General features: G+C 45.4%; 3 protein-coding genes across 6 annotated transcripts; 2 read left to right on the top strand and 1 right to left on the bottom strand.

Moving 5' to 3' along the window:
* The first annotated feature begins 646 nt into the window (after positions 1-646).
* On the top strand, positions 647-51,736 carry E2F5 (E2F transcription factor 5). 2 transcript variants are annotated; one of them, XM_069731551.1, is made up of 9 exons: positions 647-881; positions 3,921-4,030; positions 6,298-6,457; positions 20,350-20,395; positions 21,151-21,215; positions 42,176-42,419; positions 44,463-44,642; positions 45,081-45,125; positions 47,614-51,736. In XM_069731551.1, exons 1-9 carry the CDS (start codon positions 768-770, stop codon positions 47,721-47,723), a joined length of 1,074 nt encoding a protein of 357 aa, XP_069587652.1. In that variant the 5' UTR covers positions 647-767; the 3' UTR covers positions 47,724-51,736. The 2 variants fall into 2 exon arrangements, with proteins under 2 accessions (XP_069587652.1, XP_069587653.1); XM_069731552.1 differs by having other exon boundaries at positions 42,176-42,392.
* Positions 51,501-62,043, bottom strand: RBIS (ribosomal biogenesis factor). Its single transcript, XM_069731553.1, has 4 exons — positions 61,885-62,043; positions 54,688-54,827; positions 54,484-54,597; positions 51,501-51,857 (listed from the first exon to the last, which is right to left on the bottom strand). The coding sequence occupies exons 2-4, from the start codon at positions 54,799-54,801 to the stop codon at positions 51,789-51,791; spliced, it is 297 nt and encodes a 98-aa protein (XP_069587654.1). The 5' UTR covers positions 54,802-54,827; positions 61,885-62,043; the 3' UTR covers positions 51,501-51,788.
* A 9,845-nt stretch (positions 62,044-71,888) lies between these two features.
* LOC138642931 (carbonic anhydrase 13-like) lies at positions 71,889-230,151 on the top strand. Of its 3 annotated transcripts, none has more exons than XM_069731555.1 (7): positions 71,889-71,931; positions 204,086-204,291; positions 206,843-206,961; positions 208,474-208,569; positions 222,579-222,641; positions 224,773-224,928; positions 226,620-230,137. In XM_069731555.1, the coding sequence occupies exons 1-7, from the start codon at positions 71,894-71,896 to the stop codon at positions 226,758-226,760; spliced, it is 819 nt and encodes a 272-aa protein (XP_069587656.1). In that variant the 5' UTR covers positions 71,889-71,893; the 3' UTR covers positions 226,761-230,137. The 3 variants fall into 3 exon arrangements, with proteins under 3 accessions (XP_069587656.1, XP_069587658.1, XP_069587657.1); XM_069731557.1 differs by lacking the exon at positions 71,889-71,931 and adding an exon at positions 74,346-74,534; XM_069731556.1 differs by lacking the exon at positions 71,889-71,931 and adding an exon at positions 133,312-133,441 and having other exon boundaries at positions 226,620-230,151.
* Positions 230,152-235,911: the final 5,760 nt, after the last annotated feature.

Below are 235,911 nucleotides of genomic sequence, written 5' to 3' on the forward strand. Positions count from 1 at the left end.
TTCCCCATTATTTTAGGATATTACATGATAAAACGAATGGCGTCACTGAAACCTTCAGCTCGCCCGACATAACCCAGGCCTCACAGGGCTCCGTCTACGGAGGAAGCGAGAGCACAATCAATCTAATGCCATTCCTCGTGCTCCGCCCCGGGACTCGCGTAGTTCACGGTGTCCGTCCGTTCTCCTGCCGCCTCCGTGAATACCCCGCACACATAACCCCGGCACGGCGGCGGCGGCTCCTCGTCCTGCACAGCACGTGCTTCTGTGTTGTTCTCTTCTTCAGCCAATAGATGACCATTTCCTCACTGGACCTCACACCCTGATTGGTGGCTGCTGCCTGACGTCATCACCATAGAGCACAAGCTTCTGAGAACTTCGGACGCCATATTGGAATTGGGAAACTGCCCAGTTACTAATACGAATCATCCAGGACGTGTTCTGTTTTTCTATAGAAGCCGCCGGTGCCCGGGAGACTATTGTTCCTCCAGAATATGGAGGGTGTAAATATCCCTACAGGCTTGTATAGCACGACGTTACCGCGCTCCTGCCCTCATCCAATATGGCCGCACGTGAGCCTCTGCGCCTCCTTAAACTATGTCACTGTGCAGGTTTCTGTCTCCAGGGCAACACTGCGCTCAGACGTCACTTCCCGTGTAATCGCGACTCTCGTGGTGCTCCGCGTGTTGCGTGTCGAGTCCCCGGTGTTACCCCGGTAGAGGGGGGCGGGCGGGCTGAACAGGCCTGCCCCCGGTATCACGGCGGGAGACATGGCGGAGCCGGCGGGGGTGTCCAGCAGACATGAGAAGAGTCTGGGGCTCCTCACCAGTAAATTCGTGTCCCTCCTGCAGGAAGCGAAGGACGGAGTGCTGGACCTGAAGGTGGTGAGTGAGCGGTGCCTTGTCCCCGTGCGCCCGGAGTCTGAGGGCGCCCCCTGTGGGCAAGGGGGATGGGAGCCTGAGGGGGAGGTGGGAGCTCGAGGGCGCCCCCTGTGGGCGAGGGGGGGATGGGAGCCCGAGGGCGCCCCCCTGTGGGCGAGGGGGGGATGGGAGCCCGAGGGCGCCCCCCTGTGGGCGAGGGGGGATGGGAGCCTGAGAGAGAGGATGGGAACCCGAGGGTGCCCCCTGTGGGTGAGGGGGGGATGGGAGTCCGAGGGTGCCCCCTGTGGGCAAGGGGGGGATGGGAGCCCGAGGGCGCCCCCTGTGGGTGAGGGGGGATGGGAACCCGAGGGCGCCCCCTGTGGGCGAGGGGGGGGATGGGAGCCTGAGAGAGGATGGGAACCCGAGGGCGCCCCCTGTGGGCGAGGGGGGGATGGGAGCCCGAGAGCGCCCCCTGTGGGCGAGGGGGGGATGGGAGCCCGAGAGCGCCCCCTGTGGGCGAGGGGGGGATGGGAGCCCGAGGGCGCCCCCTGTGGGCGAGGGGGGGATGGGAGCCCGAGGGCGCCCCCCTGTGGGCGAGGGGGGATGGGAGCCTGAGAGAGAGGATGGGAACCCGAGGGTGCCCCCTGTGGGTGAGGGGGGGATGGGAGTCCGAGGGTGCCCCCTGTGGGCGAGGGGGGGATGGGAGCCGAGGGGACCCCCTGTGGGTGAGGGGGGATGGGAGCCCGATGGCGCCCCCCTGTGGGCGAGGGTAGATGGGAGCCCGAGGGCGCCCCCCTGTGGGCGAGGGGGGGATGGGAGCCCGAGGGCGCCCCCCTGTGGGCGAGGGGGGATGGGAGCCTGAGAGAGAGGATGGGAACCCGAGGGCGCCCCCTGTGGGCGAGGGGGGGATGGGAGCCCGAGGGCGCCCCCTGTGGGCGAGGGGGGGATGGGAGCCCGAGGGCGCCCCCTGTGGGCGAGGGGGGGATGGGAGCCCGAGGGCGCCCCCTGTGGGCGAGGGGGGGGATGGGAGCCCGAGGGCGCCCCCTGTGGGCGAGGGGGGATGGGAGCCTGAGAGAGAGGATGGGAACCCGAGGGTGCCCCCTGTGGGTGAGGGGGGATGGGAGTCCGAGGGTGCCCCCCTGTGGGCGAGGGGGGGGATGGGAGCCGAGGGGACCCCCCTGTGGGTGAGGGGGGATGGGAGTCCGATGGCGCCCCCCTGTGGGCGAGGGTGGATGGGAGCCCGAGGGCGCCCCCCTGTGGGCGAGGGTGGATGGGAACCCGAGGGCGCCCCCTGTGGGCGAGGGGGGGATGGGAGCCCGAGGGCGCCCCCCTGTGGGCGAGGGGGGATGGGAGCCTGAGAGAGAGGATGGGAGCCCGAGGGCGCCCCCTGTGGGCGAGGGGGGGATGAGAGCCCGAGGGCGCCCCCTGTGGGCGAGGGGGGGATGGGAGCCCGAGGACGCCCCCCTGTGGGCGAGGGGGGATGGGAGCCTGAGAGAGAGGATGGGAACCCGAGGGTGCCCCCTGTGGGCGAGGGGGGATGGGAGCCCGAGGGTGCCCCCTGTGGGCGAGGGGGGATGGGAGCCCGAGGGGGCCCCCCTGTGGGTGAGGGGGATTGGGAGTCCGATGGCGCCCCCCTGTGGGCGAGGGGGGATGGGAGCCTGAGAGAGAGGATGGGAACCCGAGGGTGCCCCCTGTGGGCGAGGGGGGGATGGGAGTCCGAGGGTGCCCCCCTGTGGGCGAGGGGGGGATGGGAGTCCGATGGTGCCCCCCTGTGGGTGAGGGGGGGATGGGAGCCCGAGGGCGCCCCCTGTGGGTGAGGGGGGATGGGAGCCTGAGAGAGAGGATGGGAACCCGAGGGTGCCCCCTGTGGGTGAGGGGGGGGGATGGGAGTCCGAGGGTGCCCCCCTGTGGGCGAGGGGGGGATGGGAGACCCGAGGGGGCCCCTCTGTGGGCGAGGGGGGATGGGAGCCCGAGAGGGGGGTGGGAGCCCGAGGGCACCCCCCCGTGGGCGAGAGGAAGATGGGAGCCTGTGAGGGGGGATGGGAGCCTGAGAAGGAGGTGGGAGCTCGAGGGCGCCACTCTGTGGGGGGGGGGGGGGAGATGGAAGCCTGAGAGGGGGGATGGGAGCCCGAGGGCGCCCCCTGTGGGTGAGGGGGGGGGAGGGTGGGAGCCCGAGAGGGGGGGAGCCCGAGGGCACCCCCTGTGGGTGAGTGCTGCCATCTGTGATACATGGGGGGGGTCTGCACTGGAAATAATGTCCGCAGAGCCGCACACTTTTAGAGCATGTTCACACTTTTGTAGCTTTTTTGTATGAAAGTGATCCCTACAGAGGCGCTGCTTACATTACTGTGGCTTTTGATTTTTTTTTTATGCATTAAATTGGAAGCAAATTGTTTTTTTTATTTCAGACGAACTGGACAGTAGCAGTTTTTTTTTTTTTTTTTTTGTATGAAATCTGTACATCCGTCCTCGGGCTATTGTATGCGACTATTTGTTAACTTTAGACATTGATTTTACATGTTGATTGCCTCTAAGGGGAACAAGAATTAAGATGGGAATGGGTGCACTATTCATTCATGCAGTGATAATGACCCAGGGGTGCAATACCTAGTCTATACATCTATGCCTCTAAGGGGAAGGCATAACCCCCTGCACCTAGACCCCCCCAACTGAGCCCAGCGCTGCTCCATCACCTGAATGCCCGCGCACGCTTACTGCAGCCATCTATACAGTGCGGCCGTTCTCGCTCTTCCCAGACTAGAGTGGACATTTCACCAGTACAAAGATGTGATTGGCCACTGGCTAACAATAAGATTTGACAGTATTTTCATCCAAACTGTGGCCGGCCCCCGTATAGATCAATCAGGTCCAGTGGGATCAGTATTGACACAATAGACAAGATATAGAAATTGTATTCATCGGAGAGAATCTGAGCACACTGCCCACACGCTAGTCAGTTTGATCAGTGTCATTTGCAAATCCCTCGGATGAGAGAATCTACGGTCGTCTGTATGAGCCCTTAGTGAGAATTGCAGAAATGCACTGACTACTTCTGTCTTTCAGGCTGCTGATACTCTGGCTGTGAGACAAAAGCGCAGAATATACGATATAACAAATGTCTTGGAAGGAATTGGTTTGATCGAGAAGAAGTCAAAGAACAGCATCCAGTGGAAGTAAGTAATATCTGATGGGGAAATCCCTCATCTGGCGGCTCACAGCTGATTGCCACAAAAGGGAGTTTAATAAAGGACCTGTGCCTTTCCCAGTTTTAGACCACAGTCACACGTTCAGTATTTGGTCAATATTTGTGAATCAAAACCAGGTGAAGAAAAGTACAATAGAAACACGTCCCCACTTCTGTATTTATCACCCACTCCTGGTTTTTTTTTGCCTTACAGATACTGATGTAAAATATCTAAATGATCTAGATAAGTGAACCGAAGGTAAACTAATCACATTTGCATATGATACAAAGCTAGGAGGGATGGCTAAAGGTACCGTCACACTGAACGATATCGCTAGCGATCTGTGACGTTGCAGCGTCCTGGCTACCGATATCGTTCAGTTTGACAGGCAGCAGCGATCAGGATCCTGCTGTGATGTCGTTGGTCGCTGCAGAAAGTCCTTCACTTAATTTGGTCGCTGGACTCCCTGCAGACATCGCTGAATCGGCGTGCGTGACGCCGATTCAGCGATGTCTTCACTGGTAACCAGGGTAAACATCGGGTTACTAAGCGCAGGGCCGCGCTTAGTAACCCGATGTTTACCCTGGTTACCATCGTAAAAGTAAAAAAAACAAACACTACATACTTACCTTCCGCTGTTTGTCCCCAGCGCTGTGCTTCTCTGCACTGGCTGTGAGCGCCGGCCAGCCAGAAAGCACAGCGGTGACGTCACCGCTCTGCTTTCCGGCCGCTGTGCTCAGTCAGTGCAGGAAAGCACAGCGCCGGGGACAGACACCGGAATGTAAGTATGTAGTGTTTTTTTTTTTTTTTTTACTTTTACGATGGTAACCATGGTAAACATCGGGTTACTAAGCGCGGCCCTGCGCTTAGTAACCCGATGTTTACCCTGGTTACCGACATCGTTGGTCGCTGGAGAGCTGTCTGTGTGACAGCTCTCCAGCGACCAAACAGCGACGCTGCAGCGATCGACATCGTTGTCGGTATCGCTGCAGCGTCGCTGAGTGTGAAGGTACCTTAACACTACAGAAGACAGAGAAAGGGTTCCGAAGGATATAGATAAGGTACAACAATGGGCAGCGACTAATATGATATGTAATAAGCAGAAATGCAAGATTCTACATCTGGGCAAGAAAAATGAAAATTATATCTACAGAATGGGAGAAATAGAACTAAGCAACAGCACGTGTGAAAAATGCTAATAGATCACAGACTGCACATGAGTTAACAGTGCGATGCAGCAGCAAAAAAAGGCAACACAGGTCTAGGATGTATTAAGAGAAGCATGGAGTCTAAATCATGTGAAGTCATTATTCCCCTCTACTCCTTGCTCAGGCCTCATCTGGAATACTGTGTCCAGCTTTGGGCACCACATATAAAAAAAAAAAAAAAAAGACATGATAAACTGGAGCAAGTTCAGAGAAGAGCAACCAGAATGGTGACCGGACTGCAAACTAGGTCCTATGAGGAACGGTTACAGGATTTGGGAATGTTTAGCTTTCAAAAAAGAAGACTGAGAGGAGACTTAATAGCTGTCTACAAATATCTGAAGGGCTGTCACAGTGTAGAAGGATCATCATTCTCATTTGCACAAGGAAAGACTAGAAGCAATGGAATGAAACTGAAAGGGAGGAGACACAGATTAGATATTAGGAAAAACATTTTGACAGTGAGGGTGATCAATCAGTGGAACAGGCTGCCACGAGAGGTGGTGAGTTCTCCTTCAATGGAAGTTTTCAAACAGAGGCTGGACAGACATCTGTCTGATATGGTTTGGTGAATCCTACACTGAGCAGGGGGTTGGTTTCGATAACCCTGGAGGTCCCTTCCAACTCTATCATTCTATGATTCTACTGACCAAATACTGATAGTGTGAATGTAGCCTCAAAGTGACACTAAACCAAGAAATAAACAATGTGCGGGAGATCATTTTGTTTCTGTTAATTTTCTGGGTTACGGGATTTTTTTGTACCTTTTCTAAAACGAATCTAGAAGAAAATGCATGGGTTTATCTAAGGGTCCGTTTCATTTTTTGGTGGATAATGACTGATGGGGGAGACCTAAGAAATTAGAGGGAAGAAAGGTAAGAATTAAAGGGTGTAACAGATGTGATTTTTTTTTTTTTTTTTTAAATTTTTTATGTTTTGTCGATTTTTTTTTTTTTTTTTTTTTTTTTTTTTTTTTTTTACAGCGGTTGCAGTAACAACATTGATATTTTACAGCTAGTGTGATCTGAGTTTGTTTCCTTTCTTTGTAAGGGGTGTTGGTGCCGGGTGCAACACAAAAGAAATCCTGGATCGACTGAAGAATCTTAAAACAGAAATCGGAGATCTGGAGCTGAAGGAGAAGGAGCTGGACCAGCAGAAAGTGTGGCTGCAGCAGAGCATCAAAAATGTGATCGACGACTCCGGGAACCAAACATATCCTTTTTGGCTGCAGTCCTAAGAAAACGTATAGTCACAGACTAGGAGGGTGGGGACCACCACAGTTTCTGCACATCCAGTTCCCCACTGTGTAGAGAGGGGAACGTATTAGATCAATTTCTATCAGAGGGAAAACTTCAAGATAACTTTACATTGTTATATTACAAGTGCTGGGGGCTATAAAAAAGTGTTCAGATTTGTATCTATAGCGGAAGGAAACGCATTAAATACACATATATAAGTGTACAAAATTACAACCAAGGTCACCGCGCAATCCTATAGAGAATAGAATAAGTGAGAAATTGGAAAGGACCGTTTCTATATGAACCTAAAGACTTTGGTGCCAAAAAGATACAGCAGTGCAATACCTCCGTAAGTGCAGTCCAGAGTTGGAGGTTCAAGCGGCGATGCAGGGTTCGTAGAAGTCCGGGGAGCGTCCTCCCTTGCTGGACTGATACCGCTGCATAAGCTAGGAAGACTGGACGGCGTGCCTCGGCCGAAGGCGCCGCTAGACTGTAGCGGTGTGTGAAGGGGGCTTGGTCTGGGTGACGTCACCTAGAGCTGAAAGCATGGAGCAGGGGACGGATGCTGAACAGGGCCAATTGCCAACACGTGAAGAAGGTCACCCCGGACCTTCTTCATCAGGGCTGTTGGTCCTGAATGTCATCTGCTCTTTATATAGAGAGCCCACCCACCGCTATTAGTCAAAAAAATGATGATAAATGAACCTGGACAAACCCTCAATTACAAGGAATAAAAGCCTAGTTGTGAATTAGATATGGCTGGATTTGCATTGAAAATAAGTTGTGTTGTCTGGTGTAAAACCCCCTTTGAATTGGAGTTTAACCTCTATTATATCCCATTATGCATCTTTTGTTAAAACATATATAAAATATAAAACATACAGATATGAGACCTTTATTAAGTTAAAAAAATTTATTTAAAAAGATTTTAAAATTTACGTGTAATTAAACTAAACTAGACTAAAGATTGGATTTCTTTACCTACAAAGAATGTGCGCCCATACTCTATGGTAGAAGTTGGGTGACCCAGTAGGCAGTGAAATCCAACCAAAAACAAAAGGGAGAAAGGAAAAACAAAAATAAAATTTTGCTCCTATGAGCAGTAGAGTGAATACAAAATGTATAATTTATTCAATAAAATATACCTCAGTTATTATTTAAAAGCATATAATTCTAGCTCATAGTAACATAGTAACATAGTTAGTAAGGCCGAAAAAAGACATTTGTCCATCCAGTTCAGCCTATATTCCATCATAATAAATCCCCAGATCTACGTCCTTCTACAGAACCTAATAATTGTATGATACAATATTGTTCTGCTCCAGGAAGACATCCAGGCCTCTCTTGAACTCCTCGACTGAGTTCGCCATCACCACCTCCTCAGGCAAGCAATTCCAGATTCTCACTGCCCTAACAGTAAAGAATCCTCTTCTATGTTGGTGGAAAAACCTTCTCTCCTCCAGACGCAAAGAATGCCCCCTTGTGCCCGTCACCTTCCTTGGTATAAACAGATCCTCAGCGAGATATTTGTATTGTCCCCTTATATACTTATACATGGTTATTAGATCGCCCCTCAGTCGTCTTTTTTCTAGACTAAATAATCCTAATTTCGCTAATCTATCTGGGTATTGTAGTTCTCCCATCCCCTTTATTAATTTTGTTGCCCTCCTTTGTACTCTCTTTGTACCCTCATGATTGAGGCCCCTAAGGGCTAAACTGTCCAGCGTAAAAATCCATTTGGATTCCGTGCGGGACATTAATTTTATGTAGTCCCCTCCTCTCTCATTCTTGTGCACCACCTGAATACCACAAAATGTCAACCCTTCCTGTGGTGCTCCCTGAAATGCCTGGAGAGGGGATGACCAACAAAGCCTTTTTCTATATTGTTAAAATGTTCCTTCAGTCGGTCAATAAGCCTGCGTTTTGTGCAGCCTACGTAAATTTTATTGCAAGGACATTTAATTGGGTAGATTAGTCCTGATGACCAACATGATATGTAGTCTTTAAGTTCACATTCCTGAGTGCCATTAAAATTAAAAAATTTCAGTTGTCTTATTTTTTTTAAATCTCTGCGGACACAACAGGAACAGGTACCACATGGCGAAAAGCCTGGGATTTTTGAGGATGTTCCTTTAATAGAACCCTTGCTGATTGTCGGGGCTAAAATATTCCCTATTGTCCGCGATTTTCTAAACACAAATTTTGGATGCTTTGGTAACAGTTCGCCTATCACTTTATCTGACTGGAGAGTTGGCCAGTACTTATGGATAATTTTAGTAAATTGTTTATATCCATAATGGGATTGCGTGATAATAGGTAACTGATAGATTTGTTCTGGAATGCTAGTTGGAACAGATGCATCTTTTTTTTATTTTATATATCAGAGCATCTCTAGATGTTTCACCCACCTCCTTCTTAGCTGCTTCAAGCAGGTCCTTAGGATAACCTTTATCTAGAAACTGGCCCGTTAGATACTCTGCTTCAGTTGCATAATCCTGTATTTTTGTACAGTTACGCCTTACTCGAGTAAATTACAGCTATTTATATCAATAAAACCATTGGAATCCACTGTCTTACAATGGCATTTTGCTAACACCTGGTTACCTTCGATGAAAATCCTAAGGTCTAAAAAGTTAATATCTGTTTTGCTAGTAGTAGCCCGTAAATTCCAGCCCAAAATCGTTGAAGATAAGATTAACAATAAATGCATCTAGTTCAGATTGGGGGCCATTCCAAACAAATAACACGTCATCAATGAACCGTCTCCACATAACAAGACCAGTATTGGGGCTTTCTCTAAGGGTAATATGTGACTCCTCCCATTTAACTACGTAAAGGTTCGCATAGCTGGGAGCGAAGCGGGTACCCATGGCCGTTCCCCATGTCTGGAGATAGAACTGGCCGTCATAAATAAAATGATTATGTTCTAAAATAAATAGAATACTCTCTACAATAAACCGAATCTGAGTTTCCTTGTAGATATCTAGTTTATTCAGATAATACTCCGCTGATTCACAACCTTTAGTGTGACTGATCACCGTATATAGTGACTTAATGTCTAATGTCCCCAAAATGAAGTCACTCTCCCACTGTATTTTTTCCAGTATTTGGAGCACCTGACTAGTATCTTTGAGGTAAGCTGGGATGATAGACATACATTTCTGAAGGTGTGTATCGACATAGCGTGATAGATTTGATGTCAAAGCAGTTGATGCCCGAGATGATTGGTCTACCTGGTGGGAGCGTTTCGTCTTAATGAATCTTAGGGAGGTAATAGAATACTGCCACACTGGGGGTTTTGTTCAAAATAAATTGAAATTCTTTCTTATTTAGGATGCCCAAAGACTTACCTCGTGATGCTAAGATGTTAAGATTTTTCACATATCGTTCAGTAGGGTCACTATTTAATTTTCTGTAAGTAATTTCATCGTTCAGAAGTCTACCAGATTCCTTTTGGTATGCAGTCCGATTAAGGACCACAATACCCCCCCTTTATCTGCTGGGCGTATGACAATACCATTGTTTTCTTGGAGGTCCATCAGGGCCTTTCTTTCCAAGTTATTTAAATTTTAAGGAGTATATTTTGGATTTTCTCCTTCGCCTCATTGGGGGACACAGGACCATGGGTTATGCTGCTGTCACTAGGAGGCTGACACTAAGCTGAGACAAAAAAGGGTTAGCTCCTCCCCTGCAGTATACACCCTCATGCTGGCATGCAGAGACCCAGTTTAAGCTTAGTGTCCGTAGGAGGCACACTGATTTTTTCTCTCTTTTTTCATCTATTCCGGACGAAGGGGGCGACGGATTCTTCTAAGGTCCGATCTCCCCCGAACCAACAACAGGCGAGCACGGGAGTTTCACCTCACCGTATCCTCTCCTGCGACGTGGGAGCCACTGCCTGAGCTGTCCCTTTTTTTGGGCGACGGTTTCTCCCCTAATGGGCCCCGATCTCCCCTTATACAGACGAGCACTGGTGTTCCTACCTCCAGTATCCTCCTCTGCAGCCAGGCCTTTTTATTGCCGGACATATGCCCTGTCCACCAGGTTCTACCCTCGGCTGTACAGTGGCTTTATCCCAGTGGCGTCCGTGCAGACCACACTGCATCACCAATGTGACTTGTGACTCAGGTGGTGGATGGTTCCTCTCCACCCCCCATGTGGGGTAGGTGGATAGAAGGCTTCCCAACCCCTGCACCGTTCCTATATATGGCACCATGGTTCCCTCTCCCCTCCATTTCAGGGTAAGTGCCCGGTGGGGGGACTGGGGGGGGTGTGTCGCCGGCGGTCAGGAGGGCTCCTCATCCCTGGGCTCCATCTGCAGGCTTTTTGGGCGGTCCCTGTCCCTTTCCGGCGCTCGCGACCGCGCGCCGGGCCGAGGCCGCAAATTTAGTCCCCGGCTTCGGCCTAGCCGCTGGTCGCCGCCGCTAAGCTCCGCCCACTCCAGCCAGTGTCTGTGGCGCCGCCCCCCGCTCCTGGCGCTTCTCACAGCCGCCGAGATTTCTCTTCCTGATCTCGGCGGCCATCTTGGTCCCTCTCCTTAGCGCCGCAGCTCCTGCCTGTCGCATCTCTGGTGCGTCAGTGGTCCACGTGCAGCCGGCTTCCTCCTCTCAGAGTGAACACCCCAGCAGTTCGTCTCTCCTGGATAGCGGGACACAGGACCGGGGTAAGGAGACATCGTTAGCTCCCCTCTGCAGCGCCCTCTCAGTCACTGGTCACCTCTATATAGACCCTGTAATTTTGTCTGCATTAGCATCATGTCGCATTCAAGGTCTAAAAAATCTTCTAAGGTGCATACAACCTTCTTTTCTGCGTGTACCACCTGCCAGGCCCCTCTTCCCAGGCCTCAAAGCTCTCCCCTCTGCTCTGCCTGCGATGCCCCATGTGCCCAGGAGCCCTCCACCGCCGCCGACCCTGGAGTACCTAGCCCCCCCCCCCGTGGGTCGCCTCGCTTTCTCAGTCCGTGGATTTTTTAGCTAACGCCATCAAGTCCATTCAAAATCCTCCCGGGGAACGGGGCAATCCGCTACAGGTGCTAAGGGATCCCTCCATAGCAGGGGAATCGTCGGCCAGCAGGGGCCGCTCGCCTCTTAAAGAGGCACGGTCGTCCAGAAAACGGACCCGTACTACCTCTCCGGAGCGTTCTCCTCGTCACTCAGACTCTGGCAGCTCCACCTCTCGCTCACCCTCTTTGGCTCGAAGCGTTCAGGACTCTGAACATGAGTCTGAAATTTCTTTGGATCCGGAGGCTCCGGAGTTCAGAGCCACGGTTGACTCCCTCATCGTAGCAGTCAATCACGCACTAAAGGTGGATGACGATTCTAATTCCGCTCCGGAACATGCGGTCTCCTTTTCCAGAACCAAGCGTTCTCACAAGGCTTTTGCCTCTCATCCAGCCTTCCTGGACATAGTCAGGCGTCACAGGGAACACCCAGACAAGCGCTTCACGGGTAAGAAGGTCTTGGTTTCCAAGTATCCCTTCTCAGCTGATCTCGTGAAAGACTGGACGGATCCCCCCACGGTAGATCCGCCGGTCTCGCGCCTGGCTTCTAAGACTCTTCTCTCAGTCCCGGAGGGCGCTTCAATTAAGAGTCCCACCGAACGCCAGATAGACTCTCTAGCTCGCTCGGTGTACGAAGCCTCTGGCTCGTCCCTGTCTCCCTCCTTCGCCGCGGCCTGGGTATCCAAGGCTATGGTTTCCTGGGCGGATGCCCTAGCGAAATCCATTAATGAGCAGGACCTCCCCTCGGAGATGGCGGACCTGGCTAAGCAGCTAGCCATGGCCAGCGATTATGTTATGTTCGCATCCCTCGACGCGGCAAATTGCGCTGCTTCGGCGGCTTCCAACGCCATCGCTATTAGAAGGGCCCTTTGGCTCAGAGATTGGCGCGCAGACTCTTCCTCTAAAAAATCCCTGATTTCTCTCCCTTTTCAAAGCGGGCGTCTTTTCGGCGAAAAGCTTGACCAGCTTATTTCCGACGCCACAGGGGGGAAAGAGCAAGTTTCTTCCCCAACAGAGGCCCAAGGTGGCTTTCCAGCGCCAGCCTTACTTTCGTTTTCGGCCTTTTCGTACCAACTCTGCCTGGTCCAATCCCTCTGGCCTTCCCAGATCGGACCGCTCTGCCCGCGCAGACAGAGACGTTCGTCCATCCTTCAGACCTAATCCCTCCTGGCGCGGGAAACCGAGGCAGCCCCGAACCAGAGGTTCCAGACCTCCCAGATTCCCTTCTCAATGACTCGGGAACAGCGCCAGTCGATCCCAGAAGAGTAGGCGGTCGTCTACTCCTTTTTCAACAAGCCTGGCTCTCCGTCGTTCACGACGAATGGGTCAGAGATCTGGTATCGTCTGGCTACAAGATAGAGTTCTCCTCTCCCCCTCCCACTCGGTTCTTCCCCTCTCGTCTTCCCAGTTCGGGAGCTCAGTCGCGCGCCCTTCTTTGCGCCATCCACTCCCTCCGCCAGAGCGGGGTCATCGTGCCGGTCCCGGAACACGAGAGGTTCAGAGGCTTCTACTCAAACCTCTTCGTCGTGCCAAAGAAGGACGGGACCGTTCGTCCCATCTTGGATCTGAAGCTTCTGAACAGGTGCGTGAGAGTCCGGCACTTCAGGATGGAATCGCTCAGATCGGTCATCTCCTCCATGGAAAGAGGGGAATTTCTGGCCTCGATAGACATCAAGGATGCCTATCTTCACATCCCGATCTTCCCGCCTCATCAGAGGTTCCTTCGCTTTGCCATTCGAGAGGACCATTTTCAGTTCACAGCCTTGCCCTTCGGTCTCGCCACGGCGCCCAGGGTGTTCACCAAGGTCATGGCGGCTGTCATGGCCATTCTTCACTCTCGAGGAGTCGTCGTATTACCTTACCTAGACGATCTCCTCATAAAGGGCCCGTCGTTTCAGGCCTGCGAGTCAAGCGTCCACATTACCCTGGATTCGCTTTCTCGCCTGGGCTGGCTGATCAACTTAGACAAGTCATCTCCCGTTCCTTCCCGTCGGATCTCCTTTCTGGGAATGATCCTGGACACTTCAAGGGGGCTGGTTTTGCTTCCTCGGTCCAAGGTCCAAGCGCTCCAGCAGGGAGTCCGTACACTCTGCCATCCTCGCCCGCGAACCATTCGGTTCGCCATGAAGATCCTGGGAAAGATGGTTGCGGCAATCGAAGCTGTTCCCTTCGCTCAACTCCATCTCCGCCCCTTACAACAGGCTCTGCTGGACAACTGGGACAGGAGTCTCTTTTCTCTCGACCTCCCTTGTCCCCTGTCTCCTCGGGTCAGACATTCTCTCATTTGGTGGACCCTGGGACCATCTCTTCTCCAGGGGAAGTCCTTCCTCCCGTTCCGCTGGTTAGTGGTAACTACCGACGCCAGTCTTCTTGGCTGGGGGGCGGTGTTTCTTCACCACTCGGCCCAGGGTCGTTGGACTGCTCGGGAATCCAGCCTCCCCATCAACATTCTGGAGATTCGTGCTATCAGACTTGCTCTGATTCACTTCCACGCTCTGCTTGCGGGTCACCCAATAAGAGTCCAATCGGACAACGTCACGGCGGTGGCTTACATCAACCACCAGGGGGGTACCCGCAGCAGGGCGGCGATGAGGGAAGTCTCTCTCATCCTTCGTTGGGCCGAGACCAACCACTCCATCTCGGCGGTGCACATTCCGGGAGTCGAGAACTGGGCAGCGGACTTCCTGAGCCGCCAGGGCCTTGCCTCGGGGGAATGGGAACTTCACCCAGAAGTTTTTCACCAGATCTGTCTTCGCTGGGGGACCCCGGACGTGGATCTGATGGCATCCAGATGGAACGCCAAGGTCCACAACTTCATCGCTCGATCTCGGGATCCCCAGGCCATAGGAGTGGACGCGCTAATTTCTCCGTGGCATCATTTTCAACTCCCATACGTGTTTCCTCCTCTTCCCTTACTGCCGAAGGTCATCCGAAAGATCAGGACGGAGGGAGGCCCGGTCATTCTGGTCGCCCCAGACTGGCCTCGTCGCGCTTGGTACGCGGAGCTCGTTCAGCTCGTAGCCGACGTCCCCTTGCGGTTGCCAGACCGCCCAGACCTACTTTGCCAAGGACCGATCTACCATCAGAGCTCAGGGGCCCTACGTTTGACGGCGTGGCTGTTGAAACCTGGATTCTAGCTCGTGCTGGTTTCTCTCAGCAGGTCATTCCTACCATGCTAAGTGCTCGCAAGGCGTCCTCTGCCTCTATCTACCACCGCGTCTGGAAGACCTTCTTTTCTTGGTGCAGGCTCCGAGGGCTCCCTCCGCTCAGCTTCTCCATCCCTTGTATCCTGAATTTCCTTCAGTCCGGTCTGGATTCCGGTTTGGCCCTGAGCTCTCTTAAAGGTCAGATCTCAGCCTTATCCGTGCTGTTCCAGCGTAGGATCGCCACCAACCTTCAGGTCAAGACTTTCATTCAGGGAGTCTCCCACGTTGTTCCTCCTTACAGGATGCCTTTGGAGACCTGGGATCTCAATTTGGTCCTGGGGGCTCTCCAGGAACCGCCGTTCGAACCCCTTCAAGACGTTCCGCTCTCTGTTCTCTCTTGGAAGGTTGCCTTCCTGGTAGCGGTGACGTCCATCAGAAGGGTTTCAGAGCTCGCCGCTCTATCCTGTCGGGCACCTTTCCTTGCCTTTCATCAGGACAAGGTAGTCCTACGTCCTTCTCCCGCGTTTCTTCCAAAGGTGGTCTCATCTTTCCACCTTAACGAGGACATCATCCTTCCCTCCTTTTGTCCGCAGCCTAAACATAGGGTCGAGAAGGCTCTCCATACTCTGGACGTGGTACGGGCTCTCAGGAGGTACATTTCCAGAACGGCACACTTCAGAAAATCGGACGCCCTTTTCGTGCTCCCGGAGGGTCACAGAAAGGGTTTGGCGGCGTCTAAATCCACGATAGCTAGATGGATCCGATCTGCTATCCAGGAATCCTATCGGGTCAGGGGCAGTCCTATCCCGGCGGGGATTAGAGCTCACTCCACTCGGTCGATGGGTGCTTCCTGGGCCATCCGGCACCAGGCATCAGCGGAGCAGGTTTGCAAGGCCGCAACGTGGTCCAGCCTGCATACCTTCACAAAGCATTACAATGTGCATATCCAATCCTCTGCGGACGCGGCCCTTGGCAGGCGTATCCTGCAGGCGGCCGTTGCGCATTGGTAGTCAGATGGTACATGAAGTTACGTGGTTGTATTGTTTCCCTCCCAGGGACTGCTTTGGGACGTCCCATGGTCCTGTGTCCCCCAATGAGGCGAAGGAGAAATAGGGATTTTTGTGTGTACTCACCGTAAAATCCTTTTCTCCGAGCCACTCATTGGGGGACACAGCACCCACCCTGGTAGCCTTACGGCTAGTTATCTTTTTTAGTCTTTGACTGTTGTTTGACATGTTATGTTCCAATGTTTTTTGATATATTGTTCTCATTATCCTACTGCTTTTGCACTTAACTGGGTCTCTGCATGCCAGCATGAGGGTGTATACTGCAGGGGAGGAGCTAACCCTTTTTTGTCTCAGCTTAGTGTCAGCCTCCTAGTGACAGCAGCATAACCCATGGTCCTGTGTCCCCCAATGAGTGGCTCGGAGAAAAGGATTTTACGGTGAGTACACACAAAAATCCCTATTTTTATCTTTATTTTCCTGATATCTCGCGTGACCATAGATTCAAATCCCCGAAACGCACTCGAATATTCTTGTACAAGGTGAAATGTGGAGGGATTGGACAGCGAGGTGTGTATGTACTCGTGAGTGCCGGAGCTAGTGACCTGCGGTCCTTTTTTGAAAAAATATTTCTTGATGGCCAGATTAGATTGTTTCATACTGATACATAAATTAGAAGGTTTAGCCGTTACAGTTGGTGCAAATTTTAATCCTTTCAGTAGAAGGGACATTTCGCTTTTTGAGAGTGTATAAGAGCTCGGGTTGAATATCTTTTGGGTGGAGGTTTTTTTTTGTTACTTTCTTTTTGGAGAGTAACTCCCCCCCCCCCCCCCCCCCCCCCCCACCTCTTTTGGTTTTGGAATGTTTGCCCGAAAAAAATATTTTTGTCTGTATGTTCATTGTTAGTAACTCCATTGTGTTTGGTGCTTTTACCTCGGCTTAGGAGTGTCATTAGTGTCCTCAACTGGAGACAATTGGGCGTATCGATTACCTGTAATAATAGGAGAATCTTGTAACTCTGGCAGTTGCCCCGAGTACTCATTAGCGCTAAAGTTAAATGACAGATTATCGATCTCCGTATTGTCAATACCAGTAGTTTTTAGGAGGTCTGGTACTTTGTTGGTTTCTGTTGGTAATAGATACGGGCGTGTACTTGGTAGAGTTAGTGTTGGTATATGTTGAAAAAACTAATGATTGATCGTGTTTTGAGGTGGGGTCACGTTATAGTCATCTAGGACCAAGAGATCCTTTGATGTCTGGTGTATGCTTATAGGGGGTGATTGGGTCCCCTGAAGTAAGGGCGTATTAGTTACATTTACATTGAGCACCTTGTCCCTATAAAATTTCCTTATTTTTTTGGCTATGATTAAAAGAAAAAGAAATCTAGTTGATATACTATCAGTAAGAGTTTGGAGCTCAGCCGTGTTTTCATATTCATTGAGCTGTTCAAAGAGCATAGTTATTTGATGACTGGTTTGGTCCAATCTGGACCTGCGTTTATCTATAATAAATTGGAGAGTTCTTTTCGAAAAACTGGTGAACATATCGTTCTATTCTTGCTGGAACTGGGGATCCCCAAAATCACCCGCAAAGGATTTGTGAATCACTAGTCCCTTAGGTGCAATATTGGCTTGTACATATTTCTCCACGAGGCCACTTCCCACAAATCTCTCATTTCAACAACTAGGAGTTTCTCTAGTGATTTTAATAAATGCCTTGCTTGCTCATCAATAGGAGAAAGGGGGATACTGAAAGTGAATTGTTCTTTGATAAGGGTCTATCGATGATCCCTATCATACTTAAGTGCCCTAATGGCCATTGGAGCTGCCTAGGTGTGTGAGCACAGATGAAAAGATAAAAAAGTGATCAATGTTAGGCGCAAAAAAATCGTTGAATATAGGTTACAGCGGCAGGTGCCTAGACATCTGCTGTGCTCAGTCTGTCAGTACCAAGGAAAGGCAAACAAAATTACAACCAAGGTCACCGCGCTATCCTATACAGAATAGAATAAGTGAGAAATTGGAAAGGACCGTATCTATATGAACCTAAAGACTATGTCCAGGTTCATTTATCATCATTTTTTTGACTAATAGCGGTGGGTGGGCTCTCTATATAAGGAGCAGATGATATTCAGGACCAGCAGCCCTGATGAAGAAGGTCCGGTGACCTTCGAAACGTGTTGGCAATTGGCCTTGTTCAGCATCTGTCCCCTGCTCATGCTTTCAGCTCTAGGTGACGTCATCAAGACCAAGCCCCCTTCACACACCGCTACAGTCTAGCGGCGCCTTCGGCCGAGGCACGCCGTCCAGTCTTCCTGGCGTACGCAGCGGTATCAGTCCAGAAGGGACCCTGCATCGCCGCTTGAACCTCCAACTCAGGACTGCACTTACGGAGGTATTGCACGTTAGCGAGCTTCACGCAGCAGCGTCCACACTTGCTTGATTCAAGCCACAATTGTCCCCACTCACTAGGAATTCTTCGCCGGCATATTATGATATATAAAAAAGACAAAGTAGCGGCACTGCAACCACGTCACACCAGTAAGTGTTCTCTTTTTTTACATATGTATTTTCTTGTGATTGGGACATATTGTGCTTCTTTTTCCTGGGGCATGATTGACATTATCAGTGTCTGTCAGTGACTGGTAATCAGAAAATCTATTGCAGATTGGATATGCATTAACTGCTGTATCTTTTTGGCTCCAATGTCTTTAGGTTTATATAGAAACGGTCCTTTCTCACTTATTCTATTCTCTATAGGATAGCGCGGTGACCTTGGTTGTAATTTTGTTTGCCTTTCCTTGGTGCTGACAGACTGAGCACAGCAGCAGTTTAGGCACCTGCGCCTGTAACCTATATGGGAGCGCCGGTGTGCCTAACATTGTTCACATATACCGTATATGTGTATTTTACCTGTTCAGTTTTTGCATCTGTGCAATTCTATGGGGAAAATCCACATAACAGTCGGGGTACCCGCAAGACAAATTGGCATTTTGCAGATTTCAAGCGCACACCACAGGTCCGTTTTGGCAGTATGTGTTTAAACAAAAAAAACAATTTGAACAAGCCCTACATTTAGCCTATGTTCACAAGTTGCGTTTTTGCTGCATTTTTTTCCTGCACATTAAAAGCTGTTTTTTACAGTACCAGCAAAAGCTATGAGATTTCGTAAATCTAATCCGCATACATTTTTTTTTTTTTTTTTTTGTGACTGAATTGGAAAACTGCTGATTTTTTTGAAAACTGCAGCACGTCACTTCTTTGCTTGTTTTTGCATTTTTTTCACCCATAGAAAGCAAAGAGTAAGTGCAAAAAAAAGCAGCAATAGCGAATAAGAATGGTGTCTTCACACCAATGTGAGAGAATGAAAAATACTGGACCAACTCAAGGACTGACCAATGTGAGAATGAACAATACTGGACCAACTCAGGCTGACCAATGTGAGAATGAACAATACTGCACCAACTCAAGGACTGACCATTGTGTGTGAATGAACAATACTGGACCAACTCGGGCTGACCAATGTGAAAGTAAACAATGCCTGACCTATAAAGTGCTCAGCTAATGTCTTAGGTAAGCTATTCCTGACAAACTCAACTCCCACTGCTGTTTTTACATTTGCAATTGTGTATTTTTTCATGAACTTTTTTGTTTAGAATACTCTTTTTTTTTTTTTTTTTTTTTTTTTTTTTCAGCCATAAAAATAATTTCCACTAAATAATTTGATCTGGTTGCTTTTTTTTTTTTTTTTTTTTCAAAAAATATTTTATGGTTTCGCATACATGCTGCATTGGTAACCTTGAGGCATGCTTGCATGGTGGAAGCAAAGCTGAACTTTGGGATCCTAAAAATGGAGAAAGAAAAAAAGCCATCAAAGCCTGATTTTTGTCTGCAGAGTTTTTACTGCCAGTAGATCAGGTTTTGGCTGTAGGAAAAGAAAAGCAGCAAAAAAAAAAAAAAAAACAATGCATGAACATAGCCTTGAAGCTGTCAGTCATTGGTTGTCGTTTCTGAAAATCTGATGCGCACACAGTTCATATACTCATATATGTTGGCTATAGTCTCCTGTTAGGAAAATATGCATTGGTTCTTTATAAGATGAACCAGTATGGCTACAATGCCATTTATTGGTTCCTACTGTCCCAATATATGCCAAAAGGATGCTGTTTGGGTGAGGCTAGCTTGTTAATTTTGGTGTAACTTTGAATAAAAGAAGCCTACTGGTCGAGGTCATGGCTTACAAGCCATCATAATCGTCTCTGGGAGTATAAAGGGAATCTATCAGCAGGTTTTTGCTATGTAATATGAGAACAACCTGATTTACGGGCGGAAAGTTGATTTTTGTATAACCTCGTCCACACCACTCATTTACAGATTCCTCCATACACTGACAGTAAGATGCCAATCTGGTGGAGGCGGGGTTACACAGATTTGCTGGCCTGGCCTGCACAAGCCACCTAGTCCTGTAGTGATAATTACCTGCTGATAAAACACTGATTGTAGTTAAACTACAGCACACAGCTCAGTAAATGACACATCACTGGAACAAGTGTCTTTGTTCATACATTATACTGCTCTCAGATTAAATGGTAAATGTCTGCTGACAGATTCCCTCTTCTACTGTAACAGAAAAGATGATGGAGAGAAGGTCTGACAATTGGTGAAGGGTTAATGCATTCTTTGTGTAGATTTGTTTATCCTCCTTAATAAAACCATACATTTTCTTTTGTAACACACGATGACCTCTGTAATAGCTTTAATGGTAAGTTTGCATTTAGTAGTAACCAAATAATGTAAAGCCGTATTGTCTGTGCGCCTCCATAATACACCAGCGTTCATGTACAGTAGTCAGTATTTCTCCCCGTCTGTATAGTGTGGGGTTGTGAGCTGGAGGGGCTTTGTTTTGGGTGTTTAAATATTATGTAATATGGCCGTCATGTATACAGGGATCGCTTAGTTCTATGCCTTGGGCAGAAAGCTATAATCGGCCATTAAACAAATTTGCATTCTCCTTGGAGAGAAACGGCCTCACAAATCCTATGGTTTTCTGTTACTTTATTTGGTAAAGGTACTGAATGGGTTACATTGTGCAAGGGTTATGGCCATATGGTGTCACCGCACATTGTAGTGTTTTTTTTATTTTGTTTTTTGCTTTTTTTTTCAGGCAAAATTTCAACAGGTAAAAAAAGGGTGAGGGTGCCCAGAACTTATTTTTAAAAGTTTATGTAACACCAGCTAAAAGGAAACCTGATCCGTCAGTATGTTGTGCAGGCAATATTGGGTAAAGGTGACCCCCGGTCATAATCCTGACAGTCCTGGAGCTCCAGTATTTAGTCATAACTGCAATTTTATTTTAAATGGCCTCGTGCATAATATTTCTATCCTGTGAAGAGGATGGAAAGTAAATGTAAGCCCCTAGGGGCAGTATCTGAGACCCCAGGAATCTCACATTTGTCACCCATAGCTATTATTTGGGTAGAGTCCTTTAGGGGCTAATATTGCCTTCCATATTTGCAGGTGACACACTTCTGGCCATCCAGGCTCCTGCTGGGACACAGCTGGAAGTTCCAATTCCAGAAACGGTGAGTGCAACCTCCTCTTAAAATGAAAACCTACAAAACAACTAAGTATTACTCCAAGATGTCGAATTGAATAATATTTTTTTAAGGAACCAATTGATTTAAAAGAAAAAGAAAAACATAGACATTAAAAAGTGAAGATTATGTACAAAGAGCCACTGTACTTGGTGTATATATCCGTCATATGTCTTGAAGAGGTTTAATAATTTATTGAATTTTCCTTCTGTGCTCTGGGCATTATTAGCTCCTTGTGGATCACTGGGTCATACTCTACATTCCATCCTAAACATATGGCCCATCAGGAAATTCTTTTTTGCTTACAAATGGTTCTCTGACTATTCTGCCTTCTGGTACTACCCATACTACATACCGTGTACACTGTATTTTCATGGCATACCGTTTATACTCGAGTCAAGGTGGGTGGCAGGGTCGGCGGGTGAGGGCGCTGAGGCATACTTACCTAGGCCCAGCGATCCTGGCGCTCCCCCTGCCGTCCCACGGTCTTCGTTGCTGCAGTTCTTCCCCTCTTCAGCGGTCACGTGGGACCGCTCATAACAGAAATAAATAGGCGGCTCCACCTCCCATAGGGGTGGAGCCGCGTATTCATTTCTCTAATCAGCGGTGCCGGTGACCGCTGATTAGAGAAAGAAGCTGTGACAGGCAGAGGGAGCCAGACGTCGGGACCAGGTAAGTATGTAATATTCACCTGTCCGCGTTCCAGCCGCCGGGCGCCGCTCCATCTTCCCGGCGCCTCCGTCTTCCCGGCGTCTGCGCTCTGACTGTTCAGGTCAGAGGGCGCGATGACGCATATAGTGTGCACGGCGCCCTCTGCCTGATCAGTCAGCGCAGAGACGCCGGAACGAGACGCCGGGAGCTGCAATCAAGAGAGGTGAGTATGGCTTTTTTTTTTCTCTATCCCCATGATGGCACCACGGAGAGAGGGGTCCGCCCCCAGGGACAGGAAACCTACAGATGAAAAAGGGCGTACCTCTCTCCCACATCAGTTGGTTTCCTGTCCCTGACGGGGAACCTACAGCACGTACCTGAAGGATTCTTCGTGGGATTCCAGGGAGCTGGCCGTTCGGTTCCTGACAGGGGGCGCCCTGTCACGGCTGGTTGCAGCGGGTTTTCTCCCCCCTTTTATTCCGACCCTGAAGCACCACCGCTGGGGTCGGCGGGCCCTGTGGGTGAGTGTGCCAGGGGAAGGCAGTGAAGAGAGCCTGCCTTCCCCGTGAAAAAAAAAAAAAAAGGGGGAGGAAGGAGGCAGGTGACGGCGGTCACCGATTCAGCCTCTGTACCGCTAGTCGGTACATGGAGGTAGCGGTGGCTATCTTTCCATGGCGGGCACAGGAACGCTAGAGCCGGAAGCGCCCCACAGCACCGCCGATCACCGCCGCCCAAACCGGAAGTGCGGGGGCAGGCGGAACGAGAAATCGCGCGCACAGGCGTCCCCAATAATACCTTCCCTATAGGACGCCTGTGCCGCGAAACCGGAAGTGACGCGCGCGCCTGCGCAGATGGTCGCTTCTGCCGGCGGCAGATTCAAAAACAGCGTTCCCTAAGGCGTAAGCGTGGAAATCCCCTCTTTGTTGAAAAACTGCAGAGTGGAGCCACTATGAGTGGTAGAGAGGAGCAAGAGGCACAGGAATGTGCACAACTGTCACCTGAGCAATTACAGGTGCAGCGGCACCCGCGTTCACAACACCAGCGGAAGGGAAATGCTTCGTCCCAGCAGCGCAGCAGCAGTGGTCGCTCAGGGTCACAACGCAGCCAAGTCTCTGGGAAATCTACACGACCGGCGACGAATCCAGTGGATGTAGTCCCGAGGCCAGAGACGGTATCTCTCATTCACAAGTGGTGAGTGATCTACGTGAAAGTAATAATGTAATACGAGATTACTTTTTCTTCTAGGGAAGAAAGTGTACAACTAAATCAAAGCACAAAGTTTGTGCGATATGTTCGGAAGAGCTACCTTCCTCCTGGGAAAAAAAGCTATGCGGGTCTTGCATAGAAAAAACCATTCAGGAGGAGTCCCCGACGTTCGCATCAGACCTGAAAACATTAATAAAAAATCAGGTGGAGAGTGCCCTCAAAGGCATTAAAATTCCGAAGGAAAGACGTAGATCAGGTCATAAATCTCCTGAACCCAGCATAAACGAATCGGAAAGTGAAACATCTGACTCTAATGATTCATCAACATCCGAGACCTCTTCACTATCGTCAGAAGGGGGACGCAGTTGCTTTCCCATCGAAGAGACAGACGCACTGGTAAAGGCTATTAGAACAACCATGGGTCTGGTAGATGAACGTCCCAAAAGAACAGCACAGGACATAATGTTCAGCGGATTAGAACAGAAGAAAAGAAGGGTATTCCCGATAAATGAGAAGATTCATTCTTTAATCAAGAAAGAATGGAAAAAAACGGATAAAAAAGTTCTCTTGACTCCCAAGAGAAAATACCCGTTCGACGACCCAGCCTGCTCATCCTGGAGCAAGGCACCCAAACTGGATGTGGCCATAGCAAAGGCCTCCAAAAAATTTGCCCTGCCCTTCGAGGACATGGGCACTCTAAAAGAGCCGATGGATAAAAAAGCAGACACTTTCTTAAAACACTCATGGGAAGCAGCAGGAGGTGGTCTAAAACCAGCCATCGCAGCCACTTGCACGGCCCGTGCTCTAATGGTATGGCTTGAACATTTGGATTCCCAGCTAAAGGGAAAAGTCTCAAGAGACACAATACAAAAGTCAGTGTCCATGATAAAAGGGGCAGCAGCTTTTCTGGCGGACGCTTCGGTGGACTCAGTGAGATTAGCAGCCAGGTCGGCCTCTTTTTCCAACGCAGCAAGATGTGCCCTGTGGCTAAAGTGCTGGCCGGGGGACTTGCAAACGAAGACCAAGTTATGCTCAATACCTTGCGAAGGGGAATTCCTGTTTGGATCAACATTAGATTACATCCTCGACAAAGCGGGGGATAAAAAGAAATCTTTCCCCGGGTTCCCTAACCAGTCATATAGACGTTCCTTTCGGAACAGAAAGTTTATGCGGAGAAGACCCCCAAAAGGAAATAAGGATGGATGGGAAGACAGAAGAAATAAAAATAGGGGCTTCTTGTTCAACAAACCCCCCCCCCTCCTGATAATAAAAAATCCCAATGAAGGTATTCCCCAGGTCGGAGAGAGACTAGCCGAGTTTCTTCCAGCTTGGGAAAGAATTTCAAACAGCCCCTGGATCTTAGGCATTATACGAGAAGGCCTCAAATTCAAATTTCGTGTCCCTCCCGGCAACTTCTTCAGGATAACGCCTCAAAAACAGTCACACGAACAGTCAGCTCTCCAGAAGGAAATTCTGAACCTAGTCCAGAAAGGGGTATTGCAAGAAGTCCCATACCAGGAAAGAGGCACAGGTTTCTATTCTCCCCTCTTCCTCCGCAAGAAGCTGGACGGATCATACAGAACGATCATCAATCTAAAAAAATTAAACAGTTTCCTAGAGTTACAACATTTCAAAATGGAGACAATAAAATCTTGCGTAAGAATACTCTTTCCCTTGTGTTTCATGACTGTTCTAGATTTACGAGACGCATATTACCATGTGCCCATCCACAGAGATTATCAAAAATATCTCAGACTGGCAGTGAATATCCAGGGGGAGGTAAAACCCTTCCAATTCCGGGCTCTCCCCTTCGGGATAGCTATTGCTCCTCGGGTATTCACGAAAATAATGGCAGAAGTAATGGCCCACATACGGGAGCAGAACATCCTAATAGTTCCCTATCTGGACGACCTCCTTGTAGTAGGGAACTCATTCCAACATTGCGAACAACAGTTGAATCAGGTCATGACTTCACTGTCGAGTCTAGGGTAGCTGCTAAACATAGCCAAGTCCAAGATGGTGCCATCCCAGGTACAGATGTACTTAGGGATAGTCCTAGACTCGATCACGCAAACATGCTATCTTCCTCAGGAGAAGATTCAGAAAATGACACAGGCAGTGTTGCAGCTGACGGTATCCCCAGTCACTACCCTGAGGAAAGCACTGTCCCTGTTGGGCTCCATGACTGCCTGTATCCCGGCCGTACAGTGGGCACAATGTCATTCCCGGGATCTACAATGGGAGACTTTAGATTCAGGCATATCTCTGCACGAGAATTTAGACGAGCAGTTAAGTATATCACCAAACACAATACACTCCCTAGCATGGTGGGCGGACCCAGGGAATCTAACCAAAGGGGTTCCTTGGGCTCTACCGACAGAAAAAATTCTAACGACAGATGCAAGCCCCTGGGGTTGGGGAGCACACATAGACGATCAAGTGGCACAGGGGAATTGGAACAGAAGTCAAAAGCTAGACTCTTCCAACATGAAAGAACTGTTAGCGGTAAAGCTGGCCCTAACACATTTTCTATATCTCCTTCACGGGCATCATGTAAAAGTCTTCTCGGACAACCAAGTAGTGGTCGCATATCTAAACCACCAAGGGGGCACCAGGTGTCGGGCTCTGATGGAGGTAACCCAATCCATCTTCCACATAGCGGAACACAGTCTAAAGTCCTTGACAGCTCTCCACTTAAAGGGCTCAGAAAACCAGACTGCAGACTTCCTGAGCAGGACATGCTTAAAGCAGGGAGAGTGGGAGCTAAATCAGTTGGTCTTCGATCAAATCGTGACTCTCTGGGGTCTACCAGAAATAGACCTATTCGCGAACAGCCAAAACCACAAAGTGAAAACATTCTGCTCAATAGATCCCCGGGGGAACCCTGTAGCTCTAGACGCACTAACAATTCCTTGGAACTATCATCTCGCCTATGCGTTCCCTCCAATGTCTCTCATCCCCTTAGTGTTGAGGAAAATTCGGGAGGAGAGAGCTACAGTGATAGTAATAGCGCCATTTTGGCCCCGCAGAATATGGTTTTCTTGGCTAAGAAACATGTCCATATCGAGTCCTTGGGTTCTACCAGACTCTCCAAAACTTCTGTCCCAGGGTCCAGTATTTCACCCCAATGTAAAAAATTTACACATGACAGCGTGGCTTTTGAAAGGAGGTTGCTGAGGGATAAAGGGTTCTCTCCCAACTTGGTGTCCACTCTATTACAGAGTAGAAAACCCGTAAGCACTAGAATATATGGGAAAGTGTGGAAAAAGTTTGTCGGTATCAGGGGCAGACCCGTCCGGGGAAATCCCAATAGGGAAAATACTTGAGTTCGTACAGAAAGGTCTGGAAAGAGGTTTAGCTACAAGCACTCTAAAGGTCCAGGTGGCAGCCTTAGGAGCACTGTATAATTACGACTTGGCCAAAAATCGATGGGTCATGCGTTTCATTAAAGCCTCATCTAGATCCAGACCCATTCCCCTCCACAACTCGCCTCCATGGGATCTAAACCTTGTATTAAACGCTCTAACCAAACCTCCCTTTGAGCCCCTGACAGAAGTTCCTTTAAAGATCTTATCCCTAAAAACCACACTCCTAGTGGCCCTAACCTCGGCTCGTCGTGTCAGCGATATACAAGCGTTATCCTCATGTCCACCCTTTATTCAGATACTTGATGACAGTCATTCTTAAAACTGACCCGGCTTACCTCCCTAAAATATCGTCACAGTTTCATAGAACGCAAGAAATTTCTTTGCCCTCCTTTTGTCCCAACCCTAAAAATGAGGGGGAAAGAACACTGCATACCCTAGACGTAAAAAGATGTCTGATCCAATATCTATCAGCCACTAGGGAGTGCAGGAAGGATAGGGCTCTGTTTGTCTGCTTCCAGGGTCCACGGAAGGGACAAAAAGCATCGAAAGCCACGTTAGCAAGGTGGATAAGAGACGCCATCGCCCTATCCTACTCATCCTGCGGGACAGCCATCCCGGAGAATATAAAGGCTCATTCGACCAGAGCAGTGGCATCATCCTGGGCGGAGAGAGCTGGCGCTTCGATACAACAAATATGTAGAGCGGCCACTTGGTCTTCCCAGTCTACATTTTTCAAGCATTACCTCTTAAACTTGACCTCCTCTGATACTACCTTTGGGCGAAGGGTTCTAGAGGCAGTGGTCCCTCCCTAAGAGCTATCTATTCAAATCTCTCCGTGGTGCCATCATGGGGATAGAGAAAATGGTAGTTACCTGCCGATAACGGTATTTCTCTGATCCCATGATGGCACCCGTATATTCCCTCCCTTTTCACACACAGGTGTGCACTTGGTAATGTACCAGTAATTAGTTTTAGTCACGGTTCCTCTGTTAACTCCTTCCCGACCCATGACGCCACGTAGGCGTCATGAAAGTCGGTGCCATTCCGACCCATGACGCCTATGTGGCGTCATGGCGGGAATGCTTCCCTGCGGGTCCGGTGACCGGGGTCATTCAAATGTCACCGTACCCGCAGGTGCAGGGGGACCTGTACTTCACCCCAGGGGGGGTGGCTTTGCCCCCCCCCGGGTCTACGATCACCGCTGCTGACCTTTTTTTAACCCCCTCCAGCTCTGATTGGAGCTAGCGTCCATGTGACGTTAGCACTCCAATCAGAGCTGGAGGGGCGGAGAAAAACCGCGTCTGCCTCGCTCCTCAGCTTCATCCCATCCGTGGAAGCTGAGGAGCGAGGTGCCCGACTGCTCACCTGCCCCCCCCAGACTCCGCGATCGCCGCCGCAGCCGCCGCACACATCTTCAGAGCGCCGCCGTATCCCCCACTGCCACCGCCGCCTCCCCCACTGCTACCGCCAGTACCACCGCTGCTGCTGAGGACAGGTACCTCCCCTCTCCTGTCCTCCACTCCCCCCAACCTCCGCTCCCTCCCCCCTGCCCCAACCCCCCCCCCCCGGATCATCACCCAGCCCCCCTTTATCACCAGCTCCTGCTCTATTTTCTTTTCTCCTATCGCCCCCTGCATCTGTTAGCCCCTTCTCCCCTGGTGATCATCCTCCTCAGTGATCACCACTAATCACCCCCTGCCCCCCCCCCCCCCCTGTCCACCTGATCACCCCCTGCCCCCCTTTATCACCTGCTGCTGCTGCTGTGTTTTCTCTCCTACTGCCCCCTGCGTCTGTCAGCCCCTCCTCCCCTGGTGATCACCCTCTTCAGTGATCTTCAGCTAATCACCCCCTGCCCCCCCCCCACTGTCCACCTGATCACCCCTCTGCCCCCCTTCATCACCCGCTGCTGCTGCTGTGTTTTCTTCTCTCCTACCGCGTTTGCGTCTGTCAGCCCCTCCCCTGGTGATCACCCTCTTCAGTGATCACCGCTAATCACCCCCTGCCCCCCCTGATCACCCCCTGCCCCCCCCGTCCACCTGATCACCCCTCTGCCCCCCTTTATCACCTGCTGCTGCTGCGTTTTCTTCTCTGCTACCGCCCCTGTGTCTGTCAGCCCCGCCTGCCCTGGTGATCACCCTCTTCAGTGATCACCGCTAATCACCCGCTGGCCCCCCTGATCACCCCCTGCCCCCCTGATCACCTGCTGCTGCCAGCTTCATCTCCATCTGACGCTGCATCTCCTCAGCCCCCTCCTGTCCCCCCGCGCCTGACAGCCCCCACGCGCCTGACAGCCCCCACACGCGTCTGACAGCTCCCCGCACCGGATAGCCTCCTCCTGCAGAAGAGTTGCACCAAACACTCGCACATACACACGCACACGCAACACTATAATAAAGTTTAGATTTTTTTTTACACACGCACCACACACACAATGTCCCGCTCATCCCAGTCATCCCAGTCACAAAGGCTGTACTCAGTTGAGGAGGCATATTCCTTTCTTGCCTCCGAAGCTGATAGTGAGGGAGAGGACCCCACTTTTCTGTACTCCTCCCACTCTTCCTCCCCTAGTGACACCGACTCGCCACCCCCAAGATGTCGCAGGCCGAGAAATCGTCCGGAGCCCAGGGGAGGAGAGTCGGAGCCAAGTGTAAGTGACCCCCAACCTAGTGCTAGTGACGCCCAACCTAGCACTAGTGCCCCCGTCTGGACCCCCGTCCCTGAAAACTTTGCTCCACGGATTCCTGATTTCATTCCCCAATCAGGAATCCAATTTGAGACTGCCAACCTCCGGGAGATAGACTTTTTCAAAGTCTTTTTCTCGGAGTCAATCGTCAGTCTCATGGTGGAGCAAACAAATTTGTACGCCCTGCAATTTTTTGCCCAAAACCCAAGTTCATCATTTACTACTTGGAAGCCCGTTGACTCCGTAGAAATGATGAAATATTGGGGACTGGTCCTTCACATGGGAATTGTGAAGAAACCAGAACTTCGCCAATACTGGAGTATTGATATTTTATATCAAACTCCAGTATTTGGGATGGTTATGAATCGCAAACGTTTTGAGGCGATTCATAAATTTCTCCACTTTAGGGACAATACGGACATCCTTCCTCGCGATGACCCGAATTTTGATAGATTGTTCAAAATTCGGCCGGTCATCGAACACTTCAGCAACAAGTTTGCTGAAGTGTACATTCCCCAAAGGGAAATTTGTGTGGATGAATCCCTCATCCACTTCAAAGGGAGGCTTCAGTTCCGTCAGTACCTGCCAAGCAAAAGGGCGAGGTACGGGATAAAACTCTACAAGATCTGTGAGAGTACCTCAGGGTACACTCTCAGCTTTAGAGTTTATCAAGGAAAGGACAGCAGTATCCAGCCCCCAGATTGTCCACCTGCTCTGGGGGTGAGTGGGAAAATAGTGTGGGATTTGGTTCACCCACTGCTTGATAAAGGTTACCATCTGTACGTTGATAACTTTTATACAAGCATCCCACTCTTTCAGTCCCTCTCTGCCAGAGCTACCGTTGCTTGCGGTACTGTGCGCAGAAACAAGAGGGGTCTCCCTTTGTCACTAATTGAGCAGGTTCTCCCAAAGGGTGAGAGCCGGGCCCAATGTAGTGGCAACATGCTTGCGGTCAAGTTCAAAGACAAAAGGGACGTCTTTTTCTTGACAACAATCCATGGTCCCGGCACCACGGCCTACACTGTTCGAGGTACCCCAGCACAGGTCCACAAACCGGACTGTGCCCTGGGGTACAACAAACACATGGGGGGAGTTGATCTTTCTGATCAAGTCCTCCAGCCCTATAGTGCCATGCGGAAAACGAAGGTGTGGTATAAAAAACTGGCTGTGCACATCGTACAAATGGCACTGTATAACGCATACGTGCTATCACGATGTGCAGGCCAGACCAACAACACCTTCCTTCAGTTCCAGGAGGCGGTGATAAAGGCCCTGATGTTTGGAGACGAGGAAGGAGCGGGCCCCAGCACTGCTGGAACTCAAGGTTCCCGTATGGTACCGGTGCAACATTTTCCCTGTGAGGGGAGAGCAAAAAAAAGGTGCCGGGTGTGCTATAAAAGGGGGATAAGAAGGGAAACTCGTTTCCAATGTGAAACGTGTCCCGACAAACCTGGACTGTGTTTGAATGAATGCTTCAGAATTCATCACACGTCCGTGGACTAGCCACATCCTGATATTCCACTACAGAACTCACCCACACCAGGCTGATATACACAACAGCACACACACACACTAACCTGACGTACACTACACCACACCCCAACCTGACATACACTACACCACACACACCAACCTGACGTAGTGTGTCAGATTGGTGTGTGTGGCGTAGTGTACATCAGGTTGGTGTGTGGTGTGGTATAGTGTACGTCAGGTTGGTGTGTGTGTGTGTGGTGTACAGTACACCACACACACCTACCTGACGTACACTACACCACACCCCAACCTGACATACAATACACCACACACACCAACCTGACATAGTGTGTCAGATTGGTGTGTGTGGCGTAGTGTACATCAGGTTGGTGTGTGGTGTGGTATAGTGTACGTCAGGTTGGTGTGTGTGTGTGTGGTGTACAGTACACCACACACACCTACCTGACGTACACTACACCACACCCCAACCTAACATACACTACACCACACACACCAACCTGACGTAGTGTGTCAGATTGGTGTGTGTGGCGTTGTGTACATCAGGTTGGTGTGTGGTATAGTGTACGTCAGGTTGGTGTGTGTGTGTGGTGTACACTACACCACACACACCTACCTGACGTACACTACACCACACCCCAACCTAACAAACACTACACAACCCAACCTGACGTAGTGTCAGGGTGTGTATGGCGTAGTGTACGTCAGTTTGGTGTGGTGTGGTATAGTGTACGTCAGGTGTGTGTGTGTGGTGAATACTACACCACACACACACCAACCTGACATACACTACATACCTTCCATACACAACATAGTGTCCGCTAACGATTGGAGCTAATTTTTCATTCAAAAAGTGAAATGGCGCTCCTTCCCTTCCGAGCCTTGCCGTGCGCCTAAACAGTGGTTTACGCCTACATGTGAGGTATCGGTGTACTCAGGAGATATTGCCCAACAAATTTTAGCATCCATTTTATCCTGATGCCCATGTGAAAATGAAAAAAATTGAGGCTAAAATAAAATTTTTGTGAAAAAAAAGTACTTTTTCATTTTTATGGATCAATTTGTGAAGCACCTGGGGGTTCAAAGTGCTCACTATGCATCTAGATAAGTTCCTTGGGTGGTCTAGTTTCCAAAATGGGGTCACTTGTGGGGGAGCTCAAATTTTTAGGCACACGGGGGCTCTCCAAATGTGACATGGTGTCCGCTAAAGAGTGCAGCCAATTTTTCATTCAAAAAGTCAAATGGCGCTCCTTCCCTTTCAAGCCCTGCCGTGCGCCCAAACAGTGGTTTACCCCCACATATGAGGTATCAGCGTACTCAGGACAAATTGGACAACAACTTTCGTGGTTCAGTTTCTCCTTTTACCATTGGGAAAATAAAAAAATTGTTGCTAAAAGATAATTTTTGTGACTAAAAAGTTAAATGTTCATTTTTTCCTTCCATGTTGCTTCTGCTGCTGTGAAGCACCTGAAGGGTTAATAAACTTCTTGAATGTGGTTTTGAGTACCTTGAGGGGTGCAGTTTTTAGAATGGTGTCACTTTTGGGTATTTTCAGCCATATAGACCCCTCAAACTGACTTCAAATGTGAGGTGGTCCCTAAAAAAAATGGTTTTGTAAATTTCTTTGTAAAAATGAGAAATCGCTGGTCAAATTTTAACCCTTATAACTTCCTAGCCAAAAAAAAAAATTGTTTCCAAAATTGTGCTGATGTAAAGTAGACATGTGGGAAATGTTATTTATTAACTATTTTGTGTCACATATCTCTCTGGTTTAACAGAATAAAAATTCAAAATTTGAAAATTGCGAAATTTTCAAAATTTTCACCAAATTTCCAATTTTTTCACACATAAAAGCAAAAATTATCGACCTAAATTTACCACTAACATGAAGCCCAATATGTCACGAGAAAACAATCTCAGAATCGCTAGGATCCGTTGAAGCGTTCCCGAGTTATTACCTCATAAAGGGACACTGATCAGAATTGCAAAAAATGGCAAGGTCTTTAAGGTCAAAATAGGCTGGGTCATGAAGGGGTTAAGTTAAATTGGTTAAGTTTAATTTGTGTAAATATTGAGTTGCAGCTGAAGTTCTGTATAAGGCTCTGTAATCCAACTGATGTGGGAGAGAGGTACGCCCTTTTTCATCTGTAGGTTTCCTGTCCCTGGGGGCGGACCCATCTCTCCGTTGTGCCATCATGGGATCAGAGAAATACCGTTATCGGCAGGTAACTACCATTTTTTTTTTTTACTGCAGCAGCAGCGGCAATGGCACAGCTTTATATAGGGAACTATGAACGGTGCAGAGCACTATATGGGGCACAGCTATAGGGAAATAATGAATGGGGCACAGCTATGGGACAATCATGAACGGTGCAGAGCACTGTATGGGGCACAGCTATAGGGCAATAATGAACGGTGCAGAGCACTATATGGGGCACAGCTATAGGGAAATAATGAACGGTGCAGAGCACTATATGGGGCACAGCTATAGGGCAATAATGAACAGTGCAGAGCACTGTATGGGGCACAGCTATAGGGCACAATGAACGGTGCAGAGCACTGTATGGGGCACAGCTATAGGGCAATAATGAACGGTGCAGAGCACTGTATGGGGCACAGCTATAGGGCAATAATGAACGGTGCAGAGCACTATATGGGGCACAGCTATAGGGAAATAATGAACGGTGCAGAGCACTATATGGGGCACAGCTATAGGGCACAATGAACGGTGCAGAGCACTGTATGGGGCACAGCTATAGGGAACAATGAACGGTGCAGAGCACTATATGGGGCACAGCTATAGGGAAATAATGAACGGTGCAGAGCACTATATGGGGCACAGCTATAGGGCAATAATGAACAGTGCAGAGCACTGTATGGGGCACAGCTATAGGGCACAATGAACGGTGCAGAGCACTGTATGGGGCACAGCTATAGGGAACAATGAACGGTGCAGAGCACTATATGGGGCACAGCTATAGGGAACAATGAACGGTGCAGAGCACTATATGGGGCACAGCTATAGGGAACAATGAACGGTGCAGAGCACTATATGGGGCACAGCTATAGGGAACAATGAACGGTGCAGAGCACTATATGGGGCACAGCTATAGGGAAATAATGAACGGTGCAGAGCACTATATGGGGCACAGCTATAGGGCAATAATGAACGGTGCAGAGCACTGTATGGGGCACAGCTATAGGGCAATAATGAACGGTGCAGAGCACTGTATGGGGCACAGCTATAGGGAAATAATGAACGGTGCAGAGCACTATATGGGGCACAGCTATAGGGCAATAATGAACAGTGCAGAGCACTGTATGGGGCACAGCTATAGGGCACAATGAACGGTGCAGAGCACTGTATGGGGCACAGCTATAGGGAACAATGAACGGTGCAGAGCACTATATGGGGCACAGCTATAGGGCACAATGAACGGTGCAGAGCACTGTATGGGGCACAGCTATAGGGAACAATGAACGGTGCAGAGCACTATATGGGGCACAGCTATAGGGAACAATGAACGGTGCAGAGCACTATATGGGGCACAGCTATAGGGAACAATGAACGGTGCAGAGCACTGTATGGGGCACAGCTATAGGGCACAATGAACGGTGCAGAGCACTGTATGGGGCACAGCTATAGGGAACAATGAACGGTGCAGAGCACTATATGGGGCACAGCTATAGGGAACAATGAACGGTGCAGAGCACTATATGGGGCACAGCTATAGGGAACAATGAACGGTGCAGAGCACTATATGGGGCACAGCTATAGGGAACAATGAACGGTGCAGAGCACTGTATGGGGCACAGCTATAGGGAACAATGAACGGTGCAGAGCACTGTATGGAGCACAGCTATAGGGAACAATGAACGGTGCAGAGCACTATATAGGGCACAGCTATAGGGAAATAATGAACGGTGCAGAGCACTATATGGGGCACAGCTATAGGGAACAATGAACGGTGCAGAGCACTATATAGGGCACAGCTATAGGGAAATAATGAACGGTGCAGAGCACTGTATGGGGCACAGCTATAGGGACAATCATGAATGGTGCAGAGCACTATGTGGGGCACAGCTATGGGGCAATAATGAACATGCAGAGCACTATATGGCACAGCTATGGGGCAAGAATGATCTATTTTTATTTTTTGAAATTCACCGGTAAATGCTGCATTTCCACCCTAGGCTTATACTCAAGTCAATAAGATTTCCCAGTACAATGTTAGTGAATGGAAAAAAAAAAAGATGTGCAGGCAGTGCGGAAAAATCAGTGCGGAATTGCTGCGGATTTCAAAGAAGTGCATGTCACTTCTTTTGTGCGGATCTGCAGCGTTTCTGCACCCCTCCATGTTAAAAATCCGCAGTGGCAAAATCCACAGCAATTCCGCATAAAAAACGCACAAAATCCACAAAAAAACCGCAGCAAATCCGTGGCTGCGGATTCTGCCAGGAGATGCGGATTTTGTGCAGAAAATTCTGCACCTCTTTTTCCTACGTGTGCACATAGCCTTAAGTAATAATACCTTTATATAGGACTTTGTCCTTTTTATTTCTATTAACCTTCGTCCGGCTGACTAGGTACAATTGTAACTATTCCGTTTTTTAATCCCTTTCTGTCATTGGACGCACTATTCCGTCCATGTGTGTGGGGTGGGCCTTAACTCCCATGGACGGAATAGTACATCCAGCGCGATCGCAGCGAGCCTATCGCAGCTGACATCCGGCACTATGTGCCAGGAGCGGTCACGGACCGCCCCCGGCACATTAACCCCCGGCACACCGCGATCAAACATGATCGCGGTGTGCCAGCGGTACAGGGAAGCATCGCGCAGGGAGGGGGCTCCCTGCGGGCTTCCCTGAGACCCCCGCAGCAACGCGATGTGATCGCGTTGCTCCGAGGGTCTCCTACCTCCCTCCCTGCCGCAGGCCCGGATCCAATATGGCCGCAGCATCCGAGTCCTGCGGGGAGGGAGGTGGCTTACCAAGTGCCTGCTGAAAGCAGGCGCTTGGTAAGCCTGCAGTGTTGTAAGGCCATGTTCACACAGTGCGTTTTTTACCGCGGAACCGCGGCGGTTTTGCCGCTGCGGTTCCGCAGCTGTTTTCCATGCAGGGTACAGTACACTGTACCCTATGGAAAACAGGACACACTGTGCACATGGTCCGGAAATTGTAAAAAAAAAGACGCGCTGAATAGCTCCCGGAAAAAAGAAGGAGCATGTCAATTCTTTTTCCGGAGCCGCAGCGGTTCTGCACCCATAGACCTCCATTGTGAGGTCCAAACCGCAGTAAAACCCGCAGATCAAAAATATATCTGCGGGTTTTACTGCGGTTTGATGTGCAGAACCGCTGCAGCAGGAAGTGCGGGGAGCGGGCGGAAGTGCGTGGGCGGAGTGTGGCTGCCCCCCCCGTGTTCCGATCCCGCCCCCCAGTGCTCCGATGCCCCCCCCCCAGTGCTCCGATGCCCCCCCCCCAGTGCTCTGATGCCCCCCCCGTGCCCTAATCTCCCCCCCTTATACTCACCCGGCGTCCCGGTGTCCGTCCGGCCGTCTTCTCCCTGGGCGCCGCCATCTTGCAAAATGGCGGGCGCATGCGCAGTGCGCCCGCCGAATCTGCCGGCCGGCAGATTCGTTCCAAAGTGCATTTTGATCACTGAGATATAACCTATCTCAGTGATCAAAATAAAAAAATAGTAAATGACACCCCCCCCCCTTTGTCACCCCCATAGGTAGGGACAATAAAAAAAATAAAGAATTTTTTTTTTTTTTTTTTTCACTAAGGTTAGAATAGGGTTAGGGGTAGGGTTAGGGGTAGGGTTAGGGTTAGGGGTAGGGTTAGGGGTAGGGTTAGGGGTAGGGTTAGGGTTAGGGGTAGGGTTAGGGTATTTTCAGCCATTTTAACCCTAAAAAAATTCCTAGAAAACACACAGACTCTGGCTAGAAAACTGCATCAAAAAAACGCATCAAAAAACGCATCAAAAAACGCATCAAAAACGGACCAAAAAAGGACCAAAAAAAGGACCTGCGTTTTCTGCCAAGAGCTGCAGTTTTTTAAAAAACAGTCAGGAAAAAAAAAGGATGGAAATCCTGAACGTGTGAACATACCCTAAGTAAGATCGGTGATCTGACAGAGTGCTGTGCAAACTGTCAGATCACCGATCTGTGATGTCCCCCCCCTGGGACAAAGTGAAAAAAGGTTAAAAATTTTTTTCCAAATGTGTAAAAAAAAAAAAAAAAAAAAAAAAAAAATTCCTAAATAATGAAAAAAAAATATTATTCCCATAAATACATTTCTTTATCTAAAAAAAAAAAAAAGTACACATTTAGTATCGCCGCGTCCGTAACGACCCGACCTATAAAACTGACCGACTAGTTTACCCCTTCAGTAAAAACCGTAAGAAAAAAGAGGCAAAAAACAACCCTTTATTATCATACCGCCGAACAAAAAGTGGAATAACACGCGAACAAAAAGTGGAATAACACGCAATCAAAAAGACAGATATAAATAACCATTATACCGCTGAAAGCGTCATCTTGTCCCGCAAAAAACGAGCTGCCATACAGCAACATCAGCAAAAAAATAAAAATGTTATAGTCCTCAGAATAAAGCGATGCAAAAATAATTATTTTTTCTATAAAATAGTTTGTATCGTGTAAAAGCGCCAAAACATAAAAAAAGATATAAATGAGGTATCGCTGTAATCGTACTGACCCGAAGAATAAAACTTATCTATTTTACCACACGTGGAACGGTATAAATGCCTCCCCCAAAAGAAATTCATGAATAGCTGGTTTTTGGTCATTCTGCCTCACAAAAATCGGAATAAAAAGCGATCAAAAAATGTCACGTGCCCGAAAATGTTACTAATAAAAACGTCAACTCGTCCCGCAAAAAACAAGACCTCACATGACTCTGTGGACCAAAATATGGAAAAATTATAGCTCTCAAAATGTGGTAACCCCAAAAATATTTTTTGCAATAAAAAGCGTCTTTCAGTGTGCTAAAAAACTCGCTATAAAAGTAAATCAAACCCCCCTTCATCACCCCCTTAGTTAAGGAAAAATTAAAAAATTTAAAAAATGTATTTATTTCCATTTTCCCATTAGGGTTAGGGCTAGGGTTGGGGCTAAGGCTACAGTTAGGGTTGGGGCTAAAGTTAGGGTTTAGATTACATTTACGGTTGGGATTAGGGTTAGGGGTGTGTCAGGGTTAGAGGTGTGGTTAGGGTTACTCTTGGAATTAGGGTTAGGGGTGTGTTTGGATTAGGGTTTCAGTTATAATTGGGGGGGTTTCCACTGTTTAGACACATCAGGGGCTCTCCAAACACGACATGGCGTCCCATCTCAATTCCAGCCAATTCTGTGTTGAAAAAGTAAAACCGTGCTCCTTCCCTTCCGAGCTCTCCCGTGTGCCCAAACAGCGGTTTACCCCAACATATGGGGTATCAGCGTACTCAGGACAAATAGGACAACAACTTTTGGGGTCCAATAATTTTTGTGGGGAAAAAAGATTTTTTGTTTTCACTGCTCTGCGTTATAAACTGTAGTGAAACACTTGGGGGTTCAAAGCTCTCACCACACATCTAGAGAAGTTCCTTAGGGGGTCTACTTTCCAAAATGGTGTCACTTGTGGGGGGTTTCTACTGTTTAGGTACATTAGGGGCTCTGCAAACGCAATGTGACGCCTGCAGACCATTCCATCTAAGTCTGCATTCTAAATGGCGCTCCTTCCCTTCCGAGCCCTCCCATGCGTCCAAACGATGGTCCCCCCCCCACATATGGGGTATCAGCGCACTCAGGACAAATTGTACCACAACTTTTGGGGTCCAATTTCTCCTGTTACCCTCGGGGAAAATACAAAACTTGGGGCTAAAAAATAATTTATGTGGGAAAATTTTTTATTTTTTTACGACTCTGCATTATAAACTTCTGTGAAGCACTTGGTGGGTCAAAGTGCTCACCACACCTCTAGATAAGTTCCTTAGGGGGTCTTCTTTCCAAAATGGTGTCACTTGTGGGGGATTTCAATGTTTAGGCACATCAGTGGCTCTTCAAACGCAACGTGGCGTCCCATCTCAATTCCTGTCAATTTTGCATTGAAAAGTCAAACGGCGCTCCTTCCCTTCCGAGCTCTCCCATGCGCCCTAACAGTGGTTTACCCCCACATATTGGGTATCAGCGTACTCAGGACAAATTGTACAACAACTTTTGGGGTCCATTTTCTCCTGTAACCCTTGGTAAAATAAAACAAATTGGAGCTGAAGTAAATTTTTTGTGAAAAAAAAGTTAAATGTTCATTTTTATTTAAACATTCCAAAAATTCCTGTGAAGCACCAGAAGGGTTAATAAACTTCTTGAATGTGGTTTTGAGCACCTTGAGGGGTGCAGTTTTTAGAATGGTGTCACACTTGGGTATTTTCTATCATATAGACCCCTCAAAATGACTTCAAATGAGATGTGGTCCCTAAAAAAAAAATGGTGTTGTAAAAATGAGAAATTGCTGGTCAACTTTTAACCCTTATAACTCCCTAACAAAAAAAAATGTTGGTTCCAAAATTGTGCTGATTTAAAGTAGACATGTGGGAAATGTTACTTATTAAGTATTTTGTGTGACATATCTCTGTGATTTAATTGCATAAAAATTCAAAGTTGGAAAATTGCGAAATTTTCAAAATTTTCGCCAAATTTCCATTTTTTTCACAAATAAACGCAGGTACTATCAAAGAAATGTTACCACTATCATGAAGTACAATATGTCACGAGAAAACGTTTTCAGAATCACCGGGATCCGTTGAAGCGTTCCAGAGTTATAACCTCATAAAGGGACAGTGGTCAGAATTGTAAAAATTGGCCCGGTCCATAACGTATAACAGAAGAAAAAAAAAAAAAACCCCATAAAAAGTTAGATACTTTATTAGATAACAATAATTAAGGACATACAGGTAAAAACCTCAAAAAACCCCTATCTACTCCATCCGTCAGTCCTACAGGGGAGAGGATATAATCCCCTACAATACACCCTAATACATACTGGTAGAATGCCCCTCATAAACCATATATAGACATATGTGATTTGTGATACCAAATAGCAGCTGTAAGGGTGTATTGATGTAAGTGAAAATTACCCTAACAGCTACAAAAAATAAACCTAAAAGCTGATGCTACCTAGATGCGGAGGTTGGCACCCTAAGAGAAATAACGAGAATGGCGCCCCCGCTCGTGCGATGACTATCCCTGGTCTCCTACCTTCCCCCTATAAGAGATGGGTACAGAAACAGAAGGCCAGATGGCTGAGAATAACTTGTACAAATATGTGATACCAATAATATAGCACCTCTGGCCCTCCCCCACAGTGTGATGTAAGACCAAAGGATAGATATATTTACCAACTATAGCATCACTATATATATAATAAATAGCAGATAGCAACTAATAGGACAAACAGAATAAACCAGTACTCTTGTTGGCTCATGGATAATACAAAGCCAACATTACTAAGGACTAACTAATAATATACAAAACATATACACCACATAGATATATAACACAGCGCCACCACATATATCTGGATACAAAATAAATCGATACATACAGCAGTGTGGATAATGCAGTGAATACACCATAAAATCAAAATAGTAATGATATACTTATCCACTGCATTCAACCGTCCACAGCTGATAATAAATCCAGATGTCGCGGCTCAAACCATGATGACTGGGCAAATAACACCTCCAGACAACCTCTCGACGCATTTCCCCCACAAAGTTGGGTTCATCAGGAGAGACTAGATGACAGCATGGCAGTAACAAATTGCAAAGATAGGGCCATAACGTGCAAACCACCCTTGGGGGTAAAGGGGTTAAAATTGCAATAACTTTTTTTTCGAAAAGCCGTAGAGGGCTGAAATTTCGTGACATCTCTGCAGTTTTGGTCCAGAATATATTGGCCAAATATCACAGTGGAGGTACTGTATATATGAAGGTACAATTGTACCTCTGCAGCCTGTTAACGTAAAATTATGCAGCCTGACGAAGGTTAATCTGTTGGTCAAATGTGACTTATATGAATACTTTGCTTAGGAATTTGTAAGAACTAGAATGATGATTTTTGGGGGTGTACCTGAGTATAATCGTTCTCTGTACATAATCTCCATTTTCTAATATCTGTTATTTTTTTGTTTTTGTTTCTTTTATCATTGATTACTGAATAAATATTAATTATTTTTATGTCTGGGTGTAATTTTTTTTTTCTGTAGTTTTAGAAGTGCCCTTTACTTTTGGGCAATATATAGGATCGTGCTCCTTTCACGATGGTCAGTTTATAAATGTGTTCTTGGCAGATTTCTGATGGGAAAAAAAAAGGATAGTTCTTGAACCGAACACCATCCTTACTGAGCCCTGGCCTCACTTCTACAAGATTATGGAGGAAAGTCGTTCTGAGTGATGTTCACTCATATGTTTGACTTTTCTCACCTCCTAGTGGCAGAAAGAGGCCAAGTCTAACCTTGTGGCATGTGTATGTTTTTATTTTTTCCTTTTCACACCTTCCTCAAAACAAGCTATCTTTTTTCCCCCCATAATGGATCCCAAAGATTATGGGGGAGATGCAGGGCATTGAGAGTGCATCTAGCTTTTCCTGAAATTTGGGGCTTGTTCGGACGAACGTGTTATAAGGGATGTGTACTGTCCATGGCACACACGGACCACCAATTATAACACTTGGCCTTCTTTGTTCTTCACACTTTGACCAACAGTCTACGTGGGAAAATATCACGGCGTGTACCACTTTGGTCCAACTTTGACCAGACTCCTACACGTGTCTGATATGCAGACAAGAAATGATACAATCACATTCGCAATTTACGGACGTGACTGGCCCAAGTTCTCATACAGCCATCTGAACCTGGCCTTAGAGGGTTATAACAGGATATGCCATAAGCCCTCGTCTGGGACGTGTACCTATCTTCAGACCGTCCCATAGAAGTGACTTGGTAGAGCTCCACATGAGTGACTACATCAACAGGCAAGGAAGAAGGCCCTTGGACTCCTCTTTTGGATATGGGTGGGATCCGCGTCTGTAAGGCATTGATGAGATGTCTTCAGGTTATGCCACCAAGGTTTAAGCTGGGAATCACCCTGTAACCTATACCCATGTGATTTACCAGTGCCCGTCCTGTGAGAGCGATGGATGGTCTTGTTTCTCTGCTGTGATGTAAAGCTGCCTCGGTTTATTCCAAGGACCAATGCTCAGATGTGGCGGCTCGGTGACATCTAGAGTCAATCATCTTCTCGTTCTGTACTTGGAGTGAAGTACAAAGCTCATTCTGCCTCTTATGTGGCCATCAGAACTTACACTTGCCGCACAACATTGCAGGGACTGGTCTCCCACTGGACTGACAGCTGGGCGCCATTACACAGTGCTGTAATCCAGGGTTATTCCTGCATGATGGTCCACACCTGCACTGCCACGGTGTGGCGCAGCTAGAGGTCTGCAGTGTCTTGTCCATTATCTTTATGTTCCTAATGCAAATGTTTTTTTCTTTAGGGTCAAAATGGACAGAAAAAATACCAGATCAGCTTAAAGAGCAGTTCTGGGCCCATCAGCGTGCTGCTGATCAATAAAGATTCCAGTGCCTCAAAGCCCGTGGCTTTCCCTGTCCCCCCTCCCGATGACATTACACAGCCGCAGGTCCAGGCGGACGCATCCAGTGCGCTGAAACCGTCCACACAGGATAAACCTCAGCAGACGGCGGAGGACCCAAGTAAGGACTCACAGGAAGCTCGGACGAGTGAGTCACTTTATGTATAGTTCTTGTAAATGGCTAGGATGGGAATAATCTGTTCCCAACTTGTCTATTTAGTAGCAGTACCTGTATGTCGTGCTCCCATCACCCCCATATTCTCATTTTTATTTCCTGGCGTGTAAGTGACTGAGCACGATAGTAGTACAATGCCACTGCTGCCGACCTGCGCTCACCTCCGCTGTCAGCACAGCACTATAATCATCACGCTGCTGTGTTCTGGGCACCGACTCGGCTCTGCTCTGGATATAATGCCTCATTCAGAGGTCTGTAAGGCAGGAACTGAGGAGACTTAAAGCCGCAATGCTCCTGTGGGTAGTATGCTAATTATGTAAATTGTCTCTTCAGAGAGGAAGAGAACTAGAACTCTAGTGCCACCTATTGGAAGGCTTTAAGTCTCCTCATCTCTGCATGTATAACATGTCATTCTCCGCAAGGAGAAACGATACTTCTTGGATCCCGGTCAGATGCCTCTCACTCAGCCAAACCAGATCTCACACTTTGCGCTGATGAGCGGCAGTACCTCGAAACACCATGTCTGCAAATTGAGATTCTGGTTTGGCTATTATCCTAAGTCATGTGACAAGGCTCGGTAAAGGGTCAACATTGACTTGTAGGATTGCTACCTTCCAATAGGTGGCACTAGAGTTCTAGCTCTTCCTCTCTGAAGAGACAATTTGCATAATTAGCATATAAATCTCTGAAATATGTGAATCAGTCGGAACCTCTGGCGGAAGATTCCCTATAATGAGGCAGATGGAGTCACTGTGGACGCCGTCTGGCCTATGATCCGACAGTGTTCGTCTTTTTACGATTGCATAAAAGTGCCGTTGGTCACAGTTTTGTGCACTTCTGAAAGAAAGGACACCACTGAACAGAGGCCAGACGGAGTCCAGAGTAATTCTGCTGCTTGACTGTAGTGAATGGATCCCTCCGGGGTTTCATCTGGATCACGTCACCCAGAGGTTTAGATGGAAACCCCTATGTAAGTGCTCAGTGTAGATCTAAATGTGTTCCCAATAAAAGCTTCAACTCAATCCACAAAAAAAAGCAAGTCCCCACTCAGGTCTGTCATCTGTTAACAGAAATAGAGGGGGCTTCCACGTTACTGGTAGCACAAAGGCTCTGGAAAAGCGGCTAAGCAGTACTGTACAGGCACATATGGGGTATTTCCACATTCAGCAGAAATTGTGGGACAAATTTTTGGTGCTAAAACAAAATTTTGGTGGTAAAAATGTATTTTTTCTTCACTGCCCAATGGTATAAAATTTTCTGACCCGCCCGTGGCGTCTACATGCTCTCTGCACCTAGATGCATTCATTGAGAGGTATAGTTTGTAAAATGGGTCTTTTATGGGGGTAGTCTACTGTTTAGGCAAATCAGGGGCTCTGCCAATGTGACATAGCAACTGCAAACCATAACAGACCAGACCGCTGTACATAAGCCCCTGACGCCGGTGGCAGCAGCTTATAGGCGAACAATGGGGTGACAGATTCCCTTTAAGGGCATAAAAATTAAGTTTGAAATTTTTTTTCCAAATTCACGATTTTGCTCCACAAGTCATATCGAACAAATTTTATCACTATCACAAAGTCCCATATGTCACGAAAAAACAACCTCTGAATGAGTGGGATCCGTGGAAGCGTTCCAGAGTTATTACCCCATAAAGTGACAGTGGTCAGAATTGTAAAATGTGGTCTGGTCAGGAAGGTAAAATACAGGCTTTGGGGTTATAGGAATCTCACCAGTTTTTCTGCTATAACCTACGGCCGCCACATTTCAGCCCTGACATATAGCATTCTATAATGCTGCACATATGACACAAATCGCCATGTAAGACAAAATAAAGAGATCTTTTATTCTACTCACCTACAGGGCCAAAAGTTTATTTTTAAAAAGGTGCATACAATACAATAACCTGATTTCCGGAATAATCTAGTGATGAGCCCTTCCCGTAGCGGTGGTACTGGAGACATTATATTTGTGCGGTGTCTCTGCTCCTCCTGATTTGTTTTTTCTCCTGCTCCTCAGATGATGGGCACAAGAACACGACTACGGGCACCTTCTGTGAACCGCCGGACTCCTTCCTGTACCCTCCCCTCTCAGACTTGGCCACAACCACTGCCAGCTCCAGTGACTTCCTTCCATTGGATGTGAATAATTTCCTTAAGACCAATACATTTGACATGACAAAGCTGGACGATACAGAAGGTAAGGGGCCAGGGGTGTGTTACCATTCAGCTTGTACAGGATGAAAGATTTGTCTCGCATTTTCCAAAAAGATCAATGTTTAAAAAGACTGAAAGTTGCGATAATACTCTCCTCACTGATGCCCTGCTGTCCACGCTCCTTCCTTGGTCCTCACTGTGCCAGGCTTTCCTGGGCCATCTTCATATGTAGGAAATACTGCTCAGGCAGTGACAGGCTGCAGCGGTGACCCATCTTATACAGTGATTGGAAATGCCTGTTAAATTGATCATTGGCTGAGGCGAGTCCCCGCTACTGATTGCCGGGAATCCCAGTAAGTGATGGAGCGGTAGTGGTGAGGGATTGGTCAAAATGGGTATCTGTCACCCCCTCTGCTTGCTTTTTTTTTATTTTACAGTTTAGATGTATGTGTACTAAAATGTCCAAATTTTTTTTTTTTAGGTCAGATAAATGGAGACTTAATTGATGAGTTAATGTCTTCTGATGGTATGTATTACCTTCCGCAATTCGTAATGAATCTGCATTGTATGAAGTGTAAGCACATACCAGTGTAACTATTAACCCCTTCTCAACTGATGTACTTTCACGTCATCAGCCGTGTCCCTGCCTTTGATGTGGACTCGCATGCGTATTTTTCCCCACACTTGATATCCAATTTAATGAGTCATCAAGTGCCTCTAACAGCTGTGGGTGGATCTCCAATCCACCCATGGTTAACTAGTTAAATGCCGCTGTTGATCACTGACTGTGGCAATTGGCACGAGCAGTCCAGAAACTCGCCCGGAACTCTGCTGAAGACCGCCCCTCTGTATATGTCTGCACGGTCCTCCTGTGAATGCTGCAGCTCTGCTATGTATAGCACAGGGGATAAGACAATCGCAGCATCAAGTCTCCTAAGGCGGATATTAAAGGGAATCTGTCTCCACATTTGGGCTATAGACTGCTGAGGAGAGTGATACCTGTGTGTCACGTATCAGGTGCCTGGTTGTTGAGAAATCTTTTATCGCTTTATATAAATGACCTCTTCCAGGCTCGGGGGAGGACGCTGCCTGGAGAACTCTGCCCCCAGAGATTATTTTACATGAAGGGGAGTTACCAGTGTGATGTGTGATGGCCGCTCTCTGCTCTCCTGATCTCACTGCAGAGCTGTGTGTGATTATACCTGACAGCTGCTGGGTTGTAACATTACAGCAGAGCTGAGAGAGAAGCAAAAAATGTATTTGTAAGAAGACAAAGTTACTTTCTCCTGTTTTGTGTTGGTTACTTGTCTCACACTGGTAACTCCCCTTCATGTAATAAATAATCTCTGGGGGCAGAGTTATCTCCAGGCAGCGTCCTCCCCAGAGCCTGGAAGAGGTCATTTATATCGAGTGATAAAAAATGATTTATCAACAACAAGGCATTGGATATGAGAGACACAGGCATCATTTAGATAGGTCAAATATTGAGACAGATTCCCTTTTAAATTATTTAAAAATATTCAAAAAAAACTCCCGCCATTAAAAATAAAACAATTTAAAAAATACAGAAATGTCAGATCAGAATACAAAATAAATTACTCTGATCGTAAACAGCGTAACGATAAGGCTATGTGCACACGTCAGGATTTTCTGCAGAATTTTCCTGAACAAAACTGGACTTTTTCTGCAGGAAATTCGCATGCTTTTTTTTTTCCCGGGGCTTTCCCAATGCAATTTAATAGCTGTAAAAACGCGAAAAATCCACCAAATTTATGAACATTCTGCGGTTTTTTTTTTTTTTGTGCGATGTGTTTTTTTCGCGGAAAAAAAAACCGCAACATATGCACAAAAATTGCAGAATGCATCATAAATGATGGGATGCCGATGCATGCGTTTTTTTAAGCGTTTTTATAGCAAAAAAACCCGCAAAAAATCCTGAACGTGTGCACATAGCCGAAAAGTCAAAACTCCAGAATTTCTGCGGTTCTTTTTTGGCCAGCCCAGCAATGCAATAAAAGGCAATCAAAACATTGTATTTGCCCTAATCTTTCATTAAAATGTCTTTCTCCCAATGTGTTTAGAGACCTGTCAGACAAAGGGATCAGGGTGGGCAGAAGATGGCCCTGATCAGCCTGCCGAGGAACAGCAGGCCCGATTCATTATTAAATTTGCTCCTGTGCTCTGAGTTTTTAGGTTCTTGCTCCTTTTCTTTTTTAGGATTGCACCATACTCCTCTTTCCATTTCTTTGTTATAGTTTTTTTTTCCCCACATTTTCCAAACGTTTCTGATTAATAATTTGCGACTTTGTGTCTATAGACTTGTCACAAATATACTCCAGCCCCCCTTCCCTCAGTGCTTTTATATACACCAGAATTTTTAAACCATTTGCAAAATGTATATATATTTTTTTTTCACCAGAGCTGTAAAAGAGAGTGCGCAAAATTTATAAGCCACATGTTTTTAAGAATTTTGGCAAAAAAAAAAGTCAACAAAAACCACAAGAAAAATGATTTAAAGAGAACCTATCACAAAAAAAACCAAATGCTTCTACTCTGCAGATATGGGGTTAATCTGCAGGTTAATAGCGTTATTAACCTTCACTGCACTGGCAGTTGGCCAAAAGCTGCAGGGAGAAAATTAACTTTATTCTCCCCAGCAGTGTTCCGGTTTCAGTCATGGGGGCAGCATCGGCGCAGGCTCAGTCACTGCTCGGAGAATACAGGGTAACGTCTGAAACTGTCCTGGCCCCAATGCTAAGCTGCTGTCAGTCAGAAAGGGGGGCGGAAACCGGAACGCTGCCGGGAGGGGTGAAAGTTAATTTTCTCCCTGCAGCGTTCAGCTAAGTGCAGGCGCCTTCAAGTTAATTACCCCATATCTGCAGGCTGTGTTTTTTCTGGTGACAGGTTCCCTTTTACAAGGGGTATTCAGCCTCTGTATGTTGTCCTGTCACATTGATTAATATTTCCTAGTACAGTATTCCTTGTGACTATCATCTTTTTTTTTTTCTCACCAGTTTTTCCACTTCTGCGACTTTCTCCAACCCCCGGGGATGACTACAATTTTAACCTAGATGACAGTGAAGGAGTCTGTGATCTGTTCGACGTGCAGATACTAAATTATTAGGTTTATTCCCTACTTTCTGGACTTCTGTCTACCTCCATCTGCCTTAAAATTAGCGCCAATTTATTTTTTCTCACCTGGTTTTATATTTTTAATTTTTTTTTTTTTTATGGTTTGTACAGTGAAGTAGATGTTATAAATGTGTCACCTGTTCTTATTGTTGGACTTGTTTGTACAAGAAAAGTCTGTTTTTTTTTTTTGTTTTTTTTCTGAACGAAACCGCTCATCATATTGCTTCTAAAGCCGTGAAATCTGCTGAATTGAGGCTTTAAGAAAATGGGAGTTACATCTAACTTGTGAGTAGAGATGCTCACCATTAGGTCACGCTCAGTATGTGGTCAGTATTTTACTTCAGTATTTGTAAGCCAAAACCAGGAGTGGGTGATAAATACAGAAGTGGGGCATATGTTTCCATTATACTTTTCCTGATTGCTCCACTCCTGGTATTGGCTTACAAATACTGAAGTAAAATACTGACCCCATACTGAACGTGTGAATGTGGCCTTAGCAGGGTCTCGGAAAGAAATGAACATTTGATTTGACTTCTATATGTATGTATCCAGAATAGTTTTTCCAGTCCTGGAGCAGGTCAGTGCTGTTCGGCCGTGGACAGGAGCAGCGTGAGTTCCTTACCCTCAGGTATCCCAGACTCTCAGGCATCCCAGACTCTCCAGGCCAGCGAATCAAACACCGCAGCAGAACCCTGAAGTTTGGGAAATTCGCATTGCTCCTGTTCATGGCCATCAAGTATTTTCTGTACCGAGCGGCTGCATTTTTAGGCCAGAACATTGTTCATGCAATGCAAAAGTGTATGACCTTTTTTTTTTATTTTTTTTCCAGTCATTCCTATATCAATACTCCAAATAATGGCGTATATGCTGCCCCATCCCCATGCGTCCGCTGCCCCGTCTCCCTGACCCATCCCCATGCGTCCGCTGCCCGTCTCTAACCCATCCCCATGCGTCCGCTGCCCGTCTCTAACCCATCCCCATGTGCCCGTCTCCCTGACCCATCCCCATGCGTCCGATGCCGTCTCCCTGACCCATCCCCATGCGTCCGCTGCCCCGTCTGACCCATCCCCATGCGCCTGCTGACCCATCCCCATGCGTCCGCTGCCCGTCTCTGACCCATCCCCATGTGCCCGTCTCCCTGACCCATCCCCATGCGCCCACTGCCCCGTCTCCCTGACCCATCCCCATGCGCCCGCTGCCCCGTCTCGCTGACCCAACCCGTGTGCTTGCTGCCTGGTCTTCATGCTGGTCTCCTCTTGATTTACGGCACGGTAACATAAATGGAGTGTATATATATTCTTTTTTGCCAATAGACTTAAGGTATTTTCTAAAATGCTGACTTACCTGTGCTCTTCCAAGTAAAAATTTTGTTTCCAAAATTCTGCTCCTACCTTCAGGACCTAGAAATCATATTCTACTAATGCTGCATCTGCTTTCATAGTAGTCAGCAGGTGTTGAGTGACAAGAGCGTGACTTGTTAGTCTACTAAATAATTGATCTAGCCATAGGATAGGTGATCACTATGAGAACAGCGCCCCCATCTGATCAACAGCATTCTGCCCCAGTGGTTGTCAGATATAAGCAGTGCCCTGAGCACTGCTTCCATGGCCGGTGCTGACCCGGCAGGGGCCACATACAGTGTACATTGCTTATCTGGCAGCAGAGCAGATTTTCGCTGATCAGTGTTGGACCAGTTTCATATGGATGACCTGTGCGATGGAGAGGTGGTCAAGGCCAATATTGGCAAGATATCACTGATGACCATGTCAGGGTGGTCCAGAAGTGAACCCTTGTGAGCAGGATTCTGGTCTGCAGCCATGTGTGATCCGAGTACAGGAGGAGGCTTACTAGACTCCAGACACGTGACCAGAATACAGACAATAAAATGCAACTGATATTTTATTTTTCTACTTTGAAATTCCTTACATTTTTTTTGTATACAATTTTTTTGAAAAAGCTGTGAGAATCTGTATTTTTTTTGTTTTCTCCATGAGAAATAATAACAAGGACAGGTCATCGACAAGGTGGCTGGGGATCATTTCACTATAGGATGGGGTTGTTTTTTTTATTATTAAAACGGCCACAAATAAAAATAAAGGTTCTAATCCCCTGAGGGTGATGGAGCGCTGACACCAAGGTGGTAGCCGCAGTCAGGTTGTGCTCGGGGGGCATGGCACCGTTGCTGCGCAGTTATGCTACTTATACACTGTGGCCACTGATGCCGGAGAGAAGTGACAATTACAACCTCAGCGGAGAACAGCTAGTAATGGTCAGGGACGGGCTTTGTGCCAGATGTCTCACTATCTTTTTTTCTTTCCTATTAATAAACACCCAAGGAACACAAACCGTTCTACCCGATGGGGTCTATATGTTCCATTTACTGTATGACTGATCTGTTTAATGCATGAATACAGTTTTTCCTAATGTGAACTGAGCCTAGCCATCTTATCTAACGATTTTATTGTGAAAAAAAAGTGATATCGTGCTGAATATATGCTGCGCCTGGTCTAGACACGCAGACAATCCCTGCTCAGCCAGTCCTGACCGTACCCAGTGATTGGACCATGAAGAGACTGGCGGGGACCCGTGAACATGTCCTATTTGTGTGAATCCACTCCTCCCTCTTTGCCAAAATATTAACAATTGTGCACAAAGTCTTCTGCAGGTTCCTGTATTGAAAAGTGAGATCCTTCCCATAGTGACTGAGCAGCCGGTCGCTGACCTGAGGACCCCCGCAATACTGCTAATGTTCTGGTTTACTAAGGTGTAGGGGGGGCAAGCTCTAACTTCTGAAGTTTGGGGAAAATGTGAATCAGACATGTTGGATGTCAGTGACTGCCAAAGCAATTCATGTTTGTTGGCTATAATATCCCAATCGGATCGCTGGCATATTCTGTCATTGGAAGCCATGTGTGAACACCATCCGCTAAGCCCTACTGTAGGCATAACTGTACTGCCCAAAACCTATATTCCATTTCTCAATCATCCCACCTAAGTCCATATTTACTGAACAAAAAAAATACAGAAGACATGTATTCTCAGTGCACAGAAAGGGTTTTTTTTATAGTCTCCCATTCACCTCTGTATACCACTTGTGATGAGCAGACATGTGCGGATAAGGTGTTATGCGAGGATGCTTGTGTCCGAATTGAGTATTTTTTGCATGCTAAAAAAAGTTCCAGTCAACGTGGCTGTTAGACAGCTGCAACACATGCAGGGATTGACTAACAAACAGGCGATCTCTGTATATGATGTGACTGTCAACACAGCCGCGAGACATGGAGCCGTGGAGATTCATGCTTTTTTTTTTTCGAAAACGCTCAGATTAGGACACCAGCATGCTCGCTTTTCACTATATACAACATATCGAGGCCAAAAGGACACTTGCAGCCTCAGTTTATCAAACTGTATAGGAAAGTACAGCAAATTACAACTTCTTATACAGAGGGTTACTGCAAAGAAGAGTCTATAGTGTGGCCTCCATGGCGTCCAACCAGATTGGCCGCTGTCACATATATACTTTGTAGACATATACGCCCAACCGTAACTAAGCGTTTCATCCATGTCCTAAATGCACGGCAGCATACATCGTCCATCAGAAGGAAAATGCATTTAGAGCACAAAGCCGTTCTGGACTGTATTCACACCTGCCCGATGGTCGTCTCCGATCACGCAGCCTGTGCCATTACAAGGGCGGCATGTTTATTGCACGTGGTCTTGTATCACACAGCCCGAATTGATTTCTTAGATGTAACCATTACACACAGTGCACTTTGTGCCAAGCCTTTTTATTTTGCTGACATGATGAATAATCACTGCCACGTCTCCCGCCTGAGTACATCAAGTGCCTTGTAGTTACTAGCACTTTCTCCAGGTCAGTCCTTTGATCGGTTGTGTAAAGTACATGGATCTATCTGTAGTAACGTCCCATCGTCCTTGTTGTGTAACCACTTTTTGTTTTGTGTTTTTGTACGTTATGTTTTTAATAAAATGTACATACATCCACTTAGTCCCTGTGTGCATTTTACTGCATGCTGCATAGAAAAACGGACGTCCATCACAGATTGGAAAACAGGTCTGTGGCGGTCTCTAGGTCAACGGGGGCTGCTGGAGCGGGTCGGGAAATCTAGAAAAGAAAACAGGATAAATTAGATCTGCAGTCCCTCTTCTAAGTCACATGGTTTCTGTACCAGACTTCTCAAGACGGGCACATCGGCTCTAGATGAAGTTGGCGTAAATCAATTCACAGGATCTGGTCCAGTGGTCACATCGCTAGTCTGTGGGTTGTAGACAAGAGTCCTGCAAACTAGCTCTTGGCTGGTACTGCAGTGCGCAGGCGCTGGAAAGGTCAGAGAGGCCCGGCGCCTGCACACTGCAGTACTTTGCTCTGCCCTCAACAGGGCAGACAAAGTACGCCTGTGCCGGAGCCGCGGCGTGAAGACCAGAAGAGGAACTCAATGTAAGTATGAAAGTCAGAACGAGGTTCTCAGACTTACACTGAGAGCTTGTGACCGTTACCTTTGAGTCTGGCCCGATGGCGGCACAGGCCCGGAGCGAAGCCGGGAAGAGCTTAAGACGGCGGCTGGTGAGTATAATATTAGGGTCAGGAAGCTTAAATAGCACTACTCCAGTACTGAAATTAAAAAAAAAAAAATGCTGAAGTGGTGCTTTAATTACAAAGCAAAATGTATTATTTATGGTCAGAGTAGGATGCATTCATATATTAGTCCTGTTCCCCCACTACCGCCAATAAGACCTTTTATCACCCTAAGGCTAGGTTCACGTTGCGTTAGTGGGTATCCGCTAACGGAATCCGTTACATAGCGCCACTAACACAATGTAACGGATCCGTTAGCGCACCCATTGACCGCAATGTATGTAACGCATCCCTAACGCATGCCATTTTTGGCATGCGTTAGCGATGTTCCGTTATTTTGTGACGGACCTCCAGCGCTGTATGCAGCGTTTTTGGGTCCGTTCTCTGCGCTAGCGCGATCGCTAAACGCATTCCCTTTTTGGACATTGCGTTAACACAGTCCGTTAGCGTATGCGCTGAACGGATTGCACTAACGTAATGTGAACCCAGCCTAAGTTATGCAATGACAGTGAAGAAAAAAAAAAAAATCTATCCCTAAAAGGCATAACATGAAAAAATCTGATCTGGAAATAATCTATAATAAAGACTCCCAACAAAACTAGTCATAATCGCATCAATAATGTCTGCTGGTAACAGACACTGTCGGAAGAATCATACAAGAGAAAAAGCACAGGGCTACAAAATCTGAGATTATATCCACAAGAAGCAGAAAATGACAAGATGAAGTAAACTGAAAGGAGACACGGCGCCCTCTAAGGAGTCAGTGCCCGCACACTAGACCCCGGCAGAATGGCCATACAGTTTAATGGCCTCACATAGTGCTCGATACAATATAATGGCCCACATAGTGCTTTCCATACAGTATAATGGCCCCACATAGTGCTCCATACAGTATAATGGCCTTTCAGAGTGCTCCATACAGTAGAATGGCAGCAAAAGTGCTTCATACAGTATAATGGCCCTACATAGTGCTTTCCATACAGTATGATGTCACCACATAGTGCTCCATACAGTATAATGGCCCCACATAGTGCTTTCCATACAGTATAATGGCCTCACAGAGTGCTCCATACAGTATAATGGCCCCACAGAGTGCTCCATACAGTATAATGGCCCCACATAATGCTCTATACAGTATAATGGCCTGAGTGCTCCATACAGTATAATGGCCCCACATAGTGCTTTCCATACAGTATAATGGCCTCAGAGTGCTCCATACAGTATAATGGCCCCACATAGTGCTTTCCATACAGTATAATGGCCCCACATAGTGCTTTCCATACAGTATAATGGCCTCACAGAGTGCTCCATACAGTATAATGGCCTCAGAGTGCTCCATACAGTATAATGGCCCCACATAATGCTTTATACAGTATAATGGCCTCACAGAGTGCTCCATACAGTATAATGGCCCCACATAGTGCCCTATACAGTATAATGGCCTCACAGAGTGCTCTATACAGTATAATGGCCCCACATAGTGCTTTTCATATAGTATAATGGCCTCACATGGTCACTTTGATGGGCATTAGATATACGTGTTTGCTATGTCAGTTTACAGTGACATAGAGCTGAGTCAGTGTGCTCAGAGCACAACAACGTGATTATTTCTCTGCTATGCTCTGAGCACAGAGGTGAGCAGCCTTGTATTGTACTACTGTCAGACTGCAATCACTGCTCCCTGCAGCCAATACGAACCACATCCCGAACCTCTGCTCCCTGCATCTCCTGTCACCGCTAAGCTCATGCTAAGCACTGACCGGTGACAGGGGGAAAGTGCTGCGGGCTTCACAAAAATGGCACAGATCTCCTCCCGCAACTATGACTTGGACAGGCCAAGGGGCGAGCCCAGGTCACAGCAGTAGGCAGCCACAGTGTAGGAGATTCTGTTGGACAGTCACGCAGACTCCTATGTACAGATGTTGCAATTTTTGAGGTGTATAGGTGTCATTACACACCTGCAAATGCAAATGGCAGCCCCCAGTGACTGCAGAAAATGTAAAAAAAAAAAAAAAAAGTTAAGACAGTGAATTTAATTTTGCATTAACAATAATTGATTATATAATCAATTATTAATACAAAAATAAAAGTTGCGGCACTTTCCCTTTAATGAATCGGGCCATGGTCTGTACCCTAATGTCTTGTACTCACTGACCTGACATTTCTTTGATTCTGCTGCAGCCATCTTCTTTATCTGGGCCACATTTTTGTGCAGCTTGGTAAAAGCCTGGTTTACTTTGCTGATTTTGTCACTTGTTGCAGCATTGATCTTTAAATGTAAAAAAGAAAAAAGTGTGAAGAATACAGACTCGGAGGAGCATATAACATCAGGGTAACCTGGTCCACGCTCACAACTCACCTTCTTCAGGTTGGACATTACAGGCTTTGCTTTATTTTTGGCTTTCACACTCTTCGTGTTGGCAATGTGAAATACATTCTTTTGCTTCTGCCCTTTTCCTTTGCTTTTGGCCATTGCTGGATGCGTTCTGATCTGTTATACTGAAAAAAAAAATAAAATTAAATCTCTTGTTGTGTCCTAAGATTTTGTGCAACTCAGTCAAGATATATGAAGACACAAAAGAGCATAGTAGAACCAAAAACACTCAGTTTAAAAAAAAAAAAATCACAGTAATCCGCAAGTGCTAGTAAAAAGATGTAAAAAACAGGGTATTTGGTTGATACGTTTTTTGCAAAAAATCTATACTAAGCTGCTCCACCAAACGTCAAGGTATACCCATATCAGAGCAGTCCTAACTGATGTATGCTGTTGTGAATTCTGTTGTCAAGCTCCCTCCTGTGGTCATGAATGGTACTTCGGCTGGTTCTGTCCATGGGCTTCCTCTGTTGGTTGTGAGTGGGGCTGCGGCTTCTGAGTTTCCTTCCACAGGTGACGAGGTTAATTCGTTAGCTGGCTGCTCTATTTAACTCCACCTAGATCATTGCTCCATGCCACCTGTCAATGTTCCAGTATTGGTCTAGTTCACTCCTGGATCGTTCTTGTGACCTGTCTTCCCAGCAGAAGCTAAGTTCCTGCTTGTTTTTCTTTAGTTTGCTATTTTTCTGTCCAGCTTGCTATTTTGATTTTTGTCTTGCTTGCTGGAAGCTCTGGGACGCAGAGGGAGCGCCTCCGCACCGTGAGTCGGTGCGGAGGGTCTTTTGCGCCCTCTGCGTGGTCTTTTTGTAGTTTTTTGTGCTGACCGCAAAGTTACCTTTCCTATCCTCAGTCTGTTCAGTAAGTCGGGCCTCACTTTGCTAAATCTATTTCATCTCTGTGTTTGTATTTTCATCTTTACTCACAGTCATTATATGTGGGGGGGGGCTGCCTTTTCCTTTGGGGAATTTCTCTGAGGCAAGGTAGGCTTATTTTTCTATCTTCAGGGCTAGCTAGTTCCTTAGGCTGTGTCGAGTTGCATAGGGAGCGTTAGGAGCAATCCACGGCTATTTCTAGTGTGTGTGATAGGATTAGGGATTGCGGTCATCAGAGTTCCCACGTCTCAGAGCTCGTCCTATATTATTTGTAACTATCAGGTCATTCCGTGTGCTCTTAATCACCAGGTCCATTATTGTCCTTACCACCAGGTCATAACAGTATGCAATCCCTATCTGATGTATTTAAAAACCTGATCATCTGTATATTACCTGTGTGAACAGGGTTCAGAAAGGAAATGTCTATGTGGACATGCTGAGTGGAACAGCTTTTGTGCAGATAGCCCAAGAGGAGAGGTGGGTAACTCCCAAGTCTTGTTTTTTTACATCTTTTTACTAGCACTTGCAGATTACTGTGATTTTTTAAAACTGTTTTTGGTTATACTGTGCTCTTTTGCGTCTTCAAGTTTCTTGGTGGTGTGTGAGCATGTTCCTACAGACTTGTTCACTGTGCGGAGTAGCCCATGTGTTCCTGTTTCCAGTCAAGATATAGTGAGGGTACGTCCCTGTTATGATGATCAGAAAACATTAAGAAATAAATGCATGTGTCCATAGAAAAACGCTTAAGCTAAATAACCATCAGAGTTTTGTGCTACAGAGAAGTGTTCTCCTTCATCCATATCATTCACTGGGCAGATCTAAGTGATTTTCTCACTGTGATTAACCCCTTACGTCACATGCTGGATTATTGACTTTTATGTGGGTTCAGGAACTGAGCCCACATCTTTACTTCTGGATGATGGCTGTGATATTCAGCCATCATCTGCCCCTAACAGGCTGTTAAACTGTTAAATGCCGCTGTCAATCTCTAAATGCAGCATGGGGAGCGTAACATTCTATGTGCCCATCTGCACTCATGGGGTGCCAATGGGTTACCGTGATGGCCAGAGGTTTGAGGAAGACTCCTGTGCCTGATGCTGGTGCTCCCGTGTACGTCAACTTCTGTCTGGTGTTTATAGGAGTTTGTGATATTTGCTATATACAGCAGTATCCTGGTATTGCTGAATGTAATCCAAGGGATCAAATGATCATAGATACAGAATACAGTGAAAAGTATAAAAAAATATATATAAAAGTTGAAATCATCTGACTTTTCCACCATTAAAAATAAAGAAATACAAAAAACTGTTACATTTGTAATAAGTTAGATCTAGTAAAATATGGACATGGAGATAGAGGGAAAGTAAGCAAGTGGGAAGGTAGATGTAAAGGATTGCACTTGGTTTGAACAGTCATACTTTGCTCACAGAGTTGGATTTCTTAAAGGGAACCTGTCACCCCCAAAATGGAAGATGAGCTGCGGCGACAGGCATCAGGGGCTTATCTACAGCATTCTGAAATGCTGTAGATAAGCCCCCGATGTTTCCTGAAAGATGAGAAAAAGAACTAGCATCCGGTGCTGAGCGCCAATCATGGACTTCTGCTGGAATCCGTTTTACAGTAAGGAGGATCCAAGAAGTATCGTTTCTCCTTGCGGAGACTGACATGTTAAGCATGCTGAGATGAGGAGACTTAAAGCTGCAATGCTCCTCTGGGAAATATGCAAATTGTCTCTTCAGAGAGGAAGAGGACTAGAACTCTAGTGAAAGATTTCCAGCTCCAAAGTTCGGGTTCCCATTGACTTCTATGGGATTCAGGTTCTAGTGCCCGAACCAAACTTTGAGCGATAGTTTGGTGGAACCTGAGGAACCCAAACTTCCAGAGATGGCGTCATCTACTATATAATTGTCTAAGGGTCACTTCCGTCTGTCTGTCACGGTTATTCATTCGCTGATTGGTCTCGGCAGCTGCCTGTCATAGCTGCCGCGACCAATCAGCGACGGCCACAGTCTGGAAAAAAATGGCCGCTCTTTCCTCCCCACAGTCAGTGCCCGGCGTCCGCATACTCCCCTCCGGTCAGCGCTCACACAGGGTTAATGGCAGCGTTGACCGCGGTGTAACGCACTCGCTGCTGCTATTAACCCTGTGTGACCACCTTTTTACTATTCATGCTGCCTATTCAGCATGAATAGTAAAAATATCTAATGTTAAAAATAATTTAAAAAAATAAAAAACGGTTACATACTCACCCTCCGGTGGCCCCCAGGATCAGGAACCGGCCTTTTCCACTCCGCACGACGTCCCGGTGACCGCTGCATGCATTGCGGTCTCACGAGACCGCTACGTCATCATCGCGCGAGACCGCAATGCACTCTTGGGACCGGACGGCGCGCCAAGCATCGGGAACCGGCCGCTTCGATAAAGAGGCTCCAGGAGGTGAGTATGTAACAAATTTTTATTTTAATTCTTTTTTTTTAACAGGGATATGGTGCATACTACGTGACTGTGCTGTATACTACGTGACTGGGCAATATACTACGTGGCTCTGTGCTGTATACTGCGTGGCTCTGCGTGGCTGGGCAATATACTACGTGGCTCTGTGCTGTATACTGCGTGGCTCTGCGTGGCTGGGCAATATACTACGTGGCTCTGTGCTGTATACTGCGTGGCTCTGCGTGGCTGGGCAATATACTGCGTGGCTGGGCAATATACTGTTTGGCTGGGCAATATACTACGTGGCTGGGCAATATACTACGTGGCTCTGTGCTGTATACTATGTGGCTCTGTGCGTGGCTGGGCAATATACTGCGTGGCTGGGCAATATACTGCGTGGCTCTGCTGTATACTACGAGGCTCTGCTGTATACTACGAGGCTCTGCTGTATACTACGAGGCTCTGTGCGTGGCTGGGCAATATACTGCGTGGCTGGGCAATATACTACGTGGCTGGGCAATACACTGTATACTACGTGGCTCTGTGCGTGGCTGGGCAATATACTGCGTGGCTGGGCAATATACTGCGTGGCTGGGCAATATACTGCGTGGCTCTGCTGTATACTACGAGGCTCTGCTGTATACTACGAGGCTCTGTGCGTGGCTGGGCAATATACTGCATGGCTGGGCAATATACTGCGTGGCTGGGCAATATACTACGTGGCTCTGTGCTGTATACTATGTGTCTCTGTGCGCGGCAGGGCAATATACTGCGTGGCTGGGCAATATACTGCGTGGCTGGGCTATATACTATGTCACTGGGCAATATACTACGTGGCTGGGCAATATACTGCGTGGCTGGGCAATATACTACGTGGCTGGGCAATATACTGCGTGGCTGGGCAATATACTGCGTGGCTCTGTGCTGTATACTACGTGGCTCTGTGCGTGACTGGGCAATATACTGCGTGGCTGGGCAATATACTGCGTGGCTCTGCTGTATACTACGTGGCTCTGTGCGTGGCTGGGCAATACACTGCGTGGCTGGGCAATATACTGCGTGGCTGGGCAATATACTGCGTGGCTGGGCAATATACTGCGTGGCTGGGCAATATACTGCGTGGCTCTGTGCGTGGCTGGGCAATATACTACGTGGCTGGGCTATATACTATGTCACTGGGCAATATACTACGTGGCTCTGTGCGTGGCTGGGCAATATACTATGTCACTGGGCAATATACTATGTCACTGGGCAATATACTGCGTGGCTGGGCAATATACTACGTGGCTGGGCAATACACTGTATACTACGTGGCTCTGTGCGTGGCTGGGCAATATACTACGTGGCTCTGTGCTGTATACTGCGTGGCTCTGCGTGGCTGGGCAATATACTACGTGGCTCTGTGCTGTATACTGCGTGGCTCTGCGTGGCTGGGCAATATACTGCGTGGCTGGGCAATATACTGTTTGGCTGGGCAATATACTACGTGGCTGGGCAATATACTACGTGGCTCTGTGCTGTATACTATGTGGCTCTGTGCGTGGCTGGGCAATATACTGCGTGGCTGGGCAATATACTGCGTGGCTCTGCTGTATACTACGAGGCTCTGCTGTATACTACGAGGCTCTGCTGTATACTACGAGGCTCTGTGCGTGGCTGGGCAATATACTGCGTGGCTGGGCAATATACTACGTAGCTGGGCAATACACTGTATACTGCGTGGCTGGGCAATATACTGCGTGGCTGGGCAATATACTGCGTGGCTGGGCAATATACTGCGTGGCTCTGCTGTATACTACGAGGCTCTGCTGTATACTACGAGGCTCTGTGCGTGGCTGGGCAATATACTGCGTGGCTGGGCAATATACTGCGTGGCTGGGCAATATACTACGTGGCTCTGTGCTGTATACTATGTGTCTCTGTGCGCGGCTGGGCAATATACTGCGTGGCTGGGCTATATACTATGTCACTGGGCAATATACTACGTGGCTGGGCAATATACTGCGTGGCTGGGCAATATACTACGTGGCTGGGCAATATACTGCGTGGCTGGGCAATATACTGCGTGGCTCTGTGCTGTATACTACGTGGCTCTGTGCGTGACTGGGCAATATACTGCGTGGCTGGGCAATATACTGCGTGGCTCTGCTGTATACTACGTGGCTCTGTGCGTGGCTGGGCAATACACTGCGTGGCTGGGCAATATACTGCGTGGCTGGGCAATATACTGCGTGGCTGGGCAATATACTGCGTGGCTGGGCAATATACTGCGTGGCTCTGTGCGTGGCTGGGCAATATACTACGTGGCTGGGCTATATACTATGTCACTGGGCAATATACTACGTGGCTCTGTGCGTGGCTGGGCAATATACTATGTCACTGGGCAATATACTATGTCACTGGGCAATATACTGCGTGGCTGGGCAATATACTACGTGGCTGGGCAATACACTGTATACTACGTGGCTCTGTGCGTGGCTGGGCAATATACTGCGTGGCTGGGCAATATACTGCGTGGCTCTGCTGTATACTACGAGGCTCTGCTGTATACTACGAGGCTCTGTGCGTGGCTGGGCAATATACTGCGTGGCTGGGCAATATACTGCGTGGCTGGGCAATATACTGCGTGGCTCTGTGCTGTATACTATGTGGCTCTGTGCGCGGCAGGGCAATATACTGCGTGGCTGGGCAATATACTGCGTGGCTGGGCTATATACTATGTCACTGGGCAATATACTACGTGGCTGGGCAATATACTGCGTGGCTGGGCAATATACTGCGTGGCTGGGCAATATACTGCGTGGCTGGGCAATATACTGCGTGGCTGGGCAATATACTGCGTGGCTCTGTGCTGTATACTACGTGGCTCTGTGCGTGGCTGGGCAATACACTGCGTGGCTGGGCAATATACTGCGTGGCTGGGCAATATACTGCGTGGTTGGGCAATATACTGCGTGGCTGGGCAATATACTGCGTGGCTCTGTGCGTGGCTGGGCAATATACTATGTCACTGGCTGGGCAATATACTACGTGGCTGGGCAATATACTACGTGGCTCTGTGCGTGGCTGGGCAATATACTGCGTGGCTGGGCAATATACTATGTCACTGGGCAATATACTATGTCACTGGGCAATATACTGCGTGGCTGGGCAATATACTATGTCACTGGGCAATATACTGCGTGGCTGGGCAATATACTGCGTGGCTGGGCAATATACTGCGTGGCTCTGTGCTGTATAATACGTGGCTCTGTGCGTGGCTGGGCAATATACTGCGTGGCTGGGCAATATACTGCGTGGCTCTGTGCTGTATACTACGTGGCTCTGTGCGTGGCTGGGCAATATACTGCGTGGCTGGGCAATATACTGCGTGGCTCTGTGCTGTATACTACGTGGCTCTGTGCGTGGCTGGGCAATATACTGCGTGGCTGGGCAATATACTGCGTGGCTGGGCAAGATACTACGTGGACATGCATATTCTAGAATACCCGATGCGTTAGAATCGGGCCACCATCTAGTCCCTAATAAGGGTATAACGGCTGCTAACTGGGGGATTTCTCAATACTGGTGAAGGGAACAGAATGAGACTGTGGTGCTAGTGCCGGACCCCAGGGCACTGAGGGCAGATGGGGGCATCGTTGTGTCACCACCAGTCTCCCAGTCATCAGGACAGACTGGCCGACAGTGATGAAACCAAGTAATTCCTGCCATATAGAAACCCCCAGAAACCTCAGGTCTTCTCTATGGCCCCCACACCTGTCACCTCCTACAGGGGCCGGGGACGAGTCCTGCATTATGTCCCTAATATAGAGGTGACCGGCTCCGGTATAGGACACATATTACAGAGCCAAAGACCCCACTGTGCAGAGCACCGTACCTTCCACAGCAGCAGCCCCACGTGTGCGATGTGACGTCATCAAGCCGCGACCAGGAAGCAGCACACACTGCGCACAGAAGACGCTCTGTATGCCGGCCGCGTCTCGCTCATTCCCGGAGGACTGCACCGCCCAGCTCCAGCAGCGCAGTCACACTGCAGGGGGCAGGATTATAGCAGCACTGAGCAGTCAGGGGTCCATGTCCTTCCGCTGTAACCATGGTGACAGTAAGAGCCCACGCCACAGTAATGGGGGGACCAAGATGTTCATTTTGTTTTGCTCTCTGCATTGCAGAGGACGTCACTGTAGACTCATGGGAAAACCGCACGCGTTTTACAGCAGTTTTGGCTGCATTTTATCAAAAAAGTAAAAATACCTTTCACCTGCAAAAAATAAAAGCATGCGGCTTCTGTGTGCCGTAATCCAGTTTAAGATGTTACTATTGAATTTACTGGAAAATGGGGGGAAAAACCCAACCTGGGTGATAATAAGAAAAGGACACAATTCCGCCGTTGTTTTTTTGAGTTTCAGTATTACACTGGCCATTATGTGGTTAAAAATGACCTGACGGCGTGACCTGTCGTGACCTGTCGCACCCATACTATTATGCCCATACTTATAAAAAATGTATATATGCCAAAGATCCAGTTTAGTCATTCTGCCTTTTTTGTTGTTACTGTAGGAATGCATTTTGTAGTCTAATTGACCAATATGGATGTTAAAGGGAAGCTGTCTCCAGAAAAAAATGCTGTAAACCTGCAGTTTCATAGCTTTGTATTCCTGGCCCTGACTGCGGAGCCCCAGTGCAGAAGGAGTCAGTCAGGGAGCGGTTACTGACGTATTCTCAGCAATGACCGGCGCTGCCTTCATGACTGAAACCGCGACCCCTGTCCATGACTGACAGCCGGCCTCAGAGCCAGCGTTAGGCCACCGTCACACTATCAGTATTTGGTCAGTATTTTACATCAGTATTTCTCAGCCAAAACCAGGAGTGGGTGATAAATACAGAAGTGGTGCATATGTTTCTATTATACTTTTCCTCTATTTGTTCCACTCCTGGTTTTGGCTTACAAATACTGATGTAAAATACTGACCAAATACTGCTAGTGTGACGGCAGTTTAGGCTAAGTTCACACTTGCATTGTGCAGTCCATTCAACACATCCGTTAAATGGACTGCACTAGTGCAAGTGCCGACGTTTGCACAGCGCTAGCGCAGATGGAGCATCTTCTAGCTCCATCTGTGCTAGCAGTGACGGACCCGGAAACGCTGCAGCCCGCGTCTCTGGTCCGTCACTCAATGATGGCACATCGCTAGCGCATGCCCATTGTGGGCGTGCACTAGCAATGCGTCCGCCATTGAAAGTAATGGCGGCATTAACGGACTACGTTACACCGCGTTATGCTGCGGTGTAATGTAGTCCGTTAAACGGGTCACACTAACGCAGTGTGAACCCAGCCTTAGTCAGGGCCGGGGGCACAGTTTCAGTCACAGGGGTGGTGCAGTCACTGCTCTCAGTATACAGAGCGGCGGCTGTAATCGAGCCTCCGGCACTTACTGACACTGGCTCTGCATTGGGACTGGCTGTCAGTCAGTCACAGTGGTGACAGAGCAGCGGCTTTAACGGCGCCTTCGGCCCTTACTGACACTGGCTCTGCATTGGGACTGTCAGTCAGTCACAGGGGTGGTGCAGTCATTGCTCTGAGTGTATACTGAGTGTATACTGAGTGTATACTGCTCTGAGGCTGTAACCAAGCCTCCGGCCCTTACTGACACTGGCTCTGCATTGGGACTGTCAGTCAGTCACAGGGGTGGTGCAGTCATTGCTCTGAGTATACAGAGTGGCAGCTGTAACCAAGCCTCCGGCCCTTACTGACACTTGCTCTGCATTGGGACTGGCTGTCAGTCAGTCACAGTGGTGGTGCAGTCACTGCTCTGAGTATACAGAGTGGCAGCTGTAACCGAGCCTCCGGCCCTTACTGACACTGGCTCGGCGTTGGGACTGGCTGTCAGTCATGGACAGGGGTTGCGGTTTCAGTCACAGCGGTGGTGCAATCACTGCTCTGAGTATACAGAGCAGCGGCTGTAACGGCGCCTCCGGCCCTTACTGACACTGGCTCTGCATTGGGACTGGCTGTCAGTCAGTCATAGTGGTGGTGCAGTCACTGCTGAGTATACAGAGCAGCGGCTTTAACGGCGCCTCCGGCCCTTACTGACACTGGCTCTGCATTGGGACTGTCAGTCAGTCACAGGGGTGGTGCAGTCATTGCTCTGAGTATACAGAGTGGCAGCTGTAACCAAGCCTCCGGCCCTTACTGACACTGGCTCTGTGTTGGGACTGGCTGTCAGTCAGTCACAGTGGTGGTGCAGTCACTGCTCTGAGTATACAGAGCGGCGGCTGTATCCGCGCCTCCGGCCCTTACTGACACTGGCTCTGCATTGGGACTGGTTGTCAGTCGGGGACGCAGTTACAGCCACCGATGTCTATACTCAGGGTGGTGACTGGAGCCGGAATGCTGCTGGGGAGAATAAAGTTAATTTCCCCTCCGCAGCATTCGGCTAAGTGCAGACCAGCATTATGACACTATTATTCCGCAGATTAACCCCATATCTGCAGGTTCATAGCATTTTTTTCTGCTGACAAATTTAGCACTCCTATTTATCTTGTGTATCACTATAGTTAAGCAGCTGCTCCAGTCAATGTCAGGAAGTGCAGCCATTACATGGAGAAATTTGCCATTTTAAAGTTACTTAAAGGGAAACTGTCATTAGAACCACTAAACCACTGCAGCGTGAAGCAGAGCCTATGGCAGGTGTGTTTTACAATGAAATGCTTCAGCATGTCAGAGAAAATGTAGTTTGAAATATAAGGGAATACAGGTAGAGACCTGACGAGTCCAGGTCGGCCCTCAGCTGCGTTCCTCTGCCATGTGTACATGGGGACCTTTCAGTCAATTGCAGTGTGGCAGGGCGAAACCGTCTGGGGGCCGCACCTGACATATAAATAGTGTCTAGTAAGCCGGCTATCAGTAATTTGTCAATCTACACACTTCCTGGAGTTTGCACTGTCTATTAGACGTCATTAGTAAATGTGAGGGGTTTTTCAGTGTTTGTAAATAATAGCAAATAATGGTAAATAAAAAAAGAACTCATTCATATCATATATAGAAATCCCACATTGTTTTTATGATGGGTAAATATGCAGCTTCTTTTCCTCACGCACGGAGATGAGAAATCGACAGAAAAATTCTGCAAAATAGTAAACCGAAACCCACTGGACATTAAAACTCATTAAATTTACATTAAAAAAAGACAACGCGATCTTCTGACCCTGAACGAATGGCGAGCGCGCTCTGTCGCGGTACCCCGTGACTGCTACAGGAGAGTTTATCCATATAAAAGAACACCTGACCTGCAAACAGCTATGTCTGTTACTTAGTAGAACGTTGTTTTCTGGGCTACAACACGTAAGCAGAACTGTACAAACGCTGCATAATCAGATTCTTTAAGCAAAGTGTATCTGGACACTTCACTATAACTCCTTCCTATAAATTAGGTATGATGGAAGTCTCTGCTTTTGATCGGGTCATAGATAAGAATTGATACTTTGTCATGAGAATTGTTATGGATGTGCAAATCACAAATATATCCACAGTGCTACACAAGTTCTAAATACATAATAATAATAATAATAATAATAATAATAATAATGTTGTTTATTATTATTATTATTATTATTATTATTTAGCAGAAAACGGTCCTGGAGTGACACCTAGTGGCTAAAAGTATCCACAACTAATGCCCATCTGTAGTCATTGAAATAATATCTTTCTAAGCCCCTACTGTTTGGAATAATTAAAGCAACATACCAATAGAAAAGCATAGAAATATAATTTTATCACATCCCTCATATTCATCTATGCAGTGTTTTCTCTCTATGATTTAACCATGTGCATCATTTGTCCTGATTCTTTTTGATGTTACAATCGAAGCCGGTCATACTTATCTTCTATTGTCATCGGATTAGAATTACTGATTTCTGATCATGGAAAACTGTATCTGGGCTTATATTTAAAGGGGTTGTGTAGTCTACAATGACTATTCTGCAGTCCCTGTGATCGCATACTTTACCGCCATTTCCAGGGCAAACTATGACGAATCCTCACATAGACTGCAGACTTTTCAATTTTAAACCAGACAACCCTTTTATTGCTTGGTTCATAGTTTCATAATTAATAAAAGAAGCTTGAAAGAAGAAAATCTGGAAGCCCCCCCGCAGTCTGACGTCGCCACCTGTACCTGGGATCTCCGTTCTTACATGGACTCGTGGCTTTTTTTTGTTTCCTATGTTTCATATAGCTAAGCCATTTTATCTGTGTTGAGATTGATTTAGTGTAGCTTTTCGCATATATATTTATTATGAGTTATGTATAAACTTACCTGCGATTGTTGGCCTTTTACCCTATAATATCTGTTAGCACCATTTTTCAATTTAAATATTCTTGAGAAACTATTACCCTCATCCATTAAACCTGATGAAGTTTCCTGTCCAGGATCAAAACAACATTTGCTGTTTAACATTATCAATCTTTGTTTAATAATATAAATAATCTGAATTTAACATCCGAGTTTATAATTCTGTAAAGCGTACGTACATATGTGATTAAGGGGTTAAATAGAAGTGGATACCGTAGGTATGGCATTGAGTGTGCTCTTCTATTACTGATTCTAGGGAAGCTGGATGGGAGCCATATCCATATGGCAGCCCCACTCTCATTACCCAAATTTTCCAAAAACAAACTGCTAAATAGAAGTTTTAAATGCCAACTTTTCAGTAGAAGCTTGTGTGTACATGAGGAGTAACACTATTTCTTTCCATTATATGATTGTATCCAGCTTTTTCACCATTTTATCCCTTCTGCAGACTCTCTCTAAATTTGCAGTTGACTCTGAGCTGGTGAGAGAAGACTGCTACCATATCTCTTGCACAGAGCACTGAACACAGACAGATTCAAACGCTTAATTCCTTAGCACACAGAAGCAATAGCATGTAGAAAATTATACAACAGTATTGAGCAGTGTAGATGCGAATCCAGCTCTGGGGTGAGGTAAAAGACTTGTTAGAAAGCTCACCAGGATCTTCATGTGTCGCCCTCTGTTTTTTTTCTCGCTATGCTTCTCATTCATTCTCCCACAACCCCTTTATATAGAGTATAATAGCAGGTGCAAGTCGGTATCTCTTATTTGTAACAACATGGAGTTGAACAGTTTTTTTCCAGAGTGGAGGTGAGTTCAGGAAACAAGGGAGAGGGAAAGAAGTATCTCAGAAGTGGAGACAGAAGCAGAATTCTCTGATAAGATATACAATAAAGTTTCTTATATTCTCCTGTAGTATTGATTTATGCAAAGTTGATTTAAATAAACCTATACAAAAAACACAAAGTACCCAAGATTAATAAAATGTAAAGCTTTATTAAACATATTAATAAAAATGATTAAAATGCACATGAGCTGGAGGTAATGTTCACTTTATTCAGATTTTTCTCTGTTTATTAATATCAGCGGCATTGGACTTTATCTGGCGTTCATGCATTGTCATTACAGATCAGCACCATGTCAGTGTCATAGTGATTTAGCACATGCGTTTACTTTGACCTACTTTTTCTCTTTTATACATTGTTATTCTAGATTAACATTGTTGATCTTGCACTGATATTTATTTTGGTCTCTATTTATTAGCTTATTACTTTATTTTATCTATTATGTGATCTTTGCACTTACCTCCTACCATATTTTTGTGCTGTGGTACCACCTGCTCGTCTCCCACTTTATATTAATTTTTTATTAAAGGGAACCTCACAGGTGATGCGTGTTGCCCAAATCGTGGGGATCACGTATCAGGCACTGACTGTACGATGACAGCCAAGTATGTTTGACTTTGAAATGCTGCAACTTTTAATAACTGCCTTGACCAAACCGCGCTGTAGACTAGGCGGCTTCTCGTTGCCCATTGACAGTGACTAACAAGCCAGGTCCCTGTCCCTAGTCTGTTAAACTTGTTCCTGTATCCTGTGTCCCGCTAATTCAGTATAGTTAGTCCTTGTTCCAGTGATTGCTTCCGCGAAACCTCAGGGGTACCTGAACTGTTTCCTGAGACCAGTGTGTCTAACCTGTCCATGTGGCTGTCTCATCTGGTAGCCGGAGACTGCACAGTCGGAACCTGTCCCTGTGGCCATCCCATCTGCTATCCAGGGACTGCACAGTCTGGACCTGTCCTTGTAGCCATCCTGCCTGCTAGCCGGAGACCGCACAATCTGAACCCGTCCAAAGTGGTCATCCTGTCTACACAGTCTGATCCTGCCCTAGAGGCTGTCCTGTCCTGTCTAGGAGTCTGAAAAAAACGACTTAGACCCTTGGCGTCAGCTGCTACTGCTGGACGTAGCCCTGGAGAGCTACCTGGCAACTACCTGCCGCCATGTCTGACCTCACCACTAGAGGCTCTGGTGAACACCAAGGTAGATACTTAGTTACGCCCCTCCAGGGCAGGTCCTTTTCGTGGTGCAGTGGGTCCACAAGGGGGTACGCTGGACGTGACCACATACAGGGTATCTCTACAGGCTCTGAGTATTTACACCGTTTATTGCCATCTATGCACATGGCTACCTCGAGTTATGGTGTGCACATTATCATTGTTTGTTTCCCTCTGAAGGCTATATACTCTAATGACTTTACTATATCATGTTTTCCGATATGTCCCACCTTCAGATGAAAACCGACATAATTAGTATAGCATTATGCTAATAGATTGATTTACTCCTTATTGTGCATGACCATTGGCTTTCATATACCCTACATCATTATATTTAATTCAAGCTTTTTGCACTATGCACTTTATCTCTGCATTGATCTTGTTTATATCTTTTTTCAGATGGTTGTATGATTACCTTAGGATGTGTTATACTCTGTACTGCCCTAGTTAAGACATCAATTTAAAAATTGTTTTTCATGTCCAGTGTTTGCTTTTTGCCATCACTTGTGTGGTTTGCTTGCATTTCCAATTTTTAAATTGTTCTAAAGATCATTTATATCAATAAAATCATTATATATTGAGAGTATTGGTGTTGGAGGATTTTGTTAGTTCTTACATTTTTTCGAGTTACGTGCTGCACAAGTCTGACCTCACCACTAGAGGCTCTGGTGAACACCAAGGTAGCTGCTTAGTTACACCCCTCCAGGGCAGGTCCTTTTCGTGGTGCAGTGGGTCCACAAACCACGTGCGCTACCTGCATGCATAATACATTGTATGATTTTTAAATAATTAAATTGCATTTTATTGCATGAAATAAGTATTTGATCACCTACCAACCAGCAAGAATTCTGGTTCTCACAAACTTGCTAGTTTTTCTTTAAGAAGTCCTAGTCTGCAATCATTGCCTGTATTATTTGCACCTGTTTGAACTTGTTAACTGTATAAAAGACACCTGATCGCACGCTCAATCAATCAGACTCAAACCTCTCCACCATGGCCAAGAGCAAAGAGCTGTCTAAGGACACCAGGGACAAAATTGTAGACCTGCACAAGACTGGGATAGGTTACAGGACAATAGGCAAACAGCTTGGAGAGAAGGCAAGAACTGTTGGTGCAATTAATAAAAAATGGAAGAAACACAAGAGGACTGTTAAACGTTCTCGGTCTAGGGTTCCATGTGAGATCTCACCTCATGTGGTAAGGATGATTCTGAGAAAGGTTAGGAATGAGACCAGAACTACATGGGAGGACCTGGTCAATGACTTGAAGAGAGCTGGGACCACGGACTCAAACATTTTACCGTTAGTAACAAACTATGCCATCCTGGATTAAAATCCTGCAGGGCATGCAAGGCCCCCCTGCTCACGCCAGCACATGTCCAGGCCCATTTGAAGTTCACCAGTGATGATCTGGATGATCCAGAGGAGGCATGAGAGAAGGTCATGTGACCATATGAGACCAAAATAGAACTTTTTGGTATCTACTCTCACTGTGTTTGGAGGAAGAAGGATGAGTACAACCCCAAAAACACTGTCCCAACTGTGAAGCTTAGTGGGGAAACATTATGCTTTGGTGGTGCTTTTCTGCAAAGGGGACAGGATCACTGCACCGTATTGAAGTACTGATACATGATGGATGGGGTCATGTATCATAAGATTTTGGCCAACAACCTCCTTCCCTCACTAAAGGCCCCTTCACATTAAGCGACGCTGCAGCGATACCAACAACGATCCGGATCGCTGCAGCGTCGCTGGAGAGCTGTCACACAGACCGCTCTCCAGCGACCAACGATCCCGAAGTCCCCGGGTAACCAGGGTAAACATCGGGTTACTAAGCGCAGGGCCGCGCTTAGTAACCCGATGTTTACCCTGGTTACCAGCGTAAAAGTAAATAAAAACAACCACTACATACTTACCTACCGCTGTCTGTCCCCGGCGCTCTGCTTCTCTGCACTCCTCCTGTACTGGCTGTGAGCACAGCGGCCGGAAAGCAGAGCGGTGACGTCACCACTGTGCTTTCCGGCTGACCGACGCTCACAGCCAGTGCAGGAGGAGTGCAGAGCACAGCGCCGGGGACAGACAGCGGTAGGTATGTAATGTTTGTTTTTTTTTACTTTTACGCTGGTAACCAGGGTAAACATCGGGTTACTAAGCGCGGCCCTGCGCTTAGTTACCCGATGTTTACCCTGGTTACCAGTGAAGACATCGCTGGATCGGTGTCACACACGCCGATCCAGCGATGTCCACGGGAGATCCAGCGACGAAATAAAGTTCTGGACTTTGTTCAGCGACCAACGATCTCCCAGCAGGGGCCTGATCGTTGGTCGCTGTCACACATAACGATTTCCTTAACGATATCGTTGCTACGTCACAAAAAGCAACGATATCGTTATGTGTGAAGGTACCTTAAGAACATTGAAGTGGGTTGTGGCTGAATCATCCAGCATGACAATGACCCGAAACTCACAGCCAGGGCAGCTAAGGAGTGGCTCCACTAAGCATTTCAGAGTCATAGAGTGGCCTAGCTCCAGACCTGAACCCAATAGAAAATCTTTGTAGGGAGCTGAAACTCAATGTTGCTCAACAACAGCTCCGAAACCTGAACGATCTGGAGAAGGTCTGTATGGAGGAGTGGGCCAAAATCCCTGCTGCAGTGTGTGCAAACTTGGTCAAGAACTACAGGAAACGTCAGACCTTTCTAATTGCAAACACAAAGGTTTCTGTACCAAATATTCTCTTTTGCTATTGGATCAAATAATTATTTAGTGCAATAAAATGCAGATTATGTCAAAATCATTCAATGTGATATTCTCTCTTTTTTTTTTTAATAGATTCTGTTTCTCACAGGTGAAGTGTACCTACAATGAAAATTACAGACCTCTCCACTCTTGCAGGTTCGAAAACTTGCAAAATCACCAGTGTATCAAATACTTATTTTCCCCACTGTATAAACCCCAGTGCTGATTATAGTCACTCTTGAGTTAATAATTTTTTATATGTCTAGCATATGTGCCGTGACTTGTTGCTTCATTTTTCTCTGAAGTTGGTTGAAAGTATAGTTCCCATTTAATAACTACTTTTTAATGCAAAATGCATATTACATAGTTATTAGGGAAGCAGTTGTATCATTGACTTCACTGTGGATGGTATATTCATACAAAGATCTAATCCGAAACGTGATATCTTATAACTAAATAGAAGAAAAGTTATGCTAACAATAAACAGATCTGACGTCTCAACAATTCATCTGAGAAAAGTAACAGATGGAATTTACTGACCCAAAGACTAGGTAACGCTTCTCTATGGCGCTGATGGCCCCAGTGGGAGGAAACATGGAGGCTCTAATATATCGTGTACTGCCTATTACTCCTGGGAGACATACTCACTCAGGGTTCAGTTGCTAGGACCATAGTACAAGTCTACAAACAGACTAGAAAGGAATGTACAGAACAGACAGAAGTCAATACTCCACAGAACAGCTGGATGTGTGAGACTAATGACCTAAGAGATCCTTCCTCCTGGTAGAGTATTGCTTCTTACCCAGCACCGTAGATTCCCTCTGTGACTATATGTATATGCTTTTATATGTCCGCACTGCACATACACCTTTGTCCTTTAGCTGTTTTTTTTATTTAACTTTTTCTCTTATGCTGTTAAAATGCTGCAGGATGCATTATTCACGACTCTGTTGACCATTTATGTGTCAAATACATTAGTTTATTAATCTATTCTTAGTCCAGTCTTTGATATGCCCTGGCAGCATGAGTGATCAAAGGCTATTATGGGTCCTACATCTAGCCTGCGCCAATCTGACCAGGGCACAGAGGATCCATAATCCAGGATCTGAGTATATACAGCACATCCAGGAGTGGTATGGTGGATCATATATATATATATATATATATATATATATATATATATTGTGATGCAGTGACCCCTGTAACAGGTAGGGGGCGCTGCATAGTCTCCCCAGTATGCGCACAGAGGTGTATTGAGGCCGTGAGAGTGCATGGGAATCACAGCCATGGATGTGATGATGTGACAAAGTCCGGCATTGTGGTGAATGGCCGATATACAGGTCCTTCTCAAAAAATTAGCATATAGTGTTAAATTTCATTATTTACCATAATGTAATGATTACAATTAAACTTTCATATATTATAGATTCATTATCCACCAACTGAAATTTGTCAGGTCTTTTATTGTTTTAATACTGATGATTTTGGCATACAACTCCTGATAACCCAAAAAACCTGTCTCAATAAATTAGCATATCAAGAAAAGGTTCTCTAAACGACCTATTACCCTAATCTTCTGAATCAACTAATTAACTCTAAACACATGCAAAAGATACCTGAGGCTTTTATAAACTCCCTGCCTGGTTCATTACTCAAAACCCCCATCATGCGTAAGACTAGCGACCTGACAGATGTCAAGAAGGCCATCATTGACACCCTCAAGCAAGAGGGTAAGACCCAGAAAGAAATTTCTCAACAAATAGGCTGTTCCCAGAGTGCTGTATCAAGGCACCTCAATGGTAAGTCTGTTGGAAGGAAACAATGTGGCAGAAAACGCTGTACAACGAGAAGAGGAGACCGGACCCTGAGGAAGATTGTGGAGAAGGACCGATTCCAGACCTTGGGGAACCTGAGGAAGCAGTGGACTGAGTCTGGTGTGGAAACATCCAGAGCCACCGTGCACAGGCGTGTGCAGGAAATGGGCTACAGGTGCCGCATTCCCCAGGTAAAGCCACTTTTGAACCATAAACAGCGGCAGAGGCGCCTGACCTGGGCTACAGAGAAGCAGCACTGGACTGTTGCTAAGTGGTCCCAAGTACTTTTTTCTGATGAAAGCAAATTTTGCGTGTCATTCGGAAATCAAGGTGCCAGAGTCTGGAGGAAGACTGGGGAGAAGGAAATGCCAAAATGCCTGAAGTCCAGTGTCAAGTACCCACAGTCAGTGATGGTGTGGGGTGCCATGTCAGCTGCTGGTATTGGTCCACTGTGTTTCATCAAGGGCAGGGTCAATGCAGCTAGCTATCAGGAGATTTTGGAGCACTTCATGCTTCCATCGGCTGAAATGCTTTATGGAGATGAAGATTTCATTTTTCAGCACGACCTGGCACCTGCTCACAGTGCCAAAACCACTGGTAAATGGTTTACTGACCATGGTATTACTGTGCTCAATTGGCCTGCCAACTCTCCTGACCTGAACCCCATAGAGAATCTGTGGGATATTGTGAAGAGAAAGTTGAGAGACGCAAGACCCAACACTCTGGATGAGCTTAAGGCCGCTATTGAAGCATCCTGGGCCTCCATAACATCTCAGCAGTGTCACAGGCTGATTGCCTCCATGCCACGCCGCATTGAAGCAGTCATTTCTGCCAAAGGATTCCCGACCAAGTATTGAGTGCATAACTGAACATTATAATTTGATGGTTTTTTTGTTTGTTATTAAAAAACACTTTTATTTGATTGGATGGGTGAAATATGCTAATTTATTGAGACAGGTTTTTTGGGTTATCAGGAGTTGTATGCCAAAATCATCAGTATTAAAACAATAAAAGACCTGACAAATTTCAGTTGGTGGATAATGAATCTATAATATATGAAAGTTTAATTGTAATCATTACATTATGGTAAATAATGAAATTTAACACTATATGCTAATTTTTTGAGAAGGACCTGTATGTGTTGCAGAGGAGGGGACTCTGCGCTGCCAGCCTGAAGCGATATGGTGTTCTGGGACCTGTAGTCCTATAAGTATAAGTGTTGTATAATAGTCATGGGAGGTTTGGCAGGGCTAGTTATGTGAGATGGGCGGGACAAACTAGCCACCCACACTCCCATCCAGGGGAGTGATTCAATGTATATAATGTGACCAGGGTGTGGGTCACATGGAGTGCCTGTGTATGGTCGCTGTGAGTGACCTGTGTTGGAAGACCTGGGAGGAGGCTTCCTGAATAGCACATGGTGGGGCTTCAGACCTGGTGGCCTGGGTATTGGACGGTCCCAGCTGGGGATGGACATCCTGAATAGTACCCGGACTGGCCGCCTGTGTGATCCTGTGTAACCTGGGTGTTGGGAGGTCCTGGGAGTAGGACCGGATCCCTGAATAGCACGAGGTGAGGACCGGGATCTGCAGAGCCAGTGTCAGCTTCTGTGTGGGGAAGCTACAGTCCTTCGGTGGGTCTGGACTGACTAATGTGTGCCGACAAGGCAAGTTGGTGATCCCCATTTGGCAGCTTTCCCAGAGGACTGACAAGGAGTCAGCAGGTGGGGCAGGAGCCCCCAGAAGGTACCATAGTCTGTTGGTGCTAATTGTTACTATGAACTGTGTGGTAACCCACGGCAACTGGTCAGAGGAGGACCAGCGTGTTTAGTTGCTGCAACCTGTGTGAAGTGAACTGTGTGGTAACCCACGGCAACTGGTCAGGAGGACCAGCGTGTTTAGTTACTGCAAAGAGATAATGCAAGCCAATGATACAGTGTGTAATGGACTATATGTAAGCCGGTGATTGGTAACCTGGTTTACGGTGTGGTTTATGACTTGAAAATAAACCGTATGGACTGTTTTGTTTGAAATAATCGTGCCCGTGTACGTCAATCCCGTGCCAAGCGAGTAATCCCCTACCCGTTAGTAAGATCAATCTTACTATATATATATATATATATATATATATATATATATATATATATATATATATTTATTTATTTATTTATATAGCACCATTAATTCCATGGTGCTGTACATGAGAAAGGAGTTACATACAGGGTTATAGAATATATATATATGTGTGTATATATATATATATATATATATATACATATATACTGTGGGTGGGTGCCATCTCTGTATCAGCATGGATGATGGAGAAGATGTGCTCTTTTTCTATTACCTGTTGTGCCTCTTGGGATACGTCGGCACTGGCCTTATGGCCATGACTGCTTGTTGTTACATTGTTTTCCATGGCTAAAGATATGTAAGAAATGTAGAGATCTCTCTTTTTCTCTGTGTTCATGCTCACGCATTGACTAGAAGTTTAGTAATGAACAGCAATTTCTAGGGTGAGTTGGTGTCTATGCGTTATTTATGCTGCTTATAGTGATCATGTGCTGAACATAAAAAAATAATTGGATGCCAATTGAAAGAAAGGCTTTGGTGCCGAAAATATCAATGAAAATCTTGACTTGGATATATTAAATATCCACAAACTTAATCTGTAAAAATACACAAAAGTACATTAACCGATGCGTTTCGGAACACGGATGATCCTTAGTCATAGCATGACAAATCTACTTTACTGGGCGAATATATATGTGTGTGTGTGTGTGTGTGTGTATATATATATATATATATATATATATTTAGGTCCCATCAAAGAAAGGTGACCTAGCCGTGGTTAATGGTCTCTAGGGTTGAGCAACTTTTACTTTTTTAGGGTCAAGTCGTGTTTCGTGAAACCCGACTATCTCAAAAGTCGAGTCGAGTGAAATTGGCCGATTATCGCGAAAAGTCGGGGATCGACCGAAACACGAAACCCAATACAAGTCAATGGGGAAGCATAGTCGGCAGTGAATGGAGGCCAGGAAAACACCTACAGAGCCCATTTTAATGGCAAAAACATCCATTCTTGGTACTGAAGCTTGTCAATCTTAATTTACCTTATAATAATAGTTAGGCATTGGAAATTGGGGGTCATTTGGCTAAAGTTGTGGGGGGTAGGACTGGGTCAAGTATTTAGTGGGCCCAGGAAACGTGGACCACGTCACGGCAGTGGAGCAGGGAGAGGTAAGTATTTCAACTTTGCAAGTTCTGTGATCCTGAGCAAGCAGGGGGGCCCACTCGTTCGCATTGGCACTGGCACAGGGCCCCTCAAAGTACGGCGGTGTGTTTGCATGGCGGGGGCGCCTCCCACCGGCAGTGACACTTTTGCGTACTATGAGGGGCCCTGTGCCAGTGACGTCGCCAACGAGTATCCACCCCACCTGATGAAGGAACCTGCACTTTCATCTGCACCTTCCTCTTTGTCCCCGTGTAAGGTGGTATGGTATGCGGGAAGGGGAACCTCACTTCCAGCAGGGTCAGAATCTGGCTGTGTAGCGTGCAAGGGGAATGTAGTGGTCTGGGTCAATGTACCAGCAGAGTCATCTAGCACTGGCTGGGCAATGGGCAGGATGAGGAGGAAACATATATATAGTCCCAAATACAAAAGTAGGCTAAAAGCAGTTCAAAATTGTTAACAGGACTAAACAGGCGGCATTGCTTTGTTCAGTGGAGGACAACTGTAATGAGAGGCTGACACAGTGAGTAGGCCCAAATCAGTAAGTAGTCTAAATGCAGTTCAAAATTGGTAACCGTAGTAAACAGGCGGCACTGCTTTGTTCAGTGGAGGAGAACAGCAAGGAGCGGCAGACACCGTTAGTAGGCCCCAACCCAACTAGTAGGCCAAATGCAGTGTAATATTAACAAGTACTTAACGAGAGCCTGAAGATAGAAGTTCAGGACAGGAAACCAGGAGAACAGCAAGGAGCGGCAGACACCGTTAGTAGGCCCCAACCCAACTAGTAGGCCAAATGCAGTGTTATATTAGCAACTACTGAATGAGAGCCTGAAAATGGAAGCTCAGGAAAGGCAACCAGGAGAACACCTTGGAGCGGCAGACACTGTTAGTAGGCCCCAACCAAACTAGTAGCCCCACTGCAGTTGTTCCATTTAACAACTATTTAACAAGAACCTGAAGATAGAAGCTCAGGAAAGGCAACCAGGAGAACACTTTGGAGCGGCAGACACTGTTAGTAGGCCCCAACCAAACTAGTAGCCCCACTGCAGTTTTAAAATTCCGATAGGCTGAAAACCTGACAATTGCAGGTCATTTTTTTAAAGAGGACAGCTGTATTGAGTGGCACAGACAGACACTGCTAGTAGGCCTTACACCACAAAGTTGGCTCGAAGCAGGTTTAAAAAAGGTTACATGGGTACACAGGCAGCATTGGTGTGGTCAGCAGAGGACTATTGGAAGGAGGGACCGCAGACAGACTTAGTAGGCCTAACATAAAAAAAGTAGCTCTATGCACTTTTAAATAGGTTCCAGGGGTACACAGGCAGCATTGGTGTGGTCAGTGGAGGACAATTGGATGGAGGGACCGCAGACAGACTTAGTAGGCCTAAAATAAAAAAAGTTGGCTCTATGCACTTTTAAATAGGTTCCAGGGGTACATAGGCAGCATTGGTGTGGTCAGCAGAGGACTATTGGAAGGAGGGACCGCAGACAGACTTAGTAGGCCTAACATAAAAAAAGGTAGCTCTATGCACTTTTAAATAGGTTCCAGGGGTACACAGGCAGCATTGGTGTGGTCAGTGGAGGACAATTGGATGGAGGGACCGCAGACAGACTTAGTAGGCCTAAAATAAAAAAAGTTGGCTCTATGCACTTTTAAATAGGTTCCAGGGGTACACAGGCAGCATTGGTGTGGTCAGTGGAGGACTATTGTAAGGAGGGACCGCAGACAGACTTAGTAGGCTGTTATGATCTGGTGGTTTAGGAACAACATGAGACAAGCTCTGAAGGAGGTGGTATCTGTACTGACCGCAAACCCTGAACCTAGCAGCGCAACTAAAAATAGCCGTGGGGGGTACCTGACGCTCCCTAGACCCCTCGGCACAGCCTAAGATCTAACTTCCCCTAAAGATGGAAACGGGAAACCTATCTTGCCTCAGAGAAAATCCCCAAAGGAAAGATAGTCCCCCACAAATATTGACGGTGAGATGAGGGGAAAGTAACATATGCAGAAATGAAATCAGATTTTAGCATAGGAGGCCAGTCTAGCTTGATAGATAGGACAGGAAAGGATACTGTGCGGTCAGTATAAAAACTACAAAACAATCCACACAGAGTTTACAAAATCTCCACACTTGACTAAAGGTGTGGAGGGTAAATCTGCTTTCCAGAGCTTCCAGCTAACAGAAATAATCCATACTGACAAGCTGGACAAATATAGAATGCACAGAACAATAAGTCCACAACATTTGGACTGAAATGAGCAAAGCCAGAACTTATCTTTGCAGAACTGGTCAGGAAACCAGGAGAATCCAAGCAGAGAAGTGAATCCAGCCAGGAAACATTGACAAGTGGCACAGGCTGAAGAAAGAGCCAGACTTAAATAGCGGAGCAGAAGAGACGATAAGTGGAGGCAGCTGATGACAGCTAACTCCAAGGAGCAGCCATACCACTAGAAACCACAAGAGGGAGCCCAAGAGCAGAACTCACAAAATTGCCACTTACAACCACCGAAGGGAGCCCAAGAGCGGAATTCACAACAGTACCCCCCCTTGAGGAGGGGTCACCGAACCCTCACCAGAGCCCCCAGGCCGATAAGGACGAGCCAAGTGAAAAGCAAGAACCAAATCGGTAGCATGGACATCGGAGGCAACAACCCAAGAATTATCCTCCTGGCCATAACCCTTCCACTTGACAAGATCCTGAAGCCTCCGCCTTGAAAAACGAGAATCCAAAATCTTCTCAACCTCATATTCCAACTCTCCCTCAACCAACACCGGGGCAGGAGGGTCAACGGAGGTGACAACGGGCACCACATATCTCCGCAACAAGGATCTATGGAAAACATCATGAATGGCAAAAGAGGCAGGAAGAGCCAAACGAAAAGACACCGGATTAATAATTTCAGAAATTTTATAAGGACCAATAAACCGAGGCTTAAACTTAGGAGAAAAAACCTTCATAGGAACATGACGAGAAGACAACCAAACCAAATCCCCCACACGAAGCCGGGGACCAACACGCCGACGGCGGTTAGCAAAACGTTGAGCCCTTTCCTGAGACCACGTCAAATTGTCCACCACATGAGTCCAAATCTGCTGCAGCCTGTCCACCACAGAATTAACACCAGGACAATCAGAAGGCTCAACCTGCCCAGAAGAAAAACGAGGATGAAAACCAAAATTACAAAAGAAAGGTGAAACCAAAGTAGCAGAACTAGCCCGATTATTAAGGGCAAACTCGGCCAACGGCAAGAAAGACACCCAATCATCCTGATCAGCAGACACAAAGCATCTCAAATAGGTCTCCAAGGTCTGATTAGTTCGCTCAGTTTGGCCATTAGTCTGAGGATGAAACGCCGAAGAAAAAGATAAATCAATGCCCATCCTAGCACAAAAGGCCCGCCAAAATCTAGAGACAAACTGAGAACCTCTGTCAGACACAATATTCTCCGGAATGCCATCCAAACGAACCACATGCTGAAAAAACAATTGAACCAGATCTGAGGAGGAAGGCAACTTAGGCAAAGGTACCAGATGGACCATTTTAGAGAACCGGTCACAAACAACCCAGATAACAGACATCTTCTGGGAAACAGGAAGATCCGAAATAAAATCCATGGAAATATGCGTCCAGGGCCTCTCAGGGACCGGCAAAGGCAAAAGCAACCCACTAGCGCGGGAACAGCAAGGCTTGGCCCGGGCGCTAGTCCCACAGGACTGCACAAAAGCACGCACATCGCTCGACAAGGAAGGCCACCAAAAGGACCTAGCAACCAAATCTCTGGTACCAAAAATCCCAGGATGACCAGCCAACACTGAACAATGAACCTCAGAAATTACCTTACTAGTCCATCTATCAGGAACAAACAGCTTCCCCACTAGACAGCGGTCAGGCCTATCAGCCTGAAATTCCTGAAGCACCCGCCGCAAATCAGGGGAGATAGCAGAAAGAATCACCCCCTCCTTAAGAATGCCAACCGACTCCAGGACTCCAGGAGAATCAGGCGAAAAACTCCTAGAGAGGGCATCAGCCTTAACATTCTTAGATCCCGGAAGATTCGAGACCACAAAATCAAAACGGGAGAAAAACAGGGACCATCGAGCCTGTCTAGGATTCAGCCGCTTGGCCGACTCGAGGTAAATCAGATTCTTATGATCGGTCAGGACCACAACACGGTGTTTAGCTCCCTCAAGCCAATGTCGCCACTCCTCAAACGCCCACTTCATAGCCAACAACTCCCGATTGCCAACATCATAATTGCGTTCTGCAGGCGAAAACTTTCTGGAAAAAAAAGCACACGGTTTCATCAAAGAACCATCAGACTCCCTCTGAGACAAAACGGCCCCTGCCCCAATCTCAGAAGCGTCGACCTCAACCTGAAAAGTGTTACGTACGCTGCGCACGCTGCGCATACTTACCCGGCTTCTCCCGTCCCTCGGCGCACTCGCGATCCTGTCCAGCGCCGCTCTGCTTCCTCCTTCGCCGGCTCACGGCGTCCGGTCCCTCTGCGCATGCGCGGTCGCGTCTCCTCCATCGCAGAGCCTTCTGGGAGGTCGCGACCCGGTGGCTCTGCCCCAACATGGCGGCGCCCATCGGGTATTTCTTCCCGGCGTCTCCCTAGGTAAGACGCCTTTGCTTTGTAGGTGCACTGTCTGCCGTCAGTGTCCCTATGCCCTAGGCTCCCCTGCACCAGTGTCTTCTCTCAGCCCAGTCTTTACTTTGTCTTAGTGTCCTGCCAGCCCGTGTTCCTGCTGTGTCTTGCCGGTCCGTGTTCCTGCTGTATCCTGCCAGTCCGTGTTCCTGCTGTGTCCTGCCTGTCCGTGTTCCTGCTGTATCCTGCCAGTCCGTGTTCCTGCTGTATCCTGCCAGTCCGTGTTCCTGTTGTATACTGCCAGTCCGTGTTCCTGCTGTATCCTGCCAGTCCGTGTTCCTGCAGTATTCTGCCAGTCCGTGTTCCTGCTGTATCCTGCTAGTCCGTGTTCCTGCTGTGTTCTGCCAGCCCGTGTTCCTGCTGAGTCCTTCCGGTCCGTGTTCCTGCTGAGTCCTGCCAGTCCGTGTTCCTGCTGTGTTCTGCCGTTCCGTGTTCCAGTCATTTTCAGTTAAGTCTTGTTTTCCTATTATTCCCTGCCATCCTTATAGCCTTTGGTTTCCTTCTTTATCTTGGGTCGTCCCTTTGGCTCTAGCTGTTGTGTCTCCATTCCCCCGAGGTCCTGCTCCTAACACTCCCTGTATAGGGGGTGATTCCATCTGGTCCGCTCGACCCCGGGGGCTCTAGAGTCACGACCCAGAGGGTCCACTCTCGGATTTCTGCCCGAGTACTTACAGTAAGCAAAGGCCATGGACCCCGCTGGGGCCTCTGCTGCGCAGAAAGAGCTACTCTTTTTGCGAGAGAATCAGTCCCGCATGATGTCTTTTATGAAAGCTATGGATTCTCGTTTGTCCACACTCCAGTCCTCCGATCCTGGCAACGCCGCTCTACTCGTTGGCTTACAGCAAGAGTTAGCTCAGCAGCGTGACACCCAGGCCCATATACTTAGTTATATGTCTTCTATTGACGATCGGCTGCTTTCCATCCAGACAGCCGCTTCTACGTCTGCTCCTGCGTCCCACCCTCCACCCCGCTTGGCTAAACCGCCTCGGTACAATGGGGATCCTAAGTCCTGCTGAGGATTTCTAAACCAACGCCGTCTTCACTTTGAGCTTCTGCCCCAGCATTACCCGACGGATCGGTCCAAAGTTGCGTTTTTTATTTCCCATCTGGAGGGTGACGCCTTGGCATGGGTTAATCCACTCTGGGAGCGAGACGATCCTCTAGTCTCCCGGTTGTCTGAATTTTTGGAGACTTTCCGTCTTGTCTTTGACGAACCTGGACGTCTGGCCTCTACAACTGAAGCTCTATTTTCTCTCCATCAGGGGTCGTTATCCGTAGGCCAGTACGCTATTCAGTTCCGCACACTCTCCTCTGACTTGGGCTGGAACAATGAGGCGTTGGTGGGTGCTTTTTGGCGGGGTCTCTCTGGGCGCATAAAAGATGAGTTAGCCGGTCGGGACACCCCTACTGTTTTGGAGGAATTAATTTCCTTAGCTACCCGTATTGACCTTCGGTTCCAAGAACGCGCCCGTGAGCGGAGGTCTCTTCGTCCTTCTTCTGCCACCCGTAAGCCACTCAGTCCTCAGCCTAGAACCTCCTCTCAGGCGTCCGCACCGGAACCTATGCAAGTGGACTGTCTTAAGATGTCCGAACAACGTCGTAAAGAGAGGCGCACTCAGGGGTTATGCTTTTACTGCGGGAGTGCTGCTCATTTATTACGCTCTTGCCCTGAACGTCTGGAAAACTCCTCCGCCTAGGTCAGGTAAGAGAGGCCTCCCTAGGTGTGTGTGATCCCTCTCAACCCCTTACTTTGTCCGTTCTTTTGCATATTGCGGGCAAAGGCATTTCTCTGGATGCGTATGTGGATTCGGGCGCAGCAGGGAATTTTATTAGGTTGGAGGAGGTTTTGAAATTCTCCGTTCCAGTCAAAACCTTAGAGGCTCCTGTGATTCTTGCATCTGTGGATGGTAAACCGTTACAGGAGACCATTACTCAAGTAACACTTGAGGTGGAACTTCAGGTTGGGGCTCTACACAAGGAGAGAATTGCATTTTATGTTTTAGCGGGTCTGTCTCATCCTATGCTCTTAGGTCTTCCTTGGTTACGGAACCACGAGCCCATTTTAGATTGGCGCAATGGTAATATCTTGCGCTGGGGTGAGCATTGTCGGGAACGTTGTCTGCTGCCGGTGCGTCCTGTGGGATCTTCCTCTAATTCTTCTCCTTCCTCTTCTTTTCCCGCCTTACCCTGTGTCTACAGCGCTTATTCTGATGTCTTCAACAAGAAGGAGGCTGAGGGTCTTCCGCCTCACCGGCTCTATGATTGTCCCATAGATCTCGTGCCTGGAACTAACCCGCCCAGGGGCAGGATCTATCCTCTCTCTCCTGCTGAGACTCAAGCTATGTCTGAGTACATTCAAGAAAATCTTGCTAAAGGATTCATTCGCAAGTCTTCTTCTCCGGCCGGAGCAGGGTTTTTTTTCGTGAAGAAGAAAGACGGTTCTCTCCGTCCCTGCATAGATTATCGAGGCCTAAACAACATCACGGTGAAGAACAAATATCCTCTGCCACTCATTCCGGAACTCTTCGACCGTCTTCGGGGTGCGCAAATTTTTACCAAATTAGATCTACGTGGTGCATATAATTTGGTTCGTATTCGTGCAGGCGATGAGTGGAAGACTGCCTTCAATACTCGTGACGGTCACTACGAGTACTTGGTTATGCCGTTTGGTCTCTGCAACGCCCCCGCGGTTTTCTAGGAATTTGTGAACAATGTATTTCGGGATCTTCTCTACTCCTCGGTCGTAGTTTACCTTGACGACATTCTCATCTTTTCTCCGGATCTCTCCACTCACAGGCGAGATGTCCGTCGTGTTCTGCAAAGGCTAAGAGAGAATCATCTGTTCGCTAAGATTGAGAAGTGCGTCTTTGAACAATCTTCTCTTCCCTTCCTGGGATATATTGTCTCAAGATCTGGCTTAGAGATGGATCCAGAGAAGGTTTCTGCTGTCCTGAATTGGCCTCGTCCTCTTGGAACAAAAGCAATCCAACGTTTTCTTGGCTTTGCCAACTACTATAGACAATTTATTCCTCATTTTTCTTCCATGACCAAGCCTATCTCTGCTCTAGTTCGCAAGGGAGTCAACTCCAGTCTTTGGACCCCTGAGGCTGAAGAGTCCTTTCTGTCTCTTAAACAAAGCTTCGCTACGGCCCCTGTGCTTCATCGTCCTGATGCTAATAGACCGTTTGTCCTTGAGGTCGACGCATCCTCTATTGGAGCTGGTGCTGTACTTTTGCAAAGATCCTCGTCCGGACGTTTGGTGACCTGTGGTTTTTTTTTCTAAAACCTTTTCCGCTCCTGAGCGTAACTACTCTATTGGAGATAAAGAACTTTTGGCTATCAAGCTAGCCTTGGAGGAATGGCGTTATCTCCTTGAGGGGGCTCTTCATCCATTCACCATTTACACAGACCACAAGAATCTGGCCTATATTCAGTCTGCCCAAAGACTAAATCCACGACAGGCCAGATGGTCTTTATTCTTCGGACGATTCGAATTTGAACTTCATTTCCGACCCGGAAATAAGAATGTCAAAGCAGATGCTCTTTCAAGATCCTTTCAGCCTCTGGACCTAGAGGATTCTCCGGCTCACATCATTGATCCTGCGAAGATCGTCACTCTTGCTCCTCTAAGAGTGATTTCAACTCCTCCTGGCAAGACTCTTGTGGCTAACCAAGACAAGGAGAGAGTTTTACGTTGGGGTCACTCCTCCAAAATTGCAGGTCACGTAGGAGTCAAGAAGATACTTTCTCTTATCTCTCGGTATTACTGGTGGCCATCTCTCCGACAAGACGTCACCAAATTCATCGCTTCTTGTCCTTCTTGTGCAAAAAATAAAGTCCCTAGGCAGCTTCCTTCCGGTCTCCTGCATCCTCTGCCTGTGCCTTCCGTTCCTTGGATTCATATACAGTGGGGCAAAAAAGTATTTAGTCAGTCAGCAATAGTGCAAGTTCCACCACTTAAAAAGATGAGAGGCGTCTGTAATTTACATCATAGGTAGACCTCAACTATGGGAGACAAACTGAGAAAAAAAAATCCAGAAAATCACATTGTCTGTTTTTTTAACAATTTATTTGCATATTATGGTGGAAAATAAGTATTTGGCCAGAAACAAAATTTCATCTCAATACTTTGTAATATATCCTTTGTTGGCAATGACAGAGGTCAAACGTTTTCTGTAAGTCTTCACAAGGTTGCCACACACTGTTGTTGGTATGTTGGCCCATTCCTCCATGCAGATCTCCTCTAGAGCAGTGATGTTTTTGGCTTTTCGCTTGGCAACACGGACTTTCAACTCCCTCCAAAGGTTTTCTATAGGGTTGAGATCTGGAGACTGGCTAGGCCACTCCAGGACCTTGAAATGCTTCTTACGAAGCCACTCCTTCGTTGCCCTGGCGGTGTGCTTTGGATCATTGTCATGTTGAAAGACCCAGCCACGTTTCATCTTCAGTGCCCTTGCTGATGGAAGGAGGTTTGCACTCAAAATCTCACGATACATGGCCCCATTCATTCTTTCATGTACCCGGATCAGTCGTCCTGGCCCCTTTGCAGAGAAACAGCCCCAAAGCATGATGTTTCCACCCCCATGCTTTACAGTAGGTATGGTGTTTGATGGATGCAACTCAGTATTCTTTATCCTCCAAACACGACAAGTTGTGTTTCTACCAAACAGTTCCAGTTTGGTTTCATCAGACCATAGGACATTCTCCCAAAACTCCTCTGGATCATCCAAATGCTCTCTAGCAAACTTCAGATGGGCCCGGACATGTACTGGTTTAAGCAGTGGGACACGTCTGGCACTGCAGGATCTGAGTCCATGGTGGCGTAGTGTGTTACTTATGGTAGGCCTTGTTACATTGGTCCCAGCTCTCTGCAGTTCATTCACTAGGTCCCCCCGCGTGGTTCTGGGATTTTTGCTCACCGTTCTTGTGATCATTCTGACCCCACGGGGTGGGATTTTGCGTGGAGCCCCAGATCGAGGGTGATTATCAGTGGTCTTGTATGTCTTCCATTTTCTAATTATTGCTCCCACTGTTGATTTCTTCACTCCAAGCTGGTTGGCTATTGCAGATTCAGTCTTCCCAGCCTGGTGCAGGGCTACAATTTTGTTTCTGGTGTCCTTTGACAGCTCTTTGGTCTTCACCATAGTGGAGTTAGGAGTCAGACTGTTTGAGGGTGTGCACAGGTGTCTTTTTATACTGATAACAAGTTTAAACAGGTGCCATTACTACAGGTAATGAGTGGAGGAAAGAGGAGACTCTTAAAGAAGAAGTTACAGGTCTGTGAGAGCCAGAAATCTTGCTTGTTTGTTTCTGACCAAATACTTATTTTCCACCATAATATGCAAATAAATTGTTAAAAAAACAGACAATGTGATTTTCTGGATTTTTTTTTCTCAGTTTGTCTCCCATAGTTGAGGTCTACCTATGATGTAAATTACAGACGTCTCTCATCTTTTTAAGTGGTGGAACTTGCACTATTGCTGACTGACTAAATACTTTTTTGCCCCACTGTAGCTATGGACTTCATCACTGATCTACCTTGTTCCTCGAATTGCTCTGTCATCTTGGTTGTTGTAGATCAGTTCTCCAAGATGGCTCACTTCATCGCATTACCTGGTCTGCCTTCCGCTCCTGAGTTGGCAAAGATCTGTTTACACCAAGTCTTCCGTCTTCATGGTTTTCCTCATCATATCGTCTCAGACCGTGGAGTACAATTTACCTCACGTTTTTGGAGAGCTCTCTGCAGTCTATTAAAGGTTAACTTGGACTTTTCTTCCGCCTATCACCCTCAGTCCAACGGACAAGTGGAGCGAGTTAATCAAGTCCTGACTACATATCTGCGACATTTCTCCAATGCACACCAAGATGACTGGGTCTCTCTTCTCCCCTGGGCCAAATTCTCATATAACAATCTTCCCAGCGAATCTTCCTCCAAAACCCCCTTTTTTGTAGTCTATGGTCAACATCCGAACATTCCTCTTCCTGTTTCTCTTTCCTCGGGGGTACCGGCAGCGGATTTCTTGTCCGGGAATTCTCTACGATTTGGAGTGAGACCAAAGTGGCTCTTGAGAGAGCTAGCCTTAATATGAAAAAGTTTGCTGACAAAAGGCGTTTGGATGCTCCGCCATATTCTCCGGGTGATAAAGTTTGGCTTTCCTCTCGCTATATCAAGCTTAAAATTCCCTCTTGCAAACTGGGTCCCCGCTATACTGGTCCTTTTCCTATCTTGAGTCGCATTAATGATGTTTCTTATAAGTTAAAGTTGCCTGCCTCTTTACGCATTCCCAATGCCTTCCATGTGTCTCTTCTCAAGCCTGCAGTCTTTAATCGTTTTCACTCCGCTACCTCTTCCTCTCCTCAGCTCTGTACTTCTGATGGAATTTTTAATGTTAAAGACATTCTTGCCAAAAAGGTAGTTAGGGGTAAAACTTATTTTTTGATTGATTGGGAGGGATTTGGCCCTGAGGAGAGGTCCTGGGAGCCCCGAGAGAACATCAATGCTCCTCTTATCATGAAAAGATTCCTTTCTAGCCTTAAAAAGAGGGGGACTAAGGAGGGGGGTACTGTTACGTACGCTGCGCACGCTGCGCATACTTACCCGGCTTCTCCCGTCCCTCGGCGCACTCGCGATCCTGTCCAGCGCCGCTCTGCTTCCTCCTTCGCCGGCTCACGGCGTCCGGTCCCTCTGCGCATGCGCGGTCGCGTCTCCTCCATCGCAGAGCCTTCTGGGAGGTCGCGACCCGGAGGCTCCGCCCCAACATGGCGGCGCCCATCGGGTATTTCTTCCCGGCATCTCCCTAGGTAAGACGCCTTTGCTTTGTAGGTGCACTGTCTGCCGTCAGTGTCCCTATGCCCTAGGCTCCCCTGCACCAGTGTCTTCTCTCAGCCCAGTCTTTACTTTGTCTTAGTGTCTTGCCAGCCCGTGTTCCTGCTGTGTCTTGCCTGTCCGTGTTCCTGCTGTATCCTGCCAGTCCGTGTTCCTGCTGTGTCCTGCCTGTCCGTGTTCCTGCTGTATCCTGCCAGTCCGTGTTCCTGCTGTATCCTGCCAGTCCGTGTTCCTGTTGTATACTGCCAGTCCGTGTTCCTGCTGTATCCTGCCAGTCCGTGTTCCTGCAGTATTCTGCCAGTCCGTGTTCCTGCTGTATCCTGCTAGTCCGTGTTCCTGCTGTGTTCTGCCAGCCCGTGTTCCTGCTGAGTCCTTCCGGTCCGTGTTCCTGCTGAGTCCTGCCAGTCCGTGTTCCTGCTGTGTTCTGCCCTTCCGTGTTCCAGTCATTTTCAGTTAAGTCTTGTTTTCCTATTATTCCCTGCCATCCTTATAGCCTTTGGTTTCCTTCTTTATCTTGGGTCGTCCCTTTGGCTCTAGCTGTTGTGTCTCCATTCCCCCGAGGTCCTGCTCCTAACACTCCCTGTATAGGGGGTGATTCCATCTGGTCCGCTCGACCCCGGGGGCTCTAGAGTCACGACCCAGAGGGTCCACTCTCGGATTTCTGCCCGAGTACTTACAAAAAGGAAGAGAAACATCCGGGTTGACGCAACACAGGGGCCGAAGTAAATCGGTGTTTAAGCTCCTGAAAGGCCTCAACAGCCTCACAGGACCAATTCGTCACATCAGTGCCTTTCTTCGTCAAATCAGTAAGGGGCTTAACCACACTGGAAAAGTTGGCAATGAAACGGTGATAGAAATTAGCAAAGCCCAAAAATTTTTGAAGACCCTTCACAGATGTGGGTTGGATCCAGTCATGAATAGCTTGGACCTTAACAGGATCCATTTCTATAGACGAGGGAGAAAAAATAAAACCCAAAAAAGAGACCTTCTGAACTCCGAATAGGCACTTAGACCCCTTCACAAATAAAGCATTATCACGAAGGATTTGGAACACCATCCTGACCTGCTTCACATGAGACTCCCAATCATTGGAAAAAATCAAAATATCATCCAAATATATGACCATGAATTTATCAAGATAATTGCGGAAAATATCATGCATGAAAGACTGGAACACAGATGGAGCATTAGAGAGCCCAAATGGCATCACAAGGTATTCAAAATGGCCTTCGGGCGTATTAAATGCAGTTTTCCATTTGTCACCCTGTTTAATACGAACAAGATTATATGCCCCTCGGAGGTCAATCTTAGTAAACCAACTAGCCCCCTTAATCTGAGCAAACAAATCAGTAAGCAAAGGCAAGGGGTATTGGAATTTGACCGTGATCTTATTAAGAAGACGATAATCAATACAGGGTCTCAAGGAGCCATCCTTCTTAGCAACAAAAAATAAACCCGCTCCCAATGGTGACGAAGAGGGCCGAATATGCCCTTTCTCCAAAGATTCCTTAACATAGCTCCGCATGGCGGCATGCTCTGGCACAGACAGATTGAAAAGTCGGCCCTTAGGGAACTTACAACCAGGAATCAAGTTAATAGCACAATCACAGTCCCTCTGTGGAGGAAGGGAACTGGACTTGGGCTCATCAAATACATCCTGGAAATCCGACAAAAACTCAAGGACCTCAGAAGAGGGGGAAGAGGAAATTGACATCAAAGGAACGTCACTATGTACTCCTCGACAACCCCAACTAGTCACCGACCTAGTTTTCCAATCCAGCATCGGATTATGTTCCTGTAACCAAGGAAATCCCAGCACAACAACATCATGCAGGTTATGCAACACCAGAAAACGGCAATCTTCCTGATGTGCAGGAGCCATGTACATAGTCATCTGTGTCCAGTACTGAGGTTTATCCTTGGCCAAGGGTGTAGCATCAATGCCCCTCAAAGGAATAGGGCTCTGCAAAGGCTGCAAGGAAAAACCACAGCGCCTGGCGAATTCTAAGTCATTAAGTTCAGGGCAGCGCCTGAATCCACAAATGCCATAACAGAAAAGGACGACAATGAGCAAATCAGGGTCACAGATAAGAGAAATTTTGGCTGTATAGTACTAATGGTAACAGACCTAGCGACTCTCTTAGTACCCTTAGGGCAATCAGAGATAACATGAGCCGAATCACCACAGTAAAAACACAGCCTATTCTGACGTCTGAATTCCTGTCGTTCTATTCTAGTCAAAATCCTATCACATTGCATAGGTTCAGGACTATGCTCAGAGGATACTGCCATATGGTGCACAGCTTTGCGTTCGCGCAGACGCCGGTCAATCTGAATGGCTAGAGACATAGATTCGCTCAAACCGGCAGGCGTAGGAAAGCCCACCATAACATCTTTAAGGGTTTCAGAAAGACCTTTTCTGAAAATAGCAGCCAGAGCCTCTTCATTCCATTTAGTGAGCACAGACCATTTTCTAAATTTCTGGCAGTATAACTCTGCCGCTTCCTGACCTTGACACAAGGCTAACAGGGTTTTTTCTGCATGATCCACAGAATTAGATTCGTCATACAATAATCCGAGCGCTTGAAAAAATGCATCTACATTCAATAATGCCGGATCCCCTGTTTCAAGAGAAAAAGCCCAGTCTTGAGGGTCACCACGCAGCAAGGATATGATGATTTTCACCTGCTGAATGGGATCACCAGAAGAACGGGGTTTCAAAGCAAAAAACAATTTGCAGTTATTTTTAAAGTTCAAAAACTTGGATCTGTCCCCAAAAAACAAATCAGGAGTAGGAATTCAAGGCTCTAAAGCCGGAATCTGGACAACATAGTCCTGGATACTCTGTACTCTTGCAGCAAGTTGATCCACACGAGAAAACAAACCCTGAACATCCATGCCAAAACATATATCCTGAACCAACCAGATATCATAGTAACATATAAACATAGTTAGTAAGGCCGAAAAAAGACATTTGTCCATCCAGTTCAGCCTATATTCCATCATAATAAATCCCCAGATCTACGTCCTTCTACAGAACCTAATAATTGTATGATACAATATTGTTCTGCTCCAGGAAGACATCCAGGCCTCTCTTGAACCCCTCGACTGAGTTCGCCATCACCACCTCCTCAGGCAAGCAATTCCAGATTCTCACTGCCCTAACAGTAAAGAATCCTCTTCTATGTTGGTGGAAAAACCTTCTCTCCTCCAGACGCAAAGAATGCCCCCTTGTGCCCGTCACCTTCCTTGGTATAAACAGATCCTCAGCGAGATATTTGTATTGTCCCCTTATATACTTATACATGGTTATTAGATCGCCCCTCAGTCGTCTTTTTTCTAGACTAAATAATCCTAATTTTGCTAATCTATCTGGGTATTGTAGATCTCCCATCCCCTTTATTAATTTTGTTGCCCTCCTTTGTACTCTCTCTAGTTCCATTATATCCTTCCTGAGCACCGGTGCCCAAAACTGGACACAGTACTCCATGTGCGGTCTATCTAGGGATTTGTACAGAGGCAGTATAATGCTCTCATCATGTGTATCCAGACCTCTTTTAATGCACCCCATGATCCTGTTTGCCTTGGCAGCTGCTGCCTGGCACTGGCTGCTCCAGGTAAGTTTATCATTAACTAGGATCCCCAAGTCCTTCTCCCTGTCAGATTTACTCAGTGGTTTCCCGTTCAGTGTGTAATGGTGATATTGATTCCTTCTTCCCATGTGTATAACCTTACATTTATCATTGTTAAACCTCATCTGCCACCTTTCAGCCCAAGTTTCCAACTTATCCAGATCCATCTGTAGCAGAATACTATCTTCTCTTTTATTAACTGCTTTACATAGTTTTGTATCATCTGCAAATATCGATATTTTACTGTGTAAACCTTCTATCAGATCATTAATGAATATGTTGAAGAGAACAGGTCCCAATACCGACCCCTGCGGTACCCCACTGGTCACAGCGACCCAGTTAGAGACTATACCATTTATAACCACCCTCTGCTTTCTATCACTAAGCCAGTTACTAACCCATTTACACACATTTTCCCCCAGACCAAGCATTCTCATTTTGTGTGCCAACCTCTTGTGTGGCACGGTATCAAACGCTTTGGAAAAATCGAGATATACCACGTCCAATGACTCACCGTGGTCCAGCCTATAGCTTACCTCTTCATAAAAACTGATTAGATTGGTTTGACAGGAGCGATTTCTCATAAACCCATGCTGATATGGAGTTAAACAGTTATTCTCATTGAGATAATCCAGAATAACATCCCTCAGAAACCCTTCAAATATTTTACCAACAATAGAGGTTAGACTTACTGGCCTATAATTTCCAGGTTCACTTTTAGAGCCCTTTTTGAATATTGGCACCACATTTGCAGACCCCGTCACTATAGAGTCCCTAAAAATAAGAAATAATGGTTTATCTATTACATTACTTAGTTCTCTTAGTACTCGTGGGTGTATGCCATCCGGACCCGGAGATTTATCTATTTTAATCTTATTTAGCCGGTTTCGCACCTCTTCTTGGGTTAGATTGGTGACCCTTAATATAGGGTTTTCATTGTTTCTTGGGATTTCACCTAGCATTTCATTTTCCACCGTGAATACCGTGGAGAAGAAGGAGTTTAATATATTAGCTTTTTCCTCGTCATCTACAATCATTCTTTCCTCACTATTTTTTAAGGGGCCTACATTTTCAGTTTTTATTCTTTTACTATTGATATAGTTGAAGAACAGTTTGGGATTAGTTTTACTCTCCTTAGCAATGTGCTTCTCTGTTTCCTTTTTGGCAGCTTTAATTAGTCTTTTAGATAAAGTATTTTTCTCCCTATAGTTTTTTAGAGCTTCAATGGTGCCATCCTGCTTTAGTAGTGCAAATGCTTTCTTTTTACTGTTAATTGCCTGTCTTACTTCTTTGTTTAGCCACATTAGGTTTTTCCTATTTCTAGTCCTTTTATTCCCACAAGGTATAAACCGCTTACAGTGCCTATTTAGGATGTCCTTAAACATTTTCCATTTATTATCTGTATTCTTATTTCTGAGGATATTGTCCCAGTCTACCAGATTAAGGGCATCTCTAAGCTGGTCAAACTTTGCCTTCCTAAAGTTCAGTGTTTTTGTGACTCCCTGACAAGTCCCCCTAGTGAAAGACAGGTGAAACTGTACAATATTGTGGTCGCTATTTCCTAGATGCCCGACCACCTGCAGATTTGTTATTCTGTCAGGTCTATTAGATAGTATTAGGTCTAAAAGTGCTGCTCCTCTGGTTGGATTCTGCACCAATTGTGAAAGATAATTTTTCTTGGTTATTAGCAGAAACCTGTTGCCTTTATGGGTTTCACAGGTTTCAGTTTCCCAGTTAATATCCGGGTAGTTAAAGTCTCCCATAACCAGGACCTCATTATGGGTTGCAGCTTCATCTATCTGCTTTAGAAGTAGACTTTCCATGATTTCTGTTATATTTGGGGGTTTGTAACAGACCCCAATGAGAATTTTGTTACCATTTTTCCCTCCATGAATTTCGACCCATATGGACTCGACATCCTCATTCCCTTCGCTAATATCCTCCCTTAATGTGGACTTTAGACAAGACTTTACATAGAGAAAACCCCTCCTCCTCTCCGATTTTTACGATCCTTTCTAAACAGACTGTAACCCTGTAAGTTAACTGCCCAGTCATAGCTTTCATCTAACCATGTCTCGGTTATTTCCACTATGTCAAAGTTACCTGTAGATATTTCTGCTTCTAGTTCTTCCATCTTGTTTGTCAGGCTTCTGGCGTTTGCGAGCATGCAGTTTAGAGGATTTTGTTTTTTTCCAATCTCCTCGCTGTGGATTGTTTTAGAAATGTTCTTACCCCCCTTCTGAGTATGTTTTCCTGGGTCTTCTTTGTTCGAGTCTAATGTTTTTCTTCCCGTCCCCTCTTCTTCTAGTTTAACGCCCTCCTGATGAGTGTAGCGAGACTTCTGGCGAATGTGTGTTTCCCAGGTTTGTTGAGGTGTAGTCCGTCTATGGCGAGGAGTCCATCGTACAAGTAATTCACACCGTGGTCCAGGAATCCGAATCCTTTGGATAATCCGGATTATCAAGAGGAAAAAAAAAAGACAAACCAAAGCACAGAAAAAAAAATGGTTCAGAACTTTCTTTTCCTTCTTTTGAGATGCATTTAATTCATTTTTGGCCACTTGTACTGTTATGATCTGGTGGTTTAGGAACAACATGAGACAAGCTCTGAAGGAGGTGGTATCTGTACTGACCGCAAACCCTGAACCTAGCAGCGCAACTAAAAATAGCCGTGGGGGGTACCTGACGCTCCCTAGACCCCTCGGCACAGCCTAAGATCTAACTTCCCCTAAAAATGGAAACAGGAAACCTATCTTGCTTCAGAGAAAATCCCCAAAGGAAAGATAGCCCCCCACAAATATTGACGGTGAGAGGAGGGGAAAGTAACATACGCAGAAATGAAATCAGATTTTAGCATAGGAGGCCAGTCTAGCTTGATAGATAGGACAGGAAAGGATACTGTGCGGTCAGTATAAAAACTACAAAACAATCCACACAGAGTTTACAAAATCTCCACACCTGACTAAAGGTGTGGAGGGTAAATCTGCTTCCCAGAGCTTCCAGCTAACAGAAATAATCCATACTGACAAGCTGGACAAATATAGAATGCACAGAACAATAAGTCCACAAAATGTGGACTGAAATGAGCAAAGCCAGAACTTATCTTTGCAGAACTGGTCAGGAAACCAGGAGAATCCAAGCAGAGATGTGAATCCAGCAAGGAAACATTGACAAGTGGCACAGGCTGAAGAAAGAGCCAGACTTAAATAGCGGAGCAGAAGAGACGATAAGTGGAGGCAGCTGATGACAGCTAACTCCAAGGAGCAGCCACTAGAAACCACAAGAGGGAGCCCAAGAGCAGAACTCACAAAAGTGCCACTTACAACCACCGGAGGGAGCCCAAGAGCGGAATTCACAACAGTAGGCCTAAAATAAAAAAAAGTAGGCTCTATGCACTTTTAAATAGGTTCCAGGAGTACATAGGCAGCATTGGTGTGGTCAGCGGAGGACAATCGGATGGAGGGACCGCAGACAGACTTAGTAGGCCTAAAATAAAAAAAAGTGGCTCTATGCACTTTTAAATAGGTTCCAGGGGTACACAGGCAGCATTGGTGTGGTCAGCGGAGCACTATTGGAAGGAGGGACCGCAGACAGACTTCGTAGGCTTCACATAAAAAAGTAGGCTCAATGCAGTTTCAATTATCTTGCAGGGGTACACAGGCAGCATTTGTGTGGTCAGCGGAGGACTATTGGAAGGAGGGACCGCAGACAGACTTAGTAGGCCTAACATAAAAAGGTGGCTCTATGCACTTTTAAATAGGTTCCAGGGGTACACAGGCAGCATTGGTGTAGTCAGCGGAGGACAATTGGAAGGAGTGTCTGACACAGTTAGTACTCCAGAATAATACATAGATGTCTCGCAAAAAAAACAAAACAAACAAAAAAAAGTGTGGCATACTTAGGTACAGGGGTGGGCTCCTCTGCTGACTTTCAGACATTGTTATTTGGCGCAAAGTATTTACTGGTGTAAATGTAGGACAGGGCCACTGAATATTTTAAGTAGCATCATACATGTCAAAAAATTGGCATTGTCAGTGCCAGGCATTGAAGGATTTCACCGCATAGACTAAACAGTGGTGGAGCAGTGGCAGATAATTTTGCAAGTGGTAGAGCTGGGGGGGGGACTCTCTTGTGGCCGACGGTACTGGCCCAAGGCCCCTCATGTTACAACGGTGTGTCTGACGTTGGGTGCGCGCCACCACCGCCAGAGACACTTCACTGTACTATGAGGGACCCGGTGCCAGTGTCGTCGACCAAAAGTGGGCACACCCACCTCTTCAGACAAATGGCACTCTCACGGGTGCTTTCGCCAAGTGGCGAGACCACGGCCACATGGGGGGAGTCAGCCCATTTGGGGAGGTGTAAACATGTCGTATGCTGGACATACAGCAGCTGCAAATGGGGAAATTGGAACACTCAGTAAGACCAGTCCAAAAGCAAGACCTTTTTACTGGAAAGCTAGGTGTCAGCCGGGAAAGGTGGGGCAAAATAATTAGAAATCCATGAGTGGTTCATTTTAATGAAGGTTAGATCATCAACATTTTGGGTAGCCAGACGAGTCCTTTTTTCGGTCAGTATTGAACCAGCAGCACTGAATACTCTTTCTGATAGCACACTAGCTGCTGGGCAAGCAAGCTCCTGCAATGCATATTCGGCCAATTCAGGCCAGGTGTCTATTTTGGATGCCCAGTAATCAAATGGGAATGACGGTTGAGGGAGAACATCGATAAGGGGGGAAAAATAGTTAGTAACCATACTGGACAAATGTTGTCTCTTGTCACTTTGAATTGATGCAGTAGTACCTGTCATGTCTGCGGTCATTGCGAAATCACTCCACAACCTGGTCAGAAAACCCCTCTGTCCAACGCCACTTCTGATTTGTGCACCTCTAACACCTCTGCCTTGTTGTCCCCTGCAGTTCGTGTGAGAACCATCACCGGCGCTGTGTGCTGGGAATGCCTGAATCAAACGGTCAATAAGAGTTGCTTGTTTGGTTGCCAATATTTGTTCAAGGTTCTCATGTGGCATGATGTTTTGCAGTTTCCCCTTATAGCGTGGATCCAGGAGGCAGGCCAACCAGTAATCGTCATCAGTCATCATTTTTATAATGCGGGGGTCCCTTTTTAGGATACGCAAGGCATAATCCGCCATGTGGGCCAATGTTCCAGGTGTCAATTCACTGCTTGTGCTGGGTTGAGGAGCACTTTCGGGCAAATCAACGTCACTTGCCTCCCTCAAAAACCCTGAACCTGGCCTTGCAACGCCACCAGTTTCTATTGCCCCCTGAGAAGCTTCATCATCCAAAAAATACTCATCCCCATCATCCTCCTCGTCCTCCTCCTCTTCGCCCGCCACCTCGTCCAGTAGACTTCCCTGACCAGACAATGGCTGACTGTCATCCTGGCTTCCCTCGTCCTTGGCTGCAGACGCCTGCTCCTTTATGTGCGTCAAACTTTGCATCAGCAGACGCATTAGGGGGATGCTTATGCTTATTATGGTGTTGTCTGCACTAACCAGTCGTGTGCATTCCTCAAAACACTGAAGGACTTGACAGAGGTCTTGTAGCTTCGACCACTGCACACCTGACAACTCCATGTCTGCCATCCAACTGCCTGCCCGTGTATGTGTATCCTCCCACAAATACATAACAGCACGCCTCTGTTCGCACAGTCTCTGAAGCATGTGCAGTGTGGAGTTCCACCTTGTTGCAACGTCGATGATTAGGCGATGCTGGGGAAGGTTCAAAGATCGCTGATGGTTCTGCATATGGCTGGAGTGTACAGGCGAACGGCGAATATGCGAGCAAAGTCTGCGCACCTTCAGGAGCAGGTCGGGTAACCCCGGATAACTTTTCAGGAAGCACTGCACCACCAGGTTTAAGGTGTGAGCCAGGCAAGGAATGTGTTTCAGTTGTGAAAGGGCTATGGCAGCCATAAAATTCCTTCCGTTATCACTCACTACCTTGCCTGCCTCAAGATGTACACTGCCCAGCCATGACTGAGTTTCTTGATGGAAGAACTCAGACAGAACTTCCGCGGTGTGCCTGTTGTCACCCAGACACTTCATTGCCAATACAGCCTGCTGACGCTTGCCACTAGCTGTTCCATAATGGGACACCTCGTGTGCCACAGTGGCAGCTGCGGATGCAGTGGTCGTGCGACTGCGGTCTGTGGACGAGCTCTCGCTTCTGCTGGAGGAGGAGGAGGGGGCGAACGCCCACAGCCAACTGTTTCCTGGACCGTGGGCTAGGCAGAACTGTCCCAATATTGCTGTCCCCTGTGGACCCTGCATCCACCACATTAACCCAGTGTGCCGTGATGGACACGTAACGCCCCTGGCCATGCCTACTGGTCCATGCATCTGTTGTCAGGTGCACCTTTCTGCTCACAGATTGCCTGAGTGCATGGACAGTGCGGTCTTTCACATGCTGGTGGAGGGCTGGGATGGATTTTCTCGAAAAGAAGTGTCGACTGGGTAGCTCGTAGCGTGGTACAGCGTAGTTCATCAGGGCTTTGAAAGCTTCGCTTTCAACTAACCGGTAGAGGATCATCTCTAACGAGATTAGTCTAGCAAGTTGGGCTTTCAAACCCTGTGTACGCGGATGAGAGGATGAGTACTTCCTTTTCCTAACGAGAGTCTCTTGTAGGGTGAGCTGGACTGGAGAGCTGCATATGGTGGAACTAGCGGGGGTGCCGGTAGACATGGCAGACTGAGAGAGGGTTGGTGATGGTATTCTTGCTGTTGGCCTACATACAGTGTTTCCTACCAAGAACCTGGTGATTCCCTGACTGCTTTGGCCTTGCGACGAAACCTCCACATTTGCTGCAGGTGGTGTGGTAAACAGTGGGCTTACAGTGAGGGAAGGGATGTAGCCTTGCTGACTAGCTTCATTGTGAGAGGGTGCAACAACATTAAGGGACGTTAGGTAGTTAGTCCAGGCTTGCAAGTGCATGGTGGTTAAATGTCTACGCATGCAACTTGTATTTAGATTTTTAACATTCTGACCTCTGCTGAAGGTCCGTGAGCATTTCTTACAGATGACTTTGCACTGATCATTTGGATCTTGGTTAAAAAAATGCCAGACTGCACTCTTCCTACTATCGGATACCTTTTCAGGCATTGCACACTGACCTACTTTAACTGGATGGCCACGCTGTCCTACAACTGGTTTTGGTTTTGCCACACGTTTTTGGCCAGATACGGGCCTGTCAGATGGAACCTGTTGCGATGTTGATGCCTGCTGCGGCTCCTCCTCAGCTTCAGAGCTACTGCCGGCTGCATCCTGTTCCCCCAATGGCTGCCAAATCGGGGTCAACAACTGGGTCATCTATGACCTCCTCTTATATGTCCTGTGCACCTTCCTCTGTGTCACCATGTAAGCCGGTGCTATAGTGTTCGTGACGGGGCTCCATAGTCTCATCTGGGTCAGATTCTGGATCAGTACACTGCGAGGGCAATGTTCTGATCTGAGTCAAAGGAACAGCATAATAATCTGGCTGTGGCTGTGCATCTGTACACTCCATGTCCGATTCATCTTGTAATGGGCATGGCCTGTTAACAATTTCCCTTTCTAACCCAGGAACGGTATGTGTAAAGAGCTCCATGGAGTAACCCGTTGTGTCGCCTGACGCATCCTTCTCTGTTGTTCTGGGTGAAGAACGCAAGAAAGCGACTTGTCCCTGACTGGGAACATCCACTGACGACGCGCTGCTTTTACATTTTGCACTTTCCGAAGAGGAGGCAAAAGAGCTAGAGGCAGAGTCAGCAAGGAAAGCCAAAACTTGTTCTTGCTGCTCCGACTTTAAAAGCAGTTTTCCTACTCCCAGAAAAGGGAGCGTTCGAGGCCTTGTGTAGCCAGACGATGACGGTGGCTGAACAACTCGAGACTTAGGTGCTATATTGCTTTTCCTACGACCACCTGATGCTCCACCACCACTACCATCATTACCAGCTGGCAATGACCGCCCACGGCCACGACCTCTCCACCAGACTTCCTCATTCTTGGAAATATGTAACCAAACTAACAAACGGTATTTGGTACTGTAAAACCAGTTACAAGGTGGACGCAAAATTGTTGTGAATTTAAATCTCCCTTTATAGGTGTGTGAGGCTGCAGGGAAAATCAGGCCCACTGTATTACAGTGCACAGTTTCAGTGGCAGACAGATATGCCACTAACAGGACTGACGCAGATGCACACACTGGAAATAAAAATCTCCCCTTCTTTTTTTTTTTGATGGTAGACTAGTGAATAAATCTGGCCCACTGTTTTATAGTATTCTTTCAGTGGCACAAAATGACAGACCCGATACCACAGACTGGACTGGCACAGATGCACAGATTTGCCAATATTAATCTCCCCTTCTTTTTTTTTGGTGATGGGAGACTAGTGAATAAATCTGGCCCACTGTTTTACAGTATTATTTCTGTGGCAGAAAATGACTGACAGATACAACAGACTGGACTGGCACAGATGCACTGATTGGCAATATACAGTTAGGTCCAAATATATTTGGACAGAGACAACATTTTTCTAATTTTGGTCATAGACATTACCACAATGAATTTTAAACAAAACAATTCAGATGTAGTTGAAGTACAGACTTTCAGCTTTCATTTGAGGGTATCCACATTAAAATTGGATGAAGGGTTTAGGAGTTTCAGCTCCTTAACATGTGCCACCCCTGTTTTTAAAGGGACCAAAAGTAATTGGACAGATTCAATAATTTTAAATAAAATGTTCATTTTTAGTACTTGGTTGAAAACCCTTTGTTGGCAATGACTGCCTGAAGTCTTGAACTCATGGACATCACCAGACGCTGTGTTTCCTCCTTTTTGATGCTCTGCCAGGCCTACACTGTGGTAGTTTTCAGTTACTGTTTGTTTGTGGGCCTTTCTGTCTGAAGTTTAGTCTTTAACAAGTGGAATGCATGCTCAATTGGGTTGAGATCAGATGACTGACTTGGCCATTCCAGAATATTCCACTTCTTTGCTTTAATAAACTCCTGGGTTGCTTTGGCTTTATGTTTTGTGTCATTGTCCATCTGTAGTATGAAACAACGACCAATCAGTTTGGCTGCATTTGGCTGGATCTGAGCACACAGTATGTCTCCGAATACCTCAGAATTAATTCGGCTGCTCCTGTCCTGTGTCACATCATCAATAAACACTAGTGACCCAGTGCCACTGGTAGCCATGCATGCCCAAGCCATCACACTGCCTCCACCGTGTTTTACAGATGATGTGGTATGCTTTGGATCATGAGCTGTACCACGCCTTCGCCATACTTTTCTCTTTCCATCATTCTGGCAGAGGTTGATCTTGGTTTCATCTGTCCAAAGAATGTTATTCCAGAACCGTGCTGGCTTTTTTAGATGTTTTTAGCAAAGTCCAGTCTAGCCTTTTTATTCTTGATGCTTATGAGTGGCTGCACCGTGCAGTGAACCCTCTGTATTTACTTTCATGCAGTCTTCTCTTTACGGTAGATTTGGATATTGATACGCCGACCTCCTGGAGAGTGTTGTTCACTTGGTTATCTGTTGTGAATGGGTTTCTATTCACCATGGAGATTATTCTGCGATCATCCACCACTGTTGTCTTCCGTGGGCGCCCAGGTCTTTTTGCATTGATGAGTTCACCAGTGCTTTCTTTCTTTCTCAGGATGTACCAAATTGTAGATTTTGCCACTCCTAATATTGTAACAATTTCTCGGATGGGTTTTTTCTGTTTTTGCAGCTTAAGGATGGCTTGTTTCACCTATACGGAGAGCTCCTTTGACCTCATGTTTACTTCACAGCAAAACCTTCCAAATGCAAGCACCACACCTCAAATCAACTCCAGGCCTTTTATCTGCTAAATTGAGAATGACATAACGAAGGGATTGCCCACACCTGTCCATGAAATAGCCTTGGAGTCAATTGTCCAATTACTTTTGGTCCCTTTAAAAAACAGGGTGGCACATGTTAAGGAGCTGAAACTCCTAAACCCTTCATCTAATTTTAATGTGGATACACTTAAATGGAAGCTAAAAGTCTCAACTTCAGCTGCATCTGAATTGCTTTGTCTAAAAATCATTGTGGTAATTTCTATAACCAAAATTAGAAAAATGTTGTCTCTGTCCAAATATATATGGACCTAACTGTAAATCTCCCTTTTTAGGTATGGGACAGTGCAGAAAAAATACAGGCCCACTGTTTCACACTACACAGTTTCAGGGGCAGAAAGTGGCTTGAAGATATATTTAAAAAAAAAAGGGACTGTACTACAATTACTATCTCCCTACAGTAATCTCAGAAAAGTATGGCAGGCAGTAATAAAAAGGACTGCTGCACACAAAAGTGTGGACAAACAAGATAGCTGTGCAGAAAGGAAGGAGCAACAGGATTTGTGCTTTGAAAAAAGCATTTGGTTTGCACAGCGGCGTACAAACAGCAATGCAGCTATCAGGCAGCCTTATAAGGTACAGAGCTGATGCACTGAAATCTAGCCTCCACAGTCCCTGCAAGGAAAAGGTGGTGTTGGACAGTGGAAATCGCTACAGCACAAGCGGTTTGGTGGTTAATGGACCCTGCCTAACGCTATCCCTGCTTCTGACGAAGCAGCAGCAACCTCTCCCTATGCTCAGATCAGCAGCAGTAAGATGGCGGTCGGCGTGCACGCCTCTTTATAGCCCCTGTGACGCCACAGAAAGCAAACCAATCACTGTCATGCCCTTCTCTAAGATGGTGGGGACCGATAACTATGTCATCACGCTGCCCACACTCTGCGTCCACCTTCATTGGCTGAGAAATGGCGCTGAACGCGTCATATGAAACGCAACTTTGGCGCGAAGGTCGCGTATCGCATGGCCGATCCCACGCTGGGATCGGGTCGGGTTTCATGAAACCCGACTTTGCCGAAAGTTGGTGACTTATGAAAATGACCGATCCGTTTCGCTCAACCCTACTCAGCGCCATTTATTAACGACGCTGTGGTTTAAGTACCCATAACTGCCGCCGTTAGAAGGCATATCAACAGTTGTTAAGGGGTTAAATTCAACATTAAGTTCACTTGATCCAAAGCTTTCCACTAGCTTGGAAGCTAATATGGGGGACATTATACAGTTTGGGGACTAATGCGGGGGCAATTGTACAGTTTGGGAGCTAATTCAGGGGCAATTATACTATTTGGAAGCTAATGTGGGGGCCATTATACAGTTTGGGAGCTAATGTAGTGGCCATTGTACAGTTTGAGTTCTACTGTAGGGGCCATTTTACAATGTGAGGGCTTCTATGGGGGTCATTATACTGTGTTTTGGGGAGCAGTGGGGACATCATACCATGTATAAAGGAGCTATTGTATTATCTTACTGTGTATAGAAGAACTGTGGGCCCACCATACTGTATAGAGGAGCTATGGGCCCACCATACTGTGTATAGCGGAGCTGTGGGCCCAACATATTGTGTATACAGGAGCTGTACACTGGGGAAATCAGTGTTCATTGTTTAAAGTTAAAGGGACTCTGTCACCTGAATTTGGTGGGCTCTGTTAACGGTCCGATGGGCGGTGTTTTCTGTTCTTTCATGCACCCCTTCCTTTCCCACTGGCCGCAATATTGTCTTGAATTTGATTAGGTTTCCTCCGTAGTAAACGTGTGCGCAATGCAATCGCGCCTTGCGCACAAGCTGTATGCTTTGCCCAACTGCGGGCAAAGCCGAAAAGCATTAGTGCGCATGCGCTGGCGCACTATGTCCCGGAAGTATTTTGCTGTGTTCCAGGACATAGTACGTCGGCTCATGTGCACTAACCAGGATTTTAGGTGATGTTTTGGTGTCTGGTCCCAAAAACGCATTCCTATCTATAAACTATTATTGACAGGGAAGAACGTATCTGGCCACCCGTAGTGGTTTTACACAGTAATGGTTTTGCAATGAATGAGTGGTCATGTACATTGTTGTGTCAAGTACTTTTCTTGGTAACTATTCAGGAAATCATGGATTTATTCCCTACCCACTAAAAAAAGATATGGTGGTGGACTATTCTTTCTTTGCTATTAATGCTAAAATGAGACCCTAATACTTTCTTATGAGCATATGCTGTATGGACAAATGTACTAGGACAGAGGTCTTAATTACTGAATTCAAGTTTCTCATTCCATCCCATTGCCCCCTTTTTATAATGTCATGGTCCAAATCGGTATAACCATGGTTTAACATCAAGTCAGTTTGTGAAATTTCTTCCCTCCTAATTCTACTGTTAGCTGTCAGTGGTGTTATTAAAAAGTGGAAAGAACCGCAGCAATGCAGGCACCAAGTGAAGACCACGTAAAGTTACAGAACGGGGTCACTGAGTGCTGAGACTCATAAAAGTCTTACCACATTCATCAAAAATATAATAATAGAAATGATTTGCGTCATAAAATAAAACATCCCACAATCCTTATAGCTTTGGTCATTGAAGAAATAAACTTGTTAGACTTGTAGTCATACGAGCTGCACCTGCTATCTACTCAGACAATAAAAAGGTATCACACAACCCACAGTGGCCTTAGGGTAAAGGACCTCCCCTCTGATGACTAGAGAGATTGGACTGAATACGCCACTTCAGAGTCAATCACCTTTAACTGATGAGAATTGTTCTCGGGGCTTTTACAGAAAAGGGCAGAGCACTCGTGTTAGCATGAAAAGATGGTGATGAGAGATTTAGTGGTGCACTGCTCTGAAACATTTTACTGTCCCTTCAGTCTGAGTTAGACTTTTCAGACTATTATCAAATTGTCATCAATGCTATCATCCAATGTTTCTGTAAGGAGATGGAAACAAATTAATGATGATGCTCTCATTTAAACAATATGATACTATCTGCCATCAGCTGCAGTAGCAATTTTACTCTACTGCCGAGGTAGATAATATTCTGTGGACCTTTAAAAAGATTGGTACTTCATATTGAAGGCCTATCCCTAGAATCAGTGATTGTCAAAGATCATAGTCTGGGCACTCATGCTACCCACCATGTTGTTATCTTTTTGTCAGCTCTCTGCTGCCCCAATCATCCAGACAATTACGCAATTGACCGACGATTAACGGAGGAGGCCGCAGGTTGTTTCCACTAATAGACCAGTTATTGTGAAACTAACAATGAAGTGTATGGTATATACACCTCTGATTCTAAAGCATGGAATATATATACCTAGGTATGGTCACTGCTAAATCCACGTTAACCCAAGAACTACTTACTGTCACCACCCGTCATTTTACAGCCGATTGGACGCTGTTTTAAGTAGCTTATGTCTTCAGGGGTGCGGTTTATACAACAAAATGAACAGAACTATTAAATTTTATATTTAATCCAGAATGATAGGATGTGTTTATTAACCCCTTTACCCCCAAGGGTGGTTTGGACGTTAATGACCAGGCCAATTTTTACAATTCTGACCACTTTCCCTTTATGAGGTTATAAGTCTGGAACGCTTCAACGTATCCCGGTGATTCTGACATTGTTTTCTCGTGACATATTGTACTTCATGTTACTGGTAACATTTCTTTGATATTACCTGCGTTTATTTGTGAAAAAAAAGGAAATTTGGCAAAAATTTAGAAAATTTCACAATTTTTCAACTTTGAATTTTTATGCAAATAAATCACAGAGATATGTCACACAAAATACTTAATAAGTAACATTTCCCACATGTCTACTTTACATCAGCACAATTTTGGAACCAAAATTTTTTTTTGTTAGGGAGTTATAAGGGTTAAAAGTCGACCAGCAATTTCTCATTTTTACAACACCATTTTTTTTTAGGGACCACATCTCATTTGAAGTAATTTTGAGGGGTCAATATGATAGAAAATAACCAAGTATGACACCATTCTTAAAACTGCACCCCTCAAGGTGCTCAAAACCACATTCAAGAAGTTTATTAACCTTTCAGGTGTTTCACAGGAATTTTTGGAATGTTTAAATAAAAATGAACATTTAACTTTTTTTCACAAAAAATTTATTCAGCTCCAATTTATTTTATTTTACCAAGGGTAACAGGAGAAAATGGACCCCAAAAGTTGTTGTACAATTTGTCCTGCATACGCTGATACACCATATGTGGGGGTAAACCACTGTTTGGGCGCATGACAGAGCTCGGAAGGGAAGGAGCACCGTTTAACTTTTCAATGCAAAATTGACAGGAATTGAGATGGGGCGCCATGTTGCGTTTGGAGAGCCACTGATGTGCCTAAACATTGAAACCCCCCACAAGTGACACCATTTTGGAAAGTAGACCCCCTAAGGAACTTGACTAGATGTGTGGTGAGCACTTTGACCCACCAAGTGCTTCACAGAAGTTTATAATGCAGAGCCGTAAAAATAAAAAATCATATTTTTTCACAAAAATGATCTTTTCGCCCCCAATTTTTTATTTTCCCATGGGTAAGAGAAGAAATTGGACACTAAAAGTTGTTGTACAATTGGTCCTGAGTACGCTGATACCCCATATGTGGGGGTAAACCACTGTTTGGGCGCACGGGAGAGCTCGGAAGGGAAGGAGCGCCGTTTGACTTTTCAATGCAAAATTGACAGGAATTGAGATGGGACGCCATGTTGCATTTGAAGAGCCACTGATGTGCCTAAACATTGAAACCCCCCACAAGTGACCCCATATTGGAAACTAGACCCCCTCAAGGAACTTATCTAGATGTGTTGTGAGAACTTTGAACCCCCAAGTGTTTCACTACAGTTTATAACGCAGAGCCGTGAAAATAAAAATTCTTTTTTTTTTCACAAAAATTATTTTTTAGCCCCCAGTTTTGTATTTTTCCAAGGGTAACAATTGAAATTGGACCCCAAAAGTTGTTGTCCAATTTGTCCTCAGTACGCTGATACCCCATAAGTGGGGGGGAACCACCGTTTGAGCGCATGGCAGAGCTCGGAAGGGAAGTAGCGCCATTTGGAATGCAGACTTAGATGGATTGGTCTGCAGGCATCACGTTGCGTTTGCAGAGCCTCTAATGTACCTAAACAGTAGAAACCCCCCACAAGTGACCCCATATTGGAAACTAGACCCCCCAAGGAACTTATATAGATCTGTTGTGACAATTTTGAACCCCCAAGTGTTTCACTACAGTTTATAATGCAGAGCCGTGAAAATAAAAATTCTTTTTTTTTTTCCACAAAAATTATTTTTTAGCCCCCAGTTTTGTATTTTCCCAAGGGTAACAGGAGAAATTGGACCCCAATAGTTGTCGTCCCATGTGTCCTGAGTACGCTGATACCCCATATGTTGGGGTAAACCCCTGTTTGGGCACACGGGAGAGCTCGGAAGGGAAGGAGCACTGTTTTACTTTTTCAACGCAGAATTGGCTGGAATTGAGATCGGACACCATGTCGCGTTTGGAGAGCCCCTGATGTGCCTAAACAGTGGAAACCCCCCAATTATAACTGAAACCCTAATCCAAACACACCCCTAATCCCAATGGTAAACCCTAACCACACCCCTAACCCTGACACACCCCTAACCCTAATCCCAACCCTATTCCCAACCGTAAATGTAATCCAAACCCTAACCCTAAATTTAGCCCCAACTCTAACCCTAACTTTAGCCCCAACCCTAACTGTAGCCTTAACCCTAGCCCCAACCCTAGCCCTAACTCTAACCCTAGCCCTAACCCTAGCCCTAACCTAGCCCTTACTCTAGCCCTAACCCTAATGGGAAAATGGAAATAAATACAATTTTTTTAATTTTTCCCTAACTAAGGGGGTGATGAAGGGGGGTTGATTTACTTTCATAGTGGGTTTTTTAGTGGACTTTTATGATTGGCAGCCGTCACACACTGAAAGACGCTTTTTATTGCAAAAAATATTTTTTGCGTTACCACATTTTGAGAGCTATAATTTTTCCATATTTGAGTCCGCAGAGTCATGTGAGATCTTGTTTTTTGTGGGACGAGTTGATGTTTTTATTGATAACATTTTCGGGCACGTGACATTTTTTGATCGCTTTTTATTCCGATTTTTGTGAGGCAGAATAACCAAAAACCAGCTATTCATAAATTTCTTTTGGGGGGGGCGTTTATACCGTTCCGCGTTTGGCAAAATGGATAAAGCAGTTTTATTCTTCGGGTCAGTACGATTACAGCGATACCTCATGTATATCTTTTTTTATGTTTTGGCGCTTTTATACGATAAAAACTATTTTATAGAAAAAATAATTATTTTTGCATTGCTTTATTCTGAGAACTATAACTTTTTAATTTTTTTGCTGATGATGCTGTATGGCAGCTCATTTTTTGCGGGACAAGATGACGTTTTCAGCGGTACCATGGTTATTTATATCCGTCTTTTTGATCGCGTGTTATTCCACTTTTTGTTTGGCGGTATGATAGTAAAGCATTGTTTTTTGCCTCGTTTACTTTTTTTTTATGGTGTTCACTGAAGGGGTTAATTAGTATGACAGTTTTATAGGTTGGGTTGTTATGGACGCGGCGATACTAAATATGTGTACTTTTATTGTTTTTTTTATTTAGATAAAGAAATGTATTTATGTGAACGATATATATATATTTTTTTTGCGGAATTTTTTTACATTTTTTTTACACATGTGAATATTTTTTTTTACACTATAACATTGCCCCAGGGGGGGCATCATGTTATAGTGTAAGATCGCTGATCTGACACTTTGCTGTGCACTGTGTCAGATCAGCGATCAGACATGCACTCATAGAGGCTTCCCGGCGCCTGCTCTGAGCAGGCGCTGGTAAGCCACCTCCCTGCAGGACCCGGATGCAGCCCCGTGGCCATTTTGGATCCGGGCCTGCTGCAGGGAGGAAGGTAGGAGACCCTGGGAGCAACGCGATCACATCGCGTTGCTCCGGGAGTCTCAGGGAAGCCCGCAGGGAGCCCCTTCTCTGTGCGATGCTTCCCTATACCACCGGAACACTGAGATCATGTTTGATCACAGTGTGCCGGGGGTTAATGAGCCATGACCGCTCCTGGCACATAGTGCCGGATGTCAGCTGCGATAGTCAGCTGACACCTGGCCGCGATCGGCCGCGCTCCCCCCGTGAGCGCGGCCGATTGCTATGACGTACTACTCCGTCGGTGGTCATACAGGCCCACCCCACCTCGACGGGATAGTACGCCACATGTCAGAAAGGGGTTAACATATATATATATAGTACAGACCAAAAGTTTGGACACTCCTTCTCATTTAAAGATTCTGAAGTCATCAAAACTATGAATTAACAGATGTGGAATTATATACTTAACAAAAAAGTGTGAAACAACTGAAAATATGTCTTATATTCTAGGTTCTTCAAAGTAGCCACCTTTTGCTTTGATGACTGCTTTTCACACTCTTGGCATTATCTTGATGACCTTCAAGAGGTAGTCACCGGAAATGGTTTTCACGTCACAGGTGTGCCCTGTCAGGTTTAATAAGTGGGATTTCTTTCCTTATAAATGGGGTTGGGACCATCAGTTGTGTTGAGTCTGGTGGATACACAGCTGATAGTCCTACTGAATAGACTGTTAGAATTTGCATTATAGCAAGAAAAAATCAGCTAAGCAAAGAAAAATGAGTGGCCATCATTACTTTAAGAAATCAATGTCAGTCAGTCCAAAAAATTGGGAAAACTTTGAACATGTCCCCAAGTGCAGTTGAAAAAACCATCAAGCGCTACCAAGAAACTGGCTCACATGAGGACCGCCCCAAGAGTCACCTTTGCTTCTGAGGATAAGTTTATCCGAATCACCAGCCTCAGAAATTGCAGGTTAACTGCAGCTCAGATTAGAGACCAGGTCAATGCCACACAGAGTTCTAGCAGCAGACACATCTCTACAACAACTGTTAAGAGGAGACTTTGGGCAGCAGGTCTTCATGGTAAAGTAGCTGCTAGGAAACCAAAGCTAAGGACAGGCAACAAGCAGAAGAGACTTGTTTGGGCTAAAGAACACAAGGAATTGACATTAGACCAGTGGAAATCTGTGCTTTGGTCTGATGAGTCCAAATTTGAGATCTTTGGTGACCGCTGAAGAGGGGAAGAACTGCAGCACCGAAGACCGTGGGACAGGCAGAGTGAGCGTCAGGATCGCTGGGACTAGGTAAGTATGCCTCAGCGCCCTCACCCCCTCACCCGCCGACCCTGCCACCCACCTTGACTCGAGTATAAGCCGAGAGGGGCACTTTCAGCCCAAAAATTTGGGCTGAAAATCTCGTCTTATACTCGAGTATATACGGTAGCTGCTAGGAAACCAATGCTAAGGACAGGCAACAAGCAGGAGAGACTTGTTTGGGCTAAAGAACACAAGGAATGGACATTAGACCAGTGGAAATCTGTGCTTTGGTCTGATGAGTCCAAATTTGAGATCTTTGGTTCCAACCACCGTGTCTTTGTACGACGCAGAAAAGGTGAACGGATGGACTCTACATGCCTGGTTCTCACCATGAAGCATGGAGGAGGAGGTGTGATGGTGTGGGGGTGCTTTGCTGGTGACACTGTTGGGGATTTATTAAAAATTTAAAGCATACTGAACCAGCATGGCTACCACATCATCTTGTAGCAGCATGCTATTCCATCCGGTTTGTGTTTAGTTGGACAATTATTTACTTTTCAACAGGACAATGACCCCAAACACACATCCATGCTGTGTAAGGGCTATTTGACCAAGAAGGAGAGTGATGGGGTGCTATGCCAGATGACCTGGCCTCCACAGTCACCAGACCTGAACCCAATCGAGATGGTTTGGGGTGAGCTGGACCACAGAGTGAAGGCAAAAGGGCCAACACGTGCTAAGCATCTCTGGGAACTCCTTCAAGATTGTTGGAAGACCATTTTCGGTGACTACCTCTTGATGCTCATCAAGAGAATGCCAAGAGTGTGTAAAGCAGTCATCAAAGCAAAAGGTGGCTACTTTGAAGAACCTAGAATATAAGACATATTTTCAGTTGTTGCACACTTTTTTCTTAAGTATATAATTCCACATGTGTTAACATGTTCCACATGTGTGTCCAAACTTTTGCTCTGTACTGTGTGTATATATATACATATATAGTTGTATCTGGATTGTGGGGATTAACCCATTAGGTGAGGAGCAGATAGTTCTGTGCACTAAGTCATATAGGGTCTCTGTACAGCTACCGTAAAATGATATAGTAAAATTGTAAGGTCATAAATTTATTATGGTGATCATTGCAAGGAAATATCTATCTGATGATTTTTAGGTAATTACAAAATACACTTAAGATTATATACCTGTGATGTTCACTGTTCACCTTGGTGTAGTATTTCATCTGATTGTGAGGCACAGTTTTAATATTTATATGTTGTTTTATGTATGTTAAATAAAGATTTTGTCTTAAAGTCTACACTTCGTGACTAGGGTTTATTACCTTATGGTCAATATGTTTATATTGAGCTTGGAGTGTGGCCCATTGGTAACTTGAGGAAATGGGTTGGTGCGTTTTGTTCATTATATATATATATATATATATATATATAAATATATATATATATATATATTATAAAAAAACATTTTAGAAAGCAGACAAAATGATACAGCAGATAAAATTACATAAAATAAACAGGATTAACAAAAGAAACTTACTACGCTGATCACAGAGATGGCTCAGCTTAGCGAAGGAGAGCATTTTGATTGGAAACGTCCAGTGAATGGAATCATGCATATACTGATATGTATATCTAGGCAGAAACACAGATCATAATTTGCCTTGACCTTTTATCAGCACCGAAGTTACACTCACACACCCCACGCTCGATGACTTCATGTGGGATGCCATCATTTTTTTATCAGGATTTTACCTTTCAATATATAGGAAACATGACATGGCTGGTGTCAGCGATATGACTAAAAGAGGTTTAGAATGTAAGCTCTTTTTCCTACTGGAAATTCTATGACAGATAGGAGGGTGAGTGAATACACCCTCCTTGGAGCAGCTTTATGGATTTTGTTTTCTATGACAGTGATCAACATCAGATCGGTGAGTGTGGAAAACTTTGCACCTCTGCGATTAGCTTTTCCTGGTGCCTGCAGTGGCTGGATGTGCTCAATTGCGGAGAAGAACTACACACTACACTACTATATAGTGACCGTGGCCGCGTACTGCACTGCACATCCACACCTATTCATCTGAACAGGGTTGGATCTCCAGTACCTCGCTGTGGCTACCATACAGTCCACAATTACGTTCCTCCGTCCACTGCTGGCACTGACAAAAACTTATTGATAGGAATGCCAGAGTCACACATTGGCAGAACTGATATTGATTACCTATCCCCTAAGGATAGGCCATCAATGTAAAGTACCGAACAGCCCTTTTAAAAGACTGGTCTGACAGTTAAAGAATTAAAATTAACTGCAGGAAATTAAAAAAAAAAACTGAATTTCTCAAGGTCTTTTGGGGTCTTTGTTTATTTTCCTGGAGTGATGATGTGCTACACATACAAATGACGGATGCAAACACTCTCCTCAAGCTAAAGTGTCATATATGTTGACCAGTGAGACCAGTGATTGCCTCCAGTGATGATGTACCAAAAAGATTTCTCAATTACATGGTTTGCATTTGCATATTCTTTTCCAACAGAGACTAAAGGTACCTTCACACATAACGATTTCGTTAACGATATCGTTGCAATGTCACGCTTTTTGTGACGTAGCAACGATCCCGCTAACGATCTCGTTATGTGTGACAGCGACCAACGAACAGGCCCCTGCTGGGAGATCGTTGGTCGTTGGGTAATGATCAGGACCTTTTTTTGGTTGCTGATCACCCGCTGTCATCGCTGGATCGGCGTGCGTGACGCCAATCCAGCGATGTGTTCACTTGTAACCAGGGTAAATATCGGGTTACTAAGTGCAGGGCCGCGCTTAGTAACCTGATATTTACCCTGGTTACCCTTGTAAAAGTAAAAAAAAAAAAAACAGTACATACTCACATTCCGATGTCTGTCACGTCCCCCACCGTTAGCTTCCCTGCACTGACTGTCAGCGCCGGCCGTAAAGCAGAGCACAGTGGTGACGTCACCGCTGTGCTCTGCTTTACGGCCGGCGCTGACAGTCAGTGCGGGAAGCTGACAGTGGGGGACATGACAGACATCGGAATGTGAGTATGTAGTGTTTTTTTTTTTACTTTTACAATAGTAACCAGGGTAAATATCGGGTTACTAAGCGCGGCCCTGCACTTAGTAACCCGATGTTTATCCTGGTTATCCGGGTGCTGCAGGGGGACTTCGACATCGTTGAAGACAGTTTCAACGATGCCGAAGTCATTCCCCTGATCGTTGGTCGCTGGAGAGAGCTGTCTGTGTGACACCTCCCCAGCGACCACACAATGACTTACCAACGATCACGGCCAGGTCGTATCGCTGGTCGTGATCGTTGGTAAGTCGTTTAGTGTAACGGTACCTTAACACTAGCACTGTTTCCTTTCACAACATCCTCTGTCTCTGACATGTGACTCTGCTTCTTATGGTTTCTGTCTCTTATATGTTCTGTCCCGACTCCCGATACAGTTCAGTAAGTAATCTCATTCCTAATTCTATTTACGTTTTAGGGGCATTTATACTTCAAGATAATCATGAACAAGTGTTGTTAAAAACGCTCATTTCATCTTTATCTTGCTGTGTAAACAGGCTGCCGATCTCTCCATGAATGAGCAAAACGTTTGTCCATTGGGTGATGTGATCTTGTGTGCAGCAAGATCATCCTCCTTGTCAGTGCATTATTCTGTTTAAACAGGTCTTACGAGAACTATGGCAGCCTATGCACACTGAGCGATCTAGTACAGATCACTCGGTGTGCATCATTACTGTGGTCTGCTAGTGTAAACAAGCATTCAAATGACCGCCAATCGGAAAAGTTTACTGAGCGGTGGTTATATCGTGCCACCATTTGGTTTGAGTAAACTGACCCTTGGTCTTGCTGACAGTTGGGTAACTTTCCACTTTGCCTCTGACTCAAAGGTTTCTGTTTTCCCAGCTCCCCCATTGTTTACTGCACCCAGTCCGGTATGACTCTGAACAGCACTGCCAAGTCACTCCCTAGACCTACAAGGCAAGCAAGCCTTACAAGAATTTCTACCTCTATTCAGGACCCACCAAGATTTGTTTCAGCACATTGTCTTAACCCACTACTGATATTGATGTAACTATTTTCCACAGCTTAGCAGGTTCTACAGCGCTAACCACCCAGGCTGATGATAGACTCCAGACAATATGTGCAGACCCATGTCCTACAATATCTAACCATAGCTGTGACACCCCAGGAGTCAAACCCGACCCGATCCTAGAGTGGGATAGGCCATGAGATCGGCGATCTTCGCGCCAAAGTCGCGTTTCGTATGACGCTTTCAGCGCCATTTCTCATCCAATGAAGGAGGACGCAGAGTGTGGGCAGCGTGATGACATATGTCTCTGTCCCCACCATCTTAGAGAAGGGCATTAAAGTGATTGGCTTGCTTTCTGCAGCAACACAGGGGCTATAAAGGGGCGTGCACGCCGACCGCCATCTTACTTCTGTCGATCTTAGCATAGGGAGAGGTTGCTGCAGCTGCATAAGAAGAAGGGATATAGTTAGGGAGGGAAGATTAACCCGAAAACTGCTTGTGCTGTAGCGATTTCCACTGTCCAACACCACCTTTTCTTTGCAGGGACAGTGGAGTTCTTTTTTTTTGTGCATCAGCTCTGTAGCTTATTAGGCTGCCCTATAAAGCTCCCTGATAGCTGCATTGATGTTTGTACGCCGCTGTGCAAACCAACTGCTTTTTTAAAAGCAAAAATCCTGTTGCTCCTTTCTGCACAGTTCTCTTGTTTCTTTGTCAACACTTTTGTGTGCAGCAGTCCTTTTTATTGCTGCCATACTTGTCCTGAGATCATTGTAGGGAGATTGAAGTTGTACTACAGCACTTGTATTTTTTTATATATCTTCCAGCCACGTTCTGCCACTTGCATTGTGTAGTGTAATACACTGGGCCTGAGTTTTGTTGCAGTCTCCCCCCAAAAAAAGGGAGATTTAAATTGGCACTAAGTGGATCTACGACAGTTCTGTTAGTTTGTTGCACATTTTCCAGCCACGTTCTGCCACTTACATTGTGTAGTGTAATACACTGGGCCTGAGTTTTGTTGCAGTCTCCCCCCCAAAAAAAGGGAGATTTAAATTGGCACTAAGTGGCTCTACGTCACAGTTCTGTTAGTTTGTCGTACATCTTCCAACCACGTTCTGCCACTTACATTGTGTAGTGTAATACACTGGGCCTGAGTTTTGTTGCAGTCTACCCCCCAAAAAAGGGAGATTTAAATTGGCACTAAGTGGATCTACGTCATAGTTCTGTTAGTTTGTCGCACATTTTCCAGCCACGTTCTGCCACTTACATTGTGTAGTGTAATACACTGGGCCTGAGTTTTGTTGCAGTCTCCCCCAAATAAAAGGGAGATTAAAATTCTCCACAAGTTTATATACACCTTCTACCTTGTTTCACAGTACCATACAACGGTTGTTATTTTGGTTAGATTTTTCCAAAAATGAGGAAGTCTGGTGGAAGAGGCCGACGGTGGGCGTTGCCAGCTGGTACTGATGGTGGTGTTGGTGGAGCATCTGGTGGTAGAGGGAAAAGCAAAATAGCACCAAAGGCTTGAAGTGTTGAGCCAGTGTCATCGTCTGGCTACACAAGGCCTCGAAGGCTCCCTTATCTGGGAGTAGGAAAACAGCTTTTAAAGCCAGAGCAGCAGGAAAAAGTTTTGGCTTTCCTTGCTGACTCAGTCTCTAGCTCTTTCGCCTCCTCTTCAGAAGGTTTGAAATCTAAAAGCAGCGAGTCGTCAGTGGATGCTCCCGGTCAGGAACAAGTCGCTTTCTTGTGTCCTTCTCCCAAACCAAAAGTGAAGGATGCAGCAGGCGAAACTACAGGTTACTCCATGGAGCTCTTTACACATACCGTTAAAATTGTTAAAAGCCCATTACAAGATGAATCGGACATGTTGTGCACAGATACACAGCCACAGCTGGATTATTATGCTGTTCCATTGACTCAGATCACTACATTGCCCTCGCAGTGTACTGAGCCAGAATCTGACCCTCATGAGACTATGGTGCCCTTTCATGATCGCTATAGCACCTTACACGGTGACACAGAGGAAGGTGCACATGAAATTGAAGAGGAGGTGATAGATGACCCAGTTGTTGACCCAGATTGGCAGCCATTGGGGGAAGAGGGTGCCGCTGCCAGTAGCTCTGAAGCGGAGGAGGATGATCCGCAGCAGCCATCTACATCGCAACAGCTTTCATCTGGCAGGCCCGTATCTGGCCAAAAATGTTTGTCATATCCAAAAACAGTTTTAGGACACCATGGCCATCCGGTGAAAGTAGCACAGCGTGCAATGCCTGAAAAGCTAATCCATAGTAGGAAGAGTGCAGTGTGGGCATTTTCTAACCAAGATCCGAATGATCAGTGCAAAGTTATCTGTAAGAAGTGCTCAAAGACCTTTAGCAGAGGGAAAAATCTCCAAAGTTTAAATACAACGTGCATGCGTAGACATTTAACCAGCATGCACTTGCAAGCCTGGACTAACTACCAAACGTCCAGTACCGTTGGTGCACCTGCTCAGAATGAAGGTAGTCAGCAAAGCTACATTGCTTCCCTCACAGTAAGCCCACCGGTTAGGACACCACCAGCAGCAAATGTGGAGGTATCGTTGCAGGGCCAAAGCAGTCAGGGAATCACAAGTTTGTTGGTAGGAAACACTATAGGTAGGCCAACATCAAGAATACCATCACCAACCCTCTCTCAATCTGCCATGTCCACCACCACCCCGGCTAGTTCCACCATATGCAGCTCTCCAGTCCAGCTCACCCTACAAGAGACTCTCGCTAGGACAAGAAAGTACTCATCCTGTCATCCGCATACACAGGGTTTGAACACCCACATTGCTAGACTAATCTCCTTAGAGATGATGCCCTACCGTTTGGTTGAAAGCGAAGCTTTCAAAGCCCTGATGGCCTGCGCAGTACCACGCTATGACCTACCCAGTCGACACTTCTTTGCGAGAAAAGCCATCCCAGCCCTCCACCAGCATGTCAAAGACCGCATTGTCCATGCACTGAGGCAATCAGTCAGTACAAAGGTGCACCTCACAACAGATGCATGGACCAGTAGGCATGGCCAGGGACGTTACGTGTCTATCACGGCACACTGGGTTAATGTGTTGGATGCAGGGTCCACAGGGGACAGCCATAGTGGGACAGTTCTGCCTAGCCCATGGTCTAGGAAACGGCTGTAGACGTTCGCCACCCCTCCTCCTCCTCCAGAAGTGAAAGCTCGTCCACAGAGCACAGTCGCACGACCACTCCATCCGCAACTGCCAGTGTTGCACATGAGGTGTCCCATTATGGAACAGCTAGTGGTAAGCGTCAGCAGGCTGTGCTACAAATGAAGTGTTTGGGTGACAACAGACACACCGCGGAAGTACTGGCCGAGTACTTGCAGCAAGAAACTCAGTCATGGCTGGCAGTGTACATCTTGAGGCAGGCAAGGTAGTCAGTGATAACGGAAGGAATTTTATGGCTGCCATAGCCCTTTCAGAACTGAAACACATTCCTTGCCTGGCTCACACCTTGAACCTGGTGGTGCAGTGCTTCCTGAAAAATTATCCGGAGTTACCAGCCCTGCTCCTGAAGGTGCGATAACTTTGCTCGCACATCTGCCGGTCGCCCGTACACTCCAGCCGTATGCAGAACCATCAGCGATTGCTGAATCTTCCCCAGCACCGCCTAATAATCGATGTTGCAACAAGGTGGAACTCCACACTGCACATGCTTCAGAGGCTGTGTGAACAGAGGCGTGCTGTCATTTATTTGTGGGAGGATACACATACATGGGCAGGCAGTTGGATGGCAGACATGGAGTTGTCAGGTGTGCAGTGGTCGAAGCTACAAGACCTCTCTCAAGTCCTTCAGTGTTTTGAGGAATGCACACTGCTGGTAAGTGCAGCATAAGCATGAGCATCCCACTAATGCGTCTGCTGATGCAAAGTTTGATGCACATCAAGGAGCAGGCGTCTGCAGCCGAGGAGGAGGGAAGCCTTGATGACAGTAAGCCATTTTCTGGTCAGGGAACTCTCCTGGACGAGGTGGCGGACGAAGAGGAGGAGGAGGAAGAGGATGATGGGGATGAATATTTATGGGAGGAGGATACTTCTCAGGGGGCAATAGAAACTGGTGGTGTTGCAAGGTCAGGTACAGGGTTTTTGCGGGCCACAAGTGAAGTTGATTTGCAAGAAAGTGCTCCTCAACCCAGCACAAGCAGTGAATTGACACCTGGAACATTGGCCCACATGGCAGAGTATGCCTTGCGTATCCTAAAAAGGGACCCCCGCATTATCAAAATGATGACCGATGACGATTACTGGTTGGCCTGCCTCTTGGATCCATGATACAAAGGAAAATGACAAAATACCATGCCACATGAGAACCTGGAGCAAATATTGGCTACTAAACAAGCAACTCTCGAAGACCATTTGGTTCAGGCATTCCGAGCACACAGTGGCGGTGATGGTTCTCACACGAGCTGTAGGGGGCAACATGGCAGAGGTGTTAGAGGTGCACAAATCCGAAGTGGCGTTGGACAGAGGGGTTTTATGACCAGGTTGTGGAGTGATTTCGCCATGACCGCAGACATGACAGGTACTGCTGCATCAATTTAAAGTGACAGGAGACAGCATTTGTCCAGTATGGTTACCAACTATTTTTCCTCCCTTATCGATGTTCTCCCTCACAGGTCATTCCCCTTTGATTACTGGGCATCTAAAATAGACACCTGGCCTGAATTGGCAGAATATGCATTACAGGAGCTCGCTTGCTATCAGAAAGAGTCTTCAGTGCTGCTGGTTCAATACTGACCGAAAAAAAGGACACGTCTGGCTACCCAAAATGTTGATGATCTAACCTTCATTAAAATGAACCAATCATGGATTTCCAATTATTTTGCCCCACCTTCCCCTGCTGACACGTAGCTTGCCTGAAAAATGTCTTGCTTTTGGCCTCCTCTTACTGACTGCTCCAATTCCTCCATTTTCAGCTGCTGAATGTCCACCATAGGCCATTTTTATACCTCCCTAAATGGGCTGACTCCCCCCACAGGGCCGTGGTGACCACTTGGCGCAAGCACCCTGGTGAGTGCCGTTTGCCTGGACAGGTGGGTGCGCCCACTCATGGGCGACGGCACTGGCACAGGGTCCCTCACAGTACAATGAAGTGTCTCTGACGGTGGTCGTGCACAACCAATGTCAGACACACCGTCGTAATATGAGGGGCCCTGTGCCAGTACCGCCACCCACGAGAGAGTGCTCCCCTAGCTCGAACAGTGCTCTACCACTTGCAATACTTACCTCTCCCTTCTCCACCACTGTGTAGTCTGTGCTGTTAAATCCTTCAATGGCACTGCCAATACAAATTTGTTGAAATGATAGATGATAGTAAAAATATACAGGGGCCCTGGCCTCCATTTAGACCAGTTAATACTTTGCGCCAACTACCACTGTCTGCTACTCAGCAGAGGAGCCCGCCCCTGTACCTAGCTATGCCACCAGTTTATTTATGAACATTTGTTTGGCTGACATTTAGCCCACTTTATTATTTTGGCCTACTAACTGTGTCAGCCACTTATTACAGTTGTCCTCCACTGAGCAAAGCAATGCCGCCTGTGTACTCCTATTACGAATTTTGAACTGCATTTAGCGTACTTACTTACTTGGGCCTAGTAACTGTGTGAGCCTCTCATAACAGTTGTCCTCCTCCGCTGAAAAAAGCTATGCCGACTGTGTACTCCTCTTACCAATTGTGAACTGCATTTAGCCTACATTTTTATTTTAGGCCTACTAAGTCTGTCTGAGCCACTTATTACAGTTGTCCTCCACTGAACAAAGCAATGCTACCTGTGTACTCCTGTTACCAACTGTGAACTGCATTTAGCCTACTTTTTTATTTTAGGCCTAATAAGTCTGTCTGAGCCACTTATTACAGTTGTCCTCCACTGAACAAAGCAATGCCGCCTGTGTACTCCTGTTTCCAATTTTGAACTGCATTTAGCTTTCTTACTTACTTGGGCCTAGTAACTGTGTGAGCCTCTCATAACAGTTGTCCTCCTCAGCTGAACAAAGCTATGCCACCTGTGTACTCCTGTTACCAATTTTGAACTGCATTTAGCCTACTTTCTTATTTGGGCCTAATAACTGTGTCTGCCACTCATTACAGTTGTCCTCCGCGAACAATGCAATGCCGCCAGTTTAGTCCTGTTAGCAATTTTGAACTGCATTTAGCCTACTTTCTTATTTGGGCCTACTAACTGTGTCTGCCCCTCATTACAGTTGTCCTCCACTGAACACAGCTATGCCGCCTGTTTAGTCCTGTTACCAATTTTGAACTGCATTTAGCCTACTTTCTTATTTGGGCCTACTAACTGTGTCTGCCCCTCATTACAGTTGTCCTCCGCTGAACAAAGCAATGCCGCCAGTTTAGTCCTGTTAGCAATTTTGAACTGCATTTAGCCTACTTACTTTTTGGGGCCTACTAACTGTGTCTGCCCCTCATTACAGTTGTCCTCCACTGAACAAAGCAATGCCGCCTGTTTAGTCCTGTTACCAATTTTGAACTGGATTTAGCCTACTTTCTTATTTGGGCCTATATCTGTGTTTCCTCCTCATCCTGCCCATTGCCCAGCCACTGCTAGATGAGTCTGCTGGTACATTGACCCAGACCACTACATTCCCCTTGCACTCTACACAGCCAGAATCTGACCCTGCTGAAAGTCAGGTTCCCCTTCCCGCATACTATACCACCTTACACGGGGACAAAGAGGAAGGTGCAGATGAAAGTGCAGGTTCCTTCATCAGGTGGGGGGCATACTCGTTGGCACTGGCACAGGGCCCCTCATAGTACGCAAAAGTGTCTCTGGCAGTGGGAGGCGCCGCCCGTCGTCTAACACACAGCCGTACTATGAGGGGCCCTGTGCCAGTGCCAACTAGTGGGCCGCCCCTGCTTGCTCAGGATATCAGCAGTTGCAAAGTTGAAATACATGGGAAGAAGGAATCAATATCACCATTACACACTGAACGGGAAACCACTGGGTAAATCTGACAGGGAGAAGGACTTGGGGATCCTAGTTAATGATAAACTTACCTGGAGCAGCCAGTGCCAGGCAGCAGCTGCCAAGGCAAACAGGATCATGGGGTGCATTAAAAGAGGTCTGGATACACATGATGAGAGCATTATACTGCCTCTGTACAAATCCCTAGTTAGACCGCACATGGAGTACTGTGTCCAGTTCTGGGCACCGGTGCTCAGGAAGGATATAATGGAACTAGAGAGAGTACAAAGGAGGGCAACAAAATTAATAAAGGGGATGGGAGAACTACAATACCCAGATAGATTAGCGAAATTAGGATTATTTAGTCTAGAAAAAAGACGACTGAGGGGCGATCTAATAACCATGTATAAGTATATAAGGGGACAATACAAATATCTCGCTGAGGATCTGTTTATACCAAGGAAGGTGACGGGCACAAGGGGGCATTCTTTGCGTCTGGAGGAGAGAAGGTTTTTCCACCAACATAGAAGAGGATTCTTTACTGTTAGGACAGTGAGAATCTGGAATTGCTTGCCTGAGGAGGTGGTGATGGCGATCTCAGTCGAGGGGTTCAAGAGAGGCCTGGATGTCTTCCTGGAGCAGAACAATATTGTATCATACAATTATTAGGTTCTGTAGAAGGACGTAGATCTGGGGATTTATTATGATGGAATATAGGCTGAACTGGATGGACAAATGTCTTTTTTCGGCCTTACTAACTATGTTACCATGTTACTATGTTACCTCTCCCTGCTCCACCGCCATGACGTATTCCGCGTTTCCTGGGCCCACGAAAATCTTGAGCCAGCCCTACCCCCCACAACTTTAGCCAAATGAGCCCCTGTTTTCAATGCCTAACTATTATTATAAAGTAAATTAAGATTGACAAGCTTAAGAATTACGAATTGATGTTTTTGGCATTAAAATGGGCACTGTAGGTGTTTTCCTGCCCTCCACTCACTGCCGACTTTGATTCTCCATTGACTTGCATTGGGTTTTGTGTTTCGAACGACCCCCGATTTTTCGCAATAATTGGCCGATTTCACCTGACCCGACTTTTGTGAAAGTCGGGTTTCGTGAAACCCGACTCAATCCTAAAAAGGTAAAAGTCGCTCAACTCTAGTCCCTAAGTGAACTTGAGTCATAAAAGGAGCATTCATTAAGAAAGGATAACTGTGAAGTCCACGTCCTCCAAACAAGTATTCTACCTTGCAGTCCACCCTCCTTAAACACAGAGGAATCTTTGAAAAATGACGATCTTGGTGTTCTAGCTCCTCTGGCTCCATGTGTTTGTATTTGTGGGCATAGAAAAGGTATAAACCGAAAGCCATTAAAGGGAACCTGTCACCCCCAAAATCGAGGGTGAGGTAAGCCCACCAGCATCAGGGGCTTATCTACAGCATTCTGGAATGCTGTAGATAAGCCCCCGATGTATCCTAAAAGATGAGAATAAGAGGTTAGATTATACTCACCCAGGGGCGGTCCCGCTGCTGGTCTGGTCCGATGGGTGTCCCGGTCCGGCGCCTCCTATCTGACCTTTCCTCAACAGGGCAGACAAAGTCTGCCTGCGCCGGAGCCACAGCGTGAAGATCTGAAGAGGACATCATCTGATGAAGATGGGGGGCCCCGGATCGCGACGCCCATCGGATCGGACCGCCCGCCCAGGTGAGTATAATCTAACCTCTTTTTCTCATCTTTTAGGATACATCGGGGGCTTATCTACAGCATTACAGAATGCTGTAGAAAAGCCCCTGATGCCAGTGGGCTTAACTCACCATCGATTTTGAGGGTGACAGGTTCCCTTTAACCTGGAGGAGGAGAATAAGCAAAAGCAGTAGCAGAAAGCAATGGTAATGAAGTGGAGGACAGAAAAAAATTTGCAACAAAAATGTTTGTTCTAACACATAGGACACAATTGACATGTGTTTGTGGGTGAACCAAGAAGAAAAACATCCCTGTAAGGCTTCTTTTACACATACCGTTGTTTTGCGGCCTGTTGCGGGATGCACTAATTTCACGGTGGTCCGTATGGCCGTGAGGGCCGTATTTATGGCCGTGAAAAAAGATCGAGCCTGCAAAACAATGGAAGCTTGTTTTTGCGGTGCACCATGACTTCTGTTTTTGCGGAACGCCGTTTTTTTTCCAATACTATCTTTCCAATACTATTTCCATAGTTTTTTGCGGTCCGTTATTGCGAAAGACCATGAAAATTGCAGCGATACGGCCTGCAATATTGAGCCACAAAAAAATATGGCAAGTGTAAAAGTAGCCTAAGTGATGAAAAAATAATCCTAGTAGAAAGGATAAGGCATAATCAATAAAAAGTAGAAATGTATAGTAGGAGCAAAATGGCAAGTCAAATGAAAAACGTATAAATAATACAATAAAACTCTGAATTTAGGTATAGTAATCATGGCAGCCTAGACATGACTGCTCACCCACAAAACACATCCCACACGGGTTTCACAAATTGGCTGTATAATCAGTATATTTAGTTGAGCATTGTGTGAGTCCATCTATAGAAGAAATTGCTCATCAGTCCAAGTATATTAATTTTGCGCCCACCAAGCCTGAATGACAGATGTAGCTTGTATTGAGCAGTGTCAGACCTCAGCAGTAGCAGGGAGGAGGGGCACTGAGGAGCTGTCAGCTGGCATAGAGGATTATACAGCTATTCTGACGTGTATTATCAAAGTAAATCTATCATCCTTATCAGTTATAAGAGATTTGTTTAGTAATGTATGCAGTTTGTATTCTGAAATCTGGTGACAGATCAGGATTAAAGAGAAACTGTTAAGTCCAGAAATGATATTTTCTGTAAATATAGTAATAATCTACAGGTAAATAGTGTTAAAATGATGTTAGGCTCTTTACTGGAGCAATAAATCAAGCCTATATACAATGCCTTGAAAAAGTATTAATACCCCATAAACTTTTCAACATTTTTTCATGTTACATACACAAACTTAAATGTATTTTATTGGGATTTTAAGTGACATTCCAACACAAAGTAACAAGTATTTGTGAAGTCTAAAGCAAAGTGACTTGCTGTTTTACTAATTAATACTCTTTTTGTTGGGGATATCAGTTTAGGTTGACGGCCATGTCTTAATAGGTTTGCAGTTGTCACAAACTCCTTTCATTTTTGAATGATGGATTGAACATTGCTCCGTGAGATGTCCAGAGCTTGGGCTATTTTTTTTATAACTGAATCCTGCTTTACTCTTCTCCACAACTTTATCCTTGACCTGTCTGGTGTGTTTATTGGTTTTCAGGATGCTGTTTAATCCCTAATGTTATTAAACAAGTTTCTAAGGCCTTCACAGAACAGCTGAAGTTTTACTGAGAATAAATTATACACAGGTGAACTCAACTTACTAATTATGTGACTTGGAGGCAATTGGTCACTCAGGATTTTATTTTGGGGTATCAGATTACAGGGGGATGAATACAAATGCATGTCACAATTTTCAGATTTTATAGTTTGAAGACATTTACAAAACCATGTATAATTTCCTTTGCACGTCACAAATACTTCCTGCTTATTGTTGGTATATCACATGAATTCCCAATAAAATACATTTAAGTTTGTGGGTTTAACGTGAAAAAAAATGTGGAAAAGTTCACGGAATATTCATTTTTATTTATTTTACTAATGTATATAGCGCCATTACTTCCACAGTGCTTTACAGACATCATCGGCTTTTGTATGTCTAAGCTATGTATTTAATACAGTTTACACAGGCATGACACACAACCTATATCAGAAAGGAGTGCAGAACTCAAACATGCATTAAAATATGTTCTTTACTATTACATGATTAAAAATATGAAAGTATGTAAAGCACAACATCCAAGATCAGACACAAAGATACATACAGCTGATCATCTAGATAAGCAATGAAACTCCAGTAAATACAAGTAAGAGTTGTATACATAATAAATATATAATATTAATGTTCTGCATAGAAGGTGGATGAGCAAAGACAATGCATTCAAGAGACCAAAATGTTGTAATGGATGAAAGATGGTGAATTAAGTGATATTGGTAAATATACAGTTATGCTCAAAAGTTTACATACCCCGGCAGAATTTTTGCTTTGTTGGCCTTTTTAAGAGAATATGAATGATAGTACCAAAACTTTTTTCTCCACTCATGGTTAGTGGTTGGGTGAAGCCATTTATTGTCAAACTACTATTTTTTCTTTTAAAATCATAATGACAACCCAAAACATCCAAATGACCCTGATCAAAAGTTTACATACCCTGGTGATTTTGGCCTGATGATTTGCACAGAAGTTGACACAAATGGGTTTGAATGGCTACTAAATGTAACATCCTCACATATTTGCTTGTAATCAGTGTATGTGCATAAAAGCTGAGTGAGTTTCTGGGATCCAGACAGACTCTTGCATCTTTCATCCAGCCACTGACATTTCTGGATTGTTCAGAAAAAAAAGTAAAAAGTGAATTTGGCAACCATGATATACATTAGAGAGAAATTATCCAAGTCCATTGACATAATTGAGATAGGCAAACTATTTCACGCACATGGAGAGTGTCTCCGCTCTCCCTTGATGGCAGATGTTGGGGGAAGAAAGAAGGATCGGGCATGATGGATTTCAACATCCTGAACCTTTGTTTATATGGAGGAATTGAAACAAGATCTGTGGAAGGTTTATGAGTGCATGAACTTCAAATGACATAATACATTACAAGCTTTCTAATACTGAAGCCTAGCAGTCTACTGTTATTGATATTGACTATATCCAACCTCTTTTTATGATGCTGTAAAACTGGTTTATAGGCAATTAATCATTTCTAAATTTGTTTCCATACATCATCAGGCTCGTTGTGTTAGTGAATTATGCAACAATGGATTCAAGGAGGAAAGCTTTGTGTTACTGTACATTGTAGGGACGTAATGTAGAAAATTACATGGTAACTAGTAACTGACTTTACCAAACAGTGAAAATTACCTAGCAAGCAGCTGATGAGTGTACTCAAGTATCTGACGTGTCAGTCAAGCCGCATTCCATTCATGTTGTTACCCAGAATGCGTCATAGGTGTGACCGGATAAACATTACCAGATACTTCATAAGTCTTGGTAGATGATGATATTAATAGAAGGCTTACAAATGATTACTAGATCTCTTTGAAAAACCTAGAAAGCAGGTAATCAGTGTACATTAGTTTAGTTTGGTAGAACTATTGCCCTGTCCCTGCGCCTCACACCTGTTATAGATCGGTAATGCTCAGGTGATTTCCGTATAATTACTGACCCAATAAATTCTGAGCAGACATCCATCATAGTTTGGAGACGGGTTAGAGGGGTCTGTTTCAAAATTGATCAATGTTGAGTAGAATAAAATTAGATTTTACTTTTTTAAAACTCCTAAAACTAAGTGGAGTGTTTCTGTTTCCAAATTGCTCATGGGAACTGCACCATTATTATAGTGTCTGTATGGAGTCCATAGCACATAAGCTGGAACTGATCTTGTTAATACATTATTATTCAATGCAAATCAAATTTGTGTCCAGTTGTTAGGAATTCACTAAACCTGCTGAATTTGAACATTATGTGATTCACTTTGCGCTGAAAAGAAGCACTTCTTATTTTTAAATGGTGTTAATTTCTTTTGGCAACAGGGGTTAACCGGCCATGTTGGGAGCTCTGGGACTCTTATCCCCTATATAATCTGTGTCCTGACTGAAACACATTGTCAGAGCTAGCTTATGCTGCATGGCTTGGAGGACAGTTGTTTGGTGGTTATATGAGGAATTTGGTGGATTTATCTGTGACTGTTGCTTGGGTTTGTAAGTCTGCTAATTCCCTTCCCTCCTCTTACTTTGGTTTTTCTCCATCCTCCACTCCCCTATACACTTCTCTGTTATATGTGAGTGAATATTTGTATACCTGGTATTTTCAGTTGCCCTTGTTTGTGTTGCCTTGTTCGTTTGGTTGGTGTACTGCAGTGCATGGTTGCTCTCCTGTTCCCTGGGTGGGGGAAAGGTACAGACAGAGGACGGATACAGGAGATAAAGCAAGGTTGGTGGCCCCGGCATCTTCACCTTGAGAAGTAACCCGGGTAATAGGACGAGCTAGGGTGCCCTCTAGTGTTAGGAACAGGGAAGGAGCCTGGCAGGAAATGCAGCAGACAATTTATGCTGAATCTGGATATTGGAAGGACATCACAGCTTAGACACAGAAATAGAGAGAAAGACATAAAACAATAAAACTGTACAGATAGTGTGTGGCAATACCATAGTGGAGATGACAAGTGTATGAGGAGAAGAGAAAGAAAATAGATTTAATTGATTGGGAGTGACAGCTGGCAGCTGCTTCTTCCTTGATCATTGCGGTCATAGTGCTGCTGCAATTCAATCACACACAGTCTTTTCAGGGCAACTGGAGGCTTTGGAGAACTTTCGATTTACAGCCAATTGATTTGCTGTAAAAGGAATTTCCTGGAAAAATTCCATGGAGCTGGCAAATTCGGGTTTGAAAAGATGCATTTACTAAATCCATGCTGTCACTACTGTCTGTCCTAGGCCAGTACGGTTACAGGCACAGTGTGGTATATCAGCAATGTGACACTACTTGGTAGCCACAAAGATTGATTATAGCGTGGAGACAATCTCCTCTGAACAGAACTATTCATTATTGGCATCACTAGGTTTTGTAGCCAAGAGAAGCCGCCATTATCCTGATATTACAGCTATAGTTACTTAATGATGAGTAGGGTGCAGTGTCCACACGCTTCGGTACTATTAAAATGGAGGTTCCTAAGTACCTGAGTACTATTATTGTGGATGACAAAAGGTAGTTTGCCTGGAGCCGCCCGTGGCAGATAGGATTGTAAAAAATAATATTATAGTGTGTTTGGATAACATTAGTCTGGTGACCAGTGACCACTAAAAAGACACTGAAAGCAGAGATAACTCACATAAGCAGATGCCTTTTATCAGGGGTGGATTAAGGGTAGCCAGGGCCCCGGGCTTTTCAGACACTGTGGGCCCCCCCGGTCATGTGACAGGGTCATGTGACGGGGTCATGTGACGGGGTCGTGACGGGGTCATCATATACCTGAACCAGATTATTCCAGAAAAATAGTTGCTGTGTGAAACTATAACCTGTCAAACATCCATTGATCTAGTCAATTTACCCTTCACTTCAGTATATAGTATACAGTGTATAGTGTCAGTGTATAGGTAACACTGACTCACCAGTGACGTCTCTAGGTGAAGTCCTTCATCTTTTATCCAGCACAGACCGCCATCACTTCATCCAGCCAGGACTGGTCTCTGCAGGAAATAACACAGTTATCTCGAGCTCCGCTTGTAGAACACATTACTATATTTTTCCCAACTTCTACATTACACCACAAGAAGAAAAAGAGGCGACATAGTGTCACTCTACACAGTAACAGGACCGCCCCCCATTTAAAACAGTATACTCAAAAAATAAAATAAATACATCACTGTAGTAATAATATCCCTTAATTAGCCCCTATGGTAATAATAATATCCCCCATCCTGGCCCCATGTATCTCATTCCTGGCTCCAGCCATATGTTCTCCCATCCTGCCCTCATGAGTATCCATCCTGCCCCATATGATCTCCCCATCCTGCCCCATCTGTCTCCATCGTATCCATCCTGCCCCATGATCCTGCACGATCTGTCTCCAATCCTGTCCCATGTCTTTCATTCTGCTCCGTGTCTCCAATCATGCCCCGTATCTACATTCTGCCCATGTCTCCAGTCCTGCCCCCAGTGTGTCCAGCATCTCTGCCCCCCAGTGTCCAGCATCTCTGCCCCCCAGTGTCCAGCATCTCTGCCCCCCAGTGTCCAGCATCTCTGCCCCCAATGTGTCCAGCATCTCTGCCCCCAATGTGTCCAGCATCCTGCCCCCAATGTGTCCAGCATCCTGCCCCCAATGTGTCCAGCATCCTGCCCCCAATGTGTCCAGCATTCTGCCCCAATGTGTCCAGCATCCTGCCCCCAATATGTCGAGCATCCTGCCCCCAGTGTGTCCAGCATTTTGCCCCCAAAATGTCCAGCATGTTGCCACCAGTGTCTCCAGCTTATTGCCCCCAGTGTGTCCAGCATTCTGCTGCAGTGTATCCAGCATATTGCCCCCAGTGTGTCCAGAAATCTGGCCCAGTGTGTCCAGCATATTGCCCCAGTGTGTCCAGCAATCTGCCCCAGTGTCTGACTCCAGCATATTGCCCCCAGTGTGTCCAGCAATCTGCCCCATTGTCTCCAGCATTGCCCGTGTGTCCAGCAATCTGCCCCAGTGTCTCCAATATTGCCCCAGTGTGTCCAGCATATTACCCCCAGTGTGTCCAGCAATCTGCCCCAGTATGTCCAGCATATTGCCCCAGTGTGTCCAGCAATCTGCCCCAGTGTCTGACTCCAGCATTGCCCCCAGTGTGTCCAGCAATCTGCCCCAGTGTCTCCAGCATTGCCCCCAGTGTGTCCAGCAATTTGCCCCAGTGTGTCCAGCAATGTGCCACAGTGTGTCCAGCAATCTTCCACAGTGTGTCCAGCATATTGCCCCGGGCCCTCCGGATTGCTGTTCACAAAGAAAAAAAAAAAAACGAGTTCTCCTCACCTGACCGGCGCTCCAGCGGCGAGCTCCCTCCAGCAGCGCGGACTCGCCGTCGACTGACAATGACATCAGACGCCGGTGACGTGTGCACTGCGCCTGTGGTCGACTTCAGCTGCCAGCCTCCAATTGGCTGGTGGCTGTTGTTATCTATTGACATGCGGACGCGCGCCCGCACGTCAATAGGTGAAACTGCCACAGCGCCGGTAGGGGCCAGGTGAGCAGATGAGACGGGGCCCGATGTGGGCCCCCTCTGCCCACCAGGCCAATATGCCAGTCAGGGCAGTAATGCCCTGATGGCGGCGGGCAATCTGAGCAGTAGCTCAGGGCCCCCCCACACCACTGGGCCCTGGGCTACCGCCCAGATTGACCTTATTATAATCCGCCCCTGCCTTTTATCTATAAGAATCGGGCAGTACCCCACTGGTATTCCGACTGAGACTGCATTTCATGTCCTTATTTCATCAGTATATTATGCAGACACTACCAAGGCTCCATTGCTTTTCTTACTGTAATTACATATTTGCATATGGGAAACATTTTATTTATAGCTCTAGTTACTTACTGTTAAGACCTGTTCATCTTACACATCGCACCCTGTCATTAGTACAGTATCTGGCAAATCATTAAAGACAGGATGTTTATTGCAGTTATGGAATATTGCTGCTACTGATAAAGCTGCACCAGTATACCTGTATATTACATAGGGATACTGTGCTGAAAAGCAGTAATTTACCGTGTTTATAGAATCATAGAATGTTAGCATTGGAAGGGACCTCCAGGGTCATCCTGTCCAACCCCATGCTCAATGCAGGATTCATTAAACCATCTCAGGGAGATCTTTCCGTCCAGTCTCTGTTTGAAGACTTCCATTGAAGGAGAACTCATCACCTCTTGCATCAGCCTGTTCCACTCATTGCTCATGGAACTGTTCTAAAGTTGTTTTTTTTTAATAACATCTATCAGCAGCCCCTCCTCCACCTTGATAGGGTCCTCAAAAATTACTTTCCTAGTATGATGTTCCTCCTCTCCTGCTTATCCCTCTGGTTGTGGGCAAGCATGTGTTCTGACTCCTTCTCCTCCTTACTCTGGATATGATACTCAGCGGGTTGATGATTTCCGCAATATTTCCATGTTATCATCAGCCGCGCTTGTATCCATTTTAGCCAATACAGCGGTGAAAAAAGTATTGAACACATCACCAATTTTCGAAGTAAATATAAAGGTGTTATTGACATGAAATTCTCACCAGATGTCGGTAACAACCCATCTAATCCACACAGGCAAAGAAATCAAACTATAGATGTCCATAAATTAAGTTATGTGTAATGAGAAATGCATGTAGAAAAGCCACGGAGACACCATCACGTGTTTCTCAACGTAAGCAATAAATAGCCAGGTCTTTCACCGGGAAGGAACAACCACGGGAAGGGCAGCATCCAAAAAGGAAAACCACCTATGCCAAAACATGGTATCCATCCACAGACAGCTGTTTCGGGGTATTTGCCCCTCATCAGTGTGCAGTAGGAAACTGGCTATTAGGAGCAGTGCGTAGTAAAAGGACTAAGGATCACTGCGTTGAGAAACACGTGATGGTGTCTCCGCGGTGTTGGATGTTTTGATCTCCCCAAGGTCATTCATCCTTAGTCCTAATAATGAGAAATGACACGGAAAAAATATTGGAACACTTCTACTGAAATTTATTTAGAACAAAAGCCTTTGTTGGTGATGAAGCTTCAAGATGCCTTCTGTATGGAGAAACTAATCGCATGCATTGCTCAGGTGTGATTTTGTCCAATTCTTACACACAAATACCCTTTAAATCTTGAAGGTCCTGCGGGCTCCTTCTGTGAATTCTGAGCTTTAGTTCCTTCCATACATTTTCTTTTGGATTCAGGTTGGTGATTGGCTGGGCCATTCTAGCAGCTTTATTTTCTTTCTCTGAAACCAATTGAGAGTTTTCTTGGCTATGTGTTTGGGATCATTGTCATGTTGAAATATCCACCCTCATTTTATCCTCATCATCTTGGTAGGTGGCTGCAGATTTTTATGTCTCAGTACATTTGTCCATTCATCCTTCCTTCAATTACATGAAGTTTGAAAGTGCCGTACACTGAAAACAACCCCACTCCATGATGTTCCTACCTCCAAACTTCCCTGTTGGTATGGTGTTTTTGCGGTGGTGGCCTCCAAACACAGCCTTCATTATTGCATTCAAAAAGTTCAATTTTGGTCTCATCTTACCAGACCATATTCTCCAGGTATTTGACAGGCTTGTCTAAATGTTGTTGAGCAAACTTTAAATGCACTTGAACATGATTTTTGTTCAGCAATGGAGTCTTGTGTGGAGATTGTGCATACAGGCTGAGTGCATTACTTTATTGTTTTCTTTGAAATAATTGTACCTGCTGACACCTGGTCAGGGCCACGTAATGGTGAAATCATCATTTCCCCTTCTGGATTATGGCCCCCAACAGTGCTCACTGGAACATTCAGTAGTTTATAAATTCTTCTGTAACCAATGCCATTAGTATGTTTTTTAACAATAGGGGTGCAAAAGTCTTGAGACAGCTCACTGGTTTACCCATCATGAGATGTTTCTTGTGTGGCACCTTGGTAATGAGACACCCTTTTATAGGCCACCAGTTGAACCAGCTGATATTATTTTTCACTAAGTGGCATCATTGCTCTCTAATTACTGATAGATTTCAGCTGGTCTCATGACTTTCCATGGCTTTTTGCACCTCTCTTTATTCATGTGTTCAATACTTTTTCGCTGTGTCATTTCTCATTATTACACAAAATTAAATTTACGGACATCTATGGTTTGATTTCTTTGCCTGTGTGGACAGGATGGGTTGTTACCGACATCTGGTGATAATTTCATGTAAATAGCACATCTAGAAATATATTTACCATACTGGTGATGTATTCAATACCTATTTTTACCCATTTTGTATGTATTATATATATAGTGTTTATGCTCAGCCGAAGGGCAGGTGTAGACGGCCGTAGATTCTGTAATCCAAGAGAATCAAGACAATTATGCAAATGGCACTCTGATCAAACTCCAATCAGAGGGTCAGCATAGCATTTACTCAAATGAGGAGAATATGTAGGAAAAAATGTTTTCATCTTCTCTATTCCATTAGGCTGTGGAAATCGAACTGCACTCAGATGTCATTCGAATGCAATCCAATGGCCAAATATTGGATCAAACTTGGTCAATGAGCATTTTTTTTCCTAGGATAGTCTATGGTGCAACATTGGTCTTAAAGAGGTTGCCTGGTCTTTTGATAAAAGTTTTCAGCCTCACTCTGTGTGACTCCATACTTCTGAATCCTAGCAGCATGCGCACTGCACACTGTCAGGATTCTCTGGCATTTCTGTGGATAGCAGGCGGTCACATGACTGCTAGTATACAGGTATACAGTTTGCATACTTCCTGCCACATTCCAACTAGACATTCTCGACCTCGTTCAATTCTCTTATACTGAGTGAGGCTGAACACGTCCAGTTGGCATGTGACCGTATGTATGAAAATTGTATACTTGCAGTCATACGATTGCCGATCTAACCGGCAACACTGGTGACTCCTGACAGCATACGGTCCGCACGCTGTGAAAATTCAGAAGTATGCATTCACATAGAGTGCCTGCAGACTTTCACCAGAAGACTTTCACTTCAAATCTGCCTGTAATAATCGTCCCATTTATTTACATGAGAAAGCACGCTGCAGTGCACATCGCTTTTTATTTTTCTGCATGTTTTTTTAATGTATGTTAAAAAAGCAAAAAGGTCGAAAAAGTGGAAATAAACCTCACTGTGTAGTATATGAAAGGTTGCTCCTCACTACTATAGCTAAGATCCAAGTCGGTTGTCCACCAGAAATTCATAGGAAAAAGGATCCACTGGCTGAATTCTTATAAAAGTTCAGATCTTTAATTCACATAATTAAAAACGGATTGTCCAGACAATTTAAAATGTAGTGCCCGTTCTGACGCGTTTCTGGCCATAGCCATAAGTCATAGTACTAAAGTCAGAAACGCGTCAGAATGGTCACTACATTTTAACCACATTTTTTTGGGTAAGATTTCTTGCAGTGAAAATGTGCCGCACTTTACATCTACCCTTCATGTTCTCAGGAAAACCATATCGAAAACCACCCATAAGAAATTGCATCAAATAATTTATTCTCCGCAATCAAATCATCTGTTGTCATCAGCATCATCAAGGGAGCAGATCCCTCTTTATTACAGCAGCCCAGTCATCCCATGGTGTTCCACCCACTTCCATCACTCGTAGGTTTGGCTTGTAGAACCAGTCTGACTTACTGTGTGGTTGCTGTGCCGCTGATGTACGTTGATTCAAAAAGAGCAGCAGTGACCGGAGAGTTCATAGAAGAAGAGAAAGAGAAGTGAGACGTGCGAGCTGTGAGTATACCATCATGTCCATGTATATAGCTAAATGTGAAGCTGTTACTGGAAGCGAAAGGACAGTGGTCTTCAGGGATGACTAATGAAATTCTTACATAGTTTTTTATTCTTAATGTCAGTAAGGTTTAGTTATTTGTGTACATTGTGGGTTTCTATACATCCAGCAGTTGTAATAGAATATGAAGGAGACAGTGATGCAGTGTTGGACAGCTGCCAATGATATGCACATTGCGGTTCCCTGCCCGTGACAAGGACATTACGGAGGCTCTTAATAAGCCGGACATTGGAATGAAGCTTTGTATCTGCTACCATCCAACAACTAAATTGATGTTCCGTGGATGTGTTATGTAATTTGGAAACCAAACGCAACACGTTGCTATAGCCCATCACTGTCATCTCGATGCCCGAGAAGCCTTCTCAAATCTAATAATCTGATCTCACATTTTTGACATAAGGAACTCTAGAGATATACTGATACTGTAACAAGATTGTGAGGATCATGGCTGGAAAAAAAAAAGCAATAGCTGAAATAACAATTACTGACCTATCAAGCGTCCCAATATGTCTGTCTCATTAAACAGTCCTATTCTCCAGAAATGACAGTGCTGGAAAGTCTTTTTTAAAATTTCGACCTTTGCATTGTGTCGTCCCTCCGTTACTTCTGGCATGCTTAGCAGGTCAATCTCCGCAAGGAGAAACAATACTTCTTGGATTCGGGAAATGAACAAATTGTTAAGTGGGCATATCCATCCTCCTAATCCAAGAAGGATGTCCTTATACAGGCCAATGATTGGAAACAAAGAAAAGAGAACAGAGTAATCATAAGCCACAAGGATGAAATAAAAGATAAAATTTAGTCAATCAAGTACTTAAACAGAAGGTCTTAAAGCAAAGGAGGAACAAATAGTAAGGGGATATATACTAAAAAATGTCATATATGGGATCAGAATAGTAATAAGATGCCTATAGGTGATCAGTCGGGCATCTCCACACATGGGTACGTGGTAGGTCCTTATTTTGACTAGTGACTAGCGTTTGGAGCACATGTGGAAACCTGCATATTGCAATCTGCTTACCCTGATTAGGTATTAATAACAAAATTTGCACTTTATTCTGACACATTTGGAACCAGCACTCCCATCTCTTTTAACCTTTTTCATGCACTGAATCTTCTTTCTAAAGTCTGATTTTTCTGCTAGTTCACGCTCACCACTGATCACCTATGGACATTTTATTACTATTCGGTGATTCTGATCCCAGATATGACATTTTTTACAATATATCCCACCTTTTGTTTGTTCCTTCTTTGCTCTAAGACCTTCTGTTCGGTATTTTTGATATTTTATGTACTTGATTGAATATACTTTATCTTTTATTTCATCCTTGTGGTTTATGGTGACTTCTCTTTTCTTTGCAATCAGTAGGAGTACTCCACTCTTATATATCATTTACAATGGGGGAACTGCATAACATTGATTAAGTTCACGACTTATAGATTTGTATTGTGTATCTTGAATTCTTGGTTAATACTCGCTAATGATGTCCAATCAGTTGGCATCATCCGATTGTCTATGGGCAGCATGCCATAATGATGAGGGGAATGGGGACAGATTTCAATTCCAACATTTCCAGGCGGAATAAGGAAGCAACAGAAAAATGCAGATAAGACCGATGCTCCAGAGTTGTTATTTTAGAGGGAATACAAGTATTTACTGAACCTGAATGGTCTGGAGAGCTGACATGCAGGGCATCTAACCTTTGTTATAATTTTTATTTCATAAATTAATTGTACACATGAAAATAAGCAATTTTGTAATATATCTATCAGAGAAAAAAAGCTTCTTTCTCTGATAGATGTGATCAGTCATTATCAAAAGTCTGAATTCTGAGATAAAATCTGTACTTAGTGAAGACTTTCCCATTACTGAAACAGGTGACGGCAGCTGCTACCGATACAATTCTATGTAGATGGGAGGGGAGGAGCTAGAGACAGAGCTCCGCCCCCTCCTCTCCTTTCTATCTACATATAATCTCATCAGTAGCCGTATTTTGAGGACCATAACACGCACCATAAATTTTGGGGAGGAAAATAGGAAAAAAAAAGATTTTTAATAAAAAGGTGGTGCGTCTTCTAGTCTGATTTTACTGTAGCTTACCTGGTTTTGGCTGTGGTAGAGTGCGGTAGGGTCAATGCTGCAGGAAGACAGCTGCGGCAGCAGGAGTGGGGCAATACTGCGAGCCCTGGACTGGAAGGAGGGGGTGTCCCGCAGCTGCGGACCCATGGCTGTCAGAAAATGTCAGGGTTGAGCAGAATCCCCGTACTTTCCCATTGATTTTCCCTGCGGTGGGTTTTCATGCAGTATAATGGGCCGACATACAATATAATGGTCCCACACCTCTACACATTGTATAATGGCCCCCACACAGCCCTCCACACAGAATGATGGACCCCACACAAGCCTTCACACTGTATAATTGCTTGGATACAGTTTAAAGGCTCCACAGAAGACTCCAAATATTATAATAGTCCCCAATTAGCCTTACATACAGCATAATGCACCCCACAGCCTGTATAGAATAATGCACCCCATAGTCCATACAGTATAATGCACCCAATAGTCCATACAGTATAATGCTCCCCATAGCCTGTACAGTATAATGCACCCCCATAGCATGTACAGTATAATGCACCCCAAAGTCCATATAGCACAATGCACCCCATAGTCCGTACAGTATAATGCACCTTATAGTCTGTACAGTATAATGCAGCCCATATAGTATAATGCACCCCATACGATATACAGTTATATGAAAAAGTTTGGGCACCCCTATTAATCTTAAGCTTAACCCCTTTACCCCCAAGGGTGGTTTGCACGTTAATGACCAGGCCAATTTTTACAATTCTGACCACTGTCCCTTTATGAGGTTATAACTCCGAAACGCTTCAACGGATCCTGGTGATTCTGACATTGTTTTCTCGTGACATATTGTACTTCATGATAGTGGTAAAATTTCTTTGATAGTACCTGCGTTTATTTGTGAAAAAAACAGAAATTTGGCGAAAATTTTGAAAATTTCGCAATTTTCAAACTTTGAATTTTTATGCAATTAAATCACAGAGATATGTCACACAAAATACTTAATAAGTAACATTTCCCACATGTCTCCTTTACATCAGCATAATTTTGGAACCAATTTTTTTTTTTGTTAGGGAGTTATAAGGGTTAAAAGTTGACCAGCAATTTCTCATTTTTACAACACCATTTTTTTTTAGGGACCACGTCTCATTTGAAGTCATTTTGAGGGGTCTATATGATAGAAAATGCCCAAGTGTGACACCATTCTAAAAACTGCACCCCTTAAGGTGCTCAAAACCACATTCAAGAAGTTTATTAACCCTTCAGGTGTTTAATAGGAATTTTTGGAATGTTTAAATAAAAATGAACATTTAACTTTTTTACACAAAAAATTTACTTCAGCTCCAATTTGTTTTATTTTACCAAGGGTAACAGGAGAAATTGGACCCAAAAAGTTGTTGTCCAATTTGTCCTGAGTACGCTGATACCCCATATGTGGCAGTAAACCACTGTTTGGGCGCATGGGAGAGCTCGGAAGGGAAGGAGCGCTATTTGACTTTTCAATGCAAAATTGACAGGAATTGAGATGGGACGCCATGTTGCGTTTGGAGAGCCACTGATGTGCCTAAACATTGAAACCCCCCACAAGTGACACCATTTTGGAAAGTAGACCCCCTAAGGAACTTATCTGGATGTGTGGTGAGCACTTTGACCCACCAAGTGCTTCACAGAAGTTTATAATGCAGAACCGTAAAAATAAAAAATCATATTTTTTCACAAAAATTATATTTTTGCCCCCAATTTTTTATTTTTCCAAGGGTAAGAGAAGAAATTGGACCTCAAAAGTTGTTGTCCAATTTGTCCTGAGTACGCTGATACCCCATATGTGGCAGTAAACCACTGTTTGGGCGCATGGGAGAGCTCGGAAGGGAAGGAGCGCAGTTTGACTTTTCAATGCAAAATTGACAGAAATTGAGATGGGACGCCATGTTGCGTTTGGAGAGCCACTGATGTGCCTAAACATTGAAACCCCCCACAAGTGACACCATTTTGGAAAGTAGACCCCCTAAGGAACTTATCTAGAGGTGTGGTGAGCACTTTGACCCACCAAGTGCTTCACAGAAGTTTATAATGCAGAACCGTAAAAATAAAAAATCATATTTTTTCACAAAAATTATATTTTTGCCCCCAATTTTTTATTTTTCCAAGGGTAAGAGAAGAAATTGGACCTCAAAAGTTGTTGTCCAATTTGTCCCGAGTACGCTGATACCCCATATGTGGCAGTAAACCACTGTTTGGGCGCATGGGAGAGCTCGGAAGGGAAGGAGCGCCGTTTGACTTTTCAATGCAAAATTGACAGGAATTGAGATGGGACGCCATGTTGCGTTTGGAGAGCCACTGATGTGCCTAAACATTGAAACCCCCCACAAGTGACACCATTTTGGAAAGTAGACCCCCTAAGGAACTTATCTGGATGTGTGGTGAGCACTTTGACCCACCAAGGGCTTCACAGAAGTTTATAATGCAGAGCCATAAAAATAAAACAAAATTTTTTTCCCACAAAAATTATTTTTTAGCCCCCAGTTTTGTATTTTCCCTAGGGTAACAGGAGAAATTGGACCCCAAAAGTTGTTGTCCAATTTGTCCTGAGTACGCTGATACCCCATATGTGGGGGGGGGAACCACCGTTTGGGCGCATGGGAGGGTTCGGAAGGGAAGGAGCGCCATTTGGAATGCAGACTTAGATGGAATGGTTTGCAGGCGTCACATTGCGTTTGCAGAGCCCCTAATGTACCTAAACAGTAGAAACCCCCCACAAGTGACACCATTTTGGAAAGTAGACCCCCTAAGGAACTCATCTTGATGTGTTGTGAGAGCTTTGAACCCCCAAGTATTTCACTACAGTTTATAACGCAGAGCCGTGCAAATAAAAAATATTTTTTTTTCCACAAAAATTATATTTTAGCCCCCAGTTTTGTATTTTTCCAAGGTTAGCAGGAGAAATTGGACCCTAAATGTTGTTGTCCAATTTGTCCTGAGTACGCTGATACCCGATATGTGGGGGGGAACCACCGTTTGGGCGCATGGGAGGGCTCGGAAGGGAAGGAGCATCATTTGGAATGCAGACTTAGATGGATTGGTCTGCAGGCGTCACATTGCGTTTGCAGAGCCCCTAATGTACCTAAACAGTAGAAACCCCCCACAAGTGACCCCATATTGGAAACTAGACCCCTCAATGAACTTATCTAGATGTGTTGTGAGAACTTTGAACCCCCAAGTGTTTCACTACAGTTTATAACGCAGAGCCGTGAAAATAAAAAATCTTTTTGTTTTCCCACAAAAATTATTTTTTAGCCCCCAGTTTTGTATTTTCCCAAGGGTAACAGGAGAAATTGGTCCACAAAAGTTGTTGTCCAATTTGTCCTGAGTACGCTGATACCCCATATGTTGGGGTAAACCCCTGTTTGGGCACACAGGAGAGCTCGGAAGGGAAGGAGCACTGTTTTACTTTTTCAACGCAGAATTGGCTGGAATTGAGATCGGACGCCATGTCGTGTTTGGAGAGCCCCTGATGTGCCGAAACAGTGGAAACCCCCCAATTATAACTGAAACCCTAATCTAAACACACCCCTAACCCTAATTCCAACGGTAACCCTAACCACACCTCTAACCCTGACACACCCCTAACCCTAATGCCAACCCTATTCCCAACTGTAAATGTAATCTAAACCCTAACCCTAACTTTAGCCCCAACCCTAACTGTAGCCCCAACCCTAACCCTAACCCTAGCCCTAACCCTAGCCCTAACCCTAGCCCTAACCCTAGCCCTAACCCTAGCCCTAACCCTAACCCTAGCCCTAACCCTAGCCCTAACCCTAGCCCTAACCCTAGCCCTAGCCCTAACCCTAGCCCTAACCCTAGCCCTAACCCTAGCCCTAACCCTAGCCCTAGCCCTAACCCTAGCCCTAACCCTAGCCCTAACCCTAACCCTAACCCTAGCCCTAACCCTAGCCCTAACCCTAGCCCTAACCCTAGCCCTAACCCTAGCCCTAACCCTAGCCCTAACCCTAGCCCTAACCCTAACCCTAGCCCTAACCCTAGCCCTAACCCTAGCCCTAGCCCTAACCCTAGCCCTAACCCTAGCCCTAACCCTAGCCCTAACCCTAACCCTAATCCTAGCCCTAACCCTAGCCCTAATGGGAAAATGGAAATAAATACATTTTTTTTTATTTTTCCCTAACTAAGGGGGTGATGAAGGGGGGTTTGATTTACTTTTATAGCGGGTTTTTTAGCGGATTTTTATGATTGGCAGCCGTCACACACTGAAAGACCCTTTTTATTGCAAAAAATATTTTTTGCAATACCACATTTTGAGAGCTATAATTTTTCCATATTTTGGTCCACAGAGTCATGTGAGGTCTTGTTTTTTGTGGGACGAGTTGACGTTTTTATTGAAAACATTTTTGGGCACGTGACATTTTTTGATCGCTTTTTATTCCGATTTTTGTGAGGAAGAATGACCAAAAGCCAGCTATTCATGAATTTCTATTGGGGGAGGCGTTTATACCGTTCTGCGTTTGGTAAAATTGATAAATCAGTTTTATTCTTCGGGTCAGTACGATTACAGCGATACCTCATTTATATCATTTTTTTATGGTTTGGTGCTTTTATACGATAAAAACTATTTTACAGAAAAAATAATTATTTTTGCATCGCTTTATTCTCAGGACTATAACTTTTTTATTTTTTTGCTGATGATGCTGTATGGCGGCTCTTTTTTTGCGGGACAATATGACGCTTTCAGCGGTACCATGGTTATTTATATCTGTCCTTTTGATCGCGTGTTATTCCACTTTTTGTTCGGCGGTATGATAATAAAGCGTTGTTTTTTGCCTCGTTTTTTTTTTTTTTTTCTTACGGTGTTTACTGAAGGGGTTAACTAGTGGGACAGTTTTATAGGTCGGGTCGTTACGGACGCGGCGATACTAAATATGTGTACTTTTATTGTTTTTTTTTTTTTATTTAGATGAAGAAATGTATTTATGGGAATAATATTTTTTTTTTTTTTTCATTATTTTGGAATATTTTTTTTTATTTTTTTTACACATTTGGAAAAATTTTTTTTTACTTTTTTACTTTGTCCCGGGGGGGACATCACAGATCAGTGATCTGACAGTTTGCACAGCACTCTGTCAGATCACTGATCTGACATGCAGCGCTGCAGCCTTCACAGTGCCTGCTCTAAGCAGGCTCTGTGAAGCCACCTCCCTCCCTGCAGGACCCGGATCCGCGGCCATCTTGGATCCGGGGCTCGAGCAGGGAGGGAGGTGAGGAGACCCTCGCAGCAACGCGATCACATCGCGTTGCTGCGGGGGGCTCAGGGAAGCCCGCAGGGAGCCCGCTCCCTGCGCGGTGCTTCCCTGCACCGCCGGCACATCGCGATCATCTTTGATCGCGGTGTGCCAGGGGTTAATGTGCCGGGGGCGGTCCGTGACCGCTCCTGGCACATAGTGCCGGATGTCAGCTGCGATAAGCAGCTGACACCCGGCCGCGATCGGCCGCGCTCCCCCCGTGAGCGCGGCCGATCGGCTATGACGTACTATCCCGTCCAGGGTCAGATAAGCCCAGGGCACCTCGACGGGATAGTACGTCTAAGGTCACAGAGGGGTTAATGTTTTATAAAAAATTTTTTTTTTGCAACAGCTATTTCAGTTTCATATATCTAATAACTGTTGTACACAGTAATGTTTCTGCCTTGAAATGAGGTTTATTGTACTAACAGAAAATGTGCAATCTGCATTCAAACAAAATTTGACAGGTGCATAAGTATGGGCACCCCTCCAGAAAAGTGACATTAATATTTAGTAGATCCTCCTTTTGCAAAAATAACAGCCTCTAGTCGCTTCCTGTAGCTTTTAATGAGTTCCTGGATCCTGGATGAAGGTATTTTTGACTATTCCTCTTTACAAAACAATTCCAGTTCAGTTAAGTTTGATGGTCGCCGAGCATGGACAGCCCTCTGCAAATGATCCCACAGATGTTCAATGATATTCAGGTCTGGGGACTGGGATGGCCATTCCAGAACAGTGTAATTGTTCCTCTGCATGAATGCCTGAGTAGATTTGGAGCAGTGTTTTGGATCATTGTCTTGCCGAAAGATCCATCCCCTGCGTAACTTCAACTTTGTCACTGATTCATGAACATTATTGTCAAGGATCTGCTGATACTGAGAGGAATCCATGCGTCCCTCAACTTTAACAAGATTCCCGGTGCCGCCATTGGCCACACAGCCCCAAAGCATGATGGAACTCCACCAAATTTTACTGTGGGTAGCAAGTGTTTTCCTTGGAATGCAGTGTTTTTGGCCGCCATGCATAACACCTTTTTGTATGACCAAACAACTCAATCTTGGTTTCATCAGTCCACAGGACCTTCTTCCAAAAAGAAATTGGCTTCCCAAATGTGCTTTTGCATACCTCAGCCGACTCTGTTTGTGGCGTGCTTGCAGAAACGGCTTCTTTCGCATCCCTCTCCCATACAGCTTCTCCTTGTGCAAAGTGCGTTGTATAGTTGACCGATGCACAGTGACACCATCTGCAGCAAGTTGATGCTGCAGCTCTCTGGAGGTGGTCTGAGGATTGTCCTTGACTGATCTCACCATTCTTCTTCTCTGCTTTTCTGATGTTTTTCTTGGCCTGCCACTTCTGGCCTTAACAAGGACTGTACCTGTGTTCTTCCATTTCCTTACTATGTTCCTCACAGTGGAAATTGACAGGTTAAATCTCTGAGACAGCTTTTTGTATCCTTCCCCTGAACAACTATGTTGAATAATCTTTATTTTCAGATCATTAGACAGTTGTTTTGAGGAGCCCATTATGCCACTCTTCAGAGGAGATTCAAACAGGAGAACAACTTGCAAGTGGCCACTTTAAGTAGCTTTTCTCATGATTGCATACACCTGGCTATGAAGTTCAAAGCTCAATGAGGTTAGAAAACCAAAAAAAGTGCTTTAGTAAATCAGTAAAAAGTAGGTAGGAGTATTTAAAACAAGAAAATGATAAAGGTGCCCATACTTATGCACCTGTCAAATTTTGTTTGAATGCAGATTGCACATTTTCTGTTAGTACAATAAACCTAATTTCAAGGCAGAAACATTACTGTGTCCAATAGTTATTAGATATATGAAACTGAAATAGCTGTTGCAAAAAAAACAATTTTTTATAAAACATTAAGCTTAAGATTAATAGGCGTGTCTAAACTTTTTCATATAACTGTAATGCACCCCATAGCCCATGCAGTATTATGGGCACCCCCATGTACCCCCATGACCTGTACAGTATAATGCCCCCATGGCCTGTACAGTATAATGCACCCCACAGTTCATACAATATAATGTACCCCCATGACCCGCAAAGTATAATGTACCCCATAGTCCATACAGTATAATGCATGCCATAGTCCATTATAATGCACCCAATAGTCCATACATTATAATGCATCCCATAGCCCATACATTATAATGCATCCCGTAGGCCATACAGTATAATGCACCCCCATAGTCTATACAGTATAATGCACCCTCATGACCCATACAGTATAATATACCCCCATAGCCCATAGTGTACAATGCAGCCCATAGCCCGAGCTGAGCCAAATTCATAGTTTCCTTAATGACCTATGATGAAATTGTTCATCAACTTTCTTACAGATCAACTAAGGCTCAACTAAGGCTACATCTTTCTTTATGTCACATCTGAGACTCTGTTGTGTATACATAACATAGGATACATCAAGACTATACTGTATATACATGACATATGATAAACTGAGACTCTGCAATTTATACATAACATAGGATACAGTGAGACTATACTGTATATACATGACATAGGATACACTGAGACTCTGCTGTTTATTCATAACATAAGGTACACCTAGACTATGCTGTATATACATGATATAGGATACACTGCAACTGCTGTTTATACATTACACTAGAAATAGGCCCGATGCTATCGCATTGGGAGTGTGGTGAAATTGTTGCTGTCAAATGAAAACTGCATGTTGCAAGAAAAACATAGACGTCACCGCTAGAGTTGAGCGACCTTGACCTTTTTAGAGTCGAGCCGGGTTTTGCGAAACCCGACTATGTCCAAAGTCGGGTCGAGTGAAATCGGCCGATTATGACGTAAAGTCGGGATCGACCGAAACACGAAACCCAATGCAAGTCAATGGGGCAGCATAGTCGGCAGTGAGTGGGGGCCAGGAAAACACCTAGAGTGCCCATTTTAATGTCAAAACCATCCATTCTTCTTAATGAAGCTTGTCAAGCGTAATTTACCTTATAATAATTGGAAGGCATTTGAAATTGGGGGTCATTTGGCTAAAGTTGTGGGGGGTAGGGCTGGTTCAAGTAATTAGTGGGCCCAGGAAATCTGGACCACGTCACGGCAGTGGAGCAGGGAGAGGTAAGTATTTCAACTTTGCAAGTGCTGTGAACCTGAGCAAGCAGGGGGGGCCCACTCGTTGGCATTGGCACTGGCACAGGGCCCCTCAAAGTACAGCGGTGTGTTTGCACGGCGGGGGCGCCTCCCACCGGCAGCAACACTTTTGCGTACTATGAGAGGCCCTGTGCCAGTGACGTCGCCAACTAGTATTCCTCCCCCCACCTGATGAAGGAACCTGCACTTTCATCTGCACCTTCCTCTTTGTCCCCGTGTAAGGTGGTATGGTATGCGGGAAGAGCAACCTGACTTTCAGCAGGGTCACAATGTTGTTGTGTAGCGTGCACGGGGAATGTTGCGTTATGGGTCAATGTACCAGCAGACTCATCTATCACTGGCTGGGCAATGGGCACGATGAAGTGGAAACACAGATATAGGCCCAAAGAAGAAAGTGGGCTAAATGCAGTTCAAAATTGGTAACACAGGAATAACCAGGGGGCATTGCAGTGGAGGACAACTGGAATGAGAGGCTGACACAGAGAGTAGGGCCAAATCAGTAAGTAGTCGAAATGCAGTTCAAAATTGGCAACCGTAGTAAACAGGCGGCACAGCTTTGTTCAGTGGAGGAGAACAGCAAGGAGTGGCAGACACCGATAGTAGGCCCCAAACCAACTAGTACGCCAAATGCAGTTGTTCCATTTAACCACAATTTAATGAGAGCCTGAAGATAGAAGCTCAGGAAAGGCAACCTGGGGAACACCTTGGAGTGTAACACACCATCTCTCTCCACCCCATACCCATTTTGTATGGCCTAATGCAGTGTACTTTTCTACAACTACTAAACGAGAGTCGGAAGACCGAAGCAATGGCAAGGAAACCTGGGGAACACCTTAGAGTGTAACACACCCTCTCTCTACACCCCATACCCAATTTGAAGGTCTAATGCAGTGTAGTTTCCAAGAACTACTAAACGAGAGCCGGAAGATCGAAGCTCAGGAAAGGCAACCTGGGGAACACCTTGGAGTGTAACACACCCTCTCGCTACACCCCATACCCAATTTGAAGGCCTAATGCAGCGTAGTTTCCAACAACTACTAAACGAGAGCCGGAAGATCGAAGCTCAGGAAAGGCAACCTGGGGAACACCTTGGAGTGTAACAAACCCTCTCTCTACACCCCATACCCAATTTGTAGGCCTAATGCAGCGTAGTTTCCGACAACTACTAAACGAGAGCATGAAGATCGAAGCTCAGGAAAGGCAACCTGGGGAACACCTTGGAGTGTAACACACCCTCTCTCTACACCCCATACCCAATTTGTAGGCCTAATGCAGCGTAGTTTCCGACAACTACTAAACGAGAGCCGGAATATCGAAGCTCAGGAAAGGCAACCTGGGGAACACCTTGGAGTGTAACACACCCTCTCTCTACACCCCATACCCAATTTGAAGGCCTAATGCAGTGTAGTTTCCAAGAACTACTAAACGAGAGCCGGAAGATCGAAGCTCAGGAAAGGCAACCTGGGGAACACCTTGGAGTGGAACACACCATCTCTCTACACCCCATACCCAATTTGAAGGCCTAATGCAGCGTAGTTTCCAACAACTACTAAACGAGAGCCGGTAGATCGAAGCTCAGGAAAGGCAACCTGGGGAACACCTTGGAGTGTAACACAACGTCTCTCTACACCACGGAAGGGATGATTCTTAGGAAGGAAGGCTGTTGGAAATAAGCATTGCGCGTCCGAGGGTGATTAGATTCTTATTAGGTATATACTCACCCTCGGACGCGCCCTGCTTCTTTATTTGGAATGAATGTTTATTTGCAATGTGGTGTTGACTTTCTCTATTATTTTGGTAATTAATGATTTTATTATTTTCATTATTTTGCATCTTCTCGGCAATAATATAAAGAAGACGCGACAGGACAACACTCGGTGGATGCCATATGTGTGTTTTCAATTTAAAAAAACTTTCAGTTAACTACTTGCAGGAGAAAGTAATTGTAGCTGGTGGCCATTTTTAGTACTGTACCAGATTTTAGTTGTGTGTTTGTTTTTAATGTTAAAATGTCTGCATTTGATATCTCACCAGTATTTTCTTTTTTATAAGCAAAATACTTATTTTTATATTTTCTGATGTTGGTTCCAGGGGTACACGGCCAGCAGTGCCCTGGTCAGTGTAGTAGTAGTTGAAAGAATGGACCGCAGACAGGCATCGAAGGCCTAAAATAAAAACACATGGCTGTAGGCAATTTTAAATTGGTTCCAGGGGTACACGGACAGCAGTGGTGTGGTCAGTGGAGGCCTAGTGGAAGGAGTGACCGCAGACAGGCATCGAAGGCCTAAAATAATAACACATGGCTGTAGGCAATTTTAAATTGGTTCCAGGGGTACACGGGCAGCAGTGACCTGGTCAGTGTAGTAGTAGTTGAAAGAATGGACCGCAGACAGGCATCGAAGGCCTAAAATAAAAAAATTGGGCTGGCTGTAGGCAATTTTAAATTGGTTCCAGGGGTACACGGACAGCAGTGGTGTGGTCAGTGGAGGCCTAGTGGAAGGAGTGACCGCAGACAGGCATCGAAGGCCTAAAATAATAACACATGGCTGTAGGCAATTTTAAATTGGTTCCAGGGGTACACGGACAGCAGTGGTGTGGTCAGTGGAGGCCTAGTGGAAGGAGTGACCGCAGACAGGCATCGAAGGCCTAAAATACTAACACATGGCTGTAGGCAATTTTAAATTGGTTCCAGGGGTAGACGGGCAGCAGTGACCTGGTCAGTGTAGTAGTAGTTGAAAGAATGGACCGCAGACAGGCATCGAAGGCCTAAAATAAAAAAATTGGGCTGGCTGTAGGCAATTTTAAATTGGTTCCAGGGGTACACGGGCAGCAGTGACCTGGTCAGTGTAGTAGTAGTTGAAAGAATGGACCGCAGACAGGCATCGAAGGCCTAAAATAAAAAAATTGGGCTGGCTGTAGGCAATTTTAAATTGGTTCCAGGGGTACACGGGCAGCAGTGGTCTGGTCAGTGGAAGTCTAGTGGAAGGAGTGACCGCAGACAGGCTTCCAAGGCCTAACATAACAAACTTGGGCTGGCTGTAGGCACTTTTAAATTGGTTCCAGGGGTACACGGGCAGCAGTGGTCTGGTCAGTGGAAGTCTAGTGGAAGGAGTGACCGCAGACAGGCTTCGAAGGCCTAACATAACAAAATTGGGCTGGCTGTAGGCACTTTAAATTGGTTCCAGGGGTACATGGGCAGCAGTGTATGGTCAGTGGAAGTCTAGTGGAAGGAGTGACGGCAGACAGTCTTCGAAGGCCTAACATAACAAAATTGGGCTGACTGTAGGCACTTTTAAATTGGTTCCAGGGTAACACGGCCAGCAGTGGCCTGGTCAGTGTAGTAGTTGTAGAAAGAAGGGACCGCAGACAGGCTTCGAAGGCCTAACATAACAAAAATGTCAAAACAATGGTATTGTCAGTGCCAGGCATTGAAGGATGTCAGCGCCTAGACTACACATTGGTGAAGCTGTGAGAGATAATTTTGCTAGTGGTAGAGCACTGTTTGAGCTGGGGGGGGGAACTGTCTTGTGGCCGGCGTTACAGGCACAGGGCCCCTCATATTACAACGGTGTGTCTGACGTTGGGTGCGCACCACCACCGCCAGAGACACTTTATTGTACTATGAGGGACCCAGTGGCAGTGCCGTCGACCAAAAGCGGCCACACCCACCTCTTCAGACAAACAGCACTCTCAAGGGTCCAAGCGCAAAGTGGCGATAGCACGGCCCCGTGTGGGGAGTTTGGCCATTTCGTGAGGTGGAAACATGTCGTATGCTGGACAATCAGGTGAAGAAAATTACGAGATTGGAAAAGTCATTCAGAATAGTCCACAGGCAAGACCTTTTCATAGGAAAGCTAGGTGTCAGCCGGGCAGGGTGGGGCAAAAGATTTTGAAATCCAGTTGTGGTTCATTTTAATGAAGGTTAGATCATCTACATTTTGGGTAGCCAGACGAGTCCTTTTTTCTGTTAGTATTGAACCTGCAGCACTGAATACTCTTTCTGATAGGACACTAGCTGCCGGGCAAGCAAGCTCCTGCAATGCATATTCTGCCAATTCTGGCCAGGTGTCTAATTTGGATGCCCAGTAATCAAATGGGAATGACGGTTGAGGGAGAACGTCGATAAGGGATGAAAAATAGTTTGTAACCATACTGGACAAATGTTGTCTCCTGTCACTTTGAATTGATGCTGCAGTACCTGTCCTGTCTGCGGTCATAGAAAAATCACTCCACAACCTGGTCAGAAAACCCCTCTGGCCAACGCCACTTCTGATTTCTGCCCCTCTAACACCTCTGGTCTGCTGGCCCCTGGAGCTCGTGTGAGAACGATCACGGGCGCTGTGTGCAGGGAATGCCAGAAGCAAACGGTCAACAAGAGTTGATTGTTTTGTTGCTAATATTAGTTCCAAGTTCTCATGTGGCATAATATTTTGCAATTTGCCTTTATAGCGAGGATCAAGGAGGCAGGCCAACCAGTAATCGTCATCGTTCATCATTTTTGTAATGCGTGTGTCCCTTTTGAGGATACGCAAGGCATAATCCGCCATGTGGGCCAAAGTTCCCGTTGTCAAATCTGCGGTTGTGCTTGGTTGAGGGGCAGTTGCAGGCAAATCTACGTCACTTGTGTCCCTCAAAAAACCAGAACCCGGCCTTGCCACGCCACCAATTTCCCGTGCCCCCGGGAAAGCTTCCTCATTAAAAATATACTCATCCCCATCATCCTCCTCATCCTCCACCTCCTCTTCGCCCGGTACCTCGTCATGTACACTGCCCTGACCAGACAATCGCTGACTGTCATCAAGGCTTTCCTCTTCCTCTGGTGCAGACGCCTGATCCTTTATGTGCGTCAAACTTTGCATCAGCAGACGCATTAGGGGGATGCTCATGCTTATTATGGCGTTGTCTGCACTAACCAGCCGTGTGCATTCCTCAAAACACTGAAGGACTTGACACATGTCTTGAATCTTCGACCACTGCACACCTGACAACTCCATGTCTGCCATCCTACTGCCTGCCCGTGTATGTGTATCCTCCCACAAAAACATAACAGCCCGCCTCTGTTCGCACAGTCTCTGAAGCATGTGCAGTGTTGAGTTCCACCTTGTTGCAACGTCTATGATTAGGCGATGCTGGGGAAGGTTCAAAGAACGCTGATAGGTCTGCATACGGCTGGAGTGTACAGGCGAACGGCGGATATGTGCGCAAAGTCCACGCACTTTGAGGAGCAGGTCGGATAACCCCGGATAACTTTTCAGGAAGCACTGCACCACCAGGTTTAAGGTGTGAGCCAGGCAAGGAATGTGTTTCAGTTGGGAAAGGGAGATGGCAGCCATGAAATTCCTTCCGTTATCACTCACTACCTTGCCTGCCTCAAGATCTACAGTGCCCAGCCACGACTGCGTTTCTTGCTGCAAGAACTCGGACAGAACTTCCGCGGTGTGTCTATTGTCGCCCAAACACTTCATAGCCAATACAGCCTGCTGACGTATGCCAGTAGCTGCCCCATAATGGGAGACCTGGTGTGCAACAGTGGCAGGTGCGGATGGAGTGTTTGTGCGACTGCGGTCTGTGGACGAGCTCTTGCTTCTGCAGGAGGACGAGGAGGAGGAGGAGGAGGAGGAGGGGGTGCGAACGGCTACAGACAACTGTTTACTAGACCGTGGGCTAGGCAGAACTGTCCCAAACTTGCTGTCCCCTGTGGACCCTGAATCCACCACATTTACCCAGTGTGCCGTGATGGACACGTAACGTCCCTGGCCATGCCTACTGGTCCATGCATCTGTTGTCAGGTGCACCTTTGTGCTCACAGATTGCCTGAGTGCATGGACGATGCGCTCTTTAACATGCTGGTGGAGGGCTGGGATGGCTTTTCTGGAAAAAAAAGTGTCGACTGGGTAGCTCGTAGCGTGGTACAGCGTAGTCCATCAGGTCTTTGAAAGCTTCGCTTTCAACTAACCGGTAGGGCATCATCTCTAACGAGATTAGTCTAGCTATGTGGGCGTTCAAACCCTGTGTACGCGGATGCGAGGCTAAGTATTTCCTTTTTCTAACCATAGTCTCATGTAGGGTGAGCTGGACTGGAGAGCTGGAGATCGTGGAACTAGCGGGGGTGCCGGTGGACATGGCAGACTGAGAGACGGTGGGAGATGGTATTGTTGCCGCCGGTGCCCTAGATGCAGTGTTTCCTACTACGAAACTGGTGATTCCCTGACCCTGACTGCTTTGGCCTGGCAAAGATACCTGCACAGATACAGCAGGTGGTGCGCTAAATGGTGGTCCTACACTGCCGGAAGGGATGTTGCGTTGATGACTAGCTTCATTGGCCGAGGGTGCAACAACCTTAAGGGACGTTTGGTAGTTAGTCCAAGCTTTCAAATGCATGGTGGTTAAATGTCTATGCATGCAACTAGTATTGAGACTTTTCAGATTCTGACCTCTGCTTAAGGAAGTAGAACATTTTTGACAGATGACTTTGCGCTGATCAATTGGATGTTGTTTAAAAAAATGCCAGACTGCACTCTTTCTAGCATCGGATACCTTTTCAGGCATTGCAGACTGAGCTTTAACCGGATGGCCACGCTGTCCTCCACCAGGTTTTGGCTTTGCCACGCGTTTTGGGCAAGATACGGGCCCGGCAGATGGAACCTGTGGCGATGTTGATGCCTGCTGCGGCCCCTCCTCCTCCTCTGCTTCAGAACTGCTGCCGCCTGCACCCTGTTCCCCCAATGGCTGCCAATCGGGGTCAAGAACTGGGTCATCTAATAACTCTTCTTGTACCTCCTGCGCAACTTCGTCTGTGTCACCGTGTCGTTCGGTGGTATAGCGTTCGTGATGGGGCAACATAGTCTCATCAGGGTCTGATTCTTGATCAGCACCCTGCGAGGGCAATGTTGTGGTCTGAGTCAAAGGACCAGCATAGTAGTCTGGCTGTGGCTGTGCGTCAGTGCACTCCATGTCAGATTCAATTTGTAATGGGCATGGACTGTTAACTGCTTCACTTTCTAAGCCAGGGACGGTATGTGTAAAGAGCTCCATGGAGTAACCCGTTGTGTCGCCTGCTGCATTCTTCTCTGTTGTTGTTTTTGCTGAAGAGGACAAGGAAGTGACTTGTCCCTGACCGTGAACATCCACTAACGACGCGCTGCTTTTACTTTTACCAGTTTCACGAGATGAGGCAAAAGAGCTAGAGGCTGAGTCAGCAAGATAAGCCAAAACTTGCTCTTGCTGCTCCGGCTTTAAAAGCGGTTTTCCTAATCCCAGAAAAGGGAGCGTTCGAGGCCTTGTGTAGCCGGACGACGAACCTGGCTCCACAGCTCCAGACTTAGGTGCAATATTTTTTCCCCCACGACCACCTGATGCTCCACCACTACCACTACCCTCATTACCAGCTGACAATGAACGCCCCCGGCCACGACCTCTTCCACTAGACTTCCTCATTGTTTTAAAAACGTAACCAAACTAACGTTATTTGTTGCAGTCACACAACTTACACGGTGAGCTATAACTTCAGTATGATTTAGCTACCCCTTTACAGGTTGGTGAGACCACAGCGAAAATCAGGCCCAATGTTACACACTCTTTTTTTGGTGGCTGCAAATTAGAGAGATGCCCCACACGCAGGACTGTCACTGAAGCACAAATGTTAATATTAATGTCACACTATTATTTTTTTTTTATTTTTATTTTTTTCAGGAACACTTTAGAAACCCCCCCCAAAAAAAAAAAAAGATTTTTGCAGGGAGAATTTAGAAAACAAATGTAACAAACTATATGTTTTCTATGGGCCACTGAGTGAGAGATGACGCACACAGGAATCAGGAGTGGCACACAAGCCCAGAGGCCAATATTTTTCTACCAATGATTGATGGAGTTATTTTCTCTGGTAGATTTTGGAACCCAAATCAAGGAAAAAAAATGTAGGCTTTCTATGGACCACAATTGGAGAGAGAGAGAGAGAGAGAGAGAGATGGCACACCCAGGAGTCAAGACTGGCACACAAGCAGAAAGGCCAATATTAATCTCCCACTGTTTTTTTTTTTTTTTTCAGGGAGACTTTAGAAAAAAAAATAATAAAAAAAATGTGATTTTATCAGGAAGAATTTAGAAACCAAATAAAATAAAATGATTTTTTCAGGGAGAATTTAGAAAACAAATAAAACCAAAAATAGGCGTTCTATGGCCCACTGACTGAGAGATGACGCACCCAGGAGTCAAGACTGGCACACAAGCAGAAAGGCCAATATTAATCTCCCACTGTTTTTTTTTTTTTTTTTCAGGGAGACTTTAGAAAAAAAAATAATAAAAAAAATGTGATTTTATCAGGAAGAATTTAGAAACCAAATAAAATAAAATGATTTTTTCAGGGAGAATTTAGAAAACAAATAAAACCAAAAATAGGCGTTCTATGGCCCACTGACTGAGAGATGACGCACCCAGGAGTCAAGACTGGCACACAAGCAGAAAGGCCAATATTAATCTCCCACTGTTTTTTTTTTTTTTTTCAGGGAGACTTTAGAAAAAAAAATAATTAAAAAAATGTGATTTTATCAGGAAGAATTTAGAAACCAAATAAAATAAAATGATTTTTTCAGGGAGAATTTAGAAAACAAATAAAACCAAAAATAGGCGTTCTATGGCCCACTGACTGAGAGAGAGAGAGAGAGAGATGGAACGCTTAGTACTGGCACACAAGCCCAAAGGGCAATATTAATCTCCCTTTTTTTTTCCAGGGAGAATTTCTAAAACCCAAAAAAAAAATAAAATAGGCTTTCTATGGCCCACTATTTGTGAGAGAGATGGGACGCTCAGGACTGGCACAGATGGCACGCTCAGGACTGGCACAGAAGCCCAGAGGCCAATATTAATCTCCCTTTTTTTCTGGGAGAATTTATAAAACCAAAAAAATATTTAAATAGGCTTTCTATGGCCCACTATTTGTGAGAGAGATGGCACGCTCAGGACTGGCACAGATGGCACGCTCACAACTGGCACACAAGCCCAGAGGCCAATATTAATCTCCCTTTTTTCAGGGAAAATTTATAAAACAAAAAAAAAAAAAAAATAGGCTTTCTATGGCCCACTATTTGTGAGAGAGATGGCACGCTCAGGGCTGGCACAGATGGCACACTCAGGACTGGCACACAAGCCCAGAGGCCAATATTAATCTCCCTTTTTTTCAGGGAGAAATTATAAAACCCCCCAAAAAAATAAAATAGGCTTTCTATGGCCCACTATTTGTGAGAGAGATGGGACGCTCAGGACTGGCACAGATGGCACGCTCAGGACTGGCACAGAAGCCCAGAGGCCAATATTAATCTCCCTTTTTTTCTGGGAGAATTTATAAAACCAAAAAAAAATTTAAATAGGCTTTCTATGGCCCACTATTTGTGAGAGAGATGGCACGCTCAGGACTGGCACAGATGGCACGCTCACAACTGGCACACAAGCCCAGAGGCCAATATTAATCTCCCTTTTTTCAGGGAAAATTTATAAAACAAAAAAAAAAATTAAATAGGCTTTCTATGGCCCACTATTTGTGAGAGAGATGGCACGCTCAGGGCTGGCACAGATGGCACGCTCAGGACTGGCACACAAGCCCAGAGGCCAATATTAATCTCCCTTTTTTTCAGGGAGAATTTATAAAACCAAAAAAAAAAATAAATAGGCTTTCTATGGCCCACTATTTGTGAGAGAGATGGCACGCTCAGGGCTGGCACAGATGGCACGCTCAGGACTGGCACACAAGCCCAGAGGCCAATATTAATCTCCCTTTTTTTCAGGGAGAATTTATAAAACCCCAAAAAAAAAAAAATAGGCTTTCTATGGCCCACTATTTGTGAGAGAGATGGCACACTCAGGACTGGCACACAAGCCCAAAGGCCAATATTAATCTCCCACTGTATTTTTATCAGGGAGAATTTATACACCCCACAAAAAAAAATACAGAAAAATGAAAAGGCTTTCTATGGCCCACTATGTGAGAGAGATGGCACACACAGGGATGGCACTCTAGCAGAAATGCCAAATTGCCAATCTTAATCTCCCACCAAAAAAAAAAAAAAACAGGGAATGTCCTACAATTACTATCTCCCTGCCTGCAGTAATCTCAGCCAGGTATGGCAGGCAGCTACTATCTCCCTGCCTGCAGTAATCTCAGCCAGGTATGGCAGGCAGCAATAAGGAGTGGACTGATGCACAAATGAAATAAAAAGTGTGGACAAACAAAAAAGATAGCTGTGCAGAAAGGAAGGAACAAGAGGATTTGTGCTTTGAAAAAAGCAGTTGGTTTGCACAGCGGCGTACACACAGCAATGCAGCTATCAGGGAGCCTTCTAGGGCAGCCCAATGAGCTACAGCGCTGAGGGGAAAAAAAAAAAAAAAAAAAACTTCCACTGTCCCTGCACACCGAGGGTGGTGTTGGACAGTGCAAATCGCTGCAGCACAAGCGGTTTTGTGGTTAATGGACCCTGCCTAACGCTATCCCTGCTTCTGACAAAGCGGCAGCAACCTCTCCCTAAGCTCAGATCAGCAGCAGTAAGATGGCGGTCGGCGGGAACGCCTCTTTATAGCCCCTGTGACGTCGCAGACAGCAAGCCAATCACTGCAATGCCCTTCTCTAAGATGGTGGGGACCAGGACCTATGTCATCACGCTGCCCACACTCTGCGTTTACCTTCATTGGCTGAGAAATGGCGCTTTTCGCGTCATTGAAACGCGACTTTGGCGCGAAAGTCGCGTACCGCATGGCCGACCCCGCACAGGGGTCGGATCGGGTTTCATGAAACCCCGACTTAGCCAAAAGTCGGCGACTTTTGAAAATGTTCGACCCGTTTCGCTCAACCCTAGTCACCGCTATTCCCCACGCAGGCGCAGTAACAGCTTTTGTGGCTGTTACTGTGCATGCGCGGGAATAGCGGAGACATGTATGTCACTTGTGCAGGTGCAGTTCATGGCCTTGCGGCCACAAACTGCGCCTGCGCATGTGACTGCCGTGGTGCCTTATGGGATTCGGGGACAGCGGCTAGAAGTCCCAACTGGCGATTATATATGGTGTGGTGACAGATTTATTGCGTAGGGTGTCTTGCATTGAAATCTGCTGCAATGACCCGGGTACTGCGTTCACCAGACATCAACACACTTTCTATCCGCTCCTCACGTGTTAACCTCTGCAACATGTCAATGGCTGTAAACAAAGAGAAACTTGTAAATAACTAATGAAAGAATAAAGTTACATTAAAACCAAGCGCATCATTGTTTTTCTTGTGAAATTCTCAATAAGTTTGAGGTGTCACATGACCCTCTTCCCATTGGAAAAAATAAAGTTGGATCCAAAATGGCCAACTTCAAAATGGCCGCCATGGTCACCACCCATCTTGAAAAGTTTTCCACCTCCCATATACTAATGTGCCACAAACAGGAAGTTGATATCATCAACCATTCCCATTTGAATTAGGCTGCCGTCACACTAGCAGTATTGGTCAGTATTTTACATCAGTATTTGTAGCCAAAACCAGGAGTGGAACAATCAGAGGAAAAGTATAATAGAAACATATGCTCCACTTCTGTATTTATCACCCACTCCTGGTTTTGGCTGTGAAATACTGATGTAAAATACTGACCAAATACTGCTAGTGTGACGGCAGCTTTAGGAATATCCATATACCGTACATGGTCCACTCTGTAAATCACATATTGACAATTATTCACCAGTGTGCTTCCTTATAATAATGTCACCCCCCCCATTATATTTCCTTATAATGATGACCCCGTCATTTATTGTAATAACGCTCCTGAGCAGGGACATACTTAAAAATTAAGGGGCATCATAGCAGAAGTCCTATCACAGCGCATAGCGCATAACTGGAGTCACAGAAAAGCATACCTCCTGATTCTTAACCCCTTCCGTACTATTACTGCGGAGGTCGGGTCCCCTGCTTTGATGTGGGCTCCGGCGCTGAGCCCACCTCAAAGCCGGGACATGTCAGCTGTTTTGAACAGCTGACATGTGCCCGCAATAGCGGCGGGTGAAAACGCGATTCACCTGCCGTTATTAACCAGTTAAATGCCGCTGTCAAATGCTGACAGCGGCATTTAACCGGTGCTTCCAGCTGCGCGGCCGGAAATGATCGCATCGCCGACCCCGTCACATGATCGGGGGTCGGCGATGCGTCAGGATGGTAACCATAGAGGTCCTTGAGACCTCTATAGTTACTGATGCCGGCCTGCTGTGAGTGCCATCCTGTGGTCGGTGCTCATAGCAAGCCTGCATTTCAGCTACATAGGAGCGATCTGATGGTCACTGCTATGTAGCTGAGCTGATCCAGTTGTGCCAGCTTCTAGCCTCCCAAGGAGGCTATTGAAGCATGGCAAAGGTAAAAAAAAATGTTTTAAAAAATATGAAAAAAAAAATTAAAAAAATGTAAACGTTTAAATCACCCCCCTTTTGCCCCATTCAAAATGAAACAATAAAAAAAAAATCAAACATGCCAAATATGTATATCACTGCGTTCAGAATCGCCCATTCTATCAATAAAAAAGGATTAACCTGATCGCTGAACGACGTAGCGAGAAAAAAATTAGAAATCCCAGAATTTTTTGGTCGTCGCGACATTGAATTCAAATGTAATAACGGGCGATCAAAAGAACGTATCTGCACCAAAATGGTATCATTAAAAACGCCAGCTCGGCACGCAAAAAATAAACCCTCACCCGACCCTAGATCATGAAAAATGGAGACGCTACGGGTATTGGAAAATTGCGCAATTTGTTTGTTTTTTTAAGCAAAGTTTGGAATTTTTTTAACCACTTAGATAAAACGTAACCTAGACATGTTTGTTGTCTATGAACTCATAATGACCTGGAGAATCATAATGTTAGGTCAGTTTTAGCATTTCGTGAACCTAGCAAAAAAGCCAAACAAAAAACAGGTGTGGAATTGCACTTTTTTTTGCAATTTCACCGCACTTGGAATTTTTTTCCCGTTTTCTTGTGCACGACATGCTAAAACCAATAATGTTGTTGAAAAGTGCAACTTTTCCTGCAAAAAACAAGCCCTCACATGGCCATATTGATGGAAAAATAAAAAAAGTTATGGCTCTGGGAAGGAGGGGAGCGAAAAATGAGAACGCAAAAACGGAAAAGGGCAAGGCGGTGAAGGGGTTAAACACAGGATATATATTGTGGCACTTAGGCTGGTTTCACATTTGCTGATGGAGGGCTGCGTATGTCCTCCGTGAAGCTCTGCCCACCGCCGCACCTCCTCCTGTCAGCTCCGCCTACGTCGGCATGTGGCGTGCGCACCCTATCTTTACCATTAGGTATGCAGGCCATGCTGATGTATGCGGATGCCTCCGCATGCGTCGTTTTGACGATGCGGCGACCTGCTCCGAACGCAGCGAGTTACAATTTGGTGCGGTCGCCGCACCGTCAAAGCCACGCATGCAGAGGCATCCGCATACATCGGCATGGCCTGCGTACCTAATGGTAAAGATAGGGTACACACGCCGCATGTCGATGTAGGCGGAGCTGACCGGAGGAGGTGTGGCGGTGGGCAGAGCTTCACGGAGGACGTACGCAGCCCTCCATCCGCAAATGTGAAACCAGCCTTACACAGTTATTTTCCCCTACTGAAGCCCCTTAGTGTTTTCACTACAAGCGCTACAAGGATAGGGGAACGGCCCGGTGGTGTGGTTATCTACATGCTGAAGTTCATACATGAGCTAAGTAACCCTTTGTTATCTGAATACACTCCTGATGAACTTCTTTATATCAGAAGGGGAGAAACGCGTTGAGTTGAAAGGGATTTAAAAACGCATGGATTTTGTATAAAGATATTATGGGATTTTAACCTCTTGGTCTGTACCGGTGTTGTTAAAAATAATAAGGTTATTAATGAATAGGGCAAAATATGGCTATTGAGGCATTCATTGTCAATATAATGCTGTAGCACGGTAATGAAATACCAGAAGTGAATATGGAGTATGTCTGACACTACAACAGATACACTTCCCTATCTGTAGACACCCTTATTATATGTGGAGACAGACCATAGGTATTTATACGTGTACAGTCCTAGGTTTGAGTTTCTACCTGCCATTATCATATTTAAGCTGGCCAGAAACAGAGAATGATAAATGAAGGGAGCAAAGGGACACAGATCACCAAGTCAGTCCAGTACCCTAGATCTAGTTAGATAGTTACACTGATTTTTTTGTCCCTTCAAGTTATCCACATTCATACATAGTATATGTGATATTTTTCTGTCCTTGTCCTATTAGGGCGTAGTAGGGATAGCAGGGATAGCCGGCGAGGAGCGGGGGCGCCACGGCGTAGGGTGAATAGGGTGCCAACCTCCGCAGGTAGGTAGGGGGCATATAGAAATCGTAGGGCTTGGCACTGTTCCGGCCTTTCCTATAGTACGCTTGTATTAACTGGTGATGGTTTCTTGTCAAGTGCACACGTATGTTTTTAATATTATGAATAAAGGTTAGATTTTATGTTTATTTTGGAAATCGTTTGGGGATTTCTTCTGTGAATTTACCCTTAGTGTTTTCACCAACTATGATACCTCTTCCTTGGCCCCCATAGAATATAGTGCCCCAAAAAATGCCCCCACACAGAATGATGGCCCCACAAACCCTACTAAAAGTATGATCTGCCCCATAGACTCCCACATAATATGAACCCCTCCATAGCATAATGGTCACCATAGCCTCCTACACAGTATGATGGTCACCTCACCATTGTCCCCCATACAGTATTATGGTCACCACAGCCCCCACACTGTATGAAATCCAAAGCCCTCAATATAGTATGATGTCTTACACAGCCCTCCATACAGTATGATGTCCACGACTGCCCTCCATACAGTATGATCTCCACAGCTCCCAATTTAATATGATATCCACCAGAGAGCCCAATACAGTATGATGGTCACCTCCGTCCCAGTACAGTATGATGTTCACAATAACCCCCACATAGTATGATGTCTGACACAGACCCCATATAGAATAGTGTGAAATATGAATGGTATAAAAAATAAACTAAAATAAATACCAAAAATCGCCTTTTTTCCTTATTTGTGTTACAAAATATTGTTTTATAAATGGCCCAGTAATTGATTTCCACCTCTAAAAATTTTACAAAAAAAAAAAAGCAATTTGTCCCTCATAAAATAAAGTCTCACATCGCAAATTGATTGGTCCATAATACTGATCAGACCAGGTCATTGAGGGCTTGTAAATATCCATATTCTGTGGACAACATATCATTTACTGGGTATCGATGGCTATAATTAGGACATTCCTCAAGGGCGAAATTACTACTGCATTTACAGCTTTTGTGCAACAATCAATTATACAATTCATTCCACTTTATTTTCCAATTCTGCATGTCTGAACATGTGTAGCAGAGATTGAATAGCAAAGCATGCCATAATATTTGGCCATGTGACACCACAGCCACCATCCCCTTCCTATCTCCCATTAACTCATTCCCCCATTTAAACCCTTGCCCCATTAACTCCATTTAAACCCAATTAACCTGTTACTGATGCATGATACATGTATGAAGTAGGCTCAGGAGATAGCCCACCATGTCTCTGCATCTGTTATACAGCCAGCATCTAAATTACAGCAGCAAGCGGAGCTAGCTCCGATTGTCTCTGTTTAAGCATTTAAATTGCGCTGTCAGTTACTAATAGTAACATTTATATGGCTGGATTGTGGGTGGTTATGCCTTGAGGAGACTCTTGTTGCTGCTATCTGGGTCCTTCAGAAGAGAGCGTCATTTTTTCTATACACTGCAATACTGTAGTATGTGCTGTGTATAGAGCAAATAATCTATATAATCTAAACTATTGCAGCATCAAATTCTCTAAAGGGACTGAAAAATAAAGCATAAAAAAACGTTTTTTAATATCTAAAATAAATCTAAATATGATAATCAACAATAAGCCTATTTGTTATTGCCACATTCGTAAAAGTTGGATGAAGTAAAAATAAAATCTTTTTTTTGGTTGCACCTCTAACCTAAAAAATGCAATGAAAGGCAATCAAAACTTTGGAAATACCCTAAAAATTTTAGCAATAAAAGTATCAGCTCCATACAAAAAAACAAGCCCACACACAACTCCAGTTAGCAAATCCAAGGGAAGGAAAAAACAGAAATGCACTCACCGGTCTCTTGTGCGATAGTCCTTTATTCAGAACATGTGCAGGCAGACTTGGGGAGAACGTGGATGGAGCGCCCCCAGACGCAGGGCCGCGGGTTTCTCGGTACCGGTCCGCTCTGTCTGGCTCTAGGGTTGTCACGGTGGCTGGACCCGGTCCGTGACCCTGCTAAGGGGCGTCCAATGAAAGGGGTGATGAAAGTCGGCCAAGGTTTCGTGACGCCACCTGTGGTATTCGGTCAAGGTGACCGACGCTGCTTGGGGACCACTGGGGTGGCGTTATGGCAGTTAGATGGTATTCCTTCCCACAGGCGAAGTATATCCCCAGGGCTTCCCAGTAGTGTAGGTGGCGATGATATGAGGCGCGGCTAATAACGAGGACACAGGGTTGCAGTCTCTTTACCTTTTACTGAAGGCTTCGGGATCCGCAATCCAGAGCACTGCTAACAGGGCTGGCTGAGACCGGCTGGTCTGAAGGCACATCCAGAGTTCCCTTTGCAGGTGGAAATCAGTGCCTACCACTAGCGCCTGTGTGTTGTAGTTCTTCCCTGTTGAGTATTCGGGATAGTCCTCACAACTTTCGTATTCGTTCTGTTATGACCTGGTGGTTAGGAGCACCCGGAATGACCTGATAGATAAACCTCATACAGGACGAGCTCTGGGATGTGGGAGCTCTGCTGACCGCAAGCCCTAATCCTATCACACGCACTAAAAATAGCCGTGGAGCGCTCCTGACGCTCCCTAGGCGCCTCGTCACAGCCTAAGAACTATCTAGCCCTAGAGATAGAAAATAAAGCCTACCTTGCCTCAGAGAAATTCCCCAAAGGTAAAGGAAGCTCCCCACATATATTGACTGTGAGTAAAGATGGAAGTCACAAACGCAGAGATGAAACAGGTTTCAGCAAAGGGAGGCCAGACTTACTAAATAGACAGAGGATAGGAAAGGTAACTTTGCGATCAGCACAAAAACCTACAAAAGACCACGCAGAGTGTGCAAAAAAGACCTCCGCACCGACTCACGGTACGGAGGGGCCACTCTGCATCCTAGAGCTTCCAGCTAGCAAGGCAAAATCATGATAACCAGGTGGACAAGAAAACAATGAACAAATAATGACTATCAGGAACTTAGCTTCTGCAGGAGAAGGCAGGTCACCAGAGAGATCCAGGAGCGAACTGAACCAATGCAAAAACATTGACAGCTGGCGTGGAGTAACGATCTGAGAGGAGTTAAATAGAGCAGCCAACCAAAGGATAACCCACGTCACCTGTGTAAGGAACCTCAGAAGCAGCAGCTTCACTCATAGCCACCAGAGGGAGCCCATAGACAGAACTCGCCGAAGTACCATTCACGACCACAGGAGGGAGTTTGACAACAGAATTCACAACAGTACCCCCCCTTGAGGAGGGGTCACCGAACCCTCACCAGAGCCCCCAGGCCGATCAGGATGAGCCAAATGAAAGGCACGAACAAGATCGGCAGCATGAACATCAGAGGCAAAAACCCAGTGATTATCTTCCTGACCATAACCCTTCCACTTGACCAGGTACTGGAGTTTCCGTCTCGAAACACGAGAATCCAAAATCTTCTCCACCACATACTCCAAATCCCCCTCGACCAACACCGGGGCAGGAGGATCAACGGAGGGAACCATAGGCGCCACGTATCTCTGCAACAACCACCTATGGAACACATTATGGATGGCAAAAGAAGCTGGAAGGTCCAAACGAAATGACACAGGATTAAGAACTTCAGAAATCTTATATGGCCCAATGAAATGAGGCTTAAATTTAGGAGAGGAAACCTTCATAGGAATGTGACGAGATGACAACCAAACCAAATCCCCAACACGAAGTCGGGGACCAACACAACGCCGGCGGTTAGCGAAAAGTTGAGCCTTCTCCTGGGACAATGTCAAATTGTCCACCACATGAGTCCAAATCTGCTGCAACCTGTCCACCACCGCATCCACACCGGGACAGTCCGAAGGCTCATCCTGCCCTGAAGAGAAACGAGGATGGAAACCAGAATTACAGAAAAAAGGAGAAACTAAAGTAGCCGAGCTGGCCCGATTATTAAGGGCGAACTCAGCCAAAGGCAAGAAGGACACCCAATCATCCTGATCAGCAGAAACAAAGCATCTCAGATATGTCTTCAAAGTCTGATTAGTTCGTTCGGTTTGGCCATTAGTCTGAGGATGGAAAGCCGAAGAAAAAGACAAATCAATGCCCATCTTAGCGCAAAAGGACCGCCAAAACCTCGAAACAAACTGGGAACCTCTGTCCGAGACGATGTTCTCTGGAATGCCATGCAAACGAACCACATGCTGGAAATACAATGGCACCAAATCAGAGGAGGAAGGCAATTTAGATAAGGGTACCAAATGGACCATCTTAGAGAAGCGATCACAAACCACCCAAATGACCGACATCTTTTGAGAAACAGGGAGATCAGAATTAAAATCCATGGAAATATGCGTCCAGGGCCTCTTCGGGATCGGCAAGGGCAAAAGCAACCCACTGGCACGAGAACAGCAGGGTTTAGCCCGAGCACAAGTCCCACAGGACTGCACAAAAGAACGCACATCCCGTGACAAAGAAGGACACCAAAAGGATCTAGCCACCAAATCTCTGGTACCAAAGATTCCAGGATGACCAGCCAACACCGAACAATGAACCTCAGAGATAACTCTACTAGTCCATCTATCAGGGACAAACAGTTTCTCCGTAGGACAACAGTCAGGTGTATCAGCCTGAAACTTCTGCAGCACCCGCCGCAAATCAGGGGAGATGGCAGACAAAATTACCCCTTCTTTAAGAATACCCGCCGGCTCCGGAACACCCGGAGAGTCAGGCACAAAACTCCTTGACAGGGCGTCAGCCTTCACATTCTTAGATCCCGGAAGGTATGAAACCACAAAATCAAAACGGGAGAAAAAGAGCGACCATCGAGCCTGTCTAGGATTCAACCATTTGGCAGACTCGAGATAAGTCAAATTCTTGTGATCCGTCAAGACCACCACGCGATGTTTAGGTCCTTCAAGCCAATGTCGCCACTCCTCGAATGCCCACTTCATGGCCAACAACTCCCGATTGCCCACATCATAATTGCGCTCAGCAGGCGAGAATTTTCTAGAAAAGAAGGCACAGGGTTTCATCACTGAGCCATCAGAACTTCTTTGCGACAAAACAGCCCCTGCTCCAATTTCAGAAGCATCAACCTCAACCTGAAAAGGGAGCGAAACATCTGGCTGGCACAACACAGGGGCAGAAGCAAAACGACGCTTCAATTCCTGAAAAGCCTCTACAGCTGCAGAGGACCAATTGACCACATCAGCACCTTTCTTGGTCAAATCAGTCAACGGTTTAGCAATACTGGAAAAATTAGCGATGAAGCGACGATAAAAATTAGCAAAGCCCAGGAATTTCTGCAAGCTCTTCACAGATGTCGGCTGAGTCCAATCGTGAATGGCCTGAACTTTAACAGGGTCCATCTCGATAGTAGAAGGGGAAAAAATGAAACCCAAAAATGAAACCTTCTGAACTCCAAAGAGACACTTTGACCCCTTCACAAACAAGGAATTCGCACGAAGGACTTGGAACACCATTCTGACCTGCTTCACATGAGACTCCCAATCATCCGAAAACACCAAAATGTCATCCAAGTATACAATCATGAATCTATCCAGGTACTCTCGGAAGATGTCATGCATAAAGGACTGAAACACAGATGGAGCATTAGAAAGCCCGAATGGCATAACCAGGTACTCAAAATGGCCCTCGGGCGTATTAAATGCCGTTTTCCATTCATCACCCTGTTTAATTCGCACAAGATTATACGAACCACGAAGATCTATCTTGGTGAACCAACTAGCCCCCTTAATCCGACCAAATAAATCAGACAGCAGCGGCAAAGGATACTGAAATTTGACTGTGAACTTATTAAGAAGGCGGTAATCAATACAAGGTCTCAATGAACCATCCTTCTTGGCCACAAAAAAGAACCCTGATCCCAATGGTGACGACGACGGACGAATATGACCCTTCTCCAAGGATTCCTTTATATAACTCCGCATAGCGGCGTGCTCTGGTACAGATAAATTAAACAGATGACCCTTAGGAAACTTACTACCAGGAATCAAATTAATAGCACAGTCGCATTCCCTATGAGGAGGTAGGGCACCAGATTTGGGCTCTTCAAATACATCCCGGTAATCTGATAAAAACTCAGGGACTTCAGAAGGAGTGGAGGGCGAAATTGACAGCAATGGAACATCACCATGTACCCCCTGACAACCCCAGCTGGACACAGACATAGATTTCCAATCCAACACTGGATTATGGACCTGTAGCCATGGCAACCCCAAAACGACCACATCATGCAGATTATGCAACACCAAAAAGCGAATATCCTCCTGATGTGCAGGAGCCATGCACATGGTCAATTGAGTCCAGTACTGAGGTTTATTCTTGGCCAAAGGCGTAGCATCAATTCCTCTCAATGGAATAGGACACTGCAAGGGCTCCAAGAAAAAACCACAGCGCCTGGCAAACTCCAAGTCCATCAAATTCAGGGCAGCGCCTGAATCCACAAATGCCATTACAGAATAGGACGACAGAGAGCAAATCAGAGTAACGGACAAAAGAAATTTAGACTGTACCGTACCAATGGTGGCAGACCTAGCGAACCGCTTAGTGCGCTTAGGGCAGTCGGAGATAGCATGAGTGGATTCACCACAGTAAAAACATAGCCCATTCCGACGTCTGTGTTCTTGCCGTTCAGCTCTGGTCAAAGTCCTATCACACTGCATAGGCTCAGGCCTATGCTCAGAGAATACCGCCAGATGGTGCACAGCTTTGCGCTCACGCATGCGCCGATCGATCTGAATGGCCAAAGACATAGACTCATTCAGACCAGCAGGCGTGGGAAATCCCACCATGACATCCTTAAGGGCTTCAGAAAGACCCTTTCTGAAAATTGCCGCCAGGGCACATTCATTCCACTGAGTAAGCACAGACCACTTCCTAAACTTCTGACAGTACACCTCCGCTTCATCCTGACCCTGACACAAAGCCAGCAAGATTTTCTCTGCCTGATCCACTGAATTTGGTTCATCATAAAGCAATCCAAGTGCCAGAAAAAACGCATAAACATCACGCAATGCAGGATCTCCTGGCGCAAGGGAAAATGCCCAGTCTTGAGGGTCAGCACACAACAAAGAAATAATGATTTTTACCTGTTGAACGGGGTCCCCAGAGGAGCGGGGTTTCAAAGCTAGAAACAGTTTACAATTATTTTTGAAATTCAAGAACCTAGATCTATCCCCAGAAAATAAGTCAGGAATAGGAATTCTAGGCTCTAACATAGGATTCTGAACCACAAAATCTTGAATGTTTTGCACCCTTTCATTGAGATGATCCACACAAGAGGACAGATCTTGAATGTCCATATCTACACCTGTGTCCTGAACCACCCAAAGGTCTAGGGGAAAAGAAAGACAAAACACAGTGCAAAAAAAAAAAAATGGTCTCAGAAGTTCTCTTATCCCTCTATTGAGATGCATTAATACTTTGGGCCAGCTGTACTGTTATGACCTGGTGGTTAGGAGCACCCGGAATGACCTGATAGATAAACCTCATACATGACGAGCTCTGGGATGTGGGAGCTCTGCTGACCGCAAGCCCTAATCCTATCACACACACTAAAAATAGCCGTGGAGCGCTCCTGACGCTCCCTAGGCACCTCGTCACAGCCTAAGAACTATCTAGCCCTAGAGATAGAAAATAAAGCCTACCGTGCCTCAGAGAAATTCCCCAAAGGTAAAGGAAGCCCCCCACATATATTGACTGTGAGTAAAGATGGAAGTCACAAACGCAGAGATGAAACAGGTTTCAGCAAAGGGAGGCCAGACTTACTAAATAGACAGAGGATAGGAAAGGTAACTTTGCGATCAGCACGAAAACCTACAAAAGACCACGCAGAGTGTGCAAAAAAGACCTCCGCACCGACTCACGGTACGGAGGGGCCACTCTGCATCCCAGAGCTTCCAGCTAGCAAGGCAAAATCATGATAACCAGCTGGACAAGAAAACAATGAACAAATAATGACTATCAGGAACTTAGCTTCTGCAGGAGAAGGCAGGTCACCAGAGAGATCCAGGAGCGAACTGAACCAATGCAAAAACATTGACAGCTGGCGTGGAGTAACGATCTGAGAGGAGTTAAATAGAGCAGCCAACCAAAGAATAACCCACGTCACCTGTGTAAGGAACCTCAGAAGCAGCAGCTTCACTCATAGCCACCAGAGGGAGCCCATAGACAGAACTCGCCGAAGTACCATTCACGACCACAGGAGGGAGCTTGACAACGGAATTCACAACACGTTCTTTCTCTCTCTCTCTCCGTCCCCCAAGTTTATCTGGATAGGACGCACCCGTTTGACGGGAAGGCCCGGAGCTATTCTGGGACCCTAGAGACGCCCCTCTCCACGCTTGCCCCCTATGTCTTCTTAGGTGATGTATGGTAGACAGCCAACATCTTACTGAGGCGCGTAGCCGGTGGCCGGAACACCGAGGAAGTAACTGATTCCATGCATTACTTCAAATAACGGCAGGACAGTTGATTCTATAATTATAGAATAGTATATATTCTATATACTCTATATTCTATATTATATATATAGAATTGTATAATAGTATATTCTATGATTATAGAATCAACTGTCCTGCCGTTATTTGAAGTAATGCATGGAGTCAGTTACTATCTCGGTGTTCTGGCCACCGGCTACGCGCCTCAGTAAGATGTTGCCGTTCTCAGGGCACGACTCCTACTGGCTCTCCTTTGTGCTTTGATCTCATTTCTCACTTCTCCACAATATCCTTCTCTTCATGTCCTTTCTTAGGATGCCGCCGCAAGGTAGTGCAGGCGCGGCTCCGTCACTTTTTACTCTTTCTGCTAGGTACCTGCCAAGAACCCACCCATGACAGGTCCTCCCTGGAGCTCTCCCAGGCTGCGTTCTGTTCTAACTTCCTATCCGACCCCCGTTTTACCAGTGTGAGGAGTGGCCTAATACATAGTGCCTTTTGCTCCCCCTGGTGGCCGGAGTGTGAAGTGTAATGTGTGACTGTGATACCTGGTCAGGTGAATCCCTTTAGTGCAATCAGACATAACATCACTCCCCTTAGTGGCAGAGCGACATTACTGCAAAGACCAGGACTCTGGGGCGCTGCACTCCCCCCCCGGTTAAATCTAGTACTCCCGGACTGGGAAAAGAAGAACAACAATAGATATGAGAAAAAAGACATACAAAATTTTGACCTGCTTTGAACAATGTAAACATTACAATACTTCCCTTTATGGGAGGTGAGGTCGCTTGAACGTTACAAACAGAAACATGTTTAAGTATCTTAAATTACATTCTAATCTTCTACTAGCAACCATCGATCAACCATCTCTCTATGGTTCTCGGACTCACTAACCCCTACGGGTTCACTTTCTAGCTCTCTAGCTACGTGTCATCTACTACGTAAACATTATTACTATCTTACTATCTAAGGCAACATTATCACCAGGCAACAAGTAACATTCCCTTTAAGAGGAAAAATCAGTCTTCTTTGAGGTAGTGCAAACAATCATCGAGTCACTAACGAACTGCAGGACACAAGAAACTTCTACGTCGTCATCAGCAATCGTTTCTTCGCAAAGTCTTCTTTCCTCGTAAAACCAGTAGAGAGCACCTTTAACCCCTTAGTGACAGAGCCAATTTGGTACTTTTTGCAATTCTGACCACTGTCACTTTATGAGGTTATAACTCTGGAACGCTTCAACGGATCCCGCTGATTCTGAGATTGTTTTTTCGTGACATATTGTACTTCATGTAAGTGGTAACATTTCTTCGATATTACTTGCGATTATTTATGAAAAAAACGGAAATATGGCGAAAATTTTTAAAATTTTGCAATTTTCAAACTTTGTATTTTTATGCCCTTAAATCAGAGAGATATGTCACGAAAAATAGTTAATAAATAACATTTCCCACATGTCTACTTTACATCAGCACAATTTTGGAAACAAAATTTTTTTTGTTAGGGAGTTATAAGGGTTAAAAGTTGACCAGCAATTTCTCATTTTTACAACACCATTTTTTTTAGGGACCACATCACATTTGAAGTCATTTTGAGGGGTCTATATGATAGAAAATAATGAAGTGTGACACCATTCTAAAAACTACACCCCTCAAGGTTCTCAAAACCACATTCAAGAAGTTTATTAACCCTTTACGTGCTTCACAGGAACTGAAACAATGTGGAAGGAAAAAATGAACATTTAACTTTTTTTTGCAAACATCTTAATTCAGAACCATTTTTTTTATTTTCACAAGTGTAAAAACAGAAATGTAATCATAAATTTTGTTATGCAATTTCTCCTGAATACGCCAATACCCCATATGTGGGGGTAAACCACCTTTTGGGCGCACCGCAGAACTTAGAAGTGAAGGAGCGCCGTTTGACTTTTTCAATGCAGAATTGGCTGGAATTGAGATCGGACGCCATGTCACGTTTAGAGAGCCACTGATGTGCCTAAACAGTGGAAACTCCCCACAAGTGACACCATTTTGGAAACTAGACCCCTTAAGGAACTTATCTAGATGTGTGGTGAGCACTTTGAACCCCCAAGTGCTTTACAGAAGTTTATAACGTAGAGCCGTGATAATAAAAAATCGCTTTTGTTTACACAAAAATGATTTTTCGCCCACAAATTCTTATTTTCACAAGGGTAACAGGAGAAATTAGACCACAAAAGTTGTTGTGCGATTTCTCCTGAATACGTCGATACCCCATATGTGAGGGTAAACCACTGTTTGGGCGCACCGCAGAGCTTGGAAGTGAAGGAGCGCCGTTTTACTTTTTCAATGTAGAATTGGCTGGAATTGAGATTGGACGCCATGTCGCGTTTGGAGAGCCTCTGATGTGCCTAAACAGTGTAAACCCCCCACAAGTGACCCCATTTTGCAAACTAGACCCCTTAAGGAACATATCTAGATGTGTGGTGAGCACTTTGAACCCCCATGTGCTTCACAGAAGTTTATAACGTAGAGCCGTGAAAAAAAAATTGCATTTTTTCTACAAAAATGATCTTTTTGCCCACAAATTTTTATTTTCACAAGGGTAACAGGAGAAATTAGACCACTAAAGTTGTTGTGCAATTTCTCCTGAGTACGTCGATACCCAATATGTGGGGGTAAACCACTGTTTGGGCGCACCGCAGAGCTTGGAAGAGAAAGAGTGCCGTTTTACTTTTTCAATGTAGAATTGGCATGAATTGAGATCGGACGCCATGTCGCGTTTGGAGAGCCCCTGATGTGCCTAAACAGTAGAAATCCCCCACAAGTGACCCCATTTTGGAAACTAGACCCCCCATGGAACTTATCTAGATGTGTGGTGAGAACCTTGAATGCCCAAGTGCTTCACAGAAGTTTATAATGCAGAGCCGTGAAAATAAAAAATTTTTTTTTCCACAAAAAAGATTTTTTAGCCCCCAAGTTTTTATTTTCACAAGGGTAACAAGAGAAATTGGACCCCAAAAGTTGTTGTCCAATTTGTCCTGAGTATGCTGGTACCCCATATGTGGGGGTAAACCACTGTTTGGGCGCACGGCAGAGCTCGGAAGGAAGGAGCGCCGTTTTGGAATGCAGACTTTGATAGAATGGTCTGCGGGTATTATGTTGCGTTTGCAGAGCCCCTGATGTACCTAACCAGTAGAAACCCTCCACAAGTGACCCCATTTTGGAAACTAGACCCCCCAAGGAACTTATCTAGATGTGTGGTGAGAACTTTGAATGCCCAAGTGCTTCACAGAAGTTTAGAATGCAGAGTAGTGAAAATAAAAAATATTTTTTTTTCCACAAAAAAGATATTGTAGCACCCAAGTTTTTATTTTCACAAGGGTAACAGGAGAAATTGGACTGCAAAAGTTGTTGTCCAATTTATCCCGAGTACGCTGATGCGCCATATGTGGGGGTAAACCACTGTTTGGGCGCACGGCAGAGCTCAGAAGGGAAGGAGCGCCTTTTTGGAATGCAGACTTTGATAGAATGGTCTGTGGGCATTATGTTGCGATTGCAGAGCCCCTGATGTACCTAAACTGTAGTAACCCCCCACAAGTGACCCCATTTTGGAAACTAGACCCCCCAAGGAACTTATCTAGATGTGTGGTGAGAACTTTGAATGCCCAAGTGCTTCACAGAAGTTTATAATGCAGAGTCGTGAAAATAAAAAATATTTTTTTTTCACAAAAAAGATATTGTAGCCCCCAAGTTTTTATTTTCACAAGGGTAACAAGAGAAATTGGACCCCACCAGTTGTTGTCCAATTTATCCCGAGTACGCTGATGCCCCATATGTGGGGGTAACCCACTGTTTGGGCGCACGGCAGAGCTCAGAAGGGAGGGAGCACCTTTTGACTTTTTGAGCGCAAAATTGGCTGTCGTGTTTGGAGACCCCCTGATGTACCTAAACAGTGGAAACCCCCCAATTCTAGCTCCAACCCTAACCCCAACACACCCCTAACCCTAATCCCAACCTGATCCATAATCCTAATCACTAACCCTAACCATAATCACAACCCTTACCCCAAAACAACCCTAATGTCAACCCTAACCATAACCCTAATCAAAACCCTAAATCCAACACACCCCTAATCCTAATCTCAACCCTAACCTCAAACCTAACTCTAATCCCAACACACCCCTAATCACAACCCTAAGCTTAACCCTAATCCCAAACCTAACCCTAATCCCAAGCGTAACCCTAATGCCAACCCTAACCCTAATACCAACCCTAATCCAAACCCTAACCCTAATCCCAGCTCTAACCCTATCTTTAGCCCCAACCCTAGCCCTAACTTTAGCCCCAACCCTAACCCTAAGGCTACTTTCACACTTGCGTCGTTTGGCATTCCGTCGCAATCCATCGTTTTGGACAAGAAACGGATCCTGCAAATGTGCCCGCAGGATGCGTTTTTTGCCCATAGACTTGTATTGCCGACGGATCGTGACGGATGGCCACACGTCGCGTCCGTCGTGCACTGGATCAGTTGTGTTTTGGCGGACCGTCGGCACAAAAAAAGTTCAATGAAACGTTTTTTTGTACGTCGCATCCGCCATTTCTGACCGCGCATGCGTGGCCGTAACTCCGCCCCCTCCTCCCCAGGACATAGATTGGGCATCGGATTCGTTGAAAAACTACAGCTGCTGCCCACGTTGTGCACAATTTTCACAACGTGCGTCGGTATGTCGGGCCGACGCATTGCGACGGCCCCGTACCGACGTAAGTGTGAAAGAAGCCTAACCCTAAATTTAGCCCCAACCCTAACCCTAAATTTAGCCCCAACCCTAACCCTAAATTTAGCCCTAACCCTACCCCTAACCCTAATTTTAGCCCCAACTGCTGTTCTCCTGTCGGCCGGCAGATGGAGACAGATGGCGGGCGCACTGCGCATGCGCCCACCATTTTCTTCTTACATTTTACTTTTTTTTTTGCGGTCGCCGGTAAACAGTTAATTACCGGCGATCGCAAAACGGGTCGGTAAAACCGACCCCGATCATGCTCTTTGGGGTCTCGGCTACCCCCGGCAGCCGAGACCCCAAAGATTCTAGCGAGGCCGGCCGGCGGGCGCACTGCGCATGCGCCCGCCATTTTGAAGATGGCGGCGCCCACCGGGAGACACGAGGAGCATCGGGGGAGATAGGTGAGTATTGGGGGGCCACCTGGGACCCCTTTTCTCTGTCCTCCGATGTGCGATCACATCGGAGGACAGAGAAATTAAAAAGAGATCGCGTTTTTTTTTTTTTGCGATCGCCGGTAAACGGTTAATTACCGGCGATCGCAAATGCGGGGTGGGTTAAAAAACCCCCGAATCATGTTCTCTGGGGTCTCGGCTACCCTCGGCAGCCGAGACCCCGGAGAAAATCGGCCTCTGGGGGGCGCTATTCACTTTTTCCACAGCGCCGTTAATTAACGGCGCTGTGGTTTAAGTACCCTTAGCGGCCGCCGTTAAAAGGCGTATCGGCGGTCGCTAAGGGGTTAAGAAGGTGTGAACTATATACAAAGCCAGTTTGTGAATCATTCACCGTCCATGATTCGGCAGTCTTTGGAAACAATGATAAACTTGTGCAAAGAAAAACGTAGAACAATAGGGAACCTGGGTCAACAAAGGGACCCCTTTAAGGATTAACCCTAGACGGGTTTAATAACAAAAGAGCAGGAAACAGTCAACTATATACATGTTTGTGGTTTCGAGGTTTAGTGCAACTCAGGGGGTAGCACCGGTAGGGGTAGCCCAGTTGGATACTGGCGGCTACCAGGTGCCACATAAGGGGCCCCCTCACTCCATACAGGGGTCTGTGTGCCCACAGTTCTTTGTCTAGGGGCAGCTGGAGCACCGATCGTCACGGCAGGCAACTCCTTAGTAGCTACGGTGGTAGTGGTGGCGACGGTACAGGTGGTGGTCCTGACGATTGTACACGTCGGGGTGATCACGGTGGTCTTGGTAATCGCGGAAACCTGGCCACAGGGTGACAATGTCGCTGCAGGGGAGGGTGGGGCTGGAGCCTTGGCCTGGTGCACTACCGGATCTCTCTTCTTATGCATATTCAATGCAAACCAGCCCTTCTCCCCAAAGTGTCTGGTGTACATGACAATGTCTGCCGGGTAGAGATCCCGGTCCAGGTGTCCCTCTAAGAGAGGCGACTCTACATCCCTGCGGTTGACGAACACCTCCGCGTACAGCCCCGGTTCCTTAATGAAGCCCCAGCCTCCACAGAGTCGGAAGGATACCACTTGGCAATGCTTCCACGGGGCCGGGGCCGTGCTGTGGTCCTTGCGGGCCTTGGCCTTGACCGCGCGGTCTCTCCGGTCGTAGGCCTGATGCTTGGCCTGAGATTCGGCCTCCTTTTCCTCCCACTCCCGGGCAAGTTGGGCCTGGTATTTTTCCCAGCAAAGGACCTCCACTTTCTCTCCCTCCTGCTTTTCGGCCCCATGGAACCCCATGAAGTCCGACCCTGGGTTTACCCAGCGGTATACAGTCCGCTCGGCATAGACCTCTCCCGACAGCGTAATGGGCTCAATCGGGGCCTTGAGGAACCGCTCCATACCTGTGACCTGGTCCCAGGAGTCAAAGCGCTGGAGGCGGTGAGTGCCGTGGGGAGGTGGCGCTGCGACCGGGCCCACTAGCAGGTCCTCAGCCACCGGGGCAGGATCGGCGTCTTTACCTGCCTCCGCGATGTCCTCGGGGTCCGCCGACTCTGCCACCGGTGGCGGGCTCTGCGATGGTGTCAGCAGGGGTTCCGATCGTGGCACAAGGGACAACATCAGCGACGATGGATCTTCCGCCGACGCCACCTGGTGCGAGGACTGGGTCTCTACCTGCAGCTGCAGGAGATGATCGATCAGCTCCTCCATTCCAAGCTGCAGGGAATCGGTGTCAGCAGCGAAGGCTATGCCGTGAGGCTCCTCTGGGTAACTGGGGGGTCTCCGTCTTTGACCCCCCACTCTGGCTCTGGGTGACTGGTCGCGGCCTCCTCCACGTGGATGCTGTCCTCTTTGTCCTTTTCCCTCTCTCCTCTTCGTGGGCGTTTTGTTTCTTTGGTCTCCGCCCACCATTTAGGATCAGGAGACGGATCTCGGCCGCTGACGGACACGTCCTCAACGTACAGAAATATTTGGACTGGCAGCCATTGCTTTTCGCGCTTCTCGGTTCTTTCACGCCCACAACTCCACGCCCTTCTTCTTCTCCTGCGCTCCTCGTGGCGCTATAATGGTGGCAGTTTTGGCGGGAATGTTTGCAGCAATTAGCAATGCACAGTCTTTGCAATAAATCACAGTTCAAGCACAATTCCAACACAGTTCCAAGGCACACATGACCTGATTCCTCAGGCTTAAGTACGATCCTGTTCATGACACCAAGTTGGAGCGCCCCCAGACGCAGGGCAGCGGGTTTCTTGGTACCTGTCCTCTCTTTCTGGCTCTAGGGCCGTCACGGTGGCTGGACCCGGTCCGTGACCCTGCTAAGGGGCGTCCAATGAAAGGGGTGATGAAAGTCGGCCAAGGTTTTGTGACGCCACCTGTGGTATTCGGTCAAGGTGACCGACGCTGCTTGGGGACCACTGGGGTGGCGTTATGGCAGTTAGATGGTATTCCTTCCCACAGGCGAAGTATATCCCCAGGGCTTCCCAGTAGTGTAGGTGGTGATGATATGAGGCGCGGGTAATAATGAGGACACAGGGTTGCAGTCTCTTTACCTTTTACTGAAGGCTTCGGGATCCGCAATCCAGAGCACGGCTAACAGGGCTGGCCGAGACCGGCCGATCCGAAGGCACATCCAGAGTTCCCTTTGCAGGTGGAAATCAGTGCCTACCACTAGCACCTGTGTGTTGTAGTTCTTCCCTGCTGAGCATTCGGGATAGTCCTCACAACTTTCGTATTCGTTCTTTCTCTCTCTCTCTCCGTCCCCCAAGTTTATCTGGATAGGACGCACCCGTTTGACGGGAAGGCTCGGAGCTATTCTGGGACCCTAGATATGCCCCTCTCCACGCTTGCCCCCTTTGTCTACTTAGGTGATGTATGGCACACAGCCAACCTATAATCAACTGTCCTGCCGTTTTTTGAAGTAATGCATGGAGTCAGTTACTTCCTCGGTGTTCTGGCCACCGGCTACGCGCCTCAGTAAGATGTTGCCGTTTTCAGGGCACGACTCCTGCTGGCTCTCCTTTGTGCTTTGATCTCGTTTCTCACTTCTCCACAATATCCTTCTCTTCATGTCCTTTCTTAGGATGCCGCCGCAAGGTAGTGCAGGCGCGGCTCCGTCACTTTCTACTCTTTCTGCTAGGTACCTGCCAGGAACCCACCCCTGACAGGTCCTCCCTGGAGCTCTCCCAGGCTGCATTCTGTTCTAACTTCCTATCCGACCCCCAGTTTTACCAGTGTGAGGAGTGGCCTAATACATAGTGCATTTTGCACCCCCTTGGTGGCTGGAGTGTGAAGTGTAATATGTGACTGTGATGCCTGGTCAGGTGAACTCCTTTAGTGCAATCAGACATAACATCACTCCCCTTAGTGGCAGAGTGACATTACTGCAACGACCAGGACTCTGGGACGCTGCATGGACAAAAGACGACGGGCGTTTTTTTTCTCTGCCGCGCTTCTACGGGTCTCAATCATTGAGACCCGTAGAAGCGCGGCAGCGCGAAACGGCCGTTGTCTTTTGGCCACGTTCTCCCCAAATGTGCCTGCACATGTTCTGAATAAAGGACTATCGCACAAGAGGCCGGTGAGTGAATTTCTGTTTTTTCCTTCCCTTGGATTTGCATACTCGTCTTTTTATATGCACCCAGTGTCTATACATGGCAAACATGGCACAGCAGCGATATTTAGCAGTACTAAGCATCTAAGGAGGTGGTGATATACAGGCACAATAGTGCTGTGGACTTTTCTCATATCTCTACAACTCCAGTTAGGTATCACCATAATTGTACTGACCTGGAAAATTAAAGAAGCCCTCCTCATCCTCCTCCCATCAAAATTTTTTATCCTCTTATATTTTGCAATCATATTATATAGCACTGTGTACTTACAATTGCTCATTTTGCCTTTCTACCCAGATGATTCTTCTCTTTTCCATAATGTCTAAGACATCATGTGATTAAAAACTGACTAGCTGAATCCTTCTAAGCTCTAGGGACAACCAGGAAGTCTCTTTTCATTGCAAAAGTCCTCGGCAGGGGAGGGGAAGCAGCTGGGACAGGTGGTGAAGAGGGGAATGATAAATGCAGGGACAAGTGACTTTATGTTTCTACATAAGATGAGTAAAAGAGAAGAATTATCTGGGAAGATAAATGCAATATATCTCAACGCTGAGATCTCATCTCCCAAAATCTAGGTGCTGATTATCTCCATCTGCGTATGTGTGGCACCCCTGGGATCCAGTTGCCACAGAGATACTGCACCTCATCCAAAGGTGTGGTATCCCACTCTCAGGTAAGGAGGGAGCACTACCCAGGACTCTAACACTCATATCCAACTCACACCAGTTTAGTCGGGGCACCTGGGCGTACCCTTAGGAAGGCCTCATCTCAGGCTGGATAGGAATGGGAGTTGGGTGGGGTAGGTAGACTAGGAGAGGAGCTAATTAGGAGGGAAAGTGAGGAGAAGGAGGGAGGAAGTGGAGCTGAGCAGACATGCAGGTCTGCAGCTCCTGAACGACAGAAGAAGTGTGAAACAGAGACATAAAGAAGGTCCAGAGGCAAGAAGGGGTCCTAGGGGCATGCGAAGTGCAGAAGCCACCCGTGGGGCCCGCATCCAGGCGTGGAGGGACCAAGTCGCAGTCAGGGGACCGGCCTCAACTTAGTGAGAAACTACAGGTCTAGCTAAGAAACTGCTGTGGCTTTTGCAAGAAGCACAGCCACATCCACCCATACTTCGCCAAAAAGGCAGCCGGATAGAATCCAGGGGACTCAGAGGATGTCGCCTGACGAGGTTCGTGGCTGCTGGCTTGGGACACTGTAGGTTAGGTGCTGGGCAGGAGAAGAGGAAAGCCAGCATAGAGACGGCTAGAGAAAGGGATATGAAAGGAGTCCTGGAAAGGTGTATCCCAATCTACCTGGAAGTTTGCTGGACCACAGACCTGGACAAAACAGCACACCCGGCTGGGTGCCATAAAGAACTGTAAGTAAAAATCTGGAAACTGCATCTTGCTGTGTCCTTTGAGCTATTCAGCGTCAGACTGGAGTACCTTGGGCCCACCAGAGAAAAATCATTCTTGGGGCCCACCTTGCAGTTATATAGAAATAATACCAATTCTGTTGCAAAATGATGTAATAAAAGTATTGCAGTGTGCCATAATTATCTGATGTAATGTGCACAGCTAATTATAGTTAAGTGTCATTTTACATAAACTATTATATTGTTTGACGTGTGTGTGTCACAGTGTGTGTGTGTGTGTATACAGTATATATATACACACAGCCCTCCAGACTCAGGCTTATAACTCTCCTTGATTCCAATTACCAGTACAGAACCCAACACTGTGGAATGGAATGTCATTTTACAGCACTGGCTCCAGTACGCATATGGAAATAAAGAAGACAGAGCAGGACACAAGACTAATGCAGAGTTAGGCCTCATTCACACTTTCGTATTTTGGTCACCATTCAGCACTGGGATTTGTAAGACAAAACTCAGAGCTGAACCCACACAGAATATAATAGAAAGATTCACATTTATTCTTCAAATTACTGATGAAAGCATGTCAGTGCAGATGAGGCCTAATAAGCAGCTCACCGCACAGACCAGGAACTATATTTTATGGGTTCGCTCACACGAGCGTATGACCTGGCCAAGAGCTATGTGATGTTGTATCAAATAGCACTAGGCCCAGTGTTCTACTATGGGATAGTGCAGATGTGCAATTATGGCAGCAAGGTGCAAGTGTATCTGATATTCGGATGACATGTACCCATACAAGTCTATAGGTGCATGCAGTAGTGTAACTAGCGATAGGGGGCAGAGGGTGCTGTTGGCCTGGGCCCCGCGCTCTGAGGAGCCCACCTGGAGCTACACTACATTTAACTATCGGTGTGCACAGCGCGCCATTACAGTTAAACTCTGCAACAAAGCGGGGAGAGTTTGAGTCGGACCAATTCTTTTGCATGACAGAATAGATGGCCGTGTGAATGAACCCTAAACCTCACATGATTGAAGATGTAGAGAACCCTGTTCCTAAATGTGAACATCAAGAAGACAATGACATCCCATCTATAGAAACATGAATGATCATTAATAATGGAAACAGGGGCACTACTCACAATTCTGAGGCTGAGATCTTGAAATTGAACTCACCCGTTACATTGTCTGGTGTCGGCTCACTATGGCAAGGAGAAGATAGAACTGAGCAGAAAACAAAATACAGGTCAAGCTCCTGACATAATGATATTAAGCTTCCTATACAGGGTGGGCCATTTATATGGATACACCTAAATAAAATGGGAATGGTTGGTGATATCAACTTCCTGTTCGTGGCACATTAGTATATGGGAGAGTGAAAACTTTTCTCCTACTCTTGACACACTGGTAGCAACACCGCAGAGGAAATGCTAGCACAGGCTTCCAGTATCCATTGTTTCAGATGCTGCCCATCTCCTATCTTCATAGCATAGACAATTGCCTTTAGATGACCCCAAAAATAAAAGTCTAATGGGGTCAGATCTGGAGACCTTGGTGGCCATTCAACTGGCCCATGACAACCAATCCACTTTCCAGGACACTGTTCATGTAGGAATGCTCGGACCTGACACCCATAATGTGGTGGTGCACCATCTTGCTGGAAAACCGCAGGAAACGTGCCATCTTCAGTGCATAAAGAGGGCAACATATCATCATGTAGCAATTTCAGATATCCAGTGGCATTTAGGTTTCCATTGATGAAGAATGGCCCCACTATCTTTGTTGTACCATCTCATATACCACCCCATACAAAGATAGTGGGGCCATTCTTCATCCTCTTCTATGTTGGTGGAAAAACCTTCTCTCCTCCAGATGCAGAGAATTCCCCCTTGTGACCGTCACCTTCCTTGGTATTAAACAGATCCTCGGAGAGATATTTGTATTGTCCTCTTATATACTTATACATAGTTATTAGATCACCCCTCAGTCGTCTTTTTTCTCACTAAATAATCCTAATTTTGCTAATCTCTCTGGGTATTGTAGTACCCCCATCTCCTTTATTAATTTTGTTAGCCCTTTCAAGATGGTGACATTTTCCAGCTTTGAGCTCAAGTTTTGTGCTTCCTTTTTTTTCAAGAGCCATCATTTTTATTTTTATGTTCATATAGACAAGGGGTGGGCAATTAATTTTTCCAAGGGGCCACATGAGACCGTGGCTGCTGTGGAGGGTCGAACCAGTAGGCCAAAATTAATTCTGCTCAATTTTAATATCAATATATTATAATTATTATACTATTGATCATTGTATTAATATTAATTGTATCACCTAATATTGAGCAGAATTAAGCATGTTGACATCCCCCTATATATCATTTGAACCTGAGCACAGCCCCTTCTGCATATCATATGAGCCTCCCATAGCCTCCCCCATATGCGGCATGAGCCCCACACAGCCTCCCCATATACACTGCATGTCGCCCCCATAACCTCCCCATGTGCAGCATGTCGCCTACAAAGGCAGCACCTTGTGCAGCATGTCACTCCCTTATGCAGCACCATGTCACACACCCCCATAGCCCTTGCCCTCACAAATAGCCCATACACATGAGAAAAAAAAATGAACACCACGTACTCACCTCGGTCCCATTCCCTGGACCTCTGCTTCTCTCCCTGCCTCCAGTGCGCTGACTCTTCGGGGTACACAGCTGACACAATGAAGTGACATCATCGCATCAGCTGTTTCACATGCTGATTGGTGGAGGAATTGGCAGGAATGTCCTGTATTTACCTTGAGTCGCGGTGATGCGCCCTCTGCTGGATGTCCTCATATGACCTCGAGGCTGGGAAAATATTCTGAAAAGTTCCCACGCTCAAGTTCATATGAGAACATCCAGCAGAGGGCACATCACAAAGACTGAAGGTAACTACAGGTCATTCCCCTGCATTCCCTGGCTTCATTCCCCGGGTTTTTACATCCACGAGCACAGCTGCATTAGCAGAGCTCCTGGGTGTAAAATGATTTAACCCATTCAGATGGATTTACATCGTGGGACTTGACTGGACGACGGAAGGTATGAGATATTGTTGATTTTTTATTTTTCCTTTGTCACAGAATGAGGGTCTTCAGGTGGATTAGTCTAATAAAATATTACAACACCCTGTGTCTTTATTTCATTAAAATACTTTGGAATAATGTGTGTTTTATTAACCATTTCGTACTATTGGATTAATAATGGCTAGGTGTCATAATTGACGCCTCTCCATTATTAATCTGGCTTAATGTCACCTTACAATAGCAAGGTGACATTAACCCTTCATTACCCCATATCCCACCGCTACACGGGAGTGGGAAGAGAGTGGCCAAGTGCCAGAATAGGCGCATCTTCCAGATGTGCCTTTTCTGGGGTGGCTGGGGCAGATGTTTTTAGCCGGGGGGGGGGGCCAATAACCATGGACCCTCTCTAGGCTATTAATATCTGCCCTCTGTCACTGGCTTTACCACTCTGGCGGAGAAAATTGCGCGGGAGCCCACGCCAATTTTTTCCGCCATTTAACCCTTTAATTTAATAGCTAGAGAGGCCAAATTTTGCACATACACACTACTAAAATTAGTAGTGTGGAATATGCACAAAAAAAGGGATATGAGATGGTTTACTGTATGTAACCATGTCTCATATCATGTCGGGTTCGAGAAGGAGATAGGAAAAGCCGGCAATTGAATTACCGGCTTTTCTGCTAGCTAGCGCTGTATGAAATATTAATATATATATATATATGTGTCTCAATGACATATATATATATATATGTCTCAATGACATATATATATACTGTATATATGTTTTTACGAACATTTGAGCCCATGGATCCATTAGATGTCGGTTTTGCAAGCCTGCGAGAAAAACTCGCAGTACGGATGCCATATGGATTACATATGGAGGATGCCATGCGCAAAATACGCTGCCACACCCTGCCTACGGATGACATACGGATCACTGTTTTGGGAACATTTCTGCGTATTACGGCCGTAAAAAACGGACCGTATTTTCATACGCTGAGTGTGACGCCAGCCTGATGCACACACATGTCGGCGCCACATGTTTAATGCGGCTGTCAGAGATTGACAGTGGCATGGCATTTAACATGCGCCATACATGTAAGGCGGATGTTGTGAAGGGGTCAAATATCTGAGGGCGCTTTCCCCATTGTGTCACCTAATTTCTTGAGGGCCCCCTTCCCCAGAGGTGAAATGGTGGGAGAGGTGATCCACAGTAAATTAGGAGACAGTGAGGAAGGGGGAGGGGACCACAGGAAATTAGAAATTTTCTATGGGGGACCCCACCTTGTGTCACCTTTAGATTGCAGGGGGACCTCCCATAACTGTCTGTCTGTCTCAGTGTCTCGAACTATGCTGCATATTTTACTTACACCTTACTGACTGGCTGCGATTATAAAAAAAAAGTGACATTCCTCAGCTCCAGGCAGCCTCCGATCATAGTATTGCAGACAGTGCGCGCCTGTGTGCCTGTGCTGCTTGGGCAAGAGGACAGACGACCAATCACAGCACAGCTCATTGAGGTGTGCTGTGACCTGTGTGACTGTGAGGTCACACAAAGAAAACTAATGATGATTGGCTGCTCCGACCTGCATCTGTCAGCCAATCAGCATTAGAACACCCTTAGTCCAGACTCAGACCACAGAGTTTTAATGAAGAAGAGGTGGAGTCGAGGGTGGGCAAAGTAACAAGAAACAGGTCAGTGATGACCCATGCAGACTCAGTGCAGTGCGTGCGTCCCTGTCTTCTCCTCTCTGACTCTGAGTCACACAGTCAGTCAGCTGTTTCCTCGGACTGTGCTGTGTGCTGGCTGAAGTCAGTGAGGTCGGCACTCGCACCACGCTGCGCACGGGCCGCGCACAGACTCGGCGTCGCCGTCGGCAGCAGTGCAGTGCAAGATGATCATTTCATGTGAAGGAGCGAGCAGCTGCCGCGCGGCTGCTTGCACAGCACTTCACATTCTTCCGTACAGCCTGTGCTGTGCGCCGGGCCGCCGGCTATAGAATAAATAAACTGTGAACCGCATGCAGGGCAGGGACAAATGAAGGAGGCAGGGGCTGGGGGCGGGGCCCACCGGAGGATTCTCCGGTGTCCCGGTGCCCCAGTCCGAGCCTGGAGCTATTCCAACTGCACCTGCCTGGCACAGCCACCACCGCCATCTTATAGCTCAACACTACATCTGCACCAACTTTGCTGCATCACCATCTGCCCCAGAGGATCTGAACTGCAGTGTTAGCCACCATCTCATTGCCGAACACCACGGGTGGTGTCACAAATAATTCCCATTTTGCATATGCCACAAAAACCTCACTTTATTATATGGACGCCCAGGGCCACGGACATGGTCACTGCTGCCGTGACCTTCCCCTTTAAGAACTGCCGTGTCGGACCCAGTACCGAGTTCCCCACAGCCCCATGGGGCGCTCCACATGCGCCAACCCCCGACGGCCATTTTCCCGGAGTCCACCGCACAAGAAACTGCACCGGAGACACCCACAGCAGCACCGAACACCCCCGCAGCAGTGCCGGACACCCACAGCAGCACCAGATAAACGCAGCGGCGCACTGCACATCGGAGCACATCGGAACAACTCCTCATCTCAGCCTGCGGATTGCAGCATCACCCCACTCCTGCCTCCTCCAGCAGCGACCCAGGGACTCCGCTTCACCGCAGCCACCACCCTCGGTAAGCAATAAAACGCATGGATTATAGAAGCACCACCATTTTATTAAAAAAAAATTTTTCCTATTTTTCTCAAAATTTGGGGTGCGTCTTATAATCTGGAGCATCTTATAATCCGAAAAATACGGTATTCCTTGATGGGAGTAGTTTCCAAAATAGAGCTACTTGAGGCTGGTTTCCACTACTTAGGCACATCGGGAGCTCTGCAAACGTGACATGGAGCCCGATATCTATTCCAGCCAATTTTGCACTCCAAAAGTCAAATGGTACTCATTCCCTTCCAAGCTCTGCCATGCACAGTAGTTTTCCACCACATTTGGGGTATTGGTGTGCTCAGTAGAAATTTCACAACAAATTGCATGGTCCATTTTCCCCTGTTCCACTTGTGGGGCTAAAGCTAAATTTTTGTGGGAAAAAGTAAAATTCCACATAGCTCTACTTCCTGTGCAGCACCTGAATGGTGAACGGTTGATAAACTTATTGAATATGTGGTTTTGAGCAGTTTTTTAAATGGTGTTGCTTTTGTGTATTTTCTGACACATAGCCAAAGTCACTTCAAATCTGGTTTTGTACATTTTGGGGGAAAAATGAGAAATTGCTGATCAACTTTTCACTCTTCTAACTTTCTAACAAAAAAAAATATGTTTCAAAGAATGATGGTGATGTAAAGTAGACATGTGGGAAATGTTAGTTATACCACACAAAATAGTTTAAAAAAAAATCTGATTTAAGAGCATAAAAATTAAAAATGTGAAAAGTGCCAAATTTCTGGTATTTTCACAAATAAATGCAAAACATATCTATCTATATTTACTGCTAACATAAAGTACAAAGTGTCATGAAAAAATTTCAAAATCACTGGGATCCCCTGAAGCGTCCCATAGTTATTACCTTATAAAATGACATTGGTCAGAATTCTAAAATTTGGCCTGGTCAGGAAGGTGAAAACAGGCGTGGGGATGAAGGGGTTAAAGAAGCACTCCAATCTATATATTGTTTCCATTAAATGTATGAATAATTATGCATGTAATATAGAGTGTAATATTGTAATGTCCACACGGTGCAAGGAATTTAAAGGGAACCTGTCACCTCAATTTGGCGGGACCGGTTTTCGGTCATATGGGCGGAGTTTTTGGGTGTTTGATTCACCCTTTCCTTACCCACTGGCTGCATGCTGGCCACAATATTGGATTGAAGTTCATTCTATGTCCTCCGTAGTACACGCCTGCACAAGGCAAGGCAAGCGGGTAAGGAAAGGGTGAATCAAACACCGCCCATATGACCGAAAACCGGTCCCACCAAATTCAGGTGACAGGTTCCCTTTAAGAGAGTAAGCTTTAACTGTAGTTTATTCGTCTCCTATTTTCCTCCAGCACACAGCATAACAGCAGCATATTTTCGCCCTAGACTAGAACTGAAACTGCAAATAAACTCTGCCCTCACTTTCTTAACCCCTTTCTGACATTAGACGTACTATCCCGTCGAGGTGGGGTGGGCCCGTATGACCACCGATGGGATAGTACGTCATATGCGATCGGCCGCGCTCACGGGGGGGAGCGCGGCCGATCGCGGCCGGGTGTCAGCTGACTATCGCAGCTGACATCCGGCACTATGTGCCATGAGCGGTCACGGACCGCCCCCGGCACATTAACCCCCGCACACTGCGATCAAACATGATCGCAGTGTTCCGGCGGTATAGGGAAGCATCATGGTCTCTTACCTCCTCCTCCCTGCAGCAGGCCCGGATCCAAAATGGCCACGGGGCTGCATCCGGGTCCTGCAGGGAGGTGGCTTACCAGCGCCTACTCAGAGCAAGCGCTGGTAAGCCTGCAGGAGTGCACGTCAGATCGCTGATCTGACACAGTGCACAGCAAAGTGTCAGATCAGCGATCTTACACTATAACATGATGCCCCCCCTGGGGCAAAGTTATAGTGTAAAAAAAATATTCACATGTGTAAAAATTTTTTTAAAAAATTCCTAAAAAAACCAAACAAAAAACAAAATGTATTGTTCCTATAAATACATTTCTTTAAATAAAAAAAAACAATGAAAGTACACATATTTAGTATCGCCGCGTCCGTAGCGACCCGACCTATAAAACTGTCTCACTAGTTAACCCCTTTAGTGAACACCGTAAAAAAAAAAAACGAGGCAAAAAACGCTTTATTATCATACCGCCAAACAAAAAGTGGAATAACACGTGATCAAAAAGATGGCTATAAATAATCATGGTACCACTGAAAACGTCATCTTGTCCCGCAAAAAACGAGCTGCAACATAGCGTCATCAAAGAAAAAATAAAAAAATTATAGTCCTCAGAATAAAGCGATGCAAAAATAATTATTTTTTCTATAAAATAGTTTTTATCGTATAAAAGCGCCAAAACATAAAAAAATGATATAAATGAGGTATCGCTGTAATCATACTGACCTGAAGAATAAAACTCCTTTATCAATTTTACCAAACGTAGAACGGTATAAACGCATCCCCCAAAAGAAATTCATGAATAGCTGGTTTTTGGTCATTCTGCCTCACAAAAATCAGAATAAAAAGCGATCAAAAAATTTCACGTGCCCAAAAATGTTACCAATAAAAACATCAACCCGTCCTGCAAAAAACAAGACCTCATATGACTCTGTGGACCCAAATATGGAAAAATTATAGCTCTCAAAATGTGGAGACGCAAAAAATATTTTTTGCAATAAAAAACGTCTTTCAGTGTGTGACGGCTGCCAATCATAAAAATCTGCTAAAAAACCCGCTATAAAAGTAAATCAAACCCCCCTTCATCAGCCCCTTAGGGAAAAATTAAAAAAATATATTTATTTCCATTTTCCCTTTAGGGTTAGGGCTAGGGTTAGGGTTTAGGCTACAGTTAGGGTTGGGGCTAAAGTTAGGGTTAAGTTTTGGATTACATTTACAGTTGGGAATAGGGTTGGGATTAGAGTTAGGGGCATGTCAGGGTTAGGGGTGTGGTTAGGGTTACCATTGGGATTAAGGTTAGGGGTGTGTTTGGATTAGGGTTTCAGTTATAATTTGGGGGGTTTCCTGTTATGAAAGGCAATTCAGTAACACAATGTACATAGCGATCAGAGCACATACAGTGATCTGACAATAACCCAAAATAATAGAACGAGCTCTGAGACGTGGAAACTCTGTAGACCGCAATTCCTGATCCTCTCCAAACACAACTAGAGGCAGCTGTGGATTGCGCCTAACGCTCCCTATGCAACTCGGCACAGCCTGAGAAACTAACTAGCCTGAAGATAGAAAAATAAGCCTACCTTGCCTCAGAGAAATACCCCAAAGGAAAAGGCAGCCCCCCACATATAATGACTGTGAGTAAGATGAAAAGACAAACGTAGGGATGAAATAGATTCAGCAAAGTGAGGCCCGATAATCTAGACAGAACGAGGATAGGAAAGATAACTTTGCGGTCTACACAAAACCCTAAAGAAAACCACGCAAAGGGGGCAAAAAGACCCTCCGTACCGAACTAACGGCACGGAGGTACACCCTCTGCGTCCCAGAGCTTCCGGCAAAACAAATAGACAAGCTGGACAGAAAAAATAGCAACAAATAGCAAAGAAGCACTTAGCTATGCAGAGCAGCAGGCCACAGGAATGATCCAGAGAAACACAAGTCCAACACTGGAACATTGACAGGAAGCATCGATCAAAGCATCAGGTGGAGTTAAGTAGAGAAGCAGCTAACGACCTCACTAGATCACCTGAGGGAGGAAACTCAGAAGCTGCAGTACCACTTTCCTCCACAAACGGAAGCTCCCAGAGAGAATCAGCCGAAGTACCACTTGTGACCACAGGAGTGAACTCTGCCACAGAATTCACAACAGTACCCCCCCCTTGAGGAGGGGTCACCGAACCCTCACCAGAGCCCCCAGGCCGACCAGGATGAGCCACATGAAAGGCACGAACAAGATCGGGAGCATGGACATCAGAGGCAAAAACCCAGGAATTATCTTCCAGAGCATAACCCTTCCATTTAACCAGATACTGGAGTTTCCGTCTTGAAACACGAGAATCCAAAATCTTCTCCACAATATACTCCAATTCCCCCTCCACCAAAACCGGGGCAGGAGGCTCAACAGATGGGACCATAGGTGCCACGTATCTCCGCAACAATGACCCATGGAATACGTTATGTATGGAAAAAGAATCTGGAAGGGTCAAACGAAAAGACACAAGATTAAGAACCTCAGAAATCCTATACGGACCAATAAAACGAGGTTTAAACTTAGGAGAGGAAACCTTCATAGGAATATGACGAGAAGATAACCAAACCAGATCCCCAACACAAAGTCGGGGACCCACACGGCGTCTGCGATTAGCGAAAAGTTGAGCCTTCTCCTGGGACAAGGTCAAATTGTCCACTACCTGAGTCCAAATCTGCTGCAACCTGTCCACCACAGTATCCACACCAGGACAGTCCGAAGACTCAACCTGTCCTGAAGAGAAACGAGGATGGAACCCAGAATTGCAGAAAAACGGCGAAACCAAGGTAGCCGAGCTGGCCCGATTATTAAGGGCGAACTCAGCCAAAGGCAAAAAGGACACCCAGTCATCCTGATCAGCAGAAACAAAGCATCTCAGATATGTTTCCAAGGTCTGATTGGTTCGTTCGGTCTGGCCATTAGTCTGAGGATGGAAAGCCGAGGAAAAAGACAAGTCAATGCCCATCCTACCACAAAAGGCTCGCCAAAACCTCGAAACAAACTGGGAACCTCTGTCAGAAACAATATTCTCTGGAATGCCATGCAAACGAACCACATGCTGGAAGAACAAAGGCACCAAATCAGAGGAGGAAGGCAATTTAGACAAGGGTACCAGATGGACCATCTTAGAAAAGCGATCACAGACCACCCAAATGACTGACATCTTTTGAGAAACGGGAAGGTCAGAAATAAAATCCATAGAGATATGTGTCCAAGGCCTCTTCAGGACCGGCAAGGGAAAAAGCAACCCACTGGCACGAGAACAGCAGGGCTTAGCCCGAGCACAAATCCCACAGGACTGCACAAAAGTACGCACATCCCGCGACAGAGAGGGCCACCAAAAGGATCTAGCCACTAACTCTCTGGTACCAAAGATTCCAGGATGACCAGCCAACACCGAACAATGAAGTTCAGAGATAACTCTATTCGTCCACCTATCAGGGACAAACAGTTTCTCCGCTGGGCAACGATCAGGTTTATTAGCCTGAAATTTTTGCAGCACCCGCCACAAATCAGGGGAGATGGCAGACACAATTACTCCTTCCTTGAGGATACCCGCCGGCTCAGATAAACCCGGAGAGTCGGGCACAAAACTCCTAGACAGAGCATTCGCCTTCACATTTTTAGAGCCCGGAAGGTACGAAATCACAAAGTCAAAACGGGCAAAAAACAACGACCAACGAGCTTGTCTAGGATTCAAGCACTTGGCAGACTCGAGATAAGTCAAGTTCTTATGATCAGTCAATACCACCACGCGATGCTTAGCTCCTTCAAGCCAATGACGCCACTCCTCGAATGCCCACTTCATGGCCAGCAACTCTCGGTTGCCCACATCATAATTTCGCTCAGCAGGCGAAAACTTCCTGGAAAAGAAAGCGCATGGTTTCATCACTGAGCAACCAGAACCTCTCTGTGACAAAACAGCCCCTGCTCCAATCTCAGAAGCATCAACCTCGACCTGGAATGGAAGAGAAACATCTGGTTGACACAACACAGGGGCAGAAGAAAAACGACGCTTCAACTCTTGAAAAGCTTCCACAGCAGCAGAAGACCAATTGACCAAATCAGCACCCTTCTTGGTCAAATCGGTCAATGGTTTGGCAACACTAGAAAAATTGCAGATGAAGCGACGATAAAAATTAGCAAAGCCCAGGAACTTTTGCAGACTTTTCAGAGATGTCGGCTGAGTCCAATCATGGATGGCTTGGACCTTAAACGGATCCATCTCGATAGTAGAAGGGGAAAAGATGAACCCCAAAAATGAAACCTTCTGCACACCAAAGAGACACTTTGATCCCTTCACAAACAAAGAATTAGCACGCAGGACCTGAAAAACCGTTCTGACCTGCTTCACATGAGACTCCCAATCATCCGAGAAGATCAAAATGTCATCCAAGTACACAATCAGGAATTTATCCAGGTACTCACGGAAGATGTCATGCATAAAGGATTGAAACACTGATGGAGCATTGGCAAGTCCGAACGGCATCACTAGATACTCAAAATGACCCTCGGGCGTATTAAATGCAGTTTTCCATTCATCGCCTTGCCTGATTCTCACCAGATTATACGCACCACGAAGATCTATCTTAGTGAACCAACTAGCCCCCTTAATCCGAGCAAACAAATCAGATAACAATGGCAAGGGGTACTGAAATTTAACCGTGATCTTATTAAGAAGGCGATAATCTATACACGGTCTCAGCGAACCATCCTTCTTGGCTACAAAAAAGAACCCTGCTCCTAATGGCGACGATGACGGGCGAATATGCCCCTTCTCCAGGGATTCCTTCACATAACTGCGCATAGCGGTGTGCTCAGGCACGGATAAATTAAACAGTCGACCTTTTGGGAATTTACTACCAGGAATCAAATTGATAGCACAATCACAATCCCTATGCGGAGGCAGGGCATCGGACTTGGGCTCATCAAATACATCCCGGTAATCAGACAAGAACTCTGGAACCTCAGAAGGGGTGGATGACGAAATTGACAGAAATGGAACATCACCATGTACCCCCTGACACCCCAGCTGGACACCAACATGGAATTCCAATCCAATACTGGATTATGGGCTTGTAGCCATAGCAACCCCAACACGACCACATCATGCAGATTATGCAACACCAGAAAGCGAATAACCTCCTGATGTGCAGGACCCATGCACATGGTCAGCTGGGCCAGTATTGAGGCTTATTCTTGGCCAAAGGTGTAGCATCAATTCCTCTCAATGGAATAGGACACTGCAAGGGCTCCAATAAAAACCCACAACGTTTAGCATAATCCAAGTCCATCAAATTCAGGGCAGCGCCTGAATCCACAAACGCCATGACAGAATACGACGACAAGGAGCATATCAAGGTAACGGACAGAAGAAATTTTGACTGTACAGTACCAATGGCGGCAGACCTAGCGAACCGCTTAGTGCGCTTAGGACAATCAGAGATAGCATGAGTGGAATCACCACAGTAGAAACACAGCCCATTCAGACGTCTGTGTTCTTGCCGTTCAAATCTGGTCATAGTCCTATCGCACTGCATAGGCTCAGGTTTAATCTCAGGTAATACCGCCAAATGGTACACAGATTTACGCTCACGCAAGCGTCGACCGATCTGAATGGCCAAAGACATAGACTCATTCAAACCAGCGGGCATAGGAAATCCCACCATGACATCTTTAATGGCTTCAGAGAGACCCTTTCTGAAAAGGGCTGCAAGCGCAGATTAATTCCATTGAGTGAGCACGGACCATTTTCTAAATTTCTGGCAATATAGCTCTATCTCATCCTGAGCCTGACAAAGAGCCAACAAATTTTTTTCTGCCTGATCTACTGAATTAGGCTCATCGTACAGCAATCCAAGTGCCAGGAAAAACGCATCGATATCACTCAATGCAGGATCTCCTGACGCAAGAGAAAATGCCCAGTCCTGAGGGTCGCCACGCAAAAAAGAAATGACGATCCTAACCTGTTGCGCTGGGTCACCAGAGGAGCGAGGTTTCAAAGCCAGAAACAGTTTACAATTATTCTTGAAACTCAGAAATTTAGTTCTATCTCCAAAAAACAAATCTGGAATAGGAATTCTCGGTTCTAACAAAGAATTCTGAACCACAAAATTTTGAATATCTTGAACTCTTGCCGTGAGCTGATCTACACATGAAGACAGACCTTTAATGTCCATTGTAACACCTGTGTCCTGAACCACCCAAATGTCTAGGGGAAAAAAAAGACAAATCACAGTGCAAAGGAAAAAAAATGGTCTCAGAACTTCTTTTTTCCCTCTATTGAGAATCATTAGTACTTTTGGCTTCCTGTACTGTTATGAAAGGCAATTCAGTAACACAATGTACATAGCGATCAGAGCACATACAGTGATCTGACAATAACCCAAAATAATAGAACGAACTCTGAGATGTGGAAACTCTGTAGACTGCAATTCCTGATCCTCTCCAAACACAACTAGAGGCAGCTGTGGATTGCACCTAACGCTCCCTATGCAACTCGGCACAGCCTGAGAAACTAACTAGCCTGAAGATAGAAAAATAAGCCTACCTTGCCTCAGAGAAATACCCCAAAGGAAAAGGCAGCCCCCCACATATAATGACTGTGAGTAAGATGAAAAGACAAACGTAGGGATGAAATAGATTCAGCAAAGTGAGGCCCGATAATCTAGACAGAACGAGGATAGGAAAGAAAACTTTGCGGTCTACACAAAACCCTAAAGAAAACCACGCAAAGGGGGCAAAAAGACCCTCCGTACCGAACTAACGGCACGGAGATACACCCTCTGCGTCCCAGAGCTTCCGGCAAAACAAATAGACAAGCTGGACAGAAAAAATAGCAACAAATAGCAAAGAAGCACTTAGCTATGCAGAGCAGCAGGCCACAGGAATGATCCAGAGAAACACAAGTCCAACACTGGAACATTGACAGGAAGCATGGATCAAAGCATCAGGTGGAGATAAGTAGAGAAGCAGCTAACGACCTCACCAGATCACCTGAGGGAGGAAACTCAGAAGCTGCAGTACCACTTTCCTCCACAAACGGAAGCTCCCAGAGAGAATCAGCCGAAGTACCACTTGTGACCACAGGAGTGAACTCTGCCACAGAATTCACAACAGTTTCCACTGTTTAGGCACATCAGGGGCTCTCCAAATGCGACATGGCGTCCGATCTCAATTCCAGCCAATTCTGCGTTGAAAAAGTAAAACAGTGCTCCTTCCCTTCCGCGCTCTCCCGTGCGCCCAAACAGGGGTTTACCCCAACATATGGGGTATCAGCGTACTCAGGACACATTGGACAACAACTTTTGGGGTCCAATTTCTCCTGTTACCCTTGGGAAAATACAAAACTGGGGGCTAAAAAATAATTTTTGTGGAAAAAAAAGGATTTTTTATTTTCACGGCTCTGCGTTATAAACTGTAGTGAAATACTTGGGGGTTCAAAGTTCTCACAACATATCTAGATAAGTTCCTTGGGGGTCTAGTTTCCAATATGGGGTCACTTGTGGGGGGTTTCAATTGTTTAGGCCATATTGCCTTTTCTCTCGGTAACATTATATTTTGCAGGACTATATACAGCTGAGGTTTTGTTGGTTGATTTTTGACGCACAACAACGATATCACCTCTTCTGATAGCACATGGCTGTGCCACACTCAGTGACGCTGCAGCGATACAGACAACGAGCCGATCGCTGGAGCGTCGCTGTTTAGGTCGTTGTAGAGACGTCAAACACAGCAGCTCCAGAATGATGCAGGAGCGATCCTGGCACGTAACGGCGACTCACTTATCGTTGTAGCTGGTTGTTAGCTCCATGTAAAACATTGCTGGCATCATTGCTTTTGCTGTCAAACACGACGATACACGCCGACCTGACGACCAAATAAAGTTCTGGACTTCTAGCTACGACCAGCGATGGCACAGTGGGATCCAGATCGCTGATGCGTGTCAAACACAACGAGATCGCTATCCAGGACGCTGCAACGTCACGGATCGTTATTGTTCTCGTTGTAAAGTTGCTGAGTGTGAAGGTACCTTAAGTGTGCTATCTGTATGACTAGGTTGCGCAAGGCCTTAGGTACAACCAGTTTGGTACCACGAAGGATGAGTTGGTCTTCAGTGACTGATAATTCCTCACGTACATTTGAAAATAGTTTTAAGTCCTTCAAATCAATCCCACCATCAGGAAATTTTTTCTTTTGAATTTCATGCCAGCTTCTATTTTGAATAATTTGCATTAAGGCACAGAGTGTCTTTTCACTTGTTGTATTCACAAACTGATCCACAGAAAGTGCTTTTGGCATGGTGTGAGCTGCAACAAAATGTACGTATTCTTCAATGGAGGAATGCCCAGGTAAATCATCATTCGTAGGATGTCTTGAGAGGTAATCAGCCGGATTGCTGTATTTTCCAGGTTTGTGAACAATTTTGTAATTATAGTCCTGTAGACGAAGCCCCTATCGTTCAATCCGTGCCGGCATTTTAGCTCTGGGATTTCCAAAAATTATAAGGAGAGCTTGATGATCTGTGACAATAGTGAAGGGAGCTCCATAGAGAAATAAGTGAAAGTGTTCACATCCCCATACGACTGCCAAGCTTTCTTTTTCAGGTTGCGAATACTTTCTTTCAGTGCTTGTTAAGCTTTTACTTGCATAAGAAATGATGTGGGGACTTTTGTTGTCATCCTTGTATTGTGCTGAAATAGCACCCAGTCCCACGGGACTGGCGTCCACAATCAAATGGTGAGTGTAAAGGTACCGTCACACTAAGCGACGCTGCAGCGATACCGACAACGATCCGGATCGCTGCAACGTCGCTGTTTGGTCGCTGGAGAGCTGTCACACAGACAGCTCTCCAGCGACCAACGATCCCGAGGTCCCCGGTAACCAGGGTAAACATCGGGTAACTAAGCGCAGGGCCGCGCTTAGTAACCCGATGTTTACCCTGGTTACCATCGTTAAAGTAAAAAAAACAAACGCTACATACTTACCTACCGCTGTCTGTCCCCGGCGCTGTGCTTCTCTGCTCTGGCTGTGAGCGCCGGGCAGCCGGAAAGCAGAGCGGTGACGTCACCGCTCTGCTTTCCGGCCGCTGTGCTCACAGCCAGAGCAGAGAAGCACAGCGCCGGGGACAGACAACAGTAGGTAAGTATGTAGCGTTTGTTTTTTTTACTTTAACGATGGTAACCAGGGTAAACATCGGGTTACTAAGCGCGGCCCTGCGCTTAGTTACCCGATGTTTACCCTGGTTACCAGCGAAGACATCGCTTAATCGGTGTCACACACACCGATTCAGCGATGTCTGCGGGGAGTCCAGCGACGAAACAAAGTTCTGGACTTTCTTCCCCGACCAGCGACAGCACAGCAGGGGCCTGATCGCTGCTGCCTGTCACACTGGACGATATCGCTAGCGAGGACGCTGCAACGTCACGGATCGCTAGCGATATCGTCTAGTGTGACGGTACCTTAATACATGGAGACTGCACTGAGCCAGTGGCAGAAGTCGTGAACACATAGTTCTCAGCCACAGACATTTCTTCTATATCTTGATTTACCATTTTTATATTTGCAGGCTTTGTCATTGGCAGAGGAGACTTGTTGGGCGCTGATTTGCAGACGACTGCAAAATGGTTCCCTTTTCCACATTTACTGCAAGTTTGTCTTATAGCTGAACATTTGTTCATGTGGTGAGGGAAATCTTGTCCACATCTATAACAGTTCTTCTGTTGCGGGGCCTGCTTGCCTTGTGCATTGTTATGTTTGAGATTATGCATATGTAAATTCTCCATTGCAGTTGCCTGATGATCTGCTATCTCTATAGCACGGACTATCTTGAGTAAATCATGCAGAGAGAGATCCTGCTGCAGAGCTTTACGCCTTATGGTATTAGACGAGCAGGTGACAATTACTTGAGTTAGGATTTCATCATCTACGACAGTAAATGCACACCCATGTGCTAGTTCTTTTAGCCGGGTGACATAGGTGTCTATGGATTCTTCTGGAAGCTGCTTAGCAATCCTGAACTTGTATCTTTCATATCTGATGTTTTGTTTAGGGTTGAAGTAGTCAGTGAGAGCTTTGGAACAGTTGCTGTATGTGTCTGTCTCCGCTGCCGGTAATGTGCTGTATATGTCATAGACTCCTGTGCCCGCGCAATGCAGGAACACGGCTCTCTTTCTGTTCTCATCCTTTATGTCTATCGCTTCCAGGAAGTTCTCAAACCGGTTTAGCCATTTTCTCCAGTTATGAGAGAGATTAGTAACATCAGTCATATCAAACTGGGGGAACGTGTGCCATGATGGAGTCTCTCAGTGGCGCTGGCGTGTGAAGCGGTAAAGCAGGGGTCAGTACTCACAGCAGCAGGTGATTCAATCCCATCCTCGTTGCTTGTTGTAATGTCCACACGGTGTAAGGAATTTCAGAGAGAAAGCTTTAACTGTAGTTTATTCGTCTCCTCTTTTCCTCCAGCACATAGCATAACAGTAGCATAACATTTTCTCCTCAGACTAGAACTGAAACTGAAACTGCAAATAAACTCCTGCCCTCACTTTCTTAAAGAGACAGCTCTAATCATTATACATTACACTTACCACTCCAGGATCCATCAAAGTTCTGCTTCTCTTCTTAGTGACATCACCACAATTGCGACTAACCAGCTTATTCTATGCATGAGCTGGAAGTCTCTTTTACAATGGAAGTGTTTGGAGCCTTGTTCTGACCCTCCACAGACGTACATTGTAAAAATCACTTCCAGGTCACTCGGAGCACAGCCGGAGAGTATGCAGAGGGGTATCGTCACAGAAAAGGGCAGAAGAACAGCGCTCGACACTGGAGAGAGCAGCAGTGAATATATACATATATACACACACAATTAATAAAATAATATAGATTGAAGTGCTTCTTTAATTCTTCATATAACGTTTTAATGCTGCAGTATTCTGTCCTCTAATCAAAAGGATAACTGATGGAAACGTGACAGCCCCATTATAAGTCAATGAGAATTAAAAATGTAAAAAACAAAAAAGAGAAAAAAACAAGAAAAAAATGAGTGAACCCTGCTAATTCTTCTCTTTTCTCTGCTCTATGTAGAAGCAGGAAGTCTCTCTTTGTCCCTGCATTTATCATTCCCCTCTTCAACTCCTGACCCAGCTGCTTCCTCTTCCCCCTTGCCAGGGACTTTTACAGTGACTTATGACTCATATAGGGAAAATTGACCTTCTGTTTCTATATAGAGCGTAAAAGACTTTAGCTAGTCAGTGTAGTAAAGTCGTTAAGGAGTCATATCAGTAGGTTGTGTAATTCAGAAGTCCTCGGACTTTGTATCCTTTCTCACATGTGGTCAAGAGATAAGAATCCTGAACACTTGATAGCATTCTAAAGGTACCGTCACACTAGACTATATCGCTAGCGATCCGTGACGTTGCAGCGTCCTCGCTAGCGATATCGTCCAGTGTGGCAGGCAGCAGCGATCAGGCCCCTGCTGTGCTGTCGCTGGTCGGGGAAGAAAGTCCAGAACTTTATTTGGTCGCTGGACTCCCCGCAGACATCGCTGAATCGGCGTGTGTGACACCGATTCAGCGATGTCTTCACTGGTAACCAGGGTAAACATCGGGTAACTAAGCGCAGGGCCGCGCTTAGTAACCCGATGTTTACCCTGGTTACCATCCTAAAAGTAAAAAAAAACAAACACTACATACTTACCTACCGCTGTCTGTCCTCCAGCGCTGTGCTCTGCTCTCCTCCTGTACTGGCTGTGAGCGTTGGTCAGCCGGAAAGCAGAGCGGTGACGTCACCGCTCTGCTTTCCGGCCGCTGTGCTCACAGCCAGTACAGGAGGAGAGCAGAGCACAGCGCTGGAGGACAGACAGCGGTAGGTAAGTATGTAGCGTTTGTTTTTTTTTACTTTTAGGATGGTAACCAGGGTAAACATCGGGTTACTAAGCGCGGCCCTGCGCTTAGTTACCCGATGTTTACCCTGGTTACCGGCATCGTTGGTCGCTGGAGAGCTGTCTGTGTGACAGCTCTCCAGTGACCAAACAGCGACGCTGCAGAGATCCGGATCGTTGTCGGTATCGCTGCAGCGTCGCTAAGTGTGACGGTACCTTAACTCTGAGTTCCATGATGTGATATGTAACAATGGGTTTTCTAAACTGAACAATCCCTGAATTGAAATGATTAATGCTCTAAAATACTTCTGAAATATATATGCTACTCGTTAGTATCATTTGTTGGGATGTGGTTCCTTCTCCCTCCCCCCTCACCTATCACTTTTTCTTTCTCTTTCTTCTTTATGAGTGCTCGTTGGCCTATGTGGCGATATGGATAAATCCATTATGGCTATAATACTTGGTTCTCGGTGACACAGGCTATGTTAATTTTGCTCGGCTTGTTCTGCAAGATTAAGACTCCTGGGGTGCTTAGTGCATAGCCAAAAGTAATTGGTCTTGACTCCTCCTGGAGAGGGGACTGTTCTAGAGACCCCACTGTCATCTCTGTTATGCGTTGGTTATTAGGGGGTTATCTTTGAGTGGGTAATTGTTGGGATGGGATCTGTGTTTGGGAATGCTATATTTGCTGATGGTTAGCATGGAATTTATAAATTTGACGAGATTTCTATCTGGTATGAGGTCTTCGTCATGGTTCGACCTTGCTCTAGAAAAAATGAGTCTGTAAAACGCTGGGCTATTATAGACTATACAAAACATATCCACCCTGAAATAATCTGTCTACAAGAAACTCATATTACTTAGGACAAAATATTCTTGTTGAGGGTGTCCTGGTTTGGTCGAAGCTTTCAGATACATACTCTATGTATTCAAGAGGGGCGAGTTGAAGGATCCATCGTAATGTTCCTCTTAATTGCCAGTTGGTTAAAATTGATAAAGAAGGGAGATACTACATTTGTATTATGGGAAAATTAAATAATATGGACTGTATTGTTGTGGCGGTCTACAAACCGCCCCCATATTCTGGAATGGTTATTACAGGAAATTTTGCAACTCATCGGCCAAGCCCCACAAACACCGCATATATTATTGGGCAATTTCAATAATACTATAGATAAGGCCTTAGATAAATTTCAACAGGGACAGGGTACTGTTGAGGTGGGTTTTACCTCCCTTTGGGAAAATTTTACAAGAAGTGAATCTTTTGGATCTTTGAAAAAGAGTCTATATTTGTGCTTCTCAACCACATATCATTCCCTTTCCCGTATAGATTTAGCACCTGGGAATCAATCAATATCAGACACCTACATTTAAATATGAAAATATCTTCAAAGGACAGTAGTTCTGAGGAACACAAAATAGCAAATAGTCGACAGCACATTAGACACGCAGATGCAAGTCCTAATTCCACTGGATCCCATGGAAAGTGTACATACCAAAGAAACAATGAAGGACAGCATCCAATCCAGGTGAAATATCCAAACAAGATTTCTTTATTTGCCAAGTGCAACGTTTCAACCACAAGGGTCTTTTTCATGCTTGAAACGTTGCACTTGGCAAATAAAGTAGTCTTGTTTGGATATTTCACAGCGAATGAGATGGAGAAATTACTATCTCCGCCTCCTTCTCAGCTGTGCTCCGATCCTCTCTGTGCGAAAGGATTGGAGCACAGTAGCATGACACTAGGCTCCTGCTCACAGCAGAGCAGGAGCTGAGGGTCATTAGCATATCGCATTGGATACCATATGCTAGTGTACCTCCAGCCTTAGGCCAGAGACACACTAGCGATTTTAAAATCGGTCCGATTTTGTTCCTGCAAAGTCAGACGAGTGTTATGCAAGTGTCATGCGTTTTTCATGCGAGTACAATCCGATTTTTAACACTTAGCATTCGATTTACATCCGATTGCAATGCGATTTTGACATGAGCTTTTACATAGAGCAATTCTCCATGTTATTTACACACAGTTTTCACAAGAAATATTCTTCAAAATACACATATATACTGTTAGGGCTAGCGGAACGCACCGAGTAAATATAGATGTTTATTATTATTGATGCGTTCACAGCCTGGGGTCCACCGTGCAGGAGAACCTGCTGCTAGTAAATGGTGGCACTATTTGGCGGTATAGACTAGCTCTGTTACTTCACAGAGTAGCCGTGAAAGGAATACACTGCGCCCTGTTAGACTTCACAGGAGCACAGGCTAACTGCCCAACAGAGAGCAGTCAGTGGTCATGCATGCACACAAAACTCCTCGCCGGAGGTGCCAGCATTCTAGGGGCTTATTTCAGCCAGGTCCCTGAATACACACAAACACACAATCTCCTTACCGGAGGTGCCGGTATTCTAGGGGCTTATTTCAGCTGGGTCCCTGAATACACACAAACACACAATCTCCTCACCGGAGGTGCCGGTATTCTAGGGGCTTATTTCAGCCGGGTCCCTGAATACAATCTCACATGAGCACACTGGCGCAAAGCACCTTATATAGCTGCAGCAACTACAGGACCTTCCAAAAAAGGACCAATGGGAAACTGCCACAGAACTTGAGCAACTTCAGGACCTTCCTAGAGTACCAATGGGAATAGCTGCAGTACCTGAGCATGTGACCCTTGATCTCCAATGAGAGATCTTACCCTGGGCATGCTCAGAAGGGGAAAAGTAGGACTTATTCCCAAAGACGTCTGCTCGCTGCTGACCAGTACTGGCTACAATGGCAGAAGCTGGAAGGACAGCAGTAACCCTTCGCACAGTGTCAGACTGAGCATGACGCTGGAACCGACGCCTCCGCTGGGCAGGCTCCACTGCGGCAGGAGAAGAATGGGAGACCGCAGCGGAGATGGCTCGAGATTCCCCCTTTGCAGAGGCAGGAACTCGACCCCTAACATATACACAGCAAAAAAATAAAGGGAACACTAAAATCCCACATCCTAGATATCACTGAATGAAATATTCCAGTTGTAAATCTTTATTCATTACATAGTGGAATGTGTTGATAACAATAAAACATAAAAATGATCAACGTAAATCGCAACTAATATCCCATGAAGGTCTGGAGTTGGAATGATGGTAAAATCAAAGTGGAAAATAAAGTTACAGGCTGATCCAATTTCAGTGGAAATGCCTCAAGACAAGGAAATGATGCTCAGTAGTTTGTGTGGCCTCCACGTGCCTGTATGATCTCAGTACAATGCCTGGGCATGCTCCTGATGAGGCGGCAGATGGTCTCCTGAGGGATCTCCTCCTAGACCTGCACTAAAGCATCCGCCAACTCCTGGACAGTCTGTGGTGCAATGTGACATTGGTGGATTGTGCGAGACATGATGTCCCAGATGTGTTCAATTGAATTCAAGTCTGGGGAACAGGCGGGCCAGTCCATAGCTTCAATGTCTTCATCTTGCAGGAACTGCTGACACACTCCAGCCACATGAGGTCTGGTATTGTCCTACATTAGGAGGAATCCAGGGCCAACCGCACCAGTATATGGTCTCACAAGGGGTCTGAGGATCTCATTTCAGTACCTAATGGCAGTCAGGGTATCTCTGGCGAGCACATGGAGGGCTGTGCGGCCCTCCAAAGAAATGCCACCCCACACCATTACTGACCCACTGCCAAACCGGTCATGCTGAAGTATGTTGCAGGCAGAAGATCGCTCTCCACGGCGTCTCCAGACTCTGTCACGTTTGTCACATGTGCTCAGTGTGAACCTGCTTCCATCTGTGAAGAGCACAGGGCACTAGTGGCGAATTTGCCAATCCTGGTGTTCTGTGGCAAACGCCAAACATCCTGCTCAGTGTTGGGCTGTGAGCACAACCCCCACCTGTGGACGTCGGGCACTCAGACCATCCTCATGGAGTCGGTTTCTAACCGTTTGTGCAGACACATGCACATTTGTAGCCTGCTGGAGGTCATTTTACAGGGCTCTGGCAGTGCTCCTCCTGTTCCTCCTTGCACAAAGGCTGAGGTAGCAGCCCTGCTGCTGGGTTGTTGCCCTCCTACTGACCCCTCCATGTCTCCTGGTGTACTGACCTGTCTCCTGGTAGTGCCTCCAGCCTCTGGACACTACACTGACAGACACAGCAAACCTTGCCACAGCGCACATTGGTGTGCCATCCTGAATGAGCTGCAGTACGTGAGCCACTTATGTGGGTTGTAGAGTGTGTCTTATGCTACCACGAGTGTGAAAGCACAACCAGCATTCAAAAGCTACCAAAACCTCAGCCAGAAAGCATTGGTACTGAGATGTGGTCTGTGGTCCCCACCTGCAGAACCACTCCTTTATTGTGTGTGTCTTGATAATTGACAATAATTTCCATCTGTTGTCTATTCCATTTGCACAACAGCATGTGAAATTGATTGTCAAACAGTGTTGCTTCCTAAGTGGACAGTTTATATTTCACAGCAGTTTGATTTACTTGGAGTTATATTCTGTTGTTTAAGTGTTCCCTTTTTTGAGCAGTATATATATATATATATATATATATATATATATATACAGTGCCTACAAGTAGTATTCAACCCCCTGCAGATTTAGCAGGTTTACACATTTGGAATTAACTTGGCATTGTGACATTTGGACTGTAGATCAGCCTGGAAGTGTGAAATGCACTGCAGCAAAAAAGAATGTTGTTTCTTTATTTATTTTTTTTTTAAATTGTGAAAAGTCTTTTCAGAGGGTCATTTATTATTCAACCCCTCAACCCACCAGAATTATGTTTGGTTCCCCTAAAGTATTAAGAAGTAGTTCAGGCACAAAGAACAATGAGCTTCACATGTTTGGATTAATTATCTCTTTTTCCAGCCTTTTCTGACTATTTAAGACCCTCCCCAAACTTGTGAACAGCACTCATACATGGTCAACATGGGAAAGACAAAGTAGCATTCCAAGGCCATCAGAGACAAGATCGTGGAGGGTCACAAGGCTGGCAAGGGGTACAAAACCCTTTCCAAGGAGTTGGACCTACCTGTCTCCACTGTTGGGAGCATCATCCGGATAGCCTTTGAAAGTTTCCTCCCGTGCCGAGGCCAGGCTTGTCCGAAGAGTCAAGGCTAACCCAAGGATAACAAGGAAGGAGCTCCGGGAAGATCTCATGGCAGTGGGGACATTGGTTTCAGTCAATACCATAAGTAACGTACTCCACCGCAATGGTCTCCGTTCCAGACGAGCCCGTAAGGTACCTTTACTTTCAAAGCGTCATGTCAAGGCTCGTCTACAGTTTGCTCATGATCACTTGGAGGACTCTGAGACTTACTGGTTCAAGGTTCTCTGGTCTGATGAGACCAAGATCGAGATCTTTGGTGCCAACCACACACGTGACGTTTGGAGACTGGATGGCACTGCATACGACCCCAAGAATACCATCCCTACAGTCAAGCATGGTGGTGGCAGCATCATGCTGTGGGGCTGTTTCTCAGCCAAGGGGCCTGGCCATCTGGTCCGCATCCATGGGAAGATGGATAGCACGGCCTACCTGGAGATTTTGGCCAAGAACCTCCACTCCTCCATCAAGGATCTTAAGATGGGTCGTCATTTCATCTTCCAACAAGATAACGACCCAAAGCACACAGCCAAGAAAACCAAGGCCTGGTTCAAGCGGCAAAAAATCAAGGTGTTGCAGTGGCCTAGTCAGTCTCCTGACCTTAACCCAATTGAAAACTTGTGGAAGGAGCTCAAGATTAAAGTCCACATGAGACACCCAAAGAACCTAGATAACTTGGAGAAGATCTGCATGGAGGAGTGGGCCAAGATAACTCCAGAGACCTGTGCCGGCCTGATCAGGTCTTATAAAAGATGATTATTAGCTGTAATTGCAAACAAAGGTTATTCCACAAAATATTAAACCTAGGGGTTGAATAATAATTGACCCACACTTTTATGTTTAAAATTTATAAAAATTTAACTGAGCAACAAAACTTTTTGGTTTGTAAGATTTATGCATCTGTTAATAAATCCTGCTCTTGTTTGAAGTTTGAAGGCTCTAACTTATTTGCATCTTATTAAACCTGCTAAATCTGCAGGGGGTTGAATACTACTTGTAGGCACTGTATATATATATTAGATAGATGAAAAGCTGGCAATTCAGCAGCCGCATACAGTGGAATCACAGCGGGACCCTACAGAATAGAAAGGATAAGGATTACATACAGTAAATACACACAATAGATAGATTTCAAGATGTCAGTGACATATACAATTAGTACAGTGCACGCGACACTTATTGTACCTGTATGTAACTATTAAATGATTATTTTTCTGAAAAAAATGGCTTGGGCTCCCATGTAATTTTCTTAACCAGCAGAGGTAAAGCTGATTGCTGGGGGCAAATGTTTACAGCCTGGGAAGGGGCTAAAACCCATGAAGCTTCCCAGGTGATTAATCTCAGCTAACAACTGTATACTTAGACTTTACTAGCTATTAAAATGGGGGACCCACCCCCCATCCAAAAAAAAGTTGTTAAGTCCCCCTATAATTATTAACCAGCAAAGGTTAGGCAGACAGCTGTGGGCTGATATTAATAACCTAGAAATGGGCCATGGATATTTCCCCTTCCAGGCTAAAAACATCAGCTCTCAGCCACCCCACAAAAGGTGCATCTATAAAATGTGCCAATTCTGGCACTTAGCCTCACTCTTCCCACTTACCCTGGCTATTAATATCAGCCAGTAGCTGTCTGCCTTGCCTTTGCCGGTTATTATTTTCCTTCTGCCGGTTAAGAAAATTACGTGGGAGTCCATGCCAGTTTTTCAGAAAAATAATTATTTATTAATTAAATACATGTACAGCAAGCTGCACCAGCTCTGTACTAATTATATATGTCACTGATCTATTCTATGTGTATATACTGTATGTGTTCTATCTATTCTATCCTGTCAGGTCCCGCTGTGATTTTTCTGTACGTGGCAGATGAATTGCCGGTTTTTCAAAGGACATTGTTATGTAGAAATTGGATGGCACTCGCATTCAATTTTTTTTTTCCCTCAAACCCATTGACTTTTGACTGATTTTTTTTTCCAGTCCGATCGTGATCCGATCCTAGTTGGAAAAAAAAATTGCACATGAACACACAATGATAGAATAACATTGGTCCGAATGCAATCTGATTTTTAATCGGATTGCTTTCGAACGATTTCATCACAAGTGGGAATGAGCCCTTATTCTCAATAGGGATAGCCCTAACTGGTCAAACACTTGCGTCAATTTACTAACACATTTCTGGCAGGAATAACAGAGGATAGACAGAGCTGAGAAACGATGCTCCTGGATTGCTACGTTAAGGGAGGTGCAATTACTTAGTTAAACAGTCAGAGAGAGAGCGGACAGGTCCTCTTAATGCCCCAGTTTCTATGCTGATCTATGTCAGTAAGATATAAATAATTTTACATAGATTATTTATAGAGGCAAAAACATTTTCCGGACAGTGCAAGGATCTAAGAAAATATTATTGATCTCCCTTAAGTATTTTGAGCAGATGACTGTGAGAATAGGCTATGGAATGTATATTGAGCCGTGGAAACTGATTTCTTCCTTCTCATTGGATAGCTACAAAATTCCACATGGTCCAAATTATTTTCACACAGTCAATACAGAGATCTTCCTGGCAGTATTACTCAGATATTCAGCGCACGGTGGAACATATATGCACCTCTCATATTACCGTTTGATAAATCCAGACGTAGCTGAGGCACCATGGATGGAACCAGGATAATTAGCTGTAATCACCAAAAACGGAGAATGGATTGAAAATGATGTATTATGTTCATACTTTCCAGGAAAAAGCCAGAAATGGGAGTATCAACCTCACGCAATGGACAATGCCGACCTCGTCAGTCTCCAATTAATATTTATACTCAAAAAGTGAAATATGATTCTTCGTTAAGGCCTCTATACATCTACTACGATCCTAAGTCGTCCCGAAGACTTGTTAATGTGGGCCACTGTTTTAATGTGGAGTTTGAAGACACCAATGATACGTCAGGTATGTCACAAGCTAAATGACTGATTTATATGATAGAGTGGAGACATATAACATAGACATAGTAGTCATTTCTATGTTAGCTTACTGACTGAGCACTCCTCCCGTCACCATGTGGTTTTTAATTACATCTAATCACACTTGGTTCCGGCCAACCCGTATATAGGCTTTTCTGACAGAGGTGTCCACATTCACCCAGGCATACAGACATTGGCCTTCGGTAAGTGTTCACATTTGGAGGTCAGGGACCCATCAGTTTAATGAGACCACCTTGACGATGGTTGATGGGCTCACACTATTTGATCAAATTCTGTGCAAAGAGTCTCTCAAATATTTTTCTAATGTTCAAAAGCCATTTTTGCTATTCATATGTCATGTATTTCATATTAGACATGCTTTGGCACGATAGAGTGCAACCTTTTTTGTATATAGACATAGTAGTCGTCACAGGTAGGGATGGAGTTGTGACACAGAAGAAACTCAGAGGCAAACATGGCACCTCCAGCACAGACATGGACAGCCGGTATATGCTACTCATGAAATGCTACAATTGGTCATCACCTTCATGAATACATTTCTATTTTTTATAAGAATTCAACTTGGAACAATAATTTAATGTTTTTCCATTTATGTATAAAATACTACGATGAACCCTTTTGTGAAAGAAACTCCATGGCATTTCTTAGTCCAAAATGACAATATAAATTAAGCACATTGCCCTGTATTGACCCTATAAAAAATTGCACCTTTAGGGTATTTGCACATGGAATTAGAAGAGTCTTTTGAAGAGGGTTCGTTCCAAAAAGTTCTTGAACAAAGCCCAGCAAAGGCTTGGAAGATTCTTCCTATTCATTTGTATTGAAAAACTACTTGACGTTCCTTCTTCAATATTTTGATTGCTTTTAATTAGCTTCAGAGTTTAAAAGAAGTGAGCTGGCCATTCTTCAGGCGCTTTCTGCTATGAGAACGCTGCCTACTTTACGATAGACGTCAACGGGAAGCCTACAAAACTGCCACAGAGAAGCTTGGGTTTTTTTTTTTTCTAGCATATTGCAAGTGGTTTTTTATTTAGGTGTTTGTGCCTTGTATTTGATTAATTGCTTACTAATTTAAAAAATATGTGAGAAAATCAGCCCCCCAAAAATTGGTAAAAAACCGTAAACCAAACTTGCACAGAAAACACTTCAGGACAAAAATACAAAAACTTCTGCAAAACGCCACAGCATTTCCTGAAGGGATTTCTGTGTGAAAAACCTATGTTTGTGACCTAAAGAAAAACTGTCTTTGTGTGCACATGCCCTAATTGTTGCCTGTCTATTATGGAAACTGAAGTGTAATCAGATATGCAAATTAGGGTGCTTAGTGCACTGTTCCACCCTCTGGTTTTGCATGCCCCGCCTCCCTTACTGGTGATTGACAGCTCATGCTTACCTAATCTTTGTCTGCAGACCGTTCTTGCTTCATACAGGCCAATGCTGTCACTCACCAGTGAGGGAGGTGGGGACATGCAGATCCAGTGGGCGGAGCAGTGTATCCAGCCTCTTGGCCACACCAAGGATATTCAAAGCACCGTAATTAGCATATCCGATGAATCTTCATTTTTTGCAGAGCGCGGGCAGTGATTAGAGCACTTACAGGTGAGATTTTTATAGGGGTGAAATCTTCTACAAGGCTACGTGCTTAGCTTACACTTTCAGTTTGGGATGACACACTCCCTTGGAGCGTTGGAAATTGAATATGAATAGTAATATTATAGGGTTATTCTCTTCTTGGATTATAGCTTGATACAAGCGGTTCCCACCAGGTCGTTCCGGGCTGCAGAAAGTCTTACTAACGTTGCAAAGTTGTCTGTAACTCTCATAAAAATGAAGTAGAGTTCCAAAAACATGGCCCCAGTCCTAACGATAAAAGTGGATTCCACCACTGTGACCCGGATCTATCAGATATTTGGGGCATATACCGTGGAGGGTCTGTGCTCACTGTGCTCCCGGATCGGAAGACATTTTTTTTCTATTGGAGTATAACTCTTCGGTGCAGAAGCAAATGCTCTCCCAGAAGCTATAATACTGTGTAATGTAAAGCACAATTTTTCCATTTTTTCTTCTTCTGAGAATTCAATGTGAGTTGTGCCACTGGCTATGTAACATGGAGCACTTGGCGGTAGGTCTGTAGCATACACAGGGGGGCTTTGTTTTTAGGACCTTTATTGGCTCCAATCTCGGACACTTTTACCCTTGTGTGGACTTGTGACAGCCCCATCCATACACCCTACTCTATATGACTATGTCTGACATTTATGTCCTGGCAGTGTGGACTTAAAATTATTCATGAGATATTGTGGGAACTGATTGTATTCCCAAGTATGTCTACTAATGACCTGTCCTGGTATTTTGGGATTATTCTGGGGTTTACATTACAATTTCACCATAATTCATAGTAAATAAGTGCTGATCCTTACAATATGATGTTTTCATATGTACACGCTACAGTCATCGTTTTGGAGAAAGACATATTATTTTACCGTGAGTTTGACTGCACTCTCTTTGCGTTTTAGTTATAAGTGATGGCCCATTGACTGGTTATTATCGCCTACGTCAGTTCCATTTTCACTGGGGCTCCTCTGACTGCGATGGCTCTGAGCACGTGATAGATGGACACGAATACCCAGCTGAGGTAAGGTATTATGGTCTGGGGAGAAAAAAAAAAGCAGATCAAATAACATGTCAGCCTAGCCTTACATTGGCAGCTGTAAAGATTTCCGTTCTCCAATCCCTAAAATGCTGCAGTACATGAATGGTGACGTAACCTCAGCATCACCGCAGCACCTGTGTAAAGGACTGGGTCTATTTCATAGGAGAAAAGTGATGATAGATCTACTTTCATGTCCAGACCAGTGTTTATTTTTTTTGCTAGATTTACCGGACAAACATGTTTTACACCACAAACAGGAAAAAACACATACTTGACCTTGATTTTGTCCATAGATTCATTTAAGCGCAACATATTTCCCAGTAATCTAATTCTGAAAGGAAATCTGTCACCAGGTTTTTACCACCTAATCTGAGAGCAGCATAATTTAGAGACAGAGACCCTGATTCCAGCCATGTGTCGCCTGCTGGGCTACTTCCTTTTAGTTTTAATAAAATCACTGTTTTTTAGATTATCATTAGAGGACTAGTAACCCTGCTGCCATGTAGTCCTCCATATTTATGAGTTCTGCATAACCCCACCCCCACCACTGATTGGCAGGTTTCTGCCTATGCACAGTGTAAGCAGAAAGTTGTCAATCAGTGGTGTGGGCGGGGTTGTACAGAGTTTAGCATTCAGAGAACCGCTACATCTGCAAAAGAGAAAACACTGATTGTATCAAAACTGCAGCAAGCAACTCCCGTTTCTTGCATATTTTTTCCACCCTAAAAACACAATATCTGTTGAACCGGATGCCAGGGCAGCTGTAGAAAGATTTGGTAGAATGCATAAAATAACAATATAGTATTTTGATCAGAGGGTATGCTTTTTATATGCATGTCTAATCAAAGAGAGATTCTGTATAGCTACTCAGTGTCACTCAGGGTGAGTTCACACTTAGTGTTTTTTGCAATTGAAATCTGTAGTGAACCCACAACAAAATCCACTGTATTTTTTTACTTCTGTTGCTTTTTCTGCTTTAGAATTGATTTTTCCATCATTGACTTCTAGAATAATGTGGAAAATAAAAGTCCGGGAGGATGAGGAAGCTGCTGCGGCTTCTTCTTCCGTGTTTCTGAGATTGTATTGCTGCGAGAGGGGAAGAGAGCGTCAAGGCGCTTGTATGGCACCGGAGGGAGCGCAGAAACAGAGAGAAATGCTGATTCAAAAGACACATTCGTTGCTCGGGATGTAATGAGAGACTGATACAAAAGAGAGATTAATTGCTAGGGATACAATGTTTGACCATCACTAGGTTCTCGGGAAATACATTTCTAGCAACCGCTCTTTCTACTCATAATGATAAAGCAATTTAAAAAAAAACAACTAAATGTGCATTATTAATCAATCATTAAGTTATGGGGAAAAATAATAACGATAATATCAGGTAAATTCTATTGAACTTTCTCTTCACGTATATGTAAGTTGTACTTGTAGAATAAGTGGAGAACTTATAAAGTGTCAAGTATTTCAAATATTTGTTTTTGTCCCTTGAAGATGCACATAGTGCACTGGAATGCACAGAAGTACCCGTCCTTTGACGAGGCTGTGAAGCATCCCGACGGCCTGGCTGTATTAGGTGTGTTATTGAAGGTACGCTCTACATATCCAGCAAACGTTTTACCATGATAGTTTTACATACATTTATTAATTTAATAATTTTGACATTTATATAGGACTATATGTAACTACAAACCTAGCATTTTCTCCTAAAATACAAAAAATAATCCTGCAAACATGTACCGTAAATTTCAGTCGATCATTGTGTAGCATGGCACATTTTCTATGCAGGAGTCTGTGAATGTTGGTTAATACGGGAGCTGTAAAAAGCAGCCGCTCTAGTTACCGTCCTGATTTTTCAAAATGATATGCAGTTTAAAATGGGGCTCATAATGTACAAGGGAGGAGCTGAGGGGCCATCATCCTGTGGAGGTATTGTAATGTGTGGGAGGAAAATCTGAGGGCATTATATGATGTAGGAAGGGTACTGTGGGGGGGCATCATATTGTGTGGGAGGGTTACCCATGTGTGTATGTGAGGGCATCTTTAGGGCATCATAATGTGTGGAAGGGGCACTCTGGTGACATCATACTGTGTGGGAGGAGCAGTGTGGGGCATTATACGATATAGGAGCGGCACTGTGGGTCATTATATGATGTAGGAAGGGTACTGTGGGGGACATCATATTGTGTGAGAGGGTTACCCATGTGTGTATGTGGAGGCATCTTTAGGGCATCACAATGTGTGGAAGGGGCACTCTGGGGACATCATACTGTGTGGGAGGAGCACTGTGGGGCATTATACGATATAGGAGCGACACTGTGGGTCATTATATGATGTAGAAGTGGCACTGTGGGGGACATCATATTGTGTGAGAGGGTTGCCCATGTGTGTATGTGGGGGCATCTTTAGGGCATCATAATGTGTGGAAGGGGCACTCTGGTGACATCATACTGTGTGGGAGGAGCAGTGTGGGGCATTATACGATATAGGAGCGACACTGTGGGTCATTATATGATGTAGAAGTGGCACTGTGGGGGACATCATATTGTGTGAGAGGGTTACCCATGTGTGTATGTAGGGGCATCTTTAGGGCATCATAATGTGTGGAAGGGGCACTCTGGGGACATCATACTGTGTGGGAGGAGTACTGTGGGGCATTATACGATATAGGAGCGACACTGTGGGTCATCATATGATGTAGAAGTGGCACTGTGGTGGGCATCATATTGTGTGGGAGGGTTACCCATGTGTGTATGTGGGGGCATCTTTAGGGCATCATAATGTGTGGAGGGCATTTGTGGAGGTGTCATACTGCATGGGGGAGGCATAGAAGAATACAAACTGTGTGGAAAGACTAATGGGCTTTACAAGGGGCATTATATCTTTGAGGGCGCACAAAAGGACAAGGCACGGTTAGGGGTGTAGTTTTTCTTTTCACACCCATCTTTCTATCAGAGTTGGGAAGAATCGCATCACTGGCTATTTTTCATGTAACCATGGCTTTCTTGCATGCCCCAGTTACAGAGGAAAAGTTAGCAGTGTTGAAAGACCTTTTATGACATCTTTTGATGGACTAACCTGGTTCCAAGCCTAGAACTGGTTTACAGTATCAGAATTTATTGCAGACATCTCCGGTGTGAAATAATGGCATCATCTTAAAAAATAAAAATTGTCTAATCTAATTTATAATGTCTGGTATATTTAGATTAAGAATATCTCCAAGTTTAGGCTAGGGTCACACAACTGAATTTTTTCTCATCAGAGAAAATCGGTCCCATTATGCTAATCACACTCTGGTCAGAATTTGATCATAGTGTGCTTTTCACGGAAGAGAAGATGATGAGAAAAAAGGCTCCATCTTCTCCATTCTGTCAGTCCATGATGTCATCCGAGCGTGGTCCTATTTTCTTCGTGGATTCATTGACTTGCATGGCTGAGTGCAATCCGAATATCGGATGCAAATCGTGCATCGGACATGTGCATGGCCCCATAGAATAGCATTGTCTGAGTGCAATCTGATGTTTAACTCCTTTCTGCCAATGGACGTACTATTCCGTCCATGTGGGGTGGGCCCTACTTCCCAAGGACGGAATAGTACGTCCAGCGCGATCGGCCGATCGCGGCCGGGTGTCAGCTGCCTATCGCAGCTGACATCTGGCACTATGTGCTAGGAGTGGTCACGGATCGCACCCGGAACATTAACCCCCGGCACACCGCGATCAAGCATGATCGCGGTGTGCCGGCGGTACAGGGAGGCATTGCGCAGGGAGGAGGCTCCCTGCGGGCTTCCCTGAGCCCCCGCAGCAACGCGATGTGATCGCGTTGCTGCGAGGGTCTTCCTACCTCCCTCCCTGCTCCTGTCGCGGCATCCGGGTCCTGCAGGGAGGGAGGTGGCTTCACAGAGCCTGCTCAGAGCAGGCACTGTGAAGCCTGCAGTGTTCTGAGACAGATCGGTGATCTGACAGAGTGCTGTGCAAACTGTCAGATCACCGGTCTGCGATGTCCCCCCCTGGGGCAAAGTAAAAAAGTTAAAAAAAAAAATTTCCACACATGTAAAAAAAAGATAAAAAAAAAATTTTCTAAATAATGAAAAAAAAAAAATATTAATCCCATAAATTCATTTCTTTATCTAAATAAAAAAAAACAAACAATAAAAGTACACCTATTTAGTATCGCCGCGTCCGTAACGACCCCACCTATAAAACTATATCACTAGTTAACCCCTTCAGTAAACACCGTAAGAAAAAAAAAAAACAAGGCAAAAAACAACGCTTTATTATCATACCGCCGAACAAAAAGTGGAATAACAAGCGATCAAAAAGACAGATTTAAATAACCATGGTACCACTCAAAGCGTCATCTTGTCCCGCAAAAAACGAGCCGCCATACAGCATCATCAGCAAAAAAATAAAAAAGTTATAGTCCTCAGAATAAAGCGATGCAAAAATAATTATTTTTTCTATAAAATAGTTTTCATCGTATAAAAGCGCCAAAACATAAAAAAATGATATAAATGAGGTATCGCTGTAATTGTACTTACCCGAAGAATAAAACTGATTTATCAATTTTACCAAACGCGGAACGGTATAAACACCTCCCCCAAAAGAAATTCATGAATAGCTGGTTTTTGGTCATTCTGCCTCACAAAAATCGAAATAAAAAGCGATCAAAAAATGTCACGTGCCCGAAAATGTTACCAATAAAAACGCCAACTCGTCCCGCAAAAAACAAGACCTCACGTGACTCTGTGGACCAAAATATGGAAAAATTATAGCTCTCAAAATGTGGTAACGCAAAAAATATTTTTTGCAATAAAAAGCGTCTTTCAGTGTGTGACAGCTGCCAATCATAAAAATCCGCTAAATAACCCGCTATAAAAGTAAATCAAACCCCCTTCATCACCCCCTTAGTTAGGGAAGAATTAAAAAAATTAAAAAATGTATTTATTTCCATTCTCCCATTAGGGTTAGGGCTAGGGTTAGGGCTAGGGCTAGGGTTAGGGTTAGGGCTAGGGTTAGGACTAGGGTTAGGGTTATGGCTAGGGTTAGGGTTGGGGCTAGAGTTAGGGATAGGGTTAGGGCTAGGGTTAGGGCTAGGGTTGGGGCTAGGGTTAAGGCTACAATTAGGGTTGGGGCTAAAGTTAGGGTTGGGGCTAAAGTTAGGGTTAGGGTTTGGATTACATTTACGGTTGGGAATAGGGTTGGGATTAGGATTGGGGGTGTGTCTGGGTTAGAGGTGTGGTTAGGGTTACCGTTGGGATTAGGGTTAGGGGTGTGTTTAGATTAGGGTTTCAGTTATAATTGGCAGATTTCCACTGTTTAGACACATCAGGGGCTCTCCAAACGCAACATGGCATCCGATCGCAATGCCAGCCAATTCTGCGTTGAGAAAGTAAAACAGTGCTCCTTCCCTTCCGAGGTCTCCCGTGTGCCCAAACAGGGGCTTACCCCAACATATGGGGTATCAGCGTACTCAGGACAAATTGGACAACAACTTTTGGGGTCCAATTTTTCCTGTTACCCTTGGGAAAATACAAAACTGGGGGCTAAAAAATAATTTTTGTGGGAAAAAAAAGGATTTTTTATTATCACGGCTCTGCGTTATAAACTGTAGTGAAACACTTGGGGGTTCAAAGTTCTCACAACATATCTAGATAAGTTCCTTGTGGGGTCTAGTTTCCAATATGGGGTCACTTGCGGGGGGTTTCTACTGTTTAGGTACATTAAGGGCTCTGCAAACGCAATGTGACGCCTGCAGACCATTCCATCTAAGTCTGCATTCCAAATGGCACTCCTTCCCTTCCGAGCTCTGCCATGCGCCCAAACGGTGGTTCCCCCCCCACATATGGGGTATCAGCGTACTCAGGACAAATTGGACAACAATATTTAGGGTCCAATTTCTCCTGTTACCCTTGGAAAAATACAAAACTGGGGGCTAAAAAATAATTTTTGTGGAAAAAAATATATTTTTTATTTGCGCGGCTCTGCGTTATAAACTGAAGTGAAACACTTGGGGATTCAAAGCTCTCACATCACATCTAGATGAGTTCCATAGGGGGTCTACTTTCCAAAATGGTGTCACTTGTGGGGGGTTTCTACTGTTTAGGTACATTAGGGGCTCTGCAAACGCAATGTGACGCCTGCAGACCATTCCGTCTAAGTCTGCATTCCAAATGGCGCTCCTTCCCTTCCGAGCCCTCCCATGTGCCCAAACTGTGGTTCCCTCCCACATATGGGGTATCAGCGCACTCAGGACAAATTGGTAAACAACTTTTGGGGTCCAATTTCTCCTGTTACCCTCTGGAAAATACAAAACTGGGGGCTAAAAAATAATTTTTGTGGGAAAAAATTTTTGTTTTATTTTTACGGCTCTGCATTATAAACTTCTGTGAAGCCCTTGGTGGGTCAAAGTGCTCACCACACATCTAGATAAGTTCCTTAGGGGGTCTACTTTCCAAAATGGTGTCACTTGTGGGGGTAATTTCAATGTTTAGGCACATCAGTGGCTCTCCAAATGCAACACGGCGTCCCATCTCAATTCCTGTCAATTTTGCATTGAAAAGTCAAACGGCGCTCCTACCCTTCCGAGCTCTCCCATGCGCCCAAACAGTGGTTTACCCACACATATGGGGTATCAGCGCACTCAGGACAAATTGTACAACAACTTTTGGTGTCCAATTTCTTTTCTTACCCTTGGAAAAATAAAAAATCTGGGGCGAAAAGATAATTTTTGTGAAAAAAACAATTTTTTATTTTTACGGTTCTGCATTATAAATTTCTGTGAAGCACTTGGTCAGTCAGAGTGCTCACCACACCTCTAGATAAGTTCCTTAGGGGGTCTACTTTCCAAAATGGTGTCACTTGTGGGGGGTTTCAATGTTTAGGCACATCAGTGGCTCTCCAAACTCAACATGGCGTCCCATCTCAATTCCAGTCCATTTTGCATTGAAAAGTCAAATGGCGCTCCTTTGCTTCCGAGCTCTGTCTTGCCCCCAAACAGTGGTTTACCCCCACATGTGGGGTATCGGCGTACTCAGGACAAATTATACAACAATGTTTTGGGTCCATTTTCTCCATTTACCCTTAGTAAAATAAAACAAATTGGAGCTGAAGTAAATTTTTTGTGAAAAAAAATTAAATGTTCATTTTTATTTAAACATTCCAAAAATTCCTGTGAAACACCTGAAGGGTTAATAAACTTCTTGAATGTGGTTTTGAGCACCTTGAGGGGTGCAGTTTTTAGAATGGTGTCACACTTGGGTATTTTCTATCATATAGACCCCTCAAAATGACTTCAAATGAGATGTGGTCCCTAAAAAAAAAAGGTGTTGTTATAATGAGAAATTGCTGGTCAACTTTTAACCCTTATAACTCCCTAACAAAAAAAAATTTTGGTTACAGAATTGTGCTGATGTAAAGTAGACATTTGGGAAATGTTACGTATTAAGTATTTTGTGTGACATATCTCTGTGATTTAATTGCATAAAAATTCAAAAATTTACAAAATTTTCGCCAAATTTCCGTTTTTTTCACAAATATACGCAGGTAAGATCAAATAAATTTTACCACTATCATGAAGTACAATATGTCTCGAGAAAACAGTGTCAGAATCACCGAGATCCGTTGAAGCGTTCCAGAGTTATAACCTCATAAAGGGACAGTGGTCAGAATTGTAAAAATTGGCCCGGTCATTAACGTACAAACAACCCTTGGGGGTAAAGAGGTTAAGCCCATCACACTTGTACCGAAAATACATTCATCTGCACGAGCCCTTATTTTAAGCAATGAACCTGTACTGAGGTGGGGTTAAGCTCTTCTAAAATAATAATACATCTATCTAATGCTAGAAACAGAAAATATAGGACAAGGCCAGCACTCCTATAGTGTTAAATTCATGTGAAGGTGCACATACTTTGTGACCACTCTGCAATTAACAAGTACATGAATTCCAATATTCCACTAGTGAGGAGGTGATCTCACTGGATGGACCTTAAAGGTACCTTCACACTAAACAACTTCACAACGATATCGCTAGCGATCCGTGACGTTGCAGCGTCCTGGCTAGCGATATCGTTGTGTTTGACACGCAGCAGCGATCTGTATCCTGCTGTGATGTCGTTGGTCGGAGCTAGAAGGCCAGCACTTTCTTTCGTCGCTGGACTCCCTGCAGACATCGCTGAATCGGCGTGTGTGACACCGATTTAGCGATGTCTTCACTGGTAACCAGGGTAAACATCGGGTTACTAAGCGCAGGGCCACGCTTAGTAACCCGATGTTTACCCTGGTTACCAGCGTAAAAGTAAAAAAAAACAAACACTACATACTTACCTTCATCTGTCTGTCCCCAGTGCTCTGCTTCCTGCACTGGCTGTGAGCGCCGGTCAGCCGGAAAGCAGAGTGGTGACGTCACCGCTGTGCTTTCCGGCCGCTGTGCTCACACAGTGCAGAGGAAAGCAGAGCGCCGGGGACAGACAGCTGAAGGTAAGTATGTAGTGTTTGTTTTTTTTACATTTACACTGGTAACCAGGGTAAACATCGGGTTACTAAGCGCGGCCCTGCGCTTAGTAACCCGATGTTTACCCTGGTTACCGGCATCGTTGGTCGCTGGAGAGCTGTCTGTGTGACAGCTCTCCAGCGACCAAACAGCGACGCTGCAGTGATCGACATCGTTGTCGGTATCGCTGCAGCGTCGCTTAAGGTACCGTCACACTAGACGATATCGCTAGCGATCCGTGACGTTGCAGCGTCCTCGCTAGCGATATCGTCCAGTGTGACAGGCAGCAGCGATCAGGCCCCTGCTGTGCTGTCGCTGGTCGGGGAAGAAAGTCCAGAACTTTATTTCGTCGCTGGACTCCCCGCAGACATCACTGAATCGGCATGTGTGACACCGATTCAGCGATGTCTTCACTGGTAACCAGGGTAAACATCGGGTAACTAAGCGCAGGGCCGCGCTTAGTAACCCGATGTTTACCCTGGTTACCAGTGTAAATGTAAAAAAAAAAAAACACTACACACTTACATTCTGGTGTCTGTCACGTCCCCCGGCGTCAGCTTCCCTGCACTGTGTCAGCGCCGGCCGGCCGTAAAGCAGAGCACAGCGGTGACGTCACCGCTCTGCTTTACGGCCGATGTTTACCCTGGTTACCATCCTAAAAGTAAAAAAAAACAAACAGTACATACTTACCTACAGCCGTCTGTCCTCCAGCGCTGTGCTCTGCTCTCCTCCTGTACTGGCTGTGAGCGTCGGTCAGCCGGAAAGCAGAGCGGTGACGTCACCGCTCTGCTTTCCGGCCGCTGTGCTCACACAGACAGTACAGGAGGAGTGCAGAGCACAGCGCTGGAGGACAGACGGCTGTAGGTAAGTATGTACTGTTTGTTTTTTTTTACTTTTAGGATGGTAACCAGGGTAAACATCGGGTTACTAAGCGCGGCCCTGCGCTTAGTTACCCGATGTTTACCCTGGTTACCGGCATTGTTGGTCACTGGAGAGCGGTCTGTGTGACAGCTCTCCAGCGACCAAACAGCGACGCTGCAGCGATCCGGATCGTTGTCGGTATCGCTGCAGCGTCGCTAAGTGTGACGGTACCTTTAGTGTGAAGATACCTTAACTCTAGTGACTCACCTCTTCATATGCCTGAAGGCCTCAAATGAACTGGGGAAGAGATAAGATCTAGCTTAGCTCTAATTAAAAACAGTCTGGGATAGATGGGTGGATAATGGTGAACTGCCTCATGTTATTTTGCATTGGTCATTGTGGGGTGCGGGCGTGCGGCAGCCCCCTTGGCTATGCACAATCTTTCCCAGACTGGTTAATTTAGAGCTGTGCCAGATCTAATCTCTTCCATTGTCATTTGAGGTCTGATTGGGCACATAGAGAGGTGAGTCAATATAGTTATGGTCCATCCAGTTATGTTACCTGGTCACTGGTGGATGGCCTATACAGTTCTTGATCAAAAAATGCACACCTCTCCATTCAGAACTGATGAAATGCAAGTTCTCAGGTTCCTAAGCTACAATCTTCGGATCACTGGGGGTCTCAGCAGTCCGACGCCCAACTTCCCCTCAGTAATCAGCAAGGTATTACCTGTCCAACTTGTTTTTTTTGGGGGGAATAACCTTTTAAAGGAATATTCATTAATAAATTATTGAAGGACTTGCCCTATCTGGTTATCTCTGTGAGAAGCTGTAGTGGTCAGAAATTTCTCCTGCGGACACAGCAAGCCACCAGGTCAGTTATATGGACACCCATGAGTCGGCCGCCAGGGCTGTGGGGTATCCGGTTCCGGGTCTGGTGTTCACAGGGGGATGTCACAGTGGCGACCCGGTCCGTGGCCCTGGGCGCCCATGTAAAAGGGGAAATTGAATAAAGTTTATGTTCCTGACGCCACCTGTGGTTTTCAGTCAGTGGGGACCGACGCTGCTTTAAGGGGTCCTCTGGGGTGATGTTATGGCAGCTAGATGGTATAACTTCCCACAGGTGAAGTATGTCCCCAGTGCTTCCGGTGTGTAGACGGAAGATCGTGGTGAATGGTGCAGTTAAGAACGAGGATACAGGTTTGCAGTCTCTTTACCTGGTTTACTGAAGACTTCAGGCAGTCACAGTCCAGGGTACCAGATCACAGGGAAGGCAGAGTCCGGCCGGCTTGGAAGCTTATCCAGAGTCCCCTTTTACCTGGTGGAGTTAAAAGCCTTCCTCTAGCACAGTGGTGTTGTAGTCCCTTACTGCCTATGGCTTCAGATAAGGTCCTCACAGTTCTTCTCTCTGTCCACCATATAGGATAGGATTATACCTGTATGACAGGTAACTTGAGCCTTTTTACAGGGACTCTATCACACCCCAGGCTCTATGTGTTACTGTGTCTTCAGATGTGTGTGGCGGACAGGTAACTTGCAGTTCAGCTGTCCTGCCGGTCTCTGATGTAAGTCCTAGAGTCCCTTACAACCTCAGTGTGCCAGCTACCGGTTATCTGCGCTTTGCCAGGGAGACACTCTGCTCACTGCTGTCTTCCCCCTGGTGTCCTCGCCTGTGCCTCGCTCTCTTTCACTCTCACTGAGCGATGTCCTTTCTTTCTGTATGTCTCTTTCTCCAGGGGCTGTAGTACTTCAGACTACACAGCCCCTTCAGACCTTCTGACACTCTATGTCGGTCTGCTCTCTTCTGTCTCTCTGACAATCTGACCTGTCTTTCCCTCCAAACCACAATATATATGCATATGCAGGGGAATCACCTAGAAATAGGATCAAAAGCTCCCCCTTGTGGCCTGGAGTGTGAACATATTGTGTGCATGGTGATTAATAATAATAATAATCTTTATTTATATAGCGCCAACATATTCCTCAGCGCTTTACAGTTTAAGATTACCTGATAAAAGATATCCTTCATCGCTTCCAGCGTAACATCACTTTCCATGTGAGGAAAGCAATGCTACTGTGACGACCAGGACCCTGGGGCGCCACACCCATGTAATACACAGTGGCATTAGCCTCTCTTTTTAACAATCTTCTGTGTAACCTTCTGGTATTTCTGTGGGGATCTCATGTTTCCTATCGGCATAAAAATTAACCAAGTACCTGGAAAGAAGTCAGATCTGTTAGGACATTTACAATTCATGTTTATAAATCCTAAGTGGTTTACAGCCTAATTGAAAGACAAGCAATTTATTCATCAAGCTTTCTTCTACCATTAATAATTAATATGAAGAAAAATGTATCTGCCCAGGCCAATAAGACCGATAAATAGCCCTCTATTCCAGCTCTCATTGGACATTTCAGTGCATTTTATTCCAGGGGCTCTTTATTTGTCTCACGTCCATTTGTCGTTTCTCTGTAGGAACAGTCAAGTGGAATTAATATCCAAAATGGATCCATTTGCTAACTGATGGAAACTAAAGCATAGGGACGTCATTGATTATTATGGGGTCTGTCAGGTTTCCATTATATGTCTGTTTTTAGAATGGAAGAAAATCTGCAGAGTTTTTTCTTCTATTTAAAAAGCTGACACCAAACAGTAACCAGACAGACCCTGTAACACCTCAGGTAACCGTTGTTACAGTGATGTTGCCTTCCCTTCGGGGAGGGTAATGTCATGCTTGGAGGCAAGGAGGATTCCTTTTACCAGGTAACCATCTACATACAACACAATCTGAATCCAGGACAGAAGGGGGAGCTCTGAAACCGGATTCAGGGGAGCTTCCCCAGCTTTAAGTGTGCTGGTCTGGAGGAAGAGTTAGTTCAGTCTGGAGAGACAGTGGAAGTGAGAGGAGAGAGAGCAGACAGTGAAGTGAGAGCAGACAGCGGAGCAGTGCAGCCATAACTGAGCTGCAGCTCCAGCAAAGGAAGTGAACCCAAGGGGTTGAATGTAGTAAAGCATCTGAGGAAAGAAGCACAGAGAAAGGAAAGGGGCTCAGAGGGGAACTGTGGCTGGGCACCCTCAGAGCCGAAGCACAAGAACCGGGCACTGTGTTGTACTCCAGGTCGCACAGCAGAACCGGAGGGCATAGGACTTGTATGTAATTTGCCCACACCACACCTGAAGGTGCAGCAGTACACTAGGAGCCCAGGTCATGATAGAGACCTTGTAAAAAGGCTCACACTGCCCATCATACAGGTAACTGCCCTAGGAGAGTGAGGACTTTGTACAGAAGCCACAGGCAGCAAGGACCCCGCATACGAGCGCGAGTAGGAAGGCTTACGGATCTCATCTGGGAGAGGGATCTAACTTTGCCTCCAGGCCGGCCGGACTATATAATCACCTATTCCTGGTACCCTGGACTGTGGCCTGCTACCATCAGTAAACCAGGTAAAGACGTGACAACTGTGTGTCCTCCATTTATTTGCCGGCATACACCATCCTTGCCCAGCACACTGGGAGCCCTGGGGACCCCGCTTCACCTGTGGGAAGCATCACATCTATGCTGCAGTAACATCACCCCAGAGGGCCCCTTTAAGAAGTGTCGGTCCCCTCTGACCGAGAACCACAGGTGGCGTCAGGAACACAAACTTTAACAACCCTCTAAAAGACCTTTCCCCCCTTTAATTTGGCGCCCAGGGCCACAGACCGGGTCGCAGCCACAGTGACATCCCCTTTAAGTGTGACCCGACCCAGTACCGAGTACCCCACTGCCCAGGTGGGCAACTCAACCCCATAATAACCAATAGGACTCCTCTGTTTCTGTGCACTTCAGTTAGGAAATAGATCCATTTTCCGTATTAATTCCATTTGACTGTTCTCCGTACCGGCATGTGAACATCGTCCCCGATTCAGCAAGTCTGGCATTATTCACGCCAGTCTTGCGGAGGGGGCCACCTCTTATTTAGATGCCAGGTGCATCTTAAAAGTTTCATGTTCCTCCAGAGGCTCTAGTAAGATTTGTGGCATGAGGCCATGTTCACCTGTTCAGTATTTGGTAAGTTTTTTACCTCAGTATTTATAAGCCAAAACTGGGATTGGGTGAGAAATACAGAAGTGGTGAGGTGAGATGTTTCTATTATACTTTTCCTGTGATTGATTCCACTCCTGAATTTGACTTACAAATACTGAGGTAAAACACTGAGCAAATACTAAACGTGGCCTAATGTACACCACAGCAAGTCATGAATTTGACAAGCAGGCATTGCCAAGCCCCATCTCACCCCAGTTTAGCCCATTTTTGCAGAGCTGGCCAAAAATGGTGTGAAAACTGCAAAGGTTGCAAATTTTAAAGTGTTTTTACGACAGATTTCTGGAGTCAACACTTTGATGAATCGGGGCCACAATCTTAAGGTACCTTCACACATAACGATATCGTTAACGATATCGTTGCAACGTCACGCTTTTTGTGACGTAGCAACGATCCCGCTAACGATCTCGTTATGTGTGACAGTGACCAACGATCAGGCCCCTGCTGGGAGATCGTTGGTCGTTGGGGAATGATCAGGACCTTTTTTTGGTCGCTGATCACCCGCTGTCATCACTGGATCGGCGTGTGTGACGCCGATCCAGCGATGTGTTCACTTGTAACCAGGGTAAATATTGGGTTACTAAGCGCAGGGCCACGCTTAGTAACCCGATATTTACCCTGGTTGCCATTGTAAAAGTAAAAAAAAAACAGTCACCGCTGTGCTCTGCTTTACGGCCGGCGCTAACACAGTCAGTGCGGGAAGCTGACGCCGGGGGACATGACAGACATCGGAATGTGAGTATGTACTTTTTTTTTTTTTTTAACTTTTACAATGGTAACCAGGGTAAATATCGGGTTACTAAGCATGGCCCTGCACTTAGTAACCTGATGTTTACCCTGGTTGCCCGGGTGCTGCAGGGGGACTTCGGCATCGTTGAAGACAGTTTCAACGATGCCGAAGTCTTTCCCCTGATCGTTGGTCACTGGAGAGAGCTGTCTGTGTGACAGCTCCCCAGCGACCACACAACGACTTACCAACGATCACGGCCAGGTCGTATCGCTGGTCGTGATCGTTGGTAAGTCATTTAGTGTAACGGTACCTTTACTGTAAGCAATCTATTCAATTGTTTCATTCTTTAAGAAATTTGCCAAATGACAATCAATTTAAAGGGAAACTGACGGCTGGATTAATTCCTCCAAGGTAGCAGGCAACTTTATCAGCTCTCAGCAATGTATTTAAGGATCCATGTATTGCTCCTATAGTATGTTTAAAACACATGTTTAATGCAACGATTGGGTACAGGACAGCTATCAAGCATTCCAATGACATGCTAGTGTCACGCCACAGAGCCATGATTGAAGGACTAACACACCAGCAGCTGCAGAGACAGCAGGTAGGTGGAAGAGGAAAATAGGTCCCCCTTCTCCTCTTCCTCCCTGCTCTCCTTGCCCATGTTGGGATGCACTGCTACAGTCTTAGTGGGTAATACAGGGATCACTAAGAATGGTATTTAGATCCTGAAAAGCCACTCCTCATACAATGGAGGAGAAGTAACCCTTTCTGTTAGGTTTCCTTAAATTACAGCTACCATTCTGGATCTCATCCCAATTATCTGGAGGGTAACACTAGCCATATACCATACATATAAATGTCGTTAGGTCTGAGCAGTGAGCACTATTGATTGTTGGGATCCAGAATGGTCCAACTTTTAGCTCCCTACATAGATACACCCACAAGTGTAGCGACAGGCGTCCACAGATAGGAGCCAGAGAAGAAAGCGCACCCAAAATGTCACTGCGTGAGCCACAAAATGAGTTCAGGCATTGCTTGCTCTGGGCAAGTGAGCGCTGCCAATCGGGGTAACGGGAAGCGCTCAGAATGAAAATTAAGGGGGCATAATGGAGTCCTTGGTCATGCCACTGGTGTGCCTATGCACCCTTATATGAAATAGAACGCTTTTCCTCAAGTCACTAAAATACTGAAATGTATACTGCAGGTATGATTTTCAGAAAGGCTAGGGCCAATACATAACTTTATAAGCAGTTTAATTTGCATTTTGGGGGTGACAGACTTCATTTAATGATCTGAGGTTTACTCAAGTAGTGTCATTCATAACGTTTACTGTATACCGTAATTGTAGATCAAAGTTTAGTTACCACTCACCTAGTTCTGAATAATAAAAATTATCTAAGTGCAATAAATGAAATCATTTCTTAACAGATTGGAGAGCCGAATCCAGTCATTCAATATATCATTGATAATCTGGACCTGGTGAAAACAAAGGTATGTGCCAGTTTATCTATGAATAAGGTACATTCAGACTATGAACTAAAGAACTAGACAAGACTGGAAAAACTAGGTACAAAAGTCAACAGTATGCTCTGATCGGGAATAGTCACAGACTTGTTTCTAATCCTGATGGTGCAGATCAAAAAGGAAGTACTCCACTGCCACCTATGGGAGGTAGCTACAATGCACAGTAAGTCTCCGACTCCTTGCAAGATGGAGTCACTTTCCCCCATTCATAACAAGGCACATTTTTTTCATACATGCAGTTTTTAAGAGACCTGGTCCACTCCCGAGTTCCTCCTAAACCCCCATCATAAATTTGTTCAAGTCTATTCCTGGATAATAAGAAGGTCCTTTATGTGCCATTCACTTATGTCTAAGGCGAAAAAAAACAAGTTATAAATTTGGCTTGTGGCATGCAAGTGATCCAGGGCTAGTCAGATGGGGCGTTGATGCCCCTTGACTAGTCCTACCTACCTTGGATCTTGTTATCAAACCCAGAGATCTTGCAATCACCTTCAGGGTTCAGACACTCTCATCCATGAACATGATGTTCTGCCTTCCTGGTCATGTACAATGAAGACAGATGTACTGTCCCCAGCTACATCAACGCACTGTGCTTGACCAGGTAGATTGTAGGTTGTCACTGATCCTACTTTACAGCCAGTCACAGTGAAGCGAGATTGGTGTCACCAATGCCATTCAGGGCATGAGCAGTGTTCTTGAGATAGGAGGAAGAAGAGATGTTTTGAACCATGTATACAGCTCCTACTCAGTCCTGTGTATACAGAGATCAGGAAGGCCGAGATGGTAATAAACCATCCTTGCTTTCTTTACGAGTCTGGTCATCTCTGATAGCCTTCTTCCTGTTCCTGCAGCTGAGCAATCTCATTCTAAAACATCATTGCAGAGTCAGATGCGAACCAGTCCAAAGTTTTAAGAGTTTTGCCAGTCTATAAGTAGTTATCAAGTCTTGTCACATGATTGGGTGATTTAACCAAATCAGGGTATTTTCCAAAAGAACGACACCCACTCGTAGACTGTTACGTCCACGTTTGCCCTAGAGTAGGGTCAGTACAGAGTAGGATACTGTTTGGCTGTGGGAGAGGACTTGGATGGAAATGTGCGATACTGTTTTTCTTTGTGGAGACAGCCAAGCTGGCTTAGGGAAACTTGCCTGCCAGATGATGCTCCCTGGGAAAAAGGTTTGCAATTGAGTCATCCTCTAATAGGAGGAAAGCTAGGTCTCTGGTACCTCTCAATATATTCATATTTTATGGACATGTATTTCTAAAGTCCTACAAAGCATTTATTTGTTTAATGGCAGCACTTAATAAATGATGGTGTCTAAACGTAGGATCCTTCACTGGCCAGTCCTTATTAGTCCTTCAAGTGCTCCACAGAAGCAAAACATAGAGCAGTGTGATGCCTTATATAATAATGGGAAGGGAGATCTACCAAAGCTTTAGTCAGTGGGGCCTGGCCTCCACAACATTTATGCTGCTCTAAAAAGCAGTGTACAAGGTTCAGTGTGGAAAAGGCATCACACAAGACCCACAGCCGATGACGAAAAAAATAGATAACTATATGTTTAGATAGCTATTGTAGACATCTAGGAAAGGATTCAGAGAAGCCCGAGGAAATGAAAGGAAAACATTTTCCCAGTAGGCACATTTCAGCAAAACAACCTGTTAACTTCACTTGGAGCCATACTGTCAGTTGTGCAAGAGTTTGAGCAGGATGAACAGAAGTGTGTAACTTATTGCCATTTGCTATGGGATATGATCATTTTGACCTGTTGTAAAACATCATGTTCAATGAAGCCTAGTCGCAGGTTTTGCTAAACAATAGGTACTGGCACACAGAGAATTCAAGAGAGCTGCACCATCGGCAGCCTCCTGGTCCAAAGATTGGAATGTTATGCATGGCTATGTGTACATCTATTGTGGGTCTGATGTTTTTTGTTGAATAAACACCATGCCTAGAGCACACTGCTTTTTGGCCAAAATACTGGACCAAAAATAAGTATGTCTGTCTCCTATTATGAGCTTATAGCTAGATATACAGTACATACATATGTAATGTATATGATTCCTATTTTAACCACTGCTTATATATTTTCTAGGATAAAGAATGCCCCTTCACAAAATTCAATGTTTCAAGTTTGCTACCAAATGACCGAAATTACTGGACATACCAAGGTTCCCTAACAACAAGTCCTTACCTAGAATGTGTGACATGGATTATCTTCCAGGAAGCAATACATATTAGCTCAGAACAGGTGTGTGAAAAACAACAACAAAAACAACAACAACAAAAACAACACATACTGAAAGGGAACGTATCGCCAGCTTGGTATCACGGTATGGGCAGCATAAATCTGAGCCTGGAAGAGAAAGTCTACTTTAAAGCTCCAGCACTGGTAGAGACGATTGATAGGTTTCTCTCATAGCAAGAGAGCTATCACTCATCTTCTGCAGTCCTAGGAGAATCCAGCCGGACTAGTCTCATCTCAGGCCGTGGTCCTTGGATGGTTCTTCAAAGTATACTACAGCCAGAAGACATTTTTAGTTTTACCCTATCGATTAAAATTTAGAACTTCTAAAAACGTCCATCACACGTTTGATCCTCACAAAAACTTGAGCTGTATTTCTTTAATTTCTGCGTCAAACTGACCATGGAGCGTGAAGATTGGCGGTGAACTATCAAACCTATATATTGTTACGTTAAATTGAAGAACGGGATTAGATTATGGAATATTACTTTTGTTGGTAATTTCATTTTCTTTCTTGTTTTATAGACTTTACAGTTCCTTTTAAAGGGGTTATATGAGAAGACGAAGAAAAAAGATTAATAGTGCCGCTTGTGTATAGGCTTTATCTGGAATTGCGGCACAAGTCATTGCTTTAGCACCCCTGAGATATGCAGTCATCCTTTCATTATACAGGGTTTTTGCAAGTTTCTTCATAGATGACTATAGTTTCAAGTAGCTTTCCAGAATTAGCTGTTCTGTGTTTGGACATGAGGAATGACGCAACATTTGGTCATTGAAAGACCTATATCCTTTATTTTCACTAGTTTTCCCCTCTTCAGTGTCTAATTTATAATTGACTCTGAACTTGTGTGCGTAAAATAGCTGCTTTGATATCTCCCATACACAACACAAAGAGGGAGTCTTGTTCTTCATTCCTTAGTTGCCACAGGAAAGCAGGAGAGGCAAGGAGGAGATTATATACAAGTCTGTAGTGGAATGTTGGGGCACCAAATACAAAGCTTTTATCCAGTATATGGACACCTTGAACCAATGTTGCAGCCTCCACTATAATAAATCTTCAGGGTGGTGCATAGACATAAGACTGTTAATAATCAAGACAGCGAAATGAAGAAAGTCAGCACTCGCCCCTTTTTCGGAAGACACTTCAGTCCTTTTTCATTTTCATTTGATTCAGGACAATGACAAAAAAAGTGCAACAGTGCTAGCAGCATGGCAGCAGGTGCAGTGAATTCCAAAAAAGAGACATGACTGACAACGAACTTTTCGCTCTTGGTTTGCACTTCTACTGGTCAAGGCACTTTTCTGTCATTGTCCTGAATCAAATGGAAATTAAAAATGACTGAAGTATCTTCCAAAAAAAAAGGGGTGAGGGCCGACTTTCTTCATTTTGTTGTCTTTATTATATACAAGTACTGAGCAGTGAAGATGTGAATCCAGCTCTGAAGTGAGAGAAAAGACTTGTTAGAAAATTCAGCATCTGGCAACTCACTTTGCTGACAGCTCGTCTTACCTTGAAGTGAATAGAAGGATCATGAGGCAAGATGAGAGGGAAAGAGGTGGCTCATAAAAGAAGCCGAATTCTCTGAAGATACTGTATATGATAACATTTCTCATTGGTTTATGCTAAAATTGTTGAGTACTGTTTAATCAATTACATATGTGTAACAAACTGTTTTTCTTTTTAATTTTGTCACCAGCTTCTCCATTTCCGGGGTTTACTATGTTCTTCAGACAATGAAAATCCAACCTTCATATTAGAAAATCACAGAGCACTTCAACCACTTGAAGCGAGAATTGTCAGATCTTCATGCAAAAATAAGGCATCACACAAACTTTAAATCTACATTTTTTACTTTATTTAATCTATGAACTTGGCCAGACAATATCATTTCACCGGAAGATATTCATTACAGTCTTGTGGATTTTTCTTTCCAATAATCCTTTCATCACCTATTCATAACTGATTAAATAGTCAATGCTAATGAAACAACAAGGATACTGGATAGGCAAGATGCTTAAATGTGGAAACTGAACTTCACACGCCATCACTTGGATATATTTCTACTTTTTCCTTTAAAAACGATAAAAAGGGGAAAACCACAAACACAACAAATAGTTCACAATAAAATGGTAAATGTAAATACAATAAATATTTTTAAATGACTAGAAGAAATAAATTGTGAAGTGTGGTTTAATAGAAAGTGGAGACCACTGAATAACGAAGTAAAACCAAAACCCAGGAATAGGGACTAAGGAAGAGAGAAAGCTACAGACAAGGAATTCATATAAATATATCTTTATTTAAGTAGCAGTAGGTTAAAATACAACAATTTAAAATATAATAACAAAATTTTTTATTAAAAAATGTGCAACACGAGACAACTAATCAAGGTACAGTAAATAATTATATAGAAAAACCTGGTGTTTTATATTGCCATATGTACGGAATAAAACATAATAAATAATCCAAAGCGTGCAAGAATTAGGGAGTGAACAGGGTAACCTATAAAAATATTATATAACCGTATAAAAACAATTTATAAAAAGCTGTATAAAGCAATACCTAAAAATGGATAAAGTGCATATCTATCTGGAAGATTTATGTAGATAGGGCACAGAACTCCCACAATGTGCTCCAAAAAACAAGGTAGTTAATACGTGTAACACTTGTCACAAACCCACCGCTGTAAAAGGGCAGTGCCTGCAAGGTAAATAGAGTGCAATGGTGCCACAATACAAACGAGAGGGGGTGGAAGAGTACGGATGTGAATGAAGTATAACGCAAATCCTAGGAAGGCAGTATAATAATAGTAGTCCGAACATACAGGGTACCTTGAAGAATAAGTGTCTGCGTGCACACGCGCCCCGACGCGCGTTTCGGTGAAGATTCCTTCGTCCCTTAGTCCCTATTCCTGGGTTTTGGTTTTTACTTCCTTTAAAAATGATGTGCACATTACTCACAGCCATTCTATTAAGTCCAGGATCATTCTAATGCATTCCCTGTATACAGTACGTAATGTGTACAGTATAAATAGGTATTCATATATTGATCTGCTCAATATACTTTCTTATATAAGATATTATTTTTCAAGAGGAAGATCATTAAATATTAATTTGGCTGAGAATAGGTAGGAAGAATGACTAGATAAGTGACTACTATGCAATGTAAAGGAGAATTATCTCTGTAAACCAAACCTTGGCAACTACACAGCTTTCTATTCTGGGATATGGGCATGTATATTGAATGTCATTGCTAAAAACAGGGGATCGGACTGAATGCTTTTATATAGGTTTCGGTACTCCTGTAATGGATTCTAAAAATTCTAAGAATTTCTAAGAATTCTAAAAATCTTAGTAATTTGCAATTTTTGGATGCATTAAATGACAAACCTCATAACGAAGAAAGGGCGGAGGGGACATCGGTCAGTCAATTATTGATGGTTGTCATGAATGTCATCATTTAGTTTTTTTAAAGAGAAAAGAAGCTGTGGCAACGTACCAGTCAGTTCAAAACCCTTATCGATAACTTGAAGAGGAGTTTTATGTTTCTCACTATACACCATAACATTTTTTTGCAGTGAGGATAGTTTGTGCAATGGAGTAGAATGTGAGTAGCAAAAGCAAAGGGTCCACTATGGCAGCTTTCACTGCAGCTGAGTGTAGGCCATGTAGAACTGCAAGATGCTCCAAGATCTTTATTATCATTTTTGGAAATACCCTTTTCCATGTCAAATTACAATTTAAGACAGTAGAAACTTTGGCTGCATTATTTAAAACTGCAGATTAAAACAACCTTTTATTCCTTCATTTAGAGCTATGAAATTAGCTTCTTTCGAGAAGAAGACAACTGGAACTCTAGTGCCAATAATTGGAGGTAGAAATCCTAAAAGTCAACCTCAACCCTGTAAAGAGCCTTGCCCATGACTTAAGAAGATAAACCAGAAACTACATTTGCAGACATGTTTCAGGTTGTTTGCCCCTCATCAATTCTAAGTAGGTGTAGTGCTTTGACTGGATGACAAACATCTGTCAGGCACCAGCATCAGATTGGCCTACTGGAGGGTCTGGGCATTGGCACTACTGCTGCAACTAGGGATAGATTACAGTGAGGACAATCTATGCTACCGCTTGGAACTTTATGTAAATGCAACACGTAGCAAGATTACCCTCATTATACTCTTTTCGCCACCAATGGCAGTCCGCATCGCCAACAATATCTCTCCTGCAAACCACGGAGTAGATGACGGAAGCCATTCTTGACTTCCCAACCTGCACTTTCTCTTTGCCTCAGCTGCCATGATGACCTCATCATGCCAGCTACGCCATTTAAGAGGTGCTCAGCCAGAAAAGGATGGAAGCAGTGCCACAGGGAATCATCTGGGAAGGTACGTAGTTCTGTGAATTGGATGGAAGAGAGGATATGGAGTTTTAATGAATTGGGGGGTATGAGAGAGCGAGGATGTGGGATTGATGTAAATGGGGAAGGCGGAGAGAGAAAATTGAATTGTAATGAATGGAGGAATGGGAGGGAGGGCATGGGATTGTAATGAATTGGGAGAGCGAGAGAGTACATGGAATTATAATGAATGGGGGGAGAGAAGAAGTACTTATAATGAATTGGGTGGGTGAGAGAGGGGAAATTGAATCAGTTTATGTTTTTAATAGTTGCACAGTGGCTAGTTGCATAATAATGGTGTGTTGTATACTGTATTGTATTGAAGGTTGTATTGTAGAGGATTTTTTTCAGGCAGTAAGCAAAGGTAGATATACTGTATTTAGCCTAGTTATGGATAATAAAGTACACTGTATAATCCTGTTATAACAATGCTCCCTCTTGTTAGATATAGTTGGATCTAGTGTTGTCCCTTGTTACATAGTGCTCTCTTATTATGTATAATGCCTTCCCTTATTGCATGGTGTCCTCTCTTATTATATGTAGCAATGTCCCTTGTACTTTTTGTCCTGTCTTATGTATAGAGAGGACGCTATGTTCTCTCTTTCTCTCCATAACGTCCTCTCTTATTGTGTATAGCACCTTTCCTTATTACACAGTGCACTGTTTTATTATGTATGATGTTGTCCCTTATTACATAAGAGTCTTGTCTTATGTTTAGTGCCTTCCTGTAATGCATAGTGTCCTCCCTTTTTGTGTATTGTACATCCCCAATTACATGCTGTCCTCTCTTATTATGTTTAGTAATGCCCATAAAGGAAATTTTTTTAAGGTGTACCACTCTCTGTCTTATTTCATCTGCAAATATGCACCACAGCACCTATATGTTCATGATGTGACCAATCACATGAAGATTCTATTATCATATAACATGCCACATGATACATAAGGTGACTGGGAAGACCTACACAGCCTAAATTACCCACGGCTCTCTGCTACACTTAATTTGCCTCTGGCTATAGTCTCCATGTCCTCATCTGCTGCCTGTAATGCAAGGTTATATTTGTCCACTCCATAAGCAGGCTGTTTACTGCTCACCCTCAAGAGCAGTGCTTTTAGTATCAAACCAAACACTGATTGGCTGCAAGGCTGCCGTCAATCAGAGTTATAGTTCTTTTTTTCTTGAGGAGCTGTGCTGTGCATTGGTGTAAATCAGGGGTCTCAATCTTGACCAATTAAATAGTTTGCACATAGAAAAAAAAATTGTAGTTGACAGGCTGCATTCCTTGACGGACAAGATGACATTTTCAGTAATACCTTTTTTTGTATACAGTTTTAGGATCACTTTTTGTTCCATGTAGTGTGTGTCAGTATGATGAAAAATCTGGCATCCTTATTTATTTTTTTACGGTTCTTATCTTATGGGTTATGGAACAATTTTATGTCTTGGCTCATTCCAGATGCAGCAATACCAAACTGTTATGATAGTGAAGCAATTAAATAAGAAAGGTAACGCACTAAAAAGTGCAACAGACCCTGCCGGGTCTTATATACAGTAGACTAGAGATCCTGACCCCGCAGTCCCTGCGTGAGCTGAGATAGCTCTAACCACAGACTAGAAAATGGCAATTTGGACCTATGCTACCTGAAAGGCAGTCGAGCACTTCATGTTCCTCCTGAAGAACAGGAGGGCAGAGCAGGGTGCAAATTACCTCCCGAAGGGAAAGTGTGCTGAAATAGAAAGAGATCCCAGAGTGAGTAAAGCAAACCACAAAACATAAAATAAAGGTTTTAGCATGTACTATTTAGACAATATACCGCCTATTTTCTAAAAATAAACAGAAGATAGGTGCAGGATAAAGAACATACAGCAGAGAGATAAACCCTAGCTGGTTTGTCACTGACTGGCTTAAATTACCGCAGTATGGCTGAGCACCCAAATGAGACTATCACCAGCAGGAATTACCAGCAGGGAAAAAATATGTAAAGCCGCACTCGAAAGGTGAGAGGGCAAACAAATGAGTAAATGAAAACACCTGTAACCCTAAAAAGACTGACGCAGGGATCACAGAAATTAAACACCCGGCAAAAAAGGTGCATCTTCTGTGGCTTGGTGGACAGAGTAGCTTAAAGCTGACCACAAAACACATTCTCAAGGGTTCTAACCCTGACACAGACATGTACTTTTTTTTTTTATTTACTTTGGTTTTTATATAATACAGCATTTCCAGTGGCTAAATATATTTCCAATATTTGTTCATACTTTATTTTTAATTTTTTTTTTTTTATTTTGCACTAAGTGGTGGATTACTTTTAAATTATGTGGTCTTACACTATTTAGAAAAAAATATTATTAGAAAAAAAATCAACATTTATTCAAATATAATCATGTCATCACATTCTGGAACATCAACATAACTCTCCAGACTGTGAATTCCACCATGAATTTCTTGACATCCTATTTCCTTTTTCCATGTATAACAATCTACTATCATGTTATCAGCAGCACATCTCCTATTTACACTGGGCAATGTGCTAGCGAGAACAAAGGCCCTAATTCATTAAGACTGGATTTGTGCAGGCCTATCTTAACCCCTTTCTGACCTCAGACGGGATAGTACGTCCGAGGTCAGAAGCCCCGCTTTGATGCGGGCTCCGGCGGTGAGCCCGCATCAAAGCCGGGACATGTCAGCTGTTTTGAACAGCTGACATGTGCCCATAATAGGCGCGGGCAGAATCGCGATCTGCCCGCGCTTATTAACTAGTTAAATGCCTCTGTCAAACGCAGACAGCGGCATTTAACTACCGCATCCGGCCGGGCGGCCGGAAATGATGTCATCGCCGACCCCCGTCACATGATCGGAGGTCGGCGATGCTTCAGAATGGTAACCATAGAGGTCCTTGAGACCTCTATGGTTACTGATCGCCGGTAGCTGTGAGCGCCACCCTGTGGTCGGCGCTCACAGCACACCTGATTTTCTGCTACATAGCAGCGAACAGCAGATCGCTGCTATGTAGCAGAGCCGATCGTGCTGTGCCAGCTTCTAGCCTCCCATGGAGGCTATTGAAGCATGGCAAAAGTAACAAAAAAGTGAAAAAAAAAGTGAAAAAAATATAAAAGTTTAAATCACCCTCCTTTCGCCCCTATCAAAATAAATCAATAAAAAAAAAAATCAAATCTACACATATTTGGTATCGCCGCGTTCAGAATCGCCCGATCTATCAATTAAAAAAAGCATTAACCTGATCACTAAACGGCGTAGCAAGAAAAAAATCGAAACGCCAGAATTACTTTTGTTTTTGGTCGCCGCGACATTGCATTAAAATGCAATAACGGGCGATCAAAGGAACGTATCTGCACCAAAATGCTATCATTAAAAACGTCATCTCGGCATGCAAAAAATAAGCCCTCAACCGACCCCAGATCATGAAAAATAGAGACGCTACGAGTATTGAAAAATGGCGAAATTTTTGTTTGTTTTTTTTAGCAAAGTTTGGAATTTTTTTTCACCACTTAGGTAAAAAATAACCTAGTCATGTTAGGTGTCTATGAACTCGTACTGACCTGGAGAATCAAAATGTCAGGTCAGTTTTAGCATTTAGTGAACCTAGCAAAAAAGCCAACCAAAAAACAAGTGTGGGATTGCACTTTTTTTGCAATTTCACCGCACTTGGAATTTTTTTCCTGCTTTCTAGTATGCGACATGCTAAAACCAATGATGTCGTTCAAAAGTACAACTCGTCCTGCAAAAAATAAGCCCTCACATGGCCAAATTGACGGAAAAATAAAAAAGTTATGGCTCTAGGAAGGAGGGGAGTGAAAAACGAACACGGAAAAACGAAAAATCCCAAGGTCATGAAGGGGTTAATGAACTGGGTCCCTGGAGTAAGATGCACCCAATTGATTAAAAGGCACATACCGCTTAATAAACCAGGAATCTTACAAGTGCCGTGCATTTCTGGCAGAAATGTAGACACATGTACATACACTGCACATACATACCAGCCTGTCTCCTCTTCAGCTCTACACTTCTGCAGTTAAGAGACCTATCGTGACATGACCAGGATGTCACCTAAGGTTCTCAAGCAGTCTTAACCTTGGGCTACAAATACTGGGAGCTTCTATCAGACTGGGGGCCTGAGAAATGTCCAAGTTGCTCTCTCTTCCCCCTAAGGCCATGTTCACACCATCCTTTTTTTTAACGCGGAATCGCCGCGATTTTCCCGCTGCGGGTCAGCAGCTGTTTTCCATGCAGGGTACATTACAATGTACCCTATGGAAAACAGGAACTGCTGTGCCCACATTGCGGAAAATCGCGAAAAAAGCCGCGCTGAATAGCCGCGGTAAAAAAGAAGTACCATGTCACTTCTTTTTGTGGAACTGCAGTAGTTCTGCACCCATTGACCTCCATTGTGAGGTCAAACCCGCAGTAAAACCCGCAGATGAAAAAAATATCTGCGGGTTTTCTGCGGTTTGTGGTGCAGAACCGCTGCAGTGTGGCTGCCCCCCCGTGCCCCAATCCCACCCCCCATGCTCCGATGCCACCCCCCGTGCTCCGACGCCACCCCCCCGTGCTCCGACGCCCCCCCCTTGTGCCCTCGTCTCCCCCCCTTATACTTACCCGGCCTCCCGGTGTCCGTCCGGCCGTCTCCTCCCTGGGCGCCGCCATCTTGCAAAATGGCGGGCGCAAGCGCAGTGCGCCCGCCGAATCTGCCAGCCGACAGATTCGTTCCAAAGTGCATTTTGATCACTGAGATATAACCTATCTCAGTGATCAAAATAAAAAAAATAGTAAATGACCCCCCTTCTTTGTCACCCCCATAGGTAGGGACAATAAAAAAATTAAGAATTTTTTTTTTCCACTAAGGTTAGAATAGGGTTAGGGTTAGGGGTAGGGTTAGGGGTAGGGGTAGGGTTAGGGTTAGGGTTAGGGTTAGGGGTAGGGTTAGGGGTAGGGTTAGGGTATTTTCAGCCATTTTAACCCTAAAAACTTCCTAGAAAACACACAGACTCTGCATAGAAAACTGCATAAAACAACGCATCAAAAAACGCATCAAAAAACGCACCAAAAAAGCACCAAAAAAGCACCAAAAAAAGGACCTGCGTTTTCTGCCAAGAGCTGCGGTTTTTAGTCCTGAAAAAAAAGGAGGGAAATCAGGAACGTGTGAACATAGCCTAACACTGGTCCTGTATATCAGCCTTTTTCCTGTTCAGTTCCTCTAGACTACTGGAGTCAAGGGACCTTTGGTAACATCACGTCACATGACTGCGCTGTCACTAAAGGTCCTTAAGCAGTCACAACCTCAGAAAAGAAATGCTGGGTGATTACCCCTAACACTGGACCTTACTGTAACCAAGGCTTATTTTTGGAAAAGGGTTTTATTTCAAGCATACTTCAAAAATCATGTAAAATCATAGAAGGCTTATTTTCGTGGAAGGTCTTATTTTTGATGGACCAGTCCAGAGCAGAGAGCGTTTCTCAGACTTATAAACCACAATGTGTATTCACGGTGACCGGACACGGGGCATCTTTATTTTTACATTATGAATTGTACTCGTTGTGGAATTTTCATTGTGGGGTAAAGGGTCACTTTAAATTCTCTGGACCTGTGCAAATATTTAACATATAATGTCAAACAGAATTGTAGTTAATTCATATATTTCTATAAAGTATCCCATTACAAGCACTTATGGAAAATGTTGATTTTATAAGTCAGTAACACCCCTAATGCAAATATCCAATGTAACGTTTTCTCTAAATCTGATCCTATAAAAACAAAGTGAGCCCCCATGTAGCAGACACAGTCTGGAGAGGTGTCTGCGCTGCCTGCTGCAGATGTATACCAGATTAAGATACTCTTCAGATGTTCTTTTTTCCAACCTGTTTTTATTTTCTGATTTGTTTTTAATCTATTTGGTGTATCATGAAATATGGGTATGCTTTACAGCAACTATATGCACCATAGTAACCTGCGCTCTGGACATGTTCATTGAGAGAGTTTTGGGCATGCATTGGACCTGTGCAGAGATCAGAGAAGGGGAGAAGGCGAGCTGTGACATCACCTTTTGTCATTTGTATGATCCAGTAGTGACGTTAGTGATAAGTAAGCCTATAAGTAAGGATATAATGGAACTAGAGAGAGTACAAAGGAGGGCAACAAAATTAATAAAGGGGATGGGAGAACTACAATACCCAGATAGATTAGCGAAATTAGGATTATTTAGTCTAGAAAAAAGACGACTGAGAGGCGATCTAATAACCATGTATAAGTATATAAGGGGACAATACAAATATCTCGCTGAGGATCTGTTTATACCAAGGAAGGTGACGGGCACAAGGGGGCATTCTTTGCGTCTGGAGGAGAGAAGGTTTTTCCACCAACATAGAAGAGGATTCTTTACTGTTAGGGCAGTGAGAATCTGGAATTGCTTGCCTGAGGAGGTGATGATGGCGAACTCAGTCGAGGGGTTCAAGAGAGGCCTGGATGTCTTCCTGGAGCAGAACAATATTGTATCATACAATTATTAGGTTCTGTAGAAGGACGTAGATCTGGGGATTTATTATGATGGAATATAGGCTGAACTGGATGGACAA

The sequence above is a fragment of the Ranitomeya imitator genome, chromosome 6 (genome assembly GCF_032444005.1).
Source record: "Ranitomeya imitator isolate aRanImi1 chromosome 6, aRanImi1.pri, whole genome shotgun sequence".
Lineage (NCBI taxonomy): Eukaryota > Metazoa > Chordata > Amphibia > Anura > Dendrobatidae > Ranitomeya > Ranitomeya imitator.

Coding starts and splice junctions, on each gene's coding strand:
- E2F5 (XM_069731551.1), top strand. CDS start 768: ATGGCGGAGCCGGCGGGGGTGTCCAGCAGACATGAGAAGAGTCTGGGG. Junction 44,643..45,080: donor AAAGCTGGACGATACAGAAG/GTAAGGGGCCAG, acceptor TTTTTTTTTTAG/GTCAGATAAATGGAGACTTA. Junction 45,126..47,613: donor TGAGTTAATGTCTTCTGATG/GTATGTATTACC, acceptor TTTTCTCACCAG/TTTTTCCACTTCTGCGACTT.
- RBIS (XM_069731553.1), bottom strand. CDS start 54,801: ATGGCCAAAAGCAAAGGAAAAGGGCAGAAGCAAAAGAATGTATTTCAC. Junction 54,598..54,687: donor TAATGTCCAACCTGAAGAAG/GTGAGTTGTGAG, acceptor TTACATTTAAAG/ATCAATGCTGCAACAAGTGA. Junction 51,858..54,483: donor CAGAATCAAAGAAATGTCAG/GTCAGTGAGTAC, acceptor TTTCTTTTCTAG/ATTTCCCGACCCGCTCCAGC.
- LOC138642931 (XM_069731555.1), top strand. CDS start 71,894: ATGTGTGAGACTAATGACCTAAGAGATCCTTCCTCCTG. Junction 71,932..204,085: donor CTAAGAGATCCTTCCTCCTG/GTAGAGTATTGC, acceptor CATACTTTCCAG/GAAAAAGCCAGAAATGGGAG. Junction 224,929..226,619: donor TACATATTAGCTCAGAACAG/GTGTGTGAAAAA, acceptor TTTTGTCACCAG/CTTCTCCATTTCCGGGGTTT.